This window comes from Capra hircus, chromosome 12, assembly GCF_001704415.2.
Source record: "Capra hircus breed San Clemente chromosome 12, ASM170441v1, whole genome shotgun sequence".
NCBI classification, from domain to species: Eukaryota; Metazoa; Chordata; class Mammalia; order Artiodactyla; family Bovidae; genus Capra; species Capra hircus.
In genome coordinates this window covers 22,145,999-22,434,356 of record NC_030819.1, presented here as the reverse complement: position 1 = coordinate 22,434,356, position 288,358 = coordinate 22,145,999, and positions in this window count along the sequence as shown.

Here is a 288,358-nt window from a genome sequence, read left to right as displayed (position 1 = left end):
TATGTACTTGTGTTAATAATGATATATATCATGGTTGTTGTTGTTCAGTCATTCATATGTGTCCAGCTGTTCGTGACCCCATGGACTGTAGCATGCCAGGCTTCCCTTCACTATTTCCCCGAGTTTGCTCAAACTCACATCCATTGAACCAGTGATGCCATCCAACCATCTCATCCTCTGTCTCCCCCTTTTCCTCCTGCCTCAGTCTTTCCCAGCATCAGGGTCTTTTCCAATGAGTTGGCTCTTTGCATCAGGTGGCCAAAGTATTGGAGCTTCAGTTCAGCATCGGTCCTTCTGGTGAATATTCAGGGTTGATATCCTTTAAGATTAACAGATTTGATCTCTTTGTTGTCCAAGGGACTCTCAAGAGTCTTCTCCAGCATTGTAGTTTGAAAGCATCAGTTCTTTGGCACTCAGCCTTCTTTATGGTCCAACTCTCACATCCATACAGGACTACTGGAAAAAATCATAGCTTTGACTATTCTGACCCTTGGAAGAAAATGATATTTCTACTTTTTAATATGCTATATTGGTTTGTCACTTTGAAAAGACTGAATATTTTTTATGAAAACCTGGCAAAAAATTCTAATTAATATTTTCATAAATTAATGATAAAGGTAGTCCCCAAATTCCACTGAAACTACTGTGATGTCAGTATATACATTTTAAATGCTCAACTTTTAAAGAAGTTATTTCCAAAACTAATTTCCCAACTTTTGAAATCCAAGAATCCTTATATATATATAAAGAAAGCATTTAAAATGTGTTATTTTGGATTGGTATTGAGGACTTATATAAAACAAAAATAAATAGCTCCTACCTAGAAATGTTTCAGTAATGCTTTATAATCAAACATGCTAATATTCTAACTCATATTCTTCTGCTATGTAATTTGAGGTGTCACCGTTCCCTATTATGTCCCATGCACTCTGTTTCAGGGATGACAAACTAATTCTTTATAACCTATCACTTTGCACTTCCAATCCTGATAAAGCTTCTGAACTGCATAGTTATCTTTGCTTTACCTAAAATTTTAGATAGCTGTGTTACAGCAATAAAATCCTCATTTTCTAGAACATTTATTTTGAGACACTTTGGCCACTCCCATATGAATGTACCTCTAATTGTAATGGTGAGATCAGGGGTTAAGTAAATTAAAATAAAGTGGAAACCCTATGATATCTGAATAATTTCTAACACTTGCCTTCAAGGAGTAGAATTTCCAGTTACCTCAAACAAACCTTTTGAAAAAAGACTGAAGACAGCACCTTAGCTTGTTAAATGTAGAAAAACTATGGACCAATAATGACTTTCAGGAAGATACCAAAAAGTCTTTGTTAAGTAAGCATGGAATTTTATTTTTTTTATTTTTTATTTTTTTTTTCTAGCATGGAATTTTAAATGTTTAATGACAGCAAAGGATATAGACTACACCTTTAATCATAAAAACATTGTCCACAGATATAACTTGACTCTAAATTTTAAAATTTACAATTGTATAACATATATAAAACAAAGCAAAGTGGTATTGCTTTTACTTTTTTCAATTACCTTCCTCTATTAAAAAATAAAAGCTATCTTTATTGGTAGTCAAACAGTAATTTTTTAAACATGTAGTTCTTTAGTGTCTTGGCCTTGCATTCTTTACAGAAATGGTATATGTAATAACTCTTGTTAAAGAGTCACTGGGTTATTTCCTTTAAAGACAGATACTGAAAACTCAGATATATTACCATTATCCATTATATCCTTCCTATTTCCTAAATTACCCTGGATGTATCAATATCTCCTGCATGTCAGCAGTGTTATAAATCCCCAGAGCATTATGTAAATCATGCTATTAGTTGGAAATTACAGAGAGGACATGCATTGAAAAATGGCAGCATAATAACTTGGAATTACTTAATATATATCAGCAAATATTTGAGATATAAAAGGAAGGCAGTATATTTAGTGAGAGAATGTCAGATCTTAATTCAAAAGTGCATGCCCTACATCTGTGGAAAAACTAATGATTGGTTTTGAAATTTAGTTTCCTTATCCTTAATGTAAGGTTAGCTTTACCTTAAAATTTTGTGGTATATATTCAATAAAATATTATAGTTAAAGATGTCTCAGTTAATATACATTCTCAGTTAAATTATATGCTGCCGTCATGTTGCTAAGGATAATAAAGTCATTTTAATTCTGTTATTTCTACAGTCAAATTTTATAACATGATAAAATTTTGTCATTTCACTCTACCTTGCTTCCGGTGGGTTTACTTATATTCACCATGGTGTAAATAATTTCCAAAGTAGCATTTATATTGCTGCAAGAAATAATTGGGACAAAAAGAGAAGAGGGCATCAGAGAAAGAGATGGCTGGATGGCATCACCGATGCAATAAACATGAACTTGGGCAACCTCTGGGAGATGGTTGAGGGACAGGGAGGCCTGGAGTGCTGCAGTCCATAGGATTACAAAAACTCAGACACAACTGGATGACTGAACAACAACAACAAATAAATCATTGAGAGTATTTTGTGAATATAATTCACATTAAAATACAGGCCATTATCTTGCCATTCACACCTGTAATCTGGATTGCTTCTCAACCCTTCCCTGAACTGTCTCTTGCAAAATTTACAACAATTTCTTCAGTATATATTCCAAAAGGACATTCTAAAGCTCTCAACTCCTTAACTTCTCTGCAGGATTAAACAGTGTTGGCTCTTTCTTTCTTCTTTTATTTTATTGTGATGAGAACAATTAACATTAGATTTACTCTTTTAATAGATGTGGAAGTACACTGCATACACAGTGTAGTTAACCATAGGCACAATGTTATACAGAAGACCTCTAGAACTTATCCATCTTGCATAACTAAACTTTTTATACCTGTTGATTAGCAACTCCCCATCTCTTCTTCCCCTCACCTCGTGACAACCACCCTTATATTCTCTGCTTCTGTGTCTATTTTTAGATAACTCATATAAATAGAATAATACCGTATTTGTCCTTCTGTGATTTGCTTATTTCACTTAGCATACTGTTCTCAGAGTTCATCAGTATTGTCACATAGTGCAGGATTTCCTTCTTTTAGGAGAACAATATTCTATCATACGTATATATCACATTTTCTTTATTCATTTGTCTGTAGACATTTAGGTTGCATATATCTTGGCTACAGTAAAGACCATTGCAATAGACATAGGAGTCTGATATCTCTTCAAGACCCTCATTTCAATTCTTCTGGATATATACCCAGAAGTGATATTTGGTTGATAATATAGGTAGATCCCGACCTTAATTCTTCTGTGTATATACCCAGAAAAGATTTTTGATTTATAATGTAGGTAGTATGGCTCAGATAGAATCCGCCTGTAATGGGTTCAGTCCCTGGGTTGAGAAGATCCCCTGGTGAATGGAAAGTGTACCCACTGCAGTATTCTGGCCTAGAGAATTCAGTCATGGGGTCGCAAAGAGTTGGACAGGACTGAGCGACTTTCACTTTCGTAGGTAGCTCTGGTTTTAATTTCTTGAGGAAACTCCATACTGTTTTCTATAGCAGCTGTACCTTTTGTATTCACCAACGGTGCAAAATGGTTCTAATTTCTCTGCATTCTCACCAACACTTGTCTTTTGTTTTATTAATAATAGCTAACCTAACAGGAATGCACTGCTTTCTCACTGTGGTTTTGTTTTTCAAGTCCTTAGTGATAAATGACAGTGAGCATCTTTTCACATATCTTTAGGAACATGTAGGAGAAAAGCTTCATGACATTGATCTTGGCAGTGATTTCTTGTATGTGACAATTAAGTACAGGCAACAAAAGCTAAAATAGATGAGTAGGACTATATCAAACTAAAATGATTCTGCATGGCAAACAAACAACAGAGTAAAACATGTAAACAAAACAATGAGACAAAATAGTTTTGAATTCACATATATAAGGTATTAACATTCAAAATTGTAAGGAACTCCTGCAATTCAATAGCAGAGAGCCTAATACCCCAATTTTAAAATAGGCTATTCCTCTTTCCCTGGAATATTCTCTTCCTGGACTGTGACATTAGACTTTCCTGGTTTTTCTGTTACCACTGGGTGCATTGTTCTATTTCCTATTTATTAGCTTATCTTCAGATATTGTGATTCTACCTTTTGGCACTAGGTCTTGTTCCCTTCGTATTCTGTGTACTCTCTAATGACTGTGAATCAGTAAGTAAATCACAAGTTTCTTTCTGTAGCTTTGTTTTCATCTCTTTGCTCTAGACTTGTGAACACAACTGTTATAAAGATTTCAACCCTTTATTTGAAACCATTGGAGCGCTATGAGCCTAAAATTTAAGTAACATTCAGATTTTAGATAGGCTAACAGACTGGATATTATGGAAACTGTAACCAGTACATAGAGCCATCCTGAATTTTAAAATATTTATATTAAGTGTGCATAATATATTCTCATATTGGTTTAGATAATTTCAGCTCAGCCAGTAAAGAATCTGCCTGCAGTGCAGGAGACATGGGTTTGATCTCTGGGTCAGGAAGATCCCTTGGAGGAGGAAATGGCAAAATACTCCATTATCCTTGTCTGGAAAATCCCAAGGACCGAGGAGCCTGGCAGGCTATAGTCCATAGGGTCTCAAGAGTCAGACATGACTTAGTGACTAAACCACCACCTGTCCACTGTCAAACAAGTTGCTACATATTTTTAAGAACAAATAATATGATTTTCAAGGAACTTTGAATTTTAAATACTGAAGCAAGGGATTGTGGACCCATAGTCTTTGTATATTAAAAAGAAAAAAAATCCCAAACAAGAATTTACGAAGATAAATTTATAATCATCTATCTGCCGGTTTATCTTCTTTTTCCATTTCACTTACCTAGAAATTAACTTTTTTTCTGTTACCTTTTAGGTTAAATTGATCAGGGTTTTGTGTGTGTGTGTGTGTTACCACATTCACCTATTTGTGTAGACATGAGAACACATGCACATTCACACGCATACACACACTGTCTATCCGTCCACCACTTCCTATTTTCCAACTATGGTCATACCCTGACAGATTTACAATGATAATTCTTCATTTGGCCTCCATCATCCCTGGTGGCTCAGAGGGTAAAGCATCTGCCTGTAATGCAGGAGACATGTGTTGAATTCCTTGGTTGGGAAGATCCCCTGGAGAAGGAAATGGCAACCCACTTCAGTACCCTTGCCTGGAAAATCCCATGGACAGAGAAGCCTGGTAGGTTACAGTCCATGGGGTAGCAAAGAGTTGGACATGCCTGAGCAACTTCACTCACTTCACTCATCCACTGTTGATCTCTTCCAAGTGATTCTTTACCTTTAAGAATACAATGATCATGTATATGCAAAAACTCTCCCCTCCAAACAATGACATCCTGTGCTATTTCCTCTATCTGTAATTAACATGCATCTCTCCTTCATTCAATTTAGTCCAGTTGCTCAGTTGTGTCCGACTCTCTGGCACCCTATGGACTGCAGCATCTTCTGTGTCCATCACCAACTCCCAGAGTTTGCTCAAACTCATATCCATCAAGTTGGTGATGCCTTACAACCATCTCATCCTCTGACATCCCCTTCTCCTCCTACCTTCCATCTTTCCCAGCATCAGGGTCTTTTCCAGTGAGTCAGTTCTTAGCATCAGGTGGCCAAAATATTGAAGTTTCAGCTTCAGCATCTGTCCTTCCAATGAATATTCAGGACTGATTTCCTTAGGATGGACAGGTTTGATCTCCTTGCAGCCCAAAGGGACTCTCAAGAGTCTTCTCCAACAGCACAATTCAAAGACATTCTTTATAGTCCAACTCTCACATCCATTCATGACTACTGGAAAAACCATAGCTTTGACTAGGTGGATCTCCTCTTCATTAGTAGCTACTGAAAGTAGCAAAGGGGCTTCCTAGGTGGCTCATTGGGTAAAGAATCCTCCTGCAGTGCAGGAGATGCAGGAGCCCTGGGTTCAAACCCTGGGTCAGGAAGATTCCTTGAAGGAGGGCATAGCAAACCACTCCAGTATTCTTGCATGGAAAATCCCATGGACAGAGGAACCTGGTGTGCTATAGTCCACAGGGTTGCAAAGAGTCGGACACGACTGACATAACTTATCATGAACGCAAAGCAGAAGACAAGACAACCACAAGATGCTGTGTGTTATTCTGGAGTTTGACTGTCTAGGCTTAAATCTATTATTTAAACCAAATTAGTTTATACTTATTTAAGTTTTTTCGCCTCTCAGGAGTTACCATGTTTAGAATTTAATATTTTTGTTTTGTTAATAAAATATGACTGTAAGTTAATCTCTACCACTGAACTGAAAACTCTAAGAAGACAAACATTATTTTGATTATTCTATTTATAAAAAATTTTTCAAAAAGGAAATGGCAACCTACTCCAATATTCTTGCTTGGAGAATCCCGTGGACAAAGGAACCTGGTTGACTACAGCCCATGGGTTGCAAAGAGTCAGACACGACTGAGTGACTAATACAGATAAAAAATTTTGTCACATATAGGAGGAATTTAAAACCATATGTAATTAATTAGATAAAATAAAATGTTATAAAAATAATTCAGAAAGTATTTTAACTAGCAACAGATCTTTGCTCCTAGTTATTTTTATTGGTAATACAAGGTATTTTAAGCAATAAAGTGGAATTCCTGTATATCACTGGATCTGGGTTTTTCAAATGTGTGGAAAGTAATGGAGTACATTTTCAATAGCTCAGTTCAGTTCAGTTCAGTCTCTCAGTCGTGTCTGACTCTTTGCGACCCCATAAACCACAGCATGCCAGGCCTCCCTGTCATCACCAACTCACAGAGTCCATCCAAATCCATGTCCATTGAGTCGGTGATGCCATCCAACCATCTTATTCTCTCTCATCCCCTTCTCTTCCTGCTCTCAATCTTTCCCAGCATCAGGGTCTTTTCAAATGAGTCAGCTCTTTGCATCAGGTGGCCAAAGTATTGGAGCTTCAGTGTTCAACATCTACCAATGAACACCCAAGACTGATCTCAGTAGTATTTTTGTAATTAGAATTTACAAATTAGACTTTAAGAAAAAATAACTTTCCAAGAACATAATCCCTGAAAATGATTTAATTTAAACCCATGACTTCATAGGATTTCTATTTAGGCCAATATCCTTTTTAAATGCCAGACTGCCAGGCTCCCTTCATGAAGATCAGTGCCTGTAATTGAATAAAAATGCTTATAAATATTTTTAAATTGTTTAAAATATAATTTTGCATAAATGGTAAGAATTAATTTGGGGAATCAAAAATTGTTTGTAATTAAATTGCAGATTGTAGTATTACATTGAATACATTTTGTGTTTTTGGTCTATAATAAGAAAGATACAGGTTGCTGTACATCACAAAGTCAAAAAAATCAATGTAAATTAAGTTGAAGCTTGAGTGGGTAGCTCTGTTCAAAATCAGTGTTGATTTAAAAATCAATGGAAGTTTAAACAAACATGCTTTGTTTTATCAATATAACATGCATAACAGTAGGACAAGGGTAAAGAATACAAGAAAATAAAAATATAAAGGCACACCCAGCCTGTATCTATAGATGAAGAGGTACACACATAAACACAGATCTATCTGAATCAGTGATCCAAACTTGCCTGACTAACACAGATTCATCTAAACCTATATTCTTGCTAGGAAATATTACTTTAAAATATTTTTTATTCTATAAATGTAGCATAACTATTCTTTGAACAAAATTATAAATTGTTTTATTGTTTATGATATACATCCTCAACTCAATGAGCCATGATAAGTTAGAAAAGGTAACTGTTTCCTCCAACTATTGAATAAAATTATGTGCATTTTTTTTTGAAATAACATTATCTACTCTCTTGGAGGCTCAGATGGTAAAGAATCTGCCTGCCATGTGGGAGACCCAAGTTCTATCCCTTGGTTGGGAAGATCCCTTGGAAGAGGGCATGGCAGCCAACACCAGTATTCTTGCCTGGAGAATCCTCATGGACAGAGAAGCCTAGCAGGCTAGAGTCCATGGGTTGCAAAGAGTTGGACATGACTGAGTGACTAAGCACATACACATTCTGCTTTTTAATCAATGTTCTTAGTTTACAGACAATATTTAAAGCAAACATTCTTTGAAAGTTAAATAATATATATGAATACATATGTATTCAAAATTATTTCCTATTATTAATTAAGATGTTAAGATCCTGGAAACATGACAAAAATGACAAACTATAGTTTGCAAGTAGGGTAAAATTTCAGACACCTTAGACTCATTGACAAGAATACAATTAATAAGCAGTATGACCTCTTCAAATATAGGCCTGGAGAGTTTGACCTATCTGTAACTGTTTTAACTAGCCTTCATATCTCTATAAAGAAATAATACATGTATACACACACATTAGAATAACAAATATTACTGGATTTTGAAGGTAAATGGAAGTGGCTGTAGTAGGAATATGATTTTTTTTGTCATTTTTGTCATTTTAGTATGAGAAGAGTGTTTCATTTGGGGATGTGTTGAAGCAGAGATATTTGTGGGATGTAGAAGTTGACAGACATTTCCACCAAAAAGAAAGAACTGCTTTATGCCTCTACTCAAACTTTGTCTGACTAATTCAGTAATTGATACGGGGCTTTTCTCAGAGTAATTAGCTATACTTTTATGTTTTTCACAGCACATTTCTTTTAAATTTCCAAATAGCCTTTTTTCCCCTCCTCAGGCCTCCTATGTGTGTTAAGTCACTTCAGTCGTGTCCGACTCTTTCTGACCCCATGAACTGTAGCCTGCCAGGCTCCTCTGTCCATGGAATTTTCCAGGCAAGAATACTGGAGTGGGTTGTTGTTCCTTTCTCCAGAGGATCTTCCCAACCCAGCAATCAAACCGGTGTATCTTATGTCTCCTGCATCAGCAGGTAGGTTCTTTACCACCAGTGCCACCTGGTAAGTCCCTATGTAGGGACCACCTAGTAAGCCCACCTATGTGCTGACTCACTTCACCTTCAAGTGTGAATGACAAAGGGGATGCAAACATTTAAACAATGACAACATATTATACTTGTCTGTCTCTGTCTGACTTACTTCACTTTGATAGTCTCCAGGTCTATCCATGTTGATGCAATGGCATCATTTCATTCTTTATATGACTGAGTAATATTCCATTATATGTGTGTACCATTTCTTCTTTGTCTATTCCTCTGTCAGTGGACACTTAGGTTGCTTCCATATCTTGGCTATTGTAAACAGTGCAACAGTGAACATTGGGATACATTTATCTTTTGAATTATGATTTTCTCTGGATGTATCCCCAGGGGTGGGATTTTTATATCTTATAGTTATGGGGATACTGGACAGCTGCATGTAAAAGAATAGTGACCTACTTTATAGCACTGGTATCTCTACTCAATATTATGCAGCAACCTAAATGGGGAAAGCATTTGAAAAAGAATAGATGCATGTATAACTGAATCACTTTTCTGTATACCTGAAACTAACACAACATTTTTAATCAACTGTACTCCAATATAAAATTTAAAAAGTTTTTAAAAAGAACACCATACCCAAATTTATAATTCATACTATAAATTACAATACCACATTCAATAACATTTTCATAGTTGCTGGCAGATAACAGGAGACTCCTCGGTCAGGTAAAGGGGACTGGGTTACTTGTGGCCCCACATTAGGTATGAATTTTCTCTTTGCATCCATTCTCTTTTCCCTCTAAACTCCGTGCAGTTGATGCAGATTGGTCCAGGTGAATATTGTGTGATTAGACCTCGAAGAATATCATATAGTTTGAACATTTAGAAACCTCAATATTTAATGATCATTCCATTCTGAAAGAGAAGGTCAGAAAACTTTGCCAGTGCTAAAGGAAAACCCAGATATTGGTGTGTTTTGAAAGCCATGAAGAGGGTATTCAAATTTATTGACTTATCTGACTTCTTTATTAATGTTCATTGAACAGAGCATAATGAAGTACATTGGTGATTTTGAGAGTTTTTTGGTGGAATCATGAAAGTCAAGATTATATTAGGATATACAGTTTGTAAGTGCAATGTGGGCAAGTATATAATATGATTGTAAAAACTTTTTTCTTTATAATAAAGGCAGAAAGGGCACTATACTTTAAGCATACTTAATCTTGTTGACAGAGTGAAGATGATTATATGAGAGAGAAATGAACTGTTTATTGCACTAAGGTTAAAGATCTTAGATTGGGTTAGAGACCCAGTCATGTGTTTGCCAATGAAATTAAAGACAAAATAGGTTTTTTAATTTCCTACAATCTGAAAGCAAAAGATGTGTGAATTAATTATTTTGGGCTTGGAGCCAACAGTTGGTGATAAGAAATCATGGGAATGGGTACTTGTATAAACAGGGGAACAGTTTACTAGAAATGGACCCAAAGCAAATTGAAATTGTAGAAAATTGAAAGAGTCACCCATCTGTACATTAAAATGTACTCAAGGATCTGACAGGATGTGCAATGGAAAGGAAGACTGTTGGCTAAGTGTCAAATCTGTTAATAAATGAGCTAGAGCAAGCTACATTTTGCTAGATGATAAAAATGAGATGAGAAAAAAGGGAGGTATCATCAATAATTGGTCATTTTTATTGTGTTTTACATGTGCACACTTGAAACTAAACACTGCTAAGTCATTTCAGTCGTGTCCGACTCTGTGTGACCCTATAGACGGCAGCCTACCAGGCTCCTCTTTCCCTGGGATTCTCCAGGCAAGAACGCTGGAGTGGGTTGCCATTTCCTTCTCCAATGCATGAAAGTGAAAAGTGAAAGTGAAGTCACTCAGTCGTGTCTGACTCTTCACGACCCCATGGACTGCAGCCTACCAGGCTCCTCCATCCATGGGAGTTTCCAGGCAAGAGTACTGGAGCTAATGCACTTAATATACATAAAATTGAATTATAAGTTATTATCAGATATCTTAACATACATTGTAAACAACAGAAAATTTCTCAATAATATCTTTATTAAATTTTAGTTTGTAATTTTACATTCTAATACTTTAGTAGAGAATATTCATCATAAAAATATGAAAACCAGTCTTCAATAATTTTCTAAATATTATTAGTTACTATAAATATAGCCAATATTTTTAATCTGTTGTAACATACCTCTGATAGAGTTAAATACTAGTATGCTAGAAAAAAATCCATCACTGATATTCTAATTTGAGCATACTATGTAATGGTGGTGATCTGACTCTTGCAACCCCATGAACTGTAGCCTGCCAGGCCCCTCTGTCCATGGGATTCTCCAGGCAAGAACACTGGAGTGGGTTGCCATTTCCTTCTCCAGAGCATACTATAGTAAGCCACTTTATTTATGCATCTAATTTCTTTGTTGAAAATATGTTTAATTCAGAAATTAAAATTAGTTAATTTTTAAATTAAAATTTAATTTTAAATTTATTTAAACCAGATAGGAAATGAACTTATATCCTTATTAGGCTAATGAATTCCTTTTTAATGTGATCTTTATTGTTCAAAAGTTAATTTGCCTATGGCTCTTCTATTTTTGGAATATTTTCAATACATGCAAACTAAAGATTTTTTTACTAAATCTGTGTATTTTCTCCTTCCATTATTTTCCCCTAATACACGATTTAGGTGTTACTGCAAGACATTGTCTTGGAGACTCAATGAGCTTAATATTTTTTAGATTTTTTTTCTGTTCACCCTTCGCCAAAATTATTTTCAGAGTATCCTTAGGAAATAGAAACCTTTCATTCTCGCACTTAAATTATCAGAACTTTCACTATAGTTTCTCAGGATAATATGTGACCATAGTGTTTTAAAATGTGTATTTGTGATTTTTTAGGATTCCTGTATGGAACTAACTACTTAGCTAATGATGACTATTAAGAAACATTTCTAAACATGTTTCACTTAATACTGAGGAGAAAAGTGCATTTTGAATGTGTTGACACAGAGATAGAGAACTCCAGGAGGAACACTTCTTTCAGGGTGTGCAACTTTCAGATCACATATTAAAATTGCAATTTGAGTATCAGACATCGAGGAAATCTGTTATGCTACTATCCAGAGGTTACAAACTGGGAAAATAAAGATAAAAATTTTACATCAATTGCCCAGATATGTATGATCAGTATGTCACAACGTGAAAAAAAGTCTGATCTTGTTTGCTATTATCTTAAATATTAATAATAAATCTCTTTACCCACTTACATGTGCCAAGCACAGTCCTGTCACTTCCTACATATATCTCACCATTCATTAGCAAACAATGTAAGAGGCAGTCATTATTGTTATCTCAGTGAAAGATGAGAAAGGAGGTTGAAAATAACTGGTTTGGGGTCACATGGCCGGTAGGGACTTGAGCTCAGAAAGCCTAACCCTGAGTGCTTACTATTAATTACTATGCTCTTTAGTCTCATCCTACCAGTATTTATTGCCTTTCCAGGTCTTAGGCATGGCAGTTGGTCAAGTTCCTATTTTTCTATCATCTTCCAAAAACTTCTGTCAACCTTGCAATTTCCTGGAAACTCTATCAGGATCCATGTTTGGTGAAGCCAATGACCTCTTTTCTTTAGGTTAGTCCTATTCTGAGAACATTTTTAAAGTAAGGCATTTTAAGTTGGCACTTTTCACCAGCTGAAAAATTTTCTGCAGCTCCCTTACCCTGTAACAAAGCCTGTATTAAACAATTAGTTTATTCCATCTAATTTCACATCCCCCACATCTGTGTGCTTTTTAGAGGACAGCATGAAGTCTGAGGCACTTGATACCAACAAAGTGTGATCCATTTCATCATGACTTTGGATTCAGATATCACGGGCATTGCAGAAAGAGATCTTCCTTACCTCATTTCAAGATGGTTTAATGCGAAGATATTGCTGTGTTCCTTAGTGACCATATTACAATTACTGGAATTTGGGGCAGATTTTTGAATACTAATTTTTTTAATCTTTTTTCTCTCTTTAAATTTTCATCCTTTGCATAGCCTGGTTCAAGTTGAAGGCTGGATATCCTGTAGCTTTCTTTTTTGTGTATGTATAAACTATGGGGAACCAACCTTAGAATATTGTCATGGAAAGGTGAGAAGACTCAAAGACAAGATCCAAAATTGCTGAAATCAGTTGCTGTATATGATGACTGCCATGTACTCTTCACTTGACTATTTGTATTTGTAGGTCATCAACTAGATCTTATACCTCCATTGGATGCCCTTCCTCACCTTTGGTATCAAGGAAAACATATGAGCTTCCTTTGCCTTGTTTTCTCTATGTAACACAGGTTGTTATTCTTACTTTTCACTCAGGCTAAAGAATGTATTATTCTAGGTTATCTATCTATTTCTCTGTCTCTATTTGTCTGTCTCTGTCTTTGGCTCACTTTCAGTCTCTATCTCCGTCTCTTTCTCTCTCTCCCTCACACACACATGTGTGCATGCATGCACACACACACACACATGTGCGCGCACACATACACACACACCCCAACTTATCCTAGATGGTTGGCCTCTTTTTTCAGATGCCTAAATAGCTTGTCTGCTCTGTAATTTCCTTTCTCTAGCTTATTTTCTTTAAGGTTGGAAACATTAATCTAGTCTCTGAAATCCAAACAGAAACTTAATTGTAATTCTTTGCACAATTTTCCTTTTTATAACCAGCTCAACAATATAAAAATTAAAATCTAACACTTGTCAATCATTTTTCTTGGCTGCTACTATGACACACCCCTATAGATAATGTCAGAACTCATGACTTGAAGCTCAAATGAGGGAAATCAATAAATTTATGTAGAGTTCTGAAAAATCTACACCACTATGAATACTTCTCATAACATATGTCACAGTCTCACTCCTTTTGAGAAAACTGTGCCATGGCATTGTTTTATTAAAGTTCAATATCCAACCCACTTATGTAATTAGCATAGACATGGAGCAGTAGAGAGTAAGACTGGCTAAAATGTTAAAGAATTTAAGATCTTACAATAGTTTAAATACCTTACAGTATTTTTAAAGCTGTGACAAATTGATCAACAGATGCATATGAAAATGAATGCAGACTTCAGTCAGAGGAGAGCATCTAGTTATGTCTAATTGGGGAGAGTGTTGCAGAGTACATACACCCAAGTCAAGTGATTAAAAAAGAAAATTTCCGTTGTGTCACATGGAGACACACCTCAGAAGGATATAGCTCTGAGGTCCAAGAGCAACATCCAAATGCTTCAGAGTTTTAAAAAAAACAACAACAAATGTTTGCTACAAGTGAGACAATCCAGTCTGAAACATTGCAGTTCTTCAAATTTTTCTGTAATCCTATTCAATATTTGAGTGCTTAAAAAGAGCATGAAGTTCTGAGATGTTCATTAGATATCCAAAATGATACTCTTGTAATAAATATTACTCAACAAGTACATGCAACATATATTTCTCAATTGCATTTCTAAAATCACCACTTCAACCAACTGGCTAAAACAAGAAAGGTAAGTTATTTGCTCAAAAATAATGGCAAAGTTTAAAAGCAGGGGAGACTACAGTCAAGACTTTATTCAGACATTCAGCAATGCCACTAATTTCCATAAGTAAGGAGAGAGGTTTTCTCTCACTACACATTCATTAGAAAGATGGGTTACTCTTTGCACACATAATCTAGAACCTCTACTGTGAGAATTCTGTGCACTAAAGATATTGGTGGGATGTGTAGTTGAGAGGTGAACCAATCACTGTGCAAATGCGATAAGATGACATCATTTTTATAGGTTAGTCAGAGTCTACCCTTAATGCTGAGGATGCTGTCATTCCCATCTATGTTTGCAGCATAATCAGGCAGTAGAGCAATGAATTTTCAGATAGCAAAAATAGCCACTGAAGATATACCAAAAAATCCTGGAAAGTCCTACTAATTAAAAAATGTAATTTAGGGGAATGTTTAATTATAATTTGGATTAATACCAAGGTTGTTTCTTGTTCCGCGAGCATTAACATTTTCAAGAGTTAGTCTTTTTGCTTTCTGACTGTATTCTTTGCCTTCTTAGTAAATATACATGGGTAGCATTTAGTTGTTTGGTAGAAGTAATAAGATTGCTGAATAGCTATAGAACCTTTGCTAAGCAGCCAGTGAGTGCCAGATATTGATCTAGCAATGTATTGGCTCAAATCCATTTTAATTTGCTTTTCTATTTTTACCTTCCTTTGTGGGGGCCTACATTTCTGCCTAGCATGCTAGAAAATAAACTCATTGTTAATTATAGGCTTGTATTTTGTATTTCTCCATAGCTAGCAAGGGTAGGGCTGACATTGAATTTTACTATATAAAATAATGTCAATATAGAAAATGAATATGATTAGATTTTTATACATGAGACATATACTTGTCATTTATCTCATCTCAGGGGAGATTAAAATAGTTATATTCTACAGTCTGCTGCTGCTGCTAAGTTGCTTCAGTCATGTCCGACTCTGTGTGACCCCATCGACGGCAGCCCACCAGGCTCCCCCATCGCTGGGAGTCTCTAGGCAAGAACACTGGAGTGGGTTGCCATTTCCTTCTCCAATGCATGAAAGTGAAAAGTCAAAATGAAGTCGCTCAGTTGTGTCTGACTCTTCGCGACCCCATGGACTACAGCCTACCAGGCTCCTCCATCCATGGGATTTTCCAGGCAAGAATACTGGAGTGGGGTGCCATTACCTTCTCCAGTTCTACAGTTTAGAATTCAGTAATTCAAAATAGTCTTGCATGAAAGTGAAAGTGTTAGTTGTTCAGTCATGTCCAACTCTGTATGACCCCATGGACTGTAGCTCGCTAAACTCCACTGTCCATGGAATTCTTAAGGCAAGAATACTGAAGTGGGTAGCCATTCCATTCTCGAGAAGATCTTCCTGACCCAAGAATCAAACCTGGAGGTGGATACTGTACTGCCTGAGACTCCAGGAAAGTGCTAGTCTTGCATAGCTATTTTATATGATATATGGCAAATGCAGTGTTTTATAGGCTCATTGCTCGTGTTGTGTTTGAGAACAAGGAAAAAATGACATGTAATATGGCACATGAATCTATACTGTTTGAGTTGAAAAAAAAAATCTTAAGCAATAGGCAAAGTTCAGAACAATTTTTAAAACTTTAGTGTTACTATTAAGTTAGAAATAAAAATTATTATCCATCCAACATATTAACCGTGGCTGAGAGTGATGAAAGAATTGCGATTCATCAAATTTTAAGAGTTGGCTTATGGATACTCCTATAATAAATTAAACAACAGATACTGGGATTTTAAGGCTGCTGCTGCAGCTTACTAGCTTAACCAGATACGTGTAACCTCTTAGAAACTGCAGTCAGTATACAGCAAATATTTTCCAAGATAGAATGTTTAGCAGTTAGCAGATTGTTACCAGCATTAAGAGACAAAAACAGGACAAGATTAGTTTTAATTTCTTCCAGCAGTATAGTAACAGTTACCATGATCAAAAAAAAAAAAAAAGAAAGAAAGAACAAGATCACTCCATTAATTAATATGCTAATAAATTATTATCTCCAGTAATATTTCAGAATGCAAAATATTATGCTGTACATAGGAAAGAGTGTCAACTTTGAACATGACAGATTATCTGGAGTTTACAACAATAAAAACATAAAAAATACTGACATTTATCATTAAGTCACTTTTTGTCAAATAACAAAAGCATTTTGCAAAATGTGATTAGTTGAAAAAATAATCTAAATATGTTAAATGAAGGTAGGTGATTGTCTAAAAAGTATTGTTTCAATCTTTTTTACAGTTTTTACATTGCTTTAGGAAGAAGGTAAATGTGACATAGGTTACTCCATCAAAGTCTTCTTTCATTAACTTTACAAAAAGTGTGTTTGATTTACTCACCAAAACTGTCAATGAACTGTTAATCAGAGCCACACCTAAATATATGTTGTTAAAAATAAAATCACTTCTACAAAACAGGTAAAATATAATATAATATAATAAGTATTTTCTAGCTGATTCAAACCCTAGGATAATATGAACTACTTTCTTCAATGTTACTATCTTCTGACTATTCTTATGTGAAGTAGGACTAGAAGACTGCTTCCAAGACTATGAGCTGTGAAGGAAAAAGTAAGCTCTGAAAATTACTTTTAAAAAATATTGGAAGTATTCCCAGTTCAATAAGTATATCTGTATTATGTATTTAATCACTATTCTTAATGTCAGCTTAGTGTTCTTTTGTATATAAGATGACTATTAACTAATACCATGTGGATACATAATTTTTTGCCATATTCATAAAAGCAAATATCATAAACATTATACTTTGTGAAAGTCTATTTGCAGGAAAAATTCCTAAAAGCTAAATTACTTTTAGAATTGTGCACATACATATTATTACAGTTTGTCAAATCTACCAAAAAGTTGTTTCATTTCGAATCCCATTAACTGTTATGTAGAAACACCAATTTCTCTTATAATTTTATGTATTTTTAAGGAATTAAATAAACATTAGCATAACCTTTTATTGTGGAAACAATATATTTTAAATGATCTGGAAGCATGAAATTGCATTCTGATTGTGTGAATAAAATTAACGCATTTACCAAATATTTCATTTTATTTGACTATTTGACATCAAAAGTGTAAAATAACTTATGATATTTAAAAACACTTTATTCCAGCAAAGTTATTTGAAAATTATAAATTAAAGTGTAAGGAATAATGTTAGAATAAATTATCAGTCAAAATATTACTAATGTCCACTTTTACATTTATTCAAAAATAATGTATAAATCCATACTTTAGTGGCAGATTTCTTCAAATTAGCTACTTGAAAAATAAAAAATCTAAATGTAATGTAAATATAAATGTATTATATAATCTATGTACACCTGAAAGATGGAATAGTTTTCTTTTTCAGGGAAGTGCAGGCTAACCTGATGTCAGGGAATCCAGTGAATTTTGGTCAGTGAAATGCAGGATATTCTCCTAGGTGTCTAGTTGTGAAGCTGATGATATACAGACTTCTAAATCCATAGAAGATGTGATTAGATAGAGTATGCATATTGGGGCATTGGGTACATGATTTTTCACTCCATACCATTAAGTAAAAGCACAGACAATTTCTTGCCATTTCTCTACAACATTCTAGTGTTCACAAAGTTGGTAACAAATGTAAACAAATTGATTTGTATTGGTTTCTCTCCTTGCCTTCTCACACACACACACTGGTTCTGGTTGGCACGCACATATGCGCACACATAGGCACACACATATGAGATAAAAACGGCTAATTATTTAATTTTATGCTTTATAATTGAATTGACATGAGGAGTCTCTCCATGCTTTCTCTATTAGAATTTATACTCTTAAGAACAAAAGTAACATATTCTTGAAGTTACCATAGTCCAGGAAGTAAGCACTTTTACCCAGTTGTTTTGCAAATATATGCATGCAACTAAAGTCTGAAGGGAGCTGGTAAGTAAGTAAGTGTTAGTCATTCAGTCGTGTCCGACTCTTTGGGACCCCATGAACTGCAGCAAGCCAGGCCTACCTGTCCATTGCCAACTCCTGGAGTTTATCCAAACCCATGTCCATTGAGTCAGTGATGCCATCCAACCAACTCATTCTCTGTCGTCGTGTTTTCCTCCTGCCCTCAATCTTTCCCAGCATCAGGGTCTTTTCAAATGAGTCAGCTCTTCACATCAGGTGGCCAAAATATTGGAGTTTCAGCTTCAACATTGGTCCTTCCAATGAACACCCAGGACTGATCTCCTTTAGGATGGACTGTTTGGATCTCCCTGCAGTCTAAGGGACTCTCAAGAGTCTTCTCCAACATCACAGTTCAAAAGCATCAATTCTTCATGCTCAGCTTTCTTCACAATCCAGCTGTCACATCCATACATGACCACTAGAAAAACCATAGCCTTGACTAGATGGAACTTTGTTGACAAAGTAATGCATCTGGTTTTCAATATGGTGTCTAGGCTGGTCATAACTTTCCTTCCAGGGAGTAAGTGTCTTTTAATTTCATGGCTGCAATCACCATCTGCAGTGATTTTGGAGCCCCCCAAAATAAAGTCTGCCACTCTTTCCACTGTTTCCCCATCTATTTCCCATGAAGTGATGGGATCGGATGCCATGATCTTCGTTTTCTGAATGTTGAGCTTTAAGCCAACTTTTTCACTATCCTCTTTCACTTTCATGAAGAGGCTCTTTAGTTCTTCTTCACTTTCTGCCATAAGGGTGGTGTCAACTGCATATCTGAGGTTGTTGATATTTCTCCTGACAATCTTGATTCAAGCTTGTGCCTCCTCCAGCCCAGCCCAGCATTTCTCATGATGTACTCTGCATATAAGCTAAATAAGCAGGGTGACAATATACAGCTTGGATGTACTCCTTTTCCTATTTGGAACCAGTCTGTTGTTCCATATCCAGTTCTAACTGTTGCTTCCTGACCTGCATACAGGTTTTCAAGAGGCAGGTCAGGTGGTCTGATATTCCCATCTCTTTCAGAATTTTCCACAGTTTCTTGTGATCTACACAGTCAAAGGTTTTGGCATAGTCAATAAAGCAGAAATAGATGTTTTTCTGGAACTCTCTTGCTTTTTCCATGATCCATCGGATGTTGGCAATTTGATCTCTGGTTCCTCTGCCCTTTTTAAAACGAATTTGAACATCTGGAATTTCATGGATCATGTACTGCTGAAGCCTGGCTTGGAGAATTTTGAGCATTACTTTACTAGCATGTGAGATGAGTGCAATTGTGCGGTAGTTTGAGCATTCTTTGGCATTGCCTTTCTTTGGGATTGGAATGAAAACGTACCTTTTCCAGGCCTGTGTCCACTGCTGAGTTTTCCAAATTTGCTGACATATTGCATGCATCAGTTTCACAGCATCATATTTTATGATTTGAAATAGCTCAACTGAAATTCCATCACTTCCACTAGCTTTCTTCATAGTGATGCTTCCTAAGGCCACTTGACTTCACATTCCAGGATGTCTGGCTCTAGCTGAGTGTGAGTGATCACACCATGGTGATTATCTGGGTTGTGAAGATCTTTTTTTGTACAGTACTTCTGTGTATTCTTGCCACCTCTTCTTAATATTTTCTGCTTCTGTTAGGTCCATACCATTTCTGTCCTTTATCGAGCCCATCTTTGCATGAAATGTTCCCTTGGTATCTCCTATTTTCTTGAAGAGATCTCTAGTCTTTCCCATTCTATTGTTCTCCTCTATTAGGCTGGGAGGGATTGGGGGCAGGAGGAAAAGGGGATGACAGAGGATGGGATGGCTGGATGGCATCACCAACTCAATGGATATAAGTTTGAATGAACTCCGGGAGCTGGTGATGGACAGGGAGGCCTGGAGTGCTGCGATTCATGGGGTTGCAAAGAGTCAGACACGACTGAGCAGCTGAACTGAACTGAACTGAACTGATTAAGCTTTAGGCTTCTGTATAGCAAATAAAGTATACTGGATCTTAGTCATTTTCTAATATATGACTTAAACTTTTCTGTACCTGACATGTAGATGAGAGTACATGATATATTATGTTCAATAGCTAATTTAATAGAGATTTATATACTTTAGCCTCATATTGCTTTCTTTTTACTTTGATAATAATGCTGAAGTTCAAGAAACAAATATGTAGTCTGGAGGATATATTAATATATATATATATATATAATATATATAATGTATGGGGTGGTACCATGAATGACTCAACTTGAAGAGGTGATAAGGAGAAAATATATTTATTTTGGAAGGTGCTGTGGAAAGCATTCACCTCTTGCTTCCTCAATGTTATTTCTATAAATTGTTAGTTCTCTGTACTGGAAGCACTCTAACACAGAAGATGGGGACTCTCACATTCTTTTGACTTGTTACCAGGCTCAAGCTGTGATGATTAACCCTTTTACTCCTAGATGGCCTTTAGAGAAGTTCTCTGGCTGATTTCAGATATAATTTTTTTCACAGTAAGAATGTAGTTGAATAGGTGGGAAGAATATAATGAACTAACATTCAGTTCTCTTTTTTCCCCTCTAGGTATTTTCCAACTGTGACAAGTTTTGTTATGGTTGCTGTTAAAAATAAAAGGTATATCTTCCTGCTCTAAGCCAGCAAGGGGTCAAAATATTAAATGGAGGAACTTCCCTGGTGGTCCAGTGGTTGAGACTTGGCACTTCCAATGCAGGGGACAGAGGTTCGATCCCTGATTAGGAAATGGTCTCATATTACCATATCAATGAAACCTACCTGACCCCTTCCTCCCACTCTCCCACCAAACACATGCACAATAGTTTCTTCAGAATTCTGTATCCTTTTTTCATTATTTTATTTTTTTATCCATAGGAATCTTCATCCACTAACCTACTAGATAATTTATTATATTAATTATTTATTTGTTCATCTCTTTTCTAAACGATTGCCTTAAAAAGGACAATGTGTTTTTGTTGTTGGCGATGGTGGTTTGTTTAGTTCAGTGATGTATTCCCAATGCCTAGTGGAACAGTGTGTGACTCACAATAGGCAATTAAGAAATATTTGTCAAATGGAATGAACCATTTTATAAATACAGAACTCCCTTCCAGATGGAAAAATCTTTGCCGTCTCCTTTCATAAGCTCTTCAAAGGTGAAATAGAGTCAAACTCTCTCATGTCACTCAATCACAGGCTATGGTGAGAGGCAATACAATGAGTGGTTAGAAATGTAGCCTCTAGAGCTACAGTGTGATTTAACTCCACTTACTACCTGTATAGTCTTAGGAAAGTTGCTTAATAAATGCAATCCACATTATCCTCATCTGATGTCTTATCTCATATTTTAGCTCTGTTATTAGAATATAATGTGGGGAAACTAGGTAAATACTTAACTCATAGGTTCTTATTATCTTGATAGACACCTCATTGCTTCTCAGAGAAAGCACATCATAGAAACCAACAGGATAAGCCTATAGTATTCTGGATTTTCTTAAAATTATAGTATTTTTTGATTTGGAGACAATCACATAATATCTAAATTAATCTTTGGATAGAACTTTCCCCTAAATGGCATAACAGATGGTAGATTCTTTCTATTTTTCTTTTATCTTTAAATTTTTATAAATATTCTTTCCCCAGAGAATATTATTAATAAAACTCAGCAACAGAGTTCTCAGTATGCAATATTGACAGACCGTGTGGTCAGTTATGAGTTTTTGAATTGTTGATTTCACTTGGCAATAGTAATATATAAGACATTTATATTTAGGGTGTAAACTGAAGAAATGGGCTACATTTAGTTCTGACTTTTATTCACATTTTATAAATTTTGTAGGTGTGTTGATTTTGTAGATATCATGATACCTGGATGCAATAGTTTAATATATTATGTGACTCATGGCGACATTGAAGAGTAAGTTACTTGAGAGTCTTTGAGTTAGGAGCTTCCACTTTGAAAAATATTCAAAAGCTAATTGAAAATTTATAGTAGAATATAATAGGCTGGAGTCAATTAGATAAGGAATACCCACATGTATGGGTTGGGTGAGACATATGAAGGGGAAAATCATATAACAATTAAATTTTATTAAGAAAATTAAAGTGAGACAACTCATTTTATTGAGATTTCCTTTTCTGTGGTAACAAATATTCAGAAAATTTATCCAAATATGGGAAATAGATATCATTCTTAATGTTGTGACAAATTCTTGTCCATGGAATATTTGCTACTGCATGGAACTCATTTTACTTTTTATTGTGAGCTTGGATGAACAGAATGGCAGGAGAGAGAGTATAATTTGAAATGAAAAATAGAATATTGACTTCTTGACGATGGAATGTGTTCCATGAACATCTGGAGTTAATTTTTGACAGCAGCTCTTTGGTATTGAAAATCTGTACCTCAAATCTTATTTTTAAATACTTCAACTCTTTGAAAGTAAGTGATGGTAGAGGTAGAGAAGAATGAGCAACTTCCTAAACCTAAGTCTGAGCACTTAGATAAGGATTAGATTCACATTGCCAGGCAAGACACCTTATTTTGATGGTGGATTATTTTGTCCTTTTTATATTTTCTATGGAGAAGGAAATGGCACCCCACTCAAGCGTTCGTGCCTAGAGACTCCTGTGGACAGAGGAGCCTGGTGGGCTGCTATCCATAGCGTCATACGGTCGGACATGACTGAAGTGACTTAGCACACATTCATGCATGCTTTCCATTTCTCTTCTGAAATTCCCCATTTGTTCTTGCAATTTATCCCCTTTTTCTCAGTAGCTCTTTTACCATATTTAACGATGTTATTTTGAAGACATTATCTGTTCATCTCAACTTCTATGTCTCCTTTATTGACTGTTATTGTTAATGTTTTTGTTTGTGTGGCTTTGTTTTGCTTTTGTATTCTAGACGTTTTGTATAAAACAAGATTAGAACCCTAACGTAAATAAGTTTTATCCCAAAAGAGATTGCTGCTGATGGTGTGGAAAATAGTCAATCATATGGACAAGAATCTGTCACGAGATCTAGAAAGAAGAATTCTAAGATGATCACTATGATTTCATCATCTGGTACACACTCTCAGTGTTTTTTTCCCTTCCTTGAGTATAAGTGGGACTGTGACTAGCATAGGAAATCACACCTGTGGTTAGTTTACTTAAGTCGCAAAAGGGAAGGATTTTTATAGATGTAATTAAGGTGGCAAAACAGTTAATTTTAAAATAATCAAAGGGAGAATATCTGGGGTGTATCTGATTTATTCATATAGCAGTCCTTTAAATGGGTCAAAGATTCAACCTCAAGGTTGTGGCACTGCTGGAGACCTATGGCTATTGATGGTACCCTAGCATTGTGGAGATAGCCAACATATGTAACACAATACTGGATGGATGATATCAACAGCAATTTGTTAATCATGCATGCTACTCAGGAGAAGTATGCACATTATGTCATTCAAGGTCATGCATGGTTGCATTCAAGAGCAGAGTACAACCATGGTCTGTAAGGGGCAGGCTTTTTAGTGTCAAGAGGGTAATGCCCTCTGAGTCCCAAGGGAAGATGTGATTGACTTATTTTAATACTTCCATAGGCTGGCTGGAGAAGGCAATGGCACCCCACTCCAGTACTCTTGCCTGGAAAATCCCATGGACGGAGGAGCCTGGTAGGCTGCAGTCCATGGGGTCGCTGAGGGTCGGACACGACTGAGCAACTTCACTTTCACTTTTCACTTTCATGCATTGGAGAAGGAAATGGCAACCCACTCAGTGTTGTTACCTGGAGAGTCCCAGGGATGGGGCAGCCTGGTGGGCTGCCAGGGTCGCACAGAGTCGGACACGACTGACGCGACTTAGCAGCAGCAGCATAGGGTGGCAGTCCATGGTACAGTCCTGGTGTGCTGCAGTCCATGGGGTCACAAAGAGTCAGACATTACTGAGTGACTGAACTGAACTGAGTAGAGTTGCAGGGAGTTGAAGACTCAAGGATGAGCAGGAATTGTACCTGGTGTGGAAGAGGAGGATTGTTTGATTGGGGGACCTTATGTAGGGATCAGAGTGGGGAGGAAACTTGCAGGAAGGCCATCCAAGACATTTCTGATTTTACACATAACCTTATATCACAGAGAGGGTGGACTTGCTTTGTGACTATAGTTTTTTGGACTTCTAATCCATCAAACTAGCTTACTAAAGCAATTTAACTGATTTTTCCTTACCCTCTTACATGGAAAATCCAGACCTCTACCTTCTGTAGGATTAGGGATAATATTCATGAAGGGTATCTTTATTCCTGAGGCTCATGCCTTTTTGGTATTTAGCCTTAGATATTTTTTCTTTGAAATTCCCATGGAGTGCTACTGGTAAACAACCCACCTGCCAATACAGGAGCTAAAAGAGATGTGGGTTCGATCCCTGGGTCAGGAAGATCCCCTGGAGAAGGGCATGACCATCCATTCCAGTACTCTTGCCTGGAGAATCCTATGGACAGAGAAGCCTGGTGGGCTACAGTCCATAGGGTCGCAAAGAGTCAGTCATTTCTGAGCAACTTAGCATATACGCATGCATGTCTTCTCTAAGGAAATTCATGAGAGGATCCTTCATATAGTCATATATTTATATACTTCATATAAAATATATTTGATTTTATATTGTTAATTAAAATGATGGTAGTGGACATGAAAGAAGACTAATATTCTAGATATGTCCAAAGCAACTAAAGACACACTACCTATTGTTAATATTAAGAACTAAACTTCCTGAAGATAACATTATTTTGAGATGTGGTTGGCAAAATAATGTCTCCTCCTTCCTCCTTAATCCCTGGAACCTGTTAATATGTTATTAATACTTTGTGGGGTAAAAGGTATTTTGTAAAATTTAATTGAGGTTATGGACCTTGAGTTGAAGAGATTATTGTCAATTATCTAGATGTGCCCTATACAAGTGTTAGCCACTCAGCTGCGTCTGACTCTTTGTGACCTCATGGACTGTAGCCCTGCAGACTCCATGGAATTCTCCAGTCAAGAATACTGGAGTGGATAACCATTCCCTTCTCCAGGGCATTTTCCAAACCCAGGTCTCCTGCATCACAGGCAGATTCTTTACCCTCTGAGCCACCAGGGAAGCCCTTTAACAAGAGTCCAAAAAAGCCAAAAATTATTCTGTGCTGGAGTCAATGGCAGAAAGATGTGACTTTGGCATAAGAGTTATAAACATACAGTATTGCTAGCTTTGAGGATGGAGGATGAACTTGTAACAGTTCAAGGAATATAGATGACTTCTGGAAGCCAGAAAAAGATTAGGAAACAGATACCAACCCAATAATCTCCGTAAGGGAACATAGCACTTCTAACATATTGATTTTAGTTCACAGAGATCCAAGTTGAACTTTTGACCTACAGAATTGTAAGATAATAAGTTTCTGTTGTTTTAAACAACTAAGTTAGTAGTAATTTGTTCTGGCAGCAGTAGCACACTTGTATAAGAAATGATAGAGCTATTCTTTCTTTCCTAGTAGTAAAGTACTAATTATTGACAACAAAGAACATCAAATCCAGTTTATTTTTCCTGATATAAATATTCCTATCCATTGACAAACCCTTTCAAAGAGGAAGAAAGTCTTTGTGCTTTGTAAAGCTTTCAAGAAACTTACATTCTTTTCTTTAAGTTTTGTTGTTGTTGTTGTTTAATCACTAATTTGTGTCAGACTCTTGCGACCCCATGCACTGTAGCCCATCAGGTTACTCTATCCATGGGATTCCCCAGGCAAGAAAACTGGAGTGGGTTGCCATTTTCTTTTCCAGAGGATCTTCGTGACCCAGGGATCTATCCTGTGTGTCCTGCTTGGCAGGTGGATTCTTTACCACTGAACACACTGATAGTTGTTTCTCATCTGATTTGTGTAATTATGACACTTGATTTCATACAACACTTGATTTCACTGCATTTCACCAACATACTTGTAGTGTTTGCTCCTCCTCCTACATTTTATTCAATAACATATTTGAAATATGTATAAATAGCTTTATTTAGAACTTTAAAAAATAACTTTTTTTCTATATAGATAGAAGTTTAGCACCAACAGGATTCAAACATATATGCCAATGTTTACTGAAAAAGAGCTGCACAATTTTACATTTGTGAGTCATGTTTTATTTGGGGACCTTACTAAGGACTATAGCCTGGGAAACAGTCCCTCAGATAACTCTGAGGAACTGTTCCAAAGAGGTAAAGGAAGGGTCAGAATGAACAGGACTTTTTGAAAAAAGAAATAGTTGAACATCAAAAGATTACTGCTAATCATACACACACAAAAGACAAATTAATAACTTTAGTGCTTTTCTGCAAATGGGAAGATACAAGAGTTAGGACTCATTGAAATTATTCCTTTGATATACATCTTAGCTACCTAGGGCTAGTATCTTGTTTTGTTTTGGTTTTTCCATTCCAAATTTCCCTTAGGGCACATTGTCAGGTCAGCTGCAGTGACTAATGGCTTGAAGATGATGTAACATTCTTAGTTTACTGAAATAGACATAGTCTGGGCATAGTTCTACCCCCATGATCCCTGGGGGAGGATGAGACCAACTCCAAACATGTGTGTGCTGGTTTCAGAACTTCGTCTAGAGCTTCAGTGCCTAGAATTGAATGGCCCTAGAAAATTTCCAGGACCTAAGGTTTTAATAAAGCATATTCCATTAACTTGTATACATTGAATGTCTGCATGGTTGCCGCCTTTCCCAAGGCAGACCTCCCTGTCATTGCATATACTGAAGTATCTATTTTCTAAGAATTTTTATTTTCTTGAGACAACATACTGTGAGAGTTCATTTTGACAGTGACTAGTTACAAGACAAAAATCTCCTCAAGCACTGTAATCTTATCTTTCAGTGTTTAGCTTACCACAATGACAGAGCTTATATTCTCATTTCTATTTTGTAGTAACAAAAGCAATTTTGTATGAAACTACAGGAGATAACCAGAGTCCTTGAGTCTTATATATTTGTGGCCATAGGTGATCTGAACTGGGCAATGAATGTAGAATTTGACAAGGATCTTTGAGCATAATAAAAATAAAAAGACTAAATTCCCTGAAAGTAATAAACAGCTAGAATTCTATAAATGCATAGCCAATTTTGATTGGAGATTAAAGAAATGATATGTAATTCTATTGAATCTTTAAATCATGTACATCAGAAAGAAGTGTGAGTATTCAGCATAGAGCTTAAGTGTTTCTTTTTTTTTTTTATAAATGGATTTCTGAGTAAAGATGATAACAAAAGAAAGACACTTTATCCTAGGGAAAGCTGTCAGTAGTGAAATCTGACTTAAAAAAAGAGAAACAAGAAATTATATATGATACATTTTAAACGACAAAGCCGACTAAACAAGACAAAACATATGGCATATATATCTGTTTAAACATCTATTTAGCTATTTTTTAAAATTTATCAGCTTAATGACCATGTCAAAGCATCATTTTTTAGGGACATAGATGCTAAAAAACAGAGAATATTGTCTGAAAAAACAATTCACATTTTTCTTCCTTATTGCTATTAATTTTATTCTTCTATGGTATCTAATAAGAAGCTATTCATTAACATATGGTAATCATATTAAAATGATACCAGGCAAAAGTTCTCTTTTAGATATGTGTTTGTTTTAGTAGAACACGTTAATTGCCAACACAGCACATCCTTGTGAGATAGTGCTATTGAATTCATAGCAAAATCATCATAGCTGAAGGGAGAATTCTATTGTAAAATCCTTATTTCTTATTTATGTTTGGAATATTGTTTTTCCTTCTCACATTTTTTCTCATACATGACTCAACATGGATATTTCTCCTAGTAAGCACTTTTCTACAGGCCTATCTTTCATATCGTTTTTAATGGCTTCCTAGGTGGCTCAGTGGTAAAGAATCTGCCTACCAATGCAGGGGACACAGAAGATTCAGGTTCAACAATCCCTGGGTCAGGAAGGTCCCCTGAAGTAGGAAACGGCAACTCACTTCAATATTCTTGCCTGTAAAATTGAACGGATAAAGGAGCCTGGTGGGCTACAGCCCATGGGGTCACAAAGAATTGTACACGACTAAGCAACTGAGCACACAGTTGATTTGTAATATTAAACATTTCAGATATACAACCCCTCATATTTATCTTCATTAAAGCTTGGCAATCTCTAGACTGCCAGCTCTCTCCTAGAGGTACTGAAGGAGTCATTTCAACCACAGGCCAAGCACTGGATATCAGTAGTGTTCTTAAGAAAATGTGTTCCTCTTTAAACAACTACCATATTCAACAGAATATAAAATAGCAGCCTTCCTCAGTCCCTGCACAAGATAACCAGGCTTCCTGGTCTTCTGAGCAGATCATGTGGTTACCAGAACTTTTTTTAATCACCATCATGGATTCTAGTGCCTCAGTCCATGTTTTCTGCTTTGTGTTTACCATCTTTTTACTTCTTGAGGACTGGAATCCATATGCATCTTAGGCAGATTAATTAACAACTCCCCAAAATTGTGTTCTGCAAAGCAAAAAAATAATGAAAGCTTATTGTGTGTAAGGTAATCTTCTAGATATTTGGAAATATTGTTGGATTTGGGGGAGAAACTAAAACCAAGCAAAGATCCTCTGCTTTAACCGACATTAAACATAATGCAGATAACAGAAATTAAACTTAATGCATTATTTGATTACATGTAAAAGAATCATTTGCTTAAAGAACAGAAAATGGAAGACAAGAGTGCCAGCTCGGGTGGTCTGCAATTTTATATGAAACACATTTTTATGTATTTATTTGTTAATTTTTGATTGCCCTGGATCTTTTCTGCTCCTGAGGGCTTTTCTCTAGTTGTGGTGAGCAGGGACTACTCACTTGCAATAGTGTGCTGGTTTCTCATTTCATTGGCTTCTCTTGCTGAGAACCATGGGCTCTAGGCTTGCAGGCTCAGTAGTTGGGGTGCATAGACCTAGTTGCCCCATGGCATGTGGAACCTTCCTGGACCAGGGATCAAACCCATGTCCCCTGCTATGGCAGGCAGATTCTTAACCACTGGCCTACCAGGGAAGTCCAGCACATTTTAAAGTTGATATTTAGGCATGTTTGTGGAGACAGGCTCTTCATTGCCATTGTCCTCTGTAGATAAATGTGTGGACCAATATCAATCTTCATACCTGAACTCATACTTTCTTTTATCCAACTATTTTTTAAAAACTCTGCTAGATCACTATTTTAATCATACATGATCTGTCCCAATAAAAAATGTCCCTCTAGCCTATGCTTTCCTTATAAAAGTCTGCATGCACTTATTCCTAGATTGTTCACATGTAGTAAGACTGTCTGTAACTGTCTAAGGAAAGATATCATGATTCACTAATTTTGAGGGATGAAGCTTAACAATGCTTGAAAGTGAAAGGAAGTCAGTGAAACAGAAGCAAGATGAGAAAAGTTATGAAATTGAAAATATATCACAAGTTTAATCTGTGATTACCTGGAAAAGTACTGGACTCTATGGACATTCAACATAAAAATATGTCTTATAGCTAATGGGAATAAATAAATAAATAGTTTGTATTCTATATTTTATAAGAATGTGATCTATAAAATATTGACAACTGTGAAATAAGTGTTTCATGAAGTAGCTAGATATAAAAAATGTAAATGCTTAAATATCAATAATACTTATGAAGATAATCCAATATTTTAAAACATTGTTCTATTTATACTAGAGTTGAAACAAACCAATTCACATTTAAAAGTTGTAGATGTAAGTTATATAGTACACAAATAATGATTTGCTAAAATTATAAATATAAAATATAATAAATAACATTGTTTCATAATTAATATGCATCTAAGGAGATGGTGATGGACAGGGAGGCCTGGTGTGCTGTGATTCATGGGGTCGCAAAGAGTCGGACACAACAGAGAGACTGAACTGAACTGAATGCATTCTTCAGAAAATTTAAATGTCATTTTATTAATATATATAATTTTACATAATTGATCCAATAATTATGAATAAGACTAGTCAGGATATTTAAACAAGTAGACAAAATTTTGGACAAGCACATATTAAAACACACCATGAAGTGAAAGCATTTAAAATCTGTTGCTGTGGTTTGTGCAAATAAATTACTAAATTATATAGATTATTTTAAGACACTTTATTATAATTTATTATCTGAAGAAGTTTGCAGCACAAATTTTGGAATAGATAATATAAATTAGTTTCTGATATTGGCTAAATGATACTTGAGAGAAGGGTAATAAAATTGTACTTTTTCCCATATAATATGCACCACATTATATTTCAGATAATAAAATGCTGGAGATAAGAATTCATGTATTATTCTAATGCATATATATGGCACCTAGAAAGATGGTACTGATTAATGTATTTGCAGGACAGCAGTGGAGAAACAGATACAGAGAACAGACTTACAAACACCAGGGAGGGAAAGAAAGGAGAGGGTGAGATGTATAGAGACAGTAACATGAAAACTTACATTACCATCTGTAAAATAGAGAACTAATGGAATTTGCTGTATGACTTAGGGAAGACAAACAGGGGCTCTGTAATAACCTAGAGGGGTGGGATAGAGAGAGAGGGTCAAGAGGGAGGGAAAATATGTATACCCATGGCTGATTCATGTTAATATTTGGCAGAAAACAACAAAATTATGTTAAGCAAATATCCTTCAATCAAAAATGAATACTTTTCAAAAGTGAAAAAAATCATTAAAAAAAGAATCCATGTATTATAAATGTATATCAATTGAGTTCAGTTCAGTAATTCAGTCCTGACTGACTCTTGGCGACTGCATTGACTGCAACATGCCAGGGTTCCCTGTCCATCACCAACTCCCAGAGTTTACCCAAACTCATGTCCATTGAGTTGGTGATGCCATCCAACATCTCATCCTCTGTCATTCTCTTCTCCTCCTGCCTTCAATCTTTCCCAGCATCAGGGTCTTTTTCAATGAGTCAGTTAATCACATCAGGTCACCAAAGTATTGACTTTCAGCTTCAGCATCATTCCTTCCAATGAATAATCAGGACTAATCTCCTTTATGGGCTTCCCTGCTGGCTCAGAGGTTAAAGCGTCTGCCTGGAATGCAGGAGACCTGGGAATGCAGGAGACCTGGGTTCGATACAGGGGAAAATCCCCTGGAGAAGGAAATGGCAACCCACTCCAGTACTCTTGCCTGGAGAATCCCATGGAAGGAGGAGCCTGGTAGGCTACAGTCCACGGGGTCGCAAAGAGTCGGACACGACTGAGTGACTTTACTTACTTACTTACTAATCTCCTTTAGCATGGACTGCTTGGATCTCCTTGCAGTCCAAGAGACTCTCAAGAGTCTTCTCCAACACCACTTTTCAAAAGCATCAATTCTTTGGTACTCAGCTTTCCTTATAGTCCAACACTCACATACATACATGACTACTGGAAAAACCATAGCCTTGATTAGATGGACCTTTGTTGGCAAAGTAATGTCTCTGCTTTTGAATATGCTGTCCAAGTTGGTCATAACTTTTCTTCCAAGGTGTAAGTGTCTTTTAATTTCATGGCTGCAATCATCATCTGTAGTGATTTTGGAGCCCAAGAAAATAAAATCTCTATTGGGTTCCATTGTTTCCTGATCTATTTCCTATGAAGTGATGGGACCAGATGCCATGATCTTAGTTTTCTGAATGTTGAGCTTTAAGCCAACTTTTTCACTCTCTTCTTTCACTTTCATCAAGAGGCTCTTTAGTTCTTCTTCGCTTTATGCCATAAGGATGGTGTCATCTGCATATCTGAGGTTATTTATAATTCTCCTGACTGTCTTGATTCCAGCTTGTGCTTCATCCAGGCCAGCATTTCTCATGATGTCTTGTGCATACAAATTAAATAAGCAGGGTGACAATATGCAGCCTTCATGTACTCTTTTCCCAATTTGGAACCAGTCTGTTGTTCCATGTCCAGGTCTAACTGTAGCTTCTTGACCTGCATACAGATTTCTCAGGAGTCAGGACAGGTGGTCTGCTATTCTCATCTCTTTACTAATTTTACACAGTTTGTTGTGATCCACACAGTCAAAGTCTTTGGCATAGTCAATAGAACAAAAGTAGAAGTTTCTCTGGAACTCTCTTGCTTTTCTGATGATCCAGTGGATGTTGGCAATTTTATCTCTTGTTTCTCTGCCTTCTCTAAATCCAGCTTGAACATCTGGAAATGCATGGTTCATGTACTGTTGAAGCCTGGCTTGGGGATGTTGAGCATTACTTTGCTAGCACGTGAGATGAGTGCAATTGTGTTTGAACATTCTTTGGCATTTCCTTTCTTGGGACTGGAATTAAAACTCACCTTTCCCAGTCCTGTGACCACTGCTGAGTTTTCCATATTTGCTGGCATATTGAGTGCAGCATTTTCACAGCATCGTCTTTTAGGGTTTGAAAAAGCTCAACTGGTATTCCATCACCTCCACTAGCTTTGTTCACAGTGTTGTTTCCTAAGGCCCACTTGACTTCATATTCCAGGATGTCTAGTTCTAGGTGAGTGATCACACCATTGTGGTTATCTGGGTAACGAAGATCTTTTTTGTACAGTTCTTTTGTGTATTCTTGCCACCTCTTCTTAGTATCTTCTGCCTCTGTTAGGTCCATACCATTTCTTTCCTTTATTGTGCCCATTTTTGCATGAAATGTTCCCTTGGTATTTGTAATTTTCTAGAAGAGATCGCTAGTTTTTCCCATTCTGTTGTTCTCCTCTTTTTATTTGCATTGATCACTGATCACTAAGAAGGACCTTCTTATCTCTCCTTGCTATTCTTTGGAACTCTGCATTCAAATGGGTATATATCTCCTTTTCTCATTTGCCTTTGGTGTCTTTTATTTTCTCAGCTTTTGCAAGGTCTCTTCAGACAAACAATAGTCATTTGCATTTCTTTTTCTTGGGGATGATCTTGATCTCTGCCTCCTGTACAATGTCACAAACCTCTGTCCCTAGTTCTTCAGGCACTCTCTCTATCAGATCTTATCCCTTGAATCTATTTGACACTTACACTTCATAATTATAAGGGATTTGATTTAGTTCATACCTGAATGATCTATTTGTTTTCCATACTTTATTCGATTTCAGTCTGAATTTGGCTATAAGGAGTTCATGATCTGAGTCCTAGTCAGGTCCTGGCCTTGTTTTTGCTGACTGTATAGAGCTTTTCCATCTTTGGCTGCAAAGAATATAATCAATCTCATTTCAGTATTGACCATCTGGTGATGTCCACGTGTAGAGTCTTCTCTTGTGTTGTTGGCAGAGGATGTTTGCTATGACCAGTGTATTCTCTTGGCAAAACTCTGTTAGCCTTTGACCTCCTTCGTTTTGTACTCCAAGGCCAGATTTTCTTGTTACTCCAGTTATCTCTTGACTTCCTACTTTTGCATTCCAGTCCTCTATAATGAAAAGGACAGCTCTTTTGGGTGTTAGTTCTAGAAGGCCTTGTAGGTCTTCATAGAACTGTTCAAATTCAGTTTTTTCAGCACTACTGGTCAGGGCATAGATTTGGATTACCATGATATTGAATGGTTTGCCTTGGAAAAGAACAGAGATCATTCTGTTGTTTTTGAGATTGCATCCAAATACTGCATTTTGGACTCTTGTTGACTGTGATGGCTATTCCATTTCTTCTAAGGGATTCTTGCCCACAGTAGTAGATATAATGGTCATCTGCATTAAATCCACCCATTCCAGTCCATTTTATTTCCCTGATTCTTAAAACGCTGATATTCACTCTTGCTATCTCCTGTTTGACCACTTTCAATTTGCCTTCATTCATGGATATGACATTCTAGGTTCCTACACAATATTGCTCTTTACAGCATTGGACTTTACTTCCATCATCAGTCACATCCACAACTGGGTGTTGCTTTTGCCTCTGGCTCCATCTCTTCATTCTTTCTGGAGTTTCGCCACTGATCTCCAGTAGCATATTGGGCACCTACTATCCTGGAAAGCTCATCTTTCAGTGTTCTATCTTTTTGCCTTTTCATACTGTTCATGGCATTCTCAAGGCAAAAATACTGAAGAGGTTTGCCATTCCCTTCTCCAGTGGACCACATTCTATCAGACCTCTCCACCATGACCTGTCCATCTTGGGTGCCCCTATACAGCAGAAATGAATATAGTTTAATATATAGCTTATAATTATGTGTAGAAATCTGTTTATAGCTTTTAATAACATACTTTTAACCAGAGAACAATTTGAAAAATAAGCAAAATGATTTGTGAAAACATTTTATACTGGCATGAAAGACATATTAGTAATATCATTAACAAAAATCAACTTATACACATAAAAAGCTAAAGTACTAATAGCCAAAAAGATAAATAAATGTAAAACTCACAGTTCACAAAGGTGAAAGGCATAAAAATTAGTTGCAATATATTAAAATGTAGTAGATAAATTCATTAAATTAGCTACCAAAGGGGAAAATCATAATATTGTCATTATATGTTAGAATTGAGAGTGTAAGGTATTAGAATACTTCCTGAGAACTTTTTTAAAACTTTGCAAAATATATATAAAATCTTTATTTTACTTTTTCAATGATAACTGAATTTCATTTAAGACACATTCTATACAATATATGTACTAAAATTTTTGCTTAAAATATAAATACTTTCATATAAACTAGTACTGGAAATCCAATATTTAATGATGTAGCTGATTCTTTATAGCACATTGCATCCTAAGTCACTTCAGTCACTTCTGACTCTTTCTGACATCATGGACTGTAGCCTGCCAGACTCCTCTGTCCATGGAATTTCCCAGGCAGGAATACTCTTCCAAGGAATCTTTCTGACCAAGGATTCAAACCCTGGTGTCTTAAGTATCCTATCTTGGTAGGCAGGTTCTTTACCACTAGCACCACTAAGAAGCCTTATAGCACATTATGAATCCATAAAATAATGATTGTTGATTATATGTATGTGACTTAGTGACTAAATTGGGAATCCTACTTATTTTTTGTATCATAAGAGAAATTGTATTTGGTTGGAAAGATACACAAAAAATATATGTTGAGCATTTGGAGAGTATATTCAAATCAATCCTTATTAGTTAACACAAAGTTGTATCTTGAAGAGGGGAATTTATTCACAAATCAGATATTGAAATTGATTAAAGTAAATAATGTTATTGCCTTTTTGGATTTTATTACCATTCTTGGAAGAAAAGTTATGACCAACCTAGACACCATATTAAAAAGCAGAGACATTAATTTATCAACAAAGGTCCATCTAGTTAAGGCTATGGTTTATCCAGTAGTCATGTATGGATGTGAGAGTTGGACTGTGAAGAAAGCTGAGTGCCGAAGTATTGATGTTTTTGAACTGTGGTGTTGGAGAAGACTCTTGAGAGTCCCTTGGACTGCAAGGAGATCCAAACCAGTCTATCCTAAAGGAGATCAGTCCTGGATGTTCATTGGAGGGACTGATGTTGAAGCTGAAACTGCAATACTTTGGCCACCTGATGCGAAGAGCTGACTCATTTGAAAAGCCCTTGATGCTGGGAAAGATTGAAGATGGGAGGAAAAGGGGACGACAGAGGATGAGGAGAACGATGGCATCACCGAGTCGATGGACACGAGGTTGAGTGAACTCCGGGAGTTGGTGATGGACAGGGAGGCCTGGCGTGCTGTAGTCCATGGGGTCACAAAGAGTCGGACAGGACTGAGCAACTGAACTGAACTAAACCATTCTTGAATTCACATTTCTCTCATAAAATCTTTTTATATTATATTTTTAAATGTATTTTTGTGTAAAGAAATTTTAAAAATATATAGTGAAGTCAAGATAGTATATGTCATTATGTTCTTTTTCAGATTCTTTAGACTTGACTGAATAAACAAATCCAGTAGTCACTCTGGGAAATTATTTTCTGACCTAGACAAGGAACCACACTCCTCTTAATAACTCATGGAGATTTTTAATGTCCTTTAAAATTATCATAACCCTTATTTTTAGTATGCAGTACCTTCAAAAAATTTTCCCTTTGGTCATTAAGTGTTTTTATGTAAGTGATATTTCATGGTGTTAGATCATATACTTGAATTAATCAAGCTTGGAAATGTTCTTAAATTAGATCCAAGGAGTTGAATCAGATGGTAACAAAATTACTGAGGTTAAAGTTTTCTCTCCCTAAGACTATTTGTTTATCTATCTAGTCTGCCTAAGATAATTTTATTTTAATTTTTTCTATGTTTATCATTTACCCTATCACTCAAGAAACACTAATTTAATAACATAAATGACTAAGAGAGATGATCCCAGGATTCTCTATAAGGAGCGATTACAGGAAATCTGGTTGGAATCAAGCATGTTTTTCAGTTCTAAAGCTTGTCATAAAAAAGCAGTCATTCAGCTTGTAAAGCCTCACCCATTTACCACTGTCTGTCTGTGTGTGTGTGTTTAACTAGATGCCTTGCTTGCACTACTTGGTTGTATCACTCTTATGTGTATCTCAAATGCATTGAATCTTTTTTTTAAAGTAACTTATAGAGAAAGTATTTCTTGATATTTACTGACATATGCTGAACATTTTTCTCAGCACAGTCATTTACTCAACAGATGTTTGTTTAGTGCTTATGAGAAGTCATGCTCTATTCTAGGCACTAGACAGGAAGGGAATAGGCAAAAAATTCTGGCTTTGGACTTGACTTTATGCATTTTAAATCATGATAGCCTTGTGAATTATCACAAAAATAGCTGCTGTTGTGTGTACTTTCCAGATGTGAAAACTGAAACAGAAAAGGTAATATCTTTCATAGGGTCAGATAACTAGTAATTGGCAAGATCTAGATATGTTTGTCTCACTCCCTTTATTTTTGTGTCTCCTAAACGCTGCAGAGTACCAAAACAAGTACTCTACAAGAGTACTTCAAGATTTTTATGAATTAAATAATATTAATATAAAAATGAGTTAGGCAACAACATGAGAAGAAAGAAATAAGTTTTGCATTATCAGTAAGAGATTAAGACAGAAAGTAGATGTCTCTTGTCCAGGAAATGGTGTATATAAAAAATTAGAAATGTGACAATACATAACATATTTAAATGGTGACAATTAGAAAGGTCCAAAATATAGGATGGTGTCCATACAAAGAGGGTTCTTTAAATCAAAATTAAGCTTTGTTATACTTCATGGAAATATTATGAAGCATTACTTATTTGAGGCAGACTATGACAGTATAAATAACATCAGGAAGGATCTATTTTATGAAAATAAATTTAAAATGTAATAGGGAAGCTGAGAGGACACTTAGTGAATGTGCTCTGGTACTTTAAAGATGGAAATATTATATTTAATTCAATTTCATTCATTCATTTTTTAATGCATTTATAAATAAAGCCAGGCAATGTGGTAGACATTCTTAATCCTAAGATTTCCAGATGTATTCAAGAAATGACCATTTAATGTTTTAGAAACACAAATTTTCATATAATGTGTTTCGAATACCAATGGCTTGGAGACCAGAAAAAAGAGCCTAAATGAGATTGAAAGTTGGGTAAAATGTGACAGAGGAAACTATTAAATGTATATCACACAGAATATTTGGAATTTTTCTAGATACAGAATTGAAAAGCTACGTGTTAAACCAGAGCAAGGGTTCAGAGAATATCTTACTTTCTTCTCTTTTAAGTTTTGAAGAAGTGATATAAAGGGAAAATAGATTAATGTATTACCATCATAATATCTTTAATACTTTGCTTTAAGACTGAAAAAGTAAATATTTATGTTTTTAAACTGTAAACCAAACTCAATTATGGAATGTTCCTGAGGAATAGGACTTCAGCCCCCTCAGATGATTCCAGTAAAAATTAGGAGTCAGCTGGGAATTGAATCCTTATTCACTTAGTGTTGTTTTGTATATATCACCAGATCACCAGAAATCCACAAAGAGTTGGTAAATGCTAGGAAGTTTTTATGTGGTAGGCAAAGGGAGCACTGAGTTTGCAAATGTGTGTTTCTCATGGTCTCTTAAGCATCATTATATGTCAGCTATCTAGGCCAGTAAGGGATTTGGGAAAATTGAAATACTTTCCTTATGTCTATGAGTATATTTTATTTTATTGTGTCATGAATTGGGTAGGTACATCCTTTTATCCTTTACTTGTGTCTTTTGACATTTATTGGAGAAGGCAATGGCAACCCACTCCAGTACCTTTGCCTGGAATATCCCATGGAAAGAGGAGCCTGGTAGGCTGCAGTCCATGGGGTCGCGAAAAGTCGGACAGGACTGAGCGACTTCAATTTCGCTTTACACTTTACACTTTAATGCATTGGAGAAGGAAATGACAACCCACTCGTGCTCTTGCCTGGAGAATCCCAGGGACGGTGGAGCCTGGGGGGCTGCCATCTATGGGGTCACACAGAGCTGGACATGACTGAAGCGACTTAGCAGCAGCATCAGTTGACATTTATAAAATTGATTCCTCGGAAATCATCCTTATATAATAGTCATTTTCACTTAATTATATCAATAATCTCCCAACCCTTTGTTGCATATGTTCAATAGATTTAATCTATATTTGATATGTTATAATCAGTTACAATTTTGGTTTCACTTCCAATATTTTCCTAACAGAAATAAAAAATTCCCACATACTGCAAATTCCAAATGACTAAGAATGTAACTAAAGGCCATTGCTCAGCCATTTCCACATTCTTCATGGTATGTAAACATAATCATATTTCAGACATATATGACAAGGTTTTACATCCACAGGCTCCTGGTTGTTATTACTGAACACTGCCAATCTACCCCCCACCCCAACTATGGATGACACAGTGATGTTCCTTTATTTACACAAATGGTTGCACTCCAAGGAGAATAAATTCTCACTTTTAGCTATAGTAACTAGGCCATTGGAGAACAACAACAGCAACAACAAAACTGTAGATATCTAGTGAAATCCTAATTGTTTACCTTAATTTATTTCCACGAGTTTAGTTCCTTTGCTTTGTTCGTTACCACATACTGTTCCTGATCCTTAATGACCTGAGATTCTAAACTGATTTCACTATTCAATAGTCATTCTTGGATGAGGGTATGTCTACTTCCAACATTTTCACAGTATGGTGTTTTTTTATAGTCAACATTCAGTTAGTAATAAAATTTGAGCTGTGTTTTCTCTCTGTGCCTATTTCAAGGTCAAACTATATCCTAGATTATGTTATTTTTTAATTTTTTTCCATGATGTCAAGTCTCTAGGGCTATTTTTTTGCCTGATTTGGTACAGTACTCCAAGATAGGTTTCTAACCTCTCAAAAAACATTTGGCAATTTGGAGCTAGTTCACATCAAGCACAAGTCACCATACATGTCACTGCCATTAAATGTTAATGAAACCATGTCATTGGGGAAATATGCTGTACCAGAAATGTGTGTTCTGTAAGACTGTCAGTTTAATATATTCTATCCTTAGATGCACTTCTGTCCTCATGTGACATAGAATTTACCTTAATGTCTTTTGTGTCCTTCCAAAAGTGAGTAATCTCCAACATTCAGGCTACCAAAGTGGCATGCAAATTCACTCAAGGATGACTGGGTTCCAAATCTCATTTCCTTAAATGAATTCCATTCACATTTGTATTTCATAAAAGAGTGTACAAAGCTGTGATATAACTGAGCAGATAGTTATAATATCACTCACAGGATGCTATCTAAGTAATACGTCATTTTAATTTATGTCCGCAAAGAGTGCAGAAACTTGTCATTTAGCCTTTTATGCCTCACCCAATTAATCGGTCATAATTCTCTTTGGGCATGTGAAAAATAAATAGAATGCAAAATAGCTTATAAACTGCATGCTAAGTGATAGCTGTGGTTGTCTACCTATAAACTGAGTCAACAGAAAATGTTGTGTCACTTGTTTCCACCAGATTATCCACAAGGAGTTTTTAGATAAAGAGAGCTTATGGATCAGTAGGAATAAAGTCTTTTTCACCCAGAGACACAGTCAAGAGGTCTCTCAATACTGGCCATTACTCAGTTGAGTTCAGGTCAGTTCAGTAGCTCAGCCATGTCCGACTCTTTGCGACCCCATGAACTGCAGCACGCCAGGCCTCCCTGTCCATCACCAACTCCCGAAGTTCACTCAAACTCACGTCCATTGAGTCGGTGATGCCATCCAGCCATCTCATCCTCTGTCATCCCCTTCTCCTCCTGTCCACAATCCCTCCCAGCATTAGAGTCTTTTCCAATGAGTCAACACTTCACATGAGGTGGCCAAAGTACTGGAGCTTCAGCTTTAGCATCATTCCTTCCAAAGAACAGCCAGGGCTGATCTCCTTTAGAATGGACTGGTTGGATGTCCTTGCAGTCCAAGGGACTCTCAAGAGTCTTCTCCAACACCACAGTTCAAAAGCATCAATTCTTCAGCACTCAGCTTTCTTCACAGTCCAACTCTTACATCCATACATGACCACTGGAAAAACCATAGCCTCGACTAGACGGACCTTTGTTGGCAAAGTAATATCTCTGCTTTTCAATATGCTATCTAGGTTGGTGATAACTTTCCTTCCAAGGAGTAAGCATCTTTTAACTTCATGGCTGCAATCACCATTTGCAGTGATTTGGGAGCCCCAAAAAATAAAGTCTGACCCTGCTTCCCCGTTTTCCCCATCTATTTCCCATGAAGTGATGGGACCAGTTGCCATCATCTTAGTTTTCTGAATGCTGAACTTTAACTCAACTTTTCCACTTTCCTCTTTCACTTTCATCAAGAGGCTCTTTAGTTCCTTTTCACTTCCTGCCATAAGTGTGGTGTCATCTGTATATCTGAGGTTATTGATATTTCTCCCGGCAATTTTGATTCCAGCTTGTGTTTCTTCCAGCCCAGTGTTTCTCATGATGTACTCTGCATATAAGTTAAATAAGCAAGGTGACAATATACAGCCTTGACGTACTCCTTTCCCTATTTGGAACCAGTCTGTTGTTCCATGCCCAGTTCTAACTGTTGCTTCCTGACCTGCATATAGGTTTCTCAAGAGGCAGGTCAGGTGGTCTGGTATTCCCATCTCTTTCAGAATTTTCCACAGTTTATTGTGATCCACACAGTCAAAGGCTTTGGCATAGTCAATAAAGCAGAAATAGATATTTTTCTGGAACTCTCTTGCTTTTACCATGATCCAGGAGATGTTGGAAATTTGTTCCCTGGTTCCTCTGCCTTTTCTAAAACCAGTTTGAACATCAAGAAGTTCATGGTTCATGTATTGCTGAAGCCTGGCTTGGAGAATTTTGAACATTACTTTACCAGCATGTGAGATGAGTGCAATTGTGTGGTAGTTTGAACATTCTTTGGCATTGAGTCTTCCATTGGGCTTGGCCATTACTAGTCAGCACTAAACTGGAGAGGGATAGCTCAGAGTTTCTTCTCTTGGCTTAAGTCACTCCTGTAAAAATAATTCTATTTCACTTTGAAATTCACTTTTGCTTAAAATCTCTTTAGCTGTCTTTCTGCTATTATTATATTTGTTTGTGTTTATTTTTAGTTTGGACCCCTGCATACCTTTCTTTCCAATCAACATTTCCAACTCTACAGAGTTAATATTTGGTCACAGAATTTGACAGGAAGAAAAGAAAATGCACACAACTGTTCTTACCATTTTGTAAGGAAGACACATTCACAGTCCTAATTCAATCAGCATGTGATAAAATGATGCACTATCTGAGAGGAACATTAGTAATATGTGTTGTTAATTTCAGTGATAGTAACAATATGTCTATCCTGAATTGTACAATACCAGAGATGACTCTACACATAGACATCACCAGATGGTCAAGACCAAAATCAGATTGATTATATTCTTTGGAGCCAAAGATGGAGAAGCTCTCTACAGTTAGCAAAAACAAGACGAGGAGATGATTGTGGCTCAGATCATGAGCTCCTTATTGCACAATTCAGACTTAAATTGAAGAAAGCAGAGAGAACTACCAGGCCACTCAAGTATGACCTAAATCAAATCTTATGATTATACAATGGAAGTGACAAATAGATTCAAGGGATTGATCTGGTAGGCAGAGTGCCTGAAGAACTATGGATGGAGGTTTATAACATTGTATAGGAGGCAGTGATCAAAACCATCCCAAAAGAAAGAGAAATGAAAAAAAGCAAAATGGTTGTCTGAGGAGGTCTTACAAATAGCTGAGGCAAGAAGAGAAGTGAAAGACAGAGGAGAAAAGGAATGCTATACCCATCTCAATGCAGAGTTCCAAAAAATAGCAAGGAGAGATAAGAAAACTTCCTAAGTGATCAATGCAAAGAAATAGAGGAAGACAATAGAATGGGAAAGACTAGAGATCTCTTCAAGAAAATTAGAGATACCAAGGGAACATTTCATGCAAAGATGGGCACAATAAAGGACAGAAGCAGTATGGACCTAATGGAAGCAGAAGATATTAGGAAGAGGTGGTAAGAATACACAGAATAAATATACCAAAGAAATCTAATGACTCAGACAACCACGATGGTGTGATCACTCACCTAGAGTTAGACATTCTGGAGTGAGAAATCAAGTGGCCCTTGGTAATTACCACTGCAAACCAAGCTAGTGGAGCTGATGGAATTCCACTTGAGCTATTTCAAATCCTAAAAAGGTGCTGCTGCAAAAGTGCTGCACTCAATATGCCAGCAAACTTGGAAAACTGAGTAGTGGTCACAGGACTGGAAAAGGTCAGTTTTCATTACAATCCAAAAGAAGGGAAAAGCCAAAGAATGTTCAAACTACCACACAATTGCACTCATTTCACAGACTAGCAAAGTAATGCTTAAAATTCTCCAAGCTAGACTTTAACAGTAAGTAAGCTGATAAATTACACATGTTCACATTGTATTTAGAAAAGGCAGAGGAACCAGAGATCAAATTGCCAACATTCGTTGGCCCATAGAAAAAGCAAGAGAATTCCAGAAAAACATCTACTTCTGCTTTATTGACTACACTAAAGCCCTTGACTGTGTGGATCACAACAAACTGTGGGAAATTCTTAAAGAGATGGGAATAGCAGACCACCTGACATGCCTCCTGAGAAATCTGTATACAGATCAAGAAGAAATAGTTAGAGCCAGACATGGAACAATGGAACAATGGACTGATTCGAAATTGGGAAAGGGATACGTCAAGGTTGTTTATTGTCACCCTGCTTATTTAATTTACATGCAGAGTATATCATGTGAAATTCTGGGCTTGATGAAGCAAAAGCCAGAATCAAAATTGCTGGGAGAAATATGAAAAATGTCAGATATGCAGATGCCAGCACCCTTATGGTGGAAAGCAAAGAGGAACTAAAGAGCCTCTTGATGAAAATGAAAGAGGAGAGTGAAAGCTGGCTTAAAGCTCAACTTTCAGAAAGCTTAGATCACAGCAAATGGTCCTATCACTTCATGGAAAATAGATGGGGAAATAATAGAAACAGTGACAGACTTTATTTTGGGGGGCTCAAAAATTGCTGGATATGGTGATTGCAGACATGAAATTAAAAGATGTTTGCTCCTTGGAAGAAAAACTATAACAAACCTAGATGCATATTAAAAAGCAGAGACATTACATTGCTGACAAAGGTCTGTCTAATCAAAGCTATGGTTTTTCTAGTGGTCATGTGTGGATGTGAGAGTTGGACCAGAAAGAAAGCTGAGTGCTGAAGAAATGATACTTTTGAACTGTGGTGTTGGTGAAGACTCTTGAGAGTCCCTTGGACTGCAAAGAACTCAAGTCAATCCTAAACAAAATCAGTCTTGAATATTCATTGGAAGGACTGATGCTGAAGCTGAAGCTCCAATACTTTGGCTACTTGATAAGAGCAGCCAACTCATTAGCAATGACCCTGATGCTGGGAAAGATTGAAGGCAGGAGGAGAAGTAGACAACAAAGGATGAGATGTCTGGATGGCATCACTGACTCAGTGGACATGAGTTTGAGCAAGCTCTGGGTTATGGTGAAGGACAGGGCAACCTGGCATGCTGCAGTCCATGGGGTCACAAATGGTCAGACATGACTGAGAGACAGAACAACAATAATATAATAAATAAAATATCTCCTCCAGGGGAAATCCAACTTTTTCACTCTCCTCTTTCACTTTCATCAAGAGGCTCTTTAGCTCCTCTTTGCTTTCTGCTACAAAGGTGATGTCAATTGCATATCCGAGATTATTGATATTTCTTCTGGCAATCTTGATTCCAGTTCGTGCTTCATCCAGCCCAGCATTTCTCATGATGTACTCTTCATATAGGTTAAATAAGGAGAGTGACATATTCCTTTCCAACCCTGACATATTCCTTTCTCAATTTGGAACCAGTTACTTTGTAAAAGTTAGTTAAGTTTGCTTGTCACCCATTAAAAAGATACGGGATTCCTAAACTTGGAAAATATCTTCCGTAACTTAAACCAATGTATATGATGGTGTCATCTGGCTCTCTTTATGCCACCTTGTGTATAATACAGCTTAGACAACTGCAGACAACCCATAACATGCAGCTCTTCTGGCTACTGCTGTATTATAAGAAATGAACTGTAGTTTTCCCCTGACCCATGAATCATCTGCCTTCCTTCAGTATTCATAGAACTATAACAAGCTAAGTGTTTAGTTGGCAAGAAAAATAAAATTTAGGACCTTTAACAGTTCTAGACAGATATCATGGTCCTTGAGTTAGTCAGTCAGTTCAGTCGCTCAGTCGTCTCTGACTCTTTGCGACCCCATGAACTGCAGCACGCCAGGCCTCCCTGTCCATCACCAACTCCCGGAGTTCACTCAGACTCACGTCCATTGAGTCGGTGATGATATCCAGCCATCTCATCCTCTGTCATCCCCTTCTCCTCCTGCCCCCAATCCCTCCCAGCATCAGAGTCTTTTCCAATGAGTCAACTCTTCTCATGAGGTGGCCAAAGTACTGGAGTTTCAGCTTTAGCATCATTCCTTCCAAAGAATACCCAGAGATGAGCTCCTTTAGAATGGACTGGTTGGATCTCCTTGCAGTCCAAGGGACTCTCAAGAGTTTTCTCCAACACCACATTTCAAAAGCATCAATTCTTTGGCACTCAGCTTTCTTCACATGGTCCTTGGGTATATGTAAATTTAAAGTCAGGCTGAAAACCACTGGAACTGTCAAGATAAAGTTACAAAAATTATGCAACTGTGTATTTGTTTCTTCTGAAAACTCTCATTACATTTTATGATTCTGTGAAGTCTCTAATTTACTTTCTGTCATATTTGAAAATAGGATTTATCCATTTAACTAGTTCAGTTAAAACTTACAATTTATCTGCACATCTATTTTAAGTAACATGCTTTCAATTGCCAACTAGATTTCCAATGAGATGCCTGCTATGGCATTCATAGTATGGTAAATCCATGTAATATTATATTTTCTTTCTCCTTTCTATATATTGGTAGCTCAGATGTAAAGAATCTGCCTGCAGTGTGGGAGACCTGGGTTTTATCTCTGGATCAGGAGGATCTCCTGGAGAAAGAATGACTATCTACCCTAGTATCTTGCCTGAAGATGGACAGAAGAGCCTAGTGGGCTACAGCCTATGTGGTTGCAAAGAATCAGTCTTGACTGAGAGAGTAACTTTCAATTTCATTCATATATTGGTAGCAGTGGAATATTTACCTTAATCAGGAGAAATATTGATTGAGAATTCACTGTTCCGAACCTATCACTATATTCTTTGAGGGAACTTTCTGAAATAAGCAAAGTTTAGAGTGTTAATTCCAGTGATCACCCACTAGAAGTGCCCTGAGACTGCTGATACTAACCAGTATAATCTTGTCAACCATGGGCATTCCTCCATGATTTACCATCTGCAAGAGATACTGCTTCTGTTTTTCAAACAAGGAGGATCAGTTATGAGAAAAGGCACTAGTGACGGCCTTTGATTCAAACTCTCTTTTCAGTGATTTTTGTATAGGTAGCAGTCTTGAAAAACAGAGACAATGCCTTACTCTGGAACAAATGTCAGTTTTGTTTACTTTGAAGTATAATGAAAATATCTTCCCTAGAAGCAAATATCTGCCATGTTTACTCTATACTAAAAAATGATTCAAGTTATGTAAATTTGGAGATCTTCTGTAACACAACCAAAGAAGTCCATGTGTCAAATGAACTTATTTGAATCATCCTGTGGGAACTGGGACAAAGGAAGTGGGCACCATTTATGAAAATCTGGCTACTGCTATTGTAATAATCTATTCTTTGCACGTGAACCAGAAGCCATACATCTTCTGCCAATGACCATAAAACTGGTCAGCTAATTCATTAGTTGGTCATAGAGTAAGAAACTCAGACATTTTGCAGCTCTTGATACACCTTCAAATCCTTCCCCACCACCCTCCCTTTGTAAATCCTCTACACACTTATAGCAGACTTCTGCTGCCATGCAGGAAGTGGTCACTTCTGCTGTTGGAGTAAAATTTAAAAACATATATCAAACAAGTATCCAGTCAATATGTCATATTCAGGGAAACAATCAGACGGTAAATAAATATTTACTAAATAACCAACAATAACAAAAAAATTGCTATAATTTTTTTTTTAATTTACATTCACTGAGTTCCTTCAGTTTATTTTTATTTATTTTTTTTACTTGTGGATTTTTTTTTCACTTTACAATACTGTACTGATTTTGCCATACAGCAACATGAATCCGCCACGGGTGCATATAAGTTCCCACTCCTGAGCCCCCCTCCCACCACCCTTCCCATACCATCCCTCTTGGTTATCCCAGTGCACCAGCCCCAAGCATCCTGTATCCTGCATCGAACCTAGACTGGTGATTCATTTCTTATGTGATATTATACATGTTTCAATGCCATTCTCCCAAATCATCCTACCCTCTCCCTCTCCCACAGAGTCAAAAAGTCTGTTCTGTACATCTGTGTCTCTTTTGCTGCCTCACACACAAGGTTATGGTTACCATCTTTCTAAATTCCATATATATGTGTTAGTATACTCTATTGGTGTTTTTCTTTCTGGCTTACTTCACTCTGTATAATCGGCTCCAGTTTCATCCACCTCATTAAAACTGATTCAAATGATTCTTTTTGATGGCTGAGTAATACTCCATTGTGTATATGTACCACAGCTTTCTTATCCATTCGTCTGCTGATGGACATCTGAGTTGCTTCCATGTCCTGGCTATTATAAACAGTGCTGCAATGAACATTAAATTTTAAGGAAATAAAGAGTAATGGAGCATCACGGACTCTCATATAAAATAGAAATATAATTTATAATATTAGTCATCACAATAATAATAATATTCATAAACTGCTATACATCAAACACTTTTTAAAACAGTATCTTGCTCCTTTTAGAGACGGATGAGTTATTCATTATTATTATACACAAAGTTTGGACCAAAAATTGGTGCTATAAGATAGTCATTGATACATGCCAAAGGCTAATCAGTGTGGGAACTTGATTTGAACCAGGGAAATTCATATTGTGGAACATATCATCTAACCGCCATGCTCTATATTTGAGGAGAACAGTGACATATATAAAGCAAAACTAACAGGTTACACATAATTGTTTGCTTTCTTAAATAAAATTATTATAATTTGCTACTGTTACCGAGTCTAAACTCATTCTGCTTGCTGCATAACAGGCAAGTAAATCAGGAGATGAGCTGTTGGGGCAAGGAATAATGACATTATTTGGAAAGCTAGCAACCCAGAAGATGACAGGTTAGTGTCTCAGAGAACCACTTTATCCCAGTTAGAATTCAGGTTTCTTTTCTACTGAAAAGGGAAAGGGGAGTGGTTGTTTGTTGCTAACTTCTTGATGCAGAAATCCTTTGTTCTTGCAGCTGTCCACATAGGTCAGGTCGTGAGGTTCCAATAAACCTCCAACAAAACAAATGTTAGTCTCTGTTCTGCAACATTTTTTATCTCCATATGAATGGAAAGGTGCTGCAATCTTAAAGGTCAGAGCCTTGAGAATAGGCTATCCTGTATATTTCAAGAAGTAGGTAGCATTCTTTTACAAAAAGTGGAGAGCTGACATCAGTATGTGCAGGCAACAGGGCACAAAAGCTAAAGTAAAAGAAATATATATAATATGAAGTCAGATTTGTTTTACCCTATTACTTTTCATATGTTGCTGCTGCTGCTGCTGCTGCTAAGTCGCTCCAGTCGTGTCCGACTCTGTGCGACCCCATAGACGGCAGCCCACCAGGCTCCGCTGTCCCGGGATTCTCCAGGCAAGAACACTGGAGTGGGTTGCCATTTCCTTCTCCAATGCATGAAAGTGAAAAGTGAAATTGAAGTCACTCAGTCGTGCCCGACTCTTAGCGACCCCATGGACTGCAGCCTACTAGGCTCCTCCATCCATGGGATTTTCCAGGCAAGAGTACTGGAATGGGTTGCCACCACCTTCTCCGACTTTTCACATATTTGTGCCATATTGGAGGCCTTTTAAAATAATCAACGTTTTGATTCATCACTTGAATTCTTGAAAATCATCCATTGTTAGAGGTCAAGTATATAGTAAATATTTTGGGGTGATATTAAAATAGTTTTATATCTTCTTTTCCTATTTTGTTAATTTAATAGAAATTTTAATATATTTTAAATCCACTAAACAAGGTAAACTGACATAAGTTTCTATATTAAAGATAATTGTTTCTCTCCAATATAGAAACACATGTTAAAACAGGGTCTCAGAGAGTGAAACATGCTGAATATTATATTTATGTATGCACATATAAATTGTTATCAAACAGTCAATATGTAGGTTATTAATCTCCTTTATATTCATGTTACATTTCTTCTGTTTACTTCTGTTCCTAACTTTGTTGTTGTTCAGTCACTCAGCTGTGTCCAACTCTTTGCAACCTCATGGACTACAGTGCGCTAGGCTTCCCTGTCCATCACAATCTCCCAGAGCCTGCTCAAACTCATTTCCACTGAGTCGGTGAAGCCAGCCAACCATCTCATTCTCTGTCATCTCCTTCTCCTCCTGCCTTCAATCTTTCCCAGCATCAGTCTTTTCCAATGATTGGCTCTTCGCATCAGGTGGCCAAAGTACTGGAGCTTCAGCTTCAGCATCAGTCCTTCCAATGAATATTCAGGGATGATTTTCTTTAGGATTGACTGGTTTGATCTCCTTGCTATCCTAGGACTCTCGGGAGTCTTCTCCAGACTAGTTTGGAAGCATCAATTCTTTGGAGCTCTGCCTTCTTTATGGTCCAATTCTCTCATGTGTGCATGACTACTGGAAAAACCATAGCTTTGACTGTAAGGACCTTTGTCGAAAAGTGGTGTCTCTGCTTTTTAATATGCTGTCTAGGTTTGTCTAAGTGTAGGTTAATCAAAAACATTTAGAACTTCTATTTTGGACAAAACATGCTTGCTATGTGGTTATTGTAAAGTAGAAAATAAATACACTTCAGGCTCATGTCATGTACTAGATGATATTTTTTATATCAAACTTAAAAAAGATATTGTAATATCTGAATAGTAACAGATACTAAATTCCATTCCTCTAAAACAAAACAAGCCACACAAAAAAACTTAAACTGCAAAATATGACTATATCTTTTATACACATAACTTTTGCAGCAAAAGAGGGCAGAGTAGAGATAAGAAACAAAATGCATCAGTAAGCGACATGGCATTGAATACAGTTCTGCTGTTGAAAAGATCTGAGAGTCATTGGTACATGTAAACAAAGCCAGATATGACATTATTGTCTGTCCAAAAGAATCCCCAAAGGGTCAAGCATGTCTATCTCTAGGCAATATTCGGAGAAACAAATATATGCATTTTATTTATTGAATTGTAAATTGGGAAGATTTTAGTCTTACCTTCAAGAAATAGGATAACGAACAAGTTATTGTCCCTCCCCTATTTACCCTCTAGTTTCATTATATATTTTGGGTTTTCTTTTATTACAATATCACTAATAAGGGGAGGCTTGCACAAACACAGTATCCATGGACAAAGCGTATATAGTTGTTGTTGTTGTTGTTTTTTGCATTGTTAAAACTTCCCCATTTGGCCTCTTTATAAAGGAATTGGCTAGTTTTTCTCACGTTTTGGTCTTGTGTCTATGTTCTGTATTATCCTCTCCCTCTGTTTGCTAACTGGCTTCTGCTGTAAGTACAGAACTCAATGTCTGCAAGATTACTTGCCCTGCTTTACAAGACTGTACTAAATAACTAATTTTCATTTGTAGATCAGTTTTTTACTAGTTAATGCCAATGGTCTCATTCTAAGGTATTCTATTGCTGTCTTCAATTTATTAGAAGAGTTCAGTGCACATAAACCATAGGATTTTCTCTATTCACATGACTTTGCTTTAAACTTTTCTACTGATCCTCAACATTCCAGAATTAAAAGGCTAAATGTGATCAGATAGTGAAGTCCTAGTAAGAAGTCCAACTGTTATTATTTTATTTTTAATGTGGTCACTGAATTCAGTGTTCCTCATTCATTATACTTCTGTGATTCTGATGTTTTCTTTCAGGAACGAGCCTTTTTTTTTTTTTTTTTTTTAATGGACCCATGTCACAAACACAAAAATTCCTGATTGGAGAGTAAATAGCCAGCATTTCTAATTCAACCATAGGACACTCGTAAGTTAATATTATGTTCTCAGTTGTTCAGACATTTCCAACTCTTTGTGACCCCCATGGACTGTAGCCCACTAGGCTCTCATATTCATGGGATTTCCCAGGCAAGAATACTGGGCTGAGTTGCCATTTCCTCCTACAAGGGATCTTACTGAGCCAGGGATCAAATGTGCATATCCTGCATATCCTGCATTGGCAGGTGGATTCTTTACATTGAACCCCCTAGGGAGCCCAGTCAATATTATAAAGCTCTGAAAAGTGAACTTGTCCCCAGTTCACAAATGCATCCATCTTATAATCCAAAAATACTTGACTGATAAAAAGAAAAAAATTAGAATGTTGTTTTCTGAATAAAAGCATCAGGTTCTTCTTAGATTGTATTGAGATTTAACAAAGCAATTAAGTCAATTCAACAAAACCAATTATGTTCTGTACTCTAAAAGCTTTGGGAAGCTCTCAGTTCTGATGGAAAGTTAAAGTAATGCAGAAAAACATGTACAACTCAAATAGTACATGGAAACTGGAGTTTGTTGAAGAAGAGATCCTAATATTAAGTAAGACGCAATGATAGAAAGCTATATTTACTGCAACAGGAAAAGAAAGAACAGAGAATAAGATCCAAGAAGTCAGCAAAGGAAATGAATCAAAAATAAAACACTAGGTTTCAGGACATTTTAAAACCAAACACCAGCCCCCACCCCCACCCCCGGCCTGGCCATTCATCTGCTTTGTTGTGAAGCTACAACATCTTCATGAAGGGTGGACATATATGCCACCTTAAAATAGGGTTAGCATTTAGATAACTTCTTATCTGTAAGGGTTTTATGGGAAAGCTTTTCCATGCAAATTACAATTTAACATACTGGACTCAACACTAATTTAATGGCTCCCATCCATGGGGTCACAAGAGTAGGCTTCCCTGGTGGCTCAGACGGTAAAGCGTCTCCCTGCAATGTGGTAGTCCCAGGTTCGATTCTTGGGTTGGGAAGATCCTCTGGAGAAGGAAATGACAACCCATCCCAGTACCCTTGCCTGGAAAATCCCATGGATGGGGGAGCCTGGTATGCTACGGTCCATGGGGTTGCAGAGAGTCAGACATGACTGAGCTACTTTAGTGACTAAATCCCCATAACGTGTATGTGGGCTTCTCAGGTAGTAATAGTGGAAATGAACCTGCCTGACAATAATGAATATGTATACTGTGTAAAAATAAATAGATATTTAGTAAAAGCTTTGATACTATTGTACTAAAATTATCTTATTAAATCATAGGATTCAATGAAATTCTATTTCATTAGCAGAGTTGCCAGAATACAATCTAATTTTAGAAAAGTTTTATTATTTTCCCCCTAAATTCTTGTACCCATGAAGACTTACTTCCCATCCCTCTTCTTACTAACACTTACCATTTCCTGTTTATATTCCTTTTATTCCCCCTAGTGGATATGAACTGATATCTCATCATGGTTTCGGTTTGCATTTCTCCAAAGACTAATTATATTAAACATATTTGCATGTGCTTATTTTCCATTTGTACATTTTCTTTGGAGAAAAGTCTATTCAGATCCTTTGTTTATTGTTTAATTGGATTATTTGTCTTAGTTGCTGCTACTGAATCATGAGTTTTTCATAAATTCTAAATGAAGTCCCTTATCACATGTATTATTTATAAATATTTCTGTCATTCTGTGGTTTGATGTTTCCCTTGGTGGCAAACATTGTGAAATTTACTAAAATCTGATTACCTATTTTTTTTTCTTTTGTCACTTTTGATTTTGATGTATTATCTAAGAAATCCTTGTCTAATCCAAAGTTACTTTTGTGTTTTCTTCTAAAGTCTCTATAACATTAGTTCTTACATGTAGTTCTCTGATCCATTTGTAATTAGTTTTTGTGTACCTTGGGAGAAAGGTGTATATCTTCATTCTCTTGAGTGAAAATATTCATGTGTCTGGGGCTTCCCTGGTGACTCAGTGGTAAAGAATCCTTCTGCCAATACAGGAGATGCAGGAAAGAGGAGTTTGATCCCTGGTTTAGAAAGATCCCCTGGAGGAGGAAATAGCAACCCACCTTAGTATTCTTCCCTGAAAAATCCCAGGGACAAAAGAGACTGGCAGGCTACAGTCCATGGGGTCACAAAGAATTGGACAAAACTAAGTAACTTGGCACGCACACAACCATTTGTTCCAATACCATCTGTTGAAAAAAAATTTTTTTTAAAGCTTTAAAAAAATTTAATTTTCCATTGAATTGCCATGTTAACTCCTCTAAAATGAAGAATTTAATTGGCTTTTGTACCTGGCTTCTGGGTGACATCTTTTAAATCTTTGGAATTTTTCAAGTTGTAGGAGTGTATTTGTTATTCACGTGAGCCCAGAAAAATTATGCTTAAAAGATGACTCAAGATGGGAGCTGGTCATACCTGAAAGACCAGTCAGATTGATGCTCAGAGTCATGTGATAGCGGGCCAAACTTTGGGGAAGGTATGGGATTTAGAGATTGACTTCTGTCATATGGTCAATTATTCTATTACTCATGTTTACATATGAAACTCCTATGGAAACTTTGGACAACATGCTTGGAAGAGCATCCCGTTAGAAGTACTCCATGCACATTGTTACATATCAGTGTGCTGGAAGGGCAATATCCTGGGGAGCAGTGAGCAGACTCTTCATGTTTAGGACTCACTCAGACCTCAACCCAAGTGTGTTTCTCACTTTGACTTGTTCTGTTTTAAATCTTCCATTATAGTAAAGCTACAGCCTTCATTTTCCTGAGTTCTGTGTGTTGTTCAAGAAAAGCACTGGGCTCAAAGTATTCCTGTTACTATTTCTTGTTGGTCAGTGTGCTAGGAGCAATTTTTCTGCCATTGTTTCTCTGGTAATGGCTTCATTTCTCTCTCAATGTTAAAAAATTTTGCTAGATATAAATTTTTTATTTGATAGTCTCCTTTTTTCAATACTTTGAGTAGATCATCTCCCTGCCATCTGGATTCCATGGTTTCTGATGAGAAGTTAACTGTGAATCTGATTGAACATTGATTGTAAAAAATGTCATTTTTTAATTGCTTTCAAGACTTTTTCTTTAACTTTGGACAAGTATGAATTTAGGTATGGATATCTTTAATCTGGGGCTACCAAGTGATACAAGTGGTAAAGAACCCATCTGCCAATGTAGGAGATATAAGAGATACAGGTTTGATCCTTGGGTCAGGAAGATCCCCTGGAAGAGGGCATGACAACCTACTTCAGTATTATTGCCTGGAGAATCCCAAGGACAGAGAAGCCTGTTGGGCTACAGTGCATAGCATCACAAAGAGTCAGACACGACTGATGAGACTTAGCACACATGTGTCTTTAACTTAATCCTACTTGGAGACCTTCAAGACTCACAGATGTATCGATTAATTCTTACTATCAAATTTGAGACTTTTTTTTTGCCCAGTATTACTTCAAATACAATATAAGTTCCTTTCTTATGCTCTTCTTTGTCTGGGGACCCATTATACATATATTGGTATGCTGTTGGTAAGCCAGTGTTTTCTTCTTTTTCTTTCTAGTACTTAAACTGATTAATATGAATAGATCTATCTTTCAGTATGTTTATTATTTCTGCTGATTATTCAAATTGTTGTTATGCCATACTTGTAAAGTTTTCATTTCAGGTACTGTATTTTTCAACTCTGGAATTTTTATCTGGTTCTTTTTGCTACTTTTTAAACTTTATTATTACTCTCTAGAGAGATATCATTCTCACATACTTCTTAACTTCTTTAGATAATGTATTTTTCTTATTTCTCTTTTCTTCCCTTTATTTCCTTGAAAATCCTTATAATATTTAGATTTTTCTGTCATAATTGCAACTTTTGTGCCCCCTCAAAGAAAGAATTTCTATTGACTATTTTGTTTTTCATCTGTATATGGGACAAACTATTTTTACATATCTCTTAAACTGTAGTTGAAACCTGAATATTTTAAATAATAAAATATAACAAGCCTGGAAAGCTGTTATCACAGAAAAAATTTTAATTGTAGTAACTCTTTGTTTAGAGACTTTCCTGTACCACATTTCTAAATTATGCGTTGCTTGTTGCCTGAAACCACAAGTCTCTGCTCCTTTAGATCACTGATGGTTGGACAGAGATGTCTCTCAAGATCGTGGCTGCTGTGAATTGGCAGCCCAGAAGTGTTTGGATAGCCTCATTTGTTCTAGCTGGTATCACAAACTTAGGCAATTGTGATGTTAAGCAATAGCCACCAATTTCTTTGACAACTACAACCCAGGGGATAGGGTTTTTCTTATTGAGTAAGGTATGTTTCAAGCCAAATAATAAGCCCTATAAACAAGGCTTTTCCAGAAAACAGCCATACAGATCAAATATTGACATTACAGTAGTAATGTGGCTTTTGATAATGCTCTAGACAACCTCTGCATATCACTTCCCCAGTGGCTTCTGGGCTGCCAATTTCACAGCTATTACTGTGTTGATTTTCAATTGTGCTGTAAAGTTGAAAGAGGAAGATGAATATTGACAAGTTAAGGAGTTACAAAGCTCACTGTTCATCATAAAATTCAGCTGTTCTTTTTTTTTATGTGTAAATAATCCTGTAATATTTGCAAATTTTGGTAAATTTCTGGAATTATGAAGTTAATTCAGGCAATTTGCCTATGTTCTTATCACTTGTATAGAGGAGTAGATTTTAAGAATGTTTTAAATTCTACTAGAGGTGTTTTCCCCCCTACATAACTACATAATTTTCTTACTTGTGAACTTTATTTCACATTGAAATAGATACCTATTATCAGAAAAGCCTAAGAAACTTCCTTAAATCTTTCAAACAACAGGCTGAACTACAATTCCCAAAATCATATTCTCAAGTGGATAGTATTCTTTTACTGTAATGACAGGATCACAGGTTGAGTAGCTTCCGATATATCATATAGAAAGAAACTGCAGAGCAGGGAACTGAATCTGGATGATCTGGAGATTTCATTTTTGTTTCGTTTGAATATAGTCACTACAGAAATGAAATCCCTTTATTTGATTATCAGTGTTATTACAGCATCAGCTTTGGTCCCATAATTTAGAGAGTCTCTTTTGTGCTTCTCATTATGGAAAAAATGCTATAAATCTCCGCCTGTTAGCTATCTTTTATGAACATATATTTTCTATTTTAGTAACTTATGTATAAAAATAATGAATTTTTTAAACAGAAATTATAGAAGGGTATACTACTGAATTTCTTTTCTATTTTTGCAATTAAATTTCAACATTCAAACAAGATGTGCCATTTAATTTAATATTAACATGAGAGGTGACATTATATCAAACATCATATAATAATTATGATGAATGTGTATAATATATTTTCCTGACCTATTCTTCCCTTCATTATTTTTATACCAAATTTAATTTGCTTTCAAACAGAGATATTTTTCCAAAAGTATTTTGCTTTTGTGTATCACTTGCCTTTCCTCATTTGAATAAGAATCTCTCTTGGAATTCTGAGCATTTTGATGCACTGTAGCTTTAGGCAAACACATGAAAAATGGAACTATTTCTAAGAAATGCTGTCTTAAAAATGTAGCCTTATTATGTAGTCAATTATGGAGGAAGCTTATTTATTCTTCATTTGAGTTTAACTTCTGTCTTTGATATTTATAAGGTAGACATTGCTGCTGAGTTGAGTTTGCAGATTGTTTCCTTCCAGCTACTTCACGATGATCACAAAATTAATTATATATGTACCAGCAGATGCCAAAAAATATGCAACTGAAGAATGTAGTAATAATTTAAACTTGTCTGCCAAATATAATTCTATTAAATAGTTCCTCATATTTACTCTTCCTCCGTGAAGTAGTTATAAACATAATCACATATACACTGTGTTGATGTATAAATTTACTTATTTAAATGATGGGAAGCATTTAATCTCTTCATCAATTTATTTCAATTATGGAGTTAATATTAACTGTGATTACTATAGGAAACAAGTCAAATTATCAGGAATCTTCCTAAGTTAATAAAGAACTATGAGGTTTTTAACTTCATATAGTCTCATCTGAGAATACCAGATAAAATTTCAGAAAACACACAGTGTCAGACATATGTATGTGTGAGTGTGTATCTGTGATAAAAAGTGAGATTTTCATTCATGTCATCAGGCCATTTATGTATATTTTTAGAATTGAACCAAGGTACTCACCTTGGAGGGAAGGTACTACCATAATTTTAAACCAAGATTTCACTAATAAGGTTAACTATAAAATATAAGAACTATATATTTGTTTGTATTTCATTGTGATTGTATGCTGAATTAAAGGATTTCAAACTTACAGAGAAACATACATTCCCATATAATTGTGTTCCATTACTCTTAAGTTATTCTCCAAAGTTACCATAGACCTCTATCCTGTTTTTCAAGATACACTCGGTATACACTTACTCACACACATGCACACAGACACACACACAAAACAGTTTACATTACTACCTGTTTTTTTGGCTAAGCTGTAAAAATAATTTGCATGTATTAGCAGAGGACCTCTTTTACTCTTAACTTTGGATGCATATATACTTAATTTTCCAAATCTAGATACTTTTAAAAGTGAAAGGAAGCATTACATTAATGTAATCACATTACAAAAACAGGGTGAAACAGGGACATAAAGTCAAACTTCAAACCTTGCAAACTTTAAATCTACCCATGCTTCCCCAGGTTTCTGCATGACTCGATTTGTAAATTGCTTTACAAGGACATTGGATTTCATAATATCCTCCACCTACAGCTGTTTTCTCCAATTAATTATCTGCTTTAGACCCTTTACCCATTCACTTGGCTTTGACAGTTTCCCTTCTTAAAAATTATTCTCATTCATGAGGCTTGTAAATTCTTTTAAAATATACATTAGATTGTTTCTCTACTTTGCTTAAAAGTTTCCTTCTTCCCCCATTCGAACTTCACGAAAATCTCAATTTTCTTGCATGGCCTATAAAGCTCTGAATGAACTTCTTCCCACCACTCAGATGACATTTCCTGCCAGTCTTTTCCACTCTGCTTCTGCTGCAGCCATAACAGCCTCTCTGCTGTTCTTGAAACAGTCTAAAGGCACCTCATCGTCCCTAGACTTGCTATTTCTTATCTTTAAACACTGTCCTGCAGAAAACATATAGCACGTTTTCTAATTTCATTAATCAGCGTTTGAATGCCATCTCCATTGAGAGGCTTTCTTTAACCACTGGATATAAAATAGCAACTCCATCACTGTCCTCTCAACTGAGTTTTATTATTTTTTTAATTTCATAACATTTATCACAAGCTTATATAGTATTAAATATATTTTTATTGTATGCCTCCTCTCATTGGAATGTAGGCTATATGACACACATCTGCTTTTTCACTTCCTTCTCCACACAGCTTAATCCAAAATGTATTTACTGAAAGACAAACTGAATGTAACAAATTGAAAACATTGGATCAATTATATAGGATCGTCCACATCTTTTCAGTACTAAAAAATCACTAACTGTATTCAATCATGTTCTCTCTCGTTGTTTAGTTTCACCATTTATACTGCGTCACTGTTCTTTGGGAGGCTCACTTTCTTATAATCCAAGTACATTCCTCTTCTTAGAGAATGTTTCATTTGTGTCACTGTCCTCTTTTCTCCATCATTCTTTCCAGTCTCTTCTGGATCAGTTTTATCTGTACAAAACCAGAGTCTAACATTTTCTATTGGAAAAAGAAAAATATATCTTCCTCTATCCCATGTTGATATCAGTGATTTTTACCATTATTTTTTTACTAATATTCACAGCAAGACTTTGCTGTATTTCAGTCTTCAATTCAACTTCTCATTTTCATAATTCCACCAACAATTGCACTTTTATCAGGTTTACTGAGATTACCAAAGATGCCTGTACTTCCAGCATACATGCTAATGGTCAAAATTGTGTGCTTTATAGCAGAGGTAGAAGCAGTTGATTAATTTGTTTTCTTGAGGCATGTCTTCTCTTCCAAGACATAATACTATTCTCTTTTTCCTTATGAGCCATTCATTTTCAATCTCTTGAGTTTTCTCCTCCAAATACTAGAAGGAAGTCAGGTTTAATTATTTTTTCTCACTTTAAATCTTCTCTTCAAGCTATCTTAATTTGTCTCCTTGTCTTAACAAAACAAAACAACAACAACAACAACAACAACAACAAAATATATATATATATGTATATATATATATTTCTATGCCTTTCTCCCTTACTCAACTACCTACTTAATGTCAATTTGCATAGATATCAGAAACTTAATAAATTCACATCAAAGCTATTAAATCTCCATAGTACTTGACCTCCCCAAATCATTTCCTTTCTATGTGTTCTGTATATCCATAGCTCCAGTCCAGTTGCCCAAACTGAAAGTACAAAACCATTTTTGATTCTTCATGTTATGATACCAAGTATATCAGCAGATCCTTTAGGCACGACAGCCAAATGTATGCAGCAGCTATTCAATTTTCTCTAGGACAATTTTTTTTTCAACACAAGCGTATTTGATTCTTTCAAATATTACCATTTAAGTCTAGTTCAGCTCAGTTCAGTTTCTCAGTCATATCCAACTCTTCGCGACTCCATGGACTGCAGCACGCCAGGCCTCCCTGTCCATTACCAACTCCCAAAGTTCACTAAAACTCATGTCCATTGAGTCAGTGGTACCATCCAACCATCTCATCCTCTGTCGTCCCCTTTTCCTCCTGCCTTCAATCTTTCCCAGTATCAGGGTCTTTTCAAATGAGTCAGTCCTTCCATTAGGTGGCCAAAGTATTGGAGTCTAACTTCCAAATACCACTACGTGGATGGGTTCTCCATTGACTATTCTCCTGAAAATACTTTCTTCTGTAATCCTCCATTGTAGTAAATTACATTTCCCCCAGGGATCTATTAATATCTAAAATATACAGTGTTTAGATATTTGTTTATTCTGTTTTTCTCTCACTACAGTAGAAGCTCCATGACAGGAAAAGCTTGTCCATATTATTTATGGCTTTGTTTCAGCATCAATGACAGTCTATCTAAAGTACGTTGTTGAATAAATATCCAAAAATATCTCTCATGTAGAAATATATTTCTCATAATGTATAGACTATATATTTTTTATTTGATTTTTCATGTTTTTGTGGCATGGTGGTCTATGGACATAGCACTTGTTTTGGAATTAGGCATTGAGGTCCTAAATTGTAGATAATAACTTTGCTATGTGACTTTAAGCAAGTATAACTTTACTCAGACTTTCATTTATCATCTTTCAAAATATCGTGCTTGCTGTCTATAATCCTTTCAAAAAATTTAATGAATGTATCATATAATATTAGCTTTCTTTTTTACATGCATTATAGCAGCAGTTTTTTGTCTCTTTTCTTTTCAAAGACACACACAGAGAAAGCATGATACTTCTACTTTAATGAATGATAATCCTATGCAAAAATGTAAGAAGAATAAAGTACATAGACAATAACAAAAAAAAACAACTGATTTTAGCCGTTGTCATACAATGAAAATACTAAGATGAACGCATACCCCTATTGTATATGAGAGTTAGGGACAAGATTATTAGTTCTGTGATCTGCTTTTATGAGTAAGAGAACAGTCTTTTTTTTTTTTTTATCGAAATCATTCATTATCTGGTCTTCTTAATAAAAATAGTTCACATTATCCTGCCTATTCACACTGAAGAATAGCAAAAGTAAGTAAAAAGAAACTGCCTTTGGTTTGCTATTGTGGTTCTTTTCTCTTTTGAATTTGGAATGAAAGCTTTTAAGTCTAAGAATCATTTCTGCAGTTGGAAAACCAAATTAGAGTAGGAAATTGAATAAAGAATAATAACGAAAATTTGTTAATAGTTTGAAACAGTGATTATATCTTCAAATTACCTTTTCCATTATAAAGCATTATAATAATTTAATGTTGCACTCTAATAAATATAACTCACTTGCTTTTATAATAAAATATTTGTGCCAGGGCTCACTCTCATGACCCCATTAATGGATTGAAAACACTTCAAATTTATTTTTCCTTTGTGAAGGTCACTACATAGAAATATTGAAGAGGATATTTATTAGGATACACATTTATTCACACAGAGAGTAATAACAAAGTATGAAACAATATAAGTAGCCAGGACATATGAATGGTACATTTGCTGATACTTTTGTTATTTGGTGATTGTTTGCTTGTTATTTCCTAAACTTTATTCCCCATTAATTTTATCAAAGATGATATGATTTTGGCTTTAATCTGTTGTCATTGTAAGTTAAAAAATAAAAGTACTTTCATGTCACAGTATTATTGTCCTGGCTTCACTAGATAAAGGCATTTAACTTTGTGCACTATTTTCATAATGCATCATTTTTAAAATTGTATATACAGTATCAGTTCAGTTCAGTCACTCATTCATGTCCGATTCTTTGCGACCCCATGAATCACAGCACGCCAGGCCTCCCTGTCCACCACCAACTCCCGGAGTTCACTCAAACTCATGTGTATCGAGTTGGCGATGCCATCCAGCCATCTCATCCTCTGTCGTTCCCTTTTCCTCCTGCCCCCAATCCCTCCCAGCATCGAGGTCTTTTCCAATATGCTCTATATTAAGATGCAAAATAAAATTGAAAGTATGAAAGTGCTGTCATGAATAAGCATAACATGCACAGTACTTTGCATATATTTTCAGAATAATCCTCACCATGACTTTGAGTTACAGATAATGAAACTAATATTCAAATGGTTTAAATCATTTTCCTAAGGTCACACAGCAGGTACAATAAAAAGAAAACAAGTAATACTTAATCCTCTGTTAGAATTACATTGTAGACTTTAGCATTGTAGAATAGCAAGGGACTTAGAAGATGTTCAAGACAAATTATCTTCAAGGAGAAGCTTTTTTTTTTTTTTCTTAACCTCTTTAAACTTTTTATGTAGTGTCTTACACTGATATGACAATATCCATTTTATGAATACTAATTGAATAATTTCTTAATGTAATGACGTTATGATTACATAGCTAATTATTCCAAAAATAGCAAAAACCTTTAAGTAAAATCCCAATAATAATAATGATTTACTAGCTTTTCTACATTGCGTTATCTATTTTTTGTCTAATGCTTGAACCCAATGTAAAATTTATCTAGGGTTTTCCCTCTTTAAATGGAGAATTATCATTAGTGTTTTATTTTTGTTGTATATAGTGCTCAAGATGCAGATGTTACAAAATAGTGAATTTGACTCTAATAGTGAAACATATTGAATGAACAAGTTTGTGTGTGGAAGTTGAGGAGTGCATTTAAACTTTGTTTTTAAGAGAGATTATATATGTGAGGACTCAATGAAACCTCAGTGAATTTAATTATAAAAATGGCAATCTTCACTAGAAAGAAGAGACTAACATCTGGCATTATACGTAAAAATTCTGAGGTCTCTGAGCCACAAATCATGTGCATCCAACTCCCTAATTTTTCCTAAGGTTTTTCAATGATTATACAGGTCAGTATATCTGGGCCTGGGGCAGGACAAGGTAGCCCAAATACCCAAGATATCCGGATTTTCCAGACATAACTTAGTAAGCTGACTTGAATCAAAACACTTTATAAAGTAGTCTTTTTTCTAATTTACCACCAGGGAGATACCTAGTTGGACCTAGAATGCTTAGGAAATAATCTTGCTGTATGACCTTAACTTGATATTGCAAAGTAGGCAATATTTTGCTGTTTCTATCTCAAACAATAGGCAAGGTTTTAACCAGAACTTTGACAGTTTGTTTTTGAAAATTTCCCTTTCTTTCCATATTCAGAAGGTAATTTTGCTTTCTTTTTGATTCAAAATCAGTGAAAAGTAAAATTTGGTAAAACCAAATTTGAAGACTGTCATGAGTTTTTAAATATTTTAAATATTTAAATATTAAATATGTTTAATTTTTGTTGAGTTTTAAGGGAAAAAGAAAAAAAAGTATATGAAAACAGAAAAAAAAAAAAGTATCTAGCTTAAAGGAAATATATATGTACTTTAAGGGAAAAAATAAAAAAATATTAGAAATTGTGACTTGATAATTTGAAATCTCAATAGTATAGCCCAAGAGACAGCATTTCAGATATCTCTAAGAAACTGCTCCCAGGAAGTAGACAGAAGGTCAGTACATGTGTGATTTTGGTGAGTGAAGAATACATTCAATCAAGCACATATTTTTTGCAGAAGGTTACTACTAGTCTTGAGGACCAGGTGTCACCATGAAAAATTTTAGTGCCTTCCTGGATATGAAGAGATGCAAGTATTAGGCCCTTAAATCTACTGAAAATATCTATCTGAAGAAATTTTCCACTATTTTGTCCAGCAGCACAGAGTGCCTCAGTCTTGATCTCTACCCTTAACTCCTTATACCAGGTGTTGAACGTCAACAGCTGCAGTGGTTTATAATTTGATCCTTGCAAAGGTAGCTAGCAAGGGTTACTTTGTAGGTGACAATGTGTATATGTATATCCATATGTATATGCAGATGAATTAATATTTTATCCCAAAAAATGTGCTTGTAATTTGTGTTCTTTAGTCTTCCTTGTCAATAATTGCCATCATAAACTTATTACATCATAGTACAATTTTTATTATCAGTTTTCCATTTTTGAATATTAAATACCATTGGCAGGTATATTTAGGCTTGTACATATACATGAGCTTGCCAGATGGCTCAGTGGTAATGAATCCACCTGCCAAAGCAGCAGATGAAGGTTCAATCCCTGGGTTGGGAACATCTCCTGGAAAAGGAAATGGCAACCTACTTCTGACTTGCCAGGAAAATACCATGGACAGAGGGCTACAGTCCATGGGACTGAAAATAATCAGACATGACTGAGAGTGACTGAGTGTACTCATATACACACACACACACATACACATCATTGCATTTGTCCAGTTTCTTAGTAATATTTATTTCTGTGGAAATGGTAAGCCAGGACATTCTGACCCTTAGCTTTATACTCAGATATTTTTAATGTATTCATATTTAGAGCATACACTTATAATCCTTTAATTATTCATTCTTCTAGTGATAAAAATCCAAGATTACCTCCAATCCTTGGCTCAAAAGCTAACATTGTGATAAGCATCCTTATATATATCTTATATGAAAATTCTCAGGAAGATATAAAGAGAAATAAGATTCTAAGGCAATGAAATATATTTTTTCTGACCTAAGCAGTCCCTAAGTTTACCTTGGGTGCCTGTGTTCATGTTTGTGTATCCTCCATCACCATGAGGCATTGTCTAGCTTTATAATATTTGCCACTTTGTTAGAGATTCATTGAGCCCACAATTGTTTTAATCTGTATTTCCCTAACTACAAGTTAATCTGAGCATCTCTTCAGATGTTTGTTTATGTATTTTGTCTTTTTTCTTTTCTGTAAGAGTGCATATTTTTCTTGTTCCTATTTTATAGGGTTTTTTTTTTTTTTACTTTATTTTACACTACAATACTGTATTGGTTTTGCCATACATCAACATGAATCTGCCACGGGTGTACACGTGCTCCCAATCTTGAACCCCCCTCCCACCTCCCTTCCCATACCATCTCTCTGGGCCATCCCAGTGCACCAGCCCCAAGCATCCTGTATCCTGCATCAAACCTGGACTGGCGATTCATTTCTTATATGATAATATACATGTTTCAATGCCATTTTCCCAAATCATCCCACCCTCTTCCTCTCCCTCAGAGTCCAAAAGACTGTTCTATACATCTGTGTCTCTTTTGCTGTCTCGCATACAGGGTTATCATTACCATCTTTCTAAATTCCATATATATGTGTTAGTATACTCTATTGGTGTTTTTCTTTCTGGCTTACTTCACTCTGTATAATCGGCTCCAGTTTCATCCACCTCATTAGAACTGATTCAAATGTATGTTTTTAATGGCTGAGTAATTCTCCATTGTGTATATGTACCACAGCTTTCTTATCCATTCATCTGCTGATGGACATCTAGGTTGTTTCCATGTCCTGGCTATTACAAACAGTGCTGTGATGAACATTGGGGTACATGTGTCTCTTTCAATTCTGGTTTCCTCGGTGTGTATGCTCAGCAGTGGGATTGTTGGGTCAAAAGGCAGTTCTATTTGCAATTTTTTAAGGAATCTCCACACTGTTCTCCATAGTGGCTGTACTAGTTTGCATTCCCACCAGCAGTGTAAGAGGGTTCCCTTTTCTCCACACCCGCTCCAGCATAGACTTTGGATCTACTTTCCAGTGTAGACTTTTGGATCACAGCCATTCTGACTGGCATGAAATGGTACCTTATTGTGATTTTGATAGATTTTCTTTTATAGTATGGCTTTGTATTATGTGTTACTGGAGGAAGGCATGGCAACCCACTCCAATATTCTTGTCTGGAGAAGCCCCATGGTCAGAGGAGCCTGGTGGCCTTCAGTCCATGGGTTTGCAAAGAGTTGGACATGACTGAGTGACTAAGCATATATCTGCTATAGTTTCCATTTTTGCTGTAAGTTAACCTCAAGGCCATTATTCTTCTGTGCATATGTTAAGGAAAATGTTGACAAAAATACTGAAATTTGATTTTATCCAGCTAAAATGTTAATTTGAAGATTAATTTGAGAACGTTAATATCTTTGTAGTGTAGCAATAGTATATCCTGGTGGCTTCCAGGATATAATAGTTCCCTGGTGGCTCAGAGGTTAAAGCATCTGCCTGCAATGCGGGAGACCTGGGTTTGATCCCTGGGTTGGGAAGATTCCCCTGGAGAAGGAAATGGCAACCCACTCCAGTATTCATGGACGGAAGAGCCTGGTGGGCTACAGTCCATGGGTGGCAAAGAGTTGGACACCACTGAGTGACTTCACTTTCACTTTAATAGTATATCCAAAAGTGTGAGGTTTTTGTTCAGTCACTCAGTAATGTCCAACTTGTTGTGATCCAACAGCTGCAGAATGCGAGGCTTCTCTGTCCTTCACCATTTCCTGGACTTCGCTCAGACTCATGGCCATTGAGTCGATGATGCCATCCAACCTTCCCATCCTCTGCCATCCCCTTCACCTCCCGCCTTCAGTCTTTCCCAGCATCAGAGTCTTTTCTAATGAGTCAGCTCTTCACATTGAGTGGCCAAAGTACTGGAGTTTCACCTTCAGCATCAGTCCTTTCAATGAATATTCAGGACTGATCTCCCTTAGGATGGACTGGTTGGATCTCCTTACATTCCAAGAGACTCTCAAGAGTCTTCTCCAACACCACTGTTCAAAAGTATAATTTCTTCGGTGATCAGCTTTCTTTATAGTCCAACACTCACGTCTATACATGACCACTGGAAAAACTATAGCATTGACTAGATGGACCTTTGTTGGCAAAGTAACATCTCTGCTTTTTAATATACTGTCTAGGTTGGTCATAGCTTTTCTTCCAAGGAGCAAACATCTTTTAATTTCATGGCTACAATCACCACCTGTTATGATTTTGGACCCCAAGAAAATAAAGTCTGTCACTGCTTCCATTGTTTCCCCATCTATTTGCCATGAAGTGATGGTACTGGATCTTCACAATGCAGATAATCCATGATGATGTGATCACTCATCTAGAGCCAGACATCTTGGAATGTGAAGTCAAGTGGGCCTTAGAAAGCATCACTATGAACAAAGCTAGTGGAGGTGATGGAATTCCAGTTGAGCTGTTTCAAATCCTGAAAGATGATGCTGTGAAAGTGCTGCACTCAGTATGCCAGCAAATTTGGAAAACTCAGCAGTGGCCACAAGACTGGAAAAGTTCAGTTTTCATCCCAATTCCAAAGAAAGGCAATGCCAAAGAATGCTCAAACTACTGCACATTTGCACTCATCTCACACGCTAGTAAAGTAATGCTCAAAATTCTCCAAACCAAGCTTCAACAATATATGAACTGTGAACTTCCTGATGTTCAAGCTGGTTTTAGAAAAGGCAGAGGAATCAGAGATCAAATTGCCAACATCCGCTGGATCATGGAAAAAGCAAGAGAGTACCAGAAAAACATCTATTTCTGCTTTATTAACTATGCCAAAGCCTTTGACTGTGTGGATCACAATAAACTGTGGAAAATTCTGAAAGAGATGGGAATACCAGACCACTGACCTGCCTCTTGAGAAATCTGTATGCAGGTCAGGAAGCAACAGTTAGAACTGGACATGGAACAACAGACTGGTTCCAAATAGGAAAAGAAGTACATCAAGGCTGTATATTGTCACCCCGCTTATTTAACTTCTATGCAGAGTACATCATGAGAAATGCTGGGCTGGAAGAAACACAAGCTGGAATCAAGATTGCCGGGAGAAATATCAATAACCTCAGATATGCAGATGACACCACCCTTATAGCAGAAAGTGAAGAGGAGCTAGAAAGCTTCTTGATGAAAGTGAAAGAGAAGACCGAAAAAGTTGGCTTAAAGCTCAACATTCAGAAAACGAAGATCATGGCATCCGGTCCCATCACTTCAAGGGAAATAGATGGGGAAACAGTGGAAACAGTGTCAGATTTTATTTTTTGGGGCTCCAAAATCACTGCAGATGGGTGACTGCAGCCATGAAATTAGAAGACGCTTACTTCTTGGAAGAAAAGTTACGACCAACCTAGACAGTATATTCAAAAGCAGATACATTACTTTGCCCACAAAGGTCTGTCTAGTCAAGGCTATGGTTTTTCCTATGGTCATGTATGGGTGTGAGAGTTGGACTGTGAAGAAGGCTGAGCACCGAAGAATTGATGCTTTTGAACTGTGGTGTTGGAGAAGACTCTTGAGAGTCCCTTGGACTGCAAGGAGATCCAACCAGCCCATTCTGAAGAAGATCAGCCCTAGGATTTCTTTGGAAGGAATGATGCTAAAGCTGAAGCTCCAGTACTCTGGCCACCTCATGCGAAGAGTTGACTCATTGGAAAAGACTCTGATGCTGGAAGGGATGGGGGCAGGAGGAGAAGGGGACGACCGAGGATGAGATGGCTGGGTGGCATCACTGACTTGATGGACATGATTCTGAGTGAACTCCGGGAGATGGTGATGGACAGGGAGGCCTGGCGTGCTGTGATTCAAGGGGTCGCAAAGGGTCGGACATGACTGAGCGACTGAACTGAACTGAACTGAACTGAACTGAACTGATGGTACTGGATCCCATGAATTTAGTGTTTTGAATGTTGAGTTTTAAGCCAGGTTCTTCACTCTCCTCTTTCACCTTCATCAAGAGACTCTTTAGTTCCTCTTTGCTTTCTGCTTAAGTGTGGTGCCATCTGCATATTTAAGGTTATTAACATTTCTCCTGGAAATCTTGATTCCAGTTTGTGCTTCATCCAGCCCATCGTTTTGCATGATGTACTCTGCATATAAGTTAAATAAGCAGGGTGACAATATACAACCTTGACATACTCTTTTCCTAATTTGGAACCAGTCCATTGTTCCATATGAGTTCTAACTGTTGGTTCTTGACCTGCAAACATATTTCTTAGGAGGCAAGGAATGTCATCTAATATTCCAATCCCAAAGTATACGATATATTTATTTACATATTATTTTAGGTGTTTCATTTGAACGACTTTTTTGAAATCTGTTTATACCATTTTATCTTTGCAAAAATTTTCAGTTTCTATGATAAATTACACTGTTCCTATATAATTTTAATTTTATAAAAGTGTAATTAAGGTATGGATTAGCTAAGGAAATTTCCCAAATGTAATGCTAATGAATGATAGATTCAGGATTTAAAACAAGACAATTTTCCTGTAGAATCTTTATCCTTAACTCATGTGCTATTCTAATGTTCATTTTATAAGCAGAATAATTCAAAATATATTAAAATCTTAGAGAAACACTTCACTTTCTGAATTTCAGGGTTTTTAAATTGCTTTTTGGAATTAAAAAAAAAGCATGTCAGTTTCTTTACATTTAAAAACAAATGATTAGACTAAGTGTCACCAATTTAGTCATTGTAATAACCATTGTGTTATCTGGCATATTTAATGTGTAAAGTTCTAGATGACAAAGATTTGGCAAGGGATAAAATCAAGTAAATAAAAAAATAAAAATCTGACTTGGTTATAACAGATGAGCATCATTGCTACACATATTTCTTAACTCACATATTTCTTACACCACTCTTCTGTAATTTTTAGCTTCTTTATTAATGTTACTTTATTTTCAAATTGCTTGTCTATAAAGGACTAATTTTCTCCACTATAAAACATTGGCTGGATAATTACTGTTGCCTTAATTACTAGTTACTAAAATCGCAAGTGATCATTTAAAAAGTATTCATCATATGTGAGATCAACAGTTTTAGAAAAAGTACTTTAAAACTACTTTAAAAAGCAGTTTTTAAATTATAAAATATAGTATTTTAGAACTTATTACAATAAATGATCATCAGCTGATAGCTGATATTTTGATAGTATTTTCCAATTTTGTGAAATTTGTGACAAATTCAAGGTTAGCTTTCTCATCTACCTTTCTTACACCTTGCCGCTACTATATTAGATTTTGGGCTTCCCTGGTGGCTCAGCAGTAAAGAATCTGCCTACCAAGGCAGGAGATGCAGTTCGATCCCTGAGTTGGGAAGATCTCCTGGTTCTCAAGGGAAGGACAGACCACTCCAGTATTTTGCCTCAGCAATCTCATGGACACAGGAGCATGGTGGGTTACAGTCCATGGAGTTGCAAAGAGCTGGACACAACTTAGCAACTATACATACACAATTTACAATTTTACATTTTCAAGTATAAGTTCAAGTGTTTGAATTTTTTTTTTTTTCATACAGTTTAACTGTTCAGAAGGAAAACAGTCCCAGGGAGTATAGAGCAATACCTCAAAGGAGACTGTATTGAAAAAAAAATTTATCCAAATAGACACATTGCCATCTGAAGGAACACAATTGTGTGTACATTTTTTTTTTTTTCAAAGAAAGCTATTATAAGCTTAACAGATATTTTGCCTCCTTGGATAATGATCAGTAAGAAGAAGCTGCTTGGAAGAAGCCACTAGAACTCAAATTAATTAATTGGTCTGAACAAATAATATATGATCTCCACTCCTTGTAAAATTTATGTGATCTATTTTTCCCTTAACAAATTGTTTCAGTATGGAAATTTAAATCCTGCTGTTTTACTTTGTTTGAATGGCACAGTATGCTATATGTATATAAGCCATGGCCATCATTTGGTTGTATTAAAAATGTTAAATATCCCTTTTGCACTGAATCTGGATGAGGCATGCAACTGATCACCAGTCGCTGTCTTGGAATAATCAAATAATATATGAACAGGCATTCTATTCTAACTCCTATTTGCATAGGAATATTTTACCTTGCCCCCCAAACAGCTGATGCTCTGTCAGTACTGGTTCTGCAGCATTTTTTTTGAGCTTACCTACAGCTCAACATAATGCCTGACACAGTTAAAATTATCTCTTTCTCTAGCATGGGTTTCAATGATAAAAAGAAGCTTTGTAGTTTCCCTTATATACAACATATACACACGCAAAGAGATGATTCATATTATGCATATCAGTGGATTCATTAAACTGCAAACTGAAATACCTACCATCATATCCAAATGACAGCAATTGCTCTTCACACTGTGTCATTTGTGTTAATGTCTAATAGTATCATTTGAGGAAGAAATGTTGGCAAACACACATTGTTCTTTCTCTCATTTTATAAAATATAGGTTGGCTTTGAAGTTATAAATGTCTTGGCAATCAGATTACATGTACTTATCTTTTATATATATATGAGGGCATCATCTTTGAAGACTACCTTTTTGTTTTGTTGAATTTTCTGTTCTTAGCTTATTTTGCTTTTTATTCAAAAGCTCTAACGCATTCATGAAAATATAATTTATTATATATATATATATATATATATATATATTATTATATATATACATAATGTATATATATATATATATAATTTAGATTTGCCACTGTGTTTACATAATGATGAAATAAAAGCCCTGATAGCCTCATTACATTAATTTGACAAAATCTTCTAGCAAAGGCCACTATGGAAATTAGAGAAGAATGGATTCCTGAGACATGAAGTCCAACTCAAACATTGTCTCAGACATTTGTATGAAAGCTATACTTGTCATACTTGCTGATTTACCTGTCCTTGTAAGATCCTATGTTAGTCTATACTCAAGTATTTTCACTGTATTTTGGAGCTACTAATATATTCTAAATGGAATGAGGTTATAATATTCCAAAGCCAAACTAAAATTTAACTGAACAAACACAAACAGTAGTATATAATTGATGTACAAAAATAGAGTCACTTAGCCCTGTCATGTCAGACTCTTTGTGACCCCATGGACTATAGCTCACCAGGCTCCTCCTAATATCTCATTTGTGTTGCCTTTACACACATAAAAATGAATCAATTAATTTCATTATATAGCTTTAAATATTCTATATAAATATAAATTATGTAATTATTTAACTTCACTAATAATAAAGCAACAGTTAGAACTGTATATGGAACAACAGGCTTGTTCCAAATAGGAAAAGGAGTTCGTCAAGGCTGTATATTGTCACCCCACTTTTTAACTTATATGCAGAGTACATCATGAGAAACATTGAGCTGGAAGAAGCACAAACTGAAATCAAGATTTCTGGGAGAAATATCAATGACCTCAGATATGCAGATGACACCGCCCTTATGGCAGAAAGTGAAGAGGAACTAAAGAGCCTCTTGATGAAAGTGAAAGAGAAGAGTGAAAAAGTTGGCTTAAAGCTGAACATTCAGAAAAGGAAGATCATGGCATCCGGTCCCATCACTTCATGGGAAATAGATGGGGAAACAGTGGAAACAGTCCGACTTTATTTTTTGGGCTCCAAAATCAATGCAGATGGTGATCATAGCCATGAAATTAAAAGACACTTACTCCTTGGAAGGAATGTTATGCCCAACCTAGATAGCGTATTAAAAAGCAGAGACATTACTTTGCCAAAAAAGGTCCATCTAGTCAAGGCTATGGTTTTTCCAGTGGTCATGTATGGAAATGAGAATTGGACTGTGATGAAAGTTGAGCACCGAAGAATTGATGCTTTCGAACTGTGGTGTTGGAGAAGACTGTTGATAGTCCCTTGGACTGCAAGGAGGTCCAACCAGTTCATCCTAAAGGAGATCAGCCCTGTGTGTTCATTGGAAGGACTGATGCTGAAGCTGAAATTCCAATACTTTGGCTACCTCATGTGAAGAGCTGACTCATTGGAAAAGACCCTGATGCTGGGAGAGATTGGGGACAAGAGGAGAAGAGGATTATTGAGGATGAGATGGCTGGATGGCATCACCGACTTGATGCACATAAGTTTGGGTGAACTCTGGGTGTTGGTGATGGACAGGGGGACCTGGCATGCTGTGATTCATGGGGTTGCAAAAAGTTGGACACAACTGAGCAACTGAACTGAACTGAACTGAATAATAAATATCATAGGTTACACATGTATGTATATATATACATATATACACACACACTTGTTATGTATTTCTATTCCAGTAAATGAAAATATGAAAGTCGAAAAGGTGTTTAATATACTAACTTACTGAATATCATAAATTAGTCTGTGGATTTGTGCTCAGTCACTCAGTCATGTGACTCTTTGAAACCCCATGAACTGTAGCCCACCAGGCTCCTCTGTCTTTGGAATTTTCCAAACAAGAATACTGGAATGGGTTGCCATTTCCTTCTCCAGGGGATTTCCCCAAACCAGCAATCAAATTAGTCAGCCTACCTGAATGTTCAGAACATGTTTTGTTTCTGATCCTATACTAGGGCACATTCATCTAACACAAAGCCTACTTAATTTTTTTTTTTTTTTTTAGTATCTCCTGTAGTTTATTGAATACCATATTGAAAGTGAAAAGTGAAACAGGTTGTCTAGATACAGAGTGGTCATTAAATGTATTGGTTGTCTATCCTTGTGAGCACATGGCTGATTGGGAGCTACTGCTGCTGCTGCTAAGTCACATCAGTTGTGTCCGACTCTGTGTGACCCCACAGATGGCAGCCCATCAGGTTCCTCTGTCCCTGGGGTTCTCCAGGCAAGAATACTGGAGTGGGTTGCCATTTCCTTCTCCAGTGCATGAAAGTGAAAGTGAAGTTGCTCAGTCGTGTGCGACGCTTAGCGACCCCATGGACTGCAAGCAACCAGGCTACTCCGTTCATGGGATTCTCCAGGCAAGAGTCCTGGAGTAGGTTGCCATTGCCTTCTCCAGGGATTGGGAGCTACTGTCCCATATTACTAAAGAGCTACCCTGCATTTTGCTAGCCCAGGAAAAAATCAAGATGAAAAATCTGAAGTACAATTTCTATTGAATGCACATTTATTGTACACCATTATAAATTTGAAAAACGTTGAAGTTAAAATATCATTAAGTTGGCAGTTATCTGTATTAAACTATATTTAGATGTATGTTTAAGGGGGCTCACTTAATGAAGTAATAAAGTATTAAGAAGTCTACTTTAGGAAGGTACAAGGAAAATTGTAAAGCCAAAAATGCAAGAAAAGGATAGAATTAATGTTGCTTGAAGCTTAAGATACTATTGCATCTGTACTTTCTATGTTTTTTTTTTACTGAATATTTTAGATTACATATTAAAATAATAAACTATTTTAAATATATAAATAAGTCAACTTCCATTTAAAAGCACTAATGCCTGAAGCTAAGTAGAATCACCCCAAAAGTCTCAGCTGGAAGTGTAGAATGATAAAATCCACCAGGTGGTAAAAAAGAGGAAGACAGAGAAGCATGATCATGGAGAGAACCATTATTAGAAATATGATCTGATTCCACCTTCTAGACTATGTTTCATTTGTGAGGGCTTTAGGAATGGATCTACTTATGTGATATCCTCAGACAAAAAGAGCAGAGAACAGTCCTTAAATAACTGGGCACAGAAAATATGATACCTTTAGATAATTTTAAGCAAGATTTAGTGGAAAAATACTAGGGCCTCTTGGAATCATTAGGATGGTGGAAGATTGGATTTAGGGAAGTGGCAGTTCCCACAGCAACTGTGGAGAATTAAGCAGCAGAAATGACAGCAAAGGTCACACAGATAAACAACCTAGTCCACTCACTGCAGCTGTCACTATAACAAAGGAACTCCCTGGTCCCTGGTCTTTGTTTCAGTCACTTAACTTCCAAAATACTGAAGGCATTACTGCTAAACCTACATCATTCCCTACGCATTGACTGTGCCCTTTAACTGCCTTAGCACAAACCTGTAACATAAATTCCATGAAGAAGGCACATCTGGGGAGAATTTTCTTAAAGTGCAATTAGTGAGAAAGTGGGAGGAGGAATTAGATTATCAGAGGAAAAATGGTGCTCATTTTCAGATCATGTCTATATATACAGATATAGTCATAGACTACAGATATCAGTCATAGAAGTGATATCTACAAGGCTTCATATGGCTGTAACTCTAGTCTACCCCACAGCAACCATCTAAGTCTTTGGGTAAGCTTTTTATGTGTGGGTTTTATATAGTTAATAATTTTATTGCTATACAATTTTTAATATGATATTGAATAATTTATGTTGTTAATGTTGATAATACTACTGTTATCAGTATTACTGTTTCAGAGGCCTGATATAAAATCAAATCAAGTGATACCATTATGCCATATCACTACTAATGTTTTACTGCAGTATGTTAAAAGTTCTCTGCTTTTAGTCATTCTTTTTTACTACCTGTTGGATTTTCATTACTTTCCACTTTTCAGAAGTGTAGAAGAGGGAATACAATTTCTGGTTAAATTCTCTTTCTTATTAGGTGAAATTTAAAGTAGTATCCCTTTAAAGAAAAGATGGTAGTATAGTGACTACATTTTATTCCTTTATTTCTAACTATTTTAGCTTAAATATTGTTCATATAATTATCATCTAGGAATCTGCTTTTCAATGGTACTTATTTAAGACTATATTACAAATTTAAAAACATTTTAGCTTTGCTTGCATCATGGACTGTTCTGATATTAATGTATAGTCATCCTTGTGCAAGATATGTTTAAAAATTTAAAAATATTCCTAGAGGAAAGGACAAAGTGTAAAATAATAAGGAAATTCACTTGTCTCCCTTGATAATTTTTTTTCTCCCATTCATCCTTCCTCATGTGAATGAATGGAGGTGTATTATTACAAGGAGGACTGTCCAAGTAGAGATTCAAGCTCACAATCTGTGCAGGCTCTGTCCTCAGTGTAGGTTCTCAGACTGGAATTTTTTGTGATTCCATGATATGAAACATGTGTTCTCTGGTGATAATAAAATCTTTATGAATTTCTTAGTAAACCCACTCATGAAGAGAAAAGCACCTTTCTTGCCAAAGATATACAGGGTGGAACAAAATCTGGCCACCACTGCAATTAGTTCTAGGGCTTACCTGGTGGCTCAGCTGTGAAAGAACTTGCCTGCCAATGCAGGAAATACAAGAGATGTGGGTTCGATCCCTGGGTTGGGAAGATCCCCTGAAGACGGAAATGAAAATTTGTTCCAGTATTCTTGCCTGGAAATTCCATGGACAGAGGAGCCTGCTGGCCTACAGTCCATGTGGTCACAAAGAGTCAGGCATGACTAAACAAACACACACACACCCCCACACATGCACACAATTAGTACTTTGAAACTTGAATTGATACAAGATACACATTTCACTCTATCTTTGTAAAGGTGAAACAAATTTTAGGAAACAACAGCAAAAATATTAGTAACAAAAATCTTAGTTCCCATTTCCTTTATTCAAAATGCTTAGGCTTTGTATATCCTACATTACTTTAGCATGCTGAATCTAATCAGAAGATGGAAACCTCATAGTAGGTTACACGGAGGCAGGGGTTAATGTAAATAATGAATATCTATGGTAAAAGAATAGTACAGTGTGTATAGAAGTGCAATATGGGATAACATCCAAGGAAGGACAAAGAGGGAAGGGCTGAGTCCCATTTGGAGAATATGTAATTTGTTCACTATGAAGCCCTCTTGTTGAACAGGCTGGAGCTGATCATTGCTGCTTTGTGAGCAACAAGGCCATCCTCCTGAGTACAAGTGGAGAGCAGGAAATAAATGACAGGTGGCACAGATATGCCCTAGGAGTCTGAGCGCTGGTGGCCTTTCGAGCATGCCATCTGTGTGTTCTTGCAGATGGAGCCCAGCTTGGTGGGTGACTATGCACATCATCAGCTGCTTGCAGGCTATGCAGAGGCATACGAGGAAGTCCAGGCACTGGTCAGGGCAAGAGGCCTTCACAATGAGTAGGCCGCATAGGGTGCCTGATCCCTAGCCCTGGACACAGACTTCAGAGTGTTCAGAAGGCGGCAGAAAAGTCATTCCCAGGTCTGCTCTGCCTGAACTGTGATAAACAGATCTTATGTAAGTGATAGCCCTCCAGAGGTCTCCAGGGAGAAAACTTAATGGTGGGCTCACTTTGAAAGAGACATAAAGAAATCCTGTGATTTATACCAGAGCATTTGTTGAAGGGTGCATTCAGAGCTGAGAGGCAATCAGTTAATAACTGACAACGTAATTCAGTTCCAGTAGTTTAGTCTTTGGTTACTCAGTTTCCACTGTGGTCCCTCTGCCCACATTTGAACTCTCACATAACCTGTGTTTCTACCTAAGAAGACACATCTGTTCTTCTAACAAGTGGAGCTCTCATTCTTCTTCAAAATGAGAAGACACCATTATCAACTATTGAGGGCTGTAAATAATAATTCACAGATACAGTCATGATAAAGCCAGAGCTTCAAATCTGAGTGATTATAAATGATGCAGGCAAAATCTGTAAGAGATATCACCTCTCGAAGAAGACAATAAAATGACTGTACCCAGAAGATGAGTAGATATCAAAGAGGTGATATGAAGCGATCGAGCGTCCATACAATATGAAGTACAAGCAAGCATTTTAAAATGATGTGGAATTCTACTGTCTGAACACTAAAACCTGCTTGTTACTAGCTCAGTTTTGAAGGACAGGAGAGGTATATATAGAAGTTGGCAGAAAGCCTTAGGATGCAAACCTGAGGGGAGAGAGTCTGATCCCTGAAAAAAAAGCAAGGACCTCAGATAATAGAGCCTCCCCCTGTTGTAATGACAAATAACGGTGTTAGAAAGCAAATTAAGAAAAAAAGAGAGAGAGAGAGAAGAAGAAGAAGAAGAAAGAAAATCACCACAAAAAAGAATGAACAGGAAGTTGCTTATTTTGGGAACAAAAAAATAATTGGAAGAAAATTTACTTGCTTTTATATATATTTACGGTACAAATTAACACATGGAAAGTGAGGACAACCTATATCATACACACTTCACTGAAAAATAGTTTGAGGATTGTATTTAATTGTTTTTCAACTGAGTTATCTTTTTAAATTTGTTAATACCATCATCTTGGTTTTATCCAATGTTAATTTGAGGATACAGAGATGCTTGAGAATCTTGAGTTACATTTTAGAAATATTCTTTCAGCTTTATTTTTGTAGCACAGTAATATGGGGCCAATGTATTATTCCTCTCTGTATTGTACTTGCTGAAGGCTGGAGTAGAATATTACAAAGGATCCTCTTCCTGAGCCTTCCCTGATAAAATAATAGCTGTACCAACCCTTCCTTTTTCCATTTATTTATCAGGCTTTTACAACTGCAAGAGTTGTTTAAGAATTAGCTCTTCTAGTTAATAATGGGAAAATGGGAGGGTGGGAAGTGAATATTAAGATAACTTTGTAATTGTTTTAATACTTCTTTTCAGTTTATTTGTTAATATAATAGATTCACAAAAAAAAGCCATCAAAACATACTCAGGAAGAAATGGAATATATATTATTCTAAGCTTATTGCTTGGAAATGGTTTTGAAAAGCCAGAATCCTTCTGTGTGTGTCTCTGGGAACTTCTGTTTCTCAGTTACGGTAGGATTTAGAACAGAGTTTTCTCACTCAGACATTAGGGAAAAGACTAGTGTTCTCATTCCATTTTTAATAAAGCAAAAAAAAACAAAGGTTATAAAAATAAAAGTTTAATTCTTACATGCGTTCCCAAACATGAACCCCCCTCCTACCTCCCTCCCCATAACATCTCTCTGGGTCATCCCCATGCACCAGCCCCAAGCATGCTGTATCCTGCGTCAGGCATAGACTGGCGATTTCAATTCTTACATGATGTATACATGTTAGAATGCCATTCTCCCAAATCATCCCACCCTCTCCCTCTCCCTCTGAGTCCAAAAGTCCGTTATACACATCTGTGTCTTTTTTCCTGTCTTGCATACAGGGTCGTCATTGCCATCTTTCTAAATTCCATATATATGTGTTAGTATACTGTATTGGTGTTTTTCTTTCTGGCTTACTTCACTCTGTATAATCAGCTCCAGTTTCATCCATCTCATCAGAACTGATTCAAATGAATTCGTTTTAACGGCTGAGTAATACTCCATTGTGTATATGTACCACAGCTTTCTTATCCATTCATCTGCTGATGGACATCTAGGTTGTTTCCATGTCCTGGCTATTATAAACAGTGCTGCGATGAACATTGGGGTACATGTGTCTCTTTCAATTCTGGTTTCCTTGGTGTGTATGCCCAGCAGTGGGATTGATTTTAAAATTAAAAAAATAAAAAACTAAAATAAATAAATAAATAAAAATGAATGAAAAATGAAAAAAAAAAGTTTAAAAGTATAAAATATGTATTAAGTGCATACCTTCTAGGGTGAAGGATCACTTCTTAGTAAAATATTTCTATGAAATTATTATGACTTTAATAAAATAAAATTATCAATTAAATGCTGAAAGCAAGATTAAAATTAATTTTCTATACAATTAAAATAAGTACTTGGGCCAAAGTTTTAATCTTAGATAAAAAATTAAGTAAAAGTCACTGCTTCAATGTCACAATTACAATCCTCCCAAAAGAAAAACAGATAATATTACATGTGACCTATTTTATGCTTGGGCTTCCCAGGTGATGCTAATGGTATAAAGAACCTGCCTGCTAATGCAGGAGACTTAAGAGACACAGATTCAATCCTTGGGTTGGGATGATCCCATGGAGGAGGACATGGCAGCCCACTCCAGTGTTCTTGCCTGGAGAATCCCATGGACAGAGGAGCCGGGCAGGTTGCAGTTCATAAGGTTGCAGAGTCAGACATGACTGAAGTGACTTAGCACACATACATTTTTTGCTTACCTACTCTAATACTTGAAATACATTAGGTCTTCAATAAATATGATTTTTCTTCTTATAAACATTGAAATTTAACTATTTGTAAGTCATAAGATATTTCCAAGTGCTCACTCCTTGTTTACATTGTAAATGAGGGAAAGAAAAGATACTAATGCTAAATATACAGTACTTCCTTACTGACAATCAGGAGCTAGAAACTGCTTCATGGGGAATAAAAAATAAAAACTACAATAGCTCAATTTCATCCTGACTCAGAAAAGAAAATAAAGACTATCTGGCATTTTTAAAGTGCTATTTGAGCTACAAGAGAACAGATACAGATGAAGAGAAGCTGAATGCTTACTTCTACATCTTATGCAGGTTTGTAATACTGTTGCACTCAATACAGATCATTAGCCTATATTTAAGCCTGAAAAATCTCATTTCTTATGAGGATAACAAACCACAATATAGGTCAGTCATAGAGCAACATTTTATTTAGTGAAACATTTTACAGCAGCATATAGTGTTATCTCTTTCAGAAACAAGGAATAATCCTGACTGTATTCTTTTAAAAGTCCAAGAAACAGGTGTTTCTATATAAATATTTCCAAAGCAATTGAACTTTGTCTTTCTCTGATGTTGCTTATTTATATACTAATTTTATTTATAGAAGCTCAATAACAGAAGTCATCCTGTAGTTTTATTTATTTGTTCAAAACCTATTTATTTATTTAAAGCATCATTGACCTACAACATAGTGATTCCATATTTCTATACACTACAAAATAATCACCATGGTAATTCTTGCTATTGGTTGAACCTATACAATTATAGCAATTTCTTTGACTATCTTTCCCATCCTGCGCATTTCATCACAGCAGCATTTATTTTGGAACTGGAAATTCATACCTCTTAATCTCCCTCACCTATTATTTCTCTCATCCCCTAGCTCCCCTCCCTTTTAGCACCTGTTTGTTCTCTGTATCTCTAAATCTGTTTTTATTTGTTCATTTGATTTCCTTTTAGATTCTAAGTGAAATGATATATATATATTTTTTTTCTTTTTACTGTCTGACATTCACTTAGTATAACACTCCCTAGGTTCATCTATGTTGTCACAAATGACAAGATTTCTTTCATTTTTATGTCTGAGTAATATTCTTTTGTATATGTACATCACATCTTCTATATCTATTCATCTGTCAATGGACACTTAAGTTGCTTCTATATCTTTCCTATTGTAAATAACGCTTCAACAAACATAGGAGTGCATGCACACCCAGGCATGCTCAGTAACCCCATGGACTGTAGCCCACAAGACTTCTCTGTCCATGGAATTCTCAGGCAAGAATACTGGAGTGGGTTGACACTCCCTTCTCCAGAAGATCTTCCTGACCCAGGGATCGAACCCATGTCTTCTGTATCTCGTATATCGGCAGGTGGTTTCTTTACCACTGAGCCACCTGGGAAGCCCTGCGTAGGGGTTCATGCTGCTGCTGCTAAGTCACTTCAGTCGTGTCCGACTCTGTGCGACCCCATAGACAGCAGCCCACCAGGCTCCCCCGTCCCTGGGATTCTCCAGGCAACAACACTGGAGTGGGTTGCCATTTCCTTCTCCAATGCATGAAAGTGAAAAGGGAAAGTGAAGTCGTTCAGTCCTGTCAGACTCTTAGCAACCCCATGGACTGCAGCCTACCAGGGATTCCTCCCTCCATGGGATTTTCCAGGCAAGAGTACTGGAGCGGGTTACCATTGCGGATCTTCTCAAATTAATATTTTTGTTTTCTCTGGAAAAATAGCCAGAAGTGGAATTGCTAGTTTCCCAGGTAGCTCAATGGTAAAGAATCTCTCTGCCAATGCAGGAAGAGTAGGGAACAAGGGTTCTATCCTTCGGTTGGGAAGATCCCCTGGAGAAGGAAATTGCAATCCGTTTCTGAATTCATGCCTCCAAAATCCCATGGACAGAAGAGTCTGGCAGTCGCAAAGGAGTGAGACACAACTTATTAGCTAAAAACAAAAACAAAATATTTGTATTATTTTTACTCTTTTAAAGAACCTCTGTACTGTTTTCATAGTGTCTATGTGAATTTACATATTCTATGACTTCAGAATACAAAATTGGGTGTGATTGACCAGAGAGATATGAAACATTCTTAGTAAGTTAAAGATATCCTTTTTATTTTTATTGTGGTTATTCCATGTACATGATAGATAAAGCCCATCAAACAAAATAACTTTAATTTCTTTATGAAAATTATATCTTGACAGAAATTGTTTCTATATATTTTTAGATATGTTTCTTTTAGGCTTCAGTCAAAAAACAAGAAGTACTCTCTCTACCTCAGTCAGAAGTGGGTGGAATTAAGGTTGTTCAGCATATACTAAACTATTGAAAGACCAGAAGGAGAAAAAGGTCAAGGAAGCTGCCTCTAGCTCCCAAGTTCACTGCTTTCTTTCAGAGTATCAAGAAGTCGCAAAAACAGGCGGTAAAGATACGGGACACAATCAGATGCCTTTAATGGAGTATTACTCAGCCATTAAAAAGAATACATTTGAATCAGTTCTAATGAGATGGATGAAACTGGAGCCGATTATACAGAGTGAAGTAAGCCAGAAAGAAAAACACCAATACAGTATACTGACACATATATATGGAATTTAGAAAGATGGTAATGATGACCCTGTATGCGAGACAGCAAAAGAGACACAGATGTATACAACAAACTTTTGGACTCTGAGGGAGAGGGAGAGGGTGAGATTTGGGAGAATGGCATTGAAACATGTATACTATCATGTAAGAAACGAAGTGCCAGTCTATGTTCGATACAGGATACAGGATGCTTGGGGCTGGTGCATGGGGATGATCCAGAGAGATGATATGGGGTGGGAGGTGGGAGGGGGATTCAGGATTGGGAGCTTGTATACACCCGTGGTGGATTCATGTCAATGTATGGCAAAACCAATACAGTATTGTAAAGTAAAATAAAGTAAAAATTTAAAAAAAAGAAACAAACTGGATACTTTGTAGATATATTTCTAGAGTTAGAGCTCCCATTTGCTTCTCTTGTGTCCCACAATCATGTGTGATTAACTATCATTTACAAGTATAAAATTGAGCCCTGCTGGCAGAGATTCTGAGAAATGTAAATCCTAGAGAACTCAGAAGGTAGAAAATGGTGCTGAGTTGTCTGATTTCAGTTCAGTCACTCAGTCCTGTCCAGCTCTTTGTGACTTCATGAATCGCAGCATGCCAATCCTCCCTGTCCATCACCAACTCCCAGAGTTTACTCAAACTCATGTCCATTGAGTCGGTGATACCATTAAAACATCTCATCCTCTGTCATCCCTTTCTCCTTCTGCCTTCAACCTTTCCCAGCATCAGGGTATTTTTCAGTGAGTCAGTTCTTCACATCTGGTGGCCAGAGTACTGGAGTTTCAGCTTCAGCATCAGTCCTTCCAATGAATATTCAGGACTGATTTACTTTAGGATGGATTGGTTGAGTCTCCTTGCAGTCCAAGGGACTCTCAAGAGTCTTCTCCAACACCACAGTTCAAAAGCATCAATTCTTCAGCACTCAGCTTTCTTTATAGTTCAACTCTCACATCCATACATGATTACTGAAAAAAAAAATATCTATCTATCTATCTATCTATCTATATATATATATATATATATAAATAGTCTTAACTAGATAGACCTTTGTTGGCAAAGAAGTGTAAGGAGTAAGCATCTTTTAATTTCATGGCTGCAATCACCATCTGCAGTGATTTGGGAGCCCCAAAATAAAGTCTGCCAACTGTTTCTACTGTTTCTCCATCTATTTCCCATGAAGTGATGGGACCAGAGGCTGTGATCTTAGTTTTCTGAATGTTGAGCTTTAAGCCAACTTTTTCACTCTCCTCTTTCACTTTCATCAAGAGGCCCTTTAGTTCCTCTTATCTTTCTGTCATAAGGGTGGTGTCATCTGCATATCTGAGGTTATTGATATTTCTCCCAGCAATCTTGATTCCAGCTTGTGCTTCCTCCAGCCCAGCATTTCTCATAATGTACTCTGCATATAAGTTAAATAAGCAGAGTGACAATATACAGCCTTGACCTACTCCTTTCTATGCTTGGAACCTGCCTCTTGGTCCATGTCCAGTTCTAACTGTTGCTTCCTGACTTGCCTACAGATTTCTCAAGAGGTAGGTCAAGTGGTCTGGTATTCCTATCTCTTTCAGAATTTTCCACAGGTTGTTGTGATCCACACAGTCAAAAGTTTTGGCATAGTCAGTAAAGCAGAAATAGATCTTTTCTGGAACTCTTTTGCTTTTTTGATAATCCAATGAATATTGGCAATTTTATCTCTGGCTCCTCTGCCTTTCCTAAAACCAGCTTGAACATCTGGAATTTCAAGGTTCCTGTACTATTGAAGTCTAGCTTGGAGAATTTTGAGCATTACCTTACTAGCCTGTGAGATGAGTGCAATTGTGCAGTAGTTTGAGCAGTCGCCTACTGTCTATCTATCTATCTATCCTCAATGGGGAGAGAAAAAGAGAGAAAATTGGGCATTTTCTTGCAAGTATATCTATGCTTCATTTCTTTTATTGCCAGATAGTAGTCTGTTATAGTCAAAGCTGTGTTTTTTCCAGTAGTCATATACAGATATGAGAGTTGGACCATAAACAAGGTCCACCCTTAAAGAGTGCCAAAGAATTGATGCTTTTGAACTGTGATGTTGGAGAAGACTCTTAAGAGTCCCTTGGACTGCAAGGAGATCCAATCAGTTAATTCTAAAGAAAATGAATCTTCACTATTCATAGGAAGGAATGATGCTAAAGGTGAAGCTCCAATATTTTGGCCACCTGATGTGGAAAGCTGACTCACTGGACAAGACCCTGGTGCTGGGGAAGACTGAAGGCAGGAGGAGAAGGGGACAACAGAAGATGAGATGATTGGATAGTATCACTGACTCAATGGATGACTGAGAGTCAATGGAGACTCAATCATCTCCAGCTCCAAGAAATGGTGAAAAACGGAAATCCGGCATGCTGCAGTCCATGGGGTCACAAAGAGTCATACATGACTGAGTGACTGAGTAACAAAAACAAATTCTGTTACAGGGTTCCCTGGTGGCTCAGATGTGAAATCTGCCTGCAATGCAGGAGTGAGTGAGTGAAGTCGCTCAGTCGTGTCAAACTCTTTGCGACCCTGTGAACTGTAGCCCACCAGGCTCCTCCATCCTTGGGATTCTCCAGGCAAGAATACTGGAGTGGGTTGCCATTTCCTTCTCCAGGGGAACTTCCTGACCCAGGGATTGAACCCAGGTCTCCCACATTGCAGGCAGACGCTTTAACCTCTGAGCCACCAGGGAAGCAATGTAGGAGACCAAGGTTCAATTCATGAGCCAGGAAGATCCCCTGGAGAAGGGCATGGCTACCCACACCAGTATTCTTGCCTGGAGAATTCTATGGACAGAGGAGCCTGGCAAGCTACAGTTCATGGAGTTGCAAGGAGTCAGACATGACTGAGCCAGTAACACTTTCATTCTGTTACAAGGCTTCCCGGGTGGTGTGAGTGGTAAAGAATCTGCCTGCCAATGCAGGAGACATAAGAGACTTGGGTTTGATCCCTGGGTCGGGAAGATCCCCTGGAGGAGAACTAGGTAACCCACTCCAGTATTCCAATATTCTTGCCTGGAGAATCCTATGGACAGTGGAGCATTTTGGGCTACAGTCCATAGAGTCACAGATAGTCAGAAACGACGTGAGCAATTCAGCACCCACACACATTGCGGTATATGATTAAACCACAATTTTTTCTTGGGGACTCTTGGTATTTTCCAATTTTTATTATTATGATAAAATTGCTATTGTTTCACAAGTCTTTCTGGAAAATCATGCTTTCATTTTTATTGGATTAAAAACTTTAAATAGTCTTGTTATATATAATTGTCTAAAAACGTCAGTCGGGTCAAATCAGTTTAGGCATCAACTCTACCGATTTTTCTTTACAAGTATTTGGAATTACTGAAAGGGCAACTTTTAAATCTTTAAATTTGATTATAGGCTTGTCTATTTATCCTTTCATTCTATTTTTGCAATCTTGTGAAAAGGAGCATGCAAATTTGTTAATGTCTTTCTTATGATTTTTCTTTTATTGTTGTGAAATCTCTATTTCTCCTAATAATTTTATTGTATATTTTTAACTGATGTAAATGTAAACCACAGAAATTTCTTATAGTTAATGTTTGCATTGTGCATTTCTTTTTTTTTGTGGTGCATTTCTTCTTACCCGTTTACTTTCAACTTTTTTATTTTTATGTTCAAAATATGCTTCTTATAACTGTTACAGCTAATATTTGCTTTCTAAATTCATTCTGAGAAAGTCTCCTTTGTAATCATTACACTTAGTTCTTTTTTTTATTTAATATAAATATTGATATTTTCAGTCCATTATCATGAGTTTTCTGTTTCTTTATTCTCTTCTTTTTTCCTTTATTCTTTCTTTCTGGCTTATTTTTGGGTTAAGTGGGAATATTTAGTAGTTCATTTTGTGCCCTCTACTGTATTTTTAGCTATCCTCATGATTATTTTTGATTGCTGTAAAGATTAAAATATCCATTATTAATTAATCATAGCTTCTTCTAAACAATACCAGTTCATGAAAATCATTTAAATCTTTAAATAATATAATTATCTCTTCTCACACTGTTTGCAGTTATTCTATTGTATATTTTGTTTCTAGATACACCAAAAAATTCAAATGATACCATAATTCCAGATTTAAAGCATCAATGAAGTTTTAAATTGATATTCATTTTAATAGGCTTATTCTTTTACATTTACCCATCTTTATTCTCTGTGATGCTCCTTATTTCTTGTTATAGATTTGAACATCAATGTTATACTCAAGCCTTTCAGTCAGAAGACTTTCTTTTACTGCAAATCTATTGAGAAAGAATGCTCTCAGTTTTAATCCATTTGGTGTTGTCTTTACTTAGCTTTCGTTTTTGAAGAATATTTTTAATTCATATAAAATAACAGACTGGTTCCAAATAGGAAAAGGAGAACGTCAAGGCTGTATATTGTCACCCTGCTTATTTAACTTATATGCAGAGTACATCATGAGAAACGCTGGACGGGAAGAAACACAAGCTGGAATCAAGATTGCCGGGAGAAATATCAATAACCTCAGATATGCAGATGACACCACCCTTATGGCAGAAAGTGAAGAGGAGCTAAAAAGCCTCTTGATGAAAGTGAAAGAGGAGAGCGAAAAAGTTGGCTTAAAGCTCAACATTCAGAAAACGAAGATCATGGCATCCGGTCCCATCACTTCATGGGAAATAGATGGGGAAACAGTGGAAACAGTGGAAGCAGTGTCAGACTTTATTTTTTAGGGCTCCAAAATCACTGCAGATGGTGACTGCAGCCATGAAATTAAAAGATGCTTACTCCTTGGAAGAAAAGTTATGACCAACCTAGATAGCATATTCAAAAGCAGAGACATTACTTTGCCGACTAAGGTCCGTCTAGTCAAGGCTATGGTTTTTCCTGTGGTCATGTATGGATGTGAGAGTTGGACTGTGAAGAAGGCTGAGCGCCGAAGAATTGATGCTTTTGAACTGTGGTGTTGGAGAAGACTCTTGAGGGTCCCTTGGACTGCAAGGAGATCCAACTAGTCCATTCAGAAGGAGATCAACCCTGGGATTTCTTTGGAAGGAATGATGCTAAAGCTGAAGCTCCAGTACTTTGGCCACCTCATGCGAAGAGTTGACTCATTGGAAAAGACCTTGATGCTGGGAGGGATTGGGGACAGGAGAAGAAGGGGACGACTGAGGATGAGATGGCTGGATGGCATCACGGACTCGATGGACGTGTCTGAGTGAACTCCGGGAGATGGTGATGGACAGGGAGGCCTGGCGTGCTGCGATTCATGGGGTCGCAGATTCGGACACGACTGAGTGACTGAACTGAACTAGACAGATTGCTTTATTTTTTCTTTTAGCACTGTATACATATGTTTATATTAATTTTTCAGCTCTATTTAGAAATGACAGTTTATTTCTTTTCTTTATTCTGCTGTGTATATTGTTTCATTTTTCTTCCCTCTGTTAGAAAAACTTGAGATATTTACTTTATCTTTATGTTTTAGCAGTTTGTCTCAGATTTGCCTAGTTGTAGTTATTATTTATTGTGAGGATTTATATTCAGTTCAGTCACTCAGTCACGTCTGACTCTGCAACCGCATGGACCACAGGATGCCAGGCTTCTGTGTCCATCACCAACTCTTGGAGCTTGCTCAAACCCATTTCCATTGAATTGGTGATGCCATCCAACCATCTCATACTTTGTCAGCCCCTTCCCCTCCTGTCTTCCATTTTCTGCAACAACAGAGTCTTTTCTAGTGAGTCGGCTTTTTCACATCAGGTGGCCAAAGTATTAGAGCTTCAGGTTAAGCATCAGTCCTTCGAATGAATAATCAGGACTGATTGCATTCAGGATTGACTGGCTTGATGTGCTTGCTGTCCAAGGGACTCTCAAGAGTCAAAAATCCTCAACAAAATTCTAGCAATCAGAATCCAACAACATATTAAAAAGATCATACGCCATGACCAAGTGGGCTTTATCCTAGGGATGCAAGGATTCTTCAATATCCGCAAATCAATCAATGTAATTCACCACATTAACAAATTGAAAAATAAAAACCATATGATTATCTCAATAGATGCAGAGAAGGCCTTTGACAAAATTCAACATCCATTTATAATAAAAACTCTCCAGAAAGCAGGAATAGAAGGAACATACCTCAACATAATAAAAGCTATATATGACAAACCCACAGCAAACATTATCCTCAATGGTGAAAAATTGAAAGCATTTCCCCTAAAGTCAGGAACAAGACAAGGGTGTCCACTTTCACTGCTACTATCCAACATAGTTCTGGAAGTTTTGGCCACAGCAATCAGAGCAGAAAAAGAAATAAAAGGAATCCAAATTGGAAAAGAAGAAGTAAAACTCTCACTGTTTGCAGATGACATGATCCTCTACATGGAAAACCCTAAAGACTCCACCAGAAAATTACTAGAGCTCATCAATGAATATAGTAAAGTTGCAGGATATAAAATCAACACACAGAAATCCCTTGCATTCCTATACACGAATAATGAGAAAGTAGAAAAAGAAATTAAGGAAAAAATTCCATTCACCATTGCAACGAAAAGAATAAAATACTTAGGAATATATCTACCTAAAGAAACTAAAGACCTATATATAGAAAACTATAAAACACTGGTGAAAGAAATCAAAGAGGACACTAATAGATGGAGAAATATACCATGTTCATGGATTGGAAGAATCAATATAGTGAAAATGAGTATACTACCCAAAGCAATTTACAAATTCAATGTAATCCCTATCAAGCTACCAGCCACATTTTTCACAGAACTAGAACAAATAATTTCAAGATTGGTATGGAAATATAAAAAACCTCGAATAGCCAAAGCAATCTTGAGAAAGAAGAATGGAACTGGAGGAATCAACTTGCCTGACTTCAGGCTCTACTACAAAGCCACAGTCATCAAAACAGTATGGTACTGGCACAAAGACAGACATATAGATCAATGGAACAAAATAGAAAGCCCAGAGATAAATCCACACACATATGGTCACCTTATCTTTGACAAAGGAGGCAAGAATATACAACGGAGTAAATACAACCTCTTTAACAAGTGGTGCTTGGAAAACTGGTCAACCACTTGTAAAAGAATGAAACTACAGCACTTTCTAACACCGCACACAAAAATAAACTCAAAATGGATTAAAGATCTAAATGTAAGATCCAGAAACTATAAAACTCCTAGAGGAGAACATAGGCAAAACACTCTCAGACATAAATCACAGCAGGATCCTCTATGATCCACCTCCCAGAATTCTGGAAATAAAAGCAAAAATAAACAAATGGGATCTAATTAAAATTAAAATCTCCTGCACAACAAAGGAAAATATAAGCAAGGTGAAAAGACAGCCTTCTGAATGGGAGAAAATAATAGCAAATGAAGCAACTGACAAACAACTAATCTCAAAAATATACAAGCAACTTATGCAGCTTAATGCCAGAAAAATAAACGACCCAATCAAAAAATGGGCCAAAGAACTAAATAGACATTTCTCCAAAGAAGACATATCGGATGGCTAACAAACACATGGAAAAGATGCTCAACATCACTCATTATTAGAGAAATGCAAATCAAAACCACAATGAGGTACCACTTCACACCAGTCAGAATGGTCTGCGATCCAAAAATCTGCCAAGCAATAAATGCTGGAGAGGGTGTGGAGAAAAGGGAACCCTCCTACACTGTTGGTGGGAATGCAAACTAGTACAGCCACTATGGAGAACAGTGTGAAGATTCCTTTAAAAAATTGCAAATAGAACTACCTTATGACCCAGCAATCCCACTTCTGGGCATACACATGAGGAAACCAGCATTGAAAGAGACACATGTACCCCAATGTTCATCGACAGCACTGTTTATAATAGCCAGGACATGGAAACAACCTAGATGTCCATCAGCAGATGAATGGATAAGAAAGCAGTGGTACATACACACAATGGAGTATTATTCAGCCGATTAAAAAGAATTCATTTGAATCAGTTCTGATGAGATGGATGAAACTGGAGCCGATTATACAGAGTGAAGTAAGCCAGAAAGAAAAACACCAATACAGTATACTAACACATATGTATGGAATTTAGGAAGATGGCAATGACGACCCTGTATGCAAGACAGAAAAAAGACACAGCTGTGTATAACGGACTTTTGGACTCAGAGGGAGAGGGAGGAGAGGGTGGGATGATTTGGGAGAATGGCATTCTAACATGTATACTATCATGTAAGAATTAAATCGCCAGTCTATGTCTGACGCAGGATGCAGCATGCTTGGGGCTGGTGCATGGGGATGACCCAGAGAGATGTTATGGGGAGGGAAGTGGGAGGGGGGTTCATGTTTGGGAACGCATGTAAGAATTAAAGATTTTAAAATTAAAAAAATAAAAAACTGAAAAAAAAAGAGTCTTCTCCAAGACCACACTTCAAAAGCATCAACTCTTCGGCACTCAACTTTTTTATAGTCCAACTCTCACATCCATACATGACTACTGGAAAAACCATAGCTGTGGCTAGATAGACCTTTGTTGGTGTAGTAATGTCTCTGCTTTCTAATACGCTGTCTAGCTTTGTCATAGTTGTGGCTATTATTTATTATGATGATTTATATTGGCATTATTTAATTATGCGGATATATTCCTCTTGAGAAACTTATATGCAGGTCAGGAAGCAACAGTTAGACCTGGACATGGAACAACAGACTGCTTCCAAATAGGAAGAGGAGTACATCAGGGTATATTGTCACCCTGCTTATTTAACTTATATGCAGAGTACATCATGAGAAAGGCTGGGCTGGAGGAAGCACAAGCTGGAATCAAGATTGCTGGGAGAAATATCAAGAACCTCAGATATGCAGATGACACCACCCTTATGGCAGAAAGTGAAGAGGAACTAAAGAGCCTCTTGATGAAAGTGAATGAAGAGAGTGAAAAACTTGGCTTAAAGCTCAACATTCAGAAAACTAAGATCATGGCATCTGGTCCCATCACTTCATGGGAAATAAATGGAAAAATAGTGGAAACTTCGGCAGACTTTACTCTTTTGGGCTCCAAAATCGCTGCATTGATTGCAGCCATGAAATTAAAAGATGTTTACTCCTCGGAAGGAATGTGATGAGCAACCTATATAGCATATTCTAAAGCAGAGACATTACTTTGCCAACGAAGGTCCATCTAGAAGGCTATGGTTTTTCCAGTAGTCATGTACGGATGTGAGAGTTGGACTGTCAAGAAAACTGAACGCCTAAGAATTAATGCTTTTGAACTGTGGTGTTGGAGAAGATTCTTGACAGTCCCTTGGACTGCAAGGAGATGCAACCAGTACATTCTAAAGGAGATCAGTCCTGGGTTCAGTGGAAGCACTAATGCTGAAGCTGAAACTCCAATACTTTGGCCACCTCATGCGAAGAGTTGACTCATTGGAAAAGACCCTGATGCTGGAAGGGGTTGAGGGCAGGAGGGGAAGGGGATGACAGAGGATGAGATGTTTGGATTGCATCACCAACTCGATGGACATGAGTTTGGGTAAACTCTGGGAGTTGGTGATGGACAGGGAGGCCTGGCGTGCTGTGATTCATGGAGTCGCAAAGAGTCGGACATGACTGAGCAACTGAACTGAACTGAATAATATTCCCTAACCGTAAATTTGAAATGATTAAAAAGTGCTTAGAAATTTTAATTATGAGTGTCCACAATGAAGAATATATAGTATAAGCAAGTTTTGTAACACTGAGAGACAATTTAATACTTTGAATTTTTTCTTCGAGAGATATATTAATCACTGAAGATTTAACAGTGCTGATGTGTTCTTTCAAATGTCTGTTTTACATATACTTTCTGTCAGGACTTTTCTGTTTCAAAATCTTAGAGGAACTTATAAGTTTGAAAGCTTTAAAGAAATACACATCTTGAAGAAGAGAAAGTAACTTCCATATTCCATATAAACAGCACTAACGTATATTTATACCTTATTATCAAAGACTACTCTAAGATACTCTAAGATTTTATGAGTATTAACCATCCATATATTTTCCTACTATTAAACAATATTTCTTAATGTTCTTTCCACTCACCACTAAGTTCAGAATCATCTGTGGTTCTTGTTAAAACGGTAGATGTTTAAAACTCATTTCAGTTTATGTGAATAAAAAAGGGAAGATGGCAGGACTTCTCTAGTGTTCCATGGATAAGACAGTGCTTCCACTGTAGAGTGTGCAGCTTGGGTCTCCGGTCAAGGCACTAAGATCCCATTTGTCAAGTGGTGCAAGGGAAAAAAAAAAGTTGAAAGGAGAGATCACTAGTGGGCACAAGACATGCCTTTTTATAAACTTTCCTCTTTACTTCTAATCATAATAATGTTCATGCATCATTTCCATAGACATATATACAAAATGACATTTCTACTATAGTGTAACCCAACTTGCATAAAATATTAAACTGATGCTGTGTCTTGATGCTTTATACTACTCAGGAAAGATTGACTTCAACCATATAGATATTTTAAGAAAGGCAATTCTTTTTCTCAGTATATGTGTGTGCTAAGTCGCTTCAGTCATGTCCAACTCTTTGTGACCCTGTGAACTAGGGCATGCCAGACTCCTCTGTCCATAAGATTCTCCAGGCAAGAATACTTGAGTGGAGTTGCCATTTCTTCCTCCAGTGAATCTTTCTGACCCAGGGATCGAACCAATGCCTCTTAAATCTCAAGCACTGGCAGGAGGGTTCTGTACCAATAGCACCACCTGGGAAGCCCTTACCTCAGTATGAAGTTGCTCAGTTGTGTCCGACTCTTTGCGACCCCATGGACTGTAGCCTACCAGGCTCCTCAGTCCATGGAATTTTCCAGGCAAGAGTACTGGAGTGGATTGCCATTTCCTTCTCCATGGGATCTTCCCAAACCAAGGATCTAACCCGAGTCTCCCACACTGCAGGCAGACATTTTACCATCTGAGCCACCAGGGAAGCTCAATATAGGTAATTCTATATTCTACCCTTTCCCTGAATATTTCAGGCATTGTGCTATATATTTTCTGATAATGTAGAACTTTAGTAAAAGTTTTATCATATTTGAATTCAGTTCTGATGAAAAGAATTTCACAATGAATTGTGTGGCAAAAAAGCACAGTAGTTAATAGCTATAGCATAAAAAGAGGTCAAATAACCTTGATGTTAACATCAGCACTACCAATTATAGACATATTATATTCTATAAGCTTCTTTACCATTTTCAGTTTATTTTGTTAGGATTTTGGTATAGATTAAATAGCTTATATAAAATGGTACCTTTAAAAAGCACACTTTGATCAATGCGCTTTTCATCAAAACATAGGATTTAATATCTATTTTATGTACAGAAGCTTTCTTCAAAGAAAATTATATGTATTGGAGGCTCTGAATCTCATGGAAAGAAAAGCCCAGCAGATCTACCATTTAGAGTTACCCCAGAGGTACTTTTTATAACACTGAGAGTTCAGCTTAACCACTGTGCTTAATCACTGAATAGTTAAAATGAATCTAACACTGGCAAAGTCATAGAATTCCAAAGTTTCTTAGTATCGTAGCTAAACTCACACCTTGCATCCTCAACTAACTCCACACTTCTTTTCTCCCTCTTATTCCCTTCTTTAAAAAAAGTAAAGTAAAGTAAAAGTGCTAGCTGCTCAGTTGTGTCCAACTCTTTGCAACCCCATGGATTGTAGCCCACCAGGCTCCTCTGCTCATGGAATTCTCCAGGCAAGAATACCAGAGTGGGTAGTCATTCCCTTCTCCAGGGGATCTTCCCAACCCAGGGACTGAACCCAGATCTCTCGCATTGCAGGAAGATTCCTTACTGTCTGAGCCACCAAGAAGTATTTTATATCCTAGCCTAAGGTATAGATCTGAACTCCCATAGTGTCAGAAGTGTCATCATACTGTTAGACTGATGTACCAATAATGATCAGGGGGAAGATTTCTTAGCAGACCTAATCCATACAACAAACCCAGGCAAGCCGAATACAGAAAACAATGATGCCAAAGCAAAGAGCCAAGGCTGAGAAAACTCTTACCTTTTAGCTTTGATACTGCTAACTCACTTCTTGTGTCTAATATACCTGTCATATGTTCTTCATGTGTGTGTTTGTAGACTAGTGTTACTGCTTTGGAAGTAGTTATACGATTATAGTAAAGACAATTTCATGGGATCACCCTATATTTACAAAATCTTTTCCAGGGGCTTGTGGTTTAGGAAGATACTTATTTACCTAGTGAATATTGTACAACTTAAAATTTAGAGAGCTATTCATTTTTCCACCTGGAAGTTCCTGGCTCAATTATAAGTTTTAGCATTTTCTGATAAGGCAATATTTTACCCTGGGATTCCTGAAATGATATGGAAATGGTATTCACATTTTCTTAGAAAGGTGCATCTTTCACTTGTACCCCAGATGAACAGAGAAAAAAGTTCAAGAGATGAAATGATTAAAATTGCCCACCTAAAGTTTAAGAAAGCACTCCTTCTTGATAAAATACAGATATGTGTCTCAGCATAGCTTCCTTTTCCAATTTGCAAGTTAACAGACACACTTGGAAGTAGATTGTTTTCTGCAAATAGACAAAAACCTAAATAGTCTTTGTAGACCGGTTTTTAAAAGATAATCCCACATAGAAATGTGTAGACACCTTAAAAGATTAATATATTTATTTGTGTATGTTAGTCTCAGTAGCAAAACCATTCAAATTTAGAGTCTGTTTGGCAAATTGACTAATGATTATATCTCATAAGAGACTTTACTTTTGTTCCAATGCTGTGAACATTATCTGTTTCTCCTGAGAATGCTATTTATTCTTCTGATCATTTCTCCCTTTCACTATCATCACTTATCCAACCAGAGGAAAAAAATCTTATGTGCAAATTATTCCTTTGCTTCTCTTTATAACTTTACCATCTATGTATGACTCTGTAAACAACATATTTTAGAAAAAAGTTCTATCAATGGAATAATGTATTTTCTATTTTTTTTCATTTCATTCAGTATTATTCTTGAGAGCAAGACATGCTTATTCATTGCATGAAAAATACACATAGAAGTGTTCTAATCTTGATGGATATCTGAGTTGTTTGATCCTCTAAGGGTGTTTATATGAGCCATTTTATGTACACTGCATGTGTTCTTATGGAGCGCATACAATGCAATCAAATTGATGAGTCATAGGATGTGCTGAGTGTTCTTTGGAAGGAATGATGCTAAAGCTGAAACTCCAGTACTTTGGCCACCTCATGCGAAGAGTTGACTCATTGGAAAAGACTGTGATGCTGGGAGGGATTGGGGGCAGGAGGAGAAGGGGTGACAGAGGATGAGATAGCTGGATGGCATGACTGACTCGATGGACATGAGTTATACTGAACTCTGGGAGTTGGTGATTGACAGGGAGGCCTGGCATGCTGCAGTCCATGGAGTCACGAAGAGTTGGACATGACTGAGCGACTGAACTGAACAGAACTGAGGATGTGCTAATCTATAACTTTAGTGTGAATGACCAAACTGTTTCCCAAAGTGTTTGAAGTAAGTTATCTGTCTAGTAGCAATGGATAAACTCTTCTTGCTCCACATCCTCATCAACACTTGGCATTTTCTTTTTATTAAATTAATTTTTATTGGAGCATAATTGGTTTACAATGTTGTGTTACTTTCTACTGTACAGCAAAGTGAAGCAGCCATATATATATACCCCCTCATTTTTGGATTTCTTTCCCATTCAGGTAACCACAGAACATTAAGTAGCGTTTCTGAGCTATACAGTATATTCTCATTAATTATCTATTTTATAGATAGTATCAATAGTGATTATGTGATAATCCTGTTCTCCTATTTTCTGATCTTTTTTTTTTACCAATCCATAGGGTTTGAATGATATCTGATTAATATTAAATTAATAATCTATTTATATAGTTATGGACTCTTTATTCCTCTTTCATAAATGGCTGCTTAAGTTTTTGACCGTTTTTTCAATATTTTTGCTTTTTGTTTTAGCTCATGCATGTATATATATATATACATATATATATATATACAGACAAATACACACATATACAGAAATGTACTATATATATAATCTGTATTCCCCATATGTATTGCATTAAAGAGTGAAAGTGTTGGTTATTCAGCTGTGTCAGACTCTTTTAACCTCATGAACTATAGCCTACCTGTCTCCTCTGTCAATGGGATTTTCCAGGCAAGAATACTGGAGTGGGTAGCCACTCCCTCTCCAGAGAATGTTTCTGACCCACAGATTGAACCCTGGTCTCCTGCACTGCGAGTAGATTCTTTACCGTCTGAGTCACGAGATAAGCCCATATGTACTGTATATATAGTTATGCTGTGTGTGTGTGTGTGTGTGTGTGTGTGTGTGTGTATTTTGGATTCTAATTCTATGTCTGATACTAGTTTATCTTTCAGTCTTTTATAAACATTTATTATTTTTATAAACATAAAAGTATGATATCTTTTATAACCATGTATAAATAATTTTGGGCCTTCCCTGGTGGATCAGTGGTAAAGAATCTGCCTGCCAAGGCAGGAGACGCAGGTTCAGTCCTTGGGCTAGGAAGATCCTCTGGAGAAGGAAATGGCAAACCACTCTAGTATTCTTGCCTAGAGAATGCCATGGACATTCTTGTGGGGTACAGTCCTTAGGGTCACAGAAGAGTCAGATACAACTTAGCAAATAATTAGCAACAATTATTAATTTAATATAATAAAATTATCATTGTCTTTATGATTAGCATGTTCTTTGTTTCTTGTTTAGGAAATTCTTTCCTATCCCAAAATAAAATATTTCATTTACTATATTATTTTCTGTACTTTGTAGCTTTGCCTTTGATATTTAAGTATTTGGTCTATGTAGAACAGATTTTTACAAAGCTTGAAATAGCTATCCAATTTCTTTCATGTTCTTTTGAATAAACAATATTGTAGAATAATTTTTGTTTAATCAGTATATCCCTCACTGATGTTCAGTGCTACAGTGATCAGACATAACTTTCCAGCTGTTCATGGTTCTGTTCCTAAATTCTTTATTTTATTCCATTGACCTGTGTATTTGGACCAAAATCATCTTGTCTTCATGACTGCACATTTAAATCTTGACTTGTGGTAGACAAGTTGTGGCAATATGTGTCCTACCTTTCTATATAATTGTTCATTTTTTTCATATGTATTTTAGTTTCTCTTCATTTAGATGTTGTGTGGACTCTTTTTTCAGATGACCATTCATAGAAGGGGCAATGCAGTATTTTTCAAATTTTTTCATCTTGTGGCACACATTGACACTAATGTGATTAGTAAATATACTTGGGTTTAAAAATGAGACTGTGCCTATGAACAGTGAGCAGTTTGAATAGGAGTGGAGTTGTCCCTTTTTGCCCCCCACCCCAAAACTTTCCCCAGTCCCAAAGCTAAATGATTAATATTTTGTCCACTTATGATCTGTTCACGGAATGAAAAATGTTAGATGATTCACTGCTTAATTTGGGAAGTTATTTAAATATTTGTCTTCTCAGGTGTTTTAGCTGATAGGGTAGTTCTAGTTTGGCTAGAAATGGATCTTTTTATCAATAGAATTTCACTTGCTATCTTTCTTTTTAATGGAGTGAAAGATTCTTTAAATTTTATAGTGCTTTATAATTTTCAGAAGTTTCACATACATGATTTTATATAATCCTATAATAATTCTTTTTCTCTCTTTCCCCCTAGCCCTGTGTTTCCCGTCCCCTCTCACTCCCCTCCAGAAAGCACTAGTTTGTTCTCCGTATCTGGGAGACTTTTTCTTTTCTGTTATATTCATTAGTTTGATGTATGTTTTAGTTTCCACATGTAAATGATATCATATGGTATTTGTCATTCTCTGTCTGACTTATCTCACTTAGCATAATTACCTCCAAGTCCATTCATATTGTTACAAATAGCAAAATTTTATTTTTTTTTATGACTGAATAGCGCTATTCAGTCATAAAAAAAAATAAAATTTTGCTGTTTGACTGAATAGCACACCATTAGGGCTTCACTGGTGGCTCAACTGGTAAAGAATCCACCTGCAATGCGGGAGAGCTGGGTTCGATCCTTGGATTGGGAAGATCCCCTGGAGAAGGGAATAGCTACCCACTCCAGTATTCTGGTCTAGAGAACTCCATGGACTGTATAGTCCATGGGAATTGCAAACAGTCAGACATGACTGAGCGACTTTCACAGTACATCATTGCATATATATATATATATATATATATATATACACACATATATACCACTTAGATTGCTTTCATACCTTGGCAATTGTAAATAATGCTGCTATGAACATTGGAATGCGTGTACGTTTTATTTTATTATTTATTTATTTTTTAAATTTTTATTTTACTTTACAATACCATTTTGGTTTTGCCATACATTGACATGAATCTACCACGGGTGTACATGTGTTCCCAAACATGAGCCCCCCTCCCAACTCCCTCCCCATAACATCTCTCTGGACCATCACCGTGCACCAGCCCCAAGCATGCTGTATCCTGCATTGGACATAGACTGGCGATTTGATTCTTACATGATAGTATACATGTTTCAATGCCATTCTCCCAAATCATCCCACCCTCTCCCTCCTCCTCTGAGTCCAAAAGTCTTATACACATCTGTGTCTTTTTTGCTGTCTTGCATACAGGGTCGTCATTGCCATCTTTCTAAATTCTATATATGTGTTAGTATACTGTATTGGTGTTTTTCTTTCTGGCTTACTTCACTCTGTATAATTGGCTCCAGTTTCATCCATCTCATCAGAACTGATTCAAATGTATTCTTTTTAATGGCTGAGTAATACTCCATTGTGTATATGTACCACAGCTTTCTTATCTTTTAAAATTCGTGTTTTCAATATTTGGGAGTGGAATTGCTAGATCATACTATTGTTCAATATATATTTTTTTGAGAAACTGCCATACTGTTTTCCACAGAGACTGTACTGATTTACATTCCCAACAGTGTAGAAGGGTTCTCTTTTCTCTACATCCTTGCCAGCATTTTCTTTTTTCTGTTCTCTTTGGTGATAACTATTCCGATAGGTGTGAGGTGATATCTCCTTGTGGTTTTGATTTTCATTCCTTGATGATTAGTGATGTTGAGCATCTTTTCATGTGCTTGTTGGCCATTTGAACTTCTGCTTTGAAAAAAAATGTCTATTCAGAATTTCTGCCCATTTTTTAAGTTTGTTGTTTCTCTTGTTTGTTTTGTCACACGAGTGTATGTTCCTCGATTCTTTGTCTCGTCACAACAAAGATTTGGAGTGACGGACATTAAAGCCCCCTTGGCGTGTCACATCTCTCAGGTCTTGGATAGACCATGTTATAGCTCTCAGGTCTCGAATGGACAATGTTATAGCTCTTAGACAAATCAGCGTTACAGCTCAGTGTTACAGCTCTATTTTATTTAGAAGATAGCAGGAAAATCCATCTTCAAGGCATGAGGGCACGTCAATCCAAAGACACGAGGAGAAGAGCGCCCCAGCACGGAGAGAGAGAGTTGGCTTTGGCTCTTCTATCTATATGTTTGTCTCTCCCTGGGCCTGTCCTATGTAAATTGGGCCAGCCAGGAGTGTTGTTTGTTCTACCTGACGTCCTCACTCTGGTCCTCAGACCTTCTTTTGTTCCATTTTCACAGGCTATTCCTTTCCTTGTCTTGTAGCCACCGCCATTTTGGATTCCTTTTCCCTGTTCTACCTACCTAACAGTTTAATGTTTAGTTGTATGAGCTATTTATATATGTGTTGGATATTAACACCTTACCAGTCATGTCACTTGAAAATATCCTCTTCAATTTAGTAGATTGACTGTTTCAGTTTGTTGATGGTTTCCTTTGCTGTGCAAGAGCTTTTAACTTTATTTAGGTCCCATTTGTTTATTTTTGCTTTGTATCCTTTGCATTAGAAGATGGATACAAAAAAATATTGCTGAAATTTATGTCAGAGTGTTCTGCCTATATTTTCCTCTAGGAGTTTCATAGTATCTGGCCCTTACATTTAAGTCTTTGATCCATTCTGAATTCATTTTTGTACATGATGTTCAGTTCAGTTCATTCACTCAGCCATGTCAGACTCTTTGTGACCCCATGAACTGCAGCACTCCAGGCCTCCCTGTCCTTCACCAACTCCCGGAGCTTACACAGACTCATATCCATTGAGTCGGTGATGCATTCTAACCATTTCATCCGCTGTTGTCCACTTCTCCTCCTGCCCTCAATCTTTCCCAGTGTCAGGGTCTTTTCAAATGAGTCAGCTCTTTGCATCAGGTGGCCAAAGTATTGGAGTTTCAGGTTCAACATCAGTCCTTTCAATGATCACCCAGGACTGATCTCCTTTAGGATGTACATAATGTTAGAGAATGTTTTAATTTCATTCTTTTGCATGTAGCTATCCAGTTTACCCAGAACCACTTATTGAAGGGACTCTCTTTTCTCCATTGTATTTTCATGCCTCCTGTGTCATAGATTAATTGACCATAAGAGTGTGGGTTTATTTCTGGGCTTTCTATTCTGTTCCATTGATCTATGTGTCTGTTGCAACACCAGTACCAAAATTTTTTGATTACTGTTATCTGACTTGATGTTGTCTTTTGTGGTCATGGATGTTGCCATTCTTAATAATTTTGTTTGGTTTCCACACAGTGTTTAAAAACAAACCAGTGAAAGTCTTCATTTTTGAACCTATGTCTCTCTAAGTGCAGAAATATTATCCAAAAGCTAAATCACGAGCTCAAGCCTTCTTTCTTTTTCTTCCTGTCTCTTATTTAGAACAATTTATATATTAGTTCCTAAGTCTTTCCAAGTGCTACAGGCACCAGATCACAGTTAAAAGACTTTATTTTGTAATGCTGCTTTGAGTCTGTGGATGTAGCATTCTCTCTAAAGATTTCATTATTGCTAAAGGCAAGAAATACTTTATTTCCAACATCAAAAGTGAATAAGATGTTGTTCATCTTAGAAGTCCAGGAATATATAATAGAAACAGGATTACCTCAGGAGCTAGAAGTTAACACTTGTAAACTCTGAAGAGTTTTAAATTTCTATTCTTTCTGTAAACAGTGCATGACTTCCTCTATAACAATATTCTAACTTTTTAATCCCATCAGTGGCACAGCTCTGCATGGACTGTTAGAAATAAAAGTGGATAGTCCAGGATAAACAACAGCTGCAAGTCTATATTCTTGGATGAAGACCCAAGTTTCAGTACTGGAGGGATTAAAATCCAAGGTTTAAGAAAACACTAGAGAAAGTAAAAGTATGTTATCTCATAAATAGATGGAACATATTTTTTAAAGTAAAGTTTCATTACTCTGCTAGGTTTTGACTTAAATGTGTTGTACCAACTGCTGTAAAGGGCAATATGAAATTAGACTCAATAGCCTGGATTTGTCTTCTTAATTTTTTGGATGTTTAAATACTTTGCATTATTTTTTACTTTATGAACATATTTCTTTACATGTAATCATTGTGAAATCTTATAAGCTTAAAATATCTTTACTAGAGCTATTTCTTCAAAAATTGAATGGTAGTTTTCTTTCCATTACGAGCTGGAAGTTTTTCTTTCTTCTGCTTGTTTTTATTTCTGAGTGCTATATCCTATTACATTCTTATATTACTTGATATCCTTAGTTGGAATATCAATATCTTCTAGTTAAAATGTTAAAGGCTGTCAGTAGTGACTACTTACCATTTTCTGCTTCTGTATAATTCAGCTTGAGAACTTTCTCTGAACACAGACACTTTCTTTATTCTCTTAGCTTTTTATGCATCATAAAATTTGATTCACGTCTATTAATGCAATGGATTGACTTAAGATGACCCATGTTATTCTGTTTTTACAATGAGTAGTTTTATATGCACTCTACTTTTGCCTGAATATCTCTTTAATATTTATATCATGATCTGGATACCTGCATTTTAAACCATTATTCTAACATACATTAAAATTTATTTCTAGAGACTTAGAAACCAAGTATTTTTTCCCCATAATGAGTGCTTATAGAAATCCACTAAACAAGCATGCTTCCTTCATTTTTCTGTGGATAATCATAGTATCTATAGGCAGTCAGAGGTCAATGTGTACATGTAAACTTTATAATTCTTTAACTTCTTTTCTACAGGGGCAGAGTTGCTACATGCCTGTCTTATATTCGTTTCTGTCAAATACAAAATGGTCATGTGAGAAAAATAGTCAAGATAAATGTGAAGACCTATAGATAAGCTGTAATTTTGATTTTTTTTTTTTTGGTAATTTTGATTCTTGTACTTAATATTTTTTCCTGTTTTTTCTGTTCTATCTAAGTACCATAAGATACAAAAGTGATGCTAACAAATTAGTATTAGAACTGAAAACAAATTTAGGCATCATCAAACACAACAGACTATAAGGAATTTAATGCAGAAGTGACTGAATCGGGGGATTACATAGAACTAATTAAACTATTGACTTGCTGAGAATTTATTTTCTATTATACGCATTCATTTAATCATTCATTGCACCAATCTTCACTTTATAACTAGTATTACTAGTTTCAGGCACTGTGTAGATACTATGTTATAAGTAGGCATCTGTCCCAAAGAAATAAATATCTGTGAATGCAGTATAAATACATAGGTAGCTCAATGGACTGACAGATCAACAATGAAAAGGGCTAAAAAGAATGAGTAAACAATTAGAATGAGAACTAACCATATATAAGACAGAATTTTTAAGAACACACCAACTAAGCTGAACTATGTTCCACTAAAATAATCAGGCAGTGTAAGAAGGTGGATAGAAAAAGTTTGCAGGCCATATGATTGTATTTATATAAGACTGAAAAACAGGATAAGTGATCTGATGTGATGGAAATCAAAATAATAATTATTTTGTGGGATAATGATGGAGAGGAGACAGGAAGTGGTTTCCATGGAATTAGTGATACTCTGTAAATTGCAGTTGCACAGATGTGTGCTCTTTATTAATTAACTGAGTAGTACTTAAGACTTGTGCTTTTTTTATTATTTTAACCTTTTCTATAATATTAACATGTAAAAAAATATTCTGAACTGTGGGATGTGGGAGAAGAATGGTTCAGGCTTGACAACAGCTTGTAACAAAGTCCTAATAAAGAGACCCATGTGATTCCTTTTTAGGGGTGAATGGAGGCCAGTATGACTGTGGCATAGTGATCAAGGTGTGAAATCCCTAATGTCTATGGATGGAGAAGAGACTGTAGCCAGATAAGTGTAGGGTTTTAAAAGCCAGAGGATGGAATTGAAATTTAATTTTAAACATTAAAGGAGAACATGCAGACTTCTGAGCATGAGAGTGAGGCATAATTGAGCAACAGAAAGGTAACGCCAAATGGGGAAGGAAATAACTGATACTATTATCAGGTTTGGAGAAGGCAATGGCACCCCACTCCAGTACTTTTGCCTGGAAAATCCCATGGATGGAGGAGCCTGGAAGGCTGCAGTCCATGGGGTAGCTGAGGGTCGGACACGACTGAGCAAATATCAGGTTAGAATGGTTTATTCACAGTTTAAAAATGTTTAGAAGAACACCTGCATGCATGCTATTAGTTTCAGTCACATCTGATTCTGTCTGCCCCTATTGGCTGTAGCCTGCCAGGGTCTCTGTCTCTGGGATTCTCCAGGCAAGAATACTGGAGTGGGTTGACATGCCCTCCTCCAGGGGAATCTTCCTTACCCAGGAATCAAACCCACATCTCTTACATCTCCTGCACTGACACACGTGTTCCTTACCACTAGTGCCACCTGGCATCAACACCTTGGATGAATGAAATTCCTGAAATAAAGTCAAAAGAAAAAAATTGGAGTTCTCTTTATAGTCAAGATGGATTCCTTAGTTTTTAACTTTCCCTTCCACTAAAAACAATTAGAAAATTGAATTACAAAATAAAGCTACTGTCCAGGCATTACACAATGTACATCACATGACTGCTATTCTGGCAGAATGGAAAAGAAAAAATCAGCTGAGTGTTACCATTGCAATGCATTTCTGCTTGGGGTCACTTTCCTGACTCCAATTCAGGGAAGAAAAATTATCCCATACTGGTCTCTAATAGAGTAAGAGATGAAAAATGAAGATGCTGAAGTATTTGGAATAAGTGAAGCAATATATTGCAAAAAGAGAGTTACACAGAGAAAAATTTCCCAATCTGCCCAGGAATCCCCATAATCTTTGACTGTATTGTAACCTGACCAAACAGTGGGTGAAACTCCACAAGACCAAGCAAAGGACTACCAGAGACCTTTAAACTGAGATATATTTAAGTTCTGACCAACCAAAGTAACAACTCTCATTGAACACCGAGTATTCAGTTGTGATTCCAGAGTATCAGATTTCTATTGTGGGACTAAATTACTCATAAAGGTTAACCCAAACTAACCTAACAAAGATGAAAAGCAGGTTATTTGAGAATAAAGAATTGCCTATGAGGGAAAAGAAAACAGTGTTTAAAACAAAGACAGCCAAACCCGTAACTCAACAACATAAGGCTCATCCAGTAATGCCAAGAGGCAGAAAAATATGATCCCAAATTAGGAAGTAAACAGATCAGTTGAAATAGTTCCAGTATCACAGAGATGATGATATAAATAGAATTAGACTTTAGAGCACTTATAAATATGCTCAAGTATATAAAGGAAAAAATAATCATGCAGAGTTGAGTAATGGACATTAAACAAAAAACAAAAATTTTTACAAAAAGGAACTTCTGGAGCTGAGAAATAGAATAATGAAATTCAAAATTCCCTGGATATGCTAAACATCACTTTGAACATTGCAGAAGAAAAAAAATCAGTGAACTAAAAATGCAACTATCCAGACTGAAATGGAAAGGGAATAAAAGACTGAAAAACCCAAACAGAAAACAGTTTAACAATATAAAAAAGCTGAATATGTATGCAAATTGTAATTCCACAGAAAGGGGTCAGAAAAAAACACTTACATGAACACAAAAATAAGAAAAAAATAATACTGGTCACTCTTCAGAAAAAAATCCAAGAGAACATGTTTGTAGGATTTTAGTATTAAGATAATATTTGAGTTGAAAAGATAAATTCAGATCTATTTTCTGTTAATATTGTAGCAAGTTTGGTTCTACATCTTCTCTGAATATTTGATAATACTCAGTGATGAAATTATATGGGCCAGAAATTTACTTTTTGAGAAGTTTATGAGTAAAAAATTTAGATTAATGAATATATCTAATTTGTGTGTTTTTTTGTCTTAGTTTTTATAGCTATGTTTACCAAGAGTTTCACAAATTTTTTCTAATATTTGAGTTTTGTTGTCACTAAGTCTTTATATGTCCTTATAATTCATGTAATATCTATAAAATCTCTATTGATAACCCCATTTTCATCTTTAATACTGGGGATTTGTATTCTATTTTTTTTCTTGATTTGCTCTAGATATTGTTTTGTCCATTAAGAAAGTCCTTTTGAAGCGGAAAAAAGTTCTGATTTTGGTAAAATTTCCTATTAATTGTCTTTATCTCTGTTTTTCTCTCTATCTATTTTGGGATTATCCATCATGTTTTACTGTCTTTTTAACACTGCTTTTACATATATTTCAATCTATAATGTATTAAAAAGATCACCAGATACTTGGGTAACTTTTGCTTTAAACAGTCAAACATTTTAAACAGCTTAAATGTGAAAAAGTAATATGCTATCTTTACCTAGATATTTACTATTATCGTTGTTCCCACCTCATTTCCTTCTGAGGATGTGAATTTCCATCTGGAGCAATTTCCCTGCAGCCTAACGAATTTTCTTTATAGCACTTCTGGAGCGTGTCTGATAATAAACAAAACAAAATAAAAGAACTTCTCGGATTTCTTTAATCACAGAATGTCTTATTTTGTCCTTTATTTCCCCTTATGAGTCACCTCTCCAAAACTGATTCCTTTTCTTAGAGAACTCATATAGTTATTATTATTTTGTATTGTTATTTGGCTCAGAATTTTTAATTATAATCAACAGGAGGAATGGTCTGTACAGGGATTCTGCCATAGCAGAATTGGAGTCAGTTTCTAGCATCCCTGTATATACTCTATTATCTATAAACAAAATGTTCTAATATTATGACTCTGATCACCCACAGTCCAATGTCACAACTTGCATGGCTACGTCTTATAAAGAACATGTATTTCTATCCCCTTCATCCCAAATAGATATTTAAATGTAATATCTTTTATACGGTGCTAAATATTATCATTCCTATTCATATTTTGACAAACTTAGCAAATATAACACAGTCATCAAGTATCCATTTTTTTCTGGAGAGGAAATTATTTTTAATGATATTAAAACAATAAATAAGATATTCTCATTCTTGATAATGTAAAATCTGAGCTTGATGAGGTACATCAAGATGAGGTACATATTTGTTAATAAAATAAACATTTAACAAAGCCAAGCAAATGGTATCACCATCCCCCTCTGGGATTTTATTTTTTTTAACATAAAACCAAAAAAGTAGCTGAGATAGTCTTTGTTTAAACAGCACAAAAGATAAAATGAACTTCTTGAGAAGTCTTCTCCCACAGTACGAGGAAGGCCAGACATTTTTATTTAGGATTAAGAAACATGTCAAATTTTTCATATAACAGAGCTGTATCTTTGATCATTCCCCATTGGTTCAAAGCATTCTGTGATTTAACATTATTCTTTTATTAAGTTTACTTGTTATTTCCAAAGGTTTTTCAAATCCAGCTTCTTTCCTTTCCACCCAAAATATTGCTGACTTATCCTATTTCCTCAGAGAAGGCAATGGCACCTCAGTCCAGTACTTTTGCCTGGAAAATCCCATGGATGGAGGAGCCTGGTAGGCTGCAGTCCATGGGGTCGCTAACAGTTGGACACGACTGAGCGACTTCACTTTCACTTTTTACTTTCATGCATTGGAGAAGGAAATGGCAACCCACTCCAGTGTTCTTGCCTGGAGAATCCCATGGACGGGGGAGCCTGGTGGGCTGCCGTCTATGGGGTCGCACAGAGTCGGACACGAATGAAGCGACTTAGTAGTAGTAGTAGTATCCTATTTCCTAATTATTATGTTTCTAATTTTCTCTCTTCTAACATAGCTATTTCTAACTCAGTTTGCTCCCAAAATAAAAATCTGATTATAGCATTTTTCTAATTAAAATATTTCACTAACTTCTTGATGGTATATGTTATAAATAGACATACAACTGTGACATTTAATGATATGAATTTGTGTTCTTTCTTAAGGCAGTTTTGTTTTCATTTTTTCTTTATTCTTAAATATTTAATGAAGACTTCTTAAAATACCAGGGGCTGATGAAATAAAATAAGGGAGATCTGTTGTCTCATGGAGCTTTTGTTCAAGTAAAATATCCCACATGCATATGCATATATATTGGCAATCACACACACACATATATATATATATATATGTATGTATGTATGTATGTATACATGGGGACTTCCCAGGTGGCATTAATGGTAAAGAACCCGCCTGCCAGTGCAGGAGATATAAGAGACTCAGGTTTGATCCTTAGTCCCCTGCAACGATCTCCTGGAGAGGGGTATGGTAATCCACTCCAGTATTCTTGCCTGGAGAGTCCCATGGACACAATTCATACGATCATGCAGAGTCAGGCGTGACTGAAGTGACTTAGCACGTATGCACACATGCTATCTATACAATGCACATTTACGTATTTGTGTGTGTGCTCTTATGTATATCCATTACATGTCCATGTAGTATATATGTTATGTGCACGTGTGTTATATACATGCCAATGTTTTAATTGTCTGCATGGTGTATTCCCTCTCTTTATTCATATTCACTTCTGGATGCATTTTATCTCTACACATACCAAGTAGAATTGTCATTTGCAAAGAAGAATTATCTTTGAAGATTTAAGAGTCAACCTCCTGACCCTTGAAAGCACCTTGCCGTGTGTTTGTTTTGACCACTATGTGTAGTAAAATTGTATACATATTGTGTAGTTATGTTTAGTTTTCATTTCCCGAACTTTATATTGAGAGTTAGAAAGCAAGTAATCTAGCAGTGTGTTTCTGATATATTTTCAAATATAGTGAAAAAGATGACTTAGAAATCCTCCTAATATGTTTGAGAATATATGGAACATAGAAAATTATCTGTAGTTAATGGATATGTGTTATTTTATTGATGATGCAATGTCCTTGAAGGTCCACTATCTCAATATTCAGGGGAAGAAAGAGAACATGAACATATATTGAGGCAGGCCTGGTACTTCATGGATAGAGCACAATTTGGTAAAAGTGAATTCCTTAGCTCTTAACTTAAGATACTCATGTGTAAATGAAGCATGTATATTAAGGACATCTACACTGTGTGTGTGTGTAAACACAGATTTGAGGATCAGAGGTAGACCGATCAAACTGATTATTTATTTAGAGAAAACCTCAGTGCTGATTTCTCTTGCTGCAATTCTTACTCTGGGAAATATGATGAGGCCAGATGTTATTCATTCTTATGGGCGGGAAGGACTGGGGCTGTACTACTTAAAACTCCAAAATTATTCTTCTCAGCTCTTATATAAAGAAGCTTGCACAGTTGTTTCTTCTCTCTGAAGACATAGAAAGAATATACCTTTCTAATGTAAAGAAATCCTCCTTGAGAAAAGGAGATGATTACCTTCTGCAATGTAAGCAAATGGCTCCAGAAGCTGTAAATCTGTACAACTTTTTGAAGGTCTCTATTTTCAAATTCCAAGGCTTGTTTACCATTCATTTATTCTTTTTTTTTTTTTTAGTTTTTCTGACTTTTATTTAATTTTTAATACATTTATTTATTTTAACTGGAGGTTAATTACTTTACAATATTGTAATGGTTTTGCCATACATCAACATGAATCCACCATGAATCTTTAACCCATGTTATCTGAACTTTTTTACTCAGAAAGACCTGATGTATAAACATAGAGATTTTCAAGTAGAATGGTTTGGCAGTGCACTGAAGACTAACGGTATTAGTAAAACTATTTATTTTCAAATTCAGTTAGTTTGTGTGCTTTCATTTATAGTGAAGACATCTCAAGAGCCCTTTTAAGTATGATCTAAAATTTTCAAAAATTATACAAACCAGAAAAGTTTTACATTTATCTACATCCTCAAAATGTTTCATGAAATTTATAGAATTCAGATCAAAAGCTGCACAAGAATTCTACCTCTAGGGAAATTTCAGACTCTCAGAGAGAGAACAAAATGGATATCATAGTTAGAAAAATATTTTGAGAATTTGTATCATTCAAAACCCAAAATACATGTGAAAATAAAGGAAAACTTAAGGATATAGAAATAAATAGAGGAAGAGTAAGTCACAGCATATGGCTAGGATATATTCACTGTTTTATACAAGGATTCATTCACTCAATACTTTGTGTCTTAGGTATATGATCCCTGTTCTAAGTATTGGGAATCCAGTGATATACAAAGTACTTTGTCAATGGTAATGTGCTGAGGTAGAGTAAAAAAAGGCAATGATATGCCACAATTCTTTTATATTATTTATATGTAGTTTTTAATTAGCCTTAGGTATGTAACTTTAGCATAAAATATTAATAATTTTGAATTATGCTTTTTCTTTTCTTCTTCCAAAATGAGAACTTGGAAGAACATTTTCCTTCATGAAAATATGTTTCTATGCAATATTATTATTAAAGATGATTTGTGGTAACTTTTCTTCTGTTTAAATTAGTGACTTTCTGTTTATAGGAAGAGAGATGATAACCAACTTTTCTTTGACCACCTCAACTTTTAGTTTGGTAGATAAATTTGATATCCTGCTCAAAAAAAAACAATCAGTATTTACCCTTTTCATTGCAAGGAGAAAGAAAGCAATCAATTTTTTCTAATATTGCACTATGGCTTTTCCTTTCATATTTCTGACTATAGTGTAAATATTCTATGTAAAATGATGCTGAGGTGAGAGAAAAGAAGACTAGTACAGATGTTATTAAATATTCTTTCAAAAATTATTTATTTGTATACTCATTTATTTGTAGAGCCTTCTTTGTTGTGTGTATTCTAGTCACAACTCTTCTGTTAGTTTATTCATTGATGTGATAACATTGCATAACTAGCTACCTACACCTTGAAAATCTATTTCACAGAGAGGTGGAAGAGTTTAATGACCATAATGAGTATATGCTCTTGGATTTCACAAGTTCAAATCCCAGGTTTACTACTTCCTAGATTCATGACCTTGACAATTTACAGAAAATTTTATTTCCCATGGCTGGAAGTCCTCCCCCTTTCCCCCCATGTAAAATGACAATCAAAATAGAGTTATTATATGGATTATAAATATGAGAGAGACTAGAATTGGTAAGGTTGTCAAATGAATGATAGTTGCATCTGTAAATATTTGATTAAAATAGATTGTAATCATGTATCATGTATGTAAAGACATTAACAATGAAACAAGTACATTATAGTGAAAGAACATACATTATTAAGTTTGGGATTGGTAATTTATAACTTGGATTGACATTTATTGTGTAGAGTAAAACATTCATTTATTTGTAATATTTGAATAGAATATTTGCCTTTCAAGGCTGTTGTGAAGACCCAACAACATAGATTATTCAGTCACCAAAATAATTAGTTCAAATATCTATCTATATATCATCTAACTATTTATTTACCTGTTATTCTTGTATTTTAGGAAAGAGCCTAGATCATGAAAGTAGAGTGATGAACAAAGCGAGAAAGAGCATTCCATTAGAAGCTACCATTTTTATTGAAGTGGAAGACACATGCCTGAAAAAAACTGTAGGTCAGAACATGATACATAGTAAGTGCTTAAGAATGTATCTGTTTCCTCTGACTCAGCTTCTATGGCAGAAGCTACTGCTACCCATCACCCATTTCACTGTGGACAATATGTATGATAGTCTCATATCAGAAGAAACCACATGACTGCACATCTCTTTGCAGTTGAGATAGATTGCTGCTGTTGCTGCTGCTGCTGCTAAGTCACTTCAGTCGTGTCCGACTCTGTGTGACCCCACAGACGGCAGCCCACTAGGCTCCTCCATTCCTGGGATTCTCCAGGCAAGAACACTGGAGTGAGTTGCCATTTCCTTTTCCAATGCATGAAAGTGAAGCGTGAAAGGGAAGACGCTCAGTAGTGTCTGACTCTTCGCGACCCCATGGACTGCAGCCCACCAGGCTAGTAAGATCTAAAAGAGAAAGCATAGTTTTATTAGTGAATACATTCCTTTATAAAACTGTAAGCACATTTTTACTTCTTTACAAAATGTATTATTTTATTATGTCATACAGCCATGGCTTTCAATAGCAAAACTGAGTTTCTGGTCTTGATAGATTGAGTTATCTATTCTATTATTGACTTCCAGGCAATATAAAAAGTATATAGAAGTTTTTAAAGAATCTTTAAACGTACTTGTGACTGTTATTTTGATTAAACATCCATTTTCTCATATCTGTATTCAGATGGATATTTTATGCTTTGTGTCTACCTATTTCTGATAAATTGGATAAAAGTTTAAGGCTCATTTGAGCACTTGGTATAGGTTAGTATTTCATTCAACCTTTGATAAAGTTAATAAAATAAACAGTTGCCATTACACTGCAAAGTTGATTACTGGGGAATAATTAACTAACTACCAACACTGTACAAAGGCCCACAAGAGAGCTGGTGAACTTGCAGATTTCTGAGTACTTCAGCAATGCTTAGGTTCAAAGAGATATTAAAATGCTACAACCTCTGATTTCATTTTGACTGTCCTTGGAAGGACTCCAACAAATCGGCTGAAAAGCTTACACTGGAAGCCAAGCATCTTCTATAGTCTGAGAAGCAGAAGGACATTTCTGATGAATAGAATACTCATTTCTTTTCATGAAAAAGTGTTTCTCTAATACACATCTAATAATGCATAATCTATCAGCACAGGCATAAAAAATCTTTTAAAGTTTTAGCTCCTTACATGGTTTCTCTGCTGTGAGAGAAAATAGTACACTTGTAAAGTCCATGATATAGAGCAGTATGCATATTGCAACTGAGATTAGAAAGTATTTGTGTAGTTTGCTGTTTGCTATTGCAATAATGGCATTATTTTTTTTCTATAACCCACTTGAGTGCTATTGAGTATATGATTCCCTTGAGGCCATTATTTTTATTATAAACACACTACTAAGAGCCTACTTTTATATTCACAATAAAATGAAATTATGAAACAAATAATTTCTGAAAGTTTTATTAAAGAAACACTGTATAAGCTAACCCGTATTGAAACTTATTTTTTTATAACTGGCACAGGATGAATATCATTGGTGCACAATATACAAAGGATGAATCACATGTTGAAATTAAGTTGGGATATTCTTTGACAGAATCTGTGTTGTAAGTGATGCTGTAAAATGAGCCATTCAGTGGGACCTGCACTGGCTACAGTTCTATAGCACTTATATTTTAGAATAGCTTAAAATTTTGGGCCTTTATAGCATGTGTACTCTTTGCTCAAAATTCTCCTAAAAAGTTCTTTGATTCTGTATTGGCCTGTCATTTAAGTGATTGACGCAATCAAGGAAGAATAGAAGGATGAAATGGGACCGAAATCATATGCTACAAAATGTTCACAGGGACTACTCTGCATATCAACTCCTTTCAGCATGTCTAAGACCATAGGGAAATGAAGTAGAATAAATAAGTGTCAATACAACCTTGCTTAAACACTTGACTAAGGTTGATCATTTCAACCACCACAATTCATGTTTCAAATGTTTCTAGTTGAGAAACTGTGAGTGAAAGTTTTGGCTAATATATGTGTTTGTGTGTGTATGTGTATTTTGAAGGACTGGAGTTTCCCTTAATTAGTCTGTCAAATAATAACATAATGTCTCAAACTAATAAAACCATATATGCATTGTTTAAGTGTATTTGGAAAGCATTTTAATAGAAATAACTCCTGCATGTAATATGTGGTCATGATTGGGTTAAAAGCTCAATTACATTTTCATCAGAGATGCCTAAGAGGTTACAGATGTGTTATTGGTCACTATTTCATCCTTGTTTCACCTTTTTTTTTGAGTGTTGTCTCATCCCACAATGTATTTCAAGAAATTTTAGACTTTTAAAAAAATTTTAGTCCATTTTCGGCTTTACTGGGTAAGATGCTGGTGTCATAACTTCAATTTTTTTTTAATTAAACTAAATGTCTTTCCTCTTCTTCTAACATATTCATTTTTATTTTATATATGAACTTTCATGTATGTATTAACTTTATAGTTTCTATACCATTATATACCATTTATAAAGAGCTTCCCTAGTGGCTCAGAACGTAAAGAATTTGTCTGCAATGCAGGAGACCCAGGTTCAACCCATGGATCGGGAAAATTCCCTGGGTCAGGAAGATTCCCTGGAGAAGGGAATGGCAACCCACTTCAGTATTCTTGCCTGGAGAATCCCATGGACAGGAGCCTGGCAAGTTACAGTCCATGGGTTTGCAGAGTGGCAATTAACTGACTAATACATATCAGATACACATATCAGACATATACCATTATTAATTAATAGGGTCTGTATCTTATTTAACTAGTCTGCTTACTACTTTTTGTAGGGAGGATATTTCATTCAGTTCAGTTCAGTCGCTCAGTCGTGTCCGACTCTTTCCGACCCCATGAATCGCAGCACGCCAGGCCTCCCTGTCCATCACAAACTCTCGGAGTTCACTCAGACTCACGTCCATCGAGTTCATGATGCCATCCAGGCATCTCATTCTGGGTTGTCCCCTTCTCCTCCTGCCCCCAATACCTCCCAGCATCAGAGTCTTTTCCAATGAGTCAACTGTTCGCATGAGGTGTCCAAAGTACTGGAGCTTCAGCTTTAGCATCATTCCTTTCAAGGAAATCCCAGGGTTGATCTCCTTCAGAATGGACCGGTTGGATCTTCTTGCAGTCCAAGGGACCCTCAAGAGTCTTCTCCAACACCACATTTCAAACGCATCAATTCTTCGGCGCTCAGCCTTCTTCACAGTCCAACTCTCACATCCATACACGACCATAGGAAAAACCATCGCTTTGACTAGACGGACCTTAGTCGGCAAAGTAATGTCTCTGCTTTTGAATATGCTATCTAGGTTGCTCATAAGTTTTCTTCCAAGGAGTAAGTGTCTTAATTTCATGGCTGCAGTCACCATCTGCAGTGATTTTGGAGCCCAAAAAAATAAAGTCTGACACTGTTTCTACTGTTTCCCCATCTATTTCCCATGAAGTGATGGGACCAGATACCATGATCTTCGTTTTCTGAGTGTTGAGCTTTAAGCCAACTTTTTCACTCTCCTCATTACTTGTTACTAATGCTACTCTTTGGATCTTATTATTTTTGGTTTTCTTTTTAATTACTTCTTTTTTTCTTCACTATAAAATTTCCCCAAAGATTTCTCTCTTTTTTTTCACTCCCAGTGATAAAAGATCAGCTCCCTGTTTTAAAATATGCCTCTACATCATATATGGTGCCTGAGAGGCATTCCACAAATTATGAATGACATCATATATGAGTATATATTCATTTCCATAATTTGATACTATCTTTACATTTATAATGACTTTTACATCAATGCATATGCATGGATTAAGTAAAATAAGCCATAATTGCTCTAGTTTAGTTTTCAGATAAGTAGGCATTAAAATTGTATGTTCATTCAAGGGTTAAGTCACAAGTTTGCTATTAAACATAATTAACAGTGGTTCAGTTTGCATAAAGTTAAAACTAAAAAGAAATAAGACTTCAACAAAAAGAAACGCAGTTTACCAACCAGAAAATCTTTTCATGTTACAGCATTTCCTCATACATTTGATGCAAAAGAAAACAGAAGATCCAACATGGACATACATGTTACCAAAGCATAACATAGTTTTAATAGCAGTTTGCAAATGTACAATTATGCTTACTCTAGAATTATCCCTTACGGTTTTGATTGATGTCAGGTGAAAGTAGGGAAAAAGAGACAAGCCAAGTCTTATGAAAATAATTAAAAATTAATTTTTTGCAAAGATAACAGCTTCATTGTGTTTTGAAAAAATGAGCTTTAGTCTTTTGAGAAATAACTGTTTCATCAATTGATGTGTTATTGTGGTACATTATCAAATAAAGTAGTAGCAGCCTTTCATTTTCTTAGGGCTGACTTACAGACTTGAAAGTTTATAGAAATTAGGATAAATGATCATTTTCAGGGGACAAATTTTCCTCTGCAAAAGAAGTATTCAGAGCTTTCTTAGAGATATTATCTGCTTTGAAAAAGAAGCATCTGATGAAGCTTGTCTATAATTAGGAAACATTAGATAAACTCTTCCCATTGTAGAAACAGATTGGAACAACTATTTCACAGTAAATCAGAATTTCACTATCAAATTGTATGATAAGCTTTTCTGTAGTTCTCAGTAAATCATGAAGTGTGACAACAGGGGCACTTGGTAAGCCTCTAAGAACTGATAATAACTCATAAAATTTCACAATAAGTTGCATAATATGCTGCACTGGATTAGTCTCTAAATCATGGATTTTCACAATGCAATTTATAAAAATCTATTTATTTTTTACCATGTTTATTATTATTATGGGGATCTCTCTCAGTCAGGGTTTCCCTGATGGCTCAGTTTGTAAAGAATCCACGGGCAATGCAGGAGACCCCTGTTCGATTCCTGGATTGGGAAGATCTGCTGAAGAAGGGAAAAACTACCCACACTAGTAATCTGGCTTCGAGACTAGTCCCTGGTGTCTCAAAGAGTTGAAAAGGACTGAGCGACTTTCACTTTCATTTTTGTGGCTGCGCTGCACTGGAGCAACTTTGAGAAGATGCCCCACATTCAAGGGCAAAGAAGCATCAGCAAGACGGTAGGGGCTCAAACTACTACACGATTGCACTCATCTCATGCTAGCAAAATAATGCTCAAAATTCTCCAATCCAGGCTTCAACAGTATGTGAACTGTGAACCTCCAGATGTTCAAAGCCAGATTTAGAAAAGGCAGAGAAACCAGAGATCAAATTGCCAACATCCATTGGATCATCGAAAAAGCATGAGTTCCACAGAAACATCTATTTCTGCTTTATTGACTACGCCAAAGCCTTTGACTGTGTGGATCACACAAATCTGTGGAAAATTATGAAAGAGATGGGAATACCAGACCAGCTGACCTGCCTCTTGAGAAATCAGTATGCAGGCCACAAAGCAACAGTTAGAACTGGACATGAAATAACAGCCTGGTTCCAAATTGGGAAAGGAGTACGTCAAGGCTGTATATTGTCACCCTGCTTATTTAATTTATACACAGAGTACATCATGAGAAACACCGGGCTGGATGAAGCACAAGCTGAAATCACAATTACCAGGAGAAATATCAATAACCTCAGATATACAGATGACACCACCCTTAGGGCAGAAAATGAAAAATAGCTAAAAAGCCTCTTGATGGAAGTGGAGAGTGAAAAAGTTGGCTTAAAACTCAACATTCAGAAAACTATGGTCATGGCATCTGGTCCCATCACTTCATGGCAAATAAATGGGGAAACAGTGACAGACTTTATTTTGGGGGGCTCCAAAATCACTGCAGATGGTTACTGCAGCCATGAAATTAAAAGATTTTTGCTCCTTGGAAGAAAAGTTATGAAAAACCTAGACAGCATATTAGAAAACAGAGACATTATTTTGCCAACAAAGTTCTGTCTAGTCAAAGGTATAGTTTTTCCAGTAGTCATGTATGGATGTGAGAGTTGAACCATAAAGGAAGCTGAGCACTGAAGAACTGATGCTTTTGAACTGTGGTGTTGGAGAAGACTCTTGAGAGTTCCTTGGACATCAAGGAGATCCAACCAGTTCATCAAACTGGTCAATCCTAAAGGAATCAGTCCTGAATATTCATTGGAAGGACTGATGCTGAAGCTGAAACTCCAATACTGTGGCCACCTAATGCAAAAAACTGACTTGTTTGAAAAGACCCTGATGCTGGGAAAGATTTAAGGCAAGAGGAGAAGGGGACAACAGAGGATGAGATGATTGGATGGCATCGCTGACATGAGTTTGAGTAGGTTCTGGGAGATAGTGATGGACAGGGAGGCCGGGCATGCTGCAGTCCACGGTGTCTCAAAGAATCGGATATGACTGAGCGACTGAACTGAACTGATGATAAAATATAGAATTGAAACAAAGTCCTTCTCTTCCCCATTAGCTGCAGTCATATGTCATTGAGAAAATTGTTTTATTTGTGTGAGAGGAAAAGAAAATCTAGTTACATAAAAATACACTTAAATAGTAAAATTAATTCCAGCAACAACCTTAGTTAACATGATTGAAATGGATAACTCATTAATTTAGAGTTGATAAAAAACAATATTTGTAATTTGTTAATACTTAGGTAGTTAGACCAGCTGGTATATATGAATACATTAACTTTAATTAATGGCAATGCAGAGATCAGATTAAGTTTAGGTAGGCAATCAGAATTACAGAAAATATGTAATGTTTGTGTGTGGAGAAAGAGACTGAGAGGGAAAGAGATGCTTATATACTGCTTTTGTAAAGGTGCGTTTATTCTCTAATTTTGAAAACCACGAAATATATCCATGCTCTTAATGATTTGGGAATTTATTTGACAGATATAATATGAGTTGTGAAATGGCAGTTTAAAGACTACTGGCTTTGAATCCTAACTCATTGTTTAAATGGCATATAACTGGATATAATTACTTTTATATTACATTTATTAATGCTTAAGATAATATTTAAGGAAATAACAAATGTGAATAGGTTTATCATGTATATGGCCTTTCTTCACTAAATGTTGCTTAACAATTATTTCTTCTTTGAAAAGGTAAAAACATAAGTTGGAATATACATATTGTGAAACTTTAATTTTGAATTCAGGTATTTTAAGAAAATAAATGAGATTAGTACAGGACAACAAGATTTGTCCACAAGAATAATTTGATAACTAGCACTAGAAAAACTAATTACCTCAAATAAGATGAGGCAGACACATCAATAATAATGAGAACTGTGAGCCCTCAATGTAGGATAGGAGGGTAAGTAAGTCCTTAGTGCAAATGTAAACATTATTAAAGAAACAGTTCTGCGGAACTGAGACCCTGCTTTCTTGGGGAAAAATTATGTATAATTGTTGATCCATTAGAGTAGGGGTCCACAAACTTCAGGATCTAATGTCTGATTATCTGAAGTTGTCTGATATAATAAAAGCAGAAATAAAGTGCACAATAAATATAATGCACTTGAATAATCCCAAAACCATCCTTCCCCACCCAGGTCCATGGGAAAATTGTCTTCACCACAAAGCTGGCCCCTGGTGCCAAAAAGTTGAGGACCGTTGTTAGAGTACTGTTGGACTACTGAACCACATACACACAGAGTTTAGTTATATTCTGATACTCTACACAAATTATTTTTGTATGTGATTAAATCGCTGAAAACAGGCAGAGCCTGTAGAAGATAAGACATGGCCCCCAAAAGTCACTACTATTGCCACTATTGTCAGCTACATTATTTGATAGGAAGAAGACCCAAATACTGAAAACATACTGCCTTGGGTCCAATTATAGTCCAATAGAGGAAACTGTTTTTTTTTCTTTATTCCCCTATATAATATAATGTATGTCTGTACATACATGTACATAATGTATGTCTGTACATACATGTACATAATGTATGTATGTACATATACTGTATGTCTCTCATTTCTCATTGTTTTTCCCCCTTTTGTTTTTAGGTACTTAATTTAAGATGGGACAATTGAGTGGGCTCACATGCTATAAGCTATTTAAAGTCCTCTAGAATTCACAATTTGAAAGCTTCTTGCCACAGTTCTTAAATACTGTCAGGTGAAATAATAGGAGACAGTCATTAATCAATGTATTCAGGTTTTCCTTGTATCCATTTATGTCTTTATGAAATAGCGATGTTCATGCATGCACTCACATATATGCACACTTCAAAAAGAGAGAGGAAAAGTTGACAAGGATGGTGTGACAATGGGTTTGACTTACTGCTTTGACAAGGATGGTGTGACAATGGGTTTGACTTACTGCTTTGAATATGAACAAATGAATGCCTTCGTGAAATACTTCTCACTATATTAAAGGAAAGACCAATAACTTTGATACCCACAATCTTTGCATGTTTTTTGTTTTTTTTCTTGAAAAAATTATCTGATTTAATCGTAAAAATAAGTAAGCATACATATAATTCTATATATCATGTATATATATTGACCACATCATTTCTTTCAATTATTATGGTTAGATAAGTTCTCAGAACATAGATAAACTAAGCATTTCCTGGTTAGAAGTAAAGTAGTACACATGTAAATAGAAGATATATGAATTGGTTGAACTTTCATGTGAAAAAGCATGGAAATTGAAGCAAAATTGAGTTAGCTTTAAAATCTTAGAGAATATTACAAAAATTAATATGAACACAGTATGAACTTGTTATTTGTCATTTTTATGAGTCTTTGAAAACCTTTAAAATATTTAAATAAAGCCCTGCACATTTTCATTGTAGTATTAAAGTCTATCCCATAAAATATCAAAACATTTAAGGCAACACAAAACTTTAAAGATGTCTTATCAGTTCACATAGATGATATTAAATTCCAGAAAAGTAATCATAGAACACAGCAGGAGTTGATCCCAAGAATATTAATGAAGAAAATGGCATAATTAATATTCTCAAAGTCCCGCATGTAATATTTCTATTTGGGCATGGCTAGCAAAGATGCCAAAACTGCAAACTTTGAATTTGAAAGATTTTATTTTAGTTTTGCAAATATGTGGAACATGACAATATTTTTTAAAAATAAAACAAAAAGCCCTTATTCAAAATAAATATTTTGTCATTTGCATATAGTTTGAAGATTTCATTCAATATAATGAATGCATTATTAATGTTCAATCCTTACACATCTGGTTCCAACAAGAGAAATTAGCTTTATCCCTCCCAGCTTCTCCCTCTTATGAACAAAATGTCCTGAATATAACATAATAAACAACCATAGGCAGACTCTGAAAGTTGGAAAGAAGAAGGTAGAGTGCCTAGGGGCTTCGGGACTTGAGGAATGACATAGTAAACACTCTGGGTATTTTTCCCTCCACATATCCTAGACAGAGCATTATAGAAGGCTGCAGCCTGAAACTAACACAAACACACACACACACACACACACACACACACACACACACACACACACACACCCCTTCAAGAAAAGCCTTTTCTTCTGAGCTTAAATATGTGAAAATGGTGGCCTAACAAACAGAAACCCTTTTGGTAATACGAAGCCTGTTCTAAATCCACCCACTAAAATAACAATCATAACTTATTTATGCTTGTGGCTCAGACTGTAAAGCGTCTGCCTACAATGCGCGAAATCCACGTTCGATCTCTGGGTTGGGAAGTTCCCCTGGAGAAGGAAATGGCAACTCACTCCAGTATTCTTGCCTGGAAAATCTCACGGACGGACGAGTCCGGTAGGCTACAGTCCATGAGGTCTCAAAGAGTCGGACACGACTGAGCAACTTCACTTCACTTCACTTCACTTCACTTCAAAGCCAGGCAAGCCACACATTTTCTTGGTAGAAGCAGGCAATAGTAGACTTCTTCCACTGGGTGGTGCTGGCCAGCTGAGTGGAGGCTGTCTTTCTGTGGAAGTAGATGGTACAGGAATTCTAGGCTAGAGTAGTATCATGGAGTATGGTGATGAGCTGACTCTTCAGTCTCACTCCACTGCAATGAAACTTCATGAAATATTGCAAAGAGGAGCTAATAACCATTCTACTTCCCCATGCCTCTGCACACTGTCAGAGGCTCCAACTGTGAGCTGAACCTTAGCATCCACTCTGGAAAAGACACTGACAGTGAATAATTAATTTTTGCAGTGTGCTTTTATACTGAAAAATAGAATAGTCAACCTATTAAAATTCTATATTATTTCTGAATTAAACCTAAAATAATTTTTAAATTCTATGTGGAACAATTTTCATTGAAGATATCAAAAAAACGTTTTGGTGGAATATTCTGATTAATTGACTGCCTAATGACACTTTGCAGGTCCTATGAACTGTAGCCTGCCCATCTCCCAATCCATGGGATTTTCCAAGCAAGAATATTGGAGTGAATTGCCATGCTCTCCTCCAGTGAATCTTCTCGACCCAAGGATCTAACCTGAGTCTCCTGCATTTCAGGCAGATTCTTTACTACTGAGCCACTTGGGAAGCCTTGATATCTCTTTACGAAGCATTTTTTAACATAGCATTTCAGTTCAGTTCAGTTCAGTTTTCGTGTCCAGCTCTTTGCGACTCCATGGACTGCAGCACACCAGGTCTCCCTTGTCCATCACCAACTCCCAGAGCTTGCTCAAACTCATGTCCATTGAGTCAGTAATGCCATGCAACGATCTCATGCTCTGTTTTTCCTTCTCCCACTTCCTTCAATCTTACCCAGCAATAGGGTCTTTTCCAGTGAGTCAGTTTTTTGCATCAGATGACCAAAGTATTGGAGTTTCAGCTTCAGCATCAGCCCTTCCAAAGAATATTCAGGACTGATTCCTTTAGGATTGACCAGTTTGATCTCCTTGCATTCCAAGGGACTCTTAAGAGTTCTCCAACACCACAGTTTAAAAGCTTGCATTCATTATTTTGTTTACAAGAACTTCTTTAAAATTTTTGAACTACTTGTACCAGTTCAGTGTGTCAGTTCAGTTCAGTTGCTCAGTCATGCCTGACTCTTTGCGACCCCATGCACGCCAGGCCTCCCTGTCCATCACCAACTTCCGGAGTTCACCCAAACTCATGTGCATCAGGTCGGTGATACCATCTAGCCATCTCATCCTCTGTCATCCCCTTCTCCTCCTGCCCCCGATCCCTCCCAGCATCAGGGTCTTTTCCAATGGTGTCAAAACTAACAAATAGCTGTAGCCAAACTTTGTAAACATACGAGTTTTCAGAAGCTATATGCTACCAGATGGGAGACTGGGTGTTCTCCACATGGTAATTAGGTCCTAATGTCTACTCATAAGGCAGACATTTCTTATAAGCAGAGTTACTCATTGGCACACTTTTAAATAATTCATAAAGTATATTCAGAGCCATCTAACAACAAGTCTTCCCCACTTGCTTTTTTTTTTTTTTTTTTTTTTGCCAGCAACAGAATAGATCACAGCTTGTTGGCTGAGCCCACTGTGCAGTAACTTGGTTTTGGAGACATGCACAAAATTTTCTTCAGTTTCTTTGAATACTGGAATCTCATTCAGGAAAGTGAGAATATCACACTATGAGAGACGCAGGGGAATGAGTTGAACTAAGACAAAGCCATGTTAACATCTCCCATCTCATTTTTATGCCACGGCATATGCTCACTGAATAAAATAATTCACAAATCACTTTAAGCACTTGTCTGTATTACATTAGTATTTTCCTCCCTCACACTCTCCTTTATTTCCTCTCTGGTTTCTTAATATATATCTTTCATGCTTCTGAATTAAGTGTGTGGGTCATCTAGCCTTAAACTTGGCTGTCTTACTTTTTAATGAATGGCAAGTACAGATCAATTTTTTCATAACGTACTATTTTTATCTCGTTATTCTGGTGGTACCTAGTCAACTGAACATAAAGTTACTACATCATTACCATTTGGCAAAATGGAGTCCCATTATCTGAAATCTGTCTTTTAGAACAACATTATTTTTTTTTCCATTGGTAGTGAATGTAAATTTTAATGAACTAAAGATAAACACATGGTTTATGTATCAATATTTTTCCTCAGTGCTATTCCTCTCCCAACCAATATTTTTCACATGGGCAAGGAGGCAGCTGGAACATAAACATTAGAGGGATACAAGGAATGGTGAGAAAGGGAATTGAAAACATTATCTGCACAAACCATATCTTTAGGCAGGTCTGTGACAATTTCACTAACGTTGCTTATTGTTTTTCTCTCCACCAACTCCATATAGAACTTGTTTCATTACATTTTGGAGTCCATGAGCTGATAGAAAATTACAAGACAGAAGATACACATTTAAAAAAAAATTAAGGCAAAAGGTTCACAGCACATTTTTTTAATTTTTCCAGAAACAAACAATGTTATGAATATCAGTATTTTGATATTTCATGGACATTTACTCATGTTTCTAACGCTCCTAAAATAATCTAATTTTCATTAGCCCAGGGGCTTCTATGTATGAACCCATTGTTTTTCCCCTTGTGGAAAGAAACAGTATGTAAATAGGCCATCAAACTACCTCATCTGTGTGTTTATCATATTTGTCACTTAGCAAAAGCAGTAGCAAGGATTTATACTTTCATACAGCTTTTCAATAAAAAATTACAATTGAATACATAAGCACAAAGGTGTTTGGCCAATCACATGACAAGAATTCAGTAAATAACAACAGCAAGTTGCCAGGAAAACAAGACAATTGTAATTTCCAAATCTTATATTGAAAAATTGACATTAAAGAAGATTTAGTATAGATGAATGACAAGATGACCTCAACTAAGTTTTCTTTCTAATTATAAAAATTTGCATAATAATGCAGAAAAATGTTTATTATAATTATATACAGAACTTTGCCGTGTCCTTTAATTGTATTTTCTCAATCTATTTTCATAAGATCTCTGTTTGACAGGTACTATAATATTTATGTTATATTAAAAGAAGCTGCATCAGAGAATTTAGTAATTTATCAAGGACAAACACTATTGAAATATAAAAGATGTGAAGTCAAGCAAGGCACTAGGATTTAGAATTCACATGTTTAACTACAATATTTATTTAATATACATTTAACTCTTTTAGTATATTAATATTCTAACCTTTTGTCTTATCTCTTTATCTAATAAAGTACAAAATGAAAAAAAAATACATATAATGGCCAAAATATAGAGCTTCTCGGGTGGCTCAGTGGTAAAGATCTGCCTGCCGATGTGAGAGACATAGGTTGATCCCTGTGTTGGGAAGATCCCTTGGAGGAAGTCATGGCAACCCACTCCAGTATTCTTGCCTGAAAAATCCCATAGACAGAGAAGAATGACAGCTATAGTCTGTGGGGTTGCAAAGAGTTGGACACAACTGAGTGACTGAGCACACATGGTCAAAATACAATACATATTAATTCAGGACCTTGATACTAGCCTAACTGCAAAAAGCACTCAAGGTGTTTTAAACACACTAGATACTGATTTACCCAAAAACAGATCAAGAAAGTGGAGAATATGTGCCTGTATTAGAGGGGGATAAGGAAGGAAGCAACATAAAACCTTACCCTAGTGACCTAAAGATGGCAGAGAAAACAAACGATGTACATTGCCTTCTTGAAAAAAAATTCAGAATCAATGTGAAAGAAACAAGAGTCAAAAAAAGTGAGCAGCACATTTTATGTTAATCTCACTATACATAAATACAAATAAATGAATATTAGAATTTCAACATCAAATAAAACTCTGCATGTAGCAGTAAAAAAATAATTGAATGGACAAAACATTTCCCAACATCATAAATGATAGGTGGAAGTATTTTTAAAAGTTCCTTACCATTTCAATGTGCGTGGATATGTTGTTGAAAACTTCCCATTTATGGCCCACAGATGGTGATTGCAGATGGTGATTGCAGCCATGAAATTAAAAGACACTTACTCCTTGGAAGGAAAGTTATGACCAACCTAGATAGCATATTCAAAAGCAGAGACATTACTTTGCCAACAAAGATCCGTCTAGTCAAGGCTATGGTTTTTCCTGTGGTCATGTATGGATGTGAGAGTTGGACTGTGAAGAAGGCTGAGCATTGAAGAATTGATGCTTTTCAACTGTGGTGTTGGAGAAGACTTGAGAGTCCCTTGGACTGCAACGAGATCCAACGAGTCCCATTCTAAAGGAGATCTGTCCCGGGTGTTCTTTGGAAAGGATGATGCTAAAGCTGAAACTCCAGTACTTTGGCCACCTCATGCGAAGAGTTGACTCATTGGAAAAGACTCTGATGCTGGGAGGGATTGGGGGCAGGAGGAAAAGGGGACGACAGAGGACGAGATGGCTGGATGGCATCACCGACTCTATGGACATTAGTTTGAGTGAACTCCGGGAGTTGGTGATGGACAGGGAGGCCTGGCGTGCTGCGATTCATGGGGTTGCAAAGAGTCAGACACGACTGAGCGACTGAACTGAACTGAACTGATCTGAACTGAACTGAGTTTGGGAAATTGTGCCTACAATGCCATCCATTTGCAAGGACAGAAATTAAATGTGATATATAACTTAAGAAAAATGTGGCAATTAAAATAAAGGATGCTAGGAAACATCATGAAACTGATAAAAATGTACCTCAAAACTTCATCCCTGTGTGTCTCTTTGTACGTCTGCTTCTGCTTTGCTCTTCACTTTCACTCAATTATTTTTTTGTATTTTTCTTCTGACCGGGTTCTGGAACTCTTCATTTTTCTAGTTGATACATCAGTAAATAAAGATAACATCTCCTCAAAGCTTTGTATCTGACAAGCCAAGACACCAAATTTTCTCTGTCTCCTTGCTTCAGAATTTTTGTTGAGAACTCGGTTTCATCTTAGGAAAGCTTCCCAACAATGACAGATGTCAGGAAAATATTAAAAGTATCTAAATAGGAATAGAAGCAAGGAGGAAGGGCAAAGCCTGGAAAAGTTGTGCCAGGCAGATAAAGCCACTGTTTGCTTGCAAACTTGTCATCAGATAACCAACACAGGAACTAACGTGCACACACACACTCTGGTTACCACAAAGTCATTTTCAGACATACCTCTATCTATCCCAGGATTCCCTCATAGCTCAGACAATTAAAAAAAAATCTGCCTGCAATGCAGGAGACCTGAGTTCAATCCCCAGGTCAGGAAGATCCTCTTGAGAAGGAAATGTCAACCCATTCCTGTATTCTTGCCTGGGAAGAGGCAAGAATGGACAGAGGAGCCTGGAGGCTACAATCCACGGATTAAAAAGAGTTGAATACAACTGAGCAACTAAGCAGGCTATCTGTCCCATTCAGAATATACAACACAAAATGCAAGACAGTCTAAGGGATTGTCCAAATATTCCAACCAGAGGAATGAGATGTGGCCACTGTGGTGTGCATTTATACACACTTGTTTTGGTTTTTAATCTGCTGGTTCTGTTGTCTTAATGATTCTATTTTACAAACGTCAAGTACCAATAGGCATGTACAGATGGATTTGCTTACAACTTTCATATTTACTCTATTGGGAGATAAATAGCAACTTTGCAATGGCCTTTATGATAGAAGATATATTAAATGGGTAATGTCTGTGATGTAAAGGAAAGAAGTAAGAAATTCAGAAAAATTCTTGTTTCCTCCCTTTCATAAAATAAATAAGATATTAAAGGAGAATATCTAGTTGTTTCTTATTTTGCCTTTGTTGACTGATTTCTATACTTAGCATTTTCCATAAAAAGTAACGTGAACAATCTCTTGTTCACTACATTTGGTGCTTTGTTGGACTTGTGACACTCTTAAGTAAACATCAGCTGATGTTTTATATTATCTATTTTATATTATGGGGTTGTGTGTGTGTGTGCTAAGTCACTTCAGTTGTGTTCTACTCTATACTACCCTATGGACTGCAGGCTGCCAACCTCCTCTGTCCATGGGATTCTCCAGGCAAGAATACTGGAGCAGGTCGCCATGCCCTCCTCCTTGGGATCTTTCTGACTTGGGGATTTAACCTGTTCTTTTACATCTCCTGCATTGGCAGGTGGGTTCTTTACCACTAGCACCACCTGGGAAGCTTAAGTTATTAAAATTACATTTCACAAACATTCCTTAATCATGATCTTTAATTCTCCCAAATTGCTGAAACTATTATCCATAGCTGGGATGTGTGCTCTAAGTTACTTAATTTAAACTGGCAATCCAGATTTTATTTTCATCATTCATCATTTTATCTTTCCATGAAATACTGCTCCAAAAACATGAATTTAAAGTTTGTAAACAGATTTTCTTTTATGATATGACTAAGTATTTGACTTTGAAATACTTCCATAAACTTCAACATGTTTTCCAATCCAATGCTGTCTAAACTTAGTGCAAAAACAACATAGGGCAGTTGGGGTGGAGTGTAGCCCTTATTAGAATCCATTCAAGGGAGTTTAGAGAAGGATTGGTTTCCCAGGTGGCTCAGATTGTAAAGAATCTTCCAGCAATGTGGAAAACCTTAGTTTGATCCCTGGATCAGCAAGATTCCCTGGAGAAGAGAATGGCAACTGGCTTGGGTATTCTCGTCACTGAGAATTTTATGGACAAATGAGCTTGGCAGACTACAGTCCATGGGGTCACAAAGAGTCAGACACGACTGAGCAACTAACATTTCAATTCATTTCAGTTCACTCAGTCATGTCTGACTCTTTGCGCCCCCATGGGCTGTAGCAAACCAGACTTCACTGTCCATTACCAACTCCCAGAGCTTACTCAAACTCATGTCCATTGAGTTGGTGATGCCATCCAACCATCTCATACTCTGTCATACCCTTCTCCTCCTGCCTTCAATCTTAGAGAAGAGTTAAGTTGTCATCACTTCTGAGGTTGTCCAAAGGTACCTTCATCCCAGAGTAAAGGGTTTCAGGGTTTTTTGTTTGTTTGTTTTTAGCAACCATTCTAATTTTAGGTTTAAAGATGCTTTATGGCATTGATTCACCAAAGTTCATGGTTATCTGAGTCTTTTTTCTTTTCTTTTCTTTTTTTTTTTATTAAGGTCAGTAGCTATTTCTAAAACGCTCCTCATTTAGCCACCATGTATTTATTATGCCCTAAACATTTCAATGAGGTGCACTGGGGAGTGGTGTTTCTCTCTTCAATCCTTCCTGAAGGTGAAATTTTTAGAAAAGGGGTTTAAAACCAACGACACTACAGTGGCTAATTACAGTCTTTGTTTAAAAAAAAAAGGCAGATAGATACTGTATTAGTCAGGGTTCTCCAGAGGAAAAGGATCAATAGAATGTGTTCTATATATAAAGAGATTTTTTTTTTTTTAAAGGACCTGGCTTATATGATTATGAAGGCTGGCAGGTCCAAAATCTACAGGGTAGGCTGACAGCCTGGAGAAGGTGAAAAGTTGATGCTACAATTCCAGCCTGAAGGCAGACCACAGGCTGAACCACTTCTCCTTTGGGAAATCTCAGTCTTTTTTTCTCTTCAGGCCTTCAACTGATTGGATGAGGCCCACCCATGTTAAGAAGGGTGATGTGCTTTACTCAGAGTTATTGACTTAAATGTTAAACCCAACTGCAAAACACCTTTGCAGTGACACTTAGACTGGGGCTTAACAAATTATCTGTGTATCATAGCCTAGTCAAGTCCACATGTGAAATTAATCATCACAGATGTTAAGTAATATAATTCTCAAATATTTTATCTTAGAATTTCAAAGCACTTGACAACTGTACCTATAACCTCCATGAAATTGGTATTGTATGTTTTTATAGTTGTTGAAAATAAAGAAGAAAAATATGTCTTTTTTAGCATAAAACTTAATATAAATTCCTGAGGCTAGATTTACTGGCTAAATTACATGCACAGACTGATAGAAAATAAAACAGTTGTTTCCCATGTTCTTCATCTTTCATAATCTGTTACTGAAGAGATTTTTTAGTTTCAGAATCTGTTCCAGCATAGAAATATGGCCAAAGGGCTTGTGTAAAATAACCATTAAAATATAGAAAAGTGACATCATTCTTATTATAAAAGGAAACTTCACCCATCTCTTAGTCCAGAAAAATGCCTGCCTTACTGGGTTTCCCTAATGGCATAAGCTAGATTCTATTATGATCGAGTGCAATGTAACTCCCTCAACTCTCCCAGTTGCCCAGAATTCACCTGGAACTAATGGCTAATTCTCCCCATTTAAGTTTGTTTCCACTACTACCTCCAAGTAATGTCTGCCATGATTAAATCTATTCAGATTCAGGACAACAGTGCAAAAGCAAAACTTCTTGGTCTATAACAATGATGTTTTTGGTCTTCCATATTACATAATTTACTATCCTCAAAGGTAATAAATCTCAATATGTTGTTTCAATATTTAGAATCACATCCACTGGAAATATCTTGAAAATTTTGACCAAGTCAGAATACTGTAGAGGAAGACTGAATCAATATTTCTTTAATCAGCATGAAAAGAGATTGAGGTATTTTAGGTTTTTCTTTCTGCCGTGCATACTTTCAATATATGTCTACAGTTTCAGTTCCAACTGCACACTCACCTTCCACCTTGCTCTACAGATATTTTAATGTGGAGACATGACTGAACAATTACATAAGATTTTCATTTAATTATGCTATAATGTCTGACTCTTCATTTTGTATTTGCCTGAAAGTGGCCTCTTCTTTATTCAGTGGAAACAGTTTAACTTGTTCAAATTAAGAAATTATTCCTTCTCTTACATTTTAGCTTTTTCTCAGTGCCACTGATTTGATAGCTTGCGAATTTAATCACTTTTCAACTCCTTCTACATTATCCTTCAAGGGCTCAATGCTACACTCTAGAATTTTCCTGTGACAGGAGTTAGCATTCTTAATAGGATATATGTAGTGCTTCTGGTATTCAGAAGAGAAGTGTAAGAGGGTTCCCTTTTCTCCACACCCTCTCCAGCATTTATTGCTTGCAGACTTTTGGATTGCAGCCATTCTGACTGGTGTGAAGTGGTACCTCATTGTGGTTTTGATTTGCATTTCTCTAATAATGAGTGATGTTGAGCATCTTTCCGTGTGTTTGTTAGCCATCTGTATGTCTTCTTTGGAGAAATGTCTATTTAGTTCTTTGGCCCATTTTTTGATTGGGTCATTTATTTTTCTGGAGTTGAGCTGCATAAGTTGCTTGTATATTTTTGAGATTAGTTGTTTGTCAGTTGCTTCATTTGCTATTATTTTCTCCCATTCAGAAGGCTGTCTTTTCACCTTGCTTATATTTTCCTTTGTTGTGCAGAAGCTTTTAATTTTAATTAGATCCCATTTGTTTATTTTTTCTTTTATTTCCAGAATTCTGGGAGGTGGATCATAGAGGATCCTGCTGTAGTTTATGTCGGAGTGTTTTGCCTATGTTCAGCCACTATGGAGAACAGTATGGAGATTCCTTAAAAAATTGCAAATAGAACTGCCTTATGACCCAGCAATCCCACTGCTGGGCATACACACCAAGGAAACCAGAATTGAAAGAGACACATGTACCCCAATGATCATTGCAGCACTGTTTATAATAGCCAGGACATGGAAACAACCTAAATGTCCATCAGCAGATGAATGGATAAGAAAGCTGTGATACATATACACAATGGAGTATTACTCAGCCATTAAAAAGAATACATTTGAATCAGTTCTAATGAGATGGATGAAACTGGAGCCGATTATACAGAGTGAAGTAAGCCAGAAAGAAAAACACCAATACAGTATACTAACACATATATATGGAATTTAGAAAGATGCTAATAATGACCCTGTATGCGAGACAGCAAAAGAGACACAGATGTGTAGAGTGGACTTTTGGACTCTGAGGGAGAGGGAGAGGGTGGGATGATTTGGGAGAATGGCATTGAAACATGTATACTATCATGTAAGAAACGAATCGCCAGTCTATGTTCAATGCAGGATACAGGATGCTTGGGGCTGGTGCACAGGGATGATCCAGAGAAATGATATGGGGTGGGAGGTGGGAGGGGGGTTCATGTTTGGGAACACATGTACACCCGTGGTGGATTTATGTCAATGTATGGCAAAACTAATACAGTATTGTAAAGTAAAATAAAGTAAAAATAAAAATTAAAAAAAAAGAGAAGTGGCACTGTGTACATAAAGCTCTGAGACCTTCTCACTGAAAAGAATCAAAAGCTGATTCTACTTCTCGAAAATTTCATTCTCTTCCTCCCTCTGCTTTTTTCTTCTTTTTCCCTCAGATCTGAAGAGTACCTTAATGCTTTCAGTGTAGCTACTAAGTTGGGATTTCCTGCTGAAATTCTTTTCTAGACAGTAAAATGGCAGACATGGCATGGAAAGGTATAATTTAAAGTCTTCTAGGATGTATTTACACAGGAGTGACTTAGCTGTGATCACTGTGGTAGTCAGGGGTTTTAGGTAGCTCCGATTGATGGAGCGGCCAAACTATTCTTGGAGGTCTGCCAGGGCTGAGCCTTGGACAAAAGTAGTACATAAAATAATACCCCCTTCATCAGGGACTGCCTCTCTAGAGCTGAAGACACACCAAGAAGTGGACATTCCCCTGACCTCGGAAACTAGTTTTAAGTTTCACTGGCCTGGTATGCTGACAGCAGGAACTGAAATCTTCCTTAATGTCTTTCTTCTTAGCTCTGGAGGCAGCTGCCAAGAAGGATCCCCAATTTGAAGATCTTTCATACGTCGCCCATCTAAAGTTAACGTCAATGATTTTCTCTTCCAGAAAGTAGCCAGAGATCCAAGCAAGCAAGCAAGCAATCATACCTTTACAATTTAGACATCTAAAGAATGTCACCTTAACCAGTGACAGACTGATGACTTAGAGCAGATGGCTCAGGTGCTTAGGCCCAAGACTGCAGACGAGCTTCTGAGCTTCATGGCACAAAGGACAAAGACCTCAGCACAAACCTGCATGCTTGGGTCATGCATCAAAGGTGCACACTTAACCACTGAAATGATTAGCATTCCTCCATAAATGGCCACTGTGGTCTTTTGAAGATCATCATAACACACACACACATGCACACAATCTAATACAATCAAACTGTGCCATGTGAAACTGAAAATGAATTCAACCACAACCTACAGAGAGAAAACCCTGCTTCCACTGCTTATACCTTTGTCTCATTTCAGTCTATCTCCAAAAGTACATCAGATTAATTGAATTAAAACATTTCCTGTCAATAGTCTACCCCAGCGATTTTCAAAATGTGGTCACCGGGTCCATCAACAGATTCTGGGGTTACACCCCTGACCTGCTGAATCAGAAAGTCTGGAGGCAGAAACTTATGAATCTGTATTTTTGCAATCCTTACAAAGATTCTGTTGCACCTAAATTTTGACAGCCAAGGCACTACACAAAATCTTGCAGTAGCTTTCTCAGAGTTAAAATCAAAGTCCTTGTGATGGTCTAGGACCTAAGGATCCTTTTTCTCCTCTCATACTTTTTTTCCTGCTTGTTAACTTTGGATACACTGCTTCCTTGGCTGTTCCTTGAGTAAAACAGATTCTCTAACACCTTTCTACATTGTAACTTTTCTTTCCTTTGTTCAATACCTTGCTTGCCCTAGTGATTCTTGTACTTCAGTACAACATGGAATGTCACTCATCCAGTGAGTCCTTTTAGATTCTTTGCCTTAATTCTTTGCCTCATACCTCCACTGAGAATCTCTCTCCCTAGCTTACTATATTTTTAGCCTAATTGTCTGCTTCCTATATTGGATTCTGAGAGGTAAGATTGTGGAAAGCAGTTTTTTGTAGGGTTGCTTGTTTTTCCTTGCTTGGTTCACTTCTGAGACCCATGAACATCCAATTTTGCATGCAACAATCAATATACTGGTGTGGAACAATCAAATGAAAAAAATATTTTAAGTAGAAAATTACATGAAATTCTTCATATTCTATATCCAGTATAATTTGTAAAAATTAAAAGTTCATATATTTATTTTGTAGCATGATTGGATGCCCTGTTTTTTGGATTATATGATCCTTATATTATGGGCTTCCCTGGGGTTTCAGTGGTTAAAAAAAAAAAAAAAAAAAACACCTGCAGTGCAGGAGACACAGGAGACATGGGTTTGATCCCTGGGTTGGGAAGATCTGAAATGTGTAAGTATGAAGTGAAGTGAAAGTGTTAGTTGCTCAGTGTCTGACTGCAACTCCATGGACTGTAGCCTACCAGAGCAGGTTTATGGAGCCACAAAGAGTCTGAGCAACTAACATTTTCACTTCATTTCATACTTATATATTTCACAAGTGTACACTTCATTGCAAATTTATGTTTTCTACTTGAAATTTTAGAAAGATTGATTTCAATATATTTATGTTGGTTTAACTATTGCCCATGAAAGTCATTATGTTTATAATATTTTATGTTTTATCCTTCATTATTCCTATGTTTTATTCTATATCTTTCTTACTGAATATGAAAGATAAACATGAAATTTTTCTCACATTTTTTAGAATTTCTTAAGCAATATTGGAATCATAATGGACTTCTCATTCTATTTATTTAAAAATATATAGAACATTTCCCATAATAGAGCAAAACATATCTTCCATTTTATAATTATTCTAAAGTCAATTTTCACTTACATTTTCAAACTTCTTTATTTCATATTTTGGAAACTGATCATTTCATTGCCATATGTTGGAGGAAAGGAGCTCCCTCCAGAGAATTTGATGGTGTCTTCTTGGTCACTAAATACCTATTCCTCACATTGGGAATTATTAATGATTTTCTTTCATAATTCTCATCATTTCTGCACTTTTACAAAATTTATCATGAGCAGAGAGATATGTGTGAATTCATTTACTCTTTTGTCAGTTTTTATTCAAATTAATTTTTAGCTCAAAGTTGCTGTTCAGTATGGGTGCTCTCTTATTTTTGGTGATGATGGCATACTTGTAGTCTTTTTTCTCCCAGTTCTATGAAAGAAATTTCACAGAAAAGCTCATCCTTTGTAATTACTTTTCCAAAAGATTTTTTTAAATTTTATTTTTGAAATATGTGAAAGGAAGAATGAATAATGGGGTGGATGGTCAGTTCCATTTCTTTATGAGCATTAAATTTTATAAAAATAACAGTGGCACAGGATGGTAGCCATAGGAAATTACATTATTTCAAAATTTTTTAGTAAAATCATTTTAACTGTAAGTCTAAAGAATGGGAAAGTCTTTTCTTGCTAAAACTTTAAAAATAAAACTTTTCATTTGTTCATTTATTAAGTAAAATATTTGGGTTACAGAAAGTTTTAAGTATAAATGATTTTCTTTAGTTAAAAGTTAAACATAAAAAAGAATAGGTATTTTATATATAATAACTCTGAGGCCCTGGGATTTCAGTTATATAAATATATGAATTATTTATCAAAATGACTTTCTGTCTTTTCTTTTGTAACTTCAATAAGTATGTGACTTATTTTCTAGTCACAGGGTCAACTTTTCTCCAGGATCACTACAGAATTTCTAGAAGTATTACTATTAGTTGTTAGTATCAGTTCCTTTTTATTACCTCTGTAGATATTATCTGTCTGCACTTTTCTACTTAACAAAGTGAGCCTTGCCAGTTTATCAACTCTGGGTATATCTGAAAGATAAAAGAAAAAAGAGAGAAACTCAAAATATGGAATATAGCAATTTTCACCCCATTCCTTGAGTTTTACTCAAAACACTCCCATGGATAACTCAAACAGTCATGATACTTCCCATGTGGATAATTATTTTACAACTGAAAGATTTTTTTTTTCACAAGAACTGTATTTAACAAACAACAATTTTTGCATAACAAACCTAAATAGTCTCATTTTTCTCTACAGTTTTTTGAAATGTGCTGCTGAACTGCCTGTTCTCCAACTGCTTAAATTATAACCTGCTAAACTTTTCTTAAGTGAGTATGTGCTGAACTTGAGGTATTTATGGTTCAGACTTTCTGAAAACAGGATTTTTATCATCAATGAAGAAATGATAGATGAAATGTCTACTTTTACACATAAACTAAGTTCCTACAATAATCAGTAGTAGTGGTAAAGAATAAGCTAACTTCTTTAAACAATGAGTATAACATTAAGTGAACATTTTGTTTATAATTAAAATTTAAAATGTATGATCTTTTTAATGTGTTGTTGGATTCTGATTGCTAGAATTTTGTTGATTTTTGCATCTATGTTCATCAGTGATATTGGCCTGTAGTTTTCTTTTTTTGGGACATCTTTGTCAGGTTTTGGTATTAGGGTGATGGTGGCCTCATAGAATGAGTTTGGAAGTTTACCTACCTCTGCAATTTTCTGGAAGAGTTTGAGTAGGATAGGTGTTAGCTCTTCTCGAAATTTTTGGTAGAATTCAGCTGTGAAGCCGTCTGGACCTGGGCTTTTGTTTGCTGGAAGATTTCTGATTACAGTTTCAATTTCCGTGCTTGTGATGGGTCTGTTAAGATTTTCTATTTCTTCCTGGTTCAGTTTTGCAAAATTGTACTTTTCTAGGAATTTGTCCATTTCTTCCACGTTGTCCATTTTATTGGCATACAACTGCTGATAGTAGTCTCTTATGATCCTTTGTATTTCTGTGTTGTCTGTTGTGATCTCTCCATTTTCATTTCTAATTTTATTGATTTGATTTTTCTCTCTTTTCTTCTTGATGAGTCTGGCTAATGGTTTGTCAATTTTATTTATCCTTTCAAAGAACCAGCTTTTGGCTTTGTTGATTTTTGCTATGGTCTCTTTTGTTTCTTTTGCATTTATTTCTCCCTAATTTTTAAGATTTCTTTCCTTCTACTAACTCTGGGTTTCTCCAATTCTTCCTTTTCTACTTGCTTTAGTTGTAGAGTTAGGTTATTTATTTGACTTTTTTCTTGTTTCTTGAGGTATGCCTGTATTGCTATGAACTTTCCTCTTAGCACTGCTTTTATAGTGTCCCACAGGTTTTGGGTTGTTGTGTTTTCATTTTCATTAGTTTCTATGCATATTTTGATTTCTTTTTGATTTCTTCTGTGATTTGTTGGTTATTCAAAAGTGTGTTGTTCAACCTCCATATGTTGGAATTTTTAATAGTTTTTCTCCTGTAATTGAGATCTAATCTTAATGCATTATGGTCAGAAAAGATGCTTGGAATGATTTCGATTTTTTTGAATTTATCAAGTTTAGATTTATGGCCCAGGATGTGATCTATCCTGGAGAAGGTTCCATGAGCACTTGAGAAAAAGGTGAAATTCATTGTTTTGGGGTGAAATGTCCTATAGATATCAATTAGGTCTAACTGATCTAATGTATCATTTAAAGTTCGCGTTTCTTTGTTAATTTTCTGTTTAGTCGATCTGTCCATAGGTGTGAGTGGGGTATTAAAGTCTCCCACTATTATTGTGTTATTGTTGATTTCCCCTTTCATACTTGTTATCATTTCTCTTACATATTGCGGTGCTCCTATATTGGGTGCATATATAATTATAATTGTTATATCTTCTTCTTGGATTGTTCCTTTGATCATTATGTAGTGGCCTTCTTTGTCTCTTTTCACAGCCTTTGTTTTAAAGTCTATTTTATCGGATATGAGTATTGCCACTCCTGCTTTCTTTTGGTCTCTATTTGCGTGGTATATCTTTTTCCAGCCCTTCACTTTCAGTCTGTATGTGTCCCTTGTTTTGAGGTGGGTCTCTTGTAAGCAGCATATAGAGGGGTCTTGTTTTTGTATCCATTCGGCCAATCAGAATCCAACAACACATTAAAAAGATCATACACCATGACCAAGTGGGCTTTATCCCAGGGATGCAAGGATTCTTCAATATCCGCAAATCAATCAATGTAATTCGCCACATTAACAAACTGAAAAATAAAAACCTATGATTATCTCAATAGATGCAGAGAAGGCCTTTGACAAAATTCAACATCCGTTTATGATAAAAACTCTCCAGAAAGCAGGAATAGAAGGAACATACCTGAACATAATAAAAGCTATCTATGACAAACCCACAGCAAACATTATCCTCAATGGTGAAAAATTGAAAGCATTTCCCCTAAAGTCAGGAACAAGACAAGGGTGTCCACTTTCACCGCTACTATTCAACATAGTTCTGGAAGTTTTGGCCACAGCAATCAGAGCAGAAAAAGAAATAAAAGGAATCCAAATTGGAAAAGAAGAAGTAAAACTCTCACTGTTTGCAGATGACATGATCCTCTACATGGAAAACCCTAAAGACTCCACCAGAAAATTACTAGAGCTCATCAATGAATATAGTAAAGTTGCAGGATATAAAATCAACACACAGAAATCCTTTGCATTCCTATACACTAATAATGAGAAAATAGAAAAAGAAATTAAGGAAACAATTCCAGTCACCATTGCAACGAAAAGAATAAAATACTTAGGAATATATCTACCTAAAGAAACTAAAGACCTATATATAGAAAACTATAAAACACTGGTGAAAGAAATCAAAGAGGACATTAATAGATGGAGAAATATACCATGTTCATGGATTGGAAGAATCAATATAGTGAAAATGAGTATACTACCCAAAGCTATTTACAAATTCAATGCAATCCCTATCAAGCTACCAGCCATATTTTTCACAGAACTAGAACAAATAATTTCAAGATTTGTATGGAAATACAAAAAAACCTCGAATTGCCAAAGCAATCTTGAGAAAGAAGAATGGAACTGGAGGAATCAACTTGCCTGACTTCAGGCTCTACTACAAAGCCACGGTCATCAAGACAGTATGGTACTGGCACAAAGACAGACATATAGATCAATGGAACAAAATAGAAAGCCCAGAGATAAATCCACACACATATGGACACCTTGTCTTTGACAAAGGAGGCAAGAATATACAATGGAGTAAAGACAATCTCTTTAACAAGTGGTGCTGGGAAAACTGGTCAACCACTTGTAAAAGAATGAAACTAGATCACTTTCTAACACCGCATACAAAAATAAACTCAAAATGGATTAAAGATCTAAATGTAAGACCAGAAACTATAAAACTCCTAGAGGAGAACATAGGCAAAACACTCTCAGACATAAATCACAGCAAGATCCTATATGATCCACCTCCCAGAATTCTGGAAATAAAAGAAAAAATAAACAAATGGGATCTAATTAAAATTAAAAGCTTCTGCACAACAAAGGAAAATATAAGCAAGGTGAAAAGACAGCCTTCTGAATGGGAGAAAATAATAGCAAATGAAGCAACTGACAAACAACTAATCTCAAAAATATACAAGCAACTTATGCAGCTCAATTCCAGAAAAATAAACGACCCAATCAAAAAATGGGCCAAAGAACTAAATAGACATTTCTCCAAAGAAGACATACGGATGGCTAACAAACACATGAAAAGATGCTCAACATCACTCATTATTAGAGAAATGCAAATCAAAACCACAATGAGGTACCACTTCACACCAGTCAGAATGGCTGCGATCCAAAAATCTGCAAGCAATAAATGCTGGAGAGGGTGTGGAGAAAAGGGAACCCTCCTACACTGTTGGTGGGAATGCAAACTAGTACAGCCACTATGGAGAACAGTGTGGAGATTCCTTTAAAAATTGCAAATAGAACTACCTTATGACCCAGCAATCCCACTTCTGGGCATACACATGGAGGAAACCAGAATTGAAAGAGACACATGTACCCCAATGTTCATCACAGCACTGTTTATAATAGCCAGGACTTGGAAACAACCTAGATGTCCATCAGCAGATGAATGGATAAGAAAGCTGTGGTACATATACACAATGTAGTATTACTCAGCCTTTAAAAAGAATTCATTTGAATCAGTTCTGATGAGATGGATGAAACTGGAGCTGATTATACAGAGTGAAGTAAGCCAGAAAGAAAAACACCAATACAGTATACTAACACATATATATGGAATTTAGAAAGATGCTAATAATGACCCTGTATGTGAGACAGCAAAAGAGACACAAATGTGTATAATGGACTTTTTAACTCAGAGGGAGAGGGAGAGGGTGGGATGATTTGGGAGAATGCATTCTAACATGTATACTATCATGTAAGAATTGAATCGCCAGTCTATGTCTGACGCAGGATACAGCATGCTTGGGGCTGGTGCATGGGGATGACCCAGAGAGATGTTATGGGGAGGGAGGTGGGAGGGGGGTTCATGTTTGGGAACGCATGTAAGAATTAAAGATTTTAAAATTAAAAAAAAATAAAAAAAAATTAAAATGTAATAAAATTATTTTTTAAAAATAAAATTATACTACCTATAGTTATAATCATGGCAGCTGGCCCCACTACTTCATGGCAAATAAGAGGGGAAAATATGGAAGTAATAACAGATTTCCTCTTCTTGGGCTCTAAAATCACTGTGGATGGTGACTGAAGCCATGAAATCAAATATATTTGCTTCTTGGCAAGAAAGGTATGACAAACCTAGACAGTGTATTGAAAAGCAGAGGCAATACTCTGCCAACAAAGGTCCATATAGTCAAACTATGGTCTTCTCAATGGTGCTGAAGCTCCAGTATTTTGGTCCCCTGATGTGAACAGCTGACTCATTGGAAAAGTCCCTGATGCTAGGAAGATTGAGATCAGGAGGAGAAGAGGGCATCAGAGGATGAGTTGGCTGATGCAATGGATATGAACTTGGGCAAACTTCTGGAGATGGTGAGGGACAGGCAGGCCTGGTGTGCTGCAGTCCATTGGCTCTGAAAGAGTCCGACATGACTGAGTGACTAAGCAACAGCAGCATAATTATAATTGCTAGACCTAGTGATTATTTTCAAGACTTTTGAAAAATTAGATGGAAATGGACTATAGAACTAAAGACAAAACTAATGAAGTGATGTAAATAAAATGATTAATTGACAGCATGCATGGAAAACAAAATGAGGACAATTATCAACTTACAAGGAATACAACCAATATACAATGAGTATTCTTACCCTAATTCAATGTACCTAAGCAAATTTGGAAAACTCAACAGTGCCAACAGGACTGGAAAAGTCAGTTTTCATTCCAATCCCAAAGAAAGGCGATGCCAAAGATGCTCAAACTACCACACAATTGCACTCACCTCACACGTGGCATCAGCAGTACGTGAACAATGAAATTCCAGGTGTTCAAGCTGGTTGTAGAAAAGGCAGAAGAACCAGAGATCAAATTGCCAACATCCACTGGATCATGGAAAAAGCAAGAAAGTTCCAGAAAAACATCTATTTCTGCTTTATTGACTATGCCAAAGCCTTTGACTGTGTGGATCACAATACACTCTGGAAAATTCTGAAAGAGATGGCAATACCAGACAAACTGACCTGCCTCTTGAGAAACATGTATGCAGGTCAGGAAGCAACAGTTAGAACTGGACATGGAACAACAGATTGGTTCCAAAGAGGAAAAGGAGTATGTCAAAGCTGTATATTGTTACCTTGCTTATTTAACTTATATGCAGAGTGCATCATGAGAAACGTTGGGCTGGAAGAAGCACAGGCTGGAATCAAGATTTCTGGGAGAAATATCAGTAACCTCAGATATGCAGATAACACCACCCTGATGGCAGGAAGTGAAGAAGAACTAAAAAGCCTCTTGATGAAAGTGAAAAAAACAATGGCTTAAAGCTTAACATTCAGAAAACTAAGATCATGGCATCTGGTCCCATCACTTCATGGGAAATAGATGGCGAAAAAGTGAAAACCATGTCAGACTTTATTTTTCTGGGCTCCAAAATCACTGCAGATGGTGATTGCAGCCATGAAATTACAAGACGCTTACTCTTTGGAAGGAAAGTTATGACCAACCTAGATAGCATATTCAAAAGCAGAGACATTACTTTGGCAACAAAGGTCTGTCTAGTCAAGGCTATGGTTTTTCCTGTGGTCATGTATGGATGTGAGAGTTGGACTGTGAAGAAAGCTGAGCACCGAAGAATTGATGCTTTTGAACTGTGATGTTGGAGAAGACTCTTGAGAGTCCCTTGGACTGCAAGAAGATCCAACCAGTCCATCCTAAAGGAGATCAGTCCTGGGTGTTCACTCGAAGGACTAATGCTGAAGCTGAAATTCCAATAGTTTGGCCACCTCATGCGAAGGGTTGACTCATTGGAAAAGACTGATGCTGGGAGAGATTGGGGGCAGGAGGAAAAGGAGACGACAGAGGATGAGATGGCTGGATGGCATCACCAACTCAATGGAAGTGAGTCTGAGTGAACGCCAGGAGTTGGTGATGGACAGGGAGGCCTGGCATGCTGCGATTCATGGGGTTGCAAAGAGTCGGACACAACTGAGTGAATGAACTGAACTGAACCGAACTGAAGTTACTAAAATATTAGAGAAAGGCTGTATGAAAAGCATTTTAGTTTTGGTGTTAGAAGAAGGCTCTAAAAGGAGATGACATGTGAGCCAATGAGGGGATAAGGGCATGTGACAGCATGTGACTCAAATACCATACAACTCACGTTCTTGGGGAGAGGATTCCAGGCAGAGAAAAGAGTGATTGCAAAGGCCCTGAGGTGGGAAGGGTTCTAATGAAACATGAAACTCTGCTTTTTAGCATAGAGTGGCAAATATTTTATTTTCTTCCATTTTTATGCTTTTTCTGTTATTTTTGACATTAATTTGAAGAATTATCAGTTTTACCCAACTGAACCGAACTGAATAGTAAATATCTGAGGGTATTTTTCTTTTTACTGAGCACAAACTTAACTATGTCACATGGGTTTACTCTGTAGTGATTTCTTTATTATTTTCTTATTTATAAAATAAAGATCATAGTAGTATTCATCTTGTAAGAAAGTTATAAGAATTAAATGATTGAGGGAAAAGGAATATAACAATTACTCAACATATATTATCTATTTCTCCTGCTTTCTCTTCCCTTTATTATTATTCTTAATGATATCCATGTTTTATTATGAATTCTTTGTGCATTATCACATATTATTTGATTTTGTTCTGTTTTGTGCACTCCAGCGACTTAGTTTATGTTCTTATATTTGTGTTTCATAATTTACAAAGTCTGTATAGGATTCTTACTCCACTGTAACATCCGCAAAATATATTAGCACATATATTTCCTTCTACATGCACTTTACTCTGTTATTTTTTGTTATTATCTCCACCTATACCACCCATTTTAACTTCATATGTGTTTATGAAGATTACATTCTGTTCTATAATGGGAGCTGTTTAGAATTATCTCCATAGTTAAATAGTTTATTATTCTTAATTTATTGCTTTAAAATTTATATTCAAAAACTTAGTGACAACAGCAAACATTTGTATGCTTTGAGCTTCTGTGGGCCAGGACTTCAAGTGTGTTGTTGTGTGGTGATCTTGCCTATAGTTTATTATTTCTCATGAGGTTGCAGTCAACTGTTGGTGGGTGCGATCTCCTTCCAGGGCTTGCCTGAGAGAAGTATTAGAAGGATTCAGTTCTTCAGGTTCTTAGACTGAAGCACTCCATTTCTCAAGGACTCAATTTCTCTCCATGTGGGCATCTCCTCAGTGCAGCTCGTGTCAGGGCAGCTGGTTACTTTGGAGCAAGCAAATGAGAGAGAGAAGCAAAGATGAGAGCCATTGTCTTTTTATAGTCTAATCTGGGAACTGGTATCTGCCATATTCTGTTCCTTAGAAGGAGGTTAATAAATGCAGCCCACACTCAAGGGAAGGGAATTACATGCGGGAATGAATTCTATGAGGCAGGGGCCAGCAGAGAGCCTCTTGCAGGCTGCCTGTGTCAGATAGATTCAGTGCTTCTTCTTCTTCTTCTTTTTTTTTTTTTTTTTAATGATTTCAGAGTCAACAACTTCACATCACTTATTTTGATGTATCCTGTATTTGTCCCAATTTCCAACCATCAAGTAGATTCTCCTAATTGGACATTTGTGGTTTGAGTTTTAGGTTTTATGATTTATATTTGCGCCGCCCCCCCCCCCACAAAAAAAAAAGGGGGGGATCACAGGTCTTATAATTCAGGAATCTTTGTCTATCTCAAAGGAGATCCAAAGAGTCAATCCTAAAGGAAATCAGTCCTGAATATTCATTGGAAGGACTAATGCTGAAGCTGAAACTCCAAACTTTGGCCACCTGATGTGAAGAACTGACTCACTGGAAAAGACCCTGATGCTGGGAAAGATTGAAGGCAGGAGGAGAAGGGGACAACAGAGGATGAGATGGTTGAGTGATATCATGGACTCGATGGACATGAGTTTGCGTAAGCTCCGGGAGTTGGTGATGGACAGGGAGGCCTGCTGTGATGTATTCCATGGGGTTGCAAACAGACAGACATGACTGAGCAAGTGAACTGAACTGAACTGAACTGCCTATTTCAAGATTCCTGTCTGTTTTCCACCCAAAAAAAGCCTGTTACCTGAGTATAAAATAACTGGCTTAATCTTCCCTTGCAATAGAATTATGATAATATCATCTCCCTGTTTTATGGAGCTGGAGGCTGAGAAAAATACTATCTCAACTCGGCCTCATTTTTCTACTGTGGATGATTTTCTTTACAGACACAGGCCAGTTATGTGCTTAAAATGTACATGGAGAGCAATGAACTGGGAAAGCTAGAAATTTCAACTTACTTGGGGTACCTCAGACCAGTTTCTCCATAAGTCAGCGGTGACTTTTACCTTGGGAGCATATAAATGACAGTTAACATGGACTGCATGCTTATTAAGAGGTAGACCTTGAGTTCAGTAACTATTCCAGATTATTTTCATTGCCATGAAAATTTTGCGTGAGAGACATTATTTTCCTCCAATTTTGCCATAGGGATAAGAAACATTCAATCTTTTATGCCAAAGTCTTGAGCCAGATATGCTTCTGTATCCAAAATATTTCAGAGAAGCAATGTAATCCATCAACTGTAATTTTACCATAACTTGAATTATGTATAGCAGTATGTTTAATCAAACATAATATAATATTAAAATAGCTGAAGTAAGGTATTTTGGACATGCCCAGTAAGTAGAGTCAGTACCTAAGTATTCTCATGGTAAATAGATTAAATTTTACCACCATATGTGTGCTAAGTAACTTCAGTCATGTCCAACACTGTGTGACCCCATGAACTATATAGCCTGTCAGGCTGCTCTTTGCTTGGGTTTCTTCAGGCAAGAATATTGAAGTGGGTTGTCATGCTCTCCTCCAGGGGATCTTCTGAACCCAAGGATAGAACCCATGTCTCTTATGTCTTCTGAATTGGCAGGCAGGTACTTTACCACTAGCACAACCTGTGAATCTCCACCAAATCAGTTCAGTTCAGTTGCTCAGTCGTGTCCAATTCTTTGCGACCCCATGGACTGCAGCACACCAGGCTTCCCTGTCCATCACCAACTCCCAGAGCTTGCTCAGACTCATGTCTATCAGGTTGGTGATGCTATCCAATCATCCCATCCTCTGTCGTCCCCGTCTCATCCTTCCTTCAATCTTTCCCAGCTTCAGTGTCTTTTTCAGTGAGTCAGTTCTCCACATCAGGTGGCCAAAGTATTGGAGTTTCAGCTTCAGCATCAGTCCTTCCAATGAATATTCAGGACTGATTTCCTTTGGGATTGACTGGTTTGATCGCCTTGCCATCCAAGGGATTCTCAAGGGTCTTTTCCAACACCACAGTTCAAAAGCATTAATTCTTCAGCACTCAGCTTTCTTTATAGTCCAACTCATATCCATACATGACTGCTGGAAAAAAACCATGGCCTTGACTAGAGGGACCTTTTTTGGCAAAGTAATGTCTCTGCTTTTTAATATGCTGTCTAGTTTGGTCATAGTTTTTCTTCCAAGGAGCAAGCATCTTTTAATTTTATGGCTGCAGTCACCATCTGCCAAATAAGACTATACAAAACATACAAAATCTTTTGGCTCTCATGACCTTTGGATTTTGGAATTGCAGATGAGAGGATGTTGGCATGTGGATTTATAGAGATATTATGTCCAAGGCTAGTATTTGGTAAGTTATTTTCTTGGGATTTCAAGTCATGTGGCCAAACTCAAAAATTACATTCTTGACTGCTATGCATCACTCTCTTAAAGATGCCTGCTGATCCTCAGCTTAGAGGATTTTCTTCCTTTTAGCCTTTCTCCCACCTGGAGTCAAACACTGTTTCTGACCCTTTTAAAAATTTCTTTGGGCTTCCCTGGGGGCTCACATATTCTCAGTCACTTCAGTCGTGTCCAGCTCCTTGAGACGCTATGGAGTATAGCTTACCAGGCTCCTCAGTTCATGGAATCTCCAGACAAGAATACTGGAATGGGTTGCCATTTCCTTCTCCAGTGGATCTTCCAGACCCAGGGATGGAAGCTGCATCTCCTGCACTGCAGACAGATTCTTTACTACTGAGCCAATAGGGAAGTCCTGATGGCTCAGTGGTAAAGAATCCATCTGCCAATGCAGCAGAAGCAAGTTTGGTTCCTGATCCAGGAACATCCCACAGACTATGGAGCAACTAAGCCCATGCACCACAACTATTGATCCTGGGCTCTAGAGCACATGAGCTGCAACTGTTAAAGCCCACATACTTCCACAACAAGAGAGACCACCACAATGAGAAGCCTGCACACCACAGCTAGAGAAACACCTGAACAGCAATGAAGATCCAGCACAGCCAAAAAGAAATAAATACATAAATATATTTTTAAAAGTTTTTTTTAAAAGTTTGCTACACTGATCAATTTGATAACCCTTTTTGAGGTTAGGTTTCTTAGAATAATTCAAAAAATGGGCCAAAGAACTAAATAGACATTTCTCCAAAGAAGACATACAGATGGCTAACAAACACATGAGAAGATGCTCAACATCACTCATTATTAGAGAAATGTAAATCAAAACCACAATGAGGTACCACTTCACACCAGTCAGAATGTCTGCGATCCAAAAATCTCCAAGCAATAAATGCTGGAGAGGGTGTGGAGAAAAGGGAACCCTCCTACACTGTTGGTGGGAATGCAAACTAGTACAGCCACTATGGAGAACAGTGTGGAGATTCCTTAAAAAATTGCAAATAAAACTGCCATATGACCCAGCAATCCCACTTCTGGGCATACATACCAAGGAAACCAGAATTGAAAGAGACACATGTACCCCAATGTTCATCGCAGCACTGTTTATAATAGCCAGGACATGGAAACAACCTAGATGCCCATCAGCAGATGAATGGATAAGAAAGCTGTGGTACATAAACACAATGGAGTACTACTCAGCCGTTAAAAAGAATTCATTTGAATCAGTTCTGATGAGATGGATGAAACTGGAGCCGATTATACAGAGTGAAGTAAGCCAGAAAGAAAAACACCAATACAGTATACTAACACATATATATGGAATTTAGAAAGATGGCAATGATGACCCTGTATGCAAGACAGCAAAAAAGACACAGATGTATATAGTGGACTTTGGGACTCAGAGGGAGAGGGAGAGGGTGGGATGATTTGGGAGAATGGCATTGAAACATGTATACTATCATGTAAGAATTGAATCACCAGTCTATGTCCTATGCAGGATATAGCATGCTTGGGGCTGGTGCATGAGGATGACCCAGAGGGATGTTGTGGGGAGGGAGGTGGGAAGGGGGTTCATGTTTGGGATTGCATGTACACCCATGGTGGATTCATGTCAATGTATGGCTAAACCAATTCAGTATTGTAAAGTAAAATAAAGTAAAAATCAAAATCAAAAAAAAAAAGAATAATAATAACTTGCCTTGGAAATGACTTTCATGACATTAAATATGATCATCTATAAAAAGCACTTAGTCATATTTCTGATAAGGTTAGTGTTTAATGAAAATCCTCTTTAATTAATTTTATATTTGAATTCTCTGTATTTTTCTAATAAACAAGTGTTGATAGCACAACTGGAAATCCTTGGCTTTTATCATACATGTGCTTAATAGAATTTAGTAAGTGTGCTATGTAAAAAAAGGATTGTATGGATCCTGTACAGCTAAAGTGTTCAGTGTAGTTATGTAGACATGTAATTCCCCCTCCTCCCCCTACCCTTTCTCTCTGTATCCACCTATGTGTAAGAAAGAGGTGAATCTTTAAGCTTTGAAATACGCAGTAAAGTAACCATAAAATCAAAACAAATTCTTCCCTTAGTTAAAGGAATTGAGGAGAGATATAGTATAAGCATATGCTTGTTGGACAAGCTTAATAATATCTTTCTGACATGTGGATACTTTCTGACTTGTCCACAGCTGTTTTGAGTTCCCATCCATCTGCAAGATGTCCATTGCCTTCTTCAATATAATAGTTGAAAATAAATTCTATCCTGGACTTCACTGCTATTCTAGAACACTTCTCATCAATGCAAATTCAAAGGCCACTTTTCCAGGCTGCATGGGGCAAAATAATTTAAAAAATAAATCAATTGCTTACACATTTACAACATCTAAAGTCTATGGACTGGTAGCTGGGATGTATTCCTCAAGTCTGGACATCGTTCTAAGGAATTTAAATTAGCAACATATCCACCACTCTGTTCATCCCCACTCTTCTGATTAACAATTTATTCTTAAATACTGCAATAGAAAAAAAAATACAGTCTGAGTAAACAAAAATGGAGTAATCATGTTGTGACTGTGTTACCTACCTATGAATGGGTCTTTACAGGACAGTTCTATGAATGGATCTTTAAAGGACAGTTTGCAGTCTACTTTTCTTGGTGTGGTGAATGAATACACAGAAAAGAAGCTCAGCTTATTTCCCACTTAACTCCTCACACTGGTCAAGCTCACTAAATTTGGCTGGACAAAAAAGAACTCACTCTTGCAATCCAACAGAAAATAACTGCTTTATTTTGAACCAGTTGATGATTTATGGCAATACACACAAACATACAAACACATTATATAATAATATTTTTATCAAGTGCTAGGCTCTACTCTGCTTCCTCTGCTTTAAAGGAGAATGGAGGGATATTTGTGATGACTACAGTGGCGACAACAACACTCCATTATCCTGCAATGTTCAACCAAGTCTCCTAAAGCTCTTATCGCAGGAGGTAAATGGTCTGAATCCCAAGATACACTTGATCTAAATGGATCATTACTTGTCAAATTCCTGGCTAAGAGAAAGCCTCCATAATGACTTCCACATCACATGTGGATTCCACTAACACATCATTTTATAGACTCATGTGCTATTCCTGGTTCCTGGTTACACGTTTAATAATAGGATATGGGAGGTAAGTTAAAGAAGTGTAATTAAAAGTTGTATAACTAAATATAGTTGGGAAAATTAGCTCTAAACTAATCTTAAAATTGAAACATTTATTTTGTGTAGTAATTTTCACATGTTTTTTTTTAATCTCTTTTGCTTAAAGTCAATACATTTAAAATATAAGAGAAAATAATATGAGTACTATAGACCTGCCACATAAAATTGTTAATGCTGAAATCTTTTCACATTTGATGGATGCATGATTTTATAAAATGTATACACTTTACTGACTGAAGTAAGGGAAACGATGAGTATTCTCATGCCCTTCCACTTTCCCTGACAGGGTGACTCTTGGGAATCTCATTCATGGCTCTATAGTTTTATCATACACATATTGAACATAAACATATCACAACAATGTTTGTAAATACAAATTTGGGAAACAAACTAAATACCTGTCTATGTGGAAATGAGTTTTCAAAAATTTAAGTATATATATATATATATATAAAATTGTATATATTTGTTATAAATAAAAAATTAGTTTAGTAACAGATTCTCATATATTAATATTTATCTATTATGTTTACATAAATATTACTTATTAGCTAAAAGTAGTTATGTCATATTATAAATATAACACTCCATGTATAGTAGGACAACACAAAAGACACAAGACACAAGAGAAGACTCTACACATGGACATCACCAGATGATCAACACCGAAATCAGATTGATTATATTCTTTGCAGCCAAAGATGGAAAAGCTCAATACAGTCAACAAAAACAAGACCAGGATCTGACTGTGGCTCAGTTCATGAACTCCTTATTACCAAATTCAGACTTAAATTGAAGAAAGTAGGGAAAACCGCTAGACCATTCAGGTATGACCTAAATCAAATTCCTTATGATTATACAGTGGAAGTGAGAAATAGATTTAGGGGCCTAGATCTGATAGATAGAGTGCCTGATGAACTATGGAATGAGGTTCATGACATTGTGCAGGAGACAGGGATGAAGACCATCCCCACGGAAAAGAAATGCAAAAAAGCAAAATGGCTGTCTGGGGAGGCCTTACAAATAGCTGTGAAAGGAAGAGAGGCGAAAAACAAAGGAGAAAAGGAAAGATATAGATATGAATGCAGAGTTCCAAAGAATAGCAAGAAGAGATAAGGAAGCCTTCTTCAGCGATCAGTGCAAAGAAATAGAGGAAAACAACAGAATGGGAAAGACTAGAGATCTCTTCAAGAAAATTAGAGATACCAAGGGAATATTTCATGCAAAGATGGGCTCAATAAAGGACAGAAATGGTATGGACATAACAGAAGCAGAAGATATTAAGAAGAGGTGGCAAGAATACACAGAAGAACTGTACAAAAAAGATCTTCACGACCCAGATAGTCATGATGATGTGATCACTAATCTAGAACCAGACATCTTGAAATGTGAAGTCAAGTTGGCCTTAGAAAGCATCACTACGAACAAAGCTAGTGGAGGTGATGGAATTCCAGTTGAGCTATTTCAAATCCTGAAAGATGATGCTGTGAAAGTGCTGCACTCAATATGCCAGCAAATTTGGAAAACTCTGCAGTGGCCACAGGACTGGAAAACGTCCATTTTCATTTCAATTCCAAAGAAAGGCAATGCCAAAGAATGCTCAACTACCACACAATTGCACTCATCTCACATGCTAGTAAAGTAATGCTCAAAATTCTCCAAGCCAGGCTTCAGCAATACGTGAACAGTGAAATTTCCGATGTTCAAGCTGGTTTTAGAAAAAGCAGAGGAAGCAGAGATCAAATTGCCAACATCCGCTGGATCATGGAAAAAGCAAAAGAGTATCAGAAAATATCTATTTCTACTTTATTGACTATGCCAAAGCCTTTGACTGTGTGGATCACAGTAAACTGTGGAAAATTCTGATAGAGATGGGAATACCAGACCACCTGACCTGACTCTTGAGAAATCTGTATGCAGGTCAGGAAGCAACAGTTAGAACTGGACATGGAACAACAGACTGGTTCCAAATAGGAAAAGAAGTACATCAAGGCTGTATATTGTTACCCTGCTTATTTAACTTCTATGCAGAGTACATCATGAGAAACACTGGACTGGAAGAAACACAAGCTGGAATCCAGATGGCTGGGAGAAATATCAATAACCTCAGATATGCAGATGACACCACCCTTATGGCAGAAAGTGAAGAGGAGCTAAAAAGCCTCTTGATGAAAGTGAAAGAGGAGAGCATAAAAGTTGGCCTAAAGGTCAACATTCAGAAAACGAAGATCATGGCATCCGGTCCCATCACTTCATGGGAAATAGATGGGGAAACAGAGGAAACAGTGGCAGACTTTACTTTTTGGGCCTCTAAAATCACTGCAGATGGTGAGTGCAGCCATGAAATTAAAAGACACTTACTCCTTGGAAGAATAGTTACGACCAACCTAGATACTAACATATTCAAAAGCAGAGACATTACTTTGCCGACTAAGGTCCGTCTAGTCAAGGCTATGGTTTTTCCTGTGGTTATGTATGGATGTGAGAGTTGGACTGTGAAGAAGGCTGAGTGCCAAAGAATTGATGCTTTTGAACTGTGGTGTTGGAGAAGACTCTTGAGAGTCCCTTGGACTGCAAGGAGATCCAACCAGTCCATTCTGAAGGCGATCAGCCCTGGGATTTCTTTGCAAGGAATGATGCTAAAGCTGAAGCTCCAGTACTTAGGCCACCTCATGTGAAGAGTTGACTCATTGGAAAAAACTCTGATGCTGGGAGGGATTGGGGGCAGGAGGAGAAGGGGACGACCCAGGATGAGTTGGCTGGATGGCATCATGGACTCGATGGACGTGAGTCTGAGTGAACTCCGAGAGATGGTGATGAACAGGGAGGCCTGGCGTGCTGCAATTCATGGGGTTGCAAAGAGTTGGACACGACTCAGCGATTGAACTGGACTGAACTGATATATCATATAGTTGTATCATTTCAGTTCAGTTCAGTCGCTCAGTCGTGTCTGACTCTTTGTGATCCCATGAATTGCAGCACCCCAGTCCTCCCTGTCCATCACCAACTCCTGAAGTTCACTCAGACTCTCGTCCATTGAGTCAATGATGCCATCCAGCCATCTCATCCTCGGTCGTCCCCTTCTCCTCCTGCCCTCAATCCCTCATAGTAATATATAATTACTATAATGACAAGAATATAAAAAAAATCAATGGATAATTAATTATTAGTAACATTACCATAAATCATTAATATTGATATTATTTGCTATTATTTTACTATTGTGTTAATAACTATATACATGTTAAAGACGTATATCATTTTAAATATTCACAATACATCGAACTTTACTCTTAAAGATTGTTGAACAGTGATATAGGAAAAATGCTTGCCAGATATGCTAATGCTGTCTATTATATAAGTTTAGTTAGAGATTCCTTGAAAGCAAAGAAGTATTCTGTAATGTCATCAGAAAGTATTCTTCAGAATGACCGTTAACTAAAACTACAAAATTATGTCACTAACAAAGAAGCACAATTAGAAAATGCTGACTATAATACAACTATGCCATAGGGTAAAAACAATTAATTTGCTTTGCTTTCTCCAGTAATGTAAATTTTGCTGACAGGGAAGTATGATAGCAATTTTCTATCAACTAAATCTATATTTTGCTTAGCAGAGCTAGAAATCATGTAATAATGTCCATCTGGGTTACCTCAGGGTTAAAGTTTAAATATAGCTTGCTAAATAAGTTGATTTTGCTAAATAAGTTGATCTATTTCTAAATGCTACTGAGAGATTTTGCAGCTCTCTGGTTTCAGTTATAAAATCTCAAGGATGTGTGACATAAAAGTTAAAGAAAATATTTTCAATAGCATTTTCTATTATTTGTTTGTGTATTTCCCAGTTGATTAATGGAACAAATTTATAGGACTTGTGCTGTCAAATTTAAGAAAAGGAACACAGTCATATTCACAAGCTTAGGGAAAAGTGCAATATTTGTAATCAATGAATTCCTATACCACAAGGAAAATCATGGTGACATGTGTAACAAAATACCTGGCTACAGGTTCCAAATAAGTGGCCCTTCATTTCAGTTCACTCACTCAGTCATGTCCGACTCTTTGCGACCCCATGAATCACAGCACGCCACGCCTCCCTGTCCATCACCAACTCCAGGAGTTCACTCAGACTCATGTCCATGCAGTCAGTGATGCCATCCAGCCATCTCATCCTCTGTCCTCCCCTTCTCCTCCTGCCCTCAATCTCTCCCAGCATCAGTCTTTTCCAATGAGTCAACTCTTCACATGAGGTGGCCAAAGTACTGGAGTTTCAGCTTTAGCATCATTCCTTGCAAAGAAATCCCAGGGCTGATCGCCTTCAGAATGGACTGGTTGGATCTCCCTGAAGTTCAAGGGACCCTCAAGGGTCTTCTCCAACACCACAGTTCAAAAGCATCAATTCTTTGGCGCTCAGCCTTCTTCACAGTCCAACTCTCACATCCATACATGACTTCAGGAAAAACCATAGCCTTGACTAGACGGAACTTAGTCGGCAAAGTAATGCCTCTGCTTTTGAATATGCTATCTAGGTTGGTCATAACTTTTCTTCCAAGGAGTAAGCATCTTTTAATTTCATGGCTGTAGTCACCATCTGCAGTGATTTTGGAGTCCCCCAAAATAAAGTCTGCCACTGTTTCCACTGTTTCCCCATCTATTTCCCATGAAGTGATGGGACCAGATGCCATCATCTTCGTTTTCTGAATGTTGAGCTTTAAGCCAACTTTTTCGCTCTCCTCTTTCACTTTCATCAAGAGGCTTTTTAGCTCCTCTTCACTTTCTGCCATAAGGGTGGTGTCATCTGCATATCTGAGGTTATTGATATTTCTCCAGGCAATCTGGATTCCAGCTTGTGTTCCTTCCAGTCCAGTGTTTCTCATGATGTACTCTGCATAAAAGTTAAATAATCAGGGTGATAATATACAGCCTTGACACACTCCTTTTCCTATTTGGAACCAGTCTGTTGTTCCATGTCCAGGTCTAACTGTTGCTTCCTGACCTGCATACAGATTTCTCAAGAGTCAGGTCAGGTGGTCTGGTATTCCCATCTCTTTCAGAATTTTCCACAGTTTACTGTGATCCACACAGTCAAAGGCTTTGGCATAGTCAATAAAGCAGAAATAGATGTTTTTCTGGTACTCTCTTGCTTTTTCCATGATCCAGTGAATGTTGGCAATTTGATCTCTGGTCCCTCTGCCTTTTCTAAAACCAGCTTGAACATCAGGAATTTCGCGGTTCACTTATTGTTGAAGTTTGGCCTGGAGAATTTTGAGCATTACTTTACTAGCGTGTGAGATGAGTGCAATTGTGTGGTAGTTTGGGCATTCTTTGGCATTGCCTTTCTCTATAAATAAAAGGCATGTGTTCTGTTTCAATAATCAGCTATTATTTTTTACAACAATGGGTGACTGGTAATATTATAATATTATGATGTATTTATATAAACAAAATGGCATTCTACATTCAGTTTTGCATCTCTCCTAAGGGGAGATTAATTGGGCTGCTGATTGTGCAGTATTTTGGCTCACATTGCAACTTGACCCAATTACTCAGTGGGTTAAGAATCCATCTGCAATGCCAGAGACACAGGAGATGTGGGTTCGATCCCTCGGTCAGGAAGATCCCTTGGAGGAGAAAATGGCAACCCACTTCAGTATACATGCCTGAAAAATCCCATGGACAGAGGACTCTGACAGGCTATAGTCCAAAGGGTCACAGACAGCTGGACACTACTGGGCAAAAGTATAAGACAAACAAGGAATGTGACCAAGGTGGTTAAAAGCTAAAATACAGCCAGGCTTTGTCTCAACAACTGCAATTTTTATTACCCTATCTAATCTGATTGGTGCTATCTTGTCTTATGCATGTAACCCAGAAGCATGGCTAAAAGGAATTTTCTATTTGGAAGCAGAGTGAAAATTCATTCTTGAGTTGTGTTAAACTTGAGCATCAGTGAAGTTCTTGTAGTTTTGGGCCGTAGAGTTGTGTTTTCCTTTGTTATGTATTTAACTTTATTTGGTGTGGGCTGTATAATCTTCTAAGAGTTCTGTACCTATTTCCTTGTGATATTCCTTCTTGAAACCAGTATATGAAATCTGTTTCTTTGCAACTAAAATCACTTATTAAATAGTGGTCTGTTTCCTTTATAGAAGAAAAGACCCTGAGTTTTAAATCAAATATCATAAATGGGAGAAAATTCCAGGCCAGGAGTAGTTCTGTATTGTAGGCAAAAGAGAGCAGGAGGTGCAGATTTGGTATTTTCTGTGGGTCCCCTAGCTGCATTGCATACGCTGTGTGCTAAGTTGCTTCAGTTGTGTCCAGCTCTTTGAGACCCTATGCGCCAGAGCCTGCCAGGCTCCTCTGTCCATGGGATTCTCCAGGAAAGAATACTGGAGTGGATCGCCATACCTCCTCCAGGGGATTTTCCTGACCCAGAAATTGTGCCCTGATCTCTTAGTCTCCTACATCAGCAGGCGGGTTCTTTACCAATAAAGCCCCCTGGGAAGCTGCATTCTTCTCTTTTATTTTCCCCTAAGGAAAGTTGCCAGACCCTTTGACATCCATACTCGCATGTTTGGTCTCAAAATATACTCCAATTTTGTAATATGGAATGGAAAATATTAAATGTTAAATTGTCCACATGAAGCAGGTGTGCAAAGAGGAATTTGTGTTCAAATATAAACAAATAAAAACTTTTTAAAAACTCTCTTAGTGAATTATGCTTAGGATTAACATGTGAAAAATTTAAAGACATACCACAGAAGTGAAGTGAAGTGAAAGTTGTTCAGTTGTGTCTGACTCTTCGCAACCCCATGGACCATTCAGTCCATGGAGTTCTCTAGGCTAGACTACTGGAGAGGGTACCCTTTTCCTTCTCCAGGAGATCTTCCCAACCCAGGGATCAAACCCAGGTCTCCCGCATAGCAGGCAGATTCTTTACCAGCTGATCCACAAGGGAACCCCATACACCAAAGAATTTACCTATAAATAGCATTATACTTAGTCTAGAATTAACTCCATGTATATAATTTGACTCCATGTATATATTTATTGATGGAAAATTAAAAATGGGAAAATACAAATTATGTCTATATATATATATATATATATATCACAATGAAAATGACTAAATGGAAACGAGAGAGCTTTTAAAATGAATTTTTCATAGATTGTTGTTAACCTCAAGGGGTTCTGATCATGCTTATGACATATATGTCCCCATGTAAAAGATTCTTTAGTATTCTGGCTCATTAATAATTATTAGGCAATGCAAAAGCAAAAAAATAATTCAAAAAAACTACATTAAATGCTGTAACATATTGTGGCAATCATTTCTGATCACCTACCAGTATGTTTTCTCTCCTTCTTTAGAAAGAATCTGGGTATTTTAGTTGGGCTTTATATATAACTCAGAGTGAAAGACGTAATTAATTGCCAATATCCCTTTCAACCGTATCCAGGTAATTAATTCTGGCCAATGAGATTTAAGTGTAAATGTTTTATGGGACTTCTGTAAAGTTCCATTACAAGTGAGAAGCTGTGCCTTTCTGCCTTTTCTTTTGCCTGATGAATTAACTCAAGAAAAATGGCTGCAGCAGAAAAATAGGTACTATGATGCACTAAGTTAATGATGAAACTATGAAGCCATAACACTACTCCTGGAGGCCTTTAGCAAGAATTAATTTTACAAAAGGAAGTAAAAGTCTGTTGTACGTAAGCCATTGTAATTTTCCAGTTGCTAGAAGCAGAAGGTAATTCCTGACTGGTATGGAACTGGGGACCGGGAAGTAGAGTTTCAGAAGTAATGGAATGTAAAGGTGATGGGGGGGGGGGCTGCATATGGAGAGATGCTGGTCACGGGTACAAAGTTTCAGTTATGCAAGATGAATAAATTCTAGAGATCCAGTGTACCGCACTGTGACTACAGTCAGCAAGATTCTGTGGTATACTTGACATTTGCTAAGGTGGTGCTAGTGGTACAGAACCCAGCTACCAACACAGGAGACGCAAGAGACGGGTTCGATCCCTGGGTCGTGAAGATTTCCTGGAGCAGTGCATGGCAGCCCACCCAGTATTCTTGCCTGGAGAATCCCATGGACAGAGAAGCCTGGCAGGCTAAAAGGTCCATACAGTCCCAAAGAGTCAGACATGACTGAAGTGACCTAGCACACACCCACATACTTGAGATTTGTCAGAGGGTGCATCTTAATTATCTTTTTCAAAAAAGAAAAAATAAAAAATAAAATGGTAACTATGTGAGGTGATGGATTGTTAACAAGCTTGCTTATGATGATAATTTCACAATGTATATAAAAATATAAGGTATATAGCTTAAATATATACAATTTTTATTGTCAGTTACATCTCAATAAAAGCGGAGGTCAGAAGGCAAGGAGAAAGAAAGCTTTTCTTTATTTCTAACTTGCTATATGTTTTTAGTTTGTTTTCATAATCCCCAAGCATGTTCACCTGATTTTCAAAAAAGTATTCTGTACTCATAGAAATAACATCAGGTTTTTTTCCTATCATTCTTTCCGTTTTTTTGATATTATGGATTGATTTTGCAAAAGATAAATCGTGTTTGCATTCCTAGAATAAACTCAATTTTAATGTAATGTATTTTATTCTTTCATTAGTGTAATGTAGATATTTAATGACCTTAATGTTCTTTCATACCAGAGTTCATTAATATTTTGTTTGAAATCTTTGCACCTATGATCATGAGATATTTGCCTGTAATAGCTTATATAGGAGTTTATAATTCTTGATATAATTTGATATCAGTATTCTAGCAGCTTCAAAATGTGACTTCTACTTCTGAAATGTTATCATCTCTTTAAGTCCTTGGAAGAATTTTCCAGTATCCTCTGAAAATGGTGGTTTGCTTGAGGGAAAGAATTATAGGTTCAATGCTTTAAATAACTTAGAACTATTCATAATTTCACTGCTCAGTTTGGTAATATTTATGTTCGCAAAAGTTTTGTTTGTTTGTTTGTTTTTGTTTCTGTTTTTAATTGATTTGAAATGTTATACTATAAACATCAGTTAACTTAAAATTTCCTATTAAGATTTTTTAGATTACAGTAAGTGATATAGTGGGCTTCCCTTGTAGCTTGGTCGGTAAAGAATTTGCCTGCAATGCAGGAGACCCAGGTTCGATTCCTGGATTGGGAAGATCCCTTGGAGAAGGAAAATGCAACACACTTCAGTATTCTCACCTGGAGAATACCATGGACAGGGGAGTCTGCCAGGCTCCCCTGTCCATGGGGTCACAAGAGTCAGACACAACTTAGAAACTAAACCAAGAGCTAAACCAAGCGATATCCATTTTTTTTTTAATGTGGATTATTTTTCAAAATCTTTATTGAATTTGTTACCATATTGGTTCTGTTTTATGTTTTTGTTTTTGTTTTGGTCTGCGAAGCATGTGGTAGCCTAGCTCCCTGAGAAGGCATTGAATCTGCACCCCTCTGCATTGGAAGGTGAAGTTCCAACCACTGGATCACAAGGGAACTCCCAGTAACACTCATTTTTAAATAATTTTTATTGGCAATTTATACCTTCTCTCTATTATTTTGTTCAGACAGTTAAAAGGAAAACTGAAGCATTTTAAAAAATTTAAGAGTTTGAGCAAAAATCAATTCAGTCAGTATTCAATCAAGAAGATAGAAAGGTGCTCCTAAGAACTATAACAAATAAAAGACTTTTTATAGCCAAAAGGGAGAGGGAATAAAGTTTATTTATATTTTATTTATATTTAAAAAGAGGATTGGTTACTGCAAGGTTACTTTCCTTTGGAGGATGGTACGGGTCTATCAGGCAGATTACATAACTATCGCTGAGTAGGAGATTCCTAACTGACTAGTTTGCTGCTTTTCTCTAGTTATGGAATAATCAAATATGTTTCCTTTACTCCTCTCCATTAACTTGTCAGTTAAAATTTCTTTTGCTTGTATTTAAGGACTAACCTGCATATTGCAATGTATGTTCTTGATGTTGTTAGGGCTAATTTGAGGAGGGCTCAGTCTTAAGAACAATCCTACAGTCTTGAAAGAAATCTAAAGATCTCCAAAAACTCCAACCCTTTAAACCTTGCCCCAGGAGAAACTGATCTATGAAAATTCATGTGTGACTATGAAAGATGTAGTTGAGTGAAGAGTTGAGGAATTGGGAAGATAGTGAGCTCTCACCGTAACTATAAGAAGCATGATCTCAGTAGATCAATAATTCACCTTTTTATACATCTGTAAATAAATGGAATGTTTTTAAGAATATAATTATGTCAGATTTAGCTTTTTCTTTTATATATTAAATATATATCTTTCTTTCTCTGCTTTTGAAAAAAAAAATAAAATAAAAACCTATATTAACTTACTATATTTGTGTTTTCTAAAAAAAATTAATTTTTTTACCATTGATGTCTCCTATTTTTAATATTCTTTTTCATGTGTATTTTATTTCAACATATATTTTAAACTTCATAAGATATTGCTATTGTTGCTTTCAGTAGTCAATATTATTTTATAAATTTCCATATGTTTACCACCTCTTTTCCTTTTCCTTACCACTTTATCATGTTTCTATCTGGATTCAGGTTTTCTCTATCTAAAGAAATTTATGTTGCTGTGGTTCAGTCACTCAGCAGTGTCTGACTCTGGACTCTTCGCAGTGAAGCCATGGACTGCAGGACATCAGACTTCCCTATCCTTCACTATCTCCCAGAATTTGCTCAAACTCATGTCCATTGAGTTGGTGATGCCATCTAACCATCTCATCCTCTGTCATCCACTTCTCCTTTTGCCTTCAATCTTTCCTATAATCAGGGTCTTTTTCAATGAATTGGCTCTTCACATCAGGTCGCCAAAGTATTTGAGCTTCAGCATCAGTCCTTCCAATGAATATTCAGGGTTGATTTCCTTTAGGATTGACTGGTTCAATCTCCTTGCTGTCTATGGGACCCTCAAGAGTCTTCTTCAGCCCCACAGTTTGAAAGCATCAGTTCTTCAGTGCTCAGCCTTCTTTATAGTCCAACTCTTACATCCATTCATGACTACTGGAAAAATTGTAGCTTTGACTGTATGGACCTTTTTCAGCAAAGTAATGCCTCTGCTTTTTGAAACAGTGTCTAGGTTTGTCATAGTCTTGCAATTTCATGGCTGCAGTCACTGTCCACCATTACTTTGCAGCCCAAGGAACTAAAGTCTGTCACTGTTTCCATTCTTTCCCCATCTATTTGCCATGAAATCTATACCTCCAAACTTTTCTTTAATGTAGTTCTAATGGTGATTACTTCTCTCCATACTTGTTTGTCAAACAATATCTTTTTTTTTTCACATTCATTTTGGGAGAATGTTCCCTGTATGATGTATTTTCATTTAGCAACTATTTTCTCTAAACATTTTCCACATAATTTAATTGTTTTCTTATTTTCATTATTCCTATTTGGAAATTAACTGTATTTTTATCCTCAAAGCAACAGATTTACTTCAAGCAGTCATCAGTTTTAGAAAATTATTGTCCATTATTTAATAAAATATTGGCTCCAAATCTTTAACTTTCTCTACTCCTGGAGTCAGATTAAATCTTATCATCAATAACTACATGTTTGTTAAACAATATTTTGTATTTTAAATCCATTTTCATATATTCAGTAAGACAATTAATCTTGATTTTTCAGTATACTGGCTTTTTTTTACTGTCATCTATTTTTAAAATAATCCATTAAATTTGCATACTTAATTTCATTATTCATTCAAAAATTAATGTTTGATTTACGTTTTCTTTGCTTAAATTCTTTGTGTCAATATTCTTGAGTATCTACATTATAATAATTTTCAACTCTTTCTGTTAACCCCAATACCTGCATTCATTGCAGGTATGGATTATTTTGTTCATTTCTTCTGATTTTTTATCATCTGGTCCTCTTCATTGTCATGTCTTTTGCATTGTAATTTACTTCTCAAAACTTGTGTATGAAAATTTTTAGAGTGTCTGGATATTATGTTTCTTTCTTCAACACAATATTTCTTTTTCTTTTTTTCCAGTATTGTGTAGATAACGGGAAAGATGTCCTTGGTTCACGTGACTGTGGATCATGTTTTACTTCATGCTTATACCTAGGGCTTCCCCGTTTTCATTTCCCTACCTCAAAACCTGGGATACTTAGGAAAGGTCTCTTTCTTGGATGATCCATGAAGCCTGAGCTATAAGGCGGTTGACTCTCTGCTTAGCCTTCATGTTCTTAGCAGCTGCTTTATACTTTCTTTTTCTGAGTCATCACCTATTCTTCAATAGTACAAAAGTTGAAAAATGTCTTATAGTAATATCCTACTCAGAATGTTTGGGTCATTTCTCTGTGGTTTTCTTTTCTCCTAGGATATTGCCCTGCATTCTTAGTTGTTTGGAAGCCATAAATTTTAGTGATTGCTTCCTTAGCCCAGGAAGTACTGAAAATACAAGGTTGCTGCTCCCTCTTGGCCTCTGTGTCCTATGCCTAGAACCAGCTAAAGACTCCAGAGAATAAAGCAGCAGGAATCTCAGGCATCCTCAATGCCTTACCCTTCCGTCCAGGACTCTGACACTCAAGTTCTGGCAGCCTTTGTTGTTTTATAAATGCCTCAGTGTCTTTTAAAATATTTATTCATCTTTTATAGTTCTTTTCAGCTGCAAGTTAGTCTCATGCCAGCTGCATTCTACTGTTTTTGTTGTCAAAAGCTTTCACACTCTAATTTCTAAAAATGCATGCTTACACATGTATGTGAGTGTGAATATATACATATATATAATTTATATCTGTATCATTCATCAATTATATATGTATATTCAAGTGTGATACATAAACTATATGACTATTGTTGAGAGCTACAGCTTATGTTGTTTAATTGTATAATAGTTTATAACTGAGTTTTGGATGTAAATGTGGATTTGAGACAGGCTGAAACCTGGGACCCTTTGCTTCACTGCTGCGAACCGTGCAGGTGGACACACCTTTTCTTGAGGAACAAAACTAAAAAAAAAAAATCTATATGGGTTTAAAAGTAACTGTACACATGCTTCAGTTAAGGTAAATTCTGTACAAAAGATGCAAAGAGACCAAAAACTCCAGCTTCCATTTTTGAAGGGCCTGGAGAAAAAGCAAGGAGTTAGGTGTAAAAGCAGGGCAAACCCCTGCACACAGCACCACATAAGGGGTGGGCAAACCACCCAAGAGACCCCTTGGGCCCCATGTCTAGACTCACCTCTACCCTCACCCCATAGGAGAAATAAGCTTGTCCCCTATCAGGGAGTAAGCAAGCAGGGGACCCTATTGTTTGTTCTCATTCCCCTCTGCTGCAGCAGGCGTCCCAATAAAGCCTCGCCTGAATTTCCTTCTGGCCTCTAGTCAATTTCTATTGATCGGGAAAGACCAAGAACCCTAGTCGATACAATACTTCATGGTGCCCAGTGTGGAGCACTTGTCCTTTTCCAAGGCGAGGATCTGGGCACCTCCAGGACCACCAAAGGCATCCTCCTCATGGGTGACAAGCAGCCACTTGAACCTCTGGTTTCAGCATCATCGCATTTGGTAAATCTGCTTTCCTGACCCCTGGGTGGCCTCAGTACCCTCATTCAGGCAAAGCTCTGCCCCTTCCCTTTTGTCTGTTTTCCCTCACATGCTCCCTTTCCCCTTTGTCCCTTTCCCTCTCCTGAAATCTCTCTACTTCTGTGTCCTCCCCTCTCTCTGTCCTCTCTTCTGTTCTATTCTTCTGAGAGAATGGACCTTGAGCAGCTTCATCATCACTCCTCTTGGCTTGTGAGACCTGCTCCCACTGGCCAGCAGTGGCTCACCTTCACGGGTGATGAGTGGAAGTCAGAGAGGTTTGCCTCACACCATGCAGACCTTGGTCCAGCAGGCTCTCCCTGAGAGGGGATTTATGAGAGTGATAGCGGTTCTGACCTCAAGTCGTGTAGTGGATGGAAGTCCAATCATCCCAACAGTCTCACCTTTATTTTTCTGCCACCAAGAGAAGTTCCACTGGGAATGGGTTGAAGTGGCAATTCTCTATATACTGTGCATGCGTGGGTGAGAGTCCCCACCTGTGGGTTGCAGTCCCACAGAAGACATGAAACTGTCTGGTTTCCAGACTTCATCAGCCCAGTGGGCAGTGGGCAGGTTGCTCCCTCCTTCACTGGCTCTTTCTGCAAATGAGGTAGAAATTGTTAGGCAGTCAGTGTAGAAGTCAGAGCCTTGGTTCTTTTTCTAATTTCAATTTAATTCTTACACACAAGCATCTTGCTCTGTTAAAAGCTATATTTACTGCTTCAGTTTCTAGGCATTCAGAAGAATTCCTCCTTGGTCTGGAGGGTCATAAAACATTCAGACCCAGGGCAAGACAATCATTAACTGCTGTCCAGTTTATTGAGGCGAAAAACTCCAGGTAGACAATTAGCTCCTAAGCAGACATCGAGCCCCTGAATAATGTCCTGGATTCTTGAGAGGGTCTAGGAAGAGCATCACAATGTCTAGAAAAACTGAGAAACTGGGGGATACAAGAAACCCATAGCAATGACAAATTGGACATTGCAACCATTAAATTATTTAGTCAGAAATTACACATATCTGGCCCAGGCCAACCAAAAACAAGCAGATCACCTGTAAACTTTAATAAAAATATGAAAACTGCTGTTATTCCCATCTTTGGGAGCTCTTCACTCCTCTCAGTGTCTATGCTGAGGGCTTTATATCTCCATCCTTTAAAAGAAACTTTGCTTGTGTGAGTGTTTTCAAGTTTGCAACATCCATCCTTGGGCTCAGTGAAGAGAACTCAGTTCTCCATTTTAGAACCATGCAAATTGGTGCCTGAATAGACACCTGCAGGGGGTGGGTTGAAACAGCAATTGCTCTCTTTCTGTCTCTTTCTCTTTTTAGTCTTTTCTGTTCCTCTTTTATCTTTCCCTTGGTGCCTATCCATACACTCCCACCCTCCCCTTTATCTTGAAAACTTCTTGTCTATCTTTATGTTTTGTGATTGGTATCTTTGTTTGTGTTATAGTTTTGTCTGTCCAACTAGTCCTGAAATTCTCTGCTGATGTTGTAGGGAGAAGTCAATTCTGACTCCATGTTGGAACTGTTTATTTGACTTGCTTTCTGTTGTTTTCGTTATTATAATTCTACATAATGGCCTGCCTCAGTGACTCCTGCCTCTGCCTGACTGTTAGACTGCTGCTGCTAAGTCGCTTCAGTCGTGTCCGACCCTGTGAGACCCCAGAGATGGCAGCCCACCAGTCTCCGCCATCCCTGGGATTCTCCAAGCAAGAACACTGGAGTGGGTTGCCATTTCCTTCTCCAATGCATGAAAGTGAAAAGTGAAAGAAGTCGCTCCGTTGTGTCTGACTCTTTGCAACCCCATGGACTGCAGCCTACCAGGCTCCTCCGTCCGTGGGATTTTCCAGGCAAGAGTACTGGAGTGGGGTGCCATTGAAGTGTCTTTATTCAGAATCTTGTCCATCTGTAGATGGCAGGAAGGAAAAAATTAACACATCCCCCCTGCCTGAGGCTTGCCATTTTAGGAGATATTTGCAAGAATTAAATGGCCTTTTAATTTTGTTTCCTCACTTCTCAGCATCTGATCCGTTAAAAGAACCTGGTATCTGACAAGATGGTTACTTTAAGACACTAGTCTGCTATCTTCTTGGTCAATAAAGTCCTATTCCTAGCCTCAACACCTTACCTCTCAAATTAATTGTCCCCTCGTGTGGTGAGCAGAGTGAGCTTGGACACGGAAACACTGACACTATGGGCATGGTGAAACATATAAGCTTTGAAATATAAACACAGCCCACATTGCCTGAGACTCCTGTTTTGGGTTACTTACTGGGCATTTTACAGAACAAAAAGAAAAAAACAGAAGCTTACATTTTTCTCTCCTCTGCTCTTGCATTGTAACTATACTGTCTAGGCTCTCAGGAACTACTTGACTCATCTGTAAAAACCACCCACCCCCCACCCCCCCCACACACACACTGAGGAATAAAATGGGTATAGCCATTTTAAATTCAGCAGGGAAACTATGAGATCTTTGATTCTGTAGAAATTAACTTGTCTAGCTTAAACTCGTGGGTTTAGTTTATACAGACCTTTTAAAGAGTCATCAACAGTAAGTATAAAACATTCATTGTACCTGAAGTTGTGTGTGTGTGCGCACGTGTGTGTGTGTGTGCGTGTGTGTGCTCAGCCTCTTCAGTCATTTCTGACCTTTGTGATCCCATGGACCATAATCCATGAGGCTTCTCTCTCCATGAGATTTTTATGAGCAAGGTTACTGAAAGGGGTTCCATGCCCTCCTCCAGGGGATCTTCCCAAACCAGGGGTCAAACTGAAGTCTCCTGTGTCTCCTACATTGCAGGTGGATTCTTTACAACTTGAGCCAACCGGGAAGCTCATACTTAAGGTTACTGGAAGTCAATAAGTATACATTGTCTTGTTTAAAAATCTTTCAACAAGGACTATAACCTGATATGATTAAATGTTTAAGTAAATGTAACTGGAATAGAATTTTTAAAAACTCTATAGGAATAATTTTGTCCATAGGGTTGTAAAGAGTCAGGCAAGCCTAAAGTGACTTAGAACCCTCACAAGTACTTAGGAATAATTATGTTTTGGAACTGTCCATCTAAGACAGTCTCTCTAAATTTGGGTAAATTTGAAAATAAAGTTAAATGATAGGAATTAATTGAATTTTCAGACAATTTCAAATAAGATAAAATATTGGAACAGTTATTGCTAAACAGTTCTAAATTTGCTTACTTTTTTCTTCTTGTGAAAGAAACTAAAGCTATTTGGTGTGCTTTGAGATGTTCTCTACCAATTTTTGGAATGCTAATGTAAAAGACAGTTGATGGTAGTTTAAGGAATGTAAGATGTGTGTTTTCAGAAAAAAAAAGGGGGTATGAGGAATAGAAATATATTTTGTTGAAAGGAAAAGGGCTACAGAAAGTTGCAGAAGGTTTACAGAAGAGGAACATTGACAAAAGAATTTTGTACATGGTCAGGATTTTCTAAGACTGAATTAAATTTAATTAGGTAAATGGATTTTATTAAGAGTAAGCTGATACAAGAATAGGCTTTCAAGTGATGCAGAGGTAAAAAAATCTACCTGCCAATGCAAGAAACACAGAAGACACCGATTTGATCCCTGGGTCAGGAAGACCCCCTGGAGAAGGAAATGACAACCCACTCTAGTATTCTTCCCTGGAAAATTCCGTGGACATAGGAGCCTGGTTGGCTGTAGTTCATGGATCTCAAAATGTCAGACACGACTGAGAGACTGAACACAGCACGATACAAGACTGGTTTTGGTTTCCTTCTCTCATAAGAGAACAAAGTCGGTCCTGGAATGCTGTTTTTAATAACAGATTATGTGCCTTTAAGTGATCTATATTACTTTGACTTTTTTCCTCGCACCCTAGCTCAAGGAATAAGTATTGTTTCACAGAAAACTATGATCCTATCTGACCAGATGTTTTAAAATGTTTTAAAATTATTGACAAACTTCCAAAATATCAAATTCTACCTGAAACTCTCTTGACTTCCAGTTAACTTTGGGTTCTTCAAAGGGTGCCTGGAACATCTTAAAGAGACATCCTAAACTAACTGGGTTAATCTGTAAGGAGAACTTTGCCAGGTTCTCAAAAGACTCTGACAAGCTTAGAGATGAATTTGTGAGGCTGGGGTTGGCATGCTCTCTCATCTGGCAGGACAGCATAGTTATTCTGGTCCAGAGATCTCTTCAAGAAAATTAGAGATACCAAGGGAACATTCATGCAAAGATGGGCTCAATAAAGGACAGAAATGGTATGGATCTAACAGAAGCAGAAGATATTAAGAAGAGGTGGCAAGAATCCACAGAAGAACTGTACAAAAAAGATCTTCACGACCCAGATAATCATGATGATGTGATCACTAATCTAGAGCCAGACATCTTGGAAAGTGAAGTCAAGTGGGCCTTAGAAAGCATCACTACAAACAAAGCTAGTGGAGGTGATGGAATTCCAGTTGAGCTGTTTCAAATCCTGAAAGATGATGCTGTGAAAGTGCTGCACTCAATATGCCAGCAAATTTGGAAAACTCAGCAGTGGCCACAGGACTGGAAAAGGTCAGTTTTCATTCCAATCCCAAAGAAAGGCAATGCCAAAGAAAGCTCAAACTACCGCACAATTGCACTCATCTCACATGCTAGTAAAGTAATGCTCAAAATTCTCCAAGCCAGGCTTCAGCAATATGTGAACCGTGAACTTCCTGATGTTCAAGCTGGTTTTAGAAAAGGCAGAGGAACCAGAGATCAAATTGTCAACATCCGATGGATCATGGAAAAAACAAGAGAGTTCCAGAAAAACATCTATTTCTGCTTTATTGACTATGTCAAAGCCTTTGACTGTGTGGATCACAGTAAATTGTGGAAAATTCTGAAAGAGATGGGAATACCAGACCACCTGACATGACTCTTGAGAAATCTGTATGCAGGTCAGGAAGCAACAGTCAGACCTGGACATGGAACAACAGACTGGTTCCAAATAGGAAAAGGAATATGTCAAGGCTGTATATTGTCACCCTGCATATTTAACTTATATGCAGAGTACATCATGAGAAACACTGGACTGGAAGAAACACAAGCTGGAATCCAGATTGCCTGGAGAAATATCAATAACCTCAGATATGCAGATAACACCACCCTTATGGCAGAAAGTGAAGAGGAGCTAAAAAGCCTCTTGATGAAAGTGAAAGAGGAGAGTGAAAAAGTTGGCTTAAAGCTCAACATTCAGAAAACGAAGATCATGGTATCTGGTCCCATCACTTCATGGGAAATAGATGGGGAAACAGTGGAAACAGTGGCAGACTTTATTTTGGGGGGCTCCAAAATAACTGCGGATGGTGACTGCAGCCATGAAATTAAAAGACGCTTACTCCTTGGATAGTATATTCAAAAGCAGAGACATTACTTTGCCGACTAAGTTCCGTCTAGTCAAGGCTATGGTTTTTCCTGTGGTCATGTATGGATGTGAGTGTTGGACTGTGAAAAAGGCTGAGTGCCGAAGAATTGATGCTTTTGAACTGTGGTGTCGGAGAAAACTCTTGAGAGTCCCTTGGACTGCAAGGAGATCCAACCAGTCCATTCTGAAGGAGATCCACCCTGGGATTTCTTTGGAAGTAATGATGCTAAAGCTGAAACTCCAGTACTTTGGCCACCTCATGAGAAGAGTTGACTCATTGGAAAAGATTCTGATGCTGGGAGGGATTGGGGGCAGGAGGAGATGGGGAGGACAGAGGATGAGATGGCTGGATGGCATCACAGACTCAATAGACATGAGTCTGAGTGAGCTCCGGGAGATGGTGATGGACAGGGAGGCCTGGCGTGCTGCGATTCATGGGGTTGGAAGGAGTTGGACACAACTGAGCGACTGAACTGAACTGAATTGAGCTGTTGCACCCTGGTTAAAAAGGTGTGTATACTGAGAAAAGCCAGGGGACACACAGATGGCTAATAGGCCACCAGTCCACACCACCGAATTTATTAGGCAGGTTGAGATGCCATACCAGAATACGACCCACACTGGGACTGTGAAGATCATGTTGGCCAGGCTAGGCTGAGACACTACATTACTTATCATCAGAAGGAATGAAAAGCTGTATATAAATGATGATATGATATGAAAAGCCTGTACATTATGATAAAGTCTGAGAGATTACACAGGAAAAAATAAAAACCCAACAGTCTTTCTGAGTCAGGTGACAGAGTCTTTCAAGAAATACAGCAATATCCTGATTCCCCAGAAAGGAAGACACTCTTGGCCATGCATTTTATCTCTCAGAATATTCCTGATATTCAAAGAAAATTACAAAAGCCTGAGCCTGGGCCCCAAACCTAAGAATTAAAGATTTTAAAATTTAAAAAATTTTAAAAAAATTAAAAAATAAAAAATAAACAAAAAAAATAAACAACAACAACAAAAAAAAAACAAATACTCTAACAACTGAGATTTAATGAAGGAGGTGAACAAGGATAAAAGGCTAATAAAGAAAACACAGCTTTTGCCTGTTCTGCTTCACCCATCACCTCAAGGGGGCCCTGGAGGGCTGAGAAGCCTGGACAGACCACCAAGAAGCTGCCTGGTTCTGACCCCAGGGTGCCTTTTGTCAGAACGAGGGACACTGGGAAGGGAGACTGTCCCAAGTGCCTTCCTGAGGACACTTAAGGGGTAACCTTAACCAGTCCCAGTTCCATGCAGATCTCTTGGATGAGAGATTCCTGCATACAAACAGATAGGGCCTGAGCACCTGCCCAGCTCCAGATTCCACTCGATCCATCCTCATTACTCCAGTGGAGCCTCAGGTTACCCTCGATGCGCCAGGTAGGAAAACTGAGTTTCTTAAAGACACTGGAGCCACCTGCTCTGTTCTGACTTGGCCAGCTGGCTTCCTCTCCAATCATGACTGTCTCATGACAGGAGTTGGACTGCCAGAAGAAAGGTAACTTAGGTCTCCCTTTGCCTGTGAAATCAGGTCCATTATTATTGCTTATTGTTTTTTGGATATAAGAATGACCTGTACCCCTCTACAGGAGAGATTTGCTACATTAATTAGGAGTTAATGTATTTTTCCCCAATGACTCAAGTCGTGAAAAATCTGCCTGTATTGCATGGGACACAGGAGGCGTGAGTTCAATCTCTGGGTTGGAAAGATCCCCTGGAGGAGGAAATGGCAACCCATTCTAATATTCTTGCCTGGAAAATCCCATGGACGGGGCGATGCAAAGAGTTCAGCATGACTGAGCAAGCACACTAGCCACTTGCCAATGTATTCTTAGGCCAGGATGAAGTCCAAGGAGGTAAGGAATTCAAACAGAGGATGCATCTATTAGTAGACCCCCAATGACCCTCCTATCAGGCATCAAAATATTCCCTGAGAAATTAGAGAACAAATAGATCTGCAGTTTGGGACACTCAGTGCCAGGAAGGACAAAACTTTCCCCCTCAATAAAAATAAGGTTAAACCTTGGGGGAGGAAAATGCGCCTGGATGAGACAGCATCCTTTAAAGCCTGAGACCCTGAGGAGAATCCAATTACTGCTCAGCAAATCCCGAAACTTGGGCTCATCAGGCCCTGCCAATCCTGTTAAAATGCCTGGATCCTCCCCATTCAGAAGACTAATGGGGAGTATTGGTTTGTGCAAGACTACGAACAATGAATAAGGCAGTCATTCCTATTCACACACTGGTGCCAACCCCATAAACTCTCCTCACTCAAGTGCCGGGAAGGGCTCAGTGTTTCTCTGTTTGGGACCTCAAAGATGCAGTTGTCTGTATTACCCTACATCCATACTCTCAATATCTTCTTGCCCTTGAATTAAGGGACTCTGACGCCTTAGAGGCAACCTAGTACACATGGACAGTGCCTCCACAATGTTTTGAGGATGTTTCCCATCTTTTTGGAAATGTATTAGTGAGGGAACTGAGCCTTGAGAAGGGAGCTCTGCCACAAAGTTTGATGATTGGTAAGAAGTGAGACTAAGGGATCACAGTGTTGGACAGGACTGAAGCAACTTAGCATGCATGCCCACACAGTGAGACCAAATAGGATTCAGATCAAAATACTGTTAGGGTTTTAAATTTTCTGGCAGGAAAAGAGAATATAAAGTTTCTCCAACTAAGGCTCAGATATCACAGCAAAGGGCTCAATATTTAGGATTTGGCTTAGCCCCAGGGGCATGAACCTTGGCCGTAGATGGAAAAACAGCATTTACTGAATTACCATCTCCAACCACTAAGAGGCATCTCCAAGGCTCACATCAGTAAGCCATAATTAATAGTTTACTAATGTAAGCAGTTTTATAAAATGGAACCCCAAAAGGCAGGATATACCATAGTTTATCTATATGAAGTCATCGAAGCCAAGACCCTGCGACTCCAGACATTAGCCCAGAAGACTGAACTAAATGCCCTAATGAAAACTTTGCAATTAGGGAAGGATAAGAAATCAAATATTTTTGTTGACTCTAGATACAGATTCCACATGCTACATGTTCATGCTGCCATTTGAAAAGAAGTAGGAATGTTAACTACTAGAACTTCCCCATAAAACAGATTTGAGGGTCTTTTAGAAGCAGTGCAGCTTCTGACCCTGGTAGCAGTAATCCACTGTAGGGGCCATCAGAAGGATGGATCTTTTGTGAGCCAACCAGGCTCCTCTGTCCGTGGGATTTTCCAGGCAAGAATACTGGAGTGGGTTGTCATACCCTCCTCCAGGGGATCTTCCCGACCCAAGGATCCAATCCATGTCTCTTAAGTCTCCTGCATTGGCAGGTGGGTTCTTTACCCCTAATGCCACCTGGAAAGCCCAGAGATATACTACTAATCTAGGACAAATTCCAATCCCAAAAAAAGGAAATGTGAAAGAATCTTCAATCTACTGCACAATTGCACTCATCTCACACACTAGTAAAGTAATGCTTAAAATTCTCCAAGCCAAGCTTCAAAAGTATGTGAACCATGAACTTCAAGATCTTTAAGCTGGATTTAGAAAAGGCACAGAAACCAGAGATCAAACTGCCAACATCCGTGGGATCATCAAAACAGCAAGGGAGTTTCATAAAAATATCTACTTCTGCTTTATTGATTACACCAAAGCCTTTGACTGTGTGGATAACAGCAAACTGTGGAAAATTCTGAAAGAGATGAGAATACCAGACCACCTGACCTGCCTCTTGATAAATCTGTATGCAGGTCAGGAAGCAACAGTTAAAACTGGGCATGGAACAACAGATTGTTCTAAAAAGGGCAAGGAGTATGTCAAAGTGTATATTGTCACCCTGCTTATTTAACTTATATGCAGAGTGCATCATGCAGAATGCCAGGCTGGATGAAGCACAAGCTGGAATCAAGATTGTGGAAGAAATATCAATACCCTCAGACATGCAGATGATACCACCCTTATGGCAGAAAGAGAAGAATTAAAGAGCCTTTTGATAAAACTGAAAGAGGAGAGTCAAAAGGCTGGCTTAAAGTTCAACATTCAGGAAACTAAGATCGTGGCATCTGGTCCTGTCACTTCATGGCAAATAGATGGGGAAACAGTGAGGAACTTTAATTTTGGGGGTTCCAAAATCGCTGGACTGCAACCATGAAATTAAAAGACATTTTGCCTTTCAAGAAAAGCTATGGCCAACTTAGACAGCATATTAGACATCAGAGATATTACTTTGCCAACAATGGTCCATCTAGTCAAAGCTATGGTTTTTCCAGTAGTCATGTATGGATGTGAGAGTTGGACTATAAAGAAAGCTGAGTGCTAAAGAATTCATGCTTTTGAACTGTGGTGTTGGAGAAGACTCTTGGGATTCCCTTGGAAAGCGAGGAGATCCAACCAGTCCATCCTAAAGGAGAACAGTCCTGAGTGTTCATTGGAAGGACTGGTGTTGAAGCTGAAACTCCATTACTTTGGCCACCTGATGTGAAGAACTAACTCATTGGAAAAGACCTTGATGCTAGGAAAGATTGAAGGCAGGAGAAGAAAGGGATGACAGAGGATGAGATGGTTGGATGGCATCACTGAGTTGATGAACATGAATTTGAGTAAGCTCTGGGACGTGATGATGGACAGGGAGGCCTGGCATGCTGCAGTCCATGGGGTTGCAAAGAGTCGGACAGGACTGAGTGACTGAACTGAACTGAGGACAAATTCTGAAGGCAGCCCAGGATTATGCCCACAAGGCACTGCTGGCTTCCACTAAAACTACAGGGGAAGGAGTAATTCTTTCACAAATGAACCCCGGGGACCAAGTTCTTCTTAAAACTTGGGAGAAGCGTACCCCCAGGACCAACTATTGCCAATGGAAAGTCTCCTATAAAATAATTTCAAGCATCCACACTGGTGGCAGATATCTACTTTAGTACATTTGTCCAGGCTAAATGTTTTACCTCCAGAAACCCCACAGGTCACAACAGAGAGACAGACCTGTGAGTCAGTGGAACATTTGAGATACCCATTAAAAGACAGGCATGGAAAAAAAATAAAGACAGGTATCAACAGATAAGTAAAAGGATGTAGTGGGTCGGCTCCTAATTGAAGCCTTGACACAACTTAGAACCTCTCTTGTTTCTGTGGCAAATGTGGTTCTTGACAATCATCTGACCCTTGATTACCGTTTGGCAGAACAAGGCAGAGTTTGTATGATAACTAATACTTACTGCTACACTTGGATCAATGTGATGGGACATATAAAAGTTATATTAAGAAAATAAATGCCTAGGCAGAGTGGCTTCATAATTTTGGCAGGGGCAATATAGCCTCCATTGTCTGATCAACAGTTAAGGAAGCCCAAAGTTAATCTGAGTCCTCCTATTTCTAGGCCCTTTGATAATCATTGTTGTTCTTTTCCTTCTCAGTCCTTGTTTGCTTAACCTTCTGGTTAGGTTTGTGTCTCTTACCCTCCAACAATTTGCAGTCAGGCACATGATGGCTCAAGGAAATCAGTCCATTCCAACAAAAACTGGCCCAGATCTCTACAAGTTCTTAGAACAGTCAGTAAGGGACTTCTTCACCTCTCGTGTGCAGCCCATGACCAGTAGGAGAAAGATTCAGAAGAAGAGACCTTCAGCCCCAGCATAGCTGGGGCCCCTGAATTGCCTGAATTTCTTGTCTGGTTTCTGATCCATTTCTATTGATTAAAGAGGCCAAGAACCCAGGTTGGTAAGAGATTCAGAGGACCTTACAAGCAATTCCCAATACATTTTTGCCCCATAGATTTGTCAATTTAATAAGAACCTAGGTTGTTGGGAAGTGCTTCACCAGTGGCTCTGAAGTAAAGAATCCACCTGCAGTGCAGGAGATGCAGAAGTTGTGGGTTTGATCCCTGGGGCGAGAAGTTCCCCTGGAGAAGGGCATGACAACCCACTCCAATATTATTGCCTGGAGAATCCCATAGACAGAGGAGCCTGGCTGGCTGAACACGCACACACTCAGGTTGCTGGGAATTTTTTAACCCACAACACTTTGCTGTATTAAAATCTGAATAAACATCATCACTGTAAAATAATTTATATGCGTACATGCTAAGTCACTTCAGTTATGTCTGACTCTGCAACCCTATGGACTGTAGCCTGCAGGCTCCTCTGTCTATGGAATTCTCCAGGAAAAAATACTGGAGTGTATTGCCATGACCTCTTCCAGGGGAATTTTCCTGACCCAGGAATCAAATCCAGGTCTCATGTTTCCTGCACTGGGAGATGGGTTCTTTCCCAGTAACACTAGCGTCACCTGGGAATCCCAGTAATTTATGTACCTGCACTTTGTAATAATATAAAGTATGTTCATAACAGTGAAGACTTTCATCTTTTAAAGGTTTTTAAACTTCACTTTAATTTCATAAATCATATAAAAATTCAAGGAATTATTAGAATTTTTCATTCTGATATTGCTGATAAGATTGATATAAAACTGAAATCATTTCACTACTTGTGTAGTTCTTCTGATGAATACAATATATTAACAATTATTGCTTCAGTTTGCATACATTTGGGGGAAATGCTTTGAAAATTCGAAATACTATCACAGAAGAAGTTCCTAGGTTTAGATGACAAGGCATGGTTCAGAGAAAAAGAAACACACTTTTTGAAGCTCTACATGTTACGTCTTCAACTTTGGACATATTTTCTTAAAATAAATTTTGCTTTCAAGGTAAATGATGACATTTCTTAATTGTTTTAGTGCCACTTGGTTTTCACCTTCTAAGAATTATCAGTACAAAAATATTTTGTTTCCATTTACATATTCATGAAAAATATCTAAACTATATAAAAACCTGCACTTCAGTGTTCCATTAGCATTTCTTTTCATTTAAATTTCTGAAACTTTTGCTGACAAAAATGATTATTGCCCAATAAAAGGAGTACAATTAAATAATAAAACATATGAAAGTATTTAGATTTACGGTGTACAAGACAAAACCACGATTGTAAACCTTTGGACTGTTTTCAATGTGCTCTACATAGTGATGCTTTACTTTCATTGTTTGCATGAATTTCTCATGCACTTAAGCTTTAATTTTCCTGGTTTCCCTATGATCCCATGGACTGGAGACCTGGTAGTGCCTTTCTTCTCAAAGCTCCAATTCAATCATTGACACAAATCCCTGGCAAATGTAGCAGCCTCAGACTTCTATCGCCCCCACCAGCTGCTGGGAATAGTTAGCTTTCCCGACTGGTTTGCATTTGAGTCCACATCGTTTATCAGTGCACACCCTGCAGCCTGCACATGTGAAGAGATGTTATATATGATGCTTCTGGGGAACGTCAATAAAAGGAAGACAGGTTTTTACTCCTATGCTTCAGATTTAATGATGCATTACCACGACAGTATTTTTATTGCCCATGCATCAAATCCACTAATACATGACACAGTATTGGTAACTGAGGGACTTCCCTGGCAGTCCAGTGATGAAGACTCTGTGCTTCCACTGCAGGGGACACGGGTTCCATCCCTGGTTGTGGGAGCCAAGATCCCACACGCAGTGTGGCCAAAAGAGAAAATAAAAAGCTTCAGAAATTGAAAGTAAAAATGGCAGGTGTAGTAAAGTCCTCTGAGATTCTTTTAATGCAAATACCAATAATTTTTTCTTAAAAATTAAAATTATTTGACAAATATTAACTGGAGGTGCAAAAGGCAAAGGATAAACCAAAACTTTATTGGACAAACTAATGTAAAGTAGGTAAATCATGGTATATAGGTACACTAGAATGGATTATTTGTGAATCATTTAGCATAGTTCCCACAATTGTCCTAGATAAATGTAAAAACACATACTACTATCCATGCTAACGTATAATATAAAGAGACATTTTAAATAAAAAATGAGTGCCAAATTTCAAAGCACATACATCTTCCACAATGTTCATTAAAAATGTTCCTGAAAACCTAGTGGAAAAACAGACTCCAAAATTTTGAAATCAATGAGATTTTTAAAATTGTATTATAAAAGAAAATTTTGTGTATCAACCTGCATTATAGCATAAAACAGCTATCAAACCTAAAATAATTTGAGGAGAGCTTAATGAACAATGTAAATGCACAGAAACAAGCAAGTTCTAGGAAAACCACAAAGAATGCTGTGACACCCCGAGGTTCATAAAAATAGGTGTTGTTACATTCCAAGCCTAAAGGAGCCAAGGGTGGGACATCAAAAAGGAGTATGTGGAAGGCCATCCAAGAGCTGTGCTTTTGGGTCCTGAGACACAGCCAGGGTTTTTTTTTTTTTTTTTTTTTTTTTTTTTAAAGACAGCTAATTAAACACTGAGACGTCACTTTCCCCTCCTACTGGTCTCCCTGTGTCATTTTTGGATATTATCTGGAAGTCAGAGAATGGCTGAATAGCCGTTCAGCCAGACAATAGCCTGTTTCCCAAGGACATGGAACAGGCTAAAGAATAGATGTTGAAAAGCATTTTCAAGTTACTTGAAGAATGAGAGAGGAATTATTGATTTTTTGAAAAGACCTAATGATCCAAAATTAATATTTAAAAATTTTAACATTGTCCAGAGCTACTCTCATAAACATTTTAATTAATCATTATCTTGCATTCTCTGTAGAGAGAAAGAAGGCAAAGAAGTGTTCTTGAGGATCAGGAGCTGACGTGGCACCCACAGCCAGGTGAGTCACGTGATTCTCCTTTTACACATACAATTTCACAAAATACAAAGATCAGATAGGGTCTAGGACCATGGTAGAATAGGACTGCAAAACAGTAAGTACATTTGTTTAAGCTCAAACAAAAGCTAGCTCTATCTATTTAATGGCAGCTGTGATCCTGGTGGTCTTTAGTTGTAGGTATTGACAATTGTTATCAATAGTATAACTGTATACAATGTATAGTTCCTATACAGAATACACCTTAATATAGTCCAACTTGACTTTCTAAAATGATACACTAGATATTAAAAAAAAAAGAAGTTGTTACAGCTTTATATTATTTATGATATCACTAGGTATCAAAGTTGGGACTTTTTTTTTAATTTATTTTTTAAATTGGTATACAATTGTTTTGGGTTTCCTGGGTGGCTCAGTGGTAAAGAACCAGACAAAACAAGAGATGAGAATGCAATCCTTGGGTCAGGTAGATCTCCTGGAGAAGGAAATCCCATGGATAGCAGAGCCTGGCAGGCTATAGTCCATGGGGTCATGAAAGAGTTGGGCACAAGTTGGCAACTAAAGAACAACAATAATTGCTTTACAATGTTGTGTTACTTTCTACTGTATAATGACATGACTCAGCTATACATACACATACATTCCCTCCTGTCCCACTCATACAGGTCACCACAGAGCACTGAGTAGCTTCCCACTAATTATCTGTTTCACACATGGTAGTGTATTTATGAGGGCTGGACACGACTAAGCGACTTCACTTTCACTTTTCACTTTCATTCATTGAAGAAGGAAATGGCAACCCACTCCAGAGTTCTTGCCTGGAGAATCCCAGGAATGGGGGAGCCTGGTGGGCTGCCGTCTATGGGGTCGCACAGAGTCAGACACGACTGAAGCGACTTAGCAGCAGTGTATTTATGTCAAACTTAATGTCCCAGTTCATCCCACTCTCCCCTTCCTGCCCTGTGTCCCCATGCTTGTTCTCAATGTCTGCATGTCTATTCCTTCCCTGAAAACAGGTTCATCTGTACTACTTTACTAGATTTCACATATGTGTTAATAGCTAAAATTATATCTTCATTATTAAAATTCCTTGATGATATTGTTTGCCAATATGTATTAGTTCAGTGGAAAATAGTGTTAATTGTAGCACAAAATGTTAAGCAATTAGATGTCTACAGAGAGGAATTTTACAATACTAATCCTTCTATCAAAATATATTTAAGAAAAAAGAACTATTTGAGAAATTAATCAGAATTGTATTTCAAATGGTTATTCTCATGTAGTTCCAAAACTGGCTTTAAGAATTCTCACTTTAAAAATTTCTATGAGTTGGGGAAATATATATTTCAAATTCTCTTTAAGTCTGGATCTGTGTTCCATGATTGATAAGTTAGGAAATTTCGTAATTTTAAATAAAATTTGACTAACTCTTCCTTGGGAACTATTTAATTTATTTCACTAATGGGCATAATGATATAGACAAAATAATACATTCTGAAGATTGTACCAGCGATGTAAACCCACCAATTATTTACTGTATGCCCTTTAAGGATGGTATTTAACCTCTTTAAGCGTCAGTAGTTTTACCCCACAATAAAGATTAGATTTAATTTATAGATAATCTTAATGTCATGGAGGTAATGATGCTAATATTTCACTGAGGAATCTTTTTTCTTCTCTCTTTGGGTGATTATCACAGTAGAGTTAACCACCAAATTAGCACATTTACAAGTGCTTTATTTTCCAGGCACTCCAATAGGGCGTGAGATGAGCTCAGTTTTTCCTAAAACGTGTCTCCCTCATGAATTATGGCAAGAATAGAATTATGGGAAGAAACAGAACTGGCAGAAAAGGGATATAGAAGGTATTTATTATCTATAAATATTAAATCAGAGTCATTAGAAACAACAGAATTGTAGCACTCTGAAAAGTTCAGGCTAAACCTTTGATATTTAACTCACAGGCAGCCCTTCATTAGCCCCATTCTTTGTGCAATGGTCCAGCCACCTCATGTTCCTTTCCAAGAATATGAGGAAAAGAACAATTCCTTTCCCCTCATTGTGGGGCTAACTACACCAGTGGTGAAGCAAGCGTGGATTAGTTTGCCTCTATGTTTTTTCTCATTGAGTGCTAAATTGCTTCAGTAGTGTCTGACTCTTTGTGACACTCTGCACTGTAGCCTGCCAGGCTCCTGTGTCCAAGGAATTATCCAGGAAAGAATACTGGAGTGGATTGCCATGCCCTCCTCCAGGGAGTCTTCCCAACTGAGAGACGGAACCCATGCCTCTTACGTCTCCAGGCTTGGCAGGCAGGTTCTTTACACTGGTGCCACCTGGGAAACCAAAAGTGTGTGTGTATATATATATATATATATATATACACACACATATAGCTTATTACATATTACATTGTATATACTACTTTACTGGGGGCTTCTCTGGTGACTCAGATGGTAAAGAATTTGTCTGCAATAGAGGAGACCCAGGTTTCATACCTGGGTCAGGAAGATCCTCTGAAGAAGGGAATGGCTACTCTACTCACTCCAGTATTTTTGCCTGGAGAATTTCATGGCCAGAGGAGCCTTGCAAGATACAGTCCATGGGGCCGCGAAGAGTGGGACACAACTGAGCAACTAACACCTCCACCACCATACTACTCTATTAATTTGCCTTCTTATGCCACTCTTCCTTAACATTGCTATGCTGACACGTCAAAGTTTTTTTTGGTTTCTGTAGCACATTTCTTTTTTAACTCCCATTTAACTTTGATGCTTTCTCCTTAATCTACACCACAGGCTTCTTGTTTGAACAATTCTTATCACTTCTTCATTACATATACTCGAAACACAAAATGTGTTTTTGAGTTCTTATTTTGTATTAGTCACTTTTGCACATTATCTCAGCTATGACTTGGACAAATAATATAGATTAAGCTTAAACAATCTCAATTTATAGATGAGGGGAAAAAGATCAAGGAGACTTAATAATTTGCACAAGATCATATAATGTATAAGGACCTCATCGGAGTTCCAAATCAAGTGTGTCTGTGGCTAGATTAAACACATGTACTTTTCACTGAGAACATTTAAAATTTTTCATAATAGTATTACAGAATCCTGAACTAAACAATGTATAATCTGACCTGCTATGCAATATATATATATATATATATACACACACATTTATATGTGTTATATGTTTGGTTTTATATTTATAATTAAAAATAAAATTTTGTATATAAAATCAAACACATAGCCACACACATTTTAATGTGGCACTATGTAACAATGTAACACAGAAGCTCTGGATTAGCTGCTGAATGTCTTTCCATGACCACTTTTGAGTGAAAGTTTCAAACTTGTTCTTAACTTTGTCCCTGAGTGTTTGTAACAAAAGGCACAAATATGTGAAATAATTTTAAAAATATATATTTTATGAAACTGTTTATTTTCATATCGATTTATTGATTTGTCTGCATGAGAAACCAAGAAAACGAAGTGAAAAAATTATCATCTATAGTAGCATTCAGTTTTAATCAGTGATTATTCCTAAAGATACAAAGCATATGAGTTTGTTTAATCTAAGTCTGGTGATATTATCTCCTGTAGACTACAATAGAATAAGTAAAAAAAAAAAAAAAAAAGATACTTTCCTATCCTTCCCCAAAGGTCAAAATATAATCATGTAGTTGATGGTTACTTGCCATGTAAATCAAATCTTGAATTTATATGACACTGATCTAAGTGCTTATTTAATTTTTACTCCTCATAATAACACCATGAGGTTGGTACTAGTTTCTTCAGTTTGTAAAATAGATTGAGACTTTAACGAAGATCCTAAAGATCATATTTTTTATATCTTGTCTCTGATTACATATCTCCAACTATTCTGCCTCTGATTTGAACTGGACTATATCACTCAAACAACACTGAACCATTGTGTTACATAGTTCTGTACAGTTTTAAAACCTACACATTTATAATTTTATTAAAACTGCATTTCATTATAACTACTTTCTTATTGTTCAGTTGCTCAGTCATGTCTGACTCTTTGCAACCCCATGGACTACAGCACACCAGGCTTCCCTGTCCATCACCAACTTCTGGAGCTTGCTCAAACTCATCACCATTGAATCAGTGATGCCATTCAACCATCTCATCCTCTGCTGCCCCCTTCTCCTACTGCCCTCAATCTTTCCCAGCATCAGGGTCTTCAATGAGTTGGCTCTTCGCATCAGCTGGCCAAAGTATTGGAGCTTCAGCTTCAGCATCAGTTCTTCCAATGAATATTCAGGGTTGATTTCCTTTAAGATTGATTGGTTTAATTTCCTTGCTGTCCAAGGAACTTTTGAGAGTCTTCTCCAGCATCAGAGTTCAATAGCATCAATTTTTTGGCACTCAGCCTTCTTTTTGGTACAACTCTCACTTTGATACGTGACTACTGGAAAAACAATAGCTTTGACTATATGAACTTTTGTAGGCAAAGCGATGTCTCTGCTTTTTAATATGCTGCCTAGGTTGGTCATAGCTTTTCTCCCAAGGAGCAAGTGTCTTTTAATTTGATGGCTGCAGTCACTACACACAGTGATTTTGGACCCCTAGACATAAACAGCTTATTGTTGTATAAATTAACCATGAGTTAATAAAATATGATAGGATAGAAATGAGAAAGAAAATGGGAAGTGATACATGGAAAATGAACAACTAGTTGTACCCATCCAAGGATGACCCCCCAGTATTCTTAGAAAATTGTCCTGAGGACAGAAAATATTCCCTCCTCTTTTCAACTGAAAATGTAATTCATTTCTCCAGTAGAAGAAGATTTTGTATTCTTGTAAAAGAAGAGCTAATACATTATAAAATGAACTGAGCATTCACTACATGTTCCCTCATAGAGTTTTGCAGCACCCACTTCACACTATGAGCAGACAAACAACAAAACTATTCTTATAGTTCTCTCAGTTCAAGAGGTGAATACTAATTTTAAACTTAGGAACTACTAAGACAATATTAATGTACAGTTTTCAATCCCTTATCATTTCTTCCACTGGAGCAGGGTTTGATATTTTTTTCTCTTCAGAAGCCTTTTATAAAAATGAATATCCGTTTTTGTGTTTGGATAACCTTTAAACTTCATAAGTTGATAAAGTACAAAGCTTGGTTTTATGCTGACTTCAGAAATAGCTGAATCTTATCAGTAAGTTTTCTCACTCAGCGTTCTCTGGGGTTTCACGACCTTTGAGAATGTGTGCTTCAGTAATTACCAATTACAAGTTTGTCATTTATGAAAAGTCAATTAGCAATAAAGCGTGTATAAAAGAATGTAAACTTTGAAATTTACAATTGTATATTAAAATCACAATATTATATGTTGGCTAATATTTTATGCTCTTTTATCTTTAATTAGTATGTATCTCTTCACATTTAAAAATCTAAATATTTAACTCTCACATATCCTCACTTTAAATATAGAACCAGTACTTTATTGAAAATTTTGCTCTTTAAACATAATCTGTTTCCCTTTTACAAATATTTTGAAATGATACTACTTTTCTTACTGATGTTATTTTTTAAAGAGCTTTCAATTTTATCTTGTTGTTGTTTAGTCATTAGGTCATATCCTACTCTTTTGCAACCCCATGGACTATAGCTCACCAGGCTTCTCTGTCCATGTAATTTTTCCAAGAAAGAATATTGGAATTCATTGCCATTTCCTTCTTCAGGGGATCTTCCTGACCCAGGGATCAAACCCAGGTCTCCTGCTTTGGCAGGCAGTTTCTTTACCAATGAGCCACCAGGAAAGCCTTATGTTTATTTTAACTTATATTTTATCACCATGAATTATATTATTTTTAATAATCTCAAAATACACCTTTTGTGTCACATCTTGAACCCACACTGTATCATGAAATATTTTAGACCAAATAATTTCTTCACTTTTGTTTCCCTCCATCACTTAGGAAAAATGAAAATGACAAGGCCTTGAAATTAAGGAAAACTATTATTATGTAATACATATGTATTTGGTACCTGAGTAGTCGGTATGCAATGTTTTATAGTTAAGAGACAGCAAAAAGTTAGTTTTTAATTGAGCCTTTAATCTGTCCTATATATAAAGTCCTGGTCCTCAAAATCTTCACAATTTAATGGAGACAGAGTAAGTAATACTTATGAAGAAATCTAGAACAGGGAGCAGCAAACTTTTTCTGTTAAGGGTCAGATAATATGTTCAACTTTGTAGACCATGTGTGCTCTGTGACAAATACTCAACTCAATTACTCAACTCTTTCCTGCAACACACAAAAGTAAGCCATAGACAATGTGTAAGTAAGCATGCTGCATTCCAAAGAAACAATTTACTGATGCAGATTTGAATTTCATACAATTTTAAAGTGTCACAGACTACTATTCTTCATTTGATTTTTTTCAAACATTTTTTAGTTTGCTGCTGTACAAAAACATACAGTTGACTGAATTTGGCCAAGAAATCTATATTATCTCCCCATCATCATTACAGCAAATTGCCACAAAGCTGGTGGCTTAAAACAGCAGTATTCTCCCACAGCTCTGGAAGCCAGAAGTTTGACATAAATTTCAAGGTGTTGCTGTTGCCCTTCCTCCTGAAGGTTAAGGAAGAGTCTGTTCTCAAACTCCTTTGTCTTTGTGTAGCTGTAGATATTTACTCCAATCTCTCTACTCTTTCCTGCACCCAGTAGGTCCCTCATGTGATCCTGCTGGTCCTCCTATCGTCAAGTTCAAGTTTACAATAAGCGTCTCTTGCTGGTGATTACTGTGGTTTGCTTTTGAGGATTCCCAGGTGGCACAGTGGTAAAGAATCCACCTACAATGCAGGAGACCTGGGTTTGATCCCTGGGTTGGGGAGATCCCCTGGAGAAGGGAATGGCAACCACTCCAGTATTCTTGCCTGGAGAATCCCATGGACAGAGGAGCCTGGAGGGCTACAGTCCATAGGGTCACAAAGAGCTGGACATAACTGAAGCATGCACACACACATGGCTGTAGAAGTTTGTTCTTTCTGGAAAAGAAAGTAAATGGAAGAGACTGGTGAGTTACGAGACTGGAAGACTAAAACAGTCAATTGGTAAGCCAAGACTATACAATTGCAAGGATTTGAATGGGTGGGAGATAGATGGTAGGTTTTATACTTTTAATTTTGTTACCATAGTTGCAATGAATAAGATGGGTTGTAGATAATTCTGGCCACATTTAATATCTCTTTTCAGGCAGCCAGGTGATAAAAGAGGAAGACTTGTCTCAAATTAGGTTATTTTTGCATTTAAAATACACAGTATTTAGGAAGCCAAGTGGACAAGGCTTGACCTCTTGGTGATAGGTAGTAAGCATTTGGGACAAAGTCAAACACATCTCCTGGTGTTTAACATGGGGGTGAATATATGATCGTGCATAAGATATGATAAAGGCCCCACCCAGTGACCTTCAGGAGTGCAGCTGAACTGGCGGAAAGAGAACTGACTTGTCAGATGTCAGAGAAACCCATTGATGCCACCGGCCAAAAATGAATGAGTTAAGTCTTCAATCATTTACTGCAAAGGCATAAGCAAGAGGCTAAAACTGGGGAAAGTACTGACTCCCTCTGTTCCATTTCCTGCTGTGAAGCAGCATACCAGCAGAGGATCAGGTAGACCAATGCCCAACGTGAGGGTCATCTCACTGTTAAAGGAGCTGGACCAAAAGTCTCTGGTGTGAAGGGGAGGGGGAGAGCCAGGGGTGGAAATTTGCTGGGAAATGAGTGAGAGTGAGGAAATGTGTCTGGTGTCTGGTGTCCGGTGTCTGGTGTCCTGGCTCAAGTTTTCCCCTTCTCCCTTCACAAGGCTGCCTCATTATAGGTGCCTACAGAGACCTCTCTGGCTGCAGCCTCAGAGAAGGACACCTAGAAATGAGGGTGCCTCCTTACAAATGCAAATATGCAAAGCACGTGACCAGCCAGGAGCACTTGAACCTTGAACAGCAGCCCCTTCCATGACTGCAAGGTACCGGCTGTGCACCCAGCCTCTTTGTGGAGGACAGCTTCTCCCCAGAGACCTGCCAGGTGAAGATCCATGATCAGAACCTGAAAAATCACCTGTTTTACCAGGAGCCTGAAGTGAAGTGAAGGGAAAGTTGCTCAGTTGTGTCCAGCTCTTTGCGACCCCATGGACTATACAGTCCATGGAATTCTCTAAACCAGAATACTAGAGTGGGTAGCATTTTCTTTCTCCAGAGGATCTTCCCAACCCAGGGATTGAACCCAGGTCTCCCACATTGCAGGTGGATTCTTTACCAGCTGAGCCACAAGAGAAGCCCACCAGGAGCCTGACTACTCAGCAACCAATGCTACCATGTGTGTGTCTGTTGGGGGGGGGTGGTGGGCAGGGGAGGAAATATATCAACTTTATAAATGCTGTTTTTGTTTAAGGAGCCTGTGAGACAAGAACTTGTAAACATTTAATAAAAAGTGAGCATAACTTGGTGAAGAGTAAAGGTAGGAATTTAAAACTAGTCAGCTTTGTTGTTAAGTGAAATGGGAAGAGAATGATCACTCAGGAGAATGGATAGACTGAAAAGATGAGAATGGCAAAGACATCTTAGCAAACAGAAATATTCAGAAAATATTTGGAAGAAGAGAGATCATTCAGAGAGTCATTTATCCAATGAATGAATAAACTTCATTCATTCAGATGAAGTTTAGATTTAGACACAGGAGCATCTTGTCATGAAGAACACAAATAGCTAATTTTGCATTAAAAAATCTATACATATAAGCAATCATAAAGAATGTGTGGCTTGGGACTTCCCTGGTGGTCCAGTGGTTAAGAATCTGCCTGCCAATGTTGGTCTCAAAGAGCGACTAAGCCTGTTCACCACCACTACTGAAGCCCAGGAATGAGAAGTCTGATTGCTACAACTAGAAAAAGCCTGTGTGAAGCAATTAAGACCCAGGGCAGCAAAAAAAGAAAATTTGGAATGGCTGGCACTAGTTATAAGTAAAGAGCTTCCCTGGTGGCTCAGGTGGTGAACAATCTGCCTGCAGTATGGGAGACCTGAGCTCGATTGCTGGGTTGGGAAGATCCTCTGAAGAAGGAAATTGGCAACCCACTCCAGTATTCTTGCCTGAAGAATCCCATAGACAGGGGAACCTAGTGGACTACAGTTCTTGGGGTTGCAAAGAATTGGACATGATGGAGCAACTAATGCTTTTGCTTTCAAGTAAAGTCAATATAATGAAAACTACAGCATCATCAGATACTACCAACTCATCTATGCATTTTCACAAGCTGAAAAGATTGACAAGGTTCTATCTAATGTAATAAACAGCATTGCTGCATTGTGAGGCCCAGAATTCCACATGCTATCTTGACCTCTGAGCTTCACAGGGCTCCAACGTTCACCAGAAGTCCTCTTTTCTCAACAGTTATGCCTCCATCCAACAGGAAATTCTCTCCACCCTGTTAGTCCCCTGTCAGCTGGACTGTCTGCACCGCTTCTGGTCTTCAACATTCTTAAAAGTGCAAGAAACTATTCAAACAAGTCAATCACAGTTTACCGAGGGAACCAGAAGGTACCCCACTTCCTGTTACTATAAAGCCTCTTCCACAGTCCCTTGTGGTTCACCTTGCTCCTTATTCCAGTCCCTGTGAAGCTGGAGGAGTCCTGTGGTGACCTCCATCCTTGGGCTGTGAGCACATGAGACTAATAAATAGCTGCTGCTGCTGCTGCTAAGCCACTTCAGTCGTGTCCGACTCTCTGCAACCCCAGAGACGGCAGCCCACCAACCTCCCCCGTCCCTGGGATTCTCCAGGCAAGAACACTGGAGTGGGTTGCCATTTCCTTCTCCAATGCATGAAAGTGAAAAGTGAAAGGGAAGTCGCTAAGTCGTGTCTGACTCTTCGCAACTCCATGGACTGCCGCCTACCAGGCTCTTCCATCCATGGGATTCTTCAGGCAAGAGTACTGGAGTGGGCTGCCATTGCCTTCTCCAAATAAAAAGCTACTAACTACATCTTTCCAGTTTTGTGTGTCCTATGTTAGGTCACCTTGTACTATTTAAAATGGGAAAAAGCTCCTTCACCAACAGGGTGAACTGGAGGTGATCAGAACAGTCTTCCTTTGGAGATTCACCTAAATGACAACAGAAATGCAAGGAGGAGATGATTTCAGTTTTCTTGGAAATGATTAAGTGAAAGTGACCTATGGTCCAAAAATGTTGACAAAATATTAAGAAAAAGGACAGAGGACATAAAGATCCAGAGGGACAGAACAGAATGGATATAGCTACATTCCAAAAGATACAAAGGAGAAGTTACAGGAGTGATTCTTCCTGAGAAATTCTTCAGAGATCTCCAAAGCAAAAATTACTTACAAATTTGAGTATGAAATGTGGCGCCATTCATCGGTGCCTCCCTCTCTCCAACCCCACTCCCAGACATGCACAGACACCTGGGGTTTACATCATTACCTTTAGGGTAAAATAGGAGAAAAAAAAAACCCTGAAAACTATTTAAAATATTTCAGGGGAGAGTCGCTTTTTATGATGGGTTTAGAAACCAAATTAAAGCCTTTTTTTATTTGGCAATGGAATGAAAGTAGGTGAGTATATCTATCTGCCTACTCCTCCCTACTCATCCTAAAATGCAGTCAGTCTGTTGACACCGCATCCAAGGATACTGTGTTCAAAGTCTGTTCCTAAGTCCAGGAGAAAATATAGAATCTCAAAGCTATTGAAAAAAAAAGTAACAACATTGTATGGCCACTCAGTATGGCTGACTAGGGCTTGCTTCATCTACACTTTCCTCACATGACTTACCTTCCTACATATTTGTCCCAGCCCCCAGCTAGTGATTATTCTTATCAAAGGGGCAGTGAGGGGTCTGCCCCTCTACAGGTTTCCCTGGTAACTAACGGGCCCACCTGAAGTCAATTCCCCTATAACTGGAACTCCTCTTCCCTCCAGGAGTGAAGACTGCCACCATCCCCTGCCCACCTTCTGCCTCACACGGTGTGGTGTTGCTCCAGGACCTTGCTTCAGACATGGAAGATTCCCATCCACGAAACCACTGATGTCTCTGTTGCTGATTCCAGACTCTTTCTTTGGTCTTGATGCTGGGCAACATAGGTCTTCCTTGTAGATGGGGTGGAACCCAATAAACACAAAAAAAAGAAGTAGAAAGCAAAAGCAAAACAGCAAACAAAACAACCAAAATTAATAGTGATAATTCAGAAAGAAGGACTCTAAAAATTGCGTTCTAATATGACATTCCCTTCTTAAGTAAACCACTTTTTCTCTTCACTATTTCAGGATTTTCTTTCTTCCATGATTATATGGATTATATAAAAATGTCATGGCAAAGTTGCTAGGCATTATGTACAAGGCAAGTTCTTCCCTGCAGTGATTGTTTCTTTTATTTTTACTAATTTTCATCTAGGTAAGTGCTATGGGCTCCTTCATTTCCTGTAAGTCCTGATGCAAAGTTACCTTCTCTTTGAAGAGTTTCCTGGCCACTCTGCCTCAAATTTCAACCTGCTTCTAGAACATTTCATATTGTCTTTCCTGATGTAATTTTTCTCTTTAGAGCATACCACTGTCTAGTATACTACATTTATCATACTTATGCTGTCTTTCTCCTACACTAAAATGTCAGCTTTGCAAGCACAGAGATATTAATCTCTTTTGTTTTAACACTGTATTTCCAGCTCCTAGGGGAATACCTGTTATGTTGTAATTATTTAATTAATATCTACTGAAGAAATAAAAAATTGACTTGGGGAAAATATAAAATGGTCTATGATTTTATTTTTATTTCTAATTTGTTTCTTTTAGAAAGCAAGGGATTTTTGATAGTTGGGGGAGATGGTAGAAAAAAAAAAGGAACTAGATTTAATAGAATTGGTGGAGAGAAAATGAGGTCTGAATGAGGCAATGAAGTTTCTAGGATACAAAGTAAGAAAAAGAGTTAGATATTTGAACTTTAAAACCCAAGATGGAATAATATGAGGTGGTAACAAGTCCATGAGGAGATCTACCAAATGATGATAACCCTTGAGATCAATTGGGCTGAGGGAGCGCCTGTTATTATTATTGTCTTAGAAGATGGTCAAAATGACAGTATTAAGAAATATAGCATGTATTTGGAAGGTCTGTGTATTAGCCAAGCCTCTCCAGAGAAACAGTGAATAGGATATATACCGGTGTATAGAAAGAGATTTATTATGAAGGACTGGTCTGTGCTATTAAGGCAGCTGTCTAGCCCCATGGTGGGCTGCCCAAAAGCTGGAAGCCCAGGAAATCCAGTGTGGCATTTGTAGCTCAAGCCCAAAACTCCTCTAAGAATCAAGGGAGTCAGTGGTCTAAGTCCCAGCCCAAGTCTGAATGTCCAAGATCTAGAGGTCAGTGGTGTAAGTCCTGGTTCAAGTCTAAAGGTTGGAGAGACAGGAGATGTTCAAGGGCAAGAGAAGAGGGGTGTCTCAGCTCTTTGCAGAGGGCAAATTTGCCCTTTTTCTGCCATTTTGTTCTATTCAGGCCCTCAGTGGATTAGATGGTGCCCATGTGCTTTGGTGAAGGCAGATCCCCTTACTCTGCCTAGCTATTCAAATGCTAAACTCTTCCAGAGACATCCTCTTAGATACACCAAGATATAATGTTTTTACCAGCTATCAAGGCATCCATCCTTTAGTCTAGCCAAGATGACAAGTAAAATTAACTATCAGTGTCTGTAATTATATATTGAGAAACTGCACAAGTTAAGTGATACTGGTTAAAAAAGAAAAAAAATGACAAATGCAAAGGCAGACTTCCCTTTTAAATGATTGCTGTTATTAATTTATCAAGATCTAATCTTTAGGGACTTGCCTGACTGTTCAGCTGTTAGCATGCCACCTTCCAACGCAGGGGGTGTGGGTTTGATCCCTGGTCAGGGAACAAAGATCCCACATGCAGCGAGCAGCCAGGAAAAAAAAAAAAAAGAAAAAGAAATCCAAACTTTAAGACATGGATTTTAAACAGAAATCCACTTACCATACACAGGGAAGAGAGTGAGGCTTTCAACTTAGCAATAAGAGAGGACCCTAAGTAATAACCTTGGATTGTAATTTGGAGCTAAGCACTCCACAGTCGAGGCCTGCTTGTCTTCTACCTGAGGGATGGTATAGGAGCAAAGTGTTGCTTAGTGATAGGACATAGTTCATCCAATGAGAGCTTATTTTCAAATAATTTTGAAAAACACTGCTTCCCTGATCTCACTCTGGGAGTATCATGACATAATATAACAAATTCAAAGCTGTTTGAAGTTTGACAATAAAGAAACCTGCTTTTTGAACTCAGCTTTCTCTGACTATATTTAATTAAAGAATATATTATTCACAGCATGTCTATTAATTTCCTGTGGAACTGGTGAGAAATGCTTTTAAAAGCCAAAGCTGGGGCTATAATCAGAGATAAATTACCTGAAATTGCTGAGAAAATTGAACTATTTGGGTAGAAAACAAAGCAAGTCAATAATTTAATGTGTTGGCATCAATCCATTGACACTCACTTTCCAAATTTTATTCCTGACCAGTTGAATATGCCTATGAGAATGCATATACATCATAATGAGAAAAATAATTTGAATAACTAAACAGTGGTCAAATTGTAAACAACTGGAACAAAACCTCAATGAAAAGTCTTATTGAAATGGTCAAAGCTTTTAATTTTATAATATTTTTACAAAAAAAAAAAGACTGGTTGTTTTTATAGGGCACTTTATATATAATATTCTTTAATTTTAAAGAAAGTAATATTGTTACCATGGATGTAGTGGGTTGGACAATGCGTGCCTCCCAAATCCATGTTTACCCAGAACTTCAGAATGTAACATTTGGAAACTGAGTCAGTCTCTGCAAATTTATTTTTTAAGATGAAGTCGTACCAGATAATGGTGGAACCTAAACCCAGTGGTTTTATAACAGGAGAGAAAACACAGAGAAACACAGAAAGAAGAGGTCATGTGAAGAGTAATCCAATCTGTGAATTTGGAACCCAGTCTTCCCTGATGGCTCAGACAGTAAAGCATCTCTCTACAATGTGGGAGACCTGGGTTTGATCCCTGGGTCAGGAAGATCCCCTGGAGAAGGAAATGGCAACCCACTCCAGTACTATTGCCTGTAAAATTCCATTGATGGAGGAGCCTGGTAGGCTACAGTCCATGGGATCTCAAAGACTCAGACATAACTGAGCAACTTCACTTTCACTTTGTGGATACACAGGAGTTGCAGATACAGAAGAATTTTTACAAGAATATACAAAATTGGTGCAAAAGGTAGTAAAAAGCTGTCCATAAAAGATAGATTTCTCTTCTATTGACCTGCCTTAAAACTTATCCTCTGGGGAAAGAAAAAACTAAAAGAACACCTTTATATTATTATAACATACTTAAAGTTAATAAGGCTTATTAGACATATAGTTGCAATATACTTCAATGTCTTGGGCTTTCCTGGTTGCTCAGATGGTAAAGAATCTGCCTGCAATAGAGGAGACTCAGGTTATACCCCCGGGTTGAGAAGATCCCTTGGAGAAGGGAATGGCAGTCCACTCCAGTATTCTTGCCTGGAGAATTCCATAGTCAGAGGTGTCTTATGGGCTACAGTCCTTGGGGTCTCAAAGTGTCTGACATGACTGAGCAACTTACACTTTCACTTTACATGTCTTAACATATCTATCACATAGAGGGAAGCTTTCATTTTAAACTCACACTGTCTTAGAAATTTTTGTATTAACCATTTGCTCTCTTACAGACTGAACTGTTCTCAGAAAATACAAATGCTGAAGCCCTAACCCCAGTGACATTGTACTGGGGGACGGGACCTTCAAGGAAGTAATTAAGGTTAAATGATGTCTTAGGGTGGGGACTCAACACAATATGCTGTGTGCTTAGTCAGTTGTGTCCAAATTTCTGCATCTCCTGCATTAGCAGACAAATTCTTTACCACTGAGTCATTAGGGAAGCCCTGGTGCCCTTATAGGAAAAGAAAGACAGCAGAAAATTCCACACAAGAGGACCCACAGGAAAACTGCTATCTGCCAGCCATGGGGAGAGACCTTAAGAGAACTCAATTGTGCCAGCACCTTGCTCTTGGAATTCTAACCTCCAGAAGAACATAAATTTGTTGCTTAAGCCACTCAGTATGTGATATTTTGTTATGGGAGCCAAAGTAAACTGATGCACCCCCTGATATTGTTACCCTTATCTTTAAGAGTCCAGAAGATAATTAATAAAAATAAGTTATTTTCCAAGTAATTTGTGTCTGTCAGAAATAGCAGGCATGGTTATCTGTTGAAACCTTATTTTAGGAAAGATCCTGTATTAGCACTTCAGTTTACAAGTATGCCATGTCCAAGGGCAAAGGAGAAGCCCCAGCAAGACAGTAGGAGGGGCAAAATTGCATTTAGAATCAAACCCCTCACCCATCAGAGATGCTCAGAGGGCTCAAACAAACCTTGTGTGCACTAGGACCCAGAGACCCCACAGAGACTGGGCCAGAACTGTGTTTGAGTGTCTCCTGCGAAGGCATGGGTCAGCAGTGGCCTGCTGCAGGGGCAGAGGCCCTGGATACAGCAGATCTGGGTATGGCATAAGCCCTCTCAGAGTAAATTGCTATTAACCCTATCATAGAGCAACCAGGACTAACATAGGACTGCGGAAACAGACTCTTGAAGGGCACAAACAGAACCGTGTGCACACCAGGACCCAGGAGAAAGGAGCAGTGACCCCACAAGAGACTGACCCAGACTTGCTTCTGAGTGTCCAAGAGTCTCCAGAGGAGGTGCGCGTTGACGGTGGCCTGGTGCAATGTCAGGGGCACTGAGTGCAGCAGTGCGTGCATGAGACCTTCTGAAGGAAGCCACCATCATCTTCATTACCTTCACTATATTTTGGCTTCAGTTCAAACAACAGCGAGGGAACACAGTTCTGCCCGTCAGAACAAGACCCAGTTTTCCCCTTAGTCTCTCCCATCAGGAAGCTTCCATAAGCATCTTGTCCTTCTCCATCAGAGGGCAGGCAGAATGAAAACCACAATCACAGAAAACTAACCAAACTGATTACATGGACCACAACTTTGTCTAACTCAATGAAACTATGAGCCATGCCATGTAGGGCCACCCAAGATGGATGGGTCATGGTGGAGAGTTCTGACAAAATGTGATCCACTGGAGAAAGGAATGGCAAATCACTTCAATATTCTTGCCTTGAGAACCACATAAACAGCATGAAAAGGCAGAAAGATAGGATACTGAAAGACGAACTCCCCAGATCAGTAGATGCTCAATATGCTACTGGAGATCAGTGGAGAACTAACTCCAGAAAGAATGAAGAAACAGAGCCAAAGAAAAAACAACACACAATTGTGGGTGTGACTGGTGATGGACGTAAAGACCAATGCTCTAAAGAGTAATACTGCATAGGAATCTGGAATGTTAGGTTTATTCAGCTCAAATCAGTTGCTCAGTCATGTCCGACTCTTTGCAACGCCATGGACTAAAGCATCCCAGGCCTCCCTGTCCATCACCAACTCCCAGAGTCTACTTAAACTCATGAACATTGAGTCAGTGATGCCATCCACCCATCTCATCCTCTGCTGTCCCCTTCTCCTCCCACCTTCAATCTTTCCCAGCATCAGGGTCTTTTCAAATGAGTCAGTTCTTCACATCAAGTGGCCAAAGTATTGCAGTTTCAGCTTTAATAAGAGTCCTTCCAAGAGCACTCAGGACTGATCTCCTTTAGGATGGACTGGTTGGATCTCCTTGCAGTCAAAGGGACTCTCAAAAGTCTTCTCCAACAGCACAGTTCAAAAGCATCAATTCTTTGGCAATCAGCTTTCTTTATAGTCCAACTCTCACATCCAGTGAGCGGTGGCTGAGCAGCACTGGAGAGGCCAGAGGCCGAGAGGAGATACCCCACATCCAAGGTCAGAGAAACTGCACTAAGACAGTAGGCACTGAGAGAGGGCATCAGAGGGCAGACAGACAGAAACCACAATGAGAGAAAACTAACCAATGTAATCACATAGACCACAGACTTGTCTAACTCAATGAAATTATGAGCCATGCCATGTAGGGCCACCCAAGACAGACAGGTCATAGTGGAGAGTTCTGACTAGGCAGCACATATACAAAAATTGGAATGATACAGAGATTAGTGTGGCCCTTGCATAAGGATGACACACAAATTCGTGAAGCATTACGTTCATGAATCAAGGCAAATTGGAAGTGGTCAAACAGGAGATGGTAGGAGTGAACATCGACATTTTAGGAATCAGGAAACTAAAATGAACTGGAGTGGGTGAATTTAACTCAAATGACCATTGTATCTACTACTGTGGGCAAGAATCCCTTAGAAGAAATGGAGTAGCCATCACAATCAACAAGAGAGTCTGCAATGCAGTACTTGGATGAAATCTCAAAAATGAGAGCATGATCTCTGTTTCCAAGGCAAACCACTCAATATCAGAGTAATCCACGTCTATGCTTCGACCAATAATGCTGAAGAAGCTGAAGGTGAACAGTTCTATGAAGACCAACAAGACCTTCTAGAACTAACACCATAAAAAAGATTCATTATAGGGGACTGGAATGCAAAAGTAAGACATCAAGAGATACCTAGACTAACAGGGAAATTTGGCTTTTGAGTACAAAATGAAGCAGGTGAGGGGCTAACACAGTCTTGCAAAGAGAATGCACTGATCATAGCAAACACCCTCTTTCAACAATACAAGAGAAGACTCTACATATGAACATCACCAGATGGTCAACACTGAAATCAGATTGATTATATTCTTTGCAGACAAAGATGGAGAAGCACTATACAGTCAGCAAAAATAAGACCAGGAGCTGATTGGGGCTCAGATCAGGAACTTCTTACTGCCAAATTCAGATTTAAATTGAAGAAATTAGGGAAAACCACTAGACCATTCAGGTATGACCTAAATCAGATCACTTAGATTATACAAAAGTGACAAATCTATTCAAGGGATTAGATCTGATAGAGTGCCTGAAGAACTATTGGCAAGAGGTTCATGACATTATATAGGAGGCAGGGATCAAGACCATTCTCAATAAATAGAAATTCAAAGAGGCAAAATGGTTATCTGGAGGCCTTACAAACAGCTATGAAAAGAAGAGAAGTAAAAGGCAAAGGAGAAAAGGAAAGACTTACCCATTTGAATGCAGAGTTCCAAAGAATATCTAGGAGAGATGAGAAAGCCTTCCGCAGTGATCAAAGCAAAGAAATGAAAGAAAATAATAGAATGGAAAAGACTATAGGTCTCTTCAAGAAAATCAGAGATTCCAAGGGAATATTTCATGTGAAGATGGGCACAATAAAGGACAGAAAAGTTATGGACCTAGTAGAAGCAAAAGATATTAAGAAGAGGTGGCAAGAATATACAGAAGAGCTATACAAAGTATATCATCATGAACCAGATAGCCACAATGGTGTGATCACTCACCTAGAACTAGACATCCTGGAATGTGAAGTTGAGTGGGCCTTAGGAAGCATCACTACAAACAAAGCTAGTGGAGGTGATTTCCAGTTGAGCTATTTCAAATCCTAAAAGATGATGCTGTGAAACTGCTGCACACAATATGCCAGAAAATTTGGAAAATTCAGCAGTGCCAGAGGACTGGAAAAGGTCAGTTTTCATTCCAATCCCAAATTAAGGCAATGCCGAAGAATGCTCAAACTACCACACAATTGCACTCATCTCACACACTATAAAGTAATGCTCAAAATTCTTCAAGCCAGGCTTCAACAGTACATGAATTGTGAACTTTCAGGTGTTCAAGCTGGATTTAGAAAAGGTAGAGCAACCAGAGATAAAATTGCCAACATCCACTGGATCATGGAAAAAACAAGAGAGTTCCAGAAAGACATCTATTTCTACTTTATTAACTGTGCCAAAGCCTTTGACCGTGTAGATCACAACAAAGTGTGGAAATTTCTTCAAGATATGACAATATCAGACCTCCTGTCCTGCCTCCTGAGAAATCTGTATGCAGGTCAAGAAGCAACAATTGGTACTGGACCTGAAACAGCGGACTAGTTCCAAATAGAAAGAGGAGTATATCAAGGCTGTATGTTTTCATTCTTTTTATTTTACTAATATGCAGAGTACATCATGAGAAATGCCAGGGTGGATGAAGCACGAGCTGGAATCAAGATTGCTGCAGATAAATAAACTCAGATATGCAGATGACACCAACCTTGAGGTAGAAAGCAAAGAATAACTAAAGAGCCTCTTGATGAAAATATAAAGGAGAGTGAAAAATTTCGCTTAAACTCAACATTCAAAAAACTAATATCATGGCATCTAGGCCCATTGTTTCATGGCAAATAGATGGGGAAACAATGGAAACAGTGAGAGACTTTTTATTTTGGCTCCAAATTCACTGCAGATGGTGACTGTAGCCATGAAATTAAAAGACACTTGCTTCTTAGAAGAAAAGCTATGACCAACCTAAATAGCATATTAAAAAGCAGAGGCATTACTTTGCCAGCAAATAAGTGTCTAGTCAAAGCTACTGTTTTTCCATTATTCATATATGGATGTGAAATTTGGTCTATAAAAAAGCTGAGCACCAAAGAATTGATGCTTTTGGACTGTGGTGTTGGAGAAGACTCTTGAGAGTCCCTTGGACTGCAAGGAGATCCAACCAGTCAATCCTAAGGGAAATCAGTCCTGAATATTCATTGTAAGGACTGACACTGAAGCTGAAACCGCAATACTTTGGCCACCTGATGTGAAGAACTGCCTCATTTGGAAAGACCCTGATGCTGGGCATGATTGAAGTCAGGAGGACAAGGGGACAACAGAAGATAAGATGGTTGGATAGCATCACTGACTGAATGGACATGAGTTTGAATAAACTCTGGGAGTTAGTGATGGACAGGGAAGCCTGGTGTGCTGCAGTCCATGGGGTCACAAAGAGTCAGACACAACTGAGCTACTATACTGTATATTAAATCAGTTTATTAAAAAAAAAAACCACAGTGAGTTAATTAAAATTAGATTCCTTATTTTGTAGTGATAGGATGACTGGAGCACAGTTTTTCAGAAATTTGATGTAGGTCATAGAATTTGGAAAGTCTGGAATTGTTACTTCACTCCAAGCAAAGTAACTATTTGGTTCAGTTCAGTTTAGTCTCTCAGTTGTGTCTGATTCTTTCCAACCCCAAGGAGTGCAGTGTACCAGTCTTCCCTGTCCATCATCAACTCCTGGAGCCTACTCAAACTCATGTCCATTGAGTTGGTGAGGTCATCCCACCATCTCATTCTCTGTGGTCCCCTTCTCCTCCTTCCTTCAATCTTGCCCAGCATCAGTCTTTTCCAATGAGTCAGTTCTTGCATTAGCTGGCCAAAGTATTGGAGTTTCAGTTTCAGCATCAGTTTTCTCAATAAATATTCAGGACTGATTTTTTTTTTTTTTAGGATTGACTGGCTTTATCCCCTTTCAGTGCAAGGAACCCTTTAGAGTCTTCTCCAATACCACAGTTCAAAAGCATCAATTCCTCAGCACTCAGCTTTCTTTATAGCCCAACTCTCACAGCCATACATGACCACTGGAAAAACCATAGCTTTGACCAGATGGACCTTTGCTTTCAAAGTAATGGTTCTGCTCTTAATATGCTGTCTAGATTGGTCATAGCTTTTCTTCCAAGGATAAAATGTGTTTTAATTTCATGGCTGCAGTCCCCATCTGCAGTGATTTTTGGATTAAAAAAAAAAAAGTCTCTCACTGTTTCTACTATTTCCCCATCTATTTGGAAAGATGGGGACTGGATGCCATGATGTCAATGTTTTGAATGCTGAGTTTTAAGCCAACTTTTTCGCTCTCCTCTTTCACTTTCATCAAGAGGCTGTTTAGTTCTTCCTTTTCTGCCATAAAGGTGGTGTCATCTGTGTATATGAGATTATTGATATTTCTCCCAGCAATCTTGATTTGGGCTTTTGCTTCATCCAGCTTAGCATTTTGCATAATGTATTCTGCATGTACATTAAATAAGCAAGGTAACAATATATGGCCTTGATGTACTCCTTTCCTAATTTGGAACCAGTCTGTTGTTTCATGTCTGGTTCAAACTATCACTTTTTTTTTTTTTTAGACACATTCCAATTTTATTAATCTGTTCATAGCAGAATGTCCTGTCAGAGTTTACCTTTTTAAAAATGTATTTTGTACTATTTCTTCTTGGAAAATGTGTAGTTTTATTACACAAAAAAGAAGAAAATAAAAGTAGTAATGTTCACACCTTCTCTCCCTGAAATTTTTAAAGCTTTTTATTTATTTATTTATTTATTTTGGGGGGGGGGAATGAGGAAGAATTTTAATCTGCATACAGATTTCTCTGGAGACAGATAAGGTGGTCTTATATTTCCATCTCAAACAATTTTCCACAGTTTGTTATGATCTCACAGTTATATAAGTGCAGTTTATTATATATCAATTATGTCTCAATAAAGTTTTTAAAAAAGAGACAGAGAAATACTACTTATATACTCTCCCTAACTGTTCTTATCCATGGTAATTTATTTGACTACTTCAGTGACTGAACAGCAACGTGTACACTGACCGCAATGTTAGCCTTCATCTCACAAGTCACTGCTTAACTGCCTACCTTTATACGTAATGACTCACTATACATCAGCTACTTAGTTGTTTGGTTTCTAAGTTGTGTCTGACCCTTTGCAACCCATGGACTGTAGCCCACCAAGCTTCTCTGTTCATGGAATTCTCCAGGCAAGAAAACTGGAGTGGTTGCCTTTTTCTCCAGGGGATCTTCCCAACCCAAGTATCCAACCTGTGTCTCCTGCATTGGCAAGCAAATTCTTTACCACCAAACCACCTGGGAGGCCCCTGCTATTGAATATTCAATAACATTTAATTCTTCAACTACACTGTTTTTCTCTCAATACGTCAACTCTTCTCATACAATGTTAATATCAAGAATTCAGAAAAAAACAAAACAAAACAAAACAAAACAGAATTCAGTCACTAAAGGGACGTTTCAAGGAAATGTCAAATCCTTTCTCTTCCTTGTATCAAGAATTTCTAGAGTTTGAGCTTTTGCATCATAGAAAACTTTCAGAATCTTTCCTTTAATCTCCTGCAATCACCTTTTCTACCTTAAAATTTATTTTCAATATATAATAGATATTTGTCTCCTTTGTGAACGTGCCAGGCTCTTTTATGTCACACACTTCAGTATATATTGTTGCATTTTCTTATAAATCTTCTCTTTTTATTGTTTGTAAGTCTTAATCTAAAGTTATTGTCTTCATGAATTTTTATTTATTTATTTATTTTTTTTTTGCTTGCACTCTCTCACTGACATGGGATCTATTTCACCTGTGGCTCGCTATATTAAATAAATGTCTTCAGTATACTAAACACATTATTTTATCTTCATCATGTTTGTTAAAAGTCAGACACTAAGGGACTTTTTCTGGGAATCTAGCGGTTAAGACTCCTGGCTTCTAATGCCAGGGACAGAGTTTCAAGCCATGGTCAAGGAACTAAAGCCCATATGTCAAACAGTGGCAAAAAAAAGAAAAAAAAAAAAGTCAAACACAAAATATTCCTGAAAGCAGGATATTTTCATTTTTATATTCCTTGCACTAGACACATTGCCTGGCACAGACTAGGTGTGTAATGAATTGTGTGATGTGAATAAATGGACAAGATAATTAGCCATCAGGTACAATGCTTTTATTTGCCTAGGGAAGGATTGCCAGGCTTGATTTTTTTTTTTTTCTTTTATGTAAGCATCAAAAGACAGGTTTCTGAAAGCAGATGGCACATCTATTCATTTGGCAAGATGTATCAATCTTATTTGGTATCCTTCTCAGTGGAATATTCTCAGGAAATACTGTGTGATAAATTTCTATTGACCGAATGGATTATTAATAAAGAGGGACAGATGCATCCTAATGATACATCTAGGGTGACCTTTCATTAGGTGGATCGTCTGACAAAAGAAGTTGAATCAGGAAGAGATTCACAGATCTAGACACAGATCAGGAGAAAATGTCTTCCCCCTCATATTCCAAATGTAGGAAAGCACCACCCATACAAATTCTGCTTGCTTATATAACCACTGATGAAAGAAGTTAACTATGCATAACTAACATTCATATATTAGCCTAATACAAAAGGTGTTCAATAGATAAAATTGTGAAAGTCACGGAACAAATCTACTTTTGGATTGGTACTAATGGCTGGCTATTCTCTATGTTGATGATCTCTCTTTCTTCTCTAAGCTCTAATTTCTATTCCTTCTCTAAGCTCTAATCTATCTTTTCTCTAAGCGCCTCATAAGATGACAGAAATCTTGATACTCCCTGTTTCCAGAGAATTTTAACCTACCTATCAAAACTGTTCCTTTTCTTTTTCCTCTTCCTTCTTCTTATTGCGCCTCCATTTTCCTTATTATCAATATTGTTATCATCATCAATCCATTACCTTAAAATCACAATCAACCATCTTCAGTGTACTAAAGACATGATTTTATTACGTTTGTTAAAAGTCAAACACCAAGGGACTTCCCTGGTGGTCCAGAAGTTAAGCCTTCAGGCTTCCAATGGCAAGATAGAATATTACTTACACACACAAATATACTCACATACATGCATACATATTCATATAATTCACAGACAAGTTATAAGTTATTATTAAACCATTGTTCCTCTAACATTTCTAAGATTCTTGGAATAATATATGCAGCTATATGCACACCTACTGAAGATCCCATTCAAGTAAGTAATATTTGAGGAATTGATAAAAATGTATTTCCTATGAATACAGAATCACTGTATTCTTGATATTTAAGAATCATAAGGCATTTGTTGCCAATGTTATTTACTTCTGAGAAATTTACACTGCTTTCAGGTCAATATATGTCATTGACCACAAACTATTTTGAAAGGAAAATTTTACTCTAAAATATCACTCAATTCCAGTAAGGCATAAAGTACATCAAATCAAATAGTCCAGTCTATAGGTTATATGTGGAAGTTCGGCATAACCTCTTGAATTTATGCTTAATCGAATGACTAATTGTGAACAGACACTATGTCTTTTCCTGCCGAGATAATCAGCCACACTTTAGAAAGAGAACAATTCAGCTGAGTCACATTGCACAGTGCTCTTTTTCTTGGCACCCAACCGCATTGGTTACGTCCTGTGAGAAATCTGAAATATTTATAGTGCTTGGGTGCTTCAGTCTCCATGTTGTTCACAGCGTTATTCTGTCCTGAATAATTCAATGCAGAAGTCAAAGATGCTACTTCAAATTTCCCTTTGATATCCTTAAGCAACTGTAAAACCATCTATCTGCAACAAATAACTTTTTGAGAGTTCAATTTATGTTGTGACTTGATGATTTAGAGTGAAAATGCAGGTACACATTCAAGTACAGGCATGTGAATGATAAAGTAAGATATATGGACAGGTGCTTTGTTTAAATGAAAACACAAATGAATCAAATCCAGGGAAAAGTTGACCATTAGTTTATTTGCAAATTATCAATAAATTATTCTCCTTGTCGCCTCTCTTTTACAGATATAGAAAAGGGTTGAGACTGAAGACACAGAAAATAAAGTGTGCTTCTTAAGGATTATAGAAAATTCTTGTCCCTCTTAATCCTGCTATATGTTTGCTAACTTAGAAAAATGCAATAATTAATAGGTTGTCATTTTTCTGGGGATGTTGGAGTAATGCAGTCATGTATTAGTAATGTAAAGTACAAATCCTTTTCAAAGTTAAGTTTGCCTAGATGGTTTGTAACCCTAACATTTTCAAGCAAACAAAAAATTATTCCACATTTTTGTTGTTCAAAAATTAGAAGATTCTTCCAGGAAAAAAAAATTAAGTGGAAAGCTGCTACAGTCATTTCAAAGAATGTGCTGTGGGCAACTGAAGATTTTAATCTGTTAAAGAGGGAAAGGAATCCGAGCAGTATTGTGCACCGTTTGCTGTGACAATTAACAGCAACATCACGATTCATTACATCGGTACTTAATAACAGTGCTCCTAAAATTCAAGGGGCTGGTGTTAGATACTTCAGAAATGAGTCAAACTGATAACTTATTTTGAGATTCTACCTTCTGTTTAACTGACTTGATGACATAAAGGAGGTGGGAAGAGATGAGAAGAATGAAAATTCTAATTAAATGAATGAGAACCAAAGACACGAAGATCTGTTTCAGACCATAAATCCAGTTAATTAAGCCTTTGGCTTGATGAATGTTTAATAACTTAATTCCATATTTATGTGTTATTCAGGTATACTTTTCTGATGACTTTAAGTTCATCAAACAGTTTCTTAAGTCTTTAAGTTTTATAGTTTTAACAATGAGAACAGAACAAATGGGTGGTTCTGACACTCTAGAAATAGACTGAAGTTTCTCTGCTCATGATAAATAGGAATAGAAATGTTACTAACTGATCTTTACTCATTGCCTCAGTCAGTACGTTTACTCAGTCAAATACTTGTCATGCACTTCTGTGAAAGATGCTATGCTAGAGAGAAAGGTACAACGGTAAAATACTGAGCAAAAGAGAAAATACTACGTGTGTGTTGTTGATTCACATGTGTTTTGCTGTATATAAAGAAAATAAAGATTAAATATGCTTAGTGAAATGTCAAACATTGTATGTTATAATTTGTATGAGAAATAAAAAAAACTTGCAAATATAGAAAAAATAGACACAGATATGAAAAACAAACTTGTGGTTATTGAGGACAGGGGCAAGAAAGGTGTGGGGTATTAAGATTTATAATAATTAAGATATACAAATATATAACGTAAACTACAATGATACGTTGTACAAGAAATATAGCCATTATTTTATAACAACTATCAGTTCAGTTGAGTTCAGTCACTCAGTCGTGTCCGACTCTGCGACCCCATGAATCGCAGCATGCCAGGCCTCCCTGTCCATCACCATCTCCCGGATTCACTCAGACTCACATCCATAGAGTCTGTGATGCCATTCAGCCATCTCATCCTCGGTCGTCCCCTTCTCCTCCTGCCCCCAATTCCTCCCAGCATCAGAATCTTTTCCAATGAGTCAGCTCTTCACATGAGGTGGCCAATGTACTGGAGTTTCAGCTTTAGCATCATTCTTTCCAAAGAAATCTCAGGGATGATCTCCTTCAGAATGGACTGGTTGGATCTCCTTGCAGTCCAAGGGACTCTCAAGAATCTTCTCCAACACCACAGTTCAAAAGCATCAATTCTTTGGCACTCAGCCTTCTTCACAGTCCAACTCTCACATCCATACATGACTATAGGAAAAATCATAGCCTTAAGTGTAGTCAAATCTGTAAAAATTTTGAATTGCTGTGATGTACACCTGAATATTGTAAATCAACTATACTTCAATAAAAAAGAAATATCATGAATAAATAGTGTAGTATGCTAAAGATAATAAATGTTTTAGAAAATTTGAGAAAGATGAATTGAGTCATAAATACTGAGTTGAAGGAACAGATTAGAAGCATTGGAAAAGGCAATGGCAACCCACTCCAGTATTCTTGCCTGGGAAATTCCATGAACAGAGGAACCTGGTGGGCTATAGGGCATGGTGTCACAAAGACTCGGCCTCAACTGAGAGGCTGAGCACTTTAGAAACATGTTGCCATTTCATTTTGAATAGGATAGAAAAAGTAGATTCACTAATGAGGTGAGTTTAAGCAAAGATTTGGAGAAAGCCAGAGTGTAAGGTGGACGAACCTCCAGAGAAGACTTTTTGACAAAGGGAACAAACCAGGCTGGGGCCCTCAGAAAGTTCTACTCTTACATTGTCCAGGGAACAATGAAGTGACTCCAAGGGTGGCTGGATGGACTATCAGGAAGAAAGTAGGAAGTGAAATTAGACAGTGAGAGGCCAATCAAGTAGGATCTGTCCAGACTTCCCTGGTGTCCCAGTGGTTAAGAATCCACCTGCCAATCCAAGGGACACAGGTTGGATCCCAGGTCCAGGAAGATCCCACATGCCATGGGGCAGTTAAACCTGTGGCCACAATTACTAAAGTCCAATTAGAGAAAGCCCACATGCAGCAATGAAAATCCACAACAGCCAGGAAAAAAAAAAAAAGCCAAAAATAAATACACAAAAAGCAGATTCTGTTGTGCATTACTCTGTGGCTGTTTCTCTCTGTAAAATGAGAAATCACTGCAGAATTTTAGGCAGAACAGTAACATTGGCTGACTCATAATTTTAAAGTATCACTCTAGACTCTGTTGAGAATAGACTGCCAGGGATCTAGGGTAGAAGGATGACAACCTGAAAAAGCCTTGTTATCAGCTTAGACCAAGGTAATTAGCGAGGAGCAGAGGTTGGAGCTTAGATATATTTACAGTTGTGCCCAAAGGATTTGCTGACCTATTGATCATATCGTGAGAGATAACAAGATAGTTCCAAAGTTTTGTACTTAAGTATCAGAAAGGAATTGCTATCAAATGAGACTGGGGAAGGGGCTCCCCAGGTGACACTAGTGGTAAAGAACAATGCAAGAGATACAAGAGGCTCAATTTTGATCCTTGGGTCAAGAAGACCCTATGAAACCTACTCCAGTATTGTTGTCTGGAGAATCCCACTCACAGAGGAACCTGGTGGGCTAGAATTCATGAGGTCACAAGGAGTTGGATGTGACTGAAGTGACTTGGCAGGACACACACAATAATATATCTCAGGGCTTTGTTCCAATGGGCTTTGTTCCAGGGCTTTGTTTCCAATGAGAATTGACTGAATGGAAAAGACCCTGATGCTGGGAAAGGTTGAAGGCAGGAGGAAAAGGGGACAACAAAGGATGAGATGGTTGGATGGCGTCACCAACTCAGACATGAGTTTGAGCAAGCTTCAGGAGATGGACAGGGAAGCCTGGAGTGCGGCAGTCCATGGGGTCACAAAGAGTCGGACATGACTGAGTGACTGAACTGAACTGAGGGTTTTGTTCACTTTCTCACCCAGTAGAAAGTCAGTAGTAAGAAAAGAGCTGAAATCTATCACAGTCCAATATTATCAGGTGATGAGTCAGCGAAGTTATTATGGAGTGATCTTTAAGATAAGCATTGTCTTAGTTTCCTGTATCTGCTGTAACACATTACTACAAACATGAAGGTTTAAAACAACAGAAATGTGTTCTTTCATAGTTGTGGAGATCAGAAGTTCAACAGCAGTTTTCTCAGGGCCCTGTTCCCTCCAGAAACTCTGGGTGAATCCTTTCTTATCTCTTCCAGCTCCTGCCTGGGTTCCTTATCTTGTGTGTTAGTCACTCAGCTGAGTGACCTTTTCGTGGCTTTTCTGGCCATGGGATTCTCCAGGCAAGAATACTGATGTGGGTTGCCATTTCCTTCTCTAGGGGATCTTTCTGACCCAGAGATCAAACCTGGGTCTCCTGCATTGCAGGCAGATTCTTTACCATCTGAGCTATAGGGAAGTCCAGTCCTTATCTTGGGTCCACACTTCTCCAATCTCTGCCTCCATCTCCTCTTTGGTATGTACTAAATATGCCTCTTCCCCTGGCTTAAGGGACTAATAGTGATTGAATTTAAGAACTGGATAATTCAGAATAATCTCCCCAAGTTGACATCATTGTTCAAATCACAACTATAAAATCCTTTTATCCTTCCCAGTTAAGGTGAATAGCTTCCAGTTATTAGAAAGTAGTATCTTTGGTTAGTTGATATCCAGCATAAAAATAAGAGTGTGTTATATCCAGGGGCTTCCCAGGAGGCACTAGTGGTAAACAACCCACCTACCAATGCAGGACATATAAGAGATGGGTTCAATCCATGAGTTGGGAAGATCCCTTGGAGAAAGGCATGGCAATCCACTCCAGTATTCTTGCCCAAAGAGCTCCATGGACAGAAGAGCCTGGTGGACTACAGTCCGTAGGGTTGCAAACAGTCAGACATGACTGAAGTGACTGAGCATGCACACACGCCCATGTTGTATTCATCACAGCAAATATTAAGTTGAAAATAGAAAGTTACCCATTTAAACTCAGAAGAATCGAGATCATGTGTGTCCTTGAGCAGAATGGCATAAGTGTAGTGGTGTTGGCAAAGTACTGAATGAAGTGGAATTAAGAGAAGAAGGCAAAGGAAAAAAAATCGAACACAAGCAATATTTTCAAGGAGTTTTGCTCTAAAAGAGAAGTCAAGCAATTTGGTATAAGCTGAAGAGTAAACTGGGTCAAATTTTTTTTTAAATTCTAAAGATAAAGAAATATAGTGAAGCTAGTGAGGATATAGGATGTTAAAGGAAGAGATGAGAATATCCGAGCTGGTATTCTTTACTGTGTGCCATGATTTAGAATCCTCCAGAAACAGTCCTGAAACCAAGAATAAGTTCAAGTAATTTATTCAAGCAACAAAGGAGTGGGGTATGGAGACAAAAAAGAGAGGAAAGCCAATACCTGTCTGTTATGAGCAGATTGCCACTGTGGGAAATTGGAGCTCTGTCCTTCTCAGACCTCTGGGGGGTTATGTGAAACACAGCTCAGGGTTTTATCTCTCCAAAGGCAGGACAGTTAAGAGATTTTATTCACCCACTATTGTCTGTTGTTGGGTGAGAGTTGTTCCCTGGAGAATTGACACAAGAGCATTTATGATGTGGTCTGTGCTTGGTCTGAACACAACCCTGCAGATGAAGTCTTCGAAGAGAGAATCGCAGGTGTTAGAACTAGGAACTCTTCCTGTATGTGAATAAAACTGAGATGGATACATGGCTCTAGGGACTGTTACAGAAGGGGAGAGAGAGAGATGCTCTAAGATCCCCATATATCATTCGCATAATTATATAAAAGCTTTCATTTCACTAACTTGTTACTGAAAGTGGACTCTGGCTGTTCACTGCTCAAGACCCAATAAAGAAACCAGGTTGGTGAAAAGGAAAGTTTGCTTTATTTTGGATGCCAGCAACCAGGGCAGTGGGGGAGGTCTTCCCCCTGGAACAGTCAAGGGGCAAGAATTTTTATAGACAGGGGGGAGGGGTCTACATGCTGAAACAATCAGCTTTAACAGTCATCTTGAAATTGGTCATTGGTCGTCTGATCAGCGTTATTTTGATTGTTGTAAGTACAATTAATCTTCAGTTCCAGGGTTGGTTTGTTTCCATTTCTGTGAGGCCAGTTCTCAGTATTGAGTCAGCTTATGTCATGGGGCTTCCCAGGTGGCTCAGTGGTAAAGAATCCACCTGCCAATGCAGGAAACCCAAGAAGATCCCCTGGAGAAGAAAATGGCAACCCACTCCAGTAGCCTTGCCTGGGAAATTCCATGGACAGAGGAACCTTGTGGGCCCCAGTCCATGGATCGCAAAAGAGTCAGACACGTCTTAGTGACTAAAAAATAGCATGTCATGGCTGCAGCCTGGTCATCATGTAGTTAACTTCTTCTGCCTGATGGGAGTTTCAGTATCTCTAAAGACACCTCGTGTAGATTCTTGACTATGCATAATGACTAAGCTATTATTATTTGATCTCGTTTAGCTGTTTTCTTTTGTTTCTGCATTTCTCATTTCTCTGATTAAACTTTTCTTTGGCTTAGTTTTTCCACAGACAAAAGGCAGACAGGATATGGGAGGCAAGGACCATAGTGTCCTGCTCAACTTCAAAATGAGTATATATGTATTTATCTGATTTTATACATGTATATTTAAATTGAATGCAAAAGAGAAATTAGAAAAATTAATACACTGATGTCTAGAGGAAGATAGCCTTATAGTTCCAATATCTATTACTTTTCAATTAAATATTAACGATGGCAGTTATAAAACTTGTTTCAAAGAATAAAAAACTTTATATGATAGAAGAGACTACCACCAGATTTATTTTTTATAGATATAGAAACCAGAAACTTTTCATTTATATTTTTTACCTATTTTTTTTTTTACTTTTCATCATTTAAACAGCAAAAATATTTTTTCCAACATGTGCCAAAGCAGTATTTTAATTCTAGAGAGATGGCTCTTCTTTCTTACAACTTGCCTTGAGGATGTAACCTTTGTTGGAACAGAAATATTTCTTTTCTGTCCAAATTATTTAAATTAGATGCAGAATTATCTCCCTTAGATAAATTTAACATGTAATGAACATGAGAACGTGGACAGACTTTTATGTGCCTTCTCTGTTAGGCAAACAAACGCATGGCATATGTTTGGGAATTTTAATGAAATTAAATATTGTTTGTTTTCATCAATAAATTTACTCAAAAAGAATGTCATGAATTCAGTTCAGTCACTCAGTTGTGTCCCACTCTTTGCGACCCCATGGACTGCAGCACACCAGGCCTCTCTGTCCATCACCAACTCCCAGAGTTTACTGAAACTCATGTGCATCAAGCCACTGATGCCATCCAGCCATCTCATCCTCTGTCGTCCCCTTCTCCACCTGCCCCCGATCCCTCCCAGCATCAGAGTCTTTTCCAAAGAGTCTGTTCTTTGCATCAGGTGGCCAAAGTATTGGAGTTTCAGCTTCAACATCAGTCTTTTCAATGAATATTCAGGGCTGATTTCCTTTAGGATGGACTGGTCGGATCTCCTTGCAATCCAAGAGAATCTCTTTCAAGAGTCTTCTTCAACACCACAGTTCAAAAGCATCAGTTCTTTGGCACTCAGCTTTCTTTATAGACCAAATCTCACATACATAAAGAGAAGGCAAAGGCAACCCACTCCAGTGTTCTTGCCTGGAGAATCCCAAGGATGGCAGAGCCTTTTGGGCTGCCGTCTATTAGGTCGCACAGAGTCGGACACGACTAAAGCGACTTAGCAGCAGCAGCAGCAGCACATCCATACATGACTACAGGAAAAACCATAGCCTTTACTAGATGGAATTTTGTTGGCAAAGTAATGTCCCTGCTTTTTAATCGCTGTCTAGGTTGGTCATAACTTTTCTTCCAAGGAGCGTCTTTTAATTTCATGGCTGCAGTCACCATCTGCAGTGATTTTGGAGCCAAAAAAATTAAGTCTCTCACTGTTTCCACTATTTCCCCATCTATTTCCCATGAAGTGATGGGACCAGATGCCATAACCTTAATTTTCTGAATGTTGAGCTTTAAGCCAACTTTTCCACTCTCCTCTGTCACTTTCATCAAGAGGCTCTTTAGTTCTTCTTCACTTTCTGCCATAAGGATAGTATCATCTGCATATCTGAGACTATGATATTTCTCCCGGCAATCTGAATCATGATATATCTGTGGCAAAATAAAATAGGTTGTGTTAGTCCCTTTCCATTTCTGTTATTTGTTTTTATTTGTTTCACATGTGGAGAGAATTACCTTGAAATTGACTAATTATTGACAAAGAAATAAATATATTGTGGTTTTATAATCTTTTGAAAGAAAAGTGATTACATCCTTCTAGCCTTTAATAGATTTTGCGACTGGATGACTGATTCTATTTACAGTACTATGAGACTCAACTAATAGCTATATTCAGCTTCTAAACTGCCTTTTTCATTTTTTAGGCAAGATAATATATATATTTGTGAACAAGTAAATGTATTTTGGGCTTTCCTGGTGGCTCAGACAGTAAAGCATCTGCCTGTAATATAGGAGACATGGGTTCGATCCTTGGGCCAGGAGATCTACTGGAGAAGGGAGTGGCAACCCACTCCAGTATTCTTGTCAGGAGCATTCCATGGGAAGAGGATCCTGGCCAGCTGCAGTCCCAAGTGACCAATTGTTAGTCACTCAGTCCTGTCTGACCCTTTGCGACGCTATGGACTGTTGCCCACCAGGCTCCTCTGTCCATGAGATTTCCCAGGCAAGAATACTGGAGTGGATTACCATTTCCTTCTCCAGGGGATCTTCCCTACCCAAGTATCAAACCTGGGTCTCCTGCAATGCAGGCTGATTGTTTACTGTCTGAGCCACCAGGGAAGCCCCATGGTATGGTCCATGGAGTCACAAAGAGTTGGACAGAGCAACTAACACTCACTTTTTTCACTTTTCAAACATATTTTAAAGCATTACAGTTGAAAGCTATAATACCAGGAAATATACATCTACCCCCCAAGCCCCTCCAACTCTGCCTTTTGGAATTTTGTCTAATAATCACCAGAAGCGCAACTTTATCTCTTAGTTTTACCTCCTTGCTCTAACAAAAACCTGATTTTCCTCTGAGAACACCACTGCCCCTGGAAATCTTTCCGATACTTTATCAGTTTCCTGTGCGTATAATGCGGTTAGTCACTCAGTTATATTCAACTCCATGTAACCCCATAGACTGCAGCCCACCAAGCTCCTCTGTCCATGGATTCTCCAGGCAAGAATACTGGAGTGGGTTGCCATGCCCTCCTCCAGGGGATCTTCCCAACCCAACGATCGAACCCAGGTCTCCCATATTGCAGGTGGAGTCTTTACCATCTGAACCACCAGGGAAGCCCATTATAAGCCATCTGTAATCAATTGGGATTCATGGGGTCACAAAGAGTCGGACACGACTGAGCGACTGAACTGAACTGAACTGAATCAATTGCCACTGACTGAGGGGCTTAAAACAACTTATTCTCTCAGAATTCTGGAGACAAGAAGTCTAAAAACAAGGGGTGGGCAAAGCCATGCTCCTCTGATTGCTCTGGGGAAACGTCCCCATTGCCTCTTCTAACTTCTGGTGTTCCACAGGAATTGTGGTGTTTCTTGACTTGCAAAGACATCACTTTCATATCTGTCTCTGGCATCACATGAGCTTCTCCCTGTGTGTGTATATGTCTGTTTTATTCTCTTGTTCTTAGAAGGACACCAGTCTACTTGGATTAAGATGACTCTGATGTCCTTGTCCTAAAATGATTACGTCTGCAAAGACTCCATCTCCAAATAAGTTCACCTCCATGGGTACCGTGGGTTAATACTTCCCCCACCCTCATAGTATTTTGAGGGTGCAATTCAACCTACAGCAGGCACTGACTCTTTTTGTAAGTTTAATTTAATCAAATCTAGTGAAGGGTAGTATAGATTTTCTGTCACAGCTATAGTAACATTGGATCAGAAAGTGTTCTCCTTCTGAAAGTCACTTTTAGAATATTCTTCCTCCAACTTATGTGAACACTCATAGCATTGAATTTCACATCCTTGCATTACGGTACCAACACTTTCTCTGTTCATTGATGATTTTAACTCACTCTAACATTTCCACTCTGCTTTTACCAAAATTTTGGTGATTTCCATCTATATGTTGACAGTCCTTCTAATGGTCTGGACTCTCAACTTCTCAAGTCAGTCCTTCCCTGTGATCTTACCTTCCTTTCTCCCACTGCCAACTACGCCATGCTCATATCCCAAAACTTTAACAATGGCAGCACAAAAAAAAAAAAAAAAAACAATGGCAGCACATTGTCTATAATCACAGTATCATGCATTTTACTTATTAGCCATTGCCTTCTATATCTTGAGTGTACTTGATCCAACTTTCTCCCTCCAATGATTTTCTTCTTCCTTCAATATGATGAATACCAGAAGTTCATCAGTTCTATCAACTTCTCATTATTTCTAGCTTCACACAATCACTCTACTTTTTAAAATTTGAAATTCAATGGTCAATTATTTTTACTACTATCTTTCATATAGGTGGCTCAGATGGTAAAGTATCTGCCTAAAATGTAGGAGACCTGGGTTCCATCCCTGGGTCAGGAAGATCCTCTGGAGAAGGAAATGGCAACCCACTCCAGTACTCTTGCCTGGAAAACCCCATGGGCAGAGGAGCCTGGCGAGCTACAGTCCATGGGATCGCAATGAGTCGGACACGACTGAGCGACTTCACTTTCGTTTCATATACCATCAATTTTTGGTTGCTTTGACAAAATAAACCCAATAAAATACAAGCTTCTGCCTTATAATACCAAATCTCTGCAGTAAAACTTGGCTAAAGAATAATATATAACTGTGCTTATTGGGCTTCCCTGGTGCTTCGTGCTGTAAAGAATCAGTCTGCAATACAGGAGACCTGGGTTTTATCCCTGTGTTGAGAAGATCCCTTGGAGAAGGAAATGGCAGCCCACTCCAGATTCTTGACTGGAGAATTCCACGGACAGAAGAGCCTAGCAAGCTGCAGTCCATAGGTCTGAGCAACTGACACTAAATTTTCATGCTCATTGTTGGTCATAATTAACAATTGCTTAAGTAAAAATGCACCCTAAATTCAACCTGGCAATCTCAAGGGTGCCCTTTCAGCTACCCAAAAATTTTACATTGTTTCCTCATTTTTCAGTTGATCTTTCCCCTGGGGACTCTTTCATACTTGCTATATTCTTCTCAATATTTAATTCTACCTCCCAGTCCATCTCATTTAACTAATGATGTAGATGTCTATTTCACTAGGAAAATTATACCAGACAGAAGAGGACTTGATCAGAATTCCACCCCTGCATCTACCCAGGTACTTGCATATGCTACCATAAAATACAGGCTCCATCAAAATAAGATGGATAATCATTTGTAACATTTTGCATTCTCTTTGTACATTTGACTAACATTCAGTTCAGTTCACTTCAGTTCAGTCGCTCAGTCACGTCCAACTCTTTGCAACCCCATGAATCGCAGCATGCCAGGCCTCCCTGTCCATCACCAACTCCCGGAGTTCCCTCAAACTCATGTCCATCGAGTCGGTGATGCCATCCAGCCATCTCATCCTCTGCCGTCCCCTTCTGCTCCTGCCCACAATCCTTCCCAGTATCAGAGTCTTTTCCAGTGAGTCAACTCTTCACATGAGGTGGCCAAAGTACTGGAGTTTCAGGTTTAGCATCATTCCTTCCAAAGAACACACAGGGCTGATCTCCTTTAGAATGGGCTGGTTGGATTTCCTTGCAGTCCAAGGGACTCTCAAGAGTCTTCTCCAACACCACAGTTCAAAAGCATCAATTCTTTGGTGTTCAGCTTTCTTCACAGTCCAACTCTCACATCCATACATGACCACAAGAAAAACCATAGCCTTGATTAGATGGACCTTTGTTGGCAAAGTAATGTCTCTGCTTTTGAATATGCTATCTAGGTTGGTCATAACTTTTCTTCCAAGGAGGAAGCCTCTTTTAATTTCATGGCTGCAATCACCATCTGCAGAGATTTTGGAGCCCCAAAAATAAAGTCTGACACTGTTTCCCCTGTTTCCCCATCTATTTCCCATGAAGTGATGGGACCAGATGCCATGATCTTCGTTTTCTGAATGTTGAGCTTTAAGCCAACTTTTTCACTCTCCTCTTTCACTTTCATCAAGAGGCTTTTCAGTTCCTCTTCACTTTCTGCCATAAGGATGGTGTCATCTGCATATCTGAGGTTATTGATATTTCTCCCGGCAACCTTGATTCTAGCTTGTGCTTCTTCCAGCCCAGCGTTTCTCATGATGCACTCTGCATATAAGTTAAATAAGCAGGGTGACAATATACAGCCTTGACGTACTCTTTTTCCTATTTGGAACCAGTCTGTTGTTCCATGATTGGCAAGTCCTATCTCATGTTGTCCTTGGTTTTCAAATAATATAATTTTAAGAGAAAACTTAAAATAATATAATTTTAAGACAAAATATGTGTATATGTGTGTGGGTGTGTGTGTGTGTGTGAGAGAGAGAGAGAGAGAGAGAGTTTTCTCTGAACTATAAATTCTAATTTATAGAATTTTAAATCTTTAACCTACAAAGATATCATACAAGGTAGTAGAATTCTTTGAATAATTTTGTTGTAAAAAATTATACCACTCAGAAGAAACTAATCAAACATTCTCAACTGCAAATTGTCTATATTTGAAATTAATAATGGATTTTTTAAACCATATTTTCCTCATCCACATTCTCTCTTGTGTCTATGTTTCCTAAAGAGCATAGTTTAAAAGTTACATGGTAGATGACCAGTTGATAACACTGAAAGAAAAATAATACCTTTTACAACTGAAAAATATCCATTTGTATTTATTGCATTGACATAAACTATGCACTTTTTTTCAAAACTAGACTGAAAGGTCTATAAGGAAAGAATATATGTTTATCCTTGTATATGTCACCAAACCTAGCAAAATGTGTTGAATACATTGGTTAAATAATTTTCAATGTATGACTTACAAAGAAAGGAAATACATCCATTGTTTCTTTATTTAAATTTAAACTTAGGTGTGAGTGATTTCCTTGTGAATTCTCATACATTCCTAAGATCATTCCGGTATATTCTATCACTGTGTACTTTTAGGTAGCTGATCATTGATTTTTCAGATGAAATGTGTGGTTAATGGGAATAATGGAAAATACAGCTGCCTTCTCTGTTAGGCACATAGGCACATGACACGCAGGGAAAGAAAAAGGTCTTTAGAAATGTGTTATTCAGAACTAATTCAATGTGGAATTGCTCTGTTCTAACATTACACATGATGGATGAGTAGTCTAATTCCCATGTGCATTGTCACATTACGGAGTTCTATCAATCCAAAATTTTATTGTTAACGGCAATGAGCTCTGTGTAATGGCTGACACATTAACACAGAAAAGCTCCTTTTTTTTGTCACAAATGTATTGTTGAAGCTGTTTAATACTTGTTTGCTTACCCATAATGGTAGAAAATGCATCTATAATTACTGTCATGGGGCTGAGACTATACCATCTGGTATGGAAAGAAAATGTTTGTTCTAGGCTTACTAGACCAGAATATATATTCTGAGCCATTAATGTAAAACCATTCATTCTATCTAATAACTTCTTCACTATATGAGCACAGACTAATGAGCATAAGCACAGTTGGGGCTGGAAAAAGTTAAGAAAATATTATGTTCTATAATATAGTGCTTGCTCTCTCAAGAAAAATAAAATATATATAAGCTTTATCTCCAACAAGTTTTTTATTCTATTTAATACTAAATTATGGATATCAGAAAGTCCTCAGGTTAAATAAAAGTTTGTTTTTTTTTTAAAACCTGAGCATTGCTTGTGGGTTTCCCTTTTTCATTTTCAATAATTGCATTATCCTAGGTTTTTTATTATTTCCTCTTTTATTTTAGTAAAAAGGTATGGAAAGTCTTTAGCCTTTTGTTGTATATTTTGTGCCTATAGACTATTCTTCTTGGGTGAAGTTGCAGTAATGTTTAGAAAAGAAAAAAAAAAAAGAACAAGACATTCAAAATCTATACAATAAAAATTATAAAATTTTATTCTGAGATCTAACTGACACAAAAGAGACTTGAACAAGTAGAAAAACAGTTCATTTTCTTGAAAAGAAGGACTCGAGAGATGTTAGTTCTCCCTGAGGTCATTTATAATTTAAAGCTACCCATTTAAAATGCCAACAGTTGTTTTCCTGGACATAGATGACTTGATCATAAAACTTGTTTGGAAAAATAAGCAAAAAGAAGCAAACAGAAAAATACTGAAAAAGAAAGTGAGGATAATATGTCCTACAACATATTAAAACACATTAAAAAGCCAGTGTAATTACAAAGGTGTGTATTAGCACATGATCAGATTGACCGATCAGTGGAACAGAAGAGAAGCTTTAGAAACTTTCCCAATTTTGTGTGTCTATGATGCAACAACATTGGCATTTCAAATTTGTGCAGGTAGTGGTGGTTGTTTGGTGGTTTTGTTGCTAAGTCGTGTCCGACTCTTGCAACCCTGTGGACTGTAGCCAGCCAGCCTCCACTTTCCATGTGATTCTTTAGGCAAGAATACTGCAATAGGTTGCCATTTCCTTCTCCAGAGTGCTTAAAGGCAGACATTTAAATTATTAATGTGGAGATAGCAGATTAACCACACACAAATAAGATAAAAATTAAACTCATTTACATGTATGTGTGAATTTTGAATTTGACTTTATGGGTTAGAGTCAAAGTTTAAAAAAAGAAAGAAAAGGAAACCATAGAATTGAAATACATTATGAATAAATTATTCTGTAACATCAAATAATGGATATCAATTTTCTATTGTCATGTACCAAAAAATCTCAGATCTTAAAATAATGAACGTTTGTTTGGATCTTGCTTCTGCTGGACAGTTTTATTCTCTGGACTGGCCTTAGCTGATCTCAGTTTGACTTGATCATATGTCTCCAGTCAGATGATGAGTTAGCTGGTGATTGGCTAATAAATATTAATAAAATATTGTTAATTATTTTAGAGGTAACAAGAGTATCCTATTTTTAATCATCCATAAATGTAGAGAAACAAACTACATTATTCATAGTTTAAATGGCATATCTAGGATTTGCTTCAGTAAAAAGTGATAGAGAAATATGGAAGAAGATATTGATGACTGGCCATGATTAGTAATTTCTGAAACTAGAGAATTTGTTCAGTCCGAAGTCATGTCTGACTCTTTGTGACCCCATGGACTGCAGCCCACCAGGTTCCTCTATTCATGGAATTTTCTAGACAAGAACACTGGAGTGGGTTGCCATTTTCTCCTGCAAGGGTTCTTCCTAACCCTGGGATTAAACCAGAGCCTTTTGTGTCTCCTGCATTGATAGGCATATTCTTTACCACTACTGCCACCTGGGGAGCCCCAGAGAGAGGATAAATGGGATTATGTTATTCTCTATAATTTTTGTAAATGTATTTTTTTACATAATATAATGTTGAAACAAAGTAACAGAAACAACAACCAATCATATTAACTTATAAGTACCTTGAGGAAGGGCTTTCCTGGTTGCTCAGTGGCAAAGAATCAGCCTGCCTTGCAGGAGACAAAGGTTCCATCCCTGGGTTAGGAAGATCCTTTGGAGAAGGAAATAGCAACCCTCTTCTGTATTCTTGCCTGGGAAATCCCATAGACAGAGGAGACTGGCAGACGAAAGCCCATGGGATCACAAAAGAGATGGACTTAATTTAGAGATTAAATAACAACAACTATGAGGAAGCAAATATCATGAGTACCACTTTTCACCAAAATGACTCAACCAGTATTTCAAAGGAATGCCCTGAGACAGATTTGCTGGGAACCTTATATCAGGAATTTTGTTATTTTTTTAATCAAGCTGAATGTCTGGAAAGTTTTGTATTCTTGACTGTTGATGAAAGGTAAATATAAGCCTATCTCTCTCTCTCTCTCTTTTTTTTTTTCCCCCTGTGCTCTAACCATTTGAAAACCTTGGAGAATTAAAGGACAACTGTCAACAGAAACATTTGCCTCAATTTAAAAATTTTAATTGAACATTTTAAAACAAAATTGGATAGAACATATAATTAGAATAGATATATCTCAGTGTTATATAAGGTATTTGGAAAGCTCTGGTAGTATGTTTTGAATAATTCAAAATTTATTTTATATATTCATAAAAAAGTAAAGTTTCATAAGAACATGCAATACCAGAGAAATAAAAGTTCAGTTCAGTTCAGGCAGTCAGTCATGTCCGACTCCATGTGACCCCACGAACCGTAGCACGCCAGGCCTCCCTGTCCATCACCAACTCCTGGAGCCAACCCAAACCCACGTGCATTGTGTTAGTGATGCCATCTAACCATCTCATCCTCTGTCGTCCTCTTCTCTTCCTGCCCTCAATCTTTCCCAGCATCAGGGACTTTTCAAATGAGTCAGCTCTTTGCATCAGGTGGACAAAGTATTGGAGTTTCAGCTTTAGCATCAGTCCTTCATTGGAGTCTTCCCCACTGTCTGAGCCACCAGGGAAGACTCCAATGAATACCCAGGACTAATCCCCTTTAGGATAGACTGGTTGGATCTCCTTGCAGTCCGAGTGACTCTCAAGAGTCTTCTCCAACACCACAGTTCAAAAGCATGAATTCTTCAGCATTCACCTTTCTTTATAATCCAGTTCTCACATTCATACATGACTACTGGAAAAACCATAGCCTTGACTAGATGGACCTTTGTTAACAAAGTAATGTCTCTGCTTTTTAATATGCTGTCTAGGTTGGTCAAAACTTTCCTTCCAAGGAGGAAGCCTCTTTTAATTTCATGGCTGCAATCACCATCTGCAGTAATTTGAGAGCCCAAGAAGTAAATTTTGGAGCCCCCCAAAATAAAGTCTGATACTGTTTCCACTGTTTCCCCATCTATTTCCCATGAAGTGATGGGACCAGATGCCATCATCTTAGTTTTCTGAATGTTGAGCTTTAAGCCAATTTTTTTTCACTCTCCTCTTTCACTTTCATCAAGAGGCTTTTTAGTTCCTCTTCACTTTCTGCTATAAGGGTGGTGTCATCTGCATATCTGAGGTTATTGATATTTCTCCTGGCAATCTTGATTCCAGCTTGTGCTTCTTCCAGCCCAGTGTTTCTCATGATGTACTCTGCATATAAGTTAAATATGCAGGGTGACAATATACAGCCTTGACATATTCCTTTTCCTATTTGGAACCAGTCTGTTGTTCCATGTCCAGTTCTAACTGTTGCTTCCTGACCTGCATACTTGTTTCTCAAGAGGCAGGTCAGGTGGTTGGTATTCCCATCTCTTTCAGAATTTTCCACAGTTTATTGTGATCCACACAGTCAAAGACTTTGGCATAGTTAATAAAGCAGAAATAGATGTTTTTCCGAAACTTTTTCCATTTTCAATGATCTGATGGATGTTTGCAATTTGATCTCTGGTTCTTCTGCCTTTTCTAAAACCAGCTTGAACATCTGGAGGTTCATGGTTCACATATTGCTGAAGCCTAGCTTGGAGAATTTTGAGCATCACTTTGCTATCATGTGAGATGACTGCAATTGTGTGGTAGTTTGAGCATTCTTTGGCATTGCCTTTCTTTGGGATTGGAATGAAAACTGACCTTTTCCAGTCCTGTGGCCACTGCTGAGTTTTCCAAATTTGCTGGCATATTGAATGCAGCACTTTCACAGCATCATCTTTTAGGATTGGAAATAGCTCAACTGGAATTCCATCACCTCCACTAGCTTTGTTCATAGTGATGCTTTCTAAGGCCCACTTGACTTCACATTCCAGGATGTCTGTCTCTAGGTTAGTGATCACACCGTCATGATTATCTGGGTCATGAAGATCTTTTTTGTACAGTTTTTCTGTGTAATCTTGCCACCTCTTTTTAATATCTTCTGCTTGTTAGGTTCATACCATTTCTGTCCTTTATTGAGCCTATCTTTGCATGAAATGTTCCCTTGTTATCTCTAATTTTCTTGAAGAGATCTCTAGTCTTTCCCATTCTATTGTTTTCCTCTATTTCTTTGCATTGATTGCTGAGGAAGCCTTTCTTATCTCTCCTTGCTATTCTTTGAAACTCTGTATTCAAATGGGGATATCTTTCCTTCTCTCTTTTGCTTTTCATTTCTCTTCTTTTCACAGCTATTTGTAAGGCCTCTCCAGACAGCCATTTTGCTTTTTTGCATTTCTTCTCCATGACTGTCTTGATCCTTGTCTCCTGTATAATGTCACGAACCTCCATCCATTGTTCATCAGGCACTCTGTCTATCAGATCTTGTCCCTTAAATCTATTTCTCACTTCCACTGTATAGTCATAAGGGAATTGATTTAGGTCACATATGAATGGTCTAGTGGTTTTCCCCAGTTTCGTCAATTTAAATCTGAATTTCGCAATAAGCAGTTCATGATCTGAGTCACAGTCATCTTCCAGTCTTGTTTTTGCTAACTGTATAGAGCTTCTCCATCTTTGGCTGCAAAGAATATAATCAGTCTGATTTTGGTGTTGACCATCTGGTGATGTCCACGTGTAGAGTCTTCTCTTGCGTTGTTGGAAGAGGGTGTTTGCTATGACTAGTGCATTCTTTTGGCAGAACTCTATTAGCCTTTGCCCTGCTTCATTCTGTACTCCAAGGCCAAATTTGCCTGTTACTCCAGGTGTTTCTTGACTTCCTACTTTTGCATTCTAGTCCATTATAGTGAAAAGGACATCTTTTTTGGATGTTCTAGAAGGTCTTGTAGGTCTTTTTAGAACTGTTCAACTTCAGCTTCTTCAGCGTTAATGGTCGAGGCATAGATTTGGATTACCATGATATTGAACGGTTTGCCTTGGAAACAAAGAGAGTACATTCTGTCGTTTTTGAGATTGCATCCAAGCGCTGCATTTCAGACTCTTTTGTTGGCTATGTTGGCTACTCCATTTCTTCTAAGGGATTCCTGCCCATAGTAGTAGGTATAATGGTCATCTGAGTTAAATTTACCCATTCCAGTCCATCTTAGTTCGCTGATTCCTAGAATGTCTATGTTCACTCTTGTCATCTCTTGTTTGACCACTTCCAATTTGCCTTGATTCGTTGACCTCACATTTCAGGTTCCAGTGCAATATTGATCTTTATACTATCGAGCCTTGCTTTTGTCACCAGTCCAATCCACAACTGGGTGTTGTTTTTGCTTTGGCTCCATCCCTTCATTCTTTCTGGAGTTATTTCTCCACTGATCTCTAGTAGCATATTGAGCACCTACTCACCTGGGGAGTTCATCTTTCAGTGTCTTATCTTTTGGCCTTTTCATACTGTTCATGGGGTTCTCAAGGCAAGAATACTGAAGTGGTTTGCCATTCCCTTCTCCAGTGGACCACATTCTGTCAGAACTCTCCACCATGACCTGTCAGTCTTTGGTGGCCCCACAGAGCATGGCTTAGTTTCATTGAGTTAGACAAGGCTGTGGTCTGTGTGATCAGATTGGCTAGTTGTCTGTGATTGATGTTTCAGTCTGTCTGCCCTCTGATGCCCCTTCTCAGTGCCTACTGTCTTACTTGGGTTTCTCTCACCTTGGACTTGGGGTATCTCCTCACAGCTGCTCCAGAAAAGCACAGCCGCTGCTCCTTATCTTGGAAGTGGGGAAGCTCCTCTCAGCTGAGCTTCTGTGCCATCACAGCTGATGGCTCGAAATTAAAGAGGCAGTGTTAATGCAAAATTGCTTAGAACTTGGAGGCATAGACCTTTTCCTAAAATGTCAGTTGGTACAAGGAACAGTGGTGGTAAAGAGAGCTGTCTGTTTCTCAACAGAAGAAAAATAATGGGGACTTTAAGGACAAATAGTAGTCTTGCTAAACTGCCAATGCTTGACAAAGACTGGCAATGAGATAGAGACCATTGATCAATATTGACGTTATTTATAAATGTTATGTGTCAGTACCCTAACTAACATAAAAATAGATGCTAGATGCATATTTTTAGATTGTTTACATGTAAGAAAACATTTAAACATAATTTATAATATTAATGATCTAAGGACAAAACATAATTTTTTAATAGACAACATCATTTGGCAAAAATCAAAATAATTCCTAATTAAAAGAAACATTTAGATAAATTATAATTACTAAATATTTCCTTTGCAAGGTATGTATGTGTGTGTGTGGATAGATATGTGTGTACATATATGTATTAAAAAGTGAAAGTGTTAATCACTCAGTTGTGTCCGACTGTTTGTGACCCCATGGATTATAGCCCAATAAGCTCCTCTGACCATGGAAGTTTCATAGGCAAGAACACTACACTGGGTTGCCATTTCCTTCTCCAGGGGATCTTCCCCACCCAGGTGTTAACCCAGGTCTCCCACAATGCAGGCAAATTCTTTACTATTTGATTCACGAGGTAAGCCTATTTATATGTATACTTGCATATATATGTATATATGTGCTTATATGTAATTAAATATATACACACAAGTATATGTACATATATGTATATATACATTTGTCTATATGTATAGACAAATACACATATGGCATACAAACTACACATTATGTACTGTTGTGTATATATTGATAACCACACAGGACAAATACATACATACATTTATCATATATACATAAATGTAAAGATGTGTGTGTGTGTGCCTTTCCATTAGAGTCAAAAACAAAACTAAACACAGTCTCTATATTTAACTGGAGATCATAGCATGTAGACTATTTCTTTTTTAATGCACTAAGCATATAAACATACATAAACATTTGTCAATACTCTAAATTAAAATATTATTTTATTTGTTTAATCCAAGAGATCAGGTAAAAAAAATATTATAAATAAATTCAGTAAGGTAGCCGAGTACAAAATTATTACACAAATATCATTAGCTGTCCTATATATTAAAAATGTGATGAAAGAAAATATCACATCTAATTAAAACAAAAAGCTAAGACATATCAACATAAACTTAACAAAAAGTGTTCTGGATTTAAACTGAGATCAGTTTTAGGGTATTTCTGAGTAATACAATATTAAATTTGAAAAAATGAAAAGTTGCCCATAATTTTCAATGACAAGAATAAACACAAAAATTTAAATTTATCTCTATGTTTTTAATACATTCAAATGTATCCCAATACATTTAACAAGTTTTTTTCCTAAAGACAATTTTGAATATAAACTGCAATTGGACAAGTATTTCTAATGATTACTAAAATTCCAGAAATAACTAAAGATATATCTGGTTACATAAAATTATACATTTCTGTATGACCTTAAAAAAAGAGTAATCACAAACAACAAATAACAAACTAGGAAAAATGATTGAAACTCATATCACAGACATTGATCTTTCTAATACAAATGGCACTTAGACATTGACAAGAACAGAGCAAACATCCCTTTAGTAAAAATCACATACATAATGAAGATGAATAAAGTTTTTAAATTAAAATACATAAATTGTAGTAAAACATGTGAAAATGTATTCAATTTCTCATTAAAACATAAAAATTGAAGCTATAAGGAAAAAATCATTTCTCAACTGATTATCAGGAATCCAAATGTTGACAGCATATTCTGTTCATAAAGTTATGGAAAAACAGACACTCTCAAACAGTTTTGAGAATGCCAAATGATGTAAATCTTGATAGGGAAAATTTGTCATCTATTAAGATTAAAATTGGGCTTCCCTGGTGGCTCAAATGGTAAAGAATCAGCCTGCAATGCAGGAGACCTGGGTTCAATCCCGGGGTTAGGAAGATTCTCTGGAGGAGAGCATGGCAACCCACTCCAGTATTCTTGCCTGGAGCACGCCATGGACAGAGGAGCCTGGTAAGCTGCAGTCCATGGGGTTACAGAGTCAGACAGAACTGAGAACATAGCGCAGTGATTAAAGTTTCTCTCTCACTCTGCAATTTTTCTTCTGAAAATTATACTATGTTTATATTTATGTACTCACAAAATTATTTATACATCATTATTTATGGTAGAATTATTTGCTTTTAAAAATGAAAATATCAAAATGTTTATCTTTAGAGATCTTTTAAAATATTCTACTGCATGTTTTTGTCATCCTTGGTTGTTAGTCACTCAGTCGTGTCCAACTCCTTGTGACCCAATGAACTGTAGCCCACCAGGTTCCTTGGGCCACAGGATTCTGCAGGCAAGAATACTGGAGTGGGTTGCCATTCCCTTCTCCAGGGGATCTTCCCAACCCAGGGGTCGAACCTAGATCTCCCGCACTGCAGGCAGATTCTTTACTAGCTGAGCCACAAAACACTTTTGGGAATACTTAGTAGTTATACCAAAAAGATAGAGATCTTGATACTCATACAGAAATTTTTATAGCATATATTGCTACAGTTGGAAAAATGTGGTATGGAATCATGTGTATAGCATACTGATAGTGAAAGAAGGGAGAAAACAGTGTATTTATATAAACAAACATTAGAAGGAAATTCCTCCACTAAAAAATTCTTCCCTCCAGGATTCAGGGTATAGATATGGAGTAAATAGAAACAAAGAAGACAGAGCTTTCATTTTTTATTTTTTTATGTTGCACTTATTTTGAAGCATTTAAATGTTTTAATGTTTTACCTCTTCATAAAAAATAACTTTTTAAAAGACTCTTTACCAAATTTGGATGACATAATTAAAGTTATACACTTTGTAAAGAGTCCCAATAGACAATAGTACTATTGAACATCGGGAAAATACAACTGTGCATATAATTATTTAGTGTGCTGCCTCTGTAGTGATATAAACTGCCCTTTTGCCAACTGTAAATATTTCTATCCTGAGCATATCCTTATTATTCTCCAGGAGTAATTTGCAGTGTCTTATGCAACCAGCCATCACATGGTTCAGTGAAGTTCTTAGGCCATCAATTATTGATGTACCCCAACCAGATATGACTTCCAATTTGCTCTCAGGGATAATTGTGTATGGAAATTTTTATAATTACTTTACCATTGGGAAGTATATTTTACATTAAACTGTGAAAATGACAAGCCTGCTAGAATTCACTTGCAAACAAATGCCAGCAATGTCAAGGACTCGCAATTCAAATTGATAGAAGGCTGTTTTTACTTAATTTTCATAAATTCTGATGCCATTCATTCTTTAAGATGACACTTCTTTAAAGTCAGCTTTGCACAACCTATCTTTAAGGTGTGCTTTTATCACTTGAGCCAGGTCGGTATATCTAGATTGTTTTACAAGTAACCTAAGCCATTTCGTCTGGCAGTACAGCTTCTCATGCACTGGAGGAAAAAATGAGAGAAACAGTTGGCTCAGAAACTGTAGAGATTTTTAAATTGTAATAGATGTTCTTCATTACAAAGTAACTAGTAACCAAAATCTCAGTGCAAAGCCTGTGTAACAGAAACATGTTAAAGAATATTTTTATAAACTCTAGGATTATAATAGCTTCTCAAAAAAGAATTGACAAGCCAAAAAATCACTACCCACCTACAGAAAACAAAGAAGAGTGTATAACATGGAAAAAAACAGTTAAGAAAGACAATTATTGGATTGCACTAGGCTCTTTGAAGGCCTTCCTTGGTAACCCAGCTGGTAAAGAATTCTACCTGAAATGCACAAGACTCTGGGTTGGGAAGATGCCCTAGAGAAAAGATAAGCTACCTACTCTGGTTTCATGGGCTTCCCTGGTAGCTCAGACAGTAAAGAATCCACCTGCAATGTGGGACACCTGAGTTCGATCCCTCTGTTGGGAAGATCCCGTGGAGGAAGGCATGGCAACCCACTCCAGTCTGCTTGCCTGGAGAAGGAAATGACACCTCACTCCAGGATTTTTGCCGGGAAAATTCCATGGATAGAGGAGTCTGACAGACTTCAATTCACAGGGGTTTCAAAGAATCAGACACAACTGAGTGACTGAGCAGCTCTTAGTGAACATAATGATATTCAATCCATGTTCTTAATGGTACTAGCTAGTAAAAGTAATAATTTGTACTAAAAAATTATTCAGTTCTGTGGCTATTTTCCTCTGGATATTTTCTAAATTTGTGTGTTAGGACTCTGTCTTTTCATGATTAAATTAGATAAAATTTATCTCATTTTTATTTTTCAAATGGCCCAGATATTTAGTTCTCAACTATCATATATTTTCCTTTCCTAACTCATTGATTTCTGTATTTATATTTACTATTTTTCATTCTTATTTCATTCCATAAATCTGTGTTCTTAAAAAAAAATTGGAGAACATTTCTTCCAGTTCCTTTTAGATCAGCAGCCCTACCCATGTTTTCCATGGCATCACTTACTGTGAGGGAGGGTTTGATACTGCCACAGTGCAAGACTGTTACGAAGGAGGCTGTTTGTTGGGATCTACCTGACAGCTGGCAGCCGGAAACCTGGCCTCTGGCAAAATGGAGACCATGGATAGAAAAGAGTTCCTCTACCAATTCCCATACAGCTTCCAGACACACTGGACCTTTTCTGTCCAGTCTGATTCACTCGACAAATAACTCTTCTTTGCCCAAGCTAATTTGTATCTAGTGTCAGGGAAGAAACATATTTTAGCTAGTAAACAAATATTTCTCTCTTATAAGTGCAGTTGGCTGTTTCTTTCTTTGCATCTTAGATCTGGCATAGGAGTGCAGCTTAAAACTGGAAGATACCAGGGAAGGGGCTGCAGGGAGAGCAAGAGGAAGATAGAACAGATAAGCATAGATTAATTCTCAAGATATAGCTCTCCAACTTTAGTTCAGCATGAATCGAGCCATCATTTATAAAATGTGTGATACCAACTTGGAAAAGACAGAGTTCTATACAGGTCAGTGCTATTATTAGCATTATTATTGATGTCTTGGGAGTCTGTCTAATAAGTAACATCATGATGCAGATGTTCACAGGGTGTCTGGTCAAGCAGTCATCAGTCCCCACCTGCGCCATTTTGCACTGAATTTTCCTTCTTTGGCTGTGAGGATTTAGGGTCACCTTAACAGAATGTGCCCTTTGTAGCTCAATAGCCACTAGTGTAAACAGGTAATTTAAAAAGTGTCCATGCTGATGAAATGATTAAGTTTGCAAAGTGGGGATGACTATTATGTATGCAGGGAGTGCAGGCATCCTATGGTTCACAGTAAGCGATTTGTATGTGATTATGTTGTCTCTGAATCTCTGTTGAATGAGACTAGTGTACAATTTGAACCAAGAAAAAATACACAATAAATGATAAAAAATATTGTGACCCTCTTATGTTTGCTATAATTTCTCATCTTATACAATACCATTAAACATGTTTTTAAAAATTTCAATTGAGCAGCTAATGTGTATGCAGTGATTTGTTGTTGTTGTTCAGTTGCTAAGTCATGTATGACTTTTTGTGACCCCACAGACTGACTGTCAGTTCAGTTCAGTTCAGTTCAGTTGCTCAGTCATGTCCGACTCTGCGACCCCATGAGTCGCAGCACGCCAGGCGTCCCTGTCCATCATCAACTCCCGGAGTTCATTCAGACTTGCATCCATCGAGTCAGTGATACATGCCACAATTTTCTGTCCTCCACTGTCTCCTAGAGTTGGCTCAGATTCACATCCCTTGGGTCAATGATGCTATCTTACTATCTCATCCTCTGCTGCTCCTTTCTCTTGATCTAAATCTTTCCCAGCATCAAGGTCTTTTCCATTGAGTCTGCTCTTTGCATCAAGTGGCAAAAGTATTGGAGCTTCAGCTTCAGGATCAGTCCTTCTAATGAGTATTCAGGGTTGATTTCCTTTAGGACGGACTCATTTGATCTCCATGCTGTCCAAGGGAATCTCAAGGGTCTTCTACAGCACCACAATTGGAAAATATCAATTCTTTGGTGCTCAGCCTTGTTTATGGCCCACCTCTTATATCCCAACATGACCACTGGAAAAACCATAGCTATTACTATACAGAACTTTGATGGCTACTAAAACTCCATTTCATTATAAAACATAGTTTTTATTTTTAATAAATACATACACATGTACAAAATTCATAACTGCATAATTATATAGAGGTACAAAAAGCCATATAGAGACATATATATATGACTTGCATAACTTGCTCTACTTTTCAGCTATTTTTTAAATGCATGTGTGTGTGCACACTTATATTTGGATTATAGTTCTTTTATAGTCTTATGTTTCTTCCTCTTTTTTAAAAAAAATAAATTATTCTAGTAGGACACATATAAATATGTGTTAAGAATTAATCTCTTTAGCCTTCACCCAAAACTGTCACAACATTGTGTGATACCCCAATACAAAATAAAAAGCTTGAAAATAAAAAGAAAATAATCTATGTGAATTGTTCCATACTTGCAACGTTTTTTGTTTTGAATGACATATTGAATAAACATTTTAGCAAGTATAAAATACTTTAAAAGGTTCTGTTTTCCAGGAGGATAGCTATTCTATATCTCATGAAAAACTTTAAATTATCTTTGTCTAGAAAATATCCACTCAGTGCTAATTACAAAAGATATACAGGATGCATGGATTATATTATCAGCTGTATACCCAATAAATCAACAATATATCAACAATATTAATATTTACATTTTATTACATTGAACTGAAAAATTATACAAGCTTTCTATTTCTGGTAAAAGTTTGTGGCTAGAATGAATAAAACTGCATGAGTGCAGGTACTCATAAGGATGTATGAAATTAATGAATGATGTTACTTTTTCACATTTTTATTTTATCAGTTGCTGCTAGTGTTGCAAGTATATTCAGTAGAGGCAAATCATCCCTACTTTATTTTACAGCACATCGGGCCTTTAGACACTCTTCAGACACTATTTTTCCCTCTGTCGGCTCAGGTATGCTATATAGATCTTCCTTTACCTATGATGGAGTTACATCTCAATAAATTTGTCAAAAGCTGAAAATATCAGAAGTAAAAAATGAATTGAATATACCTGCTTTACCTACCTTACTATACCTTATAGCATAGCCTACCCTACCCTAAAAGTGCTCAGAACACTTAACATTAGCCTACAGTTGAGCAAAATCCTCTATAACAAGCCTATTTTATAATAAAGTGCTGAACAGCCCATGTAATTTATTAAATACCATACTGAAAGTGCAAAAACAGAATGGAAGTCTGGGCCCAGAATAGCTGTAAGTGTGTTGATTTTTACCCCCATGACCATGTGACTGACTGGAAGCTGCACCTGCCACAGCTTAGCTTCACAAAAGAGAGTACTAGATGTCTCTAGGCTGGGGAAAGATCACAACTCAAAGTAGGGATTCCACTGACTGTATTGCTTTCATACCATCATAAAGTCAAAAATACTTAAACAGAACAGTTGTAACTTGGGAACCATCTGTAGTTCTTTGAAACATAGCAAGGATAAGCTATATTTATAAAGCCCCACCCTGTAGGAAGATTACATCAAACACCAAGAGATTAGTACTATGCCCTTGAATCCTTGAAAAAGAAAACAGCAAAGTTCATAAGCATTTTCCAGGGGAAGATAACACTAAGAAGTGTTATGTGTAGAAATAACATACAATTAGTGTAGATTTCTATCTTTCGTCATTTCTCTTTCTATTCTAATTGCCAACTCCATGCTGAAATTTTGGCAAATGTGAGAAATTTTGCTCTCCCCACTGTCCTGTAGGTTGTCTATGATGACCTGCAGCTTCTCATTTTCAAGAAGAGTTAGACTCTTGTAAGAATGTCTGTAAACCAGACTTGGATTGGTTTCGTTATGAGGAAATCCTCATGAAGACACAATTTCAAATCATGAAATTTGCCCATATGACAAAGCAGCTACTTTTAGGATCTACCTAATTTTAATCCAAATAAGCCTTCCACTTAAGGAGGAAGTGCTAATGATCATACCAGATTAACAATAATTTAGATCGTATAACATCAAAGATGATATTTGTCATGAAGAGATGAGGTCATTTGGTCACTTGGTCACCATCATGAGGTATTCAGTACCTAACAGAATCCACTGGTAAGCCAGGTCCAGTTTCTCTGAAGAATAATTGCCTGCAAAATAGGGCATGATATTCTTTGACAACTTTAGGGGTCTATATTGTGGTTTTCCTGTGAGATCAGGTCAGTTGTGTACTCAGTTGTGTCCGACTCTTCATGACCCAATGGACTGTAGCTTGCCAGGATCCTCTGTCCATGGGATTTTCTAGGCAAGAATACTGAGGTGGGTTGCCATTCCCTTCTCCAGGGGATCTTTCCTATCCAGGAATCGAACCCCTGTCTCCTGCATCTCTTGGATTGCAAGTGGATACTTTACCACTGAGCCACCAGGGTTTGTGATTTTCCTAGCTTATCATAATTTATATAATGTATTGGATTCCACAAGAGATATTAGATCTGGTGGGTCAGATATCTTGCAGGGTAGCTGGGTCCATAGGAGAAACTTTTTTGCCCTGGTTTTCACTCACATTGGCTTCCCTGGTAGCTCAGATGGTAAAGCGTCTCCCTGCAATGTGGGAGACCCAGGTTCAATCCCTGGGTTGGGAAGATTCTCTAGAGAAGGAAATGGCAACCCGCTCCAGTACCCTTGCCTGGAGAATCCCATGAACAGAGGAGCCTGGTAGGCTACAGTCCATGGAGTTGCAAACAGTCAGACACGACTGAGTGAGTGACTTCACTTACTTCACTCACATTTGGCAGCCTTATTTTCTATTTAACACATGAATGGAGCTATCAAGTATCATAAATGAAACCCCTAAATCCAAATGGGTCATTGAACATTTCCCGTATTTCATAGTAGTAAGGTGTCTAAGTTAGAGGTACCTTTTCTTTATTATTTAATGAGTATATCTCAACTCTTTCAAACCACTGACCCCAAAGAAATTAAATGAGGTGTTAGACCCTCAAGTATTATTGGAATTTATCTTACACTCTGGAACTTTATTGTATTACTGTTTATCTAAGTTGTATGCAACTCCTACTATTCATCAAATCAGAGATACTTAATTTCATCAATGTAATGGACCAACATGATCTCTTGAAAAATTCTCAAAGTCCCTGAGAAATTGTTTATGATAGAAAACCGATGATGTATTATAGTTCTGAGTTAAAGTAATGAAGGTCTATTGCTATCTTTGTCAGCTGAAAGAAGAGTTTCTGGTGATATTTGCTAAGAAATTTTTAAAATTATTTTTGACAGATGTAGTTTCCAGAGACTGTCATTTGCTCTAGAAGAAAACCCACACCTGGAATAACAGATTCAATTAGAGACAGCACTTTGTTTGTGGACACAAATCACTTTTAGTGAGTAACAGGATTTGCTATTACAGAATGTGAATAATGAAGATAGGTTCTGTGACTGTGTAAGTGCATGTAAATATACAGTATGTAAATATATTTGTACACTTTTCTTATTGTATATATGAAATTGCTTCCTGAATACGAACATTTTCTAACAAGCATAACTGGTACTATTCATTCTAACATACAGCAAGTCCTAGCTATTTCTCATCAATCCCATCCTGCAAAAGGACCATGAAGATCAGATTAGTTCCTTTTCTCAACTCCTTAAGGCCTGGAGATAAGAATTTGGAGATGGTAAATACTCTTAAACAGCAAGAACTACTGAGGTGCTGACTTCTATGCCAATTCCTGGGTCACAAAGTTTTTTCATTCATTCTAAAACGTATGAGAGGTGGAAAATTCTGTCCCTAAAATGATACCCAAGATTTTATTACTGTTCTTAATTTCCTCTCTTTATAATCACACTATGCTATAAAGTCATGTTTCTTCCACCTGATAATTTTAATTGTTTGGAGTTCTCAGATTTCATTATCCACCAATAACAAGAAGTGAAATCAACCTCAGAAAATGTATCCCTTTCCTTGTGTCTCATATCTCTTTTATCAAACAAAACAAAACAAAACACACAAATAAAACCTGTGACATTGAAGGTCTGTTCCCTTTTTACTTTCTATGTAAGCAGAATTAGATTTGTTCTCTGAGTTGATGGCTTCTAATAGGTCAAAGAAAGGATAAGTTATTTTCTCAAGAACTTTTCCAATAAATTTGACAATCACCAGTAATGTAGTCTGTCAACTGTTAAGTTATATAAAAAAGTGTAAAAATAAAACATGAGTCTTCCCTCGTTGCCCAGATGGTAAAGAATTTGCCTGCAATGCAGGAACTTGGGTTTGTTTCCTGGGTCAGGATCCCATGGAGAGGAAATGGCTACCCACTCCACTATTCTTGCCTGGAGAATTCCATGGGTAGAGGAGACTAGAGGGCTATAATCCATGGGCTCGCAGAGTCTGACACGACTGAGTGACTAACACTGCATGCCTCAAAAACATAAAACGTGTGTCATATTTTAGCTGCTGAGAGTTTCTCAACAATTTTGCCACCAAAACAATAGAATCATTTCAACTCAATTCCTTTGTGGGTTTACTTAATAGATATTTGGTTTTCCTATCACTTTAAATTTACATTGGAAAACTGCCAAAGTTTATATACACAATCAATACATTTACTTCATAAAAATTCTGTACTAAGACAAATATTTTTAGGAATATTCTCTTACCTCAAGAGACTTAGATTTTCTACTACTCTTGCAATCATCTTTATGACTGAAATCTCAATATTATCATTTCTACAATAACATTTTAAAAGTCCCCACATCTCACACTGCTATACTTGGTGGGGGGGGGAGTACTTTTCTGAAGGAAAAATTTGCCTGAAATATAAAACTAAGGATTGAAAAGCTTTGACCTAACATCTATGGAATCCACAGCAATAATTAAAGTGTGATATATCCAAAAGATTTTTTAAAAATCTATCAAGGTGCCTATACCATATATTTTTTAACTCTCTTTATGCACATGTCTCTCAAGTACTTATTCTGATAATATCTTCTACATTCATATTCTAAACTCAAGGTTATTCCAAAGCTTCTGATTCTACGCGTTCCTGTTCTGGACCACATATTGTCTGATTGTCCTACTCTTAATTCTTTCTCTCTTAATTCTGTCTCTCCACAGATCTTTGGAGCAAGTTATAGCTCAGTTAAGAATAACTGGAGTTTTATGACCATTAACTATTGAAAGAAGTCCACTAAGGTAACTGGTACCTGCCTTACCTTCCTTTCATAACTGCATCCTTGAACTGTACCTCGTACCTCTAGGAGAGTTCTTCTGAAGTAAAGCAGCTCTCTCTAACATCGACTGACTGACCTCCATTCATATATCAACCTAAAAAGTAAATTTTCAGAGTGGCTTTCTCTGAATTACACATGAAATTAGTCTCTTTCAGTTTCTGTCATTTTACTTTACATTTACTTCATGCACTTGACATTATTCAAAAAGAGAAAGATTTTTAAAATGTTGCCTTTTCCCACTTGGCTATAAATTCTATAAGGGCAGGGCTTTCACTCACTATATGTATTAGTTTGTTTGAGCTTCAATAACAGAACGCTAGAGACCTAATTACTTACAAACAATAGATATCTTTTTCTCGAATTCTGAAGGCTAGGAGGTACGAGATCAAGGTGTTGGCTGATTAGGGCCGGTGTCCTGGTTTATAGAAAGCATTTCAGGTGTCCTCATGTGGCAGAAGGGGTGTTATAACTCACTAGAGTCTGTTTTATAAGGACAATAATCCCACTCACGAGGGGTCCATCCTCAAGACCTAATCACCCCCCCTACACACACACTAAATCCCATGTTCGAATATCATGACATTTGGATTAGGGTTCAACATATGTATTTGGAGGAACACAAACATTCAGTTCATTGCACTTTGTGCTTTTGTACTGTTTTTTTGTTTGTTTATTTTGCTTTTTAAATTAGTTATTTATTTATATTTGTTAGTCCCAGGCCTTCGTTGCTGTGCCTGGGCTTCCTCTAGTTACGGCAAGCAAGGGCTACTCTTTGTTACTGTGCATGGGCTTCACACTGCAGTGATTTCTCTTGTTGAAGAGCCCAGGCTTTTGACCCACAAGCTTCAGTAATTGTGGGTTTTGGGCTCTAGAGCTCAGGCTCAGTATTTGTGGCCACTGGCTGAACTACTTTAAGGCATGTGGAATCTTCCCAGACCAGGGATCAAGCCCGTGTCCCCTGCATTGGCAGGTGGGTTCTTATCCACTAGACTGCCAGGGAAGTACCTTGTGTATTTTTTTTAATATGGACCTCACCACAAAAAGTTTGGTGAAATAACTTCAGATGTCCAATATGCTATTCAAGATACTCTCATCACTAAGCTGCTCTTACTCTCTCACATCCCCCTGCCCCCTCTGCCAGTGAGTCTTCAAAGCACTGAAGCACATGACATACCACCAGCATCTACAGTTTCACAGTCATAATATTTAGAAAGGTCTAGGATGATCAGTCCCTGTGATAAATTGTGTGGTATGTGTATATTATCTAGCTTTTGGTGATGTGGTGAGTAAACCAGACAAACTCCAGACCACAGTTCCTGACCAGTTGTAAAAGACACAATTCAACAAGAGTCAGCAGTGCAGAAGCACTTTTGTATTCTTATGTAAACCAAGATGTTGCTGTTTAGTCCTTAAGTCTTATCTGACTCTTTGTGACCCCATGGACTGTAGCAAGACAGGCTCCTCTGCCCATGGGATTTACAAGGCAAGAATATTGGAGTGGGTTGCCATTTTCTTCTCCAAGGGATCTTCCCCAGCCAAGGTTCTAACCTGCATTCCCTATGGCTTCTGCATTGGCAGGCAGATTCTTTGCCTCAAGCCATGAGGGAAACCCATAAACCATGATAGCCTAGCTATATCTTTCAGCAAAGGCATATGAAAGCTTGAATATAGGCTTCCAATAATGAAACCCTGCCAAGGTAAGTTCTATTTCTCATGAAATGGTTGGAGAGATAGGAATTGTCTTGCATGACCTCTTCAGTTATTCTGGACTACACTTGGCTCTCTTAGTGGCTGCAAGACTACCATATTTCAAGCTGTAGATCTTGGAGGAGGTTGATCACAGATCTCTCTAATCCTAAAGTCTCTTTAATTCTAAAATTCTAAAATGATCTTCAGAGATCATATCACTGATGTAGAACGTTAGGGCTGAATTCCAAATTATTTACTTCCTTTTATTTCCTAAATAAATACAAGGGCACACACACACACACACACACACACACACACACACACACACATATATATATATATATATTTTTTTTTTTTTTTTTCCTGAATCCCTACTTATCCCTGTTTGACTTAACCAGTTGGGTTTAGAAGAAGGAAAAGAGTATGCTTGGGCCAGCCCTTTCAGGGCACTCTCTCTTTTAGATCCAGCTTCCTGGTATAAAGGAGAATATATTAGCTAACTGTTTGTGTCAAGTTTGCAATGGCAACTCTACCTCACAAAGGCATTGCATGTGTCCAGCTTTGTCAGTGACCCTTTGAGAAAATGTGCCATGCTAAAGAAATATCTTAGCCACTTCACTAGCTGCATATCCAAAGCTATGTCTCCAGTCTGCTTGATCAGTCTGAAAGGCTATCTTCTCTCTAAATGCATCTGTTTCACATAAGTTTTCCCACTCTTAGAGTTGGGAATGACAGAAATTAAAGGATGTTATCAACGGCCATTCACAATTGCACTGTGTAAGAAGCAAGCAGAATTTTAAAAAACTGCAGAGGTAAATTCTGCTTCAAATTTAAATCAAACATCACAAGAAGGTTGCCACTTAACAGAGGATTAAAACCTTAGTCGATTTTCACTAGACAGAAGAAGTAGATGGGGAATAAGGCACAAAACAAGAAGCAACAATGAAACTATCTTTCATGATCTTAGAACTGAAATCAATTTATTTAGGACAGAAATCTGGATTTCAAGATGACGAGAAAAAGCAGTGGAGAGGCAGATAATGCACAAGTGATATCTGATACCTAAAACGTTATTATAGTATGCATGTTACAGAAGCAAAGTGATGGATTTGTATAACTGAACAAGAATCTCTTTTCCCCCAATTTTTTCACCTTTTCATTGCAACACACAGATTTACCTTCACTAAATAAAATGACACAATGTTTACAATTACAAGGGAGCACTGTTCAGACAAATTAAATCCATTGCTGTCAAGGTAAAATCATTTAGAGAATAACTAAGTGTTGAATAATCTATAAAAAGACTACATTAAGCATATAAAAATGACAATTAGTCATTGTAAGCTCTTAAAGAAGGTGTATGTCAGTTGTTGCCTATTCTGGGTGGGTAGATCAAGAAATTCTGAGAAGGGGGTAGCATAATATCATTTAAAAAATGAAAGATGAAATCAAAGAAAAAGTTATAACTATTAGAAACCATCACTTTTCTTCCAGAAAAAAAGTAGAGTGAGTTTTTGCACAAAGGATCTGTAGATATTATATGATCATTATTAAGAAGAAAGAGGGTCAATATACATGTACATTTGCTATAAGGATTTTAACATCTGATTTCACTTATGAAAATATAATTTATCTTAAGTTTTCTCATTGAGAAGATGAGAAATACTTGAGCAGATTAACATGAACCAAAAAATAAAAGAAACAAGGACAAGCAAACAGAAGCAACAAAAGATCAATCTCACAGTTTAAACACTATGAAAAATCAAAAATTAGATATCTCAGCATGAGAAAACATAATCCCTAAGGGAAAAAATATATTTATATCTATGTTGGTAAATATTAATGCCATACTAATAAGTAATATTTTAGTTCACATACTGAATCTATTATCAAAATAAACTGGAATAAAATTATTTTTCAAAATGAGTATTAAGTTTATATATTATAAATAACCAAACTGAATTTTGTTATTTTTTCATTTATATCAAGAATCTATTTTTTCCAGTTTTCTTGCATAACCTATACAACAAAAAAGTCTCATTTATATAATATATATATTATACATTTATATTGTATACATTTATATTATATGTGTGTGTGTATATATATATATATATATATATAATCTCTGAACATGTTGTCTGTTTTTTGGTTGCTAAGTCATGTCTGACTCCTTTGAGACCTCATGAACTGTAACCAGCGAAGCTCCTCTGTCAATGGGATTTCCCAGGCAAGAATACTGGAGAGGACTGCCATTTCCTTCTCCAAGGGATCTTCTCAATCCAGGGATTAAAGCCAAGCCTTTTGCATTGGCAAACCAATTCTGAAACTCCCTAACTCCCCTCACCCCCCAAATTTCTGAACATGTTGTTGCTTATTGTTTAGGCACTAAGTCATGCATAATTTGCTAGAAAAATAATAATGAGCCAGTTGAGTTCTAGAGTCTCATTGAATATTAACACAGATGCACTTTGGAAAATGTCTCCATCTGTTGAGAGTACATTATGCAGCGCGTGATGATGGCACTTATACATATAATTTATTCAACTTATCATATCTCCTTTATCAAGTTTTAAACATAATATAAAATATATCTGTTTCTTCCATCTAGTTTACATACCATTCTGTGTGTAGCCTAACTTTTCTCATTAAAAAAAATTGATTATTTTATGTTTGTTGATTATTTCCACTATTGAAAACTATATAGTCCAGAAAGAAATTCTTTATTAGGATTTTATTATTAACACCCAGTAAAGATAATGAGACACAGCTATGGAGTCAAAATTATTTTGTTGAATTAAAAATTTGATTAGTACATATTTGATATTAAGCTTCAGATACTTGAAACTAACTAGATTTTTTAATTGCAATATAGCATATACAAGATAATTTCATTAGTGGGTTACTTTCAATAAGAAAGTAATTCTGATATTCAATTTCATAACAATTGTGTTGTAAAAGCCTGACTCATCATTAATAAAAGATAAGGAGCAAATTATTCATGAAGGATAACAAAACTTTAAATTATTTTAAATATACTCAGATAAAATAATCCCAAATAAAGGTCTTGTTTTCAAAAACATTATTGCTGCCTCAAATTATAATTTTGACATTGAAATCAACTCCAATCAGTTGTATTTTCATTTACAAACTATTTACTCATTAGTATTTGCTATATATCTAAAATTTTCATTTTATATAGAAATATATCAATATAGTACAGTAAAACATTATTTTCCCATTTTAAATAACTCATTCTGAGACAGATATATATGTGTATGAGTGGGCTTCCCTAGTGACTCAGATGGTAAAAAATTACACCTGTCTTGAGGGAGACCTGAGTTTGATCCCGGAATTGGAGAAGGGAATGGCTACCCACTCTAGTATGTTTGCCTGGAGAAAAATACAAGTAATAATAATAATAATAATAATAACGGAAAGAAGAGACTGGCAGGCTATTGTCCATGGGATCACGAAAAGTTGGACATGATAGACTGATTTCTTTTTTTATGAATGTGCTAATTTTTTTAATTGTATAATATTACTACAGTTAGAATTTGAGAAGCTGAGTGTGTGATGCAACTCTACAGCTAACATTGAAAATAATGAAAATAGCTTTAATTTCGTTGTTGTGTTTAGTTGCTAAGTCATATCCAGCTAATAAAAAATTAAAAGAAACTAAAACTTTGTTCAAATAACCCACATTGATATGGAAAAATAGTATCAGTTCAGTTTAGTCATTCAGTCGTGTCTGACTCTGCAACCCATGGATTGTATCAAGCCAGGGCTCCCTGTCCGTCACCAACCCCTGGAGTTGACCTAAACTCATATCCAATGAGTCAGTGATACCATCCAACCATCTCATCCTCTGTCATCCTCTTCTCCTCCCGCTTTCAATCTTTCCCAGCATGAGGGTATTTTCAAATGAGTCAGTTGTTCGCATCAGGCGGCCAAAGTATTAGAGTTTCAGCTTCACTGTCAGTCCTTTCAATGAATATTCAGAACTAATTTTCTTTAGGATGGACTGTTTGGATCCCCTTGCTGCCTGGGGGACTCTCCACAGTTCGAAACACCACAGTTTGAATGCCACAGTTCAAAAGCACCAATTATTCAGCGCTCAGCTTTCTTTATAGCCCAACTTTCACATTCATACGTGACCACTGGAAAAACTATAGCCTTGACTAGATAGACCTTGGCAACGTAATGTCTCTGCTTTTTAATAAGCTGTCTAGGTTGGTCATAACTTTTCTTCCAAGGAGCAAGCATCTTTTAATTTCATGGCTGCAGTCACCATCTGCATTGATTTTGGAGCACCCCCCCAAAAAAAAGTCTCTCAGTATTTCCACTGTTCCCCCATCTATTTGCCATGAAGTGGTAGGACCAGATGCCATGATCTTAGTTTTCTGAATACTGAGTTTTAAGCCAGCTTTTTCACACTCCTCTTTCACCTTCATCAAGACGCTCTTTAGTTCTCCAATTTCTGCCACAAGGGTGGTGGCATCAACATATATGAAGTTATTGATATTTCTCCCAGCAACCTTGATTTCAGCTTGTGCTTCATTCAGCCCAACGTTTCTCATGATGTACTCTCCATATAAGTTAAATGAGCAGGGTGAGAATATACATCTTGATATACTCCTTTCCTGATTTGGAACCAGGCTGTTGTTTGATGTCCAGTTCTAAATGTTGATTCCTGACCTGCATACAGATTTCTCAAGAGGAAAATCAGGTTATCTGGTATTCCAACCTCTTTCAAAATTTTCCACAATTTCTTGTGATCCACACAGTCAATGGATTTGGCATAGTGAATAAAGCAGAAATTTATGTTTGTTTGTTTTTTTTTTCTGGAACTCTCTTGCTTTTTTGATGATCCAAAGGATGTTGGCAATGTGGTTCCTCTGCCTTTTCTAAATCCAGTATGAACACCTGGAAGTTCACAGTTCACATATTGCTGAAGCCTAGCTTGAAGAATTTGGGGCATTACTTTAATAGTGCATGAGATGAGTGCAATTGTGTGGTAGTTTGAACATTTTTGTCATTGTCTTTCTTTAGGGTGGAATGAAAACTGACTTTTTCCAGTCCTGCAGCCACTGCTGAGTTTTCCAAATTAGCTGGCATACTGAGTGCAGCATTTTCACAGCATCATCTTTTAGGATTTGAAATAGCTCAACTATTATTCCATCACCTCCACCAGCTTTCCATCAGCTTTCTTTGTAGTGATGCTTCCTAAGGCCCACTTGACTTTGCATTCAAGGATGTCTGGCTCTAGGTGAGTGATCACACCATCAAGATTATCTGGATCATGAAGATCTTTTTTGTATAGTTCTCCTGTGTATTCTTGCCACCTCTTCTTAATATCTTCTGCTTCTGTTAGGTCCATATTATTTTTGTCCTTTATTGTGCCCATTATTGCATGAAAATTTCCTTTGCTATCTCTAATTTTCTTAAAGAAATCTCTAGTCTTTCCCATTCTATTGTTTTCCTCTACTTCTTTGTATTGATCACTGAAGAAGGCTTTCTTATCTCTCCTTGCTATTCTTTGGAACTCTACATTCAAATGGGTATAACTTTCCTTTTCTCCTTTGCTCTCACTTCTCTTCTTTTCATAGCTATTTGTAGGGAGTCCTCAGACAACTATTTTGCCTTTTTGGATATCTTTTTCATGGGGATGGTCTTGATCCCTGCCTCCTGGACAATGTCACGAACCTCCATCCACAGTTCTTCAGGCACTCTGTCTATCAGATCTTCAGTTCAGTTCAGTTCAGTCACTCAGTCATGTCTGACTCTTTGCAACCCCATGAACTGCAGCACGCCAGGCCTCCCTGTCCATTACCAACTCCTGGAGTTTACTCACTCATGTCCATTGAGTCAGTGATGCCATCTAACCATCACATCCTCTGTCGTTCCCTTCTCCTCCTGCCTTCAATCTTTCCCAACATCAGGGTATTTTCAAATGAGTCAGTTCTTCGCATCAGGTGGCCAAAATATAGGAGTTTCAGCTTCAACATCAGTCCTTCCAATGAACACCCAGGATTGATTTCCTTTAGGATGGGCTTGTTGGATCTCCTTGCAGTCCAAGGGACTCTCAAGAGTCTTCTCCAACACAACAGTTTAAAAGCATCAATTTTTCTGTGCTCAGGTTTCTTCACAGTCCAACTCTCACATCCATACATGACCACAGGAAAAACCATAGCCTTGACTAGATGGACTTTTGTTTGCAAAGTAATATCTCTGCTATTTAATATACTGTGTATGTTGGTTATAACTTTTCTTCCAAGGAGTAAGCGTCTTTTAATTTCATGGCTGCAATCACCATCTGCAGTGATTTTGGAGCCCCTGAAAATAAAGTCAGCCACTGTTTCCCCATCTATTTCCCATGAAGTGATGGGACCAGATGCCATGATCTTAGTTTTCTGAATGTTGAGTTTTAAGCCAACATTTTCACTCTCCTCTTTCACTTTCATCAAGAGGCTCTTTAGTTTTTCTTCACTTTCTACCATAAGGGTGGTGTCATTGCATATCTGAGGTTATTGATATTTCTCCTGGAAATCTTGATTCCAGCTTGTGCTTCCTCCAGCCCAGCATTTCTCATGATGTACTCTGCATATAAGTTAAATAAGCAGGGTGACAATATACAGCCTTGATGTACTCCTTTTCCTATTTGGAATCAGTCGTTTGTTCCATGTCCAATTCTCTTGAATTTATTTCTCACTTCCAGTGTATAAGGGAAAAATAGTATATATAGGGGAATGAAAACCATAGGGGACAAACAGAAAAATAAATGTTTAAAAGCATACCTAAATCCAAAAGCATAATAATTATATAATATATTACTGGGCTTTACACTTCAATTAATAGATATTATCAGAATAAATAAAACAGTGAAATCCAGTTGTATGCTATGTCTATATGTATATGTCTAGGACAGATGTACTTCAATATAAAGACATAGGTAGCTGTGAAATAGACAAAGATATAACATGCAAAATATAATTATCAGTAGGCTAACCTATGAAATTAATGTCAGAATATAGACCATTATCAGAATGAAAAGGGACAGTCCATAGTGATAGAAAAGTGAATGTTGCTCTACTCATTGTCTCAATTAGTGCTCTAATAGAGATTTTTGAAACTATAAGCACACTGATGTGTCATTTACTAATTTATAGTAAGGTTTTTCCTTACTGAATTTTTTGTTTTGCCAAGAAACTAGTGTTATTAGATATCTATGTGTTTATTGGTCTCATATAAAAGTTCAGATACTATTTTTATAGCTATTTAAAAGATCATGTATGGATGTGAGAGTTGGACTGTGAAGAAAGCTGAGCACTGAAGAATTGATGCTTTTGAACTGTGGTGTTGGAGAAGACTCTTGAGAGTCCCTTGGACTGCAAGGAGGTCCAACCAGTCCATTCTGAAGGAGATCAGCCCTGGGATTTCTTTGGAAGGAATGATGCTGCAGCTGAAACTCCAGTACTTTGGCCCCCTTATGAAGAGTTGACTCGTTGGAAAAGACTCTGATGCTGGGAGGTATTGGGGGCAGGAGAAGGGGACGAGAGAGGATGAGATGGCTGGATGGCATCACTGACTCGATGGATGTGAGTCTGAGTGAACTCCAGGAGTTGGTGATGGACAGGGAGGCCTGGTGTGCTGAGATTCATGAGGTCACAAACAGTCAGACATGACTGAGTGACTGAACTGAACTGAACTGAACTGAAGTGCACTATGTTTTTGTGGCTGAAACTCTCATACTTTGGCCACCTGATGTGGAGAGCAAACTCAGTGGAAAAGACTCTGATGCTGGGAAATATTGAGGGCAAGAGAAGAAGGGGGTGACACAGGATCAGATAGCTGAATGGCATCACTGACTCAGTGAACTTGAGTTTGAGTAAACTCTGGGAAATGGTGGAGGACAGGGAAACCTGGTGTGGTGCTGTCCATGGGGTTGCAAACAGTTAGACACTGATGAGCTACTGAACAACAAAAATAATAACTAGATGTTTCTTTTCCATCTATTTTAGTAATGACATAAAATTGAAAATGATCAAAATCCTCATATAATAGGATTTAGAAAATGCTATCAAAATCAGAAAGATACTAATTCTGATTAACTCGATGCCTGGTAATATATTACTTTAAAATTTTTATATTTTAATTTCTAATTTTCAGAAGCTAGTTGTGCTTTTACCACTCCTCTAATTTTTAAAAATATTTTTGATGCATGACTCCATATTTATCAAAAGTTAAGGTGTTTGGAAATCTAAATTATGACCTTGAAATATATAAAGATAGTTTACTTGTTGATTTAATTATAATATAATATCATCTCAACAAATCTTTTTACAATGGTTACTATTCAGTTTATACTTTGCTATGTATATTGCTATTTGCATCTATAATTTTTCATGGATAAAGTAACATTTCATTTACTTTGATTTATCCCTAAATTATCTAGAATATATTAAGAACATTTAAATTGTAACAGAGTTTTCCAAATTCTTACCACTGTGTATGGGAGAGGGGATGTCCATTATGTTCCTTTTCTTTATTGTGATGTTATCTAACATCACTCTTGTACTAAAACAAATAATCTTATATTCACCACTACACGTATACATTTTTCATTTAATGGATATTCAAAGTATTATAATTTAGTTAATCTAATATAAAATCTTAATGAAACAAAAGCAAATTATGAGAGTGGTGTTCAGCCATGGAATTTAGAAGCATCTGATTTACAGCTTTAACAAGAAGTCTTCCCTAAGGAAGAAACTGACCCAAAAGGGGGAAAGTTAAATATTTTTTACCTTGAAACTTGACACTGATCCTCTGCCCCGTGTAGAACACTATTGAGTCAGGCAGCACCATATAAAGAGCTAGCCTGCTTTGCTCACCTGAATCCAAAGCAGATGTCAGGACTTTCTGCTAACCTGTTGGCCAATTTATAGCCTCCCTCTCTCTGGTACCGATGCACAAATGTGTCTGAATTCAAAAAAGGCCAAGTCAAAACAAACTAACCAACATCAAAAGGAAAAAAAGAGCAAGAGAATCAACAACTACTTTTATCAGTGCCTCAGGAAGATGGGAAGCCCCTCCCCACACACAGGCAGATGAGCCCATTGGTGGTTGTTATCCATCTTCTCATCCTAGAAGAAATAGCACTGGCCCAATCACACCTCATGGGACAAAGACAAAAGGCAGAGAATGCTGACTGGATTTATCCAGGGTAAAGACTCTGAAGGGCTTCTCAGGTAGCCCAGTCACCTGCCAGTGTAGGAGACATATGTGCCATCCCTGGGTCAGGAAGATTCCCTGGAGGAGGAAATGGCAACCCACTCCAGGATTCATGCCTGGGAAATCACACGGACAGAGGAGCCTGGTGGGCTACAGTCCATGGGCTTGCAAAATAGTCAGACACCACTTGGTGACACATGTAAAGTAAAGATGTTTGGGGGGATTTCACACTTTGAATTGATTTGGATAGTGGTTGCTAGAAGAAAAGAAGAAGAATAATACATTGATATGCCAGTACATACAGAACTGGTTAAGAATTTCACAGCTTTCTCCACTGTTATTTGGTAATAATTCAGGAAGCAATCCATTAAAGGACTAGTATGGAACAGACTTTTTATATTAAAATATATTCATGAAAAAATGCTTATTAATTAAAATACGGCTTTCATTATGGAAGAAAAATCCTTTCACTGTATGTGCAATAATCGGTGTAGTATACCATAGATAAGACCATATTGAATTCCTAATGACCACTTTTCTTCTTTGGCCTTATTTAAACAGCATTATTACTTTAATTTTCTATAGATTTATCCAGGTTAAATACCATGCTTATCTAGCTCCATGACTCTTATGAACTTACTAATGCTTCAATTCTGTCTAATTATGAATGAACTAAATAAGACTGAAATTCTTTGAGGTATTCAGAATAAATTGTATTGATTAACTTATGACCTGTGCGATGGGAAATGGTGAAAAATCTAATAATGCCTAGGATACAGGAATTAGTATAAACATCAGTTGATAGGATTACTTTTAAAAAAAGATAACTCAGAAATGATTTAACTTGTTTTCTTATAATAATTCAGTTATTCTACTACCAATATTTAAGAAAACAATTTTCTCATAAGAACTGCACAAACCAGAGGCCAGCCTGTTATTGTTTTGAGGATTACTTTATATTGAAAAATACAAAAGTACTAAGATTTCCAATATATGTTGGGCTATTAAGCTTTTACTGCTTAAACTTTCACATTAAACTTTACAAACATTTTGGCCCCATTTACTGTATCTTTGTTAATTTAACACAAGTTGGAATGTAATGTTATGTTAAAGCTGATTAAAATTAACTCCCCTTATTTAATCATGGTAAAAATAGTCAGGGAGGGGATGCTGTTGAAAGAAATATTAGAAGGTACAAATACAATTGTAAAAAAAAGATTAATAGAATTCATTCCCAAAGTGAGTGCCTAGTGCATTTTACATATGTGTAAAATCATTATGAATCTATTAAAATAAATTATGATAGTCTACTATGATAAAACACACTAATATTACAATAATTAACTGAATTATTCTCTTACTCATATTCAATAATATATATTTTGTCTTTAATTTGCATATAAATTGTATAGAATAAAAATTAAGTATTCAATAAAGACCCTTCCATTTGTATTTATACCTTTAAATTTATAAAATTCAACTTAGTACTTATTTAAAATTAGAGTATTATAACATTGAACAGAACCTGAGATTATACTTCCCTAATTAGTACTTTGGCTGTAATAATAGCAGAACTTGAGCTAGAGGCTCTCAAGCCAGACTCAGGTGTTTCAATCCTCTCTCTGGCTCTTACTGGTTCTGTGGACATGGCAATCCACAAAGCCTCTCTCTGACTCATTTTACAAATTGTGGCAATGAAGATAATAATAGCATCTGATTCAAAAAGGTTGATGATAATTATATTCCCACCCAGGAATCATTAGCCACAGTAGTAGCAGCTAAATCATTACTTCCCTATAGTTTGCTAAGATTTCTTTTATTTAGCATTAAAAATGAGCTGTGTATCCTTTTTGCCAACTATTTAATAATATTGCTTGAACATGCTAAGCGGGTCAGGGACAAAGCATAGTAACCAGACACATTGATGAAGTGGGCAGGAAAAATAACAAAATATGGGGACAATTTCACAATGGAGAATGTACATCTTCCATATAGTAGTTGCTAGTTAATTTGGCAATTATTCTACATCCTTGTCAAATTTCCAATTATGTAGTTAGCATATTCATGTACTAGGCTGAAGGTCAAGCTGCTATAATCAAATAATGATAGTAACAGAAACAACAATTCAAAACCAAAATAATACAAAGATTAAAGCAATATTTATTTATTTTGTATATGTGATATCTTCTAATATTGATTATTAATCAGATCATATATGCTCTGAATCTGGATAATGGCAGTAACTAATTTCTGTAAATAATAAAAAGTGGATAGAGAGCTCAAAGAAAAGGGAAAAAGAGAGCAGAAAGAAAGGAAATGAAAAAGGAGGAAATAATACAGGAGAATGGAAAGGGGAAAGTGATAAAGTACAAGGAGGGAAAATTTATCTAAATCCTTCAAAATGTAAGACTAATACTGCTTTTTCTTGTGAAATAATAATGGTTATTCAAAATTATTTCCATATTTTTTCCAATTAACTGTGCTGTTCACCCAGTTGCAAAGGATGGTTGATGATCACTTAGGTCACATTTTTTCAAGATTTCACTCAACAGAAATAAAATTGAGGCTATCAAGAATATATATTACATTAACTTGTTAACAGAATTGAAACCATGTATTAGTTTCTTTATCTAAATCTATATTTTAGGGGAAATTGGGAGAATACCAATACCAGCTTTTTTTAACACAAAAGTTTATTTGAAGTAATTTAATTTCAAGGAGAGAAAAAGATAAACAAGTTTATACACATACAAAGACTCACAGATAGTCAATATGTTTAGTTAAAAATAAGCCAAATTTTTTTTTATCTCATGTATTAATCTGAATAAACTGGGGAACTAATCCGTTGTCTTATGGATAACAAATTTTCATTGTTAAAGTGACTTAAATATAATTTTGTGTTACTATTATGACTAACCAGAGAAGGAAATGGCAACCCACTCCAGTATTCTTGCCTATAGAATTCCATGGATGGAGGAGCTTGGTGGGCTACAGTCCACGGGTCGCAAAGAGTTGGACACGACTGAGAGACTTCACTTCACTTTTCACTTTCACTTATTATGATTAACCAGTGGGTTTAGAATATTTCCTCAATGGTATATCTGATGTAAAATTGGAAGATTACTTAGCAAATCAGTTGAAAATACATATTGAAAAGTATTTATTCAGTATCAGTTATTCTATGTATATACATAAAAGTCTTTAGTTCAGTTCAGTTGCTCAATCATGTCTGACTCTTTGCGACTGCATGCACTGCAGTACTCCAGGCCTCCCTGTCCATCACCAACTCCCAGAGTTTACTCAAACTCATGTCCGTTGAGGGGGTGATGCCATCAAACCATCTCCTCCTCTGTTGTCTCCTTCTCCTCCCACCTTCAATCTTTTCCAGCATCAGGGTCTTTTCAAATGAGTCAGTTCTCTGCATCAGGGGGCCAAAGTGTTGGAGTTTTAGCTCCAGCATCAGTTCTTCCAATGAATATTCAGGACTGATTTCCTTTAGGATGGACTGGTTGGATCTCCATGCTGTCCAAGGTACTCTCAAGAGTCTTTTCCAACATCTTGGTTCAAAACCATCAATTCTTCGGCACTCAGCTTTCTTTATAGTCCAACTCTAACATCCATACATGACTACTGAAAAACCATAGTTTTGACTAGAGCAACCTTTGTTGACAAAGTAATGTCTCTGCTTTTTAATAAGCTGTCTAATTTGATCATAACTTTTCTTCCAAGGAGCAAACATCCTTTAATTTCATGGCTGCAGTCACCATCTGCAATGATTTTGGAGCCCCAAAAAATAAAGTCTGTCAGTTTTCCCATCTATTTGCCATGAAGTGATGGCACAAGATGTCATGATCTCAATTTTCTGAATGTTGAGTTTTAAGCCAACATTTTCACTCTCCTCTTTCACTTTCATCCAGAAGCTCTTTAGTTCTTCTTTGCTTTCTGCCATAAAGGTGGTATCATCTGCATATCTGAGGTTATTGATATTCCTCCAAGCAATTTTGATTTCAGCTTGTGCTTCATCCACTTCAGTATTTCTTATGATGTACTCTGCATATAATTTAAATAAGCCAGGTGACAATATACTGCCTTGACATATTCCTTTTCCTATTTGGAACCAGTCTGTTTTTCCATGTCCAGTTCTAACCATTGTTTCTTGACCTGCATACAGATTTCTCAGGAGGCAGGTTAGGTGGTCTAGTATTCCCATCTCTTTTGGAATTTTCCACATTTTGTTGTGATTCACACAGTCGAAGCCTTTGACATAGTCAATAAAGCAGAAGTAGATGCTTTTCCTAGAACTGTCGTGCTTTTTCAGTGATCCAATGGACGTTGGCAATTTGATCTCTGGTTCCTCTGCCTTTTCTAAATCCAGCTTGAATATCTGGAGGTTCATGTTTCACATACTGTTGAAGCCTGGCTTGGAGAATTTTGAGCATGATGACTTTGCTGGAGTGTGAGATGAGTGCAATTATGTGGTAATTTGAGCATTTTTTGGCATTGCCTTTCTTTGGGATTGAAATGAAAACTGGCCTTTTCCAGTCCTCTGGCCACTGCTGAGTTTCCAAATTTGCTGGCATATTGAGTGCAACACTTTTTACAGCATCACCTTTTAAGATTTGAAATAGCTCAACTGGAATTCCTCACATCCACTAGTTCATAGTAATGCTTCCTAAGGCCCACTTGACTTTGCATTCCAGGATTTCTGGCTCTTGGTGAGTGATTACACCATCATGATTATCTGGGTCATGAAGATCTTTTTGTATAGTCCTGTGTATTCTTGCCACTTCTTAATATCTTCTCCTTCTGTTAGGCACATCCGTCCTTTATTGAGCCCATATTTGTATGAAATGTTCCCTTGGTATCTCTAATTTTCTTGAAGAAATCTCCAATTGTTCCCATTCTATTGTTTTCCTCTATTTCTTTGCACTGATCCCTGAGGAAGGCTTTCTTATCTCTCCTTACTATTCTTTGGAACTCTGTACTAAAATGGGTCTATCCTTCCTTTCCTCCTTTGACTTTTGCTTCTCTTCTGTTCATAGCTGTTTGTAAGACCTCCTCAGACAACCATTTGCCTTTTTTGCATTTCTTTTTCTTTGGGATGGTTTTGATCGGTGCTTCCTGTACATTGTCATGAACCTCAATCCATAGTTCTTCAGGCACTCTATCAGATCTAATCCCTTGAATCTATGTGTCACTTCTACTGTTTAATAGTAAGGGATTTGATTTAGGCCATACCTGAATGGTCTAGTGGTTTTCCCCACGTTCTTCAATTTAAGTCTGAATTTGGCAATAAGCAGTTCATGATCTGAGCCACAGTCAGCTCCCGGTCTTGTTTTTGCTGACTGTATAGAACTTCTTCATCTTTGGCTGCAAAGAATATAATCTGATTTTGGTGTTGACCATCTGGTGATGCCCATGTGTAGAGTCTTCTCTCGTGTTGTTGGAAGAAGGTATCTGCTATGACCCGTGCGTTCTCTTGACAAAACTCTATTAGCCTTTGCCCTGCTTCATTTTTTTACTCCAAGGCCAAATTTGCCTATTACTCCACGTATTTCTTGACTTCCTACTTGTGTATTCCAGTCCCCTATAATGAAAAGGACATCTTTTGTGGGGGTTAGTTCTAGAACTTCTTGTAGATCTCCATAGAACCATTAAATTTCAGCTTTTTCAGCATTATTGGTCAGGGCATAGATTTGGATTACTTTGATACCGAATGGTTTGCCTTGGAAATGAACAGAGATCATTCTGTCATTTTTGAGATTGCATTCAAGTACTACATTTTAGACTCTTTTGTTGACTATGATGGCTACTCTATTTCTTCTAATAGATTCTTGCCCCCAGTAGTAGATATAATGGTCATAAATTCTACCAGTCCATAAATGGATAATCAGCAAATATTTGTTTCTACATTCTTATTATGGGCTTTAAATTGTGCTTTACATTTTGAAAAATGTGAAAAGCCATAAAACAATTTTCATGATGTTATAGTTTTCAAAAAGCAATTTTATACCTACTAAATTTATCTTTCCATGAATATTTTATATTGTTTTTAAGATTCTGTGTGAAGAATCTTCTGCTATGCATGTTATTTTAAATTTTTAAATGACCAATTAAAGACAGTGTTTTACATTAACTGTAAACAAGAATACACAAATAAATTTTATTTTCCAGTACAATAATTGATCAAAGTAGGAATAATGAAGTAGAAGAATGTTTTCTGGTATGCTAACTTAATCTTTTGTTTTAATACAAATGTACATTCAACTTGCACATTGCCCCAAGATATATTGTAAGTGCCAGTATTCTTTGCATTGATCTCAATTACTCATAATCTACATTACATAATCCTGAAAATAGTGTTAATATTTAGTTGAAATGTTAATTGGTGGTAAAAAAAAAAAAAACTTTTGAGCTTTGATGATGCTCGTTTATTATCAGAGTAATTATAAAGTGATTTAGAAAAGAAAATGGGGACCAAGGAGACAACTTAGGGGTGAACAAAACCAATACAAACGTACATGTCGGTATACACATAGTGGACTTATTAAACTCACACAGAGTGTGCAGGGAATAATGGCCAAAGTAAAGTGTTTCTACAAAGGTAAGAGCAAATAAAACGTTGCATAGTGACCAAGCAAATTTGAACTACAAGTGGTTCCCACACTTTTGTTGAATGTAACCTTTAACTATCTAATATAAATGTCAAAAATATTTGCACAAAAAATGCACATAAAACTTAAATTTTGCAAATTATTTCAGTGAGACAACTATTTGTTTTAAATTTATCTCTAAAGCATCCCAGGTGACACTAGCGGTAAAGAATCTGCTTTCCAATGCAGGAGATGTAAGAGACACAAGAGATGTGGATTTGATCTCTGGGTCGGAAGATCCCCTGGAGTAGGAAGTGACAACCCACTGCAGTGTTCTTGCCTAGGAAATGCCACAGACAGGAGCCTGGTGGGCTGAAGTCCATGGGACTGCAAAGAGTAAGATAAAACTGAGCGACTGAGCACACATAAGCCCTCCAAGTACCCATTCTCCAAGTTAACAATAAACCTGTCATGAATTTTCTGATCAACAGAGAAAAATAGTTACTCATTTTAAATGATTGAATTTATAATTTATAAAACATAATAGTATATATACTTAAAATGATGTTGTAGATATTTCAGGAAATAAATTATGATATTTAGGTACTCATTTTCAAGTTTTTATAAGTACTACTGTCATTAACAAAATTTATTTTTTTATATTATTTAACTTATAAATCCTTTGTGTACCTACTATTTTTATATGTTAAAACATAAGACTATTTCAAGAGTGGTACCAAAAATTTCTATATACTAAGATTTATCATTTGTTTACATTCTGTCACATTTGATTTTTCCATTCTCTCCCTCTCTCTTAGAGATGACATCTATGTATTATGTGTGTGTATTTATATGCATGCTCAGTTGCTTCAGTTGTGCCCAACTCTTTGGCCTTATGAACCATAACCTGCCAGGATGCTCTGTTCATGGGATTCTCCAGGCAAGAATCAGGAGTGGATTGCTATGCCCTCCTCCAGTGCATCTTCCTGACCCGGCCATTGAACTCTCATCTCCTGCATTACAGGCAATTCCTTTACTGATGAGCCACCAGGAAGCCCCTATATGTGCATACATATGTTATTGTTTCTGTATCATTTGAGACTGAAAAGAAGATATGCTGCTGCAGTTTAGTTGCTAAATTGTGTCCCATTGGACACATTTACTGGATCACTGGACTGTGATCCCCTGGACTGTAGCCTGCCAGGCTCCTCTGTCCATAGGATTTCCCAGGAAGGAATACTGGAATGTGTTTGCCATTTCCTTCTCCAGGGAATCTTCAGTCAGTTCAGTCGCTCAGTCGTATCCGACTCTTTGTGACCCCATGAATTGCAGCACGCCAGGCCTCCTTGTCCATCACCAACTCCCAGAGTACACTCAGAATCTCGTCCATCGAGTCAGTGATGCCATCCAGCCATCTCATCCTCTGTCGTCCCCTTCTCCTCCTGCCCCCAATCCCTCTCAGCATCAGAGTCTTTTCCAATGAGTCAACTCTTCGCATGTGATCTTAATGCCCCTTTATTTCTAAGTACATTGGACATGATCTCACTTAATATAATTAATAAAATGGAAAAATTTTACTTTGGTATAATAACATATTCTCATCGAGAGTCAATATTCACAGTTCAATGAATGTGACATTGTTTGAAGAACGTTGTTTGTCGAATGGCTTTAACTATTTATTTTCTGCTCCAGGACCCAGTGAAGAGTGATATATAACATTTAGCTTTCATATCTCCATAGTGTACTTTAATCTGAAACAGTTCTCTGGTGTTTTTTGTTTGGTTTTGTTTTGTCCTTCTATGATCTTCACATAATTGAAAAATGGATCAATATTTTAATGTCTGTGAAATTGGATTGATTATATTCATGTTATGATTTCTTGGAATAAATGCAACGAAAGCAATATTGTATCTTTCTAAGTGCATCACAACAGATGTCAAATGATGTTAGTTTGATATAACAACCCAGGTGACACAGTGCTAAAGAATCCATCTGCCAATTCATAAAACATGAGAGATACCAGTTCCATACTTGTGTCAGGAAGATCCTTAGAGGAGGAAATGACAACCCACTCCAGTATTCTTGCCTAGAAATCCCATGGACAAAGGAACCTGGAGGGCTACAGTCCATGGGATTACAAAGTGTTGGACATGACTGAGCAACTGAGTAAGCACAAACACATTGTGAGTCATAGTAAAAATAGCATCAAAAAAGTAGTAACTTTAACTTCTAGTTTAAGACAGAGTCTCTGGAATTTCTCTGTTGCAAAATTACCACCTTTCTCTTTGTTATGAATAAGCAATTTGTAGTGGGGTAATCTAAGACTATGATAATCTAATTTATCATCAAAATTTTCTGCCACAAGTTTTAGCACTCACTAATTAAATTTTAGCTCAGTCATTTCTTTCTTATATATTATTTGACATTATTCTATAAAGGAGAGCTTTCATTTCTTCTTCATTTACTTAGTAGATTACAGTGCATTTATGGAATTTTGGTTATTAATTGATGATCACTTACCAATATCTTCATTGAGATTGATTCTAAAATTATACCCTAATTGGTACAAATCCCCCTCCACACTCACACTTTTCAAGTCTCCTGTGTTCTTCTGATACACCACCATTATCCTTTGACCACGTTCATACTTTCTGGCACAAACTTATATTTCCTGTCTCTGGTCAAAGTATATTTTCCCCCAGTAGAGATAATAAATAAATGGAATATGCATAGCTTCATCAATATATTATTAGAACTATATTTCTAATATATCAACATTTGGTCCTTTATAAATACTTTAAAAAAGAGTACCATTGCATACATCTCCAATTATAATTATTATATTAACATTTATTTTAAATTTTAATAAAATTCACATTGCAATATTTCAGAAAAATCTCTTCCCAATAAATATATAACAGAAAAATATTTACATTTTGAAAACATGTCAAATATATATAGTGCTATTCATTATATGGTGCTATTCATCAAGTAATAAATGAACATTTTTTACATTACATATTAATGCCCCTTTGATTTCAAGTCTCTTAACAATTGTTAAAATTAACATTAGGCACAGTAAAGGAAGCTCAAATTATATTTGTATAAAATTTATTTTCCAGTCTGTCATATACCAAAAGAGGAGTAATTATTTGTTTAGCATTTAAGAACCACCCTGAATATTTGGTTTCAATGGAACTAGGAAAGTAGTGTGAATTCAAGCAAGGTGAATTAAAAAGTATTCCATATGTTCAATTGCATTCTGTGAAAAAGAGGAATAAAATTATTGTCTCATGAATGCATAAAAGTTAAAACATGCTCACAACACAGTCCAGAATAAGCTCTGAATTAAATGCAATACAACTTTTGAGCACCTGACTCCTCACATTCTAAAGTAAGTGATTAAATCCTAAGAATCTTTCTCAGAAACAGCTGTAAAACACAGAAGAGCTCTGAGATAAGCAGAAATACCATTTACATTTTGATGCTTAAAGAGAGGCACTTTGTCAGTTGGAAAATTAGAGGTGAAACGCAGGCATGAGGCCAACGTCTCATTTTAAAGACTGATGCCTTTTTCACAATATACTATACCAGATTGAAGGTACAACATTCAATGCGCTGCTGTGCTCTGCTGTGTTCAGTCACTCAGTAGTGTCCTACTCTTTGTGACCCCATGGACTGTACTCCGCAAGGCTCCTCTGTCCATGGGGATTATCCAGGCAAGAATACTGGAGTGGGTAGCCTATCCTTTCTCCAGCGGATCTTCCCAACCCAGGAATGGAACTGGAGTTGCCTGTATTGCCGGCAGATTATTTACCAGCTGATCTACCAGGGAAGCCCACAGCATTAAATAGTCTCAGCTAATAAAAGGTGTTCATTTTACTAAGAAATTTTAAGATAGATATTTAAAAAAATGTTTCTGCCTATTCAGTAAACATTATACTAATTAAAGCAACTAATGTTGAGATTTAAACAAACAAGAAAACGTTGTATTTGTGGATTGACTAATCTCTAGACTTTGCCCTGATGGCACAGAGGTAAAGAATCTACCTACAATGCAGGAGACACCAGTTCAGTCTCTGGGTCAGGAAGATCCCCTGGAGAAGGGAATCGCAACCCACTCCAGTATTCTTGCCTGGGAAATCCCATGGACAGAGGTCCATGGGTCACAAAAAGAATGGGACACATGACTTAGCAACTAATCAACAGCCTCTCCCTGTGGGTCTTTTTGTTGCTTACCCAGTTTGATGATTATCGTTACCATTTTTAATGGCACTTATTTCTGAGATGGCATGGTTACAAAAAATTTTCAAAACTTTTATGTAATTAAGCAAATCCATCATAAGTGCTATACATAAAAGAAATTAAATGAAACTGTAAGTAATCAAAGTAATGTATTTCATTGTTTGCATACATGCTAAGTCATGTCTGACCCTTTGCGACCACATGGACTGTAGCCTGCCAGGCTCCTCTGTCCATGAGATTTTCCAGGCAAGAATATTGGAGTGGGTTGCCATGTATTTCCTTCAGGGGATCTTCCTGACCCAAGAATCAAATCCTGAGTCTTCTGCATTGTAAGGAATTCTCTACCACTGAGCCACCTGGGAAGCCCAACCAAGGTAATGGCAAATGTGTAAATACAAATCCCTCAACATAATATCTGACAACTATACAAATCAACAAGTACCAATCACATCATACAAAACTCATTTATCAGTTTAAGCAGAAAGCAGGGATTACTACTAACTTCAAATCCCATAAAGAAAAAAATTGTAATCAATTTTCATGTTATAATACTTAACTCTTGGCTCAAATTTTATGTAGACCAAGTTAGTTTGTGAAAAAACCAAAATGGAAGAAAAAATGGATCAATCTTCTGGGGAGAAGATGCTTAGATGGAAAAGAGAGAAACTACCTGATTGGAAATTGAGCTGTGAAGGAAATCTGAGTGGAGAGAAGGAACTTAATGTTTTCCAAGAAAAAGCATCTTCTTCCATTCTACCAAATACCAACCATTAAAGTATTCAAAGTTTAGGCATAAGAGTGATTTCTTGATGTAAGAATCATGAAAATTATTCCATACTTTCAGAAGACCTTCATTAAAAAACATGCATCCACAAACTATTGCATCAAAAATATAAAACACTGAAATGAAAACACATTAGCTGATTGCAAAATCCCCCAAAGCATACACATAGAAAAATAAATTAGAAAAGGCTCTCTCTGGTTAATCAAATATACATAAGCATTCAGTTACATGAAATTTTTTTTAAAAAAGCAACATGGACCAGAAATTCAAAAACTAAGGAAAGAAACAGACTTGCTTTCAAAGCAAGATTCACCTACATACAATATACAAGAGACATATTTTTAAATAAGCTAAAAAGGTTTTTTAAAAGACAGTAATAATAAACCAGCCAAAATTCTAAAAAGAAAGCATAATCACTCTTTCTCTCAGTGGAAGGTAAAGGAAGGGACCCGAGACCATCAGAATTAGAGCCATTAGAAGAAGAAGGCCATCAGAAAATCATAGAATATTAAAAAAAAAAAAAGAATCAAGAAAACACAATTGCAGATTTATAAACCCATCATATCTCTATCACCCTTGACCCATGTATGCACCGGACAAACTGAAAAACAAAGAGATATCTTGAAAGCAGTCAGAGTGAATTAAACGATGTGCTTTCCCTGCACCCTCCCGTTCTTTAGGCCATCAGTACGTTGGGTTTTTCTCCATATTTAATGTTCAAAAATAACTGAAGTTTAACAATAATAACTTCTCAATGATATTTACCTTGGAGGAGGGGTATCTGCTTACCACCACCGTTCCTGACCTTCAATGTGGGATAGCTCCTCTAGGCTTCTTCCTGCGCCTGCGTAGCCAACACTCCTCGGGTTGCTCCTCCAGGCCGCCAGCCCTGGCCTCGGGTGTGGGTGGCTCTTCCCAGCTGCTGCCCCTGGCTTTGGGCTCGGGATGGCTCCTCAGGGTCACCGCCCCTGGCCCCGGACGCGAGGTGGCTTCTCCTGGCCGCCCCTGACTTCAGACGTGGGGTGTCTCCTCCCGGCCACCACTGGCCTTGGAGGCGGAGTAGTTCCTCTCGGCCGCCGCCCCTAACCTCCGATGCAGGGTAGCTCCTCTCAACTGTTCCTGCACCATCGCAGAGTGGCACTCTAGGCCGCTGCCCCTGACCTCGGGCGTGTGGTAGCTCCTCTCTGCCGCGCTCAGTCAAGAAACACCTGGAGTAACAGGCAAATTTGGCCTTGGAATGCAGAATGAAGCAGGCAAAGACTAATAGAATTTTGCCAAGAAAATGTACTGGTCATAGTAAACACCCTCTTCCAACAACACAAGAGAAGACTCTACACATGGACATCACCAGATGGTCAACGCTGAAATCAGATTGATTATATTCTTTGCAGCCAAAGATGGAGAAGCTCTATACAGCCAACAAAAACAAGACCCAGAGCTGACTATGGCTCAGATCATGAACTCCTTATTACCAAATTCAGACTCAAATTGAAGAAAATAGGGAAAACCGCTAGACCATTCAGGTATGACCTAAATCAAATCCCTTATGATTATACATTGGAAGTGAGAAATAGATTTAAGGGCCTAGATCTGATAGATAGAGTGCCTGATGAACTATGGACTGAGGTTCATGACATTGTACAGAAGACAGGGATCAAGACCATCCCTATGGAAAAGAAATGCAAAAAACCAAAATGACTGTCTGGGGAGGCCTTACAAATAGCTATGAAAAGAAGAGAGGAGAAAAGGAAAGATATAAGCACCTGAATGCAGAGTTCAAAGAATAGCAAGAAAAGAAAAGAAAGCCTTCTTCAGTGATCAGTGCAAAGAAATAGAGGAAAACAACAGAATGGGAAAGACTAGAGATCTCTTCAAGAAAAAGAGATACCAAAGGAACATTTCATGCAAAGACGGGCTCGATAAAGGACAGAAATGTTATGAACCTAACAGAAGCAGAAGATATTAAGAAGAGGTGGCAAGAATACATGGAAGAACTGTACAAAAAAGATCTTCATGACCCAGATAATCATGACCCAGATCAATCATCTAGAGCCAGACATCCTGGAATGTGAAGTCAAGTGGGCCTTAGAAAGCATCACTACGAACAAAGCTAGTGGAGGGGATGGAATTCCAGTTGAGCTGTTTCAAATCCTGAAAGATGATGCTGTGAAAGTGCTGCACGCAATATGCCAGCAAATTTGGAAAACTCAGCAGTGGCCACAGGACTGGAAAAGGTCAGTTTTCATTCCAATCCCAAAGAAAGGCAATGCCAAAGAATGCTCAAACTACCACACAATTGCACTCATCTCACATGCTAGTAAAGTAATGCTCAAAATTCTCCAAGTCAGGCTTCAGCAATACATGAACCGTGAATTCCCTGATGTTCAAGCTGGTTTTAGAAAAGGCAGAACCAGAGATCAAATTGCCAGCATTCACTGGATCATGGAAAAAGCAAGAGAGTTCCAGAAAAACAACTATTTCTGTTTTATTGACTATGCCAAAGCCTTTCACTGTGTGGATCACAATAAACTGTGGAAAATTCTGAAAGAGATGGGAATACCAGATCACCTAACCTCTTGAGAAATCTGTATGCAGATCAGGAAGCAACAGTTAGAACTGGACATGGAACAACAGACGGGTACCAAATAGGAAAAGGAGTACGTCAAGGCTGTATATTGTCACCTGCTTATTTAACTTCTATGCAGAGTACATCATGAGAAACGCTGGCCTGGGAGAAACACAAGCTGGAATCACAAGAAATATCAATAACCTCAGATATGCATATGACACCACCCTTATGGCAGAAAGTGAAGAGGAACTAAAAAGCCTCTTGATGAAAGTGAAAGAGGAGAGTGAAAAGGTTGTCTTAAAGCTCAACATTCAGAAAACGAAGATCATGGCATCTGGTCCCATCACTTCATGGGAAATAGATGGGGAAACAGTGGAAACAGTTACAGACTTTATATTTTTGGGCTCCAAAGTCACTGCAGATGGTGATTGCAGCCATGAAATTAAAAGACGCTTACTCCTTGGAAGAAAAGTTATGACCAACCTAGATAGCATATTGAAAAGCAGAGATGTTACTTTGCCGACTAAGGTCCGTCTAGTCAAGGCTATGGTTTTTCCAGTGGTCACGTATGGATGTGAGAGTTGGACTGTGAAGAAGGCTGAGCGCCGAAGAATTGATGCTTTTGAACTGTGTTGGAGAAGACTTTTGAGAGTCCCTTGGACAGCAAGGAGATCCAACCAGTCCATTCTGAAAGAGAGATGGACAGGGAGACCTGGTGTGCTGCGATTCATGGGGTTGCAAAGAGTCAGACACGACTGAGCGACTGAACTGAACTGAGCTGAATTCTATTTAGCTATCACATATACTCATATTTACTAAGAGGATCCATATTAAATTGGCCAATATTATTGTAGACTATGGAACTTCCCTAGTAGCTCAGATGGTAAAGAATCTGACTGCAGTCCAGGTGATATGGGTTTGATCCCTGGGTTGGGAACATCCACTGGAGAAGGAAATGGCTACCTCCTCCAGCATTCTTGCCTGGAGAATTCCATGGACAGAGGAGCCTGGGGTCTGAAAGAGTCAGACAAGACTGAGCGGCTAACACTCACACAGGTTGTAGCCTATTTCTAGAGATTCAAAAGGTGAATTCAGGATTTTTCCATTATTTAAATCTCAAAATATTGAAGAGAGAGATCGGGCTTTTTCAATATCCAACAAAATTCAGGGTATAGGTTCTTAAATTATAAGAGATGTGATGTTAGCAAGTGGTTATTTAAATATTTGTTAGCGTATGCTTCCCAGTTGGCCTAGGGGCAAAGAAGCCGCATGCCAATGCAAGAGACATAAGAGACACAGATTTGATCCCCTGGGTTGGGAAGATCCCCTGGAGGAGGGCATGGCAACCCACTCTAGTACTGTTGCCTGGAGAAACCCAAGGACAGAGGAATCTGTTGGGCTACAGTCCATAGGGTCACAAAGAGTCTGACACGACTAAAGTGACTTAGCACACATGGTATGTGTTAGAGTATAAATAAGTGTTTGGGATTTGGGGAGGCTCAGAGGGTGAGGATGCATCTCTCAGAGACTCAAAAGTAGAATGATAAGCTTTCGTAACATTGTCCTTTTCTGCGAGGATACACGAGGAATGTGTCAGGAGGTCATAAGTGAACGGATATAGAAATGGGGAGAGGTTTCCATCATTATTATAATAACCAACCAATATTATTATAAGTATCCTCATCATTTTTCCTTCTCATCATCAGTCTTCCTTAGTGAGAATTAGCTTGAAGTAGGATGAAAAAATGGGATAAGGCTTGAACAATAAACTTATACTTATTAATTTAATTCATTTCTGCTCTGCTATTGCAATTTCACAAAGAATACACATTTTTACAGTTATAGTTCTATACTTGTTCTAAGTCACAGCTGAACTTTCTTTTTAGATTTAATATATGTCTGGGAGTGATTTTGTTTCAAAACATTTAACTTTAATAATTATGATAATCTAATAATTTTAATGTAATATTTATAATAGAACACACTAGTAAAAGTTCAGATTCAGATTAGGAAGTTTAAAAAATATTGGCCTTTATTTAAACATAAAAGTGATAGGTCTATCAACGTACTAAAATAAAGATGTTATTAAAATTGGAAATGCTGATATTTCAGTCCTGTTATCAGTTTATAGTCTTTGGTTTGAATTATTTAATAGATTTTCAATTACTAAAACAACATAAAATTTAGCTTTGCTTTCCTCTTAAAATTATGTAAATCATAATAAATGCTCCTGCACTCCTGTGAAAAACTATCAATATTCCTGTTACCATTTAACTTCATATATAGAATTTACAGTCCTGTGGTCAGTTATAATATTGATAAAATTTATCACATTTTAGAACCCTTTTCAACTCTTGAATAGCCAGTTAGTCACATAAACAAAGCTTAGATTTATGCTCATATATTTAAACCATGATTGCATTATCTATTTCATAATACACAGTTGGGTTCTGTTTCAGGAGGATATGCATGTATAACTTCCAATTAGATCAAGCCAAGCTTTATGATTTAAAAAGGCAAAATATTTTCTGATATTTAAAATTTTCTTGTTGGACATGCCCTAATAAAATGTGAATTCCAAATGTAATGATGTTAAAACTAATCTTCTGGTGACCAGGTAGAAACATTTTGATTTATATATATATATATATATATATATATATACACACACGCACACACACACACACACACACATCAGTCAATTCATTTCAGTCACTCAGTCATGTCTGACTCTTTGCATCCCATGAATTGCAGCACGCCAGGCCTCACAGTCCATCACCAACTCCCACAGTTCACTCAGACTCAATGTCCATCGAGTCAGTGATGCCATCCAGCCATCTCATGCTCTGTTGTCCCCTTCTTCTCCTGCCCTCAATCCCTCCCAGCATCAGAGTTTTTTCCAATGAGTCAACTCTTCGCATGAGGTGGCCAGAGTACTGGAGTTTCAGCTTTAGCATCATTCCTTCCAAAGAAATCCCAGGGCTGATCTTCTGAATGGATTGGTTGGATCTCCTTGCAGTCCAAGGGACTCTCAAGAGTCTTCTCCAACACCACAGTTCAAAAGCATCAATTCTTCGGTGCTCAGCTTTCTTTATAATCCAACTCTCACATCCATACATGACCACAGGAAAAACAAAAGCCTTGACTAGAAGGACCTTTGTTGACAAAGTAATGTCTCTGCTTTTCAATATGCTATCTAGGTTGGTCATAAATTTTCTTCCAAGGAGGAAGCCTCTTTTAATTTCATGGCTGCAGTCACCATCTGCAGTGATTTTGGAGCCCAAAAAGATAAAGTCTGCCATTGTTTCCACTGTTTCCCCATCTATTTCCCATGAAGTGATGGAACCATATACCATGATCTTCGTTTTCTGAATGTTGAGCTTTAAGCCAACTTTTTCACTCTCCTCTTTCACTTTCAACAAGAGACTTTTTAGTTCCTCTTCACTTTCTGCCATAAGGATGATGTCATCTGCATATCTGAGGTTATTGATATATATATATATGCACATTCATATATTTAATGAAAATTCAAAGACATGTTTTATTTTAATCCACTTACTTTTTTCTTAAATCATTGACTTGCTATCGTCCAATTTACAAAGCTTCACTTGTCAGGCATAGATTTTGTTGCTATATCAGAAGAAAATCATGAACTAAGGAGAACTGTCCTTGAAAACATAATATTATACTATAGTCTTCTATTTTATTTCATACTTATGACAATGATTTATCCAAGTGAGGGTATCCTAAACGACTGTTTTGAGAAACCATGCTTCTAATTTCAAAGTACAAGCACACAGACTTACCAGGTATTAATTTCAAAGTTGCCATACAAAGCATCCTAATTTCATTGTCAAAATTTACCATTAGATCAATTAGAAGAAAAACATATGTAAAGCTAGACTCTAGCATAGCAAAAAAGGAGAAAACCTAAACGATTGTTGTTATGTTCTTTTCCTCTTAAGCATCTTGGCCTGAAGTTGTAGATGCATGCTGTAAATGATTCTTTCCAACTGACTGTTACAGTTGAGAGAGAGAGAGAGAGAGAGAGAAAGTACCTGGTAAAGGATGAGTTTGCCTCTTGTTACTGTAAAAGGCCAGAGAGGTCCTTAGAGGAAGAGGACTTTCTCTGACAGCATAATTTTCCCAGTATCAAATTCATTTTGAGGAAAATTTGCCACTCTCCAGTTGATCAGGGGTCACAGGTGGAAACAGAAACCACAGAGCATCTTTATCATTCCCACTAGGTGAAGACCCAGTTGGAATTGAATAGCAATGGTAACAAGACAAAGAGTTTCACCACTAAAACTCCATCAGAGAAGTTATTACAGTGTTTGGCTTTATGGATTCTGTCAAAGAGAAATGACTTCAGCTGCTGTCAACTGCTAGCTGTAACCCCTGCCAAGTTCTATATAGAGACTAGCAGAATAGCTTGTTGAAGTTTCAATAGAGGCTGACTCTGAAAAACACAAAATATTAATAATATCAATAGTACCACAGAATCTTCATCTGTATCATGACTTTCAGAGATTTCAATACACAGTCTGTGTTTATTTCCCTGTATAAATACAATCAGAAAAATTACCAGTTGTATAGTTTTCCCAGGGATTTGGCTTAATACAGCATCAAAATTTTATAAAATGTACCCAGTAAGTATTAAACCTAGAAGAAAATTTTTCCTTCAATTAAAAAATAAATTAAAAAAAAGAAATTGTTTACACTGTTAGGAGGGGTGTTTTTTGTCCCCCCCCCCCTTGCCCCTGTGCGCCATTTAATCAATACAGTTATTCTTTCTGAGAAAATAGCAAAAAGTTACATAATTTTTTTAGGTGTGAATTTTTTTAATCCTTAAGTAATTAGTAATAGATAAAAGAATATTTCAATTCAATTAAAATTGTACATTTAAGGATCAATATTTCAGCATGCTTGAAATCATCAAAAAGTCAGACCTGGGTAGAAATTCACAAGGAAGAAAGGAGCCAGCAGTCATGGAGGTCATATACCAGATTTCCATTTGTGTGATTTTGCTCCTCAAACATTTTTCAGCCACTGCAAAAGTTATCAGAGAATATATAGCCTTCTGTCTCATTTTGCTAAAATGTGTTCTGTGAAACTAAATATATCTTTGTTGTTAATTTTATCTTCAAGTTAAAATCTATACAAAGTAAACACAATTGAACCTGGTCCTCTACCAGAGAAAACCAGTGATTCTATTGCATTTTACCTAGAATGAAGACAAATAGTTTTATGTTTCAGCTGTTAAAATATCAGCTTATATACTCAAAAGAGGAAAAAATTATACTTAAGTAAAAACATCCTGATGACTTTCTGAAGAAAGTTGTGAGTCAAAGAAAATAGTTTCCTTATTAAAAAAAAAAAGAAAAAGAAAAAAAAGCATGCTGTCCTTTACAGTAGGTGTGGATTAAATCAACAAATTTCAATGTGAAAAAATAGGCAAAGATAGGTTCATGTTTCTGGGAGATAATAGCATAGATCTTTCTTTGCTAAAAACTCATGAGTTCAAATATTTTTGCTTGCTCTGTAAGTTTCCCTTTCATTTTGTTGACCATCTTTTTTGCTATGCACAAGCTTTTAAGACTGATGTGATTGTAGGTCTTTATTTTTGCTTTTCATGCCAGTGCTTTCTGTGTCATATTAAAAAAAATCATTGCTGAGACCAACATCAAAGGGCTTTTCCTCTGAGTTTTCTTCTAGGAAAATTTTGGGGGGGGATGAGGGTTCAAGTCTTACATTTTAGTCTTTTGAATTAATTTTTGTGAATTATGTAAAATAGAAGTCCAAAACATTATTTTGCATGTGAGCATCCAGTATCCTAACATCATTTATTAAAGATGCCATTCTTTATGCACTGTGTATTCTTAGTTCCCTTGTCAAATATCAGTTGACTGTTTATATATATATATATGGGTTTACTTCTGGGCTCTTCATTCTGTTCCACCAGTCTGTGTCTCTTTATGTCAGTGACATACTGTTTCCACTATGGAAGCCTTGTAGTGCAATTTGAAATCTAGTGTTTTGCCTATAACTTTGTTCTTCCTTCTTATGATTGCTTTGGCTATTTGGGATCTTTGTGATTACATATTAATTTTAGATTTTTTTCTATTTCTGTGAATTTTGATAGGAATTTCATTGAATCTGTAGATTGCCTTGGATAGTATGGGCAGTTTAAGAATGTTAATTATTCCAATCCATAAACACATGATATCTTTCTATCTTTCTATTTATTTGTGGTATCTTACTGGATAAAACATATCCTACCAGGATATGTGAGGATGGCTATTATCCAAAAAGATAGGTATAATAATAATGAATGTACTCTGTTGGTGGGAATAAAAATTGGTACAGCCATTCTGGAAAACAATATGGAGGTCCTTCAAAAAAAAAAAAGTGAAAATGAAACTAAAATATGATCCAGCAATCCCACTTTTGAGTATATACAAGAGGGAAACAAAATCACTATTTCAAAGAGATATTCACTAGCATCCTTATGTACATTGCAGCATTGTTCACAATAGTAAAGGTAGGGAAACAACCTAAGTGTCTTTGAATGGATAAATGGATAAAGAATATATATATATATATATAATATTATATATTAGTTTATATTATAATATAATATTATATATATATTACATATATATTCCAGTTTTCTTGCCTGGAGTATCCCATGGACAGAGGAGCCTGGTGGGCCAGAGTCCATAGAGTAGACTCAAAAAACCATACTCATAGAAACAGAGAGAAGGCGGGTGGTTGTCCGGGGCTGGTGGGGTAGAGGAAATAGGGAGATGTAGGTCAAAGTGTACGTGTGTGTTCAGTTGCTCAGTCATGTCTGACTCTTTGCCACTCCATGGACTGTGGCTCACCAGGCTCCTCTGTTCACGGGATTTTCCCAGCAAGAATACTGGAGTGGGTTGTCATTTCTGCCTCCAGGGGATCTTCCCAATTGAGCCCGCATCTTTTGTGTCTCTTGCATTGCAGGTGGATTCTTTACTGCTGAGCCAACGGGAAAGCTCAGGTCAAAGGGTACAAACTTCCAGTTATGAGACAAGTTCTGGGGCTCTAATATTTAAAATGGTTATTGTAATAACAATATAATAATAATGGCATGGTGACTACACTTAGCAGTAACAATTCTGTGTTTTTCAGTTACAAGGAAGAAAGTATACAAGAAAAAAACCTCATTAACTAGTGAGTGAAAGTCACTCAGTTGTTTCTGATTCTTTGCAATCCCATGGACTATACAGTCCATGGAATTTTCCAGACCAGAATAATGGAATGGGCAGCCTTTCTCTTCTCCAGGAGATCTTTCCAACCCAAGGATCTCCCACATTCTAACCCAGGTCTCCCACATTGTAGGCAGATTCTTTACCAGCTGAGTCACAAGGGCAGCCTATCCCTTCTCCAGGGGATCTTCCTGACCCAGGAATCACACTGGGGTTTCCTGCATTGCAGGGAATTCTTTACCAACTGAGCTATCAGGAAAGCCCCATTAACTAGTAGTTCAGCTAATTTTTATTTTACATCAGTAATTCATTGAGCTTTGCCCTAAAAAATCTGCATGATGTATGTTTACATTCCATCAGAATGAGGTGGTGCAGACAACACAGAAAGCTATAACAAATAAAAGTTTATTTCTCAGTGAGGTTGAAGAGTGTAATGTACTGGTGTCTCAGTGGGTAAAGAATTCTCTGCAATGTGGGAGACATAGGAGATGCAGATCTGATCCTTGGGTTGGGAAGATCCCCTGGAGGAGGGCATGACAACCCACTCCAGTATTCTTCCGTGGGGAACCCCATGGACAGAGGAGCCTGGTGGACTGCAGTCCATAGGGTTGCAAAAAGTTGGATGCAACTGTGGCAGCTGAGCCAAGCACAACTATAACTTGTGGGTACTCAAAATGAAAATCAAATATATATAGCAAACCCAGTAATCTGTACCAATCTGTGCTCAATTACCGTGAAACTTAACCTGAATGTTTCCAATAAATATGCTGACCTGCTTTTTGCATGAGTAGAATCAAATTCAGACATGATAACTTTGTAGAGGGTTAGGGTTAGACTTGAAAATGATAACAGTAATAAAATGAGTCCTAGTTTCACTCAAGCTGGAAATGTTCCCCCAAATGGCTGAAAGTAGTTGATAATCCAATTCATTCTAATGTTCCAGGCTGCAATCATTTGGCAGTTCATTTCTAAATTGGTAACTTATAAATGTGACTTTGTTTGGGAGGTTTTATCCACCCCCCTGCCCCGCCCCCATTGACCTCATTGTGGTCTTTTTCCCATCAAAATATCTTTCTGCCATATAAAACTGAACTATATACAGCTCAAAATTTATCAGTTATTTCCAATAGTACAAAAACAATTATAAGCTCTTGTCAACACCATCAATGATTTTGGTAAGAAACACAAGCATAATCTTGGTGGCTCAGGTGGTAAAGAACCTGCCAATGCAGTAGAAACTGAGCATGTCTTAAAAATTAAAAACTATACTTACTCTCACCCCTTTATGTGATAATAATTACTAGCTAAATTGATGTTTAAAAAACTAGAATACAAATTTAATGAATCACTTTATTAAACCACTTCATTCCAGCTGTGGGTCAGCACCCTATTTAGGATTATCATAAAGAAATGAGAAACAGAAGAGAACTTTTCTGGTTTGCTAACCTATCTTTGTCAACTCTTTTAGATTCAGGACAAACAAATGCAAAACTCCAATAGCAAGAAACTCCCATCAAAATATTAGTTTTGCCTTTGTTCGATACTTCATAAATTCATGCCTTTAACATGAATAAATTTATGACTATTTATGCCATGCATAATTAATTTCATTGTTTCCCAATGTCAAGCCTATAAGGGCTAGTGAGCAGTGAACATTTCTACCTTACATCTTTATCCCTAAATCTTCCTTTTATTGACTTTTTTCATCTTCTAATACCAGTCAAAAGAACAGTGACCCATATACGCCTTTATGCATTCTGTGCCTACTGCAAAATAAACACATACACACACACACACACACACACACACACACACAGAGGCAATTCTGTTGCAATAGTTCTTTCCAAAATATAAATTTGTTCCAAGGCAACTATATATTAAGAAATAATTTGAGAACAATGCAATGTGTTTTTTAATGCATGATTTTAGCCATGGAAATAATGCAACAAATTGCACCTGACTGACATGAGAGGAATAGGAATGCACAAAATAGACCAGCAAGCTCTAAATATCTATGATGTACATCACTTCACCATATACTTTTTAAGTTAGACCCTTGCACTTGTGCTGTTCCAACTTTCTGTCCAATTACAAAAAACTCTTCTTCCACCACTTCACTGTAGCTCACAGTACACAAGCTTTCAATTTTACAAGCAAGCTTCAGTTTATATTCAAGGTGAGATGCCATATATATTGTAGTATAATATCTATATATTTCCTTGCAAGATAATGTATATTACTGTGCTACACTTTTTGAATTAATTTATATCTTTTTCTTTTTATGTGTCACTGATGAAATTTTCACTTGTGTCCCAGAGTTTTATCCCCCATAGACCATGATGCTATTTCATTGTGCAATTTTACATAGCTTGGTGATTTTTAGGGATACACATATTGCATTATAGCAGAACGGAGAATGTTTTACTCTATGGAGAAAAACGTCAGAGAAATAAAAATGCAGTACTAGCAAAATCTAGGCACTCTTCAATGTTTCATATATAGTTAAATACTATCCAATCTCAGCTTAGTTTCCTTGTGTCTCCTTGAGCTGGAATTTTATTCCCACAAAGTGTAGTAGTTGTTCAGTTTGGAAAAAAAAAAAAATGCAAAAATCAAAACTTGGTCTCCAAAACCAAATGAAAACAAAATTAAACCTATTTTTGTAAATGTAAAATCTAGCCTGTAATATTTAAGAAGCTGTTTGTATGTCCTAAACTACATTTGTAGTTTGAAACCTAAGATTCATTTTATCTTAGCATTACTCCCTCTTCTAAGTCACAAGCTCTCATGTTAAAAAAAAAAAAAAAAATTCCCAGCACAGGATGTTCATTGACTGTTAGAAACTGGTAATAGTTTTGGTCCTAATTAAGTATTATTATGTCCTAATTAAGTAGAATTACTTAACTACTCTCTTGATCTACAAAACTCGTCTTCTGAAGCACCTGAAACTAAGTAGTATAGAAAGACAAAGACCAAATGTGAGATCCAGTATAGCTCTCATTTTAATGTCATAAGCCAAGGAGTGAGGATTGGAAATATAAAGGTTGTTGTTGTTAAGTTACATACAATATTTTTGCAACTCCTTGGACTGTAGTCCACCTGTCCATGGGATTTCCCAGGTAAGAATACTGGACTAGGTTGTCATTTTCTTCTCCAGGAGATCTTCCTGACCCAGAACCGAACCTGCGTCTTCTGCATTGGCAGGCAGATTCTTCACAACTGAGCCACCAGGGAAGCCCAGAAATAAAGGTAGTTTACAACAATTCAAGACTTAGGATTATGATGAATATTTTAAATATGCATTATCAATTTTCTTTTCCACTGACACTGAGAGAAGACATAACATTGTAAACACAAAATGTCACCATGATCAATGTATAAGAATTTACAGAAAAGATAATGAATAACAGAACATGAATAATTGAGAAATTTTAAATAAAAACACAGTGTAGAAATAAAAAACAAAAACAAGCAAAAAAAAAAAAAACCAGAAGAACCATGAGAAAATCTGGCATAAACTTTCATGACAAAATTCTGAATTTTCCTGGGAAAATATGATTAAATTTTTTCATGTACTTAAGTCCTTTTCCAAATAGTTAAATCACTTAATTTCCCCCCACACTCCCTAAATAACATTCATTTAGTTGCTTCATTGTGTTCTTTCTCACAAATAGTCTCTTCAAGAGTTAGGCTGTATTGATTACTTCTTAGCAAATGAGTGAAGGTTCAGAGAAACCAAGAAACCCAATAAATATTATGAAGCTGAAAAAAAAAATGCATCAAGAGTTAAAATGGTTCATGGTCAAGTGTAGAGATTTCCTATGCTGTTTTTGTTTTAAAGAATTTATAGTGAAATAAATAAAGACAAAGTAGGAAAATTAAGTAAAGAAGGTAATATGACAAGTTGGGTCCATGTTGCCTATGGTCCTACATGACATGCTTAAGATTTTTTCCCATGTACATGAAAGGAATTTCAATCATGTACAACAATCTTGGAAAGTTAAAACTATAAATTATCCCAGAATAACTGAAAATGAGGCCTATCATATAATATGCTGTGAGAGGAGGATAAAGAGATTCTGAAGGAAAAATTATAGCTAAGAAGACTTTGTGTCCTTTTAAGAAATGAAATTACTCTGATTTTGATATTGTAAACTAGATACAGTACAAATAAGTAATCACAAGGTTATAGCTAGAATTAACTCAAGCCTGAAGCTAATGAACCATAAAGCAAGTATAATGTAATAAATCAAAACAAACATAAAAACAATAGCAAGCAATATGACTAAGAAAAAGAGAAAACAAACATATGCACCAGGAAAAGAAGTGTTCACTGGACATATTGCTGTTTGTTTGCTGATATCCCTACTTCTTCATTGCAATAATAGTAACTTCTGATTTCTGCAGTGACTGACCTTACATTTCTTACATTCCTCAGTCTTGCTTGCAGCCATTATGTGATCAAATCCTTGGATTAAATCCTTGCAAATGGCATGTGCATAGAAGTAATATTTGCAAATGTTAGGCTGTGTTCTTAAAAGAAAGAAAAAGGCCTGATTTTACTTCCTACTTAAAACTGGAACTTGGTGATGGCAGCTGTGTCTAAATGGCATCAGAAGGGGTAATATTCTATGTTTGTTATTATGGTTACTGACTTTTATTATGGATAATATAACCACTTATGTTTGTATTTGAAACATTCTCTAAATTTCTTATAAGCAGAAAATTTCCATACACAGTGTACACTAAGTGACTATTGTTATTGAAAAGTAAAGACAAAAATATGACACAAAATATTTCCATATTTGCAATTGATAGTAATGGAGACCAAGAAAGTTTTGGACAAATTATGATAATATCATAAGCTTGGACATGACTCTAAACTTTCCTCTTTCCTTCCATCTCCATCATTTATATCTGTGAAGAAAGAATCTAGAGTCTGGTTGAAGTCACCTTTGAATGAATACTTAAGCAGATTTCTTATCTTTCTTTAAGGAAATTTGTGTTTAAGCCTTTTTCATCTACATTTGAGTAATGAAAGGTGCTGCACTGCAGAAACAGTGAAGAGCCAAATGCTATTGTAAGTAAGGAAGATAGTTCTCTACTGTCATCTACAGAGTGAAGTTGACATATCAGCTCTCCACCCTTATCCAAATGAAGCCCTTTTATTCTTTGTGTGTACCCATCTTCTGATTTTTAAAGACTTTTCTATTTTCTATAGCAAGTATTTAAACTTTTAATTGTTGCTCTTGAGCTATGGGACTGCTGTGCTGGCAAATGCAGTGAGCAGGGGGTACTTGTGCTGGAAATTTCCCAAGTCACAAACTGATTCAGGTATTTCCCCAGGCCTGCCCTGTTTCCTTCACTTCCGTATCAGCCTAAATTCAAGCACTTCCTTAAGAAGTCCCTTGGATGCAAATTCTTGTTTAAGACTTGCTTGTGGGACTTTGGGCATGGTCCAGTGGCCAAGCATCTGCCTGCCAATGCAGGGGACATTGGTTTGAACCCTTGCTCCAGGAAGATTCCAATTGCTTCAGGGCAACTGAACCCGGTGCACCACAACGACTGAAGTCCATGAGCTCTAGATCCTGTGCTCTGTAGCTAGAGAAACCAGCACAATGGGAAGTCCATGCACCACAGCTAGAGAGCGGCCCCCATTCTCTGCAACTAGAGAGAACCCATGTGTAGCAAGGAAGACTCAACACAGCCAAAAATTAATTAATTAAAAAGACTTGCTTGAGAACCCAACCTAAGGCATCAGCTGTTTATCTCTTATGCAATGCATGCTCTCACATACACACACACATGAGGATAACCATAATGGTACAGCAAACACACTTATGACTAAGTCCTGTCCTGAATAACCTTGTTTTATCCATTTCAGCAATAATTCTTTCCATGTGAGCAATATTTCCAAAACATTTCCACCAGTATTATTTCAGGTGACTTAAACACAGTAATTGTTGTCAAACACAACTTTCTGTGCCTGAGGCATGCTAAATCCTGACAAACTGAAATGGCAGCATTTGGAGCAAAGAAAGGTTTGTTGCAGCCAAGCAAGAGGAACAGGTGGTTTATATTCAAGGACCCAAACTCCCCAGTGGTGTTCAGGGAAGCATTTTAAAGGTAAAATTTGGAGTATGGCCTGCAGGATGGATGCCTTTCATTCTGATCAGCTGATGATGAAGTGGCAGGGTAGTGTTCCGGGATTTTTGTGCTCAACTTGAAGTTACCATCCCCCGCCAAGGTGGGGGGCCTTAGCTCCTATGCAAGACCTCAAAGATACATTGCTGTGTCTGTCCCTTGAGGAGGAACTACGACTCTGCTTTATTGCTGCACTGTTGTTCCTTCACAGCTTTTCTTTGTTCCTGCCTGCTCTCACTTTTTAATTACTAACTGTTTGAATCTGCCCTTTGGAAACCAGGGAAGGCCTACTAATAGGAAATGGGGACTTGGAAAGATTTTTGTACTCATGAGGGCCCCGCTAGGTTTCAGGAACAATGAAAATATCTGACACTATAGATTAGGACTCTGAGGTGTTATATAGTAATAGGGCTGGTCCATTTGACTGTGCAATTTTACTGTTTGTATCACCAGACACTATTAATTAAAAACTGAGTAACAGCCATGGCTAGTGTGTTGAAAAATAAATGTTAAATATTTTATCTTATTGCAGGAAGGGGGATCCCTTCCAGGGCCCCAGAGTGCATTCTTGTCTAACACTCAGAAAATGAATTGTCTGGGGAGACACGCTTGCTGACAAAGCAAAAGACTTTATTGGGAAGGGGTGCCCAGGGGGAGAGAAGCAGGATAAAGGAACCCAAGAGAACTACTCTGCCACGTGGCCTTCAGTCTGGGGTTTATGGTGATGGAGTTAGTTTCCACGTTGTCTCCAGCCAGGCATTCTGACTCAGGGTCATTCCTGGTGGCGCACATATCACTCAGTCAACATGGATTCCAGTGAGAAGGATTCTGGAAGGTTGGTAGGACATATGAACTGGCATCTCCTCTCTCCTTTTGACTTTTCCGAAATTCTTCTAGTTGGTAGTAGCTTGTGGTTACTATAGGGCCTGGCTAGGGTGGGAGGTTTCAGTCAGTGGTTCCCCTAACAATTTTATTGACAAGTTATTCAGTACACTATCTATTAAATAATGAGCATCATAGGTGGAATCATTAGAAGAGGGAGTCAAAGTTTTTCTTTGTGTGTTTTTTTCTGTTTGTTTTCTTATGTTATTTTCAAGGAATATTTAAAGTACATGTAAGATATATATATATTAAGCTAGCACAGCTGCATCAAATGGAGACTTAGCTCCGAAACTAAGCCTGGCTTTGGAACTGGCTTTGGAACATACTGGTACTTATTAACATTTGCTCACTGTGGTTGACCAGGTGCTTCTGCCCATGGAGAAGATTTGGTTGATGTATAAAGCACATGTACAGTATAGAGCAGAGGGGGAGAGAAAAGCCAAAGAGCAGAAAAAAAATTTTTTTTGTTTAAATTTTTCTTGTGATAAAAGGTGAATTTTATTTTAAAAAATCTAATAAGGATTTATTGAATTGTCAAGCTATTACTATTGAGCGGTCTCACCTGAAGACCAGCAGGGAACATAGTATTAGGGTAGCAATGCTAAGCTCAGGGCAGGCAGCTGGGCAGTCATCCAGGATGCAATCATTGCTTGAATAATTACGTATTTGGTGCCCATAACCCCAAGGTTTCACAAATTTACTCCTTACAGGAAAATTAAATGATGCATCTTCCACAAAATAGTCCATGCCATATAGTGTAAATTAAACCAACATTCTCAGCAAGTGAAAACCTACTTCTGCTAAGTAGTTTTTCAACCTTTACATGCAAGTAATTGGATACAACAAGTACAATAAGTCTGTAGTTGCCTGAAGTGAATGAAGAGCCTGAAGGTGATTATCAAGGACAAATGACTAATATCTGGGCTTCCAGCACTTTCATATGCCTATCTAGAATCTGTTTTCTATGATAGCATAATACGAAAATAAAAACAGAACAAAAACGAAGGAGGGATGGTAAACATCTTAAATTGCAATAAGTCAGCCTTAGTGAATACCTTTTTAAAATTATCATTCATTTATTTCCACATAGATTATATCTTTTTGCATGAGTATGTCTAACATATTCTGGGGACCAGGGAAAGAAAACTAGGGAAATTATAAATAAACACTGAAAATTTAAGCACTATTTTAAGGCTATGTAACTAATATCATAAGCTTAAAGTAAAGGAATAAATAATAATTAATAATAGAAAATCAGTTTCTTGTTTCTAAAATTTGAGTTCTCTAAGTTTGAAATTTGGGGACTCTAAATATACTCTAAATTTGAACTATATTTTATTTTAAATTGTACTTATTTTACATTGGGCAACATTATTAATTTGCCTCCATTGTCCTTAGTGCTATGTGGCTAGATGGATAGCAATGTTTAATTCAAGAATTCAGTCTTTTTTTGTGGGGGGAACCCCATGAGGGCATGTGGGATCTTAGTTCCCCAACCAGGGATAGAATCAAAACTGTGTCTGCTACATGGAAGCACAGAGCCTGAACTACTGAACCACCAGGGAAATCCCGAAGAATTCAGAGTCCTGATTTAAATTTGCTTACATCAACTAAATAGCTAGCGTTCTATTGCAATTTGCAGAAAAAGGAAGTCCTTTTAAACAAAGAGTGATATGTGCGAGGCAAGTTCATGCAGGGCAATAAATATGCAAGCATAACTACAGTTCTCAATTTCAATTCCCATGTGGAAAGAGATCAGTTCAGATGTATTGTACAAGGTCTCTCAATGGTCCTCCATCCACAAGCAAATATGACATATACTTAGAGGATCTTCCCTCTGGAAGGAACTCTTTTTAATGTTGGCAGTCATGGTCTTAGTCATTTAGGTTAATAATTCACAGATATATTTATAAGCTTGTTAGCCAAAGTGAAGCAAAGAGGGAGCTGGTTTTATTGGGGATAAAGGAATATATTTGGAATAAGAACAAGCTCACCTTAAGCTCAACAGAGCAGGAAAACGTGCAGCTTTTGAACTAGTGACAAGCCCTGAATTTGCTCTTCCAGGGACACCTCCACTTGATCATGTTTCTCATCTCAGGATGAGTGACTAGCATATTAATTCAGATGAAAGACCCATTCCTTTATGGAGCAGGAAAGGTGATGGCAGAAAGGGATATGTATGTGTTTGTAGTATTTCAAAAACTAGGAGAGGATGAGATTATGTGAATGTGCAGTGGGAAAAGAATATGTTATTTTTCACAGAGTACCTGCAAAAGAAACTTGGGAAGCACCAGTAGTAGCCCCTCAGAGATAACTAAAACTTGAGATCTTAGTGGGGTTGAAAAATACAGAGATAAAAGAAATAGAGTGTCAGGGCACAAACATAAATATTGCTTAGATAGTTGCTTTTTTAAAAAAAAAATGGAGTTCTGTTCAGAGGAAATATTGGATGCCATCACACTTCTGTAGGGAGCAAGTACATATTCAATTCAGGAAAGGATTACTAGGAAATAAGAATGAATGAAAAGAAAAATCAAGAAGTTTCAAAAATTGGAAATGTGCAATAAAGGAGAGAGCGTACATTCTAAAATGCCTAATGGTTTGAAGAGACAAGACTAGAAAGTTAAAAATATGCAGAACGTGAATGAGACCATGTCACATTCAAAGATAATTTAAAAAAAAAAAGTTTGCACAGATGATAGTTCTTCCTCCTTAAGATACCGCAAATTTCAGTTCAGTTCAGTTGAGTTCAGGTCAGTCACTCAGTTATGTCTGACTCTGCAACCCCATGAATTACAGCACACCAGGCCTCCCTGTCCATCACCAACTCCCAGAGTTCACTCAAACTCACGTCCATCGAGTCGGTGATGCCATCCAGCCATCTCATCCTCTGTCGACCCCTTCTCCTCCTGCCCCCAATCCCTCCCAACATCAGGGTTTTTTCCAATGAGTCAACCCTTTGCATAAAGTGGCCAAAGTACTGGAGTTTCAGCTTCAGCATCATTACTTCCAAAGAAATCCCAGGACTGATCGCCTTTAGAATGGACTGGTTGGATCTCCTTGCAGTCCAAGGGACTCTCAAGAGTCTTCTCCAGCACCACAGTTCAAAAGCATCAATTCTTCAGTGTTCAGCTTTCTTCACAGTCCAACTCTCACATCCATATGTGACTACTGGAAAAACGATACCCTTGGCTATATGGACCTTTGTTGGTAAAGTAATGTCTCTGCTTTTAAATGTGCTATCTAGGGTGGTCATAACTTTCCTTCCAAGGAGTAAGCGTCTTTTAATTTCATGGCTGCAATCAGCATCTGCAGTGATTTTGGAACCCCCCCAAATAAAAGTCTGACACTGCTTCCACTGTTCCCCACCACAACCTTAGTATCATAATTAACCTTTTAAAAGTTTTCTTTTTTTAAAAAAATATTTTTGTTATGCAGCAATGGTAGGTCATTGTAGAGAATTACAAATTAGCTTCCTGATGCAGGAGTGTTCTCGGTTAAGATTTAATTCCTCAGGTGGTGGATTCTGGGCAGTGGAGATCTGATCCAACATGGATCAGAAAATAGCCAGTCAAAGCCAAAAGTATTAAGCTTAACTCAAGCTCAACATATATGAACTAACAGTCTGTCTCCCAACACCACTTTACTACAATATATAACAGTTTCCCATGGATCTAGGAACTGAGGCCCTTGAGAAAACTAAGAAACTCAAAAATCTCTATCTTCAGTTTAGAAGGACTATAGAAAAGGGCAGGAAAAAAATCTTCATTTTGTGCTTTTGATGCATGTAAGTCTTCAGAGAGAAAGCAAATCCTAAGGTAAAACTTATTTTAACTATTTTAAGCTTCCCTGGTGGCTCAGATGGTAAAGCGTCTACCTGCAATGCAGGGGATCTGGGTTTGATCCCTGTTTCAGGAAGATACCCTGGAGAAGGGAATAGCAGCCCACTCCAGTATTCCTGTCTGGAAAATCCCATGGACAGAGGAGCCAGGCAGTCTACAGTCCATGAGGTCACAAAGAGTTAGTAATGACTGAGCGACTAACACACACAGACACACTTTAAAGATTCACAGTGGATGGAAACACACAAATAATAGACAAACATAATAAGTTTGTCAAGACTATTGTATGCCTGGAAAGCAAGGCAAGAACAAAATATTCTGAAGCTTCAAAACCATGCTATGTATGGTATATACATACACTGAAATATTATGCTAACTTGAAAAAGAAGAAAATCTTCTCACATGCTTCAACATGGATTAACTTTGAGGATATGATGCAAAGTGAAATGAGACAGTAAAAAAAAAATTGTATGATTCCACTCATGAAATATCTAAGCAGTCAAACGGATAGAAACAGGAAGTAGTAAGGTGACTGCCAAGGACAAGCGTGGGGGGAGATGGGGAATGGGAAAGGGCCGTTGTTGCTTACTGTGCATAGAATATCAGTCTTGCATAATGAAAGGTGTTCTTACATGAGGAAAGAAAAACACTAGAAAAATCTATTTTTCATAAAGATTTTTTTGGTGGTAATCTAGCAAGGGGCTTCCTAGATGGCACTAGTGGTAAAGAACTCATCTGCCAATGGAGGAGACAAAAGAGACTGAGTTTCAGTTCCTGGGTTGGGAAGATCCCCTGGAGAAGGGTATGGCAACCCACTCCAGTATTTTTGCCTGAAAAATCCCATGGACAGAGGAGCCTGCTGGGCTACAGTCCAAGGGTTGCAGAGAGTCGGATATGATTATAGTGACTTAGCAGGCACAAATATAGCAAGACTGATGTTTCTCCAAGTTTAAACTGAAATAAGTATCTATGAGAAACAATGTACTGTTTAGCCATTTGTGAGAGAGACTGACATGTGTGGCCATCATTCAAAAACTACCTGAATTTTATTCATTACTTACCTTAAATTTTACCTATTTAATAGTGCATCCTTAACTATTTTAATAAAGCATTTTCTTCAGTCTCTGAATTATTGTACAATTAGTTTCTCAACAACTACATCACCTTGATATATGTCACTTTTCATAGAAAGAAGGGCAGATTTAAGAGAACACAACAAGAATGAAAATCATTATTTTTTCCGAGTACTTTAGGGAAAAATAACCCCACATTTTCTAAAATGCCTTATGCTTTTAAACATGTTTTTACTTGGCCAGAAAAAGCCTATGCTTCCGAAATTTGAAGTGTTTTTAAGGACTAGAGAATCTTAAACACCAGATAATTTCCTGTGAGTCTTCACAATTTAATTCAATTTTATCAATAAGATGTAAAATGAAATGGAGAAAGGTATAAACACATGGTTGAGTGGACATATTTATCTTACTACTAGTATAATTCAGACTTAAACCCATTAGCTAGAATCCCTTGGTAGCAATGGATTTAAGGTCACTCATTTTATAATCAGACCTTATAAAAATGCAAAACTCACTCAGCAGGATCAGGAGTGTGGAACAAGAATATCATCAGCAGGAAACAGAGCACTGGGAACACAATTTGATTTAACATCGGATTTGAAGTTGAAAACATACCCACCCATTCTGGAAAGAGCCAATGCATAACAAGAATATTTTCCCTGTGATCTCTATTTTTCACTCTCCTTTCTGTGCCCTGGCTCTCTTTATATTCCTTTGATGATTTCCCTTGGTTCTCACCCCTATCTCTTATCTCTTATCCTCTCAAAAAGACTGAAATTGGCCGTCTTACTGGGGAAGACATAATCTACCTTAGGTTACTGTTTAAAAGCTACAAAATTCCAGGGTTTGAGCTGTATACAGAAAAGCAATCAAACACATCAACTGGAAACCACCCCTCCCTGTGAGAGAATAGACCAGCGCAAACAGCATGCTCCACTTACTTGACCAGCAAGGGCTGAGAAAGCAAAAGCAGTGCCAAAATAGCCTGTTGTGTGGCCCTTGAAAGGGTGTTTACTTCTATATAAAAAAATATTTTATCCTTTTTTTTTTCCAGAAAAGACTATTAGAGAACTGTTAAATGTTTTGCTATAGTCAAAATAATACTGATTCTTTCAGTGGAGAGGAAAAAAAAATCTGAATCTCAGAAATTTTAAGTATCTTTTCTGCCAGGATCAATCAGTTTAACTGACAGTTTTCAGACTAATTGGAAAAAGAACATACAGGACATGTCCCTTCGCCCCCAGTTATCTGCAGGGTGTGTATTCCAAGATTCCCAGTGGATGCCTGAAACTGAAAATAGCACCAAATCCTATATACATTTTTGCTTTTAAAGCTTAATTTATAAATTAGACACATTAATAGATTAACAAAAATAACGAACTTTATTGACTATGCCAAAGCCATTGACTATGTGGATCACAATAAACTGTGGAAAATTCTGAAAGAGATGGGAGTACCAGACCACCTGACCTGCCCCTTGAGAAACCTGAATGCAGGTCAGGAAGCAACAGTTAGAACAGGACATGGAACAACAGACTGGTTCCAAATAGGAAAAGGAGTACATCAACGCTGTATATTGTCACCCTGCGTATTTAACTTATATGAAGAGTACATCATGAGAAATGCTGGACTGGAAGAAACACAAGCTGGAATCAAGATGCCAGGAGAAATATCAATAACCTCAGATATGCAGATGACACCACTCTTATGGCAGAAAGTGAAGAGGAGCTAAAAAGCCTCTTGATGAAAGTGAAAGAGGAGAGTGAAAAAGTTGGCTTCAACTCAACATTCAGAAAACGAAGATCATAGCATCCAGTCCCATCACTTCATGGGAAATAGATGGGGAAACAGTGGAAACAGTGTCAGACTTTATTTTCTGGGGCTCCAAAATCACTACAGATGGTGATTGCAGCCATGAAATTAAAAGACCCTTACTCCTTGGAAGACATTTTATAACCAACCTAGATAGCATATTAAAAAACAGAGACATTACTTTGCCAAAAAGGGTCCATTTAGTCATGACTATGTTTTTTCCTGTGGTCACGTATGGATGTGAGAGTTGGACTGTGAAGAAAGCTGAGCACCGAAGAATTGATGCTTTTGAACTGTGGTGTTGGAGAATACTCTTGAGAATCCCTTGGATTGCAAGGAGATCCAACCAGTTCATTAAAGGTGATCAGTCCTGGGTGTTCATTGGAAGGACTGATGTTGAAGCTGAAACTCTAATACTTTGGCCACCTCATGGGAAGAGTTGACTCATTGGGAAAAGACCCGGATGCTTGGAGGGATTGAGGGCAGGAGGAGAAGGGGATGACAGAGGATGAGATGGCTGGATGGCATCACCAACTCGATGGACATGAGTTTGGATAAACTCCAGTAGTTGGTGATGGACAGCGAGGCCTGGCATACTGTGATTCATGGGGTCGCAAAGAGTCGGACATGACTGAGCAACTGAACTGAACTGACTGAACAACAGAATGATTATAATCGTGTACTACAATAAAAATTGTGTAAATATAGTCTCTCTCCCTTGTCCCCCAAAAATATATTTACAGATTTAATGCCTTTTCCTCTTAACTAAGTACTTAACATATACTGTAGCAGTAACTTGCAGTTTGAGGTACAACAGCAAAACCAGCACAAATTTCTTCACATTTCTGTGTTTGGTATTGTCAATGTTCTGGTCTTGGCCATACCAATAGATGTGTAGTTGTAACTTGTTGCTTCTATTTACACATCCTCAAAGACATATGACATGAAGCATCTTTTCATATGCTTATTTGTTACCCTTACATCTTTCTGAACAACTTTTTACATGCTTATTTACTATCCATATATCCTCCTTGGTGAAAGTCTTTATTTTTATTCCAAGATTACACATTCTTTCATATCTTGTATATTAATACATGTTTAAGATTATTTTTGTCTGCTTCCTGAATCATCTACTTTTCCACCTGATTTCTGTTTTGTTTGTTTCTTTTAATCACTTTTTTAAAGTATTAGTCTTTAATGTTTGGTGATCCTCTGCTGCCAGTACACATTTAAAGTAACATTAAAATACTAGAAAATTACTGTTTAGTAATGGGAATTGTACAATAATTGATTTCAGCAAAGTGACTAAACAGAAAGCAGCTTTATTTTTAAGGGAATACCTAAGCGTCACTAGTTACAAGACATTTTTTTTTTAGGATTAATTCATATTCTACAGGCTTGTGGAGAGGGGAAGTATTCCAATCTATTCCTAGATGTGTGTTTTTGCATGAAGAAGTGTGCACAAGAACTTGTGTACACTTACTTGGCTGTCAGAATTCCAGACTGCAGAGGAGTAGCAAGTGGTATCAAGGAATATGCAGATTCATTAACTTTCCAATGTGCTAATAAGCTGCAATGGAGGCTCTTCTATCAGTTTCTCAGGAAGAAAACTCTTTTCTGGATCACATGGTAACTCTACTTTTTATATCTCACTCTTGGGCAAAGAAAACTCTAATTCAAAAAGATACATGCACCCCAGTATTCACAGCAGCACTATTTACAATAACCAAGATATGGATAAAAGTATGTGGTATATATACACAATGAAATATTATGTACCAGTAAAAATAATGAAACAGCATCATCTGCAGCAATATGAATGGACCTAGACATTATCATATTAATTAAAGTAAGTCAGAGAGAGAAAGACAAATATCATATGTCATAACTTCTAAGTGAAATCTAAAAAAAAAAAAAATTATGTAAGTGAACTTATTTACAAAACAGAAATAGACTCACAGATATAGAAAAGCAAACTTATGGTTACCAAAGGGGGAAGATGATAGGGAGGGATAAATTAGGAGTTTGAGATTAATATATACACATTACTACATACAAAAGAGATGAACAACAAGGACCTTCTGTATAGCACAGGGAACTATATTCAATATATTTTAATAACCTATAATGAAAAAGAATCTGAAAAGAATATGTATATAACTGAGTCAACTTTCTATACACCTGAAACTAACAGCACATTCTAAATTACCTACAAATCAATTTTTTTTTTAAGTTAAAAAAATACTCCTTCTTTTGAAAATGAGGATGATGGAATACAATCCTGAGGATGTTTGCTGCTCTCTAAATGGCTTTAACCATATTCTTGCCCAGACATTTTTATTTATGCTATGATTTACAAATACTTGGACCTTATTTCCAGCCTCAAAATATTGTCAATATCACTAATTCATTATTATATTTTCCTTAATGCTGTCTTTGTACATTAATACTATACTATATTACTATACTAAACTTACTATAGTTTTAGAGAACTTTTAAGTTGGTGTGAAAAAATACATACATGGGGTGAAAATATTTAATATGAAATTTTATTAATATTTCACAGAATTCTACTGGTAATTTTTGAGCACTTCTAACCGTGACCGGTGCACTAAGTGCGGGCGGCTGCGACCAAAGCACTAAGCACGGCCTAGAGAAGCTACCCGATGACCGAGGTCAGGGGTAGCAGCTAACAGTGCCAGGCTGCAAAAGCACAAGAACGGCCGAGAGGAGCTACCCCATGTCCGAGGTCAGGGGCGGCTGGGAGGAGCCAACCTGCATCCGAGGCCAGGGGCAGTGGGCAGGAGGAGCCACCCCATGTCCAAGAAGCGGTGGCTTCACGGGTGAGGAGGGCCTAGAGAAGCTATCCCATGTAGAAGGTCAGGAAGGGCAGCAGTGAGAAGATACCCTTTATCCAAGGTGAGAAGCAGTGGCTGCGCTTTGCTGGAGCAGTCGTGAAGAGACACCCCACACCCAAGGTAAGAGAAACCCAAGTAAGATGGTAGGTGTTGCAAGAGGACATCAGAGGGCAGACACTGAAACCATACTCACAGAAAACTACTCAATCTAATCACACTAGGTCCACAGCCTTGTCTAACTCAATGAAACTAAGCCATGCCCACAGGGCAACCCAAGACGGGCAGGTCATGGTGGAGAGGTCTGACAGAATGTGGTCCGCTGGAGAAGGGAATGGCAAATCACTTCAGTATTCTTGTCTTGAGAACCCCATGAACAGTATGGAAAGGCAAAATGATAGGATACTGAAAGAGGAACTCCCCAGGTCAGTAGGTGCCCAACACACTATAGGAGATTAGTGGAGAAATAAGTCCAGAAAGAATGAAGGGATGGAGCCAAAGCAAAAACAATACCCAGCTGTGGATGTGACTGGTGATAGAAGCAAAATCCGATGCTGTAAAGAGCAATATTGCATAGGAACCTGAATGTCAGGTCCATGAATCAAGGCAAATTGGAAGTGGTCAAACAGGAGATGGCAAGAGTGAATGTCGACATTCTAGAAATCAGCGAACTAAAATGGACTAGAATGGATGAATTTAACTCAGATGACCATTATATCTACTACTGTGGCCAGGAATCCCTCAGAAGAAATGGAGTAGCCATCACGGTCAACAAAAGAGTCCAAAATGCAGTACTTGGATGCAATCTCAAAAACGACAGAATGATCTCTGTTCATCTCCAAGGCAAACCACTCAATATTATGGTAAGCCAAGTCTAGGCCCCAACCAGTAACACTGAAGAAGCTGAAGTTGAAGGGTTCTATGAAGAACTACAAGACCTTTTAGCACTAACACCCAAAAAAAGATGTCCTTTTCATTATAAGGGACTGGAATGCAAAAATAGGAAGTCAAGAAATACCTGGAGTAACAGGCAAATTTGGCCTTGGAATGTGGAATGAAGCAGGGCACAGACTAATAGAGTTTTGCCAAGAAAATGTACTGGTCATAGCAAACACCCTCTTCCAACAACACAAGAGAAGACTCTACACATGGACATCATCAGATGGTCAATATCGAAATCAGATTGATTATATTCTTTGCAGCCAAAGATGGAGAAGCTCTATACAGTCAACAAAAACAAGACCAGGTGCTGACTGTGGCTCAGATCATGAGCTCCTTATTACCAAATTCAGACTCAAATTGAAGAAAGTAGGGAAAACTGCCTAGACCATTCAGGAATGACCTAAATCAAATCTCTTATGATTTTACAGTGGAAGTGAGAAATAGATTTAAGGGCCTAGATCTGATAGATAGAGTGCCTGATGAACTATGGATGGAAGTTCATGACATTGTACAGGAGACAGGGATGAAGACCATCCCCATGGAAAAGAAATGCAAAAAAGCAAAATGGCTGTCTGGGGAGGCCTTACAAATAGCTGTGAAAAGAAAAGAGGTGAAAAACAAAGGAGAAAAAGAAAGATATAAGCATCTGAATGCAGAGTTCCAAAGAATAGCAAGGAAAGATAAGAAAGCCTTCCTCAGAGATCAATGCAAAAAAATAGAGGAAAACAACAGAATGGGAAAGACTAGAGATCTCTTCAAGAAAATTAGAGATACCTAGGAAACATTTCATACAAAGATGGGCTCGATAAAGGACAGAAATGGTATGGACCTAACAGAAGCAGAACATATTAAGAAGAGGTGGCAACAATACACAGAACTCTACAAAAAAGATCTTCATGACCCAGATAATCATGATGGTGGGATCACTCATCTAGAGCCAGACATCTTGGAATGTGAAGTCAAGTCGGCCTTAGGAAGCATCACTATGAACAAAGCTAGTGGAGGTGATGGAATTCCAGTGGAGCTATTTCAAATCCTGAAAGATGATGCTGTGAAAGTGCTGCACTCAACATGCCAGCAAGTTTGGAAAAGTCAGCAGTGGCCACAGGACTGGAAAATGTCAGTTTTCATTCCAATCCCAAAGAAAGGCAATGCCAAAGAATGCTCAGACTACCACACCCTTGCACTCATCTCGCATGCTAGTAAAGTAATGCTCAAAATCCTCCAAGCCAGGCTTCAGCAATACGTGACCGTGAACTTCCTGATGTTCAAGCTGGTTTTAGAAAAGGCAGAGGAACCAGAGATCAAATTGCCAACATCCACTGAATCATGGACAAAGCAAGAGAGTTCCAGAAAAACAACTATTTCGGCTTTATTGACTATGCCAAAGCCTTTGACTGTGTGGATCACAATGCACTGTGCAAAATTCTGAGAGAGATGGGAATACCAGACCACCTGACCTGCCTCTTGAGAAATCGGTATGCAGGTCAAGAGGCAACAGTTAGAACTGGACATGGAACAACAGACTGCTTCCAAATAGGAAAAGGAGTACATCAAGGCTGTATATTGTCACCCTGCTTATTTAACTTATATGCAGAGTACATCATGAGAAATGCTGGGCTGGAATAATCACAAGCTGGAATCAAGATTACCAGGAGAAATATCAATAACCTCAGATATGTAGATGACACCACCCTTATGGCAGAAAGTGAAGAGGAACTAAAAAGCCTCTTGATGAAAGTGAAAGTAGAGAGTGAAAAAGTTGGCTTAAAGCTCAATATTCAGAAAATGAAGATCATGGCATCTGGTCCCATCACTTCATGGGAAATAGATGGGGAACCAGTGGAAACAGTGTCATACTTCATTTTTTGGGTCTCCAAAATCACTGAAGATGGTGATTGCAGCCATGAAATTAAAAGATGCTTCCTCCTTGGAAGAAAAGTTATGACCAACCTAGATAGCATATTCAAAAGCAGAGACATTACTTTGCCGACTAAGATCCGTATAGTCAAGGCTATGGTTTTTCCAGTGGTCATGTATGGATGTGAGAATTGGATTATAAAGAAAGCTGAATGCTGAAGAGTTGATGCTTTTGAACTGTGGTGTTGAAGAAGACTTTTGAGAGTTCCTTGGACTGCAAGGAGATCCAACCTGTCCATTCTGAAGGAGATCAACCCTGAGTGTTCTTTGGAAGGAATGATGCTGAAGCTGAAACTCCAGTACTTTGGTCACCTCATGCGAAGAGTTGACTCATTGGAAAAGACTCTGATGCTGGGAGGGATTGGGGGCAGGAGGAGAAGGGGACGACAGAGGATGAGATGGCTAGATGGCATCACTGACTCGATGGACATGAGTCTGAGTGAACTCCGGGAGTTTGTTATGGACAGGGAGGCCTGGCGTGCTGCGATTCATGGGGTTGCAAAGAGTCGGGCACGACTGAGCGACTGAACTGAATTCATTATCAATGTTTTCTCTAAACATCACGTAAAAACATTGTTAATAAATTGATAAAGGTACTACTTTAGAGCAGTGTTTCTTTCTTTTGTGAGTGAAAAAGTAAGGGTATTCAAGTTTATCAGGATTCAGAAACAGTAAAACCTGAAGAGTTATTTATACTAGATTTGGAAATAATTTAAAGTATTGCTGGATTTCTATGGCTTTCATATTTGAAACTGGAATGTTACTTTTCAGGATATTGATATTGCAGTTCATTGAGAGAAAACCTGTTGGGAAATTATAATATAAATATTCCTCTAAAAAGAACTATAAATAGAATTTATTCAACAGAGCCATTTCTATTTAAAGACTTCTGTTAAAAAATCTATTATCAATGGGTTATTAGTTGAAGTTCTAAATTGAAATAGCATCTATATGTACATATGTACATAAACATAGGTTTATATATATTATTATGTGTATGTAATGAATATTTGTATGTATACACATAACATGTACAATGAGGCCATTTGAAATGTGATGATATAATTTTTGAGATCTAAAATTGTGTTATAAGACTGGGTATTGATACTATTTAAACTTTGTCAATGGGTGTTCAATACATTGAAAATGTGTTTTCAGTTCAGTTCAGTTCAGTAGCTCACTCACGTCCGACTCTCCACAACCCCATGCACCGCAGCATGCCAGGACTCCCTATCCATCACCAACTCCCGGATTTCACCCAAGCTCAATCTCTGGTTCCTCTGCCTTTTCTAAATCCAGCTTGAACATGTGGAAGTTCATGGTTCACATACTGCTGAAGCCTGGCTTGGAGAATTTTCAGCATTACTTTGCTAGTGTGTGTGATGAGCACTATTGTGCAACAGTTTGAGCATTTTTTGGCATTGCCTTTCTTTGGGATTGGAAGGAAAACTGACCTTTTCCAGTCCTGTGGCCACTGCTGAGTTTTCCAAATTTGCTGGCGTATTGAGTGCAGCACTTTCACAGCATCATCTTTTAGGATTTGAAATAGCTCCACTGGAATTCCATCACCTCCACTAACTTTGTGTGTAGTGATAAATGTGTTTTATCCATAATTTTAAAAAACACATATAATTACTTAAAATAGTGTTTTTCATATATATGTTTGTACTTTAGTCTCCAAAATCAGTACGAAAATTACATGAAATATTTTAATATATTTAAGAATGTATATATGTATATCTGTCTTCCCTGTAGCTCAAACAGTAAAGAATCTGCCCACAATGTAGGTGACCCAGGTTCGATCCTTGTACTGGGGAGATCCTCTGAAGAAGAGAATGGCAATCCACTCCAGTATTCTTGCCTGGAGAATCCCACGGCAAGAGAAGCCTGGTGGGCTATAGTCCGTGGGATCACAGAGTCTGACACAGCTGAGTGACTAACACTACTCTATATGCATATATCCTTCCTTTGACCTAAGTTTCTCTAGTGAATATTTCTGTTTCATAAGTGAAAATGAAAGTCACTCAATCATGTCTTTGAGACCCCATGGACCATACAGTCCATGGAATTCTCCAGGCAAGAATTATGGAGTGGGTCACAGTTCTCGTCTCAGGGAATCTTCCCATCCCAGAGATCCAAGCCAGGTCTCCTGCATTGCAGCATTCAGATTCTTTACCAGCTGAGCCACAAGGGAAGCTCTTTATTTCATAAATATGTATACAAATATTTATTTCATAAATACCTATACAAATCAGAAAAAAAGGAATTATTTTCAGTTTGTGGATCAGTATTTATTAAAACGCATGTGTCTGTCTATAAAACTATTGCCCCCCAAAATGCCAGTGTTTAAACTGCCTGACTAATTCCACTCTGGGAATAGGATACAGGTGGCAGCATGATCAGCAATTACTGTTTTTATTATTAGATAGTACACATACATATACATAAAAGTTATCATAGACATAGTAAAATTGTGGGTAGTCTATGGAGAGATAGATAAAAACTATTGTTTTTATAAAGCAGTTTGTCTGTTACAGTGATTCAGAGAATGTGATCATTACATGGCCTTCAAAGATTGCATTTAGAAAACTGCTTGCTAAATCCACTGCCAGAAAATTAGAAAGCATTCCCTAGTTAGTTCTTCAGTTATCCCATATGGCAAGAGACGAAAGTGTCAGTCTCACAAAATGTGACTAATTTGGTTTGTCCCACCTTAGAGCTAGCTATAATCAGCAGGGAACACCAAGGGTTCAAAGGTGACACAGCACCATACATAGCTTCCCTAGTGTAATCTTTCCTGACTTCAGAATGAAAACATATCACAATATAGTTTAAACCAGCCTTTCTTCTTTCCCCTACACACCCCCCCCCCCAAGAGTCACTGCTGCTTCAGCAATTAGTGGAGAAAATAGGTTCTTATCTGACTGGCCATGGACAGAGAATCACGGCAGTTATTGACCACTGTGCCCTAAGAGATGACAACTGCATCTGTGTTATTAGAGAAAATTAGAGGTAGGAAGCATCCTGAAACACTCCCTGCTGAACTTTTGACTTGGGAAGTTACAGTGCTTCTGCTCTGCTTAATGGGTTTGAAGTTGTAATCCAGCAGAGATGTAGCAGTATCCTGTGGTCAGCAGAATGGACTCACACCGTGTACTTTGTGTTAGAAATCTTTTCATTTCTCTGGAGTATTTCTTTCACTGCATAATGGAAACAATCAAAACTGGAGAAATCAGCTCCCATTTACAAACATTAACACATAAAATGGATATTTATACAGGTTTGCTCATTTTATTTGATTTTTATATAATCAACAACACAGAAAGAGCTCTTTGTTTTGTTTAAAATAGGATCTTTGTCAGAACTAGAAACTTGGGAGTTAAACAATTAGATTATATTTTCTTTTTGTGTGGAGAAATATTGTACTTTATTTAAAACCTTATGTTTCTGGTATCTCCAGCTGCCAATATGAAAATTTATGAAAAGTAATCAGAGAAACTTGCAAATGTACTGGTTCTTCTAAGTTGTCATCTATTATCCTTTAGTGGAGAAAAGGGAAAGTGTTAGTCACTAGGTCATGTCCACTTCTTTGCAATGTCATGGACTCTAACCCACCAGGCTCCTCAGTCCAAGGGACCCTCCAAGCAAGAATACTGAAGTGGGCTATCATTCTCTTCTCTAGGGGATCTTCCCAACCCAAGTCTCCTATATCTCCTTCATTGCAGGCTGATTTTTTACCGTCTGAGCCACCAGGGAAGTCCAAAGAGGAAGAATACGTATAAAGATCAGAATCAGGACACTTCTCTATTATTTATTTAGCCTCTTGGCTAAATAATGATTATTTATTCTTACTTTGCTGTATTAGACGCCAAATTGTTCATGCATGTGTGCTAAGTCACATGATTTACAAATTCAGTCTTTTAGCTTAAGTTAAAATTTAGAAGGCAAATAAATATTGATAGGTAAGTTAATAGCATATTCTGATTCAATTCCTGTGCTATAATTTATTAATTAACACATTAAAAAGGAAAAATAATAAATTGAAACTCTTTAAAGAATTGTAAGTTTCAAAATACAGATAACTCTTGATTTTTGTATGATGCAGGCATTTCCAGCTCATTCCCTATTTATATAAACTTATACCATCTCAAATGCCCTTAGGTCTCTACCAAGCATGTGTGCATTGATTGAGTCAGCAAATAATTATTATTAGGCAGCATGCATTTTAGTCTCTATGCTCCTGTATTCAGATCTATGGCCACCTTCATCACAAATCACATTGTATTAATTGACTGTAAGCAATATTGCCAAGATACACGTTCCTTGCCTTAGTTCACTGAACCTTGGAAAATATGATTTATGCTGTTTTAACTGTTGAAATGGAGTGAAATTAGCTAAGTGGTGTCTGACTCTTGTGTCCCATGGACTGTAGCCCACCAGGCTCCTCTGTCCATGGGATTTTTCAGGCAAGAATACCGAAATGGAATGCCATTTCCTTCTCCAGGGGATCTTCCCAACCCAGAGATTAAACTGCACTGCAGGCAGGTTCTTTACCAACTGAGCTACCAGGAAAGCATAAGTTAGGATAACTGGCAACCCACTCCAGTATTCTTGCCTGGAGAGTCCTGTGGATGGAGGAGACTGGTGGGCTGCTGTCCATGGGGTTGCACAGAGTTGGACAAGACTGAAGCGCCTTAGCATGTATACATGCATTGGAGAAGGAAATGGCAACCTGTTCCAGTATTCTTACCTGGAGAATCCCAGGGACAGGGGATCCTGGTGGACTGCTGTCTATGGGGTCACACAGTCAGACACGACTGAAGTGACTTAGCAGCAGTAGCAGTAGCAGCAGCAGGAAAGTTGGATATGTAATCCATGGCCAATTGAAAAGTAAAACAAAACAACTATCTCAACAGAACAAAACAGGCAGAAGCTGTTTTTGCTAACAGGCCTCTCAAGTCACGCAATAACAATCAGCTACCTTCTAGTGGTTAAAAGTGATTTGCTAAAACCAGTTTATATTTAAAGAAAGGCAAATTAGACCTCCATATTGATGAAAGAAGTATCAAGTGGTCTACTGAAGTATTTAAAAACAGTCACAGTTCGCTTCCTGACCACAAGTAATTTACTTTTTTCCCACATGTTTTTAAATCCATACCACCTAAGATCCTCAAAAGTCTCATGGATTATATTAGTATCAGGCTTGAGGTTTAGGATCCTGTCATCTAATTCAGAGTCAGGGACCAATGAGGCTTCTTGCATATAACTTTTGGGGTAGTACTCCTTGAATATCATTCCTTTTAGTCAGAAGTCCTGTCAAGGTATTTACTCCTGCTCATCTCAACATTCAGTAGTGGGATCAATATAATGTAACTGCCATAGACTTTCTCATTCTAAAGGGGAAGCTGGGAAGAAGCACAGAGCATTCAACAGTCAGTGGTGGTGATTTAACTAAATGGTGTCTGACTCTTGGAACCCCCTGGATTGTAGCCTGCCAGGCTCCTCTGTCCATGGGGTTCTCCAGACAAGTAAATGAGAGTGGCACATTTGAAATCCAAGCTGACATATGTTGCCAGTTTCTCAATTAGTGTTCAATCATCCTATGGGCTTTGGGTTCCACCATTTGCATTAAAATTCCTTTAACATAAAATGTAACCCAGATTTGCAAGAGAGTGATTTTTCTCAGTCTGCTTACTGTCCTTAATAGTTTGGAGCTCCAAAGTATCTATTTACTTTGTATAAACTCTTCCAACTTTTAGTTCAAGTAGCAGTGTGTGTACTATCACAGCTTTCTT